At 43.8% G+C, this 250,177-nt stretch overlaps 5 protein-coding genes, 1 non-coding gene and 1 pseudogene across 7 annotated transcripts; 3 read left to right on the forward strand and 4 right to left on the reverse strand.

The window, feature by feature from the left end:
• Window positions 1–364: 364 nt before the first annotated feature.
• On the reverse strand, window positions 365–32,986 carry POP1 (POP1 homolog, ribonuclease P/MRP subunit). Its single transcript, XM_032591929.1, has 15 exons — window positions 32,845–32,986; window positions 31,002–31,169; window positions 29,117–29,292; window positions 27,612–27,860; window positions 23,420–23,507; window positions 22,805–22,992; window positions 21,666–21,922; window positions 21,449–21,542; window positions 19,041–19,152; window positions 18,353–18,472; window positions 12,258–12,373; window positions 10,006–10,197; window positions 8,442–8,596; window positions 3,021–3,362; window positions 365–2,118 (listed from the first exon to the last, which is right to left on the reverse strand). Exons 1-15 carry the CDS (start codon window positions 32,984–32,986, stop codon window positions 1,464–1,466), a joined length of 3,054 nt encoding a protein of 1,017 aa, XP_032447820.1. The 3' UTR covers window positions 365–1,463.
• A 1,153-nt stretch (window positions 32,987–34,139) lies between these two features.
• RIDA (reactive intermediate imine deaminase A homolog) lies at window positions 34,140–47,944 on the forward strand. Its single transcript, XM_030304268.1, has 6 exons — window positions 34,140–34,306; window positions 42,496–42,601; window positions 44,886–44,940; window positions 45,191–45,259; window positions 46,012–46,067; window positions 47,369–47,944. Exons 1-6 carry the CDS (start codon window positions 34,242–34,244, stop codon window positions 47,429–47,431), a joined length of 414 nt encoding a protein of 137 aa, XP_030160128.1. The 5' UTR covers window positions 34,140–34,241; the 3' UTR covers window positions 47,432–47,944.
• A 7,972-nt stretch (window positions 47,945–55,916) lies between these two features.
• On the reverse strand, window positions 55,917–81,458 carry ERICH5 (glutamate rich 5). Its single transcript, XM_032591919.1, has 2 exons — window positions 81,401–81,458; window positions 55,917–57,194 (listed from the first exon to the last, which is right to left on the reverse strand). Exons 1-2 carry the CDS (start codon window positions 81,456–81,458, stop codon window positions 57,082–57,084), a joined length of 171 nt encoding a protein of 56 aa, XP_032447810.1. The 3' UTR covers window positions 55,917–57,081.
• Window positions 81,459–90,752: 9,294 nt separating this feature from the next.
• RPL30 (ribosomal protein L30) lies at window positions 90,753–95,382 on the forward strand. Its single transcript, XM_030304269.1, has 5 exons — window positions 90,753–90,833; window positions 90,941–90,992; window positions 91,255–91,400; window positions 94,165–94,295; window positions 95,278–95,382. Exons 2-5 carry the CDS (start codon window positions 90,972–90,974, stop codon window positions 95,325–95,327), a joined length of 348 nt encoding a protein of 115 aa, XP_030160129.1. The 5' UTR covers window positions 90,753–90,833; window positions 90,941–90,971; the 3' UTR covers window positions 95,328–95,382.
• Window positions 94,971–95,102, forward strand: LOC115506577. Its single transcript, XR_003966431.1, has one exon. It is a non-coding gene; the product is annotated as a small nucleolar RNA SNORA72 (small nucleolar RNA).
• Window positions 95,383–100,974: 5,592 nt separating the features above from the next.
• Window positions 100,975–223,188, reverse strand: MATN2 (matrilin 2). 2 transcript variants are annotated; one of them, XM_032591931.1, is made up of 18 exons: window positions 223,021–223,188; window positions 189,550–190,119; window positions 180,343–180,465; window positions 162,134–162,256; window positions 148,967–149,089; window positions 139,823–139,945; window positions 132,973–133,095; window positions 129,057–129,179; window positions 128,680–128,802; window positions 116,890–117,012; window positions 115,349–115,471; window positions 112,306–112,428; window positions 108,463–108,876; window positions 105,466–105,618; window positions 103,909–103,980; window positions 103,425–103,502; window positions 102,947–103,045; window positions 100,975–101,030 (listed from the first exon to the last, which is right to left on the reverse strand). In XM_032591931.1, the coding sequence occupies exons 1-18, from the start codon at window positions 223,163–223,165 to the stop codon at window positions 100,975–100,977; spliced, it is 2,817 nt and encodes a 938-aa protein (XP_032447822.1). In that variant the 5' UTR covers window positions 223,166–223,188. The 2 variants fall into 2 exon arrangements, with proteins under 2 accessions (XP_032447822.1, XP_032447821.1); XM_032591930.1 differs by having other exon boundaries at window positions 103,425–103,559.
• Window positions 179,294–179,508, reverse strand: LOC115506286 (annotated as a pseudogene).
• Window positions 223,189–250,177: the final 26,989 nt, after the last annotated feature.

The following is a 250,177-nucleotide window of genomic DNA, read 5'->3' on the forward strand; positions in this document are numbered from 1 at the left end:
TAGAAATGTGTGCTCGGAAGACAAGGGTCTGTCGGTGTGACATACACGTGGATACTAAAAGTGAATGAGCACCTACTTTCTCCACAAGTGAAAAAAGCAATGACTCTACTCTTCCTGTGGGACAAGATGAGACCTTCACACCCTGCTCAAACGTCAGGTGGACATCATGACTGCATGAGTGTCTAAAAGCAGCTTGTTATTTTAATCATCACCTTGCAGGGACGCCTGGGTGGCTCAGTCAGTTAAGCATCCAACTTCAGCTCAGGTCACGATCTCATGGTTCGTGGGTTCGAGCCCCACGTCGGGCTCTTGTGCTGGCAGCTCAGAGCTTGGAGCCCGCTTCAGATTCTGTGTCTGCCTCTCTCTCTGCCCCTCCCCCACTTGCACTCTGTCTCTCTCACAAAAATAAATAAACATTAAAAAGAAAAGTCATTACCTTGCAGAGTGCTGCAGTATACAGCCACATACCCCAAAGTGTGTTCCTAAAAACACTGGTCCTACAAAGTGCTCCTTGCAAAACGAAGTTTGGCATCAAAGAGATTTAGAAAATACTGTAAGCTGTTATCCACTTCCTGGAGAGGCACAATGTGCATTATCACATGGAAGGTTCTAGAAATCCTTTAAAAAGAAATTGCTTAACTGGGTTTAATCCAGAGTTTCCCAAATCAATCTGACCTCGGAATCTTTTTTTTTTTTTTTTTAGATAACACATTTCATAGAACATATTTTGAGAAACCATTCTTTACGGTGTTTTTGAGAAATTCTTTGCAAAAACAAAAAGCACAGAAAAATCCAGAAACTCCTAGAATCATGCGTTGTTCAACAGCAAAGAGGACAAACGGTCCTAAAGATCAGCACCCCATTCAGATTCCACCCCAACACTTCTGCCATACACCGAGCCTGCCTGAAAATGGGCAGCAATAAATTTTCCACAATTTCCGTCTGCATGGTGTAAAGCGTTAGGCATGTGGGTTCCGGTATGGAATTGAACATGGTCCAGACGGGGAACCCTATTTCATGCACAGAGGCCAGATGTTTAGAGCCTTTTCCTCTTCTGCAGCAATCAAGTCATCAAACAACCACTGTTACTTATCACACATCTATAAGGCTTTTCAAACAGACTTGACAGCCCTTTGTTCCTTATAAAAAAGGAACAAGAAAACGGAGAGCTTCTGATTATTTTCAGCAAGAATTACGCAGACCAAGAAACCAAAATATAAAAGCTATGTGGCAAATAATTTTAAACTGTTGAGCAAGGGCAGGGAAAGATGGAGACCAATGATCTTGGAATAATGGAATGATGTCAGTATTTCATCACATGCATAATACAGAATTCTTTTATTCTGGTCTCCAAGGCATTTCACGTGGTATTTTAAAACAGAACATGGCAAAAACAAAGCTCTCCAGTGGTGGGACTTGGCAAACAGTTAACATCTACGCCCTGCAAGGACGTAAACCAGCATTCACACCTCCACGGCAATTCTCGCAAACCGATACTGCAAAGAGGCAGGGGCCCTCAGCAACACTAGGCCCCTCTCTGCGGCTGGCTGGCCGGACAGCATATCCAGCAGACCCGTCAAGCTAACAAACCCCAGGGCTTCTCCACAGCCCACAGCCATGGAGAAATCTCCCTGGGTGACAAAGCCAAGGAGAACTCTGGAGCAATGAGAAGTCACATCCGGGAGAGGGCCTGACCACAAGCCCAGGGTCAGAGCGTGGTGCCCAGCTGCAGGGTATGCCCCGGCCGGACCCTCAGACACAGTGCACCCTCGGTTCTGCCTCTTCTCTATTTTCTTCTTCTCTTTCTGTTTCCGGATCTTGCTCTTGAATGGGTCACTGTGCTTGGATTCGTGGGGCCCACAGTACAGCCGATCCTGACTGAGCTGGAGGAAATCCTCCTTGTCTGGAACACAGATCATGGTGTGCGGCTCGGGGCTGCCCTTCCCCAGCAGGGACAGGCTGACCCATACCAGGGCCCTGGGGAAACGGTCCAAGATGGACAGGCAGGCCTCTCTGGTCAATGCTTGCTGCCCGCTGCTGGGAGCTCGCTGGGCTGCCCAACGGGGTCCAGAACTGGGCCCACACCAGGCTGACAGCTGCTTCAGTGATTTTCTACTCCTATATGGAATTAGAGACACACATTTGAGGATATTTTTTTGAGGAGAAAACATGCAATTAGAAGATTGGGCACTGCTAGAGTTAATTTGACTTTTTTAATACTCTATGTGGGAAAGGATCAAAACTGTAATTTTTAAAAAATTAAAAACAGACATTAATACACTTCTGTAATGATATTTTTGTTTTTATGTGACTACTATTCTTAGACACTGAAGGATTAAAGGTTTAAGAAGATGAAGGCAGAAAAAAAATAAGACAGAAAGACAGAACCTAAGGCTGAGATAGTTATAGGGAATGAAGGATATGAAATTCTAAGGTTACTGTATAAAAAATAAATATAAGGCAAGAGAGGTGAGCACTTATTAAAAATATGAGCACAGACTAGAAGGTAACTTAAGCACAGTCTAACAGGCTACAGCAGGAACATGTCTTGTACGGTAGCCTCTTCAATGCGATGATGGTCCAATGAATGGGCACTTAATCGCTCATAAATTCAGATCACTGAAAAGGAACTAGAAAAAATCTAATTCAGTGATTTAAGGAAAGAACACTTGCTCAGAGCTTCGAGAGGTTCCTCATTACTGAAGGTCACAGTCACGAGGGTACTGCTTTCTAAGCAAAGACCAATGAAACAGGTCACAGGGAACAACTGCCTTGGTTTATGTCTATGGATGACAATACTTTAAATCATTTGGTCAGTTAGTATCATGCCCCAAATCAAATGTGACTCAGCTATTTCCCTGAGCCCTCTATGGACACTGGAGGACTGGCTTTCCCCTCCAGAAAGTCCATGCATTCCCGTGGGCTTTGCATAAAGGAACAAAGATAACGTTTACATCTTGTAGCCCGGTCAGTATTAAAACAGACAATCTAGAACACATCCGGAAGTCGTGTGCACTTACCTAAGAACGCAGAGGAGACTGCTGGTGGCAGCTGGTCCTGTTACCCACTCAGTCCCCATCTGGGCTGGACGCTCTGTGTCCATCACTTCTCTGGGCTCGCTGGGGCTGCTCAGAGACATGCCCACTTCATCAGATAGCTGATCGGATTTTTCAGGCGTGGGGGTACAAGGCACCTTCTCTCTTTTCAAGTTACTCTCCTCACCATGTGGAGAGGAAGCTACAGGTGATTTCTCTTGGGCCTGGACTCTTGATTCCCACTCTTGAGTTAACTGCTCCCAGGGATAGCAGAAAGGTGCCAGAGTGCCAAGCTTGACATAGTTGGGCCGTTTTGCAGGAGGGCGCCTGGTGAAAATCAAGGAGGAGAACCAATTTTGAACAATTTAGGATTGGACCATTAAAATAATTATGGCCACTTGTACTTCATCTCTATTTAAAAAACAAACATACAAAAAAAATGTTTTCCAAGAAATACGATAAAGAATAACCACCAACTCTACTGGCCAAGCTTATGTTTTCTTCAGTTTTAATTTGATTTTATTTATTTTTATTTATTTTTTTTATTTTAGAGAGAGAGAGCACACGAGCAGGGGACAGGAGCAGAGGGAGAGAAAGACTCTTAAGGAGGCTCCACACTCAGCACGGAGCCCGAAGTGGAGCTCGATCCCATGACCGTGAGGTCATGACCTGAGCTGAAATCAAGAGTCAGACACTCAAACAACTGAGCCTCCCAGGCACCCCTCTTTAGTTTTAATTTCAAAAGGTAATGCGTCCACAAAGTGGCCCCATGTGGCCTCTGCACAACTCCAGGGAGTGCTGTTCTTGAAAGACTACAAGTGAATGGTGTCCCTGGAGTTGTGCGGTTGATGTCCCTGCACATTACAACATTCTACGTTCCAAAGGAACAGAAAGGATGGTGGTGAAGTTTCTCCCTCACTCTTGACCTGTGGCTGGTGAAAAATGCTCCTGGGGTACCTGCCTCACTCGAAGACCTTTAAAAGGAAATAAATGAACCAGCTGCCCTACAAGAGACAGTATCATTTCTTAACATACCCTTCCGGAGACATTTTCTGTACATATGTGCAGATACGTACGTATTTCTTTCCTTTTTGTACCCATTTTACACAAATGTCAGGTCATGATCTCACAGTTCCTGAGTTTGCGGGTACAGAGTCTGTTTTGAATTCTCTCTCCCTTTCTCTCTGTCCCTCCCCCACTTGTACTCTCTCTCTCTCAAAATCATCAATAAACTTTAAAAATAAATAAATAAAAGTTGGTGATATCCTATGTTACTGGGAGTAAGGGGAAGCAGGCCCTCTCCTAACTACAGATGAAATCCTAAATTAACACAAACAGCAATTGTCAATAGTACAACAAATCCTTGAGATGTGTATCTTTTTTTTTTAACCAGAGAGCTTATTCGTGGGATTTAGCCTAAGGTCAGTGCTTTCTTCCCTTCCAGCTCCTCTCCAGAGGCAGCTGTTTGGTTTTTACATCCACGGGCCTGAGTGGGGCAGATGTCCTCCTGATGCCCACAGACCATCTTTCCTCTCCTTCCTCCCCGCAAGACCCCAGCCCCCTGAAGCACGTGACATCAGATAAACCACTGGCTCTCCCTCCTCAGCCAGGTCCCCCATCAGCTGCCCACACACCCACTCCTAGTCCAGCCCACCCACCCCTCCCCACCACAAGTCAAGCACTAGAGTTTACTGTATATTTACATCTCCTCACTGTAAACCACCGCGCTGCACCTCTCCTTATAAAGCTCAAACTCTCCTGTTCGTGGACCCTCCACTCACCCCACCTGGCAAAGCCCATCCGGTTACATCCAACCCTCCGCCCACCCCACCAGCCCCTGATGGGCAGAACACAACTGGGGAAGAAGACGCAGCAGTGCTGAACAGTCCTGTCGTAAACACAAAACTCAAGTGGACTACCTTACACTTCTCCAGTCAGCAGTTTTATGTTCCATGCTCCTGGAAAACTGTCCACGTCGATTCTTTTCTCCTCAGATCTCCAGCAGCCTCTGGTCCCTTCTTATTCCTAGCTGATACCCTTGCCTCTCTGTTCACTGAGAAGACGGTCACGATCAGAAGAGTAGTACGTAATCTGCACTACCTAAATCTGTATTCACGTCTCACTCAGAGCCAGACTTCCAGCCTGCTAAAATGAGATCTGAGCCTGACCCTATAGAACACCATCCCCTCTTCCCCACTCAAGAGCTTTACTCTTGCAAGGTTAGCCTCCCTCCGCTCTCCTGGATCCCTCCCACCAGCAGGGAAACATGTGCTTTCATCAAGAATATAAGCTCAGTGGGTGGCGTCTGGGTGGCGCCTAGGTGGCTCAGTCAGTTGAGTGTCCAGTTGAGCTTCTGACTCTTAATTTCAGCTCAGGTCATGATCCCAGGGTCGAGCCCCACATCGGGCTCTGTGCTGAGTGTGGAGCCTGCCTCAGATTCTCTCTCTTTTGCCCTCTGCCCCTCCCCAGCTCTCGCATGCATGGTCTCTCTCTCACTCTAAAACAAAAAAACAAACAAAAAGAGTATAAGCTCCAGGAGGCAGGAACAGACCTTGCCTGCCTTCCCCTGCTGTAGCCCCAGTGCCTACAAGGTGTTTGACACATAGCAGGTTCTAAATAAACATATATTAAATGAATGAATAAACCGGACAAAAGTGTAAAGATGTGTATGGAAAGCTATTTATAAAAGCACATAGCACAAAATAAGAAATAACCCAAAGGGCCACTGATAAATTACAGTACACCCACACTGGAGTCCTGTGCAACTGTTCAGATGTATTTTGAGCAAGGGTTGGCAGATTATGACTCACACATCAAACCTGGGCTGCTGTCTGCTTTGAAATGACCCGTGAGCTAAGAAGCTTATACATTCTGAAATGGTTTAAAAAAAAGAATATTTTATGGCACATGAAATTACACGAAATTCAAACTTGAGTGTCCGTAAACAGAGTGAGACTGGCACACAGCCATGCTCATTCATTTATGCATCATCATGTGTGGTTGCCTTTGTAACACAACGCAGGGCTGAGCTGAGCAGCTGCCATAGAAACCAAAAGGCCCACAAAGCCAAAAATACTTATCATCTGGCCTTTTGTGAAAAAAGTTTGCCAACACTTGGTTTAGAGTCACATTTATGGATATGGGAAAACCATCCGTAATACATTACTAAATTAAAAAAGCAGGTTTTCAAATAGTATTCATACTATAATCCCTTTTCAAAAAAAATTATACCTAGGGGCGCCTGAGTGGCTCAGTGGGTCAAGCATCTGACTTCGGCTCAGGTCATGATCTTGCAGTTTGTGAGTTCGAGTCTTGCATCAGGCTCTGTGCTGACAGCTCAGAGCCTGGAGCCTGCTTCAGATTCTATATCTCCCGCTGTCTCTGCCCCTCCCCTGCTCGCTCTCTCTCTCTCTCTCTCTCTCTCAAAAATAATACACATTAAAAAAAAGTTTTAATTGTACCTCAAAGGCACCTCAGCGGCTCAGTCAGTTGAGCACTGAACTCTTGATTTTAGCTCAGGTCATGAGCTCAAGCCCTGAGTTGGGCTCTGTGCTGAGCATGGAACCTATTTAAGATTCTCCTTCTCTCTCTCTCTCTCTCTATCCCTCTCTGCCCCTCCCCAATTCGAGCCTGCACGTGCTCTCTAAATAAAGAAGTTAAACATTCTAGAAAAAAAATATTTGTACTTAAGAAAAATTTGTATGCGTGAAAAAAAATCTAAAGGATGAGAAGTATTACTGTTGATTACTTAACAAACACATCGAAGTCCAGAGCTACGTATTATAGGAGGCACAGATTACATGATTACTGCCCTCTAAGAGCCTGTAAGCCAGCAATCCAGGAAAGTGTCTCTGTGCTTTCACTCACTCACTCATTCACCTATCCCCTGACAAAGTCTGAAAACCAGGCACTGCCTGCCTCTGTGGCTGCATGAACAGGAAAGCACGATAATTGAGCTCACAGTCAAGGAACTACAACATCCCACTTTCTACTCCTTCATCAATCAACTAATACAAGCTATTAAGGACACTGTGCACCAGGCACTGGCTAGACGTCGCAGATTCCACAACAAACAAGAGAGTTTCTGTTTCTGGGAGCCCACAGAGTCATAGGATACAGGTTCTCAAAGTTAGCATGCACTTCATAGTATAAGGGTTGGTGAAGCCCCTCACTGGCCACTCCCCCAGTGAGAAAAAAGAAAAGAAAACTCAGTCTAGATGGATAGATACCAAAATGCAAAAATAGTGCTTATCTCTTTGGAAGGAAGGACTACACCAGTTTACAAAGCATTTTTGCACATTACCATAGTTTCAATAAAATTTTAATGGGGCGCCTGGGTGGCGCAGTCGGTTAAGCGTCCGACTTCAGCCAGGTCACGATCTCGCGGTCCGTGGGTTCGAGCCCCGCGTCAGGCTCTGGGCTGATGGCTCAGAGCCTGGAGCCTGTTTCCGATTCTGTGTCTCTCTCTCTCTCGGCCCCTCCCCCGTTCATGCTCTGTCTCTCTCTGTCCCAAAAATAAATAAAAAACGTTGAAAAAAAAATTAAAAAAAAAAAACAAAAAACTATGGGGGGCACCTGGGCACTCAGTCAGTTAAGCATCTGACATCCGACCCAGGTCATGATCTCTGCTCAGGCCATGCTCTCGCTGTTCATGAGTTCAAGCCCCACATCGGGCTCTGTGCTGACAGCTCAGAGCCTGGAGCCTATTTCAGATTCTGTGTCTCCTTCTCTCTCTGACCCTCTTCTGCTCACAATCTGTCTCTCTCTCTCTCAAAAATAAAGAAAAACAGGGGCGCCTGGGTGGCTCAGTCGGTTAAGTGTCTGACTTCAGCTCAGGTCATGATCTCGTGGTCCGTGAGTTCAAGCCCCGCATCAGGCTCTGTGCTGACTGCTCAGAGCCTGGAGCCTGTTTCGGATTCTGTGTCTCCCTCTCTCTGTGACCCTGCCCTGTTCATGCTCTGTCTCTCTCTGTCTCAAAAATAAATAAACGTTAAAAAAAAAAAATTAAAAAAAAAAAAAGAAAAACATTAAAAATTTTTTTTAATTTCATAAATATGTTATTACCTCAATAACCAGTTATAAAAAAACACAAATTCTATCTCGAGGGGGCAGGGGCTGGTAGTGGAAATCTGGAACAAGTGTCTGAGACTCAGGCCCATAGTTTTAGGCATGCACCATCATCAATGTCAGCAAATGACCAAAGGAAGGGTCTATCGCCTGGAAGGGCCAGATGTGAGACAATCCTAACTTAATTATGTCTTGGTCATGTGAACTAAGAACTAAAGGAAGTCTATGAAAACTCCACGTAGTGTAAGAGTTACCGAAGCTATTCCAAATGTCACTGGCCAAAGTGAGGAGGCCCTTCCCTTCCTAAGACATTAGGAACCAAAGAAGCCGGTTTCTTACCTTTTGTACTTTTCAAGGAGACTGTTGGCTTGCTCTTCACCAAAAAGAACCCCAGCAGGGCAGTCTGGGAAATCACCAGGGACGTCAGGCGATCTTTTATACTGAGAATGCACCACAGCCTCTTTTAACCCACCAACTCTTGCACCTCGATAGATCTAAAAGAAATGTCAAAAAGATCTTAACGTACCAACTTACAGTAAAATTAGTGCTTAATGTTTGTTTGGGGAAATGGGAAACAACCTAAATGCCCATCAAAAGGTAATGGATAGGTGTGGGATAATCCTACAAGGGGTTATACAATAGTAAAAATGATGACACAGAGCGTCACCCATTAATATGGAAAACTCTCAATGTTGAGTGAATATGGTTAAGTTGTAAAAGCATATATATGGTGAGATATATAAAGTTTAAAAACATGTCAAATATAGTTACTTTATTTTGGGATACAAGCATGCTTAATAAGCTATAAAAATAGGCAAGGTAGTGACAAACACTGGAAATAGGAATAGTGATTCTTTTAGAAGGAGGGTGGGAAACAGAACTGGAGAGAAAAGAGAGAAAGTGCTTCCAATAAATCTGTAAGTTGGATGGTGGGTGAAGGGTACACAGGTATTCATTATATCAGGATTTATACTTTTTTGTATGCTTGAAACACTTCATAATTTAAAAATTAAAATTATTTAAAAATATTCCCATTCTTTTTTTTTTTTTTTAAGTAAGCTCCATGCCCAACATGGGGCTCGAACTCACAACCCTGAAATCAAGAGTTGCATGCTCTACTGACTGAGCCAGTCAGGCGCCCAAGAAATATTCCCATCCTTAAATGATTAACTGAGTATCTCTTGTACTAGGCATAATTGCTAAAATTAATCACCTGTGTGAATTAACAGTTGTACATGTCTTTTCTACTCTCTTAAAATAATATTTAAACTCTTTGGAAGAAAAAAACACACTCGATTTTAATAAAAATTTTAGCTGCACTTAGGAATATATGGTCAGCACTTAAAAATGAAAAATGTATTCTATACATCTATAAACATTAGAAAATTATAAAAATTCTTTTTTTTTTAATGTTTATTTTTGAAGGAGAGAGAGAGACAGAGTGTGAGCAGGAGAGGGGCAATGAGAGAGGGAGATACAGAATCTGAAGGAGGCTCCAGGCTCTGAGCTGTCAGCACAGAGTCCAATGTGGGGCTTGAACCTGAGGCGAAGTCAGACACCCAACTGACTCAGCCACCCAGGTGCCCTCAAAATTATTTTAAAATGTAACAAATTTCTTCAATTAAAAAAAAAAACAACTTCAACATTTTGTTACCACTACTATTCAAAAATCAGGACACTTTTAAAATTTCAGAAATCCACATTATGTCAGCCCAACTCTTATTAATGAAAATCTGGCTCCAGGGACTTTATGAAGTATCTCATATCAGAATCATAGCTCAAAGGGTAGAAAAATAGAACTCAATTTCTAAGTTGTGCGTGATGTCTGGAACACTTTCAGCTCTTGGTATTTACTGGGAATGTATTTTACACACTGTAAAGTCAGAATTGAAAAGGAACTTACAAATGGAATCCAGAAAGCCATGCCCCAGCCCTTTGGGAGCAGGACATCCCAGCCACTTCCCCAGCCTCGTCGGTCGTCACCAGTCACCCTTCCTGGCTGTTGAATCAAAAGTATAGGTATCTTGGATTCACGGGGACCTAAAACAAGCTGTGACCCGGGCACCAACAATTCACTTCTCTTCCGGTTTAAATCCTAAAGTGGAAGAAAATAATTCAAGACAAACAACCCTAATTTTCTGGGAGATTCTACTGGTTCTCCCTATAAGCAGCTTTAGAAAGTTAAATGCTCTTTTAAAAAACAAGAAAAAAATGTTCTCAATAAATAAATGTGAGCCATTTGAAATTTATGGTATTCCTCCTACAACGATTTTCCTCTATACAAGAGCTTTGTTAGAAAATGCCAAATTATCTTAAATTTGAGCTACAATATACCAGATGACTCAAAACTATAAAATAATATACATCCATTCTACTAATCTCTTCTATCAGGATTAATCTTATCTTCTGATTCTCAGTCCCTACATTTACTTTGGTTAAGATCTGTTGTCATGAGGTAAAAGAGGTACAATCAACAACTTTTTCAAGGAGGGGCAAGTGGGAAAACGCTCTCACCAGGTTTTCTCACCAGGTCTTAAAGATTTAAAAGAGAAGATGCTATAAATTATTTGTTACGTGTACTGAAGGGAGCAGTGAACAACACCGTCTTAGACTTTCTTGCCAGCTGTAAAAAGAGATGAGCAGGTAGGAGAGAAGCCTAGCACTCACCGGAGAAACCATGCAAGAGACTGCCTCCGTGTTGCCAAGTCTAACTGCTCCCTCAAGCCTGACCAAGCCCTGATTCTCCCTTATTTTTACTTCCGGCTGAGTTTTCACTACCATCTCTACATGTTGTTAATTCCAAAATATCTATCTCCTTAGCCGGGACTTTGCCTCCTGGGATCAAAACTTGTCCTCTGGGCATCTGCTCTGGAAAGTCCTGAGGACCTTCACATTCAGCTTACCCCAGACTGAAGTTGTCCCCACTGCATCTGCTCTCCTCCCATGTTCCCCACCTAGCTGAATGATGCCACAATTGTTCAGTCACTCATTCATTCATCCATTCTCATATTTACTGCCCATTCATTTACTCATCCATTCGAATGTTTACTGAGCACCATTTTTGTGCCAAACGCTCTTCTAGAACTTGGGAATGCAGCTGTGACAAATCAGGCTCTGGCTCTCTTTTACCTGAGGTGCAGAATCTAAGCTAGACTGTCAGGAACTAATCTACCAGGCTCCTCTTTTCCCACTTCCCACCATCCAAGCAACCACTGCGTCTTGTCAGATTTACCTTCAGGAGTCTGTATTCAACCGCAGGCCCTCCACTCCAGCCACCCTGCCCCAGTTCAGGCCCCCATCACATCCTCAATTAAGGACTATTTCCAAGGTCTCTTTTAAGGCCATCCAACCACACGTCCTCTCTCCAGCAGCTCCGCCCCCAGCCCCATTCCTACCTAGTCTAATGCATCTTCCACACTGCTGCCATGTCTGATCATGTGGCCGACTTAAAACCTTCCATGGCACCTGATATCTTCTGTTCAAATCCTTAAAATGCCTCAAGGTTTTTTATGCTCTGGCCCCTATTCACTTCTTCATCTCCTGCCTCACCCTCAACTCCAAGCCACCAATCTACTTGGATACTCTTGAACACATCATCCTGTTTTTAGCCTGGGCCCTCACACATGCTGGTCTTACTTCCAGCAATCCTTTCTTCGCTGCAGCCTTGGCTCCTGGCCCCAAGAAATCTTGCTAATTCTGACCACCCATCTGAGAGCTCAAATTCCAGCTCCTCCGTCCAAGAAGCTTCCCCAATTTCCCTCACCTGGGCTTCCGGCTTCCCTTGACCCTATACTTTTTCGAACATACCCTAGCCATCTATCCCATCATCTACTATGATTCCTGGTCCTGGTAGGAGGTCAATCATTGTGAAATTAAAGACAGAACATTTATAAGGGGGAAAAAAAAAACAATAAAAGAAAAATGTATTTAAATCATGGGATTATCATTTTTAAGAAAAATTCTCTGTGTTAACTTTTTAGAGAGATTATTCTTCTCTAAGAATAGAAAAAAAATCATAAATAAGGGATCAATAGATTAAAAATAAAAGAAGTCTATGAGATTCTATAAAGGATGAAATAACTTTTACAGCATCTAGAGTGAGGAATTTCAACCTGTCTTCAGGACTTTACCAATAATCCTTACACCATTAGTTACCTGATCCGAGATTTTATTCTCTGTGACATTCTTACAGATAGCTTGGTTCCAAATAAAGCTATGCGCACAGTCCACAGGCACACCCTCCAGAAGCAGCTGTCTAACTTTCTCATTATCTAAGAGGGAAAAGAAATAGCCTTCAAACTACATCCTTTAGATCAATGAAGTCAAACTATAAACATTGCCGGCTGACCTTCTGTTACAAGAAAATGTTCTGTAGGCACTCAACTTCTCTAGAAAAATTTACTTGACTAGAAATTATGTTATCCCTATAGTTGGCTTCATACTAGTCTGTGAAATAGCAAAGCCTCCTAAACTTATTATCTCTGATGTTTATTTTTAATGTATAAGATATAAACATCATATTCAACTGCCTCTAAATAATTGTCTAATTCCACATTTAAGATAACCAAATTCTAGGAACTATTGCACAGGTGAATAATTTCTTTATAATGTGCTATGACAGTACAAGCCACATTTTAACTATTGGTTTCAGGGTTCTTAATATCATTCTTGGCCCAATGGTGGTGAGCCAACAGATACCAGCCTTCTCTTCTGCCCTATTATTTCAAGTCTCTTAAAACCCTTTCTCACTGAGTATTTATTCCTTCTGTAAAACATGTTTTTCCCACTCCTTTAAGATGAGCGTATTTTCTGTGAAATCTATCGCTTCTTCCCTTTAAATAAGCTATACCGTGCCAAAAAGTACTCTAGTGGGAAGAAAAGGAGAAACTTTTTCAATTATAAACATATATATTGATAGATGAGATTTCCTACATACAGTCCACTAAGGGTAAAAAATCTTCCAGATCTTATTTTTTTGGACTGAAAAATTAAAAGAAAAAAAAAAAAGAGAAGGAAAGAAAGACAATTCCTGAGTTTGGGCTAAGGTCTAAACTGCCTATAAAGAAAGGTCACTCAAAGGCACGTACCTGCATGGGTCTGATGGCCAGAAAAAAATAAGTTGGAAGTGACTGAGCCACAGTGTGACAGATTTCAGGGGAGAACAAAGATAGAGAATATTAAATTGATGAAAAGATCTGAGATAAAAGCTCCTTAAAGCAGAAACTGCCTCTAGTTGTTGCGGTTCCTCATAGAGATAATAACCAACAGCATCCCGAGTAACAGTGCTGTGTGCCGTGAAGTTCACACAGCCTGTCTAGGAGCAAACGGGCTCCATTTCAAACAGCCCCTATCTACCCAGAATGCCTTCCTGTGGGGTCCCGCCATAGATTCTGAGTGACAGAACTGGGATTCTATTCAGAGCTGGCTGCAGACAAAAGACATGGCACAGGAAAGCACGACCTCACCTCTAAATAGTCTAAAAAATAATAGTAAACAAATAGATGAAACAAAGTAGGTAGTATATCCAGACAATGGAATTTTATTCAGAATTAAAAAGAAATGAGCTATCAAGCCATGAAAAGACATGGAAGAAGCTCCGATGCATATTACAAAGTGAAAGAAGATAATCTGAAAAGGATACATACTGTATGATTCCACCTATACGACATTCTGGAAAAGAAAATTATGAAGACAGTAAAAAGATGAAGGTTGAGAGAGGGAATGAGAGATGAATCGGGAGAGCACAGATTTTTAGAGCAGTGAGACTATTTTATGATACTACAATGGTGGACTCGTGTTGTTATAAATGTGTCAAATCCCACATAAAACACCAAGAGTGAACGTAATATAAACGATGGACTCTGCACAACCATGTGTCAATGCAGTTTCATGGGGGCTGTGCATATGTGGGAGCAGGAACGTTCTATTCCTTCCACTCAATTTTGCTATGAACCTAAAGCTGTTCTAAAATGTAACATCTATTTAAAACAAAACAGAGTATGTCTGAAGGCAAAAGGGAAGGCCCTTTTAGGTCAACAGTCTTCAGTAGTTGAGAGAAAGAGAGTATTACCAGCTGAGTCAGCATGCACGCAAGTGGGCCTCGAATGACTTATCAATTCTGAATGTAATTCTAAGTCCTTTGCCCAAGGCTCATATTAAGCATATTTTCTTTCATACGCAGGCAAAAGCCTTCTAATTAACTACATAACTCCAGAATAACTTAAAGGTTGAAGGAAATAGCTTGTTTCCTCCTTTCTTAAGTAGATTTGAAGATGACCAAATTTTAAATTAAAACTTTCTTAATAAGTTTCCTTACAGAAGCAAAGGAAATTAATAAATGCTTTTCTCATTTGGGAATCAAATAAACCAAATTTATAGTCTTCAGATTCACTCTAAATTAAATATGCAGAACAGTTTAAGGGGTGCAGCTGAAGCTGAGGGATTTTTCTCCCAAGAGCAGAAACAGAGAAGTTGGGGCAAAATGACCAATAATTGGACACTTTGCAGAGTCAACTATAGATCAGTGCTCTGAAGGTGCTTGGAAAAGCTGTAAAAAGGGACAATCTCTCACCTATCACTCTAAAGGCAACTTGACTCTTCCCGTGGTTTGGGTACACACTACCAAAGAGTGGGTAAAGAGAAAGATTATAAAAATTCCGTGAGCACAACGTAAAGCATTGTCTAAAGCAAATTCATCTCTGGAAGACAAAGACTAGTTAAAACAATCAGGGCAAATCAGCAGATGCAAAAGAGAATACATACTAAAATAACAGTACAAGAGAAATTCGATTTTATTTACATGGTGAAATACTGTGTTATGTTGAAAAGATTTGCAAAAACACACTATTAACATTTGAATCAAATTCAAGAATCAAATGATCAAGTAAACTTTTTCTTCATTTTTATTTTTTATTTTGACAGAGCGTGCACGCGTGAGTGTGGGAGAGAGCAGGGTGGGGAAAGAGAGAGAATCTTAAGCAGGCTCCACGCTGAGCATGGAGCCCAACAAGAGGCTCAATCCCATGACCCTGGAATCATGACCTGAGCTGAAATCAAGAGTTGGACACTCAACTGACTGAGCCACCCAGGCCCCCCTCAAAGCATCAATATGCATCATTACTTCAGGTTCTTCACTGAAAGAAACGGTTTCCTTCTCTGCACTCTTGCTGTTCTACTCTCAATACTTCTGACATGCAAATGTGTAGCCATTTTCCCCAGAGCAAGCAATTCTGCAACACTGGCTGATGTTCTACAATCCAAATCAATTCTGACACTATCCACCTGGAGATGGTGTCAGATCCCACAGTTTAAGGGCTCAGTCCCACAAGACTGCCCCTTCCTCAGATGCCAATGCCAATTCGAAGTCCCTGGTTTCCTGTACTTCTGACCAGCTGGCTATGAATTGGTCTCACCCATGACCCCCTCCTCAAATTCAATAATTTGCTAGAATGGCTCCCAAAACTCAAGAAAACAGTTTACTTACTACTAATGTAATGTTCTTTTCTGTTTTTAAATAAAAAGATTTAACTCAGAAACAGCCAGATGGAAGAGATGCATAGGGTAAGGTATGAGGGAAGGGATGCCCTTGACCTCTTTGGGCTTAACCACCTTCCCAACACCTCCAAGTGTTTAAAAAACCGGAAGTTCTCCGAACCCCAACAGTGTAAGATTTTTATGGAGGCTTAATCAAGTAGGCAAGGCTGATTAAATCATTGCTGTTGACAATGAAACTCAATCTCTAACCCCCGCCCCTTTCCGCAAGCAGGTCTGGATGGGGCAGGGGTAAAAGGGCTGAAAGTTCTAACCTTCTAACCTTGTGGTTGGTTCCCCTGGTCACCAGCCCACCATCCTTAGAGGCTTTCCACCTCATTAACATAAAAATTGTGACTGAAAGGGGCTTGAATGAGTAAGAAAAGACACTCCTTTAGCCTTTAAGGTTTTAAGGCTGTTAACAGACAAAATGGACCAATTTTGGTGTTACTTAAACCATAAAGAAGGGTTTGACTGATGTGGATAACAAACTATCTTCTCATGTGTACTAGGAATTAGAGAACTCTGAAAAGAGAGGGTATATATCATTCGGATACTGTGATATAAGAAGAAAATATGGGGTCCCTGGGTGGCTCAGTCAGTTAAGCTTCCAACTTCGGCTCAGGTCATAGTCTCGCAGTTCATGAGTTTGAGCCCCACGTCGGGCTCTGTGCTGACAGCTCAGAGCCTGGAGCTGCTACAGATACTGTCTCTCCCTCTCTCTCTGTCCCTACCCTCCCTCCCTCCCTCCCTCTCTCAAAATAAACATTAAAAAATTTTTTTTTAATTAAGAAAATATGTATTTAGGTTTTGGGGCAAATGCCCCTTTCCTGGCATATAGCTCCTTAAACTCTTGTAATTTCCTAAGTCAAAAAGGCAGAGAATGACTTCAGATATAGAAAGAGAAACTGGAAGTTCTACATCAGAGAATTAAGTTTTAGATCATGACATTGAGATTCTTCCAAGGATTAGTCTTCCATCAATTGACCCAGCTCATCAAAGTTTATTTCTAACTTTAATTTTGAATTATCATCCTAGATGATATGTCACATTTGTTAGTAATATTGATATAATACTAACTGCTTAAAAAGTTTACTGCTTTATGTGACTCACATATGACTACCTCTTCAAAGAAATTACTTAAAACGGTTTTAATAAAATACAATGACCGATAATACAGTAAGCTTTTATAGAAATTAAATCATGTTTTTCAAGATGAACTTTAATTTTCCTGGAACTGATTTATATTAAAATAAAAGCCTTAAAAAGTATTTAATACAGGGGTGGCTCAGTAGCTTCTGACTTCAGCTCAGTTCATGATCTCACAGTTCGTGAGTTCAAGCCCCAAACGAGGCTCTCTGCTATTAGCGCAGAGCCTGCTTCAGATCCTCTGTCTCCCTCTCTCTCTGCACTCCCCCACTCACTCACTCTCTAAAATAAATAAACATTTTTTTAAAAGTGTTTAATATGTAACTGCCTCATTCCAAAAAAGGATTTCAGGCAGCCAAGGAAACTAAATAGAGTTTAACCATGGCTTTAAGGCGATTATTGTAGTCAACATTTAATGGCATAGTGAACACTACAATTTTCATGGTTGCACCAGACCATAATGCCATCAAAAAAGAAAAGAAAGAGGCAACAACTCATTGAGAAAAGTCTAAGGCTCCATAATTAACTAAGTCGCCTATATATCTTCAAACACCTCTACACCTCTCTCATCCAATCCACCTTTTTTTTTTTTTTTTTTTTCAACATTTATTTATTTTTGGGACAGAGAGAGACAGAGCATGAACAGGGGAGGGGCAGAGAGAGAGGGAGACACAGAATCGGAAACAGGCTCCAGGCTCTGAGCCATCAGCCCAGAGCCCGACGCGGGGCTCGAACTCACGGACCGCGAGATCGTGACCTGGCTGAAGTCGGACGCTTAACCGACTGCGCCACCCAGGCGCCCCCCAATCCACCTTTCATGTAAGGTCCTGAGACAGTAATTTATTGCTCCCTTAATAAGCTATTAACTACATGTGGAGGTGAAAAAAAAAAAAAAAAAAAAAAACGAGAAAACAAAACTGAAGTTGTTACTACACATACCTGTATTTTTCCTCTCAAAATTCACAACAGAAATTTTATGATTCCTCCAATGAAGAGTGTTTAAATGACAGTAAATACAATGAGATATTAGCACCAGTGTTGCAAACGTGAGACTAGACTAAAATTTTAGCCAGCTCCTGCCCTAGGCCACCCCCACCAAACAACTCCCGTGAGCCACTCCACTGAGTCTAAACCAAGACATCTTACCCTTCAGCACCTGGGATGGCCTTGCCAGGATTCGAACCTGGATCATCTGTATGGTCAGACAGAGGCTTCCAATGAGCACAAGACCAGCTGCGGGTGCAGATCCCTTCCTCACAATTAAAATTCTGAAACGCCAGCCATTTTCAGGGAACCCAGTTTCCAGAAAGACAGTTTTTACCAGATACTAAAAATAAAGAACTCAAGGGGGAAAAAATGAACGTAAGGATCAGGCTACATGTCTCAAAGCTAAAAGACACTTCCAAACACACCATCTCCTTTGGTCATAATCACCTTGAAAAGGAGGCAGGTAAAGATCATCCCAACTTTTCATAAGTGAAGTTAATGCAGAGGTGTCAGACAGAACTCTCCCAACGGGACTAAACTACTCAAAACTGTAAGGAAAACCAAGGGTGTTCTAGAAACTTTACCTTGGCATTTTTCTGGGTTGGGCAAAACTCTGGACCTCTTTTGAGGCAAATTTATTCGAGGATCCCCAACTGTCAGTCCCAAAATAGTACCGGCTGGAATTTCTGCTGGTGATGTTATTCCTTTAACAAAAATAAAAACAAACAAAAAAAACCAAGTTTACACAAAGTCACTCAATATATACACATATGCTTATATTTTAAAATTTTTTAATAAAAATTTCTTCTTGGGCTATTAAAAAATATGTATTCCTCTTTTTTCCTATTAATACTTTTAGGGAGTAAATTAACATTCATAAAGAATGACGTTTCTTATCAAAAACATTAAATTAACAAAACATTTTACAACACGAACATGTATATTTCCATCATTGATAACTACAGTAGCTTTATACACAAACGCAATTACATACAGGTAAGTTTAGTCCTTGGTTTAGTACCTGGTCTATGTGTTTACCTATCATAACAGAATGGGAGCTATTTGGAATACTAACATATATTCAAATAGCGTTTCCCACGCTCACTGAGTCAGGTACCTCTCCGACATGTTTTCTTGCTATATTATGACAAGCAGTAACAAATTAAAAAGTACCACTCCATGTAGGCAGCCCAACTGTAAAACACTCTTTGAACCCACTTCCCACTCCTCCCTTCTTCCCCAAACCACCCAGTCAGCATTCCCTCTGAATACCTCCCAACAATTCAAAAATGGCTTCTTGTTTGTGATGAAGGGAAACGCTATCAGGATTCTTACAGGTTTCAATCCACCAATGGTGAGGTGTCTTCTCTGTGTCCTCTCCCTCCTGAAAAATAACAATTCCTATTCACCAAATAATGAATCGGACTTGATAATTTTATTATGGCTGTGATATGTGAGAAACTGCCATTATATTTAACACAGTAATTAACACCAGACTGACTACTCTTCTCACTAGAGGCAAGGACATAGTGTTACAGTTCTCTCGAGATTTCACACACTAACAACAATACCCATGGTTTTCAGAGAGACCACCCAAGCTACTCCATAGCTGCATTCTTCTGTCAGCACACTATTGACAAAAGAGGCCTGCTCCTTGCTCCTCTCCTACTACCACCAACTTCATACCAATTTAAGTAACAAAACGTTCCCCATCAAAGGAAAACGAAACCTTCTGTTTGAAAAAGCAAAAAGATATCTTATAATCACATTATTCCAAAAAACTTCAAATAAGACACACAAATGCTTTACTTATATTTTTCTCAGACAGAAACAGGAATCGAGCAAGGTTTCAAAAAGCACCTCAGGGGTACCTGGCTGGCTCAGTTGGCAGAGAGGAGTATGACTCTCGATGGGGTCACGAGCCCCATGTTGGGTACAGAGATTACTTAAAACAAAACAAAACAAAACAAAACACAAAAACCCTTAAAAAAAAAAAAAAACCAAAGAACACCTCAAGCACCAGTTACACACCAAGGAAGAGAACCTATAGCCATGATTCATACTGAAGTTCACTGAAGTAGGATGTGCTCCTACAGATTCTAAAGAAGCACCCTGTTAACATATGGGCTATTTACCTCACAGAAACTCAGACAACATAGCTTACAGGTTTAAAGTACAGGCTCTGGAACCTAACTTCTTAGGTTCAGATCCTCACTGAGCAACTTATTAGCTAGAGTGGAGCCCCTACTCTGTGCCAGGCACTGTGCTAAGCACTGGAGACAGAGTCTTTGCCATCAAAGCTCCATGTGAACATCGCATAAGTACCTAAGCAGATCTAGACATATAAATTGAGGAAATGTGCAAAATATGATGAAATATAACTTATATAAGTTAACTTGGGGGTCAGGAAAGGATTCTAGAGGGAAACAATATAGAGGCTGAAATGTGAAGAACAAGGAAGGTTTAGCCAAGAAAAGGCAGGGGCCGGAGGAGGAGGTGGGGGGCAGAAAGTTCAGCCCGGTGGGGAAAGGGGGTGTGAAAGCTCTAAAGGAGAGGAGATCTGACATATTCTGGGACCTGAAAGAAGGCCAGTGTGACTGAGATGCAGGTGAGGAGAGATGAGGGCAGAGGCAGGAAGGCACAAGAGTATGAAGTCACATTAAGGGCTTTGGATTTTACCATAAATACAATAAGAAACTATTCAAAAGCTTTTAATTGCAAAGTAACATGATGTGAATAAATTGTTAAAAGATCATTCCATTGCCTGCATGGAGAATGGAGTGAAAAGAAGGAACAGTAGAGGAAGCGAAAAAGCTGCTTCAGTATTCAGGCAAGAGACACAGAGGTTGAGGCAGGTGTGGAAGCGATGGAGAGGGGAAGAGAGAGAAAGAGAGAGAGGGAGGAAAGGAGAAGCTGTCTTTGTTTTTTAAAGTATCTTTCTTCATTAAAAGCTCAAAACCTGTTCAGGCTTAACATCTTATTTGGCATGTCAAATCTGTGAGAGGCACAGTCAACAGAAGGGTGAGTTGCACTAATCCAGGGGAAACAAACAGGATCTGAATCCGAGTGTCTGATTCCTAACTTAATCTCTCCTCTCTATACCTGCGTGGTCCACTTGGTAGCCACCAACCACAGAGAGCTATCTCTATTTAATTAAAATTAATCGAAGGTACAAAATCAGTTCCTCAGTCACACTAGTCACACTTCAAGTGCTCAAGAACTACATGTGGCTAATGGCTACCATACGGATGCCACAGAAGACTATCATCCTTGCAGAAAATTCTACTGGACACTGCTGCACTAGACATACTGCTCTTAACCTTTTAGGGATCACAGACCCTTAAAACAAGCCCCAGAAAATATGCACCACACAAGTACAAACAAACAAATAAAACCCGGTACACACTTTCAGTGATTTTAGGGGTTCTCTGTTACCCACAAAACTCACAAACTTGCAAGGAGAGTATGCACTTAAACAAGAACAAGTTAGTTTACTCACTAGATTTCCCCAGATTTGTTCCTCTAGAAGTGAAAGATGACAAAGTATTTGATACTAAACATAAGTAGAGAAATAAACATTTATAGGGCGTGGCCCAAAATGCTACTGAAATATGTTAGGTTTCAAATTTGCTAGGAAGGACATAACTGGATTAAACCACTACAGTCACATTTACTCTTACGGTATGGACAGAAGCAGCTTTTAGTGCCTCAGTTAGGATGGAGTGGGAAAGTGGACCGATCAACCGGAGCCTGTTCATCTCCATCGTCAAATCACTGAAAGAGAGAAAAGATCTTAAGATGGAAACCTTCATCATACACAGTGTCTGAGCCACTGGCAAAAACAGAACAAGGCTTCACTAAAATTGTTCGGAGGATTCAGAGAGAATTCACCTGTACCTGATTATAACGCCTGTGGCTGGAGAGACCCAAGAATATGGTTGATGTGGATCTCTAGTTCCGTCACCGATGACTTTTTTAACAGGTTTAGCATTTTCTCCATCATCTTTCCGTTTTCTTTTCTTGCCAATTCTCTCATCAGGTAGTTCCGTTTGGCTTTTTTCCTGCGATGGTGTCAGCAGGGGCTCCGGGGTACAGACAGTCGATTTGATGGGCTCCATACACTGGCACGCTGCTTTTATTTCCTCTAAAATATCCTAAGGAAATATTTAAAAACTTCAGGTAGTTCAGTTCGTATTATTTTTTTCTTCCTTTAAAAATATACATTTTTATCCCTTTACAAATTAAACGAAATTCATCATGATTTATCAAAAAGCTTTTTTGGTGCTGCCGAACAGTGCACGACACTTGAAACAACAAAACTTCAAAGTGTCAAAGATTAATGAAAGTAATGTGACTACTCTGAACAATTAACATTTTCGAAAATCAGATTAAAGAGAAAATTTATAGTCTACCAGAAAAAAGCAGTGACTATGCCAAGAAAAAAAAAGAGAGATTAGAAATCATCACAATTTGGGGCACCTGGGTGGCTCAGTCGGTTAAGCGCCCAACTCTTGATTTCGGCTCAGGTCATGATCTCAGGTTGGTGTGTTCCAGCCCCACATCAGGCCCTGCACTGGCAGCACAGAACCTGCTTGGGATTGTCTCTCTCTCTCTGTCCCTCCCTCACACACACACACATGCTCTCTCTCTCTCAAAATAAATAAACTTAAAAAAATAAATAAATAAATAAATCATCTGAATTACTCAAAATAGCTTCTTATCATCAAAAAGGTTCTTACAAGGACCTGGATACCAACGAAGTAATTCAGACCTGGTAGGACCATTAGACCAAATGCAGCATTTCAAGCCACTGCGTACATAATATGGTGGGTTTTATCTCTACTTCCACTTAGGATTTACTAAAAAGTGAAAGGTCAAGATTTGCTTCATTTCATATTCACGTAACGTTCTTCCCTATATTCTAATACCAAGTTCTCAGCGAAACTTTTATACTATTTAAATTTCCAGAGCATTGATTTCAACAGGAATTAAGAATGCAGTAACAGAGTCATGAGCAAATAACTCAAGGATTATACCTGTTTCAGAGTTGGATGAAGCCAGATCCATAACTGCCTGCTCTCAGAAGTGTGACCAGGGGTCCACTCAGGCTTCCAAATAAACGTAACAGGCCCCAACATCTCTCTAGGGTATTTATTTGCCCGGTAAAGTATGACACTACCTTGGCGTTTTCCAGACAAGTAGTGAACTGCTGCGAAAGTCAGTCCTGACACAAACAAAAACAAAATTCTCTCATTTCCAGTGCTGAGATAGTAGTAGTATTTCCTGATTGCTATCCTGTTATCTGCTGTCTATCTCTATGAGGGATGAGGTGCTGGTGTTGACCACTGCATAGATCAAAGCCTGGCACACAGTAAATTCTCAATAAACACTGAATGAATGAATAAATGGATGAATGGGGACTGAGTTTTTGCCCCACTGAATTCACTACACCAAAATAAAGGTTCTCTCACCTTCCACTTAACAATGTTACAAATAATTTGAAACCACCCCACCTTTCTTACATTAACATTCTCATTGGGAACAAGAACTGTCTTACGCATTTTATATATATTTAAATTCCAAAACACTTGCTCATGAAATGAACAAATACACAAAGACTAAAAGAGCATTCAGCTTTAAAACCAGTTTACCCGTGTCTATGCTACACATCGGAGAAAGTGCCTTCAGTATTTCTTCCTCTTTGCCCTTCAGCTCCAAACAACAGTAGTAGGATAGATCCTGCACAAAGGAAGAGACGTAATCAAATACTTAGAATGGGACATGGGGGAAAATTGTAAAACGCCAAAAGTCACATCAGAAAAACTTCTACCAGTCCAAGACTCAAAACAAATTGCCAAAGCTATCATTTCTTTAAGACAAAACCTGAAACCTGTCTATTCTTAGGACATTAGCAAATATTTTTAAACCAATCTAAAGCAAAATCAAAATGAATTTTCATTTAAAATTTAAGTTACTGTGTAAAATTTAAGTTACTGTGGGGGTACCTGGCTGGCTCAGTAAGAGGGGCCTGAGACTCTTGATCTTGGGGCTATGAATTGGAGCCCCACATGGGGTGCAGAGGTTACTTAAATAAATAAAACATTTTTTTTTTAATCTGCGTTTTATGCCATTTTTACAAACAAGTTTTAAGTAGAGTATAAAAACTGCTGCCTCTAAGTAAAGGGTTATTCCTCCCCCAAATCTATCTAAGAAATCAGAGTAGAATACCACGATATCAATATATTCTGCAAAATTATGCTAAAGTTCACTTTGGTTAGCTAATTCAGGACTCCAAGATTATTTAACACTGAACCTAGAGACATGTCGTAACTAATTTATCCTATATTCCTCCCATGCTTAATCTTGACTAGGATATTCAACTCTGACTAAACAATGTTCAAGGAAAAATGAAAGTAATGAGAGCAAGACCTTACCAACTTAAATGAGATGGCAAGAGATCAACTGAGCTAGTAAAACAAGTATGTTAAAGAACCAAAACAACAGTAACAGTCACTGAACGGATGCTGAGTGCCAGGGCCTGGGCTGTCATCTACTACATGGTACACGTACCAACACGTGACAAGCCAGGTACTTTCTGCTGCCATATGACAGACGAGGATACCGACACAGAGACTGTCCCTGAACAAAGCTATATATCAGCAAGTGGAGAAGCCAGCATTCGAGTTGGGCTCACTGACCCCCAAACCAGCCCCTCTGCCACATCACATTTAAGCAATTTCAGTACACTCAGCACCTGAGACTAAAAGGGAAACTATAGCTAAGCTTCTGACAAACTCACAGAAATCAGTGCTATCACACACACAGAAATCTTCCCAGCAGCAGGGTTCCACCGTCAGCTATCAGTGTGCAGGTGACCCACACCCAAATCTGTACAACTGAGTGTCAGCACCAAACAACGGTTAATAGCCCGGAAGTCGTGGCATCAGACCTGGGCTGAAATCTCAACGTCACCACTCACTGGTTGTATAGCCGTGGGTAAATTACGTAACTTCTCTGTTCCTTAGTTTCCTTATCTGTAAAGTAGAAATAATGCTAACTACATCTGCTGTGGTGTTGTAAGGACTAAAAGAGTAAACGTATATAAACCATTAAAACCAGGCCTGGCATAAGATTAAGTACTCAAAAATGTCTCTTACTATTAGCTATTATTTGTATTACTTAGGGCTGATCAAATATAAAGAAAATATCTGATAACGTCAGCAAAAATCTTGCCCCAAATAAGAAGTAACTTACCCATCTGTCTTAAAATTTGGGAAATGGCAGTGTATGGCAGAAAAAGCACAGGCCAGGGAAATCAGCTGCCCAAAGGCTACCTAGCCACCAACAAGGTGCATGACCCTGGTCAAGTCACTTTATCTCTCTGGATCCCAGTTTCCACAATATAGATAAAGGATTTTACTATAATCAATGATTTCTGCTGCTGAATCTTCAAATCAAAAGCCCTTAAAAGGTTCTTGTATTATTTCACACCCATTAGGATGGCTATTATCAAATAAACTAAAAATAGTAAGTATCAGTGAGGACGTGGAGAAATTGAACGCTGGCACATTGCAGGTTGGAATGAAAAATATCATAGCCTCTATGGAAAACAGTAGGGCAGTTCCTCAAAAAATTAAACACGGTATTACCATGTGAAACAGCAATTCCACTTCTAAGTATATACCCAAAGAACTGAAAACAGAGACTTGGAAAAGATATTTGCAAGTTCATTTCATAGCAGCATCATTCACAACAGCCAAAAGGTGGAAGCAATCCAAATGTCCGTTGCTGGATAAACAGATAAACAAGATGTGGTATGTACATACAATGGAGTACAATTCAGCTTTAAAAAGAAGGGAAATTCCAACACACGACACAACATGGCTGAACCTTGAAGACGTTATGTTAAGTGATGTAAGCCAGTCTCAAAAGGATAAATATTGTGTGATTCTCCTTATATGAGGTATCTAGAATAGGCAAATTCCTAAAGACAGAAAGTAGAATGGTGGTTGCTGGGAGTAGGCGAGTGAGCAACGGGGAAGATGAAAAAGACCTGGGGATGAATGGTGATAATAGTTAGACAACAATATGACTATAGTCAATGACACAGAACTGTGCACTTAAAATAATTAAAGGTAGGGTGCCTGGGTGGCTCAGTCAGCTAAGTATCCGACATTAGCTCAGGTCATGATCTCACAGTGTGCGTTTGAGCCCCACATTGGGCTCTCTGCTGTCAGCATGGAGCCTGCTTCAGGTTCTCTGTTCCCCTCTCTCTCCCCCTTCCCGGCTTGTTCTCTTTCTCTCTCTCTCTCTCAAAATAAATAAGCCTTAAAAAATAATAATATTTAAAAGAGGTGCCTGGCTGGCTCAGTCAGTGGAGCATGTGACTCTTGATCTCAGGGCTGCAAGATCGAGCCTCACACTGGGTGTACGGATTATTCAAAAACAAAACCTTGGGCACATGGGTGTCGGTTAAGTGTCCAACTCTTGGTTTCAGCTCAGGTCATGATCTCACAGTTTCGTGAGTTTGAGCCTCCCATTGGGCTCTGCACTGGCAGCATGGAGCCTGCTTGGGATTCTCTGTCTCCCTCTCTCTCTGCCCCTCCCCCACTTGTTCTGTGTCTAAAAATAAATACACTTTGTTTTTTTAATTACTTTTTTAATGTTTTATTTATTTTTGAGAGAGAGAACAAGAACAAGCGGGAGAGGGGCAGAGAGAGAGGGGGACAGAGGATCCCAAGCAGACTCTGTGCTGATAACAGAGAGCCCCATGTGGGGCTCAAACTCAAAACCATGAGATCATTACCTGAGCGAAGTAAGATGCTTAACCAACTGAGCCATCCAGGTTCCCCTTTTTTAATTAACTTTTTTAATGTTTTATACATAAATAAACTTTAAAAAATAAATAATAAAATCTTAAATAAGTAATTAAACCAGTAAAATTTGATGTTATGTATAGTTTACCACAACTTTTTTTTAAAGGTTTTTATATTGATTATTCTCCTCTACTGCTTTCAAGAGGCATCAGAGACTCCTAACACCAATGGTTTTCAAAACTTGGCCAAGGCTTCCAGTTATGGAACGAATCGGTCATGGGGATAAAGGGTCAGGCACAGGGAATACAGCCAATGACACTGCAATAGTGCTGGATGGTGACAGATGGTAGGTAGCTACATTGTGGTGAGCACAGCATAAAATATAGAGAAGTTGAATCACTATTTTGTACACCTGCAACTAATGTAACTGTTTGTCAACTACACTCAGATAAAAAAATCTTAAAAAACAATAAAACCTGGTCAAGGCCATCCTGCCACTGAAAGGCAGAATCTTCCAAGAGTAAATTTCTAAATATGTCCTGGAAGAATGAAAGCCATTGATTTACCAATTGGGGAAGGGGAGAGGGACGACCAGATAAATACTATTACCAGGCATAAAACAAACTGTCCTCTCAGAGAATTTAAAACAAACTTCCTAGCATCCCACTGAATCCTAAACATCTACAACAGCATTCTGAACACTGCTAAGGGCACACAAATATTTGTTGTTGATGAATGACTTCTAAATGAATCAATACTGAATAAATCTCAAACATGACCACCAAGACCCTGCAGGACCTGGTTCCTACCTATTTTTCCTGAACTAATCTCCCCTTAATGTTATCCTCTCTTAATGATCTCACTCTCTTCATCTTTATCACACCGAATTTACCTCAATTCTTCCCTCTTACCTGACTTCCTCTGCCGCGTCAACTCTCTCCTTTCCTGATCCTTTAGAGCTGAGCCCAAACATCACTTCCATTTCGTCTAAACAAACATAAAAAGAAAACCAACTAGAGAAGCATACCTGGAGAAGGCAACGGTTTGTCATGGCTCGGTAGCAGGCTCTGTGGCTCTTGACTGTCGGCCTCTCCCCGAGACAGTAGCCCCACTTCTTGACCATGTGAAACCGTTTGGCGTGCCAGATGTGAGTCTCTAACCATATGTTCTTCTTTTGTCTACGGTTAAATTCTAGCACCCGGTTTTTGTGACATCTTCGAGCTCTATGGCATTTATTTTTTGAATGTTCTTTTTTCTGGTGCACTGCTTTCTCTGCCTGCGATTTCAAGAAGAGAGGCGGGTCCCAGTTGGTAACTATCTCAAAATAAAAGTTACATGTGAGGAATTCAAACAACTAACTTTAGATTAGGTGGGAGTACCTTTCAGACTCCATCAGTGTGCTTAATTTTCTGACTTGGCAATTTCTCCAGTGAAAGAGCAGACAGAAGGCAAGAGTGAAGGTTTCAGAAACGGGCAAACTCAGAGAGGAAGCACAGTTCTGTCACTTACTAACTGGCAAGCTTTGTGGACTATGAGGATTAGAGTCTTTATAAAATGCTCCACACAGTAATGCAAGCTTATTGTGGCTATTCATGTTAGAGAGCAAGAGAAGAAGATGCCAGCTCTTTTGTTATTGGTTTTATTGTTTTGTAAACCTCTGGGATTGGAACTAAACCCAAAACAGGATGAAAAACGTGAGGTGAGGAAAACCTATACATTTCAATGTCAGTTAGGTACTGATAGACAAATGCCATGGGAAACAAACCTTACAATCTAAATCTAGAAAGCACAAAATTCCTGTTCAGTTTTCACTCTTACTCTCCTCCACAGCTGAGCTAAGCTTTTATGGGGGAAAAAAAACCAAAACTCTTCTCCATTAGTTTGCTGAACTCCTCTCACCCCAACACCAGTATAGTACCGCACACAGAAGGCACTCCATGAGGAACTTTTGAATCAACTAGTAAAGACATGGGTAGCTGAGACAACCTGAAAATGTCCAAGCGAAGAATTTTGATAAAGCCAAAAACAACTAGACTTGAGGAAAAATTAAATCCAAGTTTCAAGTTTTCAACGTTGAAAAAGTCAAAAGGCAAGTACTATGCATTGTTGCTGCTTTTTCTCTTGATTTTCCAACTTTAAGCTGGCCACACCCCCAAAACGTAGAGCTAAAATTGCTTATGTGGTAAGAAGGTCAGGATTTTATTTTCAATCTGACAGCTGAACATCAACTATTTAACACCATTTAAAAAAAAAAGGGATCTGAAATTAATGAAAAAAAAATTGAAGGAAGAAAGGAAGGAAGAAAGAAAGAAGAAAGAAAGAAAAAAGAAAGGGTTTCCAAATGCTATATGTAATATCCAACTGCTTGCTAATTAGATAGCAAGGAGGAAGGTGGGGGATAATGATTAAATCCAAAAGTAATGCAAAAGAGTACATTGCTTTTGGTTTTCACTTTAATTCTATTAGGTTAACATTTCTCAATTTCTTTTAGGAACTACTAACTTGAACACTTACACTAAGTGAAACATATACCTCTTTCTGGGCGATTTCCTGCAACCGCCTGGGAAGGCGTTTGACATTGTGGCTCATGGCTCTCCGTCTCATGTGCCGGGGCAGCGTCTGGAAAACCAGTGAATTAGAAGATTTCTGGGTCACTGCTTTCAACATAGCACTGATTTCAGCAGCTCGGGCTTGAGCAAAAGTAGAAGCTGTAGACAAAAACAGCATGATAATTAAAGACAAGTCTAGAATCAATACTTCCGGTCAATCTCAGAAGGAAGACAGATTTGAAGTATATGAACTTAAAATTCACCCACCACCCAAACCCTTAATTAGATTAATACAGCTGGTGGCTATATCTGTATTATATATAAAGCCATTCTGTTTCTACTTTTTCTCAAGTTCTCTATAAGAATTCAGTGTTACTTTTTTAACCATAAAAATAGTTTAAAAGCATGTTTACAAACAATTCCTTAAAACAGAGGGCTACATGCAATATAAATCACAACCATTTTTTTTTTTAATTTTTTTTTTTTTTTCAACGTTTATTTACTTTGGGAACAGAGAGAGACAGAGCACGAACGGGGGAGGGGCAGAGAGAGAGGGAGACACAGAATCGGAAACAGGCTCCAGGCTCTGAGCCCTCAGCCCAGAGCCTGACGCGGGGCTCGAACTCACGGACCGCGAGATCGTGACCTGGCTGAAGTCGGACGCTTAACCGGTTGACTGTGCCACCCAGGCGCCCCAACACAACCATTTTTTTTATATAAAGTTATTTATTTATTTTGAGGAAGAGAGAGAGCATGTAAGCAGGGAAGGGGCAGAGAGAGAGAGAGAGAGAGAGAGAGAGAGAGAGAGAGAGAACCCCAAGCAGGCTGTGCACTGTCATCACAGGGCACAATGTGGGACTTGATCTCACAAACCATGGGATCATGACCTGAGCCAAAATCAAGAATCAGATGCTTAACCAACTGAGCCACCCAGACACCCCAACCACAACCATTTTCAAGTGCAATAATCACATAAGAAAACAAAGAAAAAGTAAAATTGAAGTCACAAAGGTTGTGACTTCAAAAGTTTGTTTTCTTTAATATTTTTTGCTTTTTCTAAATATATAATCATAACTTTACTAGTTTTCCTTATTGAAAAGCAGACCTTTTTCTGAAGTAAACAGAGTGCTGGGGACATTTAAGTGCATTTTTCCCACCAGGCAGAGACCAGAAGGCATACCTAATGAATACAGAGTTATGCATACCAGGGGTGCAGGTGATGGAGGGAGGGAGTAACAGGAGAAGAGATCTGAAGGGGCCTGGAGACAGGTATTTAAAGGTCTTGGTTGGGGCGCCTGGGTGGCTCAGTCGGTTGAGCGTCCGACTTCGGCTCAGGTCATGATCTCACGTCTGTGAGTTCGAGCCCCGCGTCGGGCTCTATGCTGACAGTGCAGAGCCTGGAGCCTGTTTCAGATTCTGTGTCTCCCTCTCTCTCTGCCCCTCCCCCATTCATGCTCTGTCTCAAAAATAAATAAACATTAAAAAAAATTTTTTTTAATAAAAAAAATAATAATAAAGGTCTTGGTTGCCCTCGGAGTGTGTTAAATTCGGTTTCATCCTTGGAGAATGCATGTAGACGCCATTTTATATTTTAAAAAGGAGTGGGGCGAGGGAAAAGGTTTTAGGACAAAGTAGAACAGTTCACAGATAAGGACTTACAAGAACAAGGAGAAGAGGAAAAAAAGAGAAACTGAAGAATGGAGAGCAATCAGGCCCAAGGAAACTACAGCCACAGTCCAGACTAGAGGCGAGAAGAACCCCCAGTGGAAGGAGCAGAGGAGAGAGACGGGGAGGCAGGGCCAAGGTGGAGAGCACTGAAGCAAAGGGCTCATCGTATAATCAAACTTCACTTCTTCACAAACACCTACCAGTTATATACTTGGGAATCTCCTGAGAGGTGCCCTCAGGACCTGCTTTCCATCCTCCCTTCTTTTTAAACATTATTTTGGAGGAAGACTGTTCATTCACATCAGGATCAACTGGGGAATGGTGGATCATTTTGCTATGCCGCGGTCGTGAAGTTCCAGGAAGAAGCTCTAGTTTGTTTTCAAAAAGAAAACAAAAAGAAATATGTCAGCCTTACCAGGAATACAGATTACAGTGGAGAACATCATTTGCTGGGTGGCAATGCTAATTAGGTTTTTAATCCTACAACTACCCAGTAAGGTGGCTAACTATCTTTCCTTAAAGAGGAGGAAATCTACCTACAATAGGGAGGTGAATTAATTTGACCAAGGTGATAAAGCTAACAGGCAGCATACTGGCTCATCTTGTCAGCATGACAAATAAACCTTGCATATAAATTATGAGGGAACTTTTCTCTGAACTTTTCTCCAATAAATTATGAGTACAACATAAATTTTAAATCTAAGCTCCCTTCAATATTACAATTTACATGATTTTTTATATTCAGTCTTTTGTCGTAATTCTCTGCCACACTCAAGCTGGGAGCCTGTGTTAAATTAAAGAAAAGAAATAAAAGCAAAGTCTATACAAATGTCTGTGCATTGAAACCACTGACTTTAAGACATCAAATCACAGTCTGCAAAGGGAGGGAGAGACTAGCAGAGAATTTTACAGTGTTCCTCTTATTCCCATTATACTGTTAATTATTAAGCCCCTATAAACCATGAAACATGTTACCAGATTTGTCACTGGGAGATTTAAATGAGGTAAGACCCATTAAGGCTTATGTGGCATGATAGGCATCAACTGTTGGATCTGAAATCTAAATCTTACAAATAGAAGAGTCTAAAATTTACTTCACCAGTCCAAAGCACACTATTCTTTAAAGTGTCCCCCAAAAGTTCTTGCCCACCTGCTTGCTATCTTCCCAAACTGGCATTTTCTATTGCTACCCAATGAACAACTAACACCTTGATATCACTTTATAAGGTTCTAAAATCAGCACACAAGTTAAATGTATATAAAACACTATTTCTTTTAGGAAATAAAGAAGTGTAATTTAATAATAACTGTTAAGGTAGAAATATATCTGTTCTAAGATACATACAGCCAATTCTTGTCATTCCCAATAGTTATGCTCTATAAAGTCACAATGAACGCTGAATTAGCAAATACTGAACCACTGTTCCAAAAAAAATATATATGTATATACGTACACAAGTATACATACACATATACGTACATATATACACATATATGCACACATACATACGTATATATATACATACACATCACATGGATTGCGATCTCAAATCATAAAAACAACTCACCCTAGTAGATTGTTTCCCTTATTTTACAACTAGAAAAAAGAGGCTCAGAAGTGTTAAGTGATCTGACTGAGGCCACCCACAACTAGAACTCAATCCTCAGCTAGAGCAGGGGCTTCCCGAATTATGCCGCACTGGCCCACCAGAGTCTCCACCTTCTGGCCATCTCTGTAAGAAAGCTGAACCAAGGCAGCTGGGAACCTCAGCTGAGAATGCCCATATGGGGTGACTCAAATTTTTTCCCTCTCCTTGCAAATCCACGAATAACCACCAAAGTACCATGAGTATTAATTTGGGGGTTACAAATAAACTTAACAACTAGGTGAATGGGCAAAACAAAATGTGCGAATAATGAAGGTCAACTGATCTGTTTTTAAAAAGTGCAGGTCATTTAACCATTTAAATAATAACTATCAAAAAGAGCTAACATAAGCATTTTGATCCAAACAGAGTGGAGGGAGTACCGTGTGTATCTTACCTTGTTTTTGAGCTTGGAAAGATTTCCCACCTCCATTATAGTGCTTTGTGCCTCTATCCGCCATGAAGCCAGAGGATAAAGTCACGTTGGTGGGCTGATTTCTCATTTTCTTAGCATGTTTTCTTTCTTTTGCATTAGACATTTCTGGAAAGAAAATAATAAATTTGGTATAGGGAAAGGGAAATTCCATGCAAAAATAAAAAACATTTAGTAAATAAATATTCATGTAACTCAAAATTTGATTCTTTGGTAAAATAAATCTTCATTTATTATAGGTGGATTGATGATATCAAAATGCTATCGCGATCCTGACCCACAGCAGAGATTCATCACCAGGGCATCTCTAGGGGAGCCATGAATGGTATTAACACCACAAACCCAATTTAATAGAAAAAGAAAAAAAAGTCTATTGATGGAAGAGACCATTATTAGTATATTCCAGATCACACCTAGCAGAGTGCCTTGCACAAAGTGGGGCTCAACATAAATTTGCTCAGTGTACACGTGATGCATAAATGGAGTGAAGTGTGCCTATAATACATTTATGAACAGAATAAGAAATATTTGGCCAAGTACCACGCCTTCTGACACAGCATGACTATCTGCCAAGAGACCAGCCTATCTTCCTTTTTGAAAGCAGATCCCAATCACCAGGGCTCTCACTTCAGATGTGAGGGGGATGCGTGGAGACCTGTAAAGCTAGAGGCACCCGTGAATGGGAACATGGGAGGGGCGTTAGGTGGACGACGACGCCCAGATCTCAGCGTGGTCCCCTGAACGACCCAACTCATTCCTTAGAGTGGTCAGCAGGATAGGGGTGCAAGCCCATTCCCAGAACGGCGTCCGTCGGGCGGGACAAGGCGAGGAAATGACCGACGCAGGGGGCTCGAGCACAGGGGCCGTAGGAGGCGCGGGGCCGCAAAGCGGGGCCCAGGCGCAGGCTGCAAGGGACGAAGAGGAGGTCAACGGGGTCTGAGCGGAAGAAAACCGGGAGGAAAGCCGGCACGGTGCGCGGGCGCCGGGCGGGGTACCGCCACGCACACTCCCCCCAAACTCGCGGACCCTGGGGGACACCAGCCCGTCACGACCTACCTGCCAAAGGCTCTCAGGCAGAGCTCCTCGGGTCAGAACGACAAGGCTCCGCAACACTCCCCTCCGTGGAGACGTGTGCGGCAAGCGATCTGCAGGGCGCATGCGCCAGCGCGGCCGTGGCCTCCACGTGGCCGGGAGCCCCGCACAGACTACAACTCCCAGAATGCAGAGCGAACCCCCTCCCCCCGTCCGGGAAACAAGTTACCACGGGGATTCTGCCCTGGGTAGGTCAGTCCCGTGAGACGCAAGCCGGGGCGGTGTGCAGCATTTCTCTCTTGGAGGGGCAGCAAGTAAAAGGGTTAGCTATGGCATCTTTAATCAGAAAGGTGATCAGCACTGCGAAAGCTCCAGGGGCCATCGGTCCGTACAGGTAACGACGCGGGCGGGTGCGCGGATGGACTCTGGGCTTGTGGGGTCGGGGATCCGAGGTTGGAATAACTCTGGGTCAGACCTGGAGCGGGCTTCGACCTTCATCGGGTCCAGCCTTCTCGAACACGCTGAACCCGAGAAACTGAACCCGGGAAAGGGGTTAACATACCCTTTCCAGTGGGAGCCCCACTGGCAACAGGAGCTTGTGTTCCCTGGGACTCTGCCCGGACCTGGAGGCCACAGAGTTCTGCCTGCCAAGTAGTCAGTTTTTTTAATTTTTGGACTTTTTTTTGTTTGTAACCGTTTTATCCAGATATACTTCACATGCCCATAAAATTCACCCCCTTAAAGTGTACAAGTCAGTGTTGTTGTTATTGTTTTTATTATACTCACAAAATACTCACTACTACATAATTTCAGAATATGTTAATCACCTCCAAAAGAAACCGCATACCCATTAGCAGTGACTCCCCATTCTTTCCTGCTAACCCCTGGCAACCACTAATTTACTTTCAATTTCTGTGGATTTGCCTGTTCTGGACTTCTGTAAATGGAATCCTACGATATGTGGTCCTTTGTGACTGACTTCTTTCACTTCGTATAATGTTTGGTCTAACCCTCTCTTAATTCAAAGGAATAAATCCCATGAACAGATGTGAGTGTCTCTCTGGAGAGCTGAATTTTTTTGACAGAGACGCTTAGAAAATCGCTGCTCATCTACCTAAGACACTGATATTTACAACCCAAAGAGAAATGCAGTGGGATGTGTATAAATTAGTTGCCCATGCTTATTTCCCACTAATAAAAACAGCACAACGAAAATCATTTGCTAAGATTGCCCTGACACGCTCTAGCTAAATGTGTATATACTGGCCAGAAAGTCTACACTGTGTACATGTACTCCCACTTGTCAGAAGTGCTGTTAATATAAAAAATTTAATTGCTTTTTTTTTTAAGTTTATTTATTAATTTTGAGAGAAAGAGAGAGAAGAGAGAATCCCAGGCTGATAGCGCAGAGCCCGGCGTGGGGCTCATTCCCACAAGCCTCAAGGTTATGACCTGAGCCGAAATCAAGAGTCTGATGCTTAATCAACTGAGCCACCCAGAAGTTTCTAAATTACTTTTTTAAAAAAACTGTATTTTCTGAAAATGTCTCAGCTTTAAAACTACTAAATCTCATCCTATGCATTCTTGGAGACTTTTTGTCTCTAATATAATTTTTGTTACTTTAAATACTTCATAAAGTATACCACGTAACCCTTTCCCCATTTTTCCTTTTAAAAATGTAGTATCTGATCACAGTTAAAAGAATCACAGATGGAAAACTTCTACAACTGAACCACTTGGACTATGATATAATACATGTATTGAGTACCTACCCTATGTCAAGCACAGCAGAGGATGCAAAAAATGTATAAGAATCAATCCAGTGTGAAAGACATTTACACACGTAGGGGAGAGAAAAGGAAACATTTTCATTTAGTCCATGCTGCATGGCGGCCACTGTGACAACCACCTTCTTCTCTGAGTCCCATCCTCATTTTATAAAAAAAAAAAAAAAACCTGTGTCCTTGGTCAGACAGTCCGTAAGTGGCAGAACTGGATTTGAACAAGCCCTAGCTCCGTCCTCTAAACCACACTGCCATGAGAAATAGCACTCCTAGGTGGCAGAACAATAATTACGATAGCAGGGTTAGAAATAAGTGCAGTGGGAATAAGGAGTCATGGGGGCAGGGATGGCAAAAAAAAAAGGAGAAGAAAGAAATTGCTGATAACTGGGGACAGAGGAAGAGAAAGATTTAAGAGGACTCCTGCGACAGGTGGTCCTTGAGCTGGGTTTTGAAGGTTAGGTTTGCCATTTGTATAGTACTGTTGTAAAGTGATTTTTAAATTACTTTATTAAGAACTTCAGCAGAAAGTCATTGGGCGAAGTTCATTCCAGATAGAGGGAATGACTTGAGGCATAGTGGTGGAAGAATACATGGCATATTTTTTGGAGGAAGCTTTAGTAATCCAACTACGACTTTTACTCTTTTTCTTTTCCATTTGCCAAATCTGTGTACCACCTATATCATAATTTACTTAACACTTTTATTTAAGAGGGCTCACTTTAACACCTTTAAAAAGGAAACTTTACAACAGTACTCTAAATAGAAAACAACCTGAGGAAGGTAACAGTAAAAAAAAAAATAAGCTCAAATAAGTAAAAAGCGTAATTCTGGGAAGCTGCCACAGTTGGCTCAGAACCTAAGACTGCTCTCTCTGTTAAAAGTGATAAATTTCAGGGGCGCCTGGGTGGCTCAGTTGGTTAAGTGGCAGACTTCAGGTCAGGTCATGATCTCGCGGTCTGTGGGTTCAAGCACCGTGTTTGGCTCTGGGCTGACAGCTCAGAGCCCGCTTTGGTTCTCTGTCTCCTTCTCTATCTGCCCTTCCCTTGCTCATGCTCTCTCTCTCTTTCTCTCTCTCAAAAATAAATAAACTTAAAAAAAAAAGTGATAAATTTCAGGGCACCTGGGTAGCTCAGTAGATTAAGTGTTGGGCTTTTTTTTTTTTTTTTTTTTTAGAGAGGGAGAGCTCAAGCTGGATGGGGGCAATGCAGAGAGGGCAGAGGGGGAGAGAATCTTTAAGCAGGCTCCACACTCAGCCTGACGCAGGGCTTGATCCTTTGACCTTGAGATCATGACCTGAGCCAAAAACAAGCATCCAGTGCTCAATCAGCTGAGTCACCCAGGTGCCCCAAGCATCTGAGTCTTGGTCTCAGCTCAGGTCTTGATCTCAGTATCAGAGATCAAGCCCCACATTGGGCTCTACACTGGGCATGAAGCCTACTTTTAAAAAAGAGAAAAAAAAGTGATAAGATTTTTTCCCCCTAAAAATGGTATTTTTTCTTTCATATAATTAGAGGATTGATGTCATAATCGCTAACATTTAATGATGTTCACTCAGCACAAAGCACTCTTCTAGGTGCTTTAGGTGCACAGTTATTAATTACAGTACTCGTTTTTTGGGTGAAGAAATTGATCTACTTGTGGTTAAATAATATGCCCACTAGGATGGGATATGACAGAATTTGAACTTAGTCAAGCTCTAGAGCTCAGTCTTCATCATTTAGTTTGCTATCTCCTGCTATGGAATTACTGAAAGAAAATTGAAAAGGGAATCATTTCCTTACTGTGATTCAGTGTTTGTATATGACCTACACTTTGGGAAACACAGGTTCAGAGTTGGACTTTGAATCTAAATTTTTGTTTTGCTTCTTGCTAAAAATTAGCTTTTAGCAAGGTCTGGACTATGATCATTTTCAGTGCTAAACTGAAGAGTATAAACTTTATTTTGTATGCGTTGAGGAGCATTCAAATGTTTTTGTAGAGGAAATGACATGATCAGATTTCTTTTTTTTTTTTAATGTTTCTATGTATTTTGAGAGAAAGAGAACACATGCTAGTGGGGGAGGGGCAGAGAGTAGGGGGGTAGAGAGAGTCCCAAGCAGGCTCCAGATTGTCAGCGCAGAGCCCAACGTGGGGCTTGAACATACAAACCATGAGATCATGACCTGAGCTAAAATCAAGAGTCAGACGCTTAACTGACTGAGCCACCCAGGCGCCCCCGGTCAGAGTTCTTTTAAGAGGAAAAATTATTTGGAGAAGACATTAAAGATAGTTATGGGGGTATTACAATAAAAGTAAAAATCAGCAATCTTTTTCCTCCTCTGCTCTGGATCGTTCTTCCTCAATCACCCGGTGGTTTTACTTCAGAACAAAATCAACACTTAACCAGACAAAGTGATTATAGAGCCTGGAGCATACACCTTCCTCAAGTGTGTACGTTACAAGCAGGGCAGTAATATGCTGGTTGACTTTATAGAGCTGCAAGAAAAAAGAAGGGAAATTTAATATACCAGTATGATGAGAGAAAAAACATCAACCAGCTCACTGTGTGGAGACTTCCCAGGACATAGTGCCCTTAATGCTATTTTGTATCCAGAGATCATACAAGGCCACTAAAAATGGTGCTAATTTTCAATATTTTATCTTGAAGAAAACCACACTCCCAAGTAACTAGTTATATCCTGATAAAGTTAATTAGACATGTTTTAAGAACCATTTGAAAACAAATTTGTGTGCATAGAGTTTTTATGAGCACAGTTGTTGAAAATTCCAGGTCTTCTCTAGGAAGAATTCAAATGTGTTGAACTTTCAATCCTTGGCATTGTGATGGATGGGGTGTTGTCACCAATTCACTAATCAGCTGAGCACATTTCAGGAGTACCCCAGGACAGAACCTTGAGAGATTTCAACATCACATTGCATTGCTTTCCATTTTGTTAGCGCACTATCCAAATAGTCATGACGTTTGGAAGCGGTAGTCCATGTGGCATAGATTACAATACATTACAATTACAATGAGAATTCTTACTAAGATTCTTTTGAAAGTGTTATTATCCTTTGAGTTGGCAGTAGAACAATACACTTAAATGTTCTGGAAACCTAATGACTTGTCTGTGGATAGTAGGTTTCTTATTCTCAGGAAGAGCTAACTAGCTAATTATCTTTGTGAACATCTCTTCACTAATCTATAAGCGATAATTCACATAGCTCAAATAGTCTTAGAGGTCTGTTAGTTTTCTGAGAATAAATGAATTCCTTTTTACTATCATAAATTTTTACTTTTTTTGTTTGCTTTATGTTTATTTTTGAGAGAGACACACACAGAGCACAAGTGGTGGGGAGGGACAGGGAGAGAGGGAAATACAGAATCTGAAGCAGGCTCCAGGCTCTGAGCTCTTACCATACAGAGCTCGACGCAGGGCTCGAACTCAAACTGTGAGATCATGACATGAGCCCAAGTCGGACGCCCAACTGACTGAGCCACCCAGGCGCCCCAATAAATTTTTTGACCAATGGTAATGCAAATGGGCTTAAACTATATTTCAAATATAGGGAAAGTTAAAATTACTTTGCAGAGGGCCTAAGGCAGCCTAATTCTACACAGGACAGTTAATAAAAACCTTGTTAGTTGATGATACTTTTCAACCTGAAGAAAGCTTACACATTAACAAACACCATAGTTACCTGTTTCTGGGCCAGGGTGAATAGCTATCTATTATGGCCCAGATAGTTGAAAAGAATTTCTAGACTTTCTAAATCCTATTAACCAAGTTGTTTTTTTTTTTTGTTTTTTTTGTTTTTTTTTTTCAACGTTTATTTATTTTGGGACAGAGAGAGACAGAGCATGAACGGGGGAGGGGCAGAGAGAGAGGGAGACACAGAATCGGAAACAGGCTCCAGGCTCTGAGCCATCAGCCCAGAGCCTGACGCGGGGCTCGAACTCACGGACCGCGAGATCGTGACCTGGCTGAAGTTGGACGCTTAACTGACTGCGCCACCCAGGCGCCCCCCTATTAACCAAGTTTAAATCTACCCTCTTTCGCTCTCCAAGCCCACACAATAAGCCAGTGGGTCCTGCTAAAAAGATACTTTACTGACAGCCAAAGACATTTAAGCTAGTAAGTGGTTAGAGAGCAAAACATGAACAAGAAGTTATTGTGTGCCCACTAGTGCAAGGAATCACCTAGGCCCTGCACAGCTGGAGACAGTAAGACACAGCTCCTGCCTTCAAGGGGTTTACAGTCAGTCTGGCATACCCCAGAAGTAGGATAAGAACAGAACTAGTTATACTATAAGACAAGATCCTGCTCATGGTATAAGAATGGCTCCTCTGAGGTTCAGATGAAAGAAAGGCTTAGTACTTGCCCAGGGAAAGTGTGTGTGTGTGTGTGTGTGTGTGTGTGTGTGTGTGTGTGTGTGATACGGTTTTCAGTGTAGTTTTGTTTACAGTAGCAAAATATTGGAATCAAGGGGTGCCCAGGTGGTTCAGTCAATTGAGTGTTGGACTCTTGATTTCAGCGCAGTTCATGATGTCACCGTTCATTAGATCGAGCCCCTCATCATGCTCCATACTACCAGTGCGGAACCTGCTTGGGATTCTCTCTCTCCTTCTCTCTCTCTGTCCCATCCATGCTTGCGATCTTTCTCTGTGTCTCTAAATAAGTAAATAAATACATTTTTAAAATATATTGGAATTGATGGTAACTAGTAAAGTATGTCCAAACAATAAAATACTATGCAGCTGTTAAAAGAATAAGGATGCATTCTGCATATAGTTATAGAAAGATTGTGATATACCATTGAGTGAAAAAAGCAAAATGTAGAAGAGCATTTAGTATACCATATGTTATATAAACAGGGAGAAGATATATTTCATTTTTACTCATATATGCGTGAAGAAACTTTGGAAGAATACGTAAAGGAGCGCATTCGTTATCTGTAGGGGCTGGAAACTGGGCAGGAGGAGGATAAGGAGAGAAAGGAGGAGATTTTTCACTGAGATTCTTTGTATTTCTAGATTTTTGATCCATGTGAATGTTCTCTTATTCAAAAAATTATTAAGAAAAGAATTATAGGGGTGCCTGGCTGGCTCAGTCAGTAGAGCATGCGACTCTTGACCTCAGGATTATGAATTCAATACCATATTTGGTGTAGAGCTTACATAAATAAATACATAGATAGATAGATAGATAGATAGATAGATAAGTATATACATACATACTATATTTTAAATCATAAAGAGAAAAGTTATGGTCAGGGAAAATCAGGGGAAACGAAGATTAGAAATGAGAATGTAATATTAGAAATGTAACATTGGAAATGAGAAGATGCTCTTTCTAAATAAACATGGAAATGATAAAACATATTTTACTTCTAAATTTAAATTGATACTAAGTTTTCTTTATCAGGATTTTAAAAATGGTGGTACTTAATGCCACTGAATTGTGTACCTAAAAATGGTTAAAATGATAAATTTTATCTTATATATGTATATATATATTTTTTACCACAATTAAAAAGAGAAACAACAGAGGTGTTTTCTTTATCCAAAAACTAATACATTTTTTTAAGTTGATTTGTTTGACTCTTTTTCAGGTCTCAGCATGGCTTATTCTGTTTCTTGTGATCGTACCCTAATTCTGAAATTTAGTATCCTCATTACAAAACAAGCCTTTTCCAAAAACAAGCAGTTTATAGAAATAAAGTGTTCCCATCATAGGTGGATCCTTAATTGACACTTCAAGAAGCAGTAATGAATCTTGTCCGAAAATAACTACTTCTTTTCTAGCAGTGCTCTTGGCATTGCATTTTTGTTGTTACTGTCTTGCAGTTCTGTTGAGGTGTAAGTTACATTAAAGTTCACCCATTTTAAGTTTAGAGTTCCATGGGTTTTGGTAAATTCTTAGAGCCATGCATTTGCTACCACAGTCAAGTTTTAGTACATTTCTATCACCCCCCAAAAATTCCCTCATACCCATTTGTGGTCAGTCCCCACTGTCCCCAGGAAGTCATTAATCTACTTTCTGCTGTTATACTTTCTCTTCTAGAATTTCATATAAGTGGAATCAAATAATATGTAGTCTTTAGTTGGATCTATCAGTGGATGTTTATTTTTTGTTTTTCCTTTTTGCTATCATAAATAATGCTGTTCTGAACAGTCATGTGAAGTCTTTGGACATATATTTTCCTTTCTTTTCGGTAGCTGCCTAAGAAAGAAATCGCTGGGGTTGTATATTAAGTATATGTTTAAGTTTTTAAGAAACTTGCCAAACTATTTTCCAAAGCATCTGGACTATTTTTGCACTCCTGCCAATGGGGTACATATTACAGGATTCTGGTCACTTCACATCCTCACCAATCCTTACTGTTATCAGTGACATCTTACTGGGTGTAATGGTATCTAGTGAGGTTTTGCTTTACATTTTTCTAATCAGTAATAATGTTGAGCATCTTTTATGTACTCCCTAGCTCTTCATATGTCTTTTTATGAAATATCTGCTCAAATCACTTGCCCATATTTTATTGGGTTGTTTATGTTACTGAGCTATACGAGTTCTTTATATATTCTGGGGACAAGTTCTTTGTTAGATATGTGTTTTGCAAATAGTTTCTCCCAATCTGTGACTTGTGTTTCCATTTTCTTAAAGATCTCTTTCAAAAAGCAAAAGGTTTTCATTTTAATGAAGTCCTATTATTCTTTTATTTTACATTTTGTGCTTTTTGTGTCCTAGCAAAGAAATCTTTTAGCATTGAATTTTGTGTTTTATATTTTATATACATACTGTATTTCCGTTTATTGCAGTCAGGCTGTGTTAGTCGACAGGACCATTTACATTTCAGGACAGATAGGCATGGACCCTGCAAGTGGACAGCTCGTGCCAGGAGGGGTGGCAGAGGAAGCCAAACAAGTAAGTCATTTTTCACACTTGAAGTTCCCTTCTTTATTGCTTTTTAATACTGAAAGTATTAAGAATCCATTTGGCTGATTTTTTATAGAGGTTATCAGATAAATGCTTTTAAAGTTCCTTACTGATTGATTTAAGACAGTTTTATATCAGCAGAAAGTCCAAACTTTGAGGAATCATTTAACAACAACAAAAAAGTCTACCTTCCAAGGGTGACTTCAAACCTGAATGTTTGGATAGTCACTAAACTGCAGTAATTATTTTATAGTATATACATATATCAAATAATCATATTACATACCTAAAACTGATGCAATATTATATGTCAGCTCTCTCAAGAAAATAACTTCAATCTCAATTAAATTATTGAAACCAGATAGCATCTTGCCACTTCCACACGGATTGGGAAATTTCTTATCAGGGCCACTTAGCTGCAAAAAAAAAAAAAAAAAAAAAACCCACAGAAGTAACAGTCAACATTTGTTAGTAAGAGAGAACTATCAAAGATTATGTGCAGGGGTGCCTGGGTGGCTCAGTCAGTTAAGCGGCCGACTTCGGCTCAGGTCATGATCTCGCAGTCCGTGAGTTTGAGCCCCGCGTCGGGCTCTGTGCTGACAGCTCAGAGCCTGGAGCCTGTTTCAGATTCTGTGTCTCCCTCTCTCTGACCCTCCCCCGTTCATGCTCTGTCTCTCTCTGTCTCAAAAATAAATAAACGTTAAAAAAAATAAATAAATAAAAAAAGATTAGGTGCAATATGTGTCTTTTAAAATAAGAATGAGGAGGGGCGCCTGGGTGGCTTGGTCGGTTAAGCGTCTGACTTCGGCTCAGGTCATGATCTCACTGGCCGTGAGTTCGAGCCCCGCGTCGGGCTCTGTGCTGACAGCTCAGAGCCTGGAGCCTGTTTCAGATTCTGTGTCTCCCTCTCTCTCTGCCCCTCCCCTGTTCATGCTCTGTCTCTCTCTGTCTCAAAAATAAATAAACGTTTAAAAAAAAATTTTTTTTAAATAAGAATGAGGAGTATAATTCTGATCCAATAAATAGAATTAAATCGTAATTTTATGCATTCACTGAGTCATTTATAATATCCAAAGATAGAAAACAATCTAAATGTCCATCCGTAAGGAACTAATGAAATAAATCATGCTAGTTCCATACAACTAAATTAATGTGGAAAAATCTCCCAACATAAATTGTTAGGTGATAGAATAAAACAGAGATGCAAAACAGCTTTGCACAATATGCTACCATCTCTGTGTGTGTGTGTGAGGGTGTGTGGGGGTGCGAGTGGTGTGCATTTATGCTGGTGTAAGCATTGACTGTCTCTTCAAGGATATACAAGAAGCTGGGGAAGAAGGAAGTAAGGGTAGGAGATATCTTTTCACTGTATATGGCTTTTTTTATAGCTGTTGAATTTTTTTGCCATATCTATGTATTACCTATTTAGAAGACTTTTTTTTTTTTAAATAAAAATATCAGGGTGCCCGGGTGTCTCAGTCGGTTAAGCACCTGACTCTTGGTTTCAGCTCAGGTCGTGATCTTACAATCGTGAGATTGAGCCCTGCATCGGACTCCACACTGAGCGTGGAGCCTGGTTAAAATTCTCTTTCTATCTCTCTCTCTCTCTTCCTCCTCCCTCTGCCCCTCCCCCACATGCATATGTATACTCTCTCTCAATTCAAAAAAAAGAAGAAAAAAATAAATAAAAATATCAAATATTATAATGTGCCCAGTAAAATAAAGAGGAATAATGAATTGAAAAAATTGTACATTAAAGAATGAGTGAAAAACTGATGTTTTTCCAAAGGCCAGAGTGTCAAGCATATGCATAATTTACTGATACTGTTTTTTGAGAAAAAGATAGAACTCTTTAAAATCAATTATTGCTTTAAAAGGAAACATGTTTTAATGCTCACTAGCTTTTATTTACCCTCAAAGCAATACAGAGTTCAGAACTCCAGAAGCTATCTCTTTGAGCTTAGTGGACACTGGCTGAGAACTTTGCACCCTCTAGCACTGAAGAAGAGACTTCAGTCCAGTCTTTCTACTCACAAAAGGAGACAAGGTCTCACTATATGTCAGAAAGATTCATTCCATTACAGGAAAGCCAAGAAGCAATTCCCTTGTATAGAGGTGGCCTAGAAGGAGTAGAATTTCCTAGAACGGGAGGATTTTTCTGCAACATAAGCTATTTAAGGAGATATTAGTAAAAGTTGATTAATTGAGTTGAAATAAAGCTTTAAAGTAACATCCATCCAGTGCCTTAGGTCTTTCTTGCCTTGCTTCATAGGCTCTTACAAACATGGGTGAAATTCTGAAAGCTGCAGGCTGTGACTTCACTAACGGTGAGCAACTCGATATTCCTTCACATTTGTTTGATACCTGTTTGATTCCTTCACATTTCTGTTTGATAACTCTTTTTGAAGAATATGGAGCATCCAGTAATATGTCATGCCATATGTTGGTTGCTTTTGAAAGTTGTTTTAATTTCAGGCCCATTTTAATCAATTCAGTCGCAGAACCATATGTTTTTCTAAGTAATATTTTGAGTGAGACCAAATAGCTAAACCTAATAACGATGTATGTATCTTTTAGTGGTAAAAACAACTGTTTTGCTGGCTGACATAAATGACTTCAACACCGTCAATGAAGTCTACAAACAGTGTAAGTAATTTGGCTTCATTACTGTATTCCGTTTTAAGAGAAATGAATGTATTAACCTTAATGATTGTCCATTATGAATTAAGAGTGATAGGAGATGCTAAAGAAATGGCCATAGATCCTGTCCTAAAAGAATTGTCTGATTGGAAACATACAGTGTGCCCCCATGAAAAAGATCCAAGATACTTCTATGGGATTCCCTAGAATAATATACTACAGTCTTACAAATTCATTTTCCTAAAGCTTAATATTGATACACTCTTCTCAGGCTTTTAAGCCCTCCTAATAATAACACATAAATTGTATTTTTTAGTGCTGTGATATGACCTCGCCACCATCTCTGTTCTGGCTCTCAGAATCCTTAGCTGGTTAATTAGTTAATGGTTTTATGCCTTGGTTTCTTCATATGCAAAATGGGGATAAAACTTTATAGGGTTGTTTGAATGCTTAAATGAGTTCATATCATATAGTATCACTTTAAAAATAAAACCCTATTCATATCAAACAAGATCAAAGTCTCAAAGCATGTGAATATTTTCCTTTTTCCCAGAAAGCGAAGACATTTTTAAAAGTATTCACTGTCATAGGAATCCTATGGCAAAATATTTTATCAAACTAATATGAATGTTAGCTTCTTTTTTTTCAGTGTTGCGTGTATCTAAGCACTAATAGATCTATGAAGCACTTACCAGATTCTTGATTGTGCCGTCACAATACAGTGTCTGAAAACTAAAATGAAATTCTTTTAAATTTAGATTTTAAGAGCAGTTTTCCTGCAAGAGCTGCTTACCAGGTTGCTGCTTTGCCCAAAGTAAGTACACTTTCAAATGGCTAATGTACACAATTTTAAATGCCTACATTGTTTTCTGAATATAACAAACTAAGCACTTTTGCAGGAAATTTTTAAAAGAAAAAAAAGAAATAATCTGTTTTCCAGGATCTTTTTTTTTTTTTTTTTTTTTTTACCTTAGAGAGAGAGAGAGACAGAGCACAAGCCGGGGAGGGGTAGAGAGAGAGGGAGACCCAGAATCCAAAGCAGGCTCCAGGCTCTGAGCTGTCAGCATAGAGCCCGACGCAGGACTTAAACTCACGAGTAGTGATATCATGACTTGAGCCAAAGTCAGATGCCCAACCAACTGAGCCATTCAGGCACCCCTCTGGTTTCCAGGATCTTAAAGACTAAAAGGAAATACCCAATATTATATGTACAAGGAAAAAAAATTAAGAAACTTAAGAATTTTTTTTAATTTATTAATTTTTGAGAGAGAGAGAGGGAGCACAAGCCGGGGAGGGGGCAGAGAGAGAGAGGAGACAGAGAATCCCAAGCAGGCTCCGGGCTGTCAGCACAGAGCCTGAGGCAGGCTTAGACTCACAAACTTCGAGATCATGAGCTGAGCTGAAATCAAGAGTCTGACACTTAACAGACTGAGCCACCTAGATGCCCCAAGAAACTTAAGAAATTTTTAAAAGTTGTCATAAAAATTAAGAAAATTAAAAATTAAGGCCACACATAGACCTTCTATTAGAAAAAGAATCTCAAAACCAGTGGCTCACATATTTTCTCACCATTCCTAATTTGGTATTCGAACCTAATCAGAAGCTCTTAGTAGCACGGTATTCCTGCCTACAAAGAAGCAGCCCCTACTGGCTTCCACTTGTAATTGTGAGTGGTATTTTTTATTGTTTTAATTGGCTGTTACCGGAATGCTCAGTATCATCAAACTTAATTAAGGTATTGGGTATAGTAGAATGAGCTCTGAACTTGGAATCAGAAGACATGGGTTTGAACCTCTGCCACTTAGCTCTGTGTCCTGGGACAGGTTGAATAACCTCTCCAGGCTTCAGCATATCATTCTCCGGACTGAGGAGAGAACACTGTCTGATATAGCTGCAGTGAGAATCCTATGTGCTAACGCTTATGGACGTGTTCGGCACGAGAGCCTGGCCTGTGGTAGGTTCCCAGGGAATGCCTCCTCGTCCTTTCTTTCTTTGAGAAATTTAATGTTAAAAACGCCCTATTGCTGTTAGTTGCGTACGTTTTTAGTAGGTATTGCACAGCTCTCTTAATTTGTAAAAAATTACCTAAACGTTGCTTCCTTATTTTCCCTGCAGGGAAGCCGTGTGGAGATTGAAGCAGTGGCTGTCCAAGGACCTCTCACAACGGCGTCGCTATAAGCGGGGCCAGCATTATTCAGTCTGGAATCTCAATAATGTTTTTAAATTAACATCTTAATTTTTACAGTTGACGTTGGAAAGTGTATGATTGACTAAAACATTGGAAGTCACTATGGAAATACCATATAATAAGGGGAATTGAGTGTGAACTGAAGATCGGATGACAACTCCCGTTACTGGTGTTATAAATCACACGCATACTCATGACTGGATGTGGGAAAAAAAAACGTGCATTCCGTACTTCCTCAAATAAATGAAAGTAAAGGGAAATAACATGTAGGAGAGAGAGGTTGCTATTCCTGATAAATAATAAAAGCACACCTAATTCAATTAAAGCCTATTAATTTAATGATGTGAAATATTGAATTCTCACGTCAGCTGTATAACTCTGCTTTCACTTGAGTAAAATTAAAGTACTGAAGTTTGAATGATAGAGGTGAAGGGGAAGAGAGTGGACCACAATTTTCATAGATAATATTTTTCTAATGGAAATAAACAGACATGCAGATTTTCCTTGGTGTGATCTGTTCACTTATTTTTTAACAGTTTAATTTATACATTTAAGCACTTACCTAAAGGTGGGGGGAACCATGAAGTTGAAACTCCAACTATTTTTTTCTCAAAATTTATTTCTGACTTTCTGCACGTTTACACTGTTGTAATCGGGCTGTGTATAACTATTTTGTGTTTGATTCATTAAAGTCTTTTAATTTAGATGAGTACTACATGAATACTTCCTTGCTGTAGAATAAATTCCAACACAGAAGTGTATAGATTAAAAAGAAGTACCCAGGGGCACCTGGGTGGCTCAGTTGATTAAGTGTCTGACTCTGGATTTTTGGCTCAGGTCATGATCCCACAGTTCGTGGGATTGAGCCACCAGCACAGAGCCTGCTTGAGATTCTCTCTTTCCCTCTCTCTCTGCCCCACCCCTTCTCATGAACATGCACGCGTTCTCTCTCTCAAAATAAATAAATAAACTTTTTAAAAAAGTAAAAGTACCCTTCACTCACTGTCTATCCCACTTACCTCCCCAAAGAGAACCACTGCTAAGAGTTTTCACTATAACCAGCAGACCATTTTCTTTACATACTTGATCATCCAGTTTGGTTTCCACTTGTTTACGTAAGTGGCACTTTATATGTTATTCTCAGATTGCTGTCTTCTGTCTTGAAGATCTTCCATATACATAGGTATATGTCTACCTCATTTTTTAAACTGTCAGAGAGTGTTCTTTTGTGAGAACATGCCTTAGGTGATTTAACCCCTCCTCCAAACAGTTCTGTGTTTTCCAGATGATCATATTACAGCAAGGCTGCCATAACATTCTTAAACGTACGCATACCATTCTTAAGTATACAAAATCTTGTTAGAGCATCTAACAAGAGCACAGACTTTGGAGTAATTCCATTGGGGTTCTAGGCCCACATCTACCACTTAGTCACACGACCTTCAGCTAGTTATTTAACCTCTTAAAGCCTCAGTCTCCTGAGACATAATTGCACCTCTCAAAGGGATGTCATTAGGATGAAATAAAATAATGAATATGAAAAATTGCAGAGTTTAACACACAACAAAGGCTTAAAAAGGCCACCTCTATTTACCAGTATTTAACAATTATGAATCGTATGGAATAACATGCTAGATGCAAAAGTTTCTGCAATTTAAATGACTAAATTTATTAACAAAAGTATGACAACTCTTCAAGTAGGCAAGTTTGGGAGTATGGCAGAGTAAATTGATAAGATTAGGCACTGAAAATTATTTTAGACACTTTTACATGAAGCAGTATAGTTTAGTGGTTAAAGACATGTACTCTAGAGCCAAACTACCTGAGTTCAAATCCTGGTCCACCATTTATAAGCTTGTAACTTTGGGCAAGGCATTTAAGATCTCTGGTCTATTCTGTAAAATGGCGCTGATTCATCTATAAAATGGGGATATTAGTAGGACCCACCTTATAAAGTTATAAGGATTAAATAAATTAATATGTATAAAGCATTTAGAATAATGCCTGGCACATAGCTATGATGATGATAATAATCCTAGAAGCCTTCCCATTATTTGGCAATAAAAAGAAATAAGCTGTCAAGCCATTAAAAGGCATAAGCATTTACTTAAATGCATGTTGCTAAGTGAAAGAAGTCCATCTGAAGAGGCTGTACGTAGCACAATCCCAATTATAGGGCATTCTAGAAAAGGCGAAACTAGGCACCCTTTTTTTTTTTTTTTTTAGATCAGTCTTGCCCAGGAGTTTATCAACTTTCCTAACCTTTTTACAGAATCATTTTGGGGGCTTTCTTGATCCTTTCTATTGTATCTTTTTATTATAATTAATTTCTGCTCTTATATTTAATATTTTCTCCAGCTCTTTTATAAAACATCTCTTTCTACTTTTAATGTCAAGACTCTTCTTGGTAAATGACAGAAACACAACTCAAACTAGTATAAGTGGAAAAAAAGAAATTCTTAGACTCGTGTAGCAGAGAAGTCCAGAGTACAGCTGGCTTTATTTACCCATCTACACACCAAAAACTTCCTGGCTCCACCTGTCTCTTAGAGGAAGTAGCTGCAGGCCCAGACACACAGACCACCAAGGTCCTAACTCCAGCATTAAGGCATCATTTCCTGGTATCTCTGGCAAGTGTCCCAGAGAAGCCTCTGGTCCAGCTCAGATGAGGGGCCCATTCTTAACCAATCACTGTAGCCAGGAAATTAGAGACACAAGCCAGACTGGGTCTAAGGGGCATAATTATAAATAGGTCATGGCTTCAATTCAAACCCTAGAATGAAAAAGCTGGAAATAAAATGCTGCTACCCAAGTTAATTAACTTGTTAGTGGCTGGGTTGGGATTTTGAGTCTTCTTTTCATACTGAAAGAGAATCACTAGATTTTGTTAAAGGTGAAAAGGAACATTTATTTAAAGTTCATCTTTCAAACATACAGAAATAGCAATCTTGTTGAAATGTGCAACCACTAAATGATCATGAGATGTCTAAAAAGATATTTCCCTGCTATTGTCAAATTCCTTACCTTTCACAGAGGGTGTAATTTAAAGAATACTTTTCCTTCTGAAGGACACAAAGAGCCAAAAGTAATTTTGTATGTTTCTGTAATAAAAAATTGTTTCAGATAAAAAATACACCACAAAACATTTTCAAACACTTTATTAGTTCTAATAACATATTCAATCAAAATTGTAAATATTGAACCAGCAGTACAAAATAATTATTAAAAAAATTGGCCACATTTTCCCCTACAGCCAGTTATATTCAGTTCTGAGGAAACCATCAAGATTATATAAAATTAAAGAGCATTGATCATCAAGAAATATTTGAGTGCCAAATTTATACTAGGCTCAGTAGGGCACCATCCCTGCCCTCTGAAGAGCTTACAGTCTTTAACATTTGGTTAGCAGTTAGTATTAAAAATAATTCTAAATAAAATATTAAGTTTCAGTGTTTTTCCCTAAGATATCAAAAAAAGTATTTATCATAAATTGTGGCCAGCTAAGTGCTAACATACTGGGGCATAGCTTCTCTCTATATAGCACTAATTAGTATTTACTAACATAGCACATATTTATTATTGGAACATTCTCTAAAACCTATTATTCCCAGTAGATTCCAATGAGGAAAATCTGGAAATGCTGCACTCAACCTTTCAATAGACTTAAAGTTCTATCCATAGCTGAGCTTAGCTAACTTTGTATTCCAATACTGAAGAAAAAGAAGAACCCCTCATATACATCAACGTGATTTTTGACCAATTATGTGTAATATTTAGATTTCATCTTTTAAGGTTTATATTCTCTGAAGTTTCTACTGTGAACATGTACTCATTTCATACTAAGAAAAAAGTGATTATTTCATAGTAAATCTTTCCTTGCAATTATTGCCTAAATAATCATTGTGTCACATTCAAATACTTAGGCAATACCAGTGTTACTTTTGCCAAAAACACTTTTTAAACAAAACTCTGATACCCGGAAAACATGAAATAAATCCGTACTGACCCACTAAAGAAGAAATATCTGTAATTGAAATAAACTACTTGTCTGTCCCCTCACAGAACTGCTATGAGTGTGGTGATGGTTAGAAAGTCACCTGTGGACCTTGTGACTTCCTAGTTGGTGCTGGGGCTGAACTCTTGCCAACCCGAAGTCACCCTACCACAGTACAGCTGCCATAGAAAGCCTCTGCTCTTGTCATTGAGTAATTTTTTAGATGGTTTATTTATTTTTGAGAGAGCACAAGCGGGGGAGGGGCAGAGAGGAAGTGGGACAGAGGATCTGAAGCGGGCTCTGCACTCACAGGAGTGAGTCCCATGTGGGGCTTGAACTCATGAACCACGAGATCATGACCTGAGCGAAAGTCAGACGCTCACCTGACTGAGCCACCCAGGTGCCCCAAGTAATTTTTTTTTAAAGTATTTGGGGGCGCCTGGGTGGCTCTGTCGATTGAGCCTCTGACTTCCGCTCAGGTCATGATCTCGCGGTCTGTGAGTTCGAGCCCCACGTCGGGCTCTGTGCTGACAGCTGAGAGCCTGGAACCTGCTTCAGATTCTGTGTCTCCCTCTCTCTCTGCCCCTCCCCCGCTCACGCTCTGTCTCTCTCTCTCTCTCTCAAAAATAAACGTTAAAAAAAATTTTTTTAAAGGTATTTGGAATAACGGTTATATAAATCAACTCAATATAATATGCATTACTTTTTTCATCAATTTATATAATCAGACGAATGATATTTTGCTACAGTTACTTTTATTAAGAAAAATTTGAAAGCCATTTATGTTCTACAAGGAAAAAAACTGAGGCAGATTTCAAACCAATGTTTGTCAAGTATACTTCAGTGTCAAAAAAAAATTAGTATCCCTAACTGGTTTCTCAGAACTCTTTCCGGAAACTGGTAAGGCTTACTGATCTCCGTCCCCAGTAATGGGTATGAGTAACATGTTTATTCATGTCAATAAGAGCACATTATGAAACCAAAGGGGTAAAAGGCTGGCTTTGATGTCTGGAGACTTCTTTCATTAGGCACAAAAATAACAATACAGTTGTGAGCTTGCAGTATCTCAAATATTGCCCAATAAATGCGCTGAGTGTCATTACTGAATAAAGCTAATAATGGCCTCCGATTTGATTCTACATGGGTTAGTAATGCTGGGGAGTCCCCTAGCTTTTGTTGACCGTAACAGGAACTGAACACAGAAATTCCATACCTGCCATCTGCTCTCTGGGATTACACGGATTCTGTTCCTGCAATTAAAACCTTGTATTATAACCAAATGTTCGTTAACTTTATAAACTCTGAGGAAGAGGAGAGCTGACAAAGTTTCAGATTAAAGGATATCTTGTAAACAAATAATTTTAACTTCTCAGACACACCTCTGCCCTGCTATTTGGTGCGGTGTGGGGAGAGAAAAAGAAGAGGGTCATTCTCTCCTCCCTTCCAAATGTGGGTGGCTTTATGATGTTCGCACTGCTGACATTTGTGAAACAATTCACAGGTAGGTCGCCAAATTATCTTTATAAAAATGAGATGTTTGTGGGGCACCTGGGTGGCTCAGTCGGTTGAGCATCCGGCTCCGGCTCAGGTCATGATTTCACGGTTTGTGGGTTCGAGCCCCGTGTCGGGCTCTGTGCTGACAGCTCAGAGCCTGGAGCCTGCTTCAGATTTTGTGTCTCCTTCTCTCTCTGCTCCTCCCCCACTTGTGCTCTGTTTCTCTCCCTCAAAAATAAATAAATGTTAAAAAAAAAAAAATGAGATGTTTGTGATATTAGGTGCTCTAACAAGCTTTTGTATTTTCCAAGAGAGCACAGATGTAAACCCTATCAAGGTTATTTGGTGATGACTCCCCAACACTATCGGATTAGTTAAATGTGGGAAAAAACATTTTCCTTTTAAAGCCATTCTTTCAACGTTTATTTATTTTTGGGACAGAGAGAGACAGAGCACGAATGGGGGAGGGGCAGAGAGAGAGGGAGACACAGAACCGGAAACAGGCTCCAGGCTCTGAGCCATCAGCCCAGAGCCCGACGCGGGGCTCGAACTCACGGACCGCGAGATCGTGACCTGGCTGAAGTCGGACGCTTAACCGACTGCGCCACCCAGGCGCCCCTTCCTTTTAAAGCCATTCTTAATTCAAGGCCAAGTGTGGGACAAAGCATTTGTTAGGAGGGATGTGGGTGTTCTGACTGCGCAAGGCTATGCTAGGAGCTCTTACTCCAAAGTCGAAATGGAAAAGGCAATAAAGTCACAGGTTGACCACACACTCCTATCTTGTGGTTCCCTGGGAGACTCTGGGTTCAGAGCACTTCTGGCCCCGTGTTCCTGAGTCAGACCGGGAACTTCCTAGCTTGGCTACTGGCACCCTCTGTTGGTAAATGCAAACGTTCACTCCCTATTGGGAATGCTAGCAGACAAATCATTTGTTCACCATTTCCCTCCCAGTTAGGTATAGAAAATACTGAGATTATCTTAGTAGAACACAAACGGGGCTACAATCCTGGGGCCAGACAGCCCCCCAGGATGAGAGAATCCAGCCCCAAATGTAGTTTCTCTATTAATTCATCATGAATAGTTCAAGCCTTTTGTCCAACTTGTGCATTTTGAATCTGGGGCAAAATTAATAATCTCTCAGAGTCTGAGCACTTAGAAGCAGAGAGCACTTGGCTGTGCTGTCTACCAGTCTTAGGCAAAAGGGAAACATTTAAACACGGGAAAGAACAGAATTGTGGTTTCACATGCACTTTGCGTAATACAAAGCCTATGTAAATTCTCATTTGTGTTTTACAATGTGGATATGAAAATATACATTCATGTTTTGGTTTATGCATATAGCATGGCATGTACATTACCTTTTTGTGGAACTATATGCAAGAAACCTTATTATCTTTTCACAGAAGGACTAAAAGATATGGGAGGAAGAACTTCACTGCCCATTTTATAGCTTTCCGTATTATTTGAATTTTACTACAGGCACTTATTACTTTCATTTTATTTTTAAAAATAAATAATTATTTAGAAGAAATATTTCAATGTTAGAATATTCAAATATTATGGAACATTTTAATTTTCTTTATAGGTTTTGAATAAAAATGTACTAATATTATCTAAGAGAATAAGAACGGTTTCTAAAAATGTCTTAATAACCACACTAAAGGCCAAAGACAAAAGTATAAAAAGCACCAGAAATTTATACAAATTTCCAAAATTTTCTAAGAATAAATTATTTTAGTAATTCGTGGAAAAAGTAGGATTAATAGACAATTTGAAAACTTTTATATTACAACTATATAATAATGCTTTTGAGAAAGAGTTCTCTCAAGAATCAGTTCTGAATAGGTCTCTTTAACACATGTTAATGATTAAAAAAAAATTCACACAACGGAGAATGGACCTTTATGTCTATTAAGTAAATGAATCTTACTATTTTAGTACTTGATACAAAGTACAATTCCACCTTTTAAGGTGATCAGATATATTTTACACTGAGCTCTGTCATTCTCTACTTACTAGATATCTGTATAAAAATACCTTTTGGTCAGGAAAAACACCTTTGGATTACAAAAGTCAGCTTGAGAGATGTTATATCAGTTCTGATTTATACACTTCCTGACCTCAAAATGTTGCTGTTTTCAGAAAACTACACCAAATATATAGCACGTTGCTGAGTTTGAGCAGCCCTCAAGAAAATGTTAGTGCTACACAAATTGATATCTTAAATATATTCTTTTCTAATGAATTAAACATAAATGGGTATTTATTATTCATGTATTGATTTGACAAATATTTATCAAGTGCCTATAATGTTCCATGAAAGGAGATAAATGCCTGAATCAAAGATACACAAAACAGTCCTTGGTCTCAATAAAATCACAATCGAGCTACTTTGCAGAAAGGGGGACATCATCTACTCAAGTACCCCCTCTTGTTGTCTACTTCAACTCCTTAAAGTCAGAAACATAAACTACTATTAAAATCAGAATAAAGATAATTCTTCCCTGTATGCTATATTCTTGAAATTAACTACAAGTCATCTTAGTAGTCATTTTAATATAAAAGCCAAAGTAAAAGAGTCTACTGATGAATGGATAAAGAAGAGATTATTTATATACAATGGAATATTACTCGGCCGTCAAAAAGAATGAAATCTTGCCATTTGCAATGATGTGGATGGAGCTAGAATGTATTTTGCTAAGTGAAATAAGTCAAATCCAAGAAAGACAAATGCCATATGATTCCACCCATATGTGAAATTTAAGAAACAAAACAGATGAACGGGGCGGGGGGGTGAGAAAGAAGAGAGGGAAACAAACCACAAGAGACTTTAACAACAGAGAACAAACTGAGGGTTGATGGAGGGAGGTGGGTGGCAGATGGGCTGTGGGTGATGGGTAGTAAGTAGGTCACTTGTGATGAGCACTGGGTGCTGTATGTAAGTGATGAATCGCTGAATTCTAAACCTGAAACCAATATTGCATGATATGTTAACTAAATTAAAAAAAATTAAAAATAAAAGAGTCTAGTTAATTCATCTGAGCAGTTATCTTAAATATACACATTTACAAATAAGGAAACAAAATGTTTCCAGAATATAATTCTATTCTAATATACATAAACACAGGTCCCCAATGGTAGACAAGATTGCTATTGTCATTACTATATTCATGTATAATCTTTTACCAAAATCCCTTGGCAACTTAGGAAGAATTCGTGAAAAGTAACTTTCAATGATGCATCATTTTAACATTAATGCAATATTATAAATGGTTTCTAAATCTTGATTTCTTAGCTCCTTTCTACCTCGAAAGCCTAACATTAAGCCACAGCAATCTGAAAAACAAAACAAAACAGGACCCAGGGAATAAATTCCACATAGGCAGCAAATCTAGGTTTTAATTCTTGCTGTCTGTTGTCTCTGAAATACATTTAAAAGTCAATAAGTTTAAAACGCCTTTAATGTCAGTTAAAAGGATAACACCAATGAAACCCTTCACATAAGTGTAAAATCAACAACTGATTTAAAATGGCACCTGGCAAAACGTGTAGCCTTTCAATGTGGAAATGCCTGATCTTGCAACAGCACCAGAGACTGCACTCCTTTGACATAAATAAGAGTCTATGGTAGTAGACAGACTTAAGGTGAGTAGGTTCCTACCAGCTTTAAATTCTGCAACAGAAAAAAAAAAAAAAACCCACTAGATATAGTTTGCCCTGATGTTGTTCATTCTTATCCCGCTGTAATTATAACTGTGTTACTTGATTATCATATGCCCCCTAAAATTTAAATCCTTTCTCCAGCCACCTACACCTAAGGTTTATACTTTCTTTTTAGGGTGTCATTTTCTGAACCGAATGGACGTGTTGCCACAGTGAAGAAAACACCCTCACACTCTTCAGTGATCCTATACCCTAGTCCTTACTGGCCGTGGCTACTGTAGTTCTAAATGTATAACTATTCTAAGTGCCTGAGAAAACTGTTTACAGCTTAGCAGTTTTATGGAACAATGTAATCAAGAACATGATAACCATACTCCTTGTATAAAACACATAGACATTTATAGACACAATCAGATCCGAAGTCACACACTTCACTACATTTTCTATCACAACACCTGTGCCTATTCATCCTTCTGCTACCACATCCATCTACATGGCTGCTGAAAGGTCCACAGCTTCCCCTGTTTCTTCTTCTTTTGTTCCAGTCCCTTCACTTACTTTCTCATCCTCCATCTCTGTTTCAACTTTTTCTCCTGTCTCACCTGGAAAAGTAACCAAAGGAGATATTAAGATACTCTCATTTATCATTGACCATAAAGCACCTCACAGCTGACTTCCAGTGGGGCAGTTTCTGCTCTTTAGGTCAAATTAGTACATTTCTCTGATGGTATCTAGAAAGGCAACTGCCCTGGGGCACCTTCAGCTCAGGTCATGATCTGACAGTTCATGAGTTTGAGCCCTGCGTCGGGCTCTGTGCTGACAGCTCTGAGCCTGGAACCTGCTTCAGATTCTGTGTCTCCCTCTCTCTCTGCCCCTCCCTTGCTCTTTCTCTCTCTCAAAAATAAATAAAACATCTTTAGGGGCGCCTGGGTGGCGCAGTCGGTTAAGTGTCCGACTTCAGCCAGGTCACGATCTCGCGGTCCGTGAGTTCGAGCCCCGCGTCGGGCTCTGGGCTGATGGCTCAGAGCCTGGAGCCTGTTTCCGATTCTGTGTCTCCCTCTCTCTCTGCCCCTCCCTTGTTCGTGCTCTGTCTCTCTCTGTCCCAAAAAATAAATAAACGTTGAAAAAAAAATTTAAATAAAAAAAAAATAAATAAAACATCTTTAAAAATGTAACCCTTGAAAAAAAAAAAAAAAAAGGAAAGGCAATTGCCCTGATTCTCTCAGATCCTCTGAATGGCTGATGTCACTTAACATCTCCTATCTTGGCATCCTCCTACATAAAATCAGGCTACAGAATTACCCAAGAAATGACAGCAGAACATACTATAAATAAAAAGTTCCATTTAGGGGCGCCTGGGTAGCTCAGTTGGTTAAGCGTCCAACTTCGGCTCAGGTCATGATCTCAATGGCTCATGAGTCGGAGCCCCACATCAGGCTCTGTGCTGACAGCTCAGAGCCTGGAACCTGCTTCAGATTCTGTCTCTGTCTCTGTCTCTCTCTCTCTGCCCCTCTGTGTGCATGTTCTCACTCTCTCTCAAATAAAAATAAACATTTTTAAAAAGTGTTTTAAAAACGTTCCATTTATATCTAAATGAAAAGGTGGTCTAGGCATGCCCAGAAACCTAGGGCCATTATGGTGTTTAAAGAAAACAATTGTTAAACATTTAAAGACTGCAAACATTTAGGTGGCTCAGTCGGGTAAGCATCTAACTTTGGCTCAGGTCATGATCTTATGGTTCATGAGTTCGAGCCCCATGTCGGGCTCTGTGCTGACAGCTTAGAGCCTGGAGTCTGCTTCGGATTCTGTGTCTTCCTCTCTCTCTCTGCCCCTCCCTTGCTGGCACTCTGTCTCTTTTTCTCTCTCTCTCAAAAACAAACATTAAAAAAAGAGATAAAAAAAAAAAAAGATTGCAAATATTTAAAAGTCTGGACGTTGTAGATACAAATCTGTCTCCCTAAGAAATCAGAATGGGCCACACTGACCCCCATGCTCATGGATGGAGCCAAGAAGCGGTGTCTCTTTTGCTAGGACAGTGCTCCTGTTCACCACGGTCCCCAGGGCTCCCCATGCCATAACATGTGCCCCTCGCTTCACTCACGGTCATTATCCTAGGCCCTAACGACTTGAGTTTGCAAACCCTAGTGCAACAAGTACATCTCCCCTGTTTTCCCTGGAGCACTTTTCTACACCTTCATTAAAGCACTTACCTCGATAGATTGTGGTAACTTGTTTCCATTCTGCCTTCTTCCCGCTAGCCTATGAGCACCGTGAGGACAGGGCCTATCTCCTGTACCCCTAGAACTTGGCATATGATTAGCACTCAAAAACTGCTGGGGTAATAAATGAATCAAGAAACAGACAAACGTGTGCTTTATTTAATTATACTGTAGTATGAAGCTAAAATTTACCAAAATGTAAATCATGTCCCAGAAGAAATGTTATTTTTAAATTATAATTCTAATAAAGAACAGTATGGATACCCTTTGTTTTATGCTGGTGAGGTACATTTTAAAAACACATTTTACCAAGACATAATACATTTTCTCCAGTCTTCCCAGAAAGACAAGAGGACTATATGAGGACACAAGCAGACTGACCGTAATTTTCTAAGGATAAGATTGGCAAAGATGAAAACTATAGTCTAAGATCCATTATGTGGGTATTCTTTCATTAGAAGCTTAATTCCCCCACTAACCACCTATTCATCTTTACTTCGGATCCTCGTACCCTCCATGGGGCCTGATGAAAAGTGAACTCGGAAAAACTCAGAAATTTTAACATGTTGCCTTCAACATCCAAGTGTATTCAACAATGAAACTCCAGGTTAAAAATTTCAGACACAGACTATGGTTTAGAAGATTTTTGCTAGAAAGCTAAGAGCTTGTTTTTCAGGTATGGAAGTCTTTTTGGTTTGGGTAAAATGAAGTTCAAACCCCTGAAATAGAGATCCCCAGGGATGATCTCTTAGGTGGCGCATCTAAACAACCCTGAATTTCGGACATCACTTTTACCTTCAATGTGTTGGTCCTCTTCATTAGTGCGAATTTTCCTGACCGTTTCCATATTAGCTCCTGTTTCTAGAATTCCCACTGGACGCTCCATGCTTCCAACTATTCCTTCAGGTTGAACCTGCTCCATATTTCCTAGACCTTCAGGAGTTTTATGGAGCAAATCATTGTTCACCGCTGTTTCCACAAACTGACTTGCCTCCAATACTTCTGGTGTTTCATTCTCTTTGGGAATTGTTTCTAGAAGTTGGGATTGCTCATCTTTTATCACTGTTTCTTGAAGTTGCCGCTCTCCAGCTGTTTCCACAAACTGGCTTCCTTCCAATGTTTCTGGAGATTCACTCTCTTTGGGAATTGTTTCTAGAAGTTGGGATTGCTCATCTTTTCCCAATGTTTCTTGAAATTTCTGCCCTCCAGCCATTTCCACAAACTGACCCCCTTCCAATCCTTCTGGAGATTCATTCTCCTTGGGAACTGTTTTTGGGAGCTGGGTCTGTTCACCCTTTCCCATTGTTTCTTGAGGTTGTGGCTCTCTAGCTGCTTCCAGAGGAGGAACTTTCTCCTCTGTTCCTAGAGGTTTCATCTCTCTGGCAGTTTGTGGATTCTCAGTACCTTCCACTGCTCCAGGAGAGTCCCTCTCTCCTGTGATCCTCGACGGCTGATACTTCGTATCTCTTCCTGCAGATTCAGTCTCAGTATTTCCTTTTAAAGACTGAACCTCTGTCACTGCTTCCGTGTCATTCTTCTCTCCTGCTCCGGGAGCATCATCTTTGACATGCGGCTGAAGTGGCTCAGATTCCCTGGGTCCTTCTAAAGGCTGAGCGTCTTCTGTAGGTCCTGGTGGGTCTGTAGTATCGTCTGCCAGGGGCTGTTCCCGGAGGGATTTAACACCATTAGCTGTAGACGCTGCTGAAATCTTGAGCTTCTCTAACGGAGGAGGACTTTCCTTTTGTACCTTGCCGTAAAGAGTAGATGATTCTTTTCCCGGAGTATGTGGTTTGGGTTGGGCAAAGCAGGACTCGCTTTCTTCTATGGTTGAAAAATAGATATGCAAAGTTACTTTTTGAATATTCACTTGAAAAAGAAAAAATACAAATTTTTGGTTAGTTTCTATCCTCAGAAAATATATCACAATCAAGTAGTAGATTTAAGGGGCGCCAGGGTGGCTCAGTCGGTTAAGCATCCCACTTCGGCTCAGGTCATGATCTCACCATTCGTGAGTTTGAGCCCCACATTGGGCTCTGTGCTGACAGCTCAGAGCCTAGAGCCTGCTTCGGATTCTGTGTCTCCCTCGCTCTCTGACCCTCCCCTGCTCGTGCTCTGTCTCTCTCTCTCTCTCTCTCTCTCTCAAAAATAAATAAACATAAAAAAAAAAAGAAGTAGATTTAAGAGAGTCCGGTGGTGGGGCGCCTGGGTAGCCCTGTCGGTTAAGCGTCCGACTCTTGAAGAGTCTGACTCTTGATTTCTGCTCAGGTCATGGTCTCAGGGTGCGTGAGACTGAGTCCCGCATTTGGCTCTGCACTGACAGTGTGGAGCCTGCTTTGGATTCTCTCTCTCCCTCCCTCTCTCTCTCTCTGCCCTTCTCCCCCCCCCCCCAAATAAATAAACAAACTTAAAAGAGAGAGAGAGTCCTGTGTATAGTTGAGTAAAGAGAGGCCATACCATGACCTAAACATTCCCCAAGTCAAACTTCTTTACTGTGTTCAGCTCTAACACGTCCTCCAAAACTACAATATTTTCTTGTTTGCTCCTTAGACACCTTCCCATATTCTCAATAAGCACATTTCACTTTGCTTTTTCTCATGTTCTTTCTCCTTCTCACCCTTAGCCTTAGTAGAAGATTTCAGTGTGTGGTGTTGGGCTGCTACAGAGGTCTTACTTTTTCCCAAAGCAGAATGGGCCTCAGTGGAAGGAAAGGGCCCCATGACGGAGAAGCTCCACTCGGTAAAGATCAAGATGTCTGGGAAGGAAAGTGGCAGGGACAGTTCAACCTGCGTTTCATTTCATCTGGGGGGCAGAAATCAAGAAAGAGTTGGGAACCATGCATTGTAATTCTGGCTCTTCCCCCAGCTGTGTGACCTTGGGGACTTAGCTCCTAATTGTCACATCTGTAAAATGGCAGTGAATCTCTCTCTCCCCCCACATCAAGGCTGCACGAGGCATCAACATTAAAGGAGGAACACAAAAGTGCCCTAGACAGCTAAGCAACTTGGCAACATGATTATACTCTTTGACCCAGTAATCCTCCTTCTGGAAATTTATTCTAAAAGCACAAATGTCAGGAAAATATATATTTTTTGATATATATATATATCATCTCAGTATTCTTCACAATAGCAAAAATTAAAAAACAACTTAAAAGTCTAATAAGTTGGGGAAAAGATAAATATTCTGCTGGATGGAATATTATTATACCATGAAAAAAGATGGTTATGAAGACGATATGTTAATATAAGAAAATATTTATGGGGCACCTGGGTGGCTCAGTCAGTTGAGCATCCAACTGTTGGTTTCACCTCAGGTCATGATCTCGTGGTTTTGTGGGTTCGAGCCCCACGTGTGGCTCAGCGCTGACAGCATGGAGCCTGCTTGGATTCTCTCTCTCCCTCTCTCTCTCTCTGCCCCTCCCCTTCTCACACTATCTCTGTTTCTCTCAAAATAAATATATAAAACTTAAAAAATATATTTATGATATAATAAGTTAAAATATTGGCACGCACAGTTGGGTTAATCAAACGAAATGATGCATATAAAATGTGTATTGGCACAAGGTCTTGCGTGCACTTAAGTGTTCAGTAAGTTAGCTACCAATTTCATACATAGTATGAGTATAGCAATGTCAATGATTGGAAGGGAAAGGGGGAGGAAGAAAAAGTAAATCACAAATAGATGGTGAAAACACTGAGAGAAAATAAACCAACATGTTAAAATGGACCTCTAGGTGATACACTTCTACCCTTTTTTCCCCCCAAAGATTGTTTTTCTTTTCTTCTCTTTTTAAATATTTTTTCCCTGGGGCACGTGGGTGGCTCTGCTGGTTCAACATCAACTTCAGCTCAGGTCATGATCTCACGATTTGTGGGTTCGAGCCCCATGTCTGGTCTGTGCCGAGAGCTCAGAGCCTGGAGCCTGTTTCAGATTCTGTCTCATTCTTTCTCTGCCCCTGCCCCACTTGTGCTCTGTCTCTCTCTGTCTCTCAAAAATAAATAAATGTAAAAAAAATTGTTTTAATATTTTTTCCCTAAGTTACTCCTCACCCCAGTTACATATGCATACATTTATACTGAATATCGCTTATCTAACGTAAAATGCACAACTAATACTCAGATCTCCTCTCCCATTTCCCCTTCCCGAGGGGCAAATATTTTAATTCTTTTGGCTGTCTGAAGGGATATTTTTCTTCTATATCTCTAAGCAAATTGCTACTTCATGATTTTTCAGTTTGGGCTTTTCAGTGAACTCCCACTATGGAAAATAAAGGCTTCGGTTCCTTCTCCTCCTACCTCTATCACCACACCCTCTCCCATTACACACTAACATTTCCTTTCAATTCACCAACTATATATCAGCAATCATTTAACATAGTAATCATGTTGTAATTTGGGTAAATCAACATTCAAGTGCATGTCCATAGAATGAGTATGTCTGCTAGGAAGAACTGAGCCAAACAGTAAGCTCTTACTTCGCGTAAATTTCTTTTTGTATTTCCCTGAAATAATAATTGTCATTGTCTTCACTTCCTTAGTTTATGTATTGTCATTAATTCAACTCACTGCCAACTGTTTCTCTCCTTAATACATGTGTTCACACTAAATCATTTCCCACCCGGCCTCTGGGGCTGGGTGGGAAGCCCTGGGTGGAGAGTAATTCAAGCTGAGGCTTGGAGAAGCAGAGTTTGGGAAGGATGTGGGGAGATTCAGGGCCCTGGCTGTGGGCCCCCCAGGGGTTATATGTCAGAATAGGGAGAAGGGCTATCCTTCGCCTCTCCCTCAGGCTTCATCATGAAGAAGGTTTTCAAATTAATAGCACTTAAGGCAACTTAATAAAAGTGGTTTCTCAGGCCTACAAAATAATTCATTATGACAGGACGATTCATTCAGATCACATGAAGGATGTTCTGGTGAGGGTTGTCTAAGGAAATTAACAAGGAAATGTGTTAGTATACTAATCACAGATGTCTGCCAAATTATATTTTCTGGTAAAATAGTTATTACAGTGATTAGTACTGTCAGTTAAATGACATGAACGACTTTCATCCAACTGTGCCAGCTGTGGGTGCACTCTAAAGGCATCATTCTTCTAGAGCAGAAAGCCATGGGGGGGAATGTGTCAACACACCCAAACCAAAGTCACTCAATTCTATATTTTGAAAAACATATTATGCTATCAGACTAAGTCAAGTTTTCTTCTCCAAAAACAAAAGTTTTATAAAAAGTTATTTTCCATGGGGCGCCTGGGTGGCGCAGTCGGTTAAGCGTCCGACTTCAGCCAGGTCACGATCTCGCGGTCCGTGAGTTCGAGCCCCGCGTCGGGCTCTGGGCTGATGGCTCGGAGCCTGGAGCCTGTTTCCGATTCTGTGTCTCCCTCTCTCTCTGCCCCTCCCCCGTTCATGCTCTGTCTCTCTCTGTCCCAAAAATAAATAAACGTTGAAAAAAAAAATTAAAAAAAAAAAAGTTATTTTCCATGAATAGTGTCACAAATACTCAAGTGTTCTATCAATTTTTGCCGTAACTAGAACATTTATGCCCATGATCACAGTATCAATTTTCATTCTTAGGTACTTTTCCTAATCTTATTGATATACTTGAAGTAGGCAAATGCCCTTGACATATAATATTTTTATAATGTAACCTGAAAATAGTCAGCCAAACTGGGAAATATTACAGAAGAATGTCACTGTCTCTAATATTTTTCTAAGGTAGCTCAAAGGAGATAAAACGTCTTAAAAATGATCACCAAATCTTGGGGCACCTGGGTGGCTCAGTCGGTTAAGCCACCTGACTCTTGGTTTTGGTTCAGGTCATGATCTCACGGTTCGTGAGTTCGAGCTCTGTGTCAGGCTCCATGCTGGCAGCACAGAGCCTGCTTGTGATTCTCTATCTGCCCCTCCCCTTCTCTCTCTCTCAAAATAAGTCAATAAACTTTTACAAATAAATAAATAAAATGATCACCAAAACTTTTTTTTTTTTTTTTTTTAATCACCAAATCTTAACTATAGAGAACAAAACTGAGGATTACTGGAGGGGAGGTGGATGGGGGATGGGCTAGATGGGTGATGGGTACTAAGGAGGGCAGTTTTGTGATGAGCACTGGGTGTTGTATGAAAGTGATGAATCACTCAGTTCTACACCTGAAACTATAATATTGCACTCTGTGTTAACTAACTGGAATTTAAATAAAAACTTGAGGAAAAAAATCAAAAATAAATAAAATAATCACCAAAAAAAAAAAAAATAAAAGAGAAAAGTTTAGTGACACCACATTCATTTTGTATTTATATTAATTAACTGCATTCTGCTTGAATTTTGAAAGGAATGTATTTTGGAGGTAATAGTTCTTTTTTTTTTATTTCTCCTTTGTTTTTTAATGTTTATTTACTTATTTTTGAGAGAGAGAGAGAGAATAAGGGAGGGGCAGAGAAAGGGAGAGAGAGAGTCAGAATCCAAAGCAAGCTCCAGGCTCTGACCTGTCAGCACAGAGCCTGACATGGGGCTTGAACCCATGAACTGTGAGATCATGACGTGAGGTGAAGTTGGACGCTTAACCAAATGAGCCACCCAGGTGCCCCTGGAGTAATAGTTCTTACCTAATAGCCCCAAAGTTCTTTTTTCCTATGTGAGAGAAGAGCACAATCTGTTCTAAAAGGCAGGGCAGAGATTGTATGACCTTGAAGACAACACCCATAACGTGGGGGGTTTGAGTCCTGACTCCTGTACTCACTAGCCTGATTAAGCCTTTTTTGTGCCTCAGTTTCACCACCTGTAAAATGGGAACAGTATCAGCAGAGTCGTTGTGAGGACTCCATGCATCACATTGCTAGTGGAAAGCACTGGCACAGTGACTGGCACCACTGAGTGACAGTCCATGCTAGCCGTCACCGGTATCATACCTCACTTGATGGCCCTAGAAAGGAAGACATTATGGTGGGCAAACAGAAATGTAAGGTAATTTCATTCATTCTAGTATCGGTACCTTTCTCTAAGCTTATTCAGAAAAAAAGAGATCGAAGTAAAAAACTGAAAAGGTTGGAAAATAAATGGTAATTTCAAACCACCTCTCAGAGAATGCAGCAATGAAGTCTACGGTTGCCACAAACACTTCCTCTCAGGCACCAGACTGCATATCCTTCAGAATGTTTTTATCCCTAGCCGCTGAGGGAAGTAGGATTTTTGGATCTGTTTGACCTTCCTCCTCTTCAGCTGGAACAGTGCAATCCAGACTGTTCTGATGTTGGACGTGAATCTTGATTTCACCGTTTATTCAACTGTGCAACTAGACAAGCTCCTAACCTCTCTAGACCTCAGTTTCCTTATCTGTAAAATGGGAATATGAGAGCTGCCTTTCAGGCCTCTTTGGAGAATTGACTGAGGTGATAATATGCGTATTCCCCAATACGGTGTGTGATGTGAGAAGGTACTCAGTAAACTGGGGGGAGCAGCATACAACTACACAGGTGCGGGTTTCTCACTGCACAGGGCATTCTGCTGAGAGGGAGAGAAAGAGAGAGAGAGAGAGAGAGCTCAACTCCAGCCTCTGTGCACCTGCAGGCTGCAAGGCTGCACGTGTCAGGGGCGGGGAGGGCATCTTTTTCTAATTTCACAAAGGTCCTGTGTGGTCTAGTGGTGGCCCCTGTCAAATAAATTACAGCTAACTGAGCAACAGAAAGAATGAACGTCAACATTAAAGAGCTTGGATAAATAGTCCCCTAAACACTATAAAACTGTCAATGTTGACCTACAGAATTGTGTCGTCATGGTAAGTTTTAAAATGTGATTACTCATTGGGGTGTCTGGGTGGCTCAGTCAGTTGGGCGTCCGACTTCAGCTCAGGTCATGAGTTCAAGCCCCGCGTCAGGCTCTGTGCTGAGAGCTCAGAGCCTGGAGCCTGCTTTGGATTCTGTGTCTCCCTCTCTGCCCCTCCTCTGCTCGTGCTCTGTCTCTCTCTGTCTCAAAAATAAGATAAAAACATTAAAAAAAAATTTTTTAATGTGATTATTGATCAATAATGTGATAGTATTCATAATGTCAGGCAGGACTTGACTGGCATTAATAAAGTCCACCGGCAGCTTTTTATAAATAAATCTCTTTCATTCTGTTTGTTGGCTTTGATTTCACTTATTCACTGAATTCAAGTATTCGAGTGCCTAATATACCTCTTCTGAGCTGAGCAGTTTATAGCGGTTGACAAGGAAGATCTGGTCCCTGCCATCCTTAAGTTTATTGTCAGAAAAAAAAAAAAAGTTTACTGTCTGCATGGAGATTCAAATAATGGCTACCTCCCTCACTAAGTACGACTTGGTACCTATGCCTTACCTCTCACCCAAGAATCTCCACATGCTCTGTCTGCGTGGTTTTGTGAATCCCAGATATACCTCCTTGAGGTAGAAGAAGGTACTACATCATTTCTTCTAGCACTCTAACTTGAAGCAGTGAGATTTTTTGGTCCACACACAGAAGACATTCTGTGCCTAATCTGTATTACTATATAATAAATATTGTGGAGAGATGCATGTTTCCACATCCAAAGTTGTTTAAAGATGTGTCTGTTTTCTGAACCCTACATTTTATCAAATCATACACTGCTCTGGGCCTAATCCTTTGGTGCTCATTATCTCTCTTGATTCTGTTGTAAGTTGATCCATGCACAAATTTGTTGTGACAGCTGAACTAACAGAACCCTGGTTGTAAGCACCGTTGTGATAGGCACACAAAGAAGTTAAATACTAGGCAACATTACAGAAGGGATTAGAACTAGAGCTAACATACCTGAAATTCACATTACAATAGAAGCTTTTCAACTCCGTTCATTACCCTAATCAGAAATGAAAAGTTTCTACCCAGCGAGGAGAAAAACTTGAGGTCAATATTTCCTATCCCATGGCTATGACCCATCAGACATCCCAGAGACCTCACTGGTTTGTCTGCTGGGTTTTCTAGAGAATCAATGAGAATAGTGGGGTCGGGGGGGGGGGGTTGGGTTCCCTGGTATTTTCCCTTGCTGCCACCATTTCTAGGTTCCTGCAGCTTTTGGGCGTTGGGAACCCAGATGCCACATGAGTCAGCCCCAAGGGAAGAGTCTACTCATCTTCTTTCCCATTTTCTTTCTTTGTTTTCTCCTCACTTTCATCCTATCATTTATCCAACAAACATTTGTGGAGCTACTAGTGGAGCTATTCTAGATGTGTCTGTGCTCTTCCCTCACTAAAGTATGTAAAAACACTTTCCTCGCGGGCCGTGGCACAAATGCTAAGCCCCAAGGGCACGTTCTGTCAGTCAGTAGATGTTGGCAGGGCATTCATGTTGAAGAGAGATGAACTTAAGCAATACCCCATGTAACTGAAGTGTGAAACCATCAGGCAAAAAAAATCCTAGAGACTGTAAATAAAAATTGGAAAAGCCATATTTTTTTTAAATAATTTTTTAAATGTTATTTATTTATTTATTTATTTATTTATTTATTTATTTATTTATTTTGAGAGAAAGAGCATGGGCAGGGAAGGGGCAGAGAGAATCCCAAGCAGGCTCAGCGCTGTCAGTGCAGAGCCCAACACAGGGCTCAAACTCACGAACCATGAGATCATGACCTGAGCCAAAATCAAGAGTTGGATGCCTAACCAACTAAGCCCCACCCAGGCACCCATGAAGCTTCTTTTTTTTTTTTTTAATGTTTATTTATTTTTGAGAGAGAGAGAGAGAGAGAGCACGTGAGCAACAGAGGGACAGAAGGAGAGGGAGACAGAGGATTTGTCAACACAGCCTGATGCAGGGCTCGAACCCATGAACAGTGAGATCGTGACCTGAGCTAAAGTCCGATGCTTAACTGACTGAGCCACCAGGCACCCTGAACAAGCCGTCTTTTTTAATAGAACTACCTGGTTTGATACATTTAAACTTACTTTTGACCATCACAAAGTAAATTTGATAAAATATGAAGGTAAACCTCATGTGGAAATTTAACTATAAAGAAACAAGAACATGTAGTTGGAGAGACACTTCTGGAACACTTGATGAGCATACATGGAGATGTAGGGCCTGAAGAGGGGGAAGGCTGATATCTAAAAGCTACAGAGCCAAGTAATGACAAATAGTTACCTCCTTCAGAAAAGATTTTCCAATTTCATTTTATTTCTTTTAGACTCCTAGAAGATAGACTCTTACTTCAAAGAAGCTGTTGCAGAAAACATCACTTTTGAAATTATCAACAGTATTCACCACTAAAAAAAGACAGCTTCATTGACTGATGGTCATTACTGGCACACGGGGATCCAACATTTGGGCAGAAATCGAGTCTACAAAATCAAAGGCATCTCGAGCAAGGACGAAGAGGGAGAAAGTGAAGATCATGTCTCTAATAGGCATAAGTTGCGACACTTCACCAACCTGAACAGACCTTGTGGCTGATATTTATTGAGGCATTTTGCCTAGAGCTTTTTGTGGATTATCTCACTCAATCTTCCTAAAAACTCCACAAGGTAAGTCGGTTAAGCATCCGACTTCAGCCCAGGTCATGATCTCACAGTTCATGGATTCGAGCCTCAGGTCAGGCTCTGTGCTGACAACTCAGAGTCTGGATGGATCCTGCTTCAGATTCTGTGTCTCTCTTCCTGCTCCTCCCCTGCTCTCTCCCTTTCTCTCTCTCAAAGATAAATAAACATTAAAAAAAAATTAAAAAAAATTTTAACTATAAGATTTCAGTAAGATTAGAGTATAAAACAAAAATCTACGTTCGCCCTTCTTCAAGCTTCAGAATCTTAGAAAAGCTTACGAGGCAGTAATAAGTCACACTGAGAACTTGTACCCTTGATATGATGTGATGTGAAGGGCACTTTACCTCTGTGGTCTTCCTCCCAAAACCCACAAGCCTAGGAGCATCATAAGAAAAGCAACAGATAAATCCCAACTGAGGGATGGTCTACAAAATACCTGACCAGTACTCAAAACTGTCAAGGTCATCGAAAACAAGTCTGAAAAACTGTCATAGTCAAGAGGGGCCTAAGGAAACACAACAACTAACTGTAGTGTGGAATCCTGAATGGGACTCTAGAACAGAAATAGGACATTAGAGAAAAACTGAGGAAATCTGAATAAAGAATGGACTTTGGTAAATAATAATGTATCAGTGGGGCGCCTGGGTGACTCAGTCGGTTAAGTGTCCAACTTCAGCTCAGGTCACCATCTCATGGTTTGTGAGTTTGAGCCCTGCATCGGGTTCTGTGCTGACAGCTCAGAGCCTGAAGCCTGTTTCAAATTCTGTCTCTCTCTCTCTCTCTTTGCCCCTCCCCCACTCATGCTCTGTTTCTCTGTCTCAAAAATAAATAAAAACCTTAAAACAATTTTTTAAAATAATAATGTATCAGCATTGGTTCATTCATTGTGACAAGCCTGCCCTACTCATGCAAGATGTTAGTAATGAGGGAAAGTGGGTATGGGGTCTATGAGAACTCTCTGCACTACTTTCATGAATTTTCTGTAAATCTAAAACTTTTCTAAAATAAAAGTTTTTTTTTTTAATATAGCAGCAAAAGTACAAGAGCATGTAACCTAGCAATATAACATCTGATAGCTTTAGAAAAACCATTTCATAAACTTGGATCATTCCCATTCCACTTTTATGATTTTTTGCTATTTTTGTACCACTTGTGCTACTACTAACTTAATAGTTTTTGTTTTTTTTTTTCAACGTTTATTTATTTTGGGGACAAAGAGAGACAGAGCATGAACGGGGGAGGGGCAGAGAGAGAGGGAGACACAGAATCGGAAACAGGCTCCAGGCTCTGAGCCATCAGCCCAGAGCCTGACGCGGGGCTCGAACTCCCGGACCGCGAGATCGTGACCTGGCTGAAGTCGGACGCTTAACCGACTGCGCCACCCAGGCGCCCCCTTAATAGTTTTTTAAAGACAATTTTTTAAAGATTTTTTCAAATGCTTATTTATTTTTGAGAGAGAGAAAGAGATAGAGAATGAGCCGAGGAGGGGCAGAGAGAGAGGGAGAATCTGAAGCAGGCTCCAGGCTCTGAGCTGTCAGCACAGAGCCTGACGCAGGGCTCGAACCCACAAACTGTGAGATCATGACCTGAACTGAAGTCGTACACTTAACCAACTGAGCCACCCAGGTGCCCTTATTACTAACTTAATATTTTTAACAGTTCCTTTCCTTTTACAAATTTACCAAAACGAAAATGTCAGGAAATCAACAAACTCCAGGATTTAGAACTTGATCTTGAGGAAAAAAACAAAACTTGATCTTGGAAAAGCAATACAAAAAAAATTGAGATTTACTAAAATTGATGTTAATGACAGGCAATTTTTATTGAGGACTTACTAGGCAATATTCTAGGTGGGGGTCAGCAATTTTTTTTTCTGTAAAGGGACAGACAGTAAATGTTTTCAGCTTTGCTGGTTTGGGGTCATTATTGCAACTACTCAACTCTGTCACCATGGTAAGAAAGCAGTCAAATGACATGTAAATGAATAGACATAATTGTGTTCCTATAAAACTTCATTTATGAAAACAAGTGGTGGGCTGGATTTGGCCAGCAGGCAAGTTTGTCAATCCCTATTCTAAGCACTATTTAGGCTACCTCTAAGTGCTTTGTATGTATTAACTGATTTTATTCCTTAGAACAAGTCTATGAAATAGGTACTATTGTTAATTCCGTTTTACAGATGAAGTCACTGAGGCACAAGGAGATTGAGTGGCTCAAAGTTATACCACTAATAAGTTACCATGAACCAGGATTTGAAGCCAGTCTAACTCCAGACCCACATTCTTAATCAGCACTCTATACTGTCTCCCATATGTTGAAATTTACACACACACACACAAACACACTCACACGTTCAAATCCTCTCATAACCATCTAGTCTATAGAGGCTACTACTCCGCTGCAAAGGAAAAGGAAATTAGCCAAAAGAAACTATGTGGTTCCTATCAGTCTTAGGAAAATGGAAACGGTAAGAATAGCCCCCCTCCCCAAAATCAACTAAAGGGAAAAGGAGAAAGAGTTCCTTATGACTATCAATAACAGCAAGGTCCCTCCCTGCCCAGCTGCCTTAAGGGCTGGGAGAAATGCTGGCACACTGAAACTCATTCTCAAAGGCTGGGGGGCTCTGATACATGCAACATAGGGACAAATATATTTCTGTCACCATCAACAGAACTAGAGGAGCATTTAGGTGGGCAAGGCTGAGAACGTAACAACGACAGATCAATCAGGGCTGTCTGCAAAGCGTGGAATGTTCTCATCTTGCAGGGACCCTTTAAGAGGAAGTTTTAAAGGCAAGCCTCTGAAGAAAACATTTTCACTCAGTGTAAGGAAAAATATATTACAGGCTTGAGAAAGTATTGTCACCACACGGGAAAATCCTGATGAGGGGAACAGACTATTAATTGATAGTCAAAAACAAACAAACAAACAAACAAAAAAACCTTGGTTTGATGCTACATCCAAGGAAGTGGATGTCAAGGACACTTCTTTTAGTGGAGAGGAGACAGGTCCATCACTGAGAGAGGGGGGTCTGGGAAAGGGGGTACCTAGGGGCGAGGCAAAAGGTACAGCTACAAAGAAGCCAGGAAATGCTAGGGGTTCAGGTCATAGAGAAGGCTTGTTGAGTGGCCTCTTGAACATGAGTCATTTCCATCTTTGGCTTATGAGGTCATGTTCATTTTATATCTACCTTGGATGGTGTTAATTGGTGCTATTTTGATGTCCGCTTTGTCATGTTCTACAGTGTTCTACAGTGTCGTGGCTACAGAGTACATTGTTTATAAATGAAATGCGAGTTTTGGTGACCCTACAGTAGATCGATAGGGCAAGGGTGCCATTTTGCTGTCTACGGATGCTTCTTGATCTTCTTGCATCTTGACTTTTCTTCTTAATGTACATTTGGACACCCCATTTATCTAAACTAGCCTGATATAATGTGTTCATCTCAAGCAAGTTTTCAGAGCCATACAGATTTGAATGTCAAGCAGTGTTCAGTATGAATGAAGAACATGTTATTGGGTCTTGAGTTCTTTTGTCTCATTAGAGAAGCCAGGACACAGGAGCAGCCATAAGGAACTGTTGAGTATGTAGTCTTGAGAAAAGAGGGTCATCCCTCCTAGGTGTGGGACTCCAGCCACCCAGTCACCACAGCCCAGCCCAGTTATCCTGGGGACCCACAGACCCTTGGGCCCTTCCATGGGGAAGATAGTGATGTCAGCTGAAGTTGCCCCTACAACACAGGCTGCCCTTTCTTTTCCTTGCCTTTTTCCAATGACCACTCCTTGTTTCTGAGCACACTGGCATCGCCTGGCCTATTTCATTTACCTTCATAAAGTAATTCCCATGGGTGTTTAGCTGTTTAAAACAATGTGGTTTTTCTTTTCAATCTTAATCCTTAAAGGGCAAACCTCTGACACCCTTGAATATATACAAAAGAATGAACTCCAGAACCTGATGGAAACTCCCAAGGAGGGGTTCAAAGAACGTGAACAACAGCAACATCCCTGGGAACATAAAGAAGCTTCTTTTTGTTTTTAACGTTTATTTATTTTTGAGAGAGAGAGAGAAAGAAAATGAATGAGTGGGGGAGGGGCAGAAAGAGAGGGAGACACAGAATCCGAAGCAGGCTCCAGGCTCTGAGCTGTCAGCACAGAGCCTGATGCAGGGCTTGAACCCATGAACCGCGAGATCATGACCTGAGCTGAAGTTGGACGGTTAACTGACTGAGCCACCCAGGCACCCCTGTAAAGAAGCTTCTGAGGTCATTTTGATACTTCCCAGACATTAACACTCACCTGGAGAGCTATATTCTGGTATTTTGCTTAAAAAAATTACCTAGAACTACATGCAGTTAAACACACCAGCTTTTGAAGCCTGGCCAAGTTTGATGCTTTTATCAGTTTTGGTGAGCCTTTCAGTAACCCCCCACAAGTGTTAGGTTTTTATTTTAAACTTGATGTTATAAAACATTAACACAGAAGTGAAACTGTGGATAATACCTGGGACATGTGGCAACCTTACAGGAACATGATTTAAAAGAACACAATAAAGCTTTGTTTTGCTGTGTTGACCTTCTCCTGCCTAATTAGGAGACCCTCTTCACAACCTATTCTCTTCCCAAGCCCACCTCAACCAATGTTTCCTTCCAGTTTCTGTTATTACCTGGGTCCTGATTCCTACTCTCCCTCTGCCTCTTTTTTATTTTTTAAATCATTTACTGTCAAGTTAGCTAACCATACAGCGTATACAGTGTGCCCTTGGCTTTGAGAGTAGATTCCCATGATTCATTGCTTACACACAACAGCCAGTGCTCATCCTAGCAAGTGCCCCCCTCAATGCCCATCACCCATTTTCCCTTCTCCCCCACCCCTGCCATCAACCCTCAGTTGTTCTCTGTATTTAAGAGTCTCTTATGGTTTGCCTCCCTCTCTGTTTGAAACTATTTTTTCCTTTCCCTTTCCCCAACGTCTTCTGTTCAGTTTCTCAAGATCCACATAGGAGTGAAAACATATGATATCTGTCTTTCTCTGACTGGCTTATTTCACTTCGCATAATACCCTCCAGTTCCATCCACATTGTTGCAAATGGCAAGATTTAATTCTTTCTCATTGCTGAGCAGGATTCCATTGTATCTACAAACCACATCTTCTTTATCTATTCATCAGTTGATGGACATTTGGGTTCTTTCCATCATTTGGCTGTTGTTGAAATCCCTGTGCTTTTCTAAATAGGACTTCTCATTCCCCTGAGTCCCCATCTCTGTCAATCCATCCATTCTCCCATCCACCCACCAAACAAATATGGATTGTGTTTTTCCTACAGGGAAGGCCATACAATGAGTTGTCGCAGAAGTGGACTAGACTCCAGATGGAACTGGACTGTGAAAAGAGTAGCGGCTTCTGAGTCACACACACTGGGCTTCAGCCCTATCACTTGCTAGCTCTGAGATCTCGGACAAGCTATTTATCCTCATGAAGCTGTAGTTTCCTAGCTGCATTTGGTGATACAGATGTTTGCTTCAGAAGGCTCCTGTGGAGATTAAATGAGATCACAGTCCAAAGTATCTGGAACCAAGTGGAGCTCCTGCCTTGTCTCCTGACTTCTCCACACCCATGTTTTGATGTGGCTGCACTAATCTTGAAAGTCCTTCAATTTTATAAGAAACTTACTGAAATGTTTCAAAAATTTTTTGTTTTTTTGTAATGTTATCTTTGAGAGAGAGAGACAGAGAAGAGTGTGAGCAGGGGAGGGGCAGAGACAGAGAAGGAGACACAGAATCCAAAGCGGGCTCCAGGCTCTGAGATGTCAGCACAGAGCCCGATGTAGGGCTCAGACTCACGAACAGCCAGATCATGACCTGAGCCGAAATTGGAGGCTCAACCGACTAAGCCACCCAGGCGCCCCTTTTATTTTTTAGTTTTCTTTAAATGTTTATTTATTTTTGAGAGACAGTGTGTGTGTGTGTGTGTGTGTGTGTGTGTGTGTGTGTGTGAGCAAGGGAGGGGCAGAGAGAGAGAGAGAGAGTACTATACTGTTGAGGAGAGTGTAAACTGGTACAAGTCTTATGGAAGGCATTTAGGCAGATATCCATCAAAATCATAAATGCACATACCCTTTAATCCAATAATGCCACTTCTGGGAAATTGTTCTACAGCTGTGCTTGAACACATTCAAAATGATGCATATATAAAGGAATTCATTGCAGCCTTGTTTGCACTAGAAAAAATTGGAAGCAAACCAAATGCCTATCAATAGGGGACTGGTTAAACAAATCACACGATGGATTATGAAGCAAGGATAAAAAAGGAGAAAGACGTTCTCTATATATCAAGATAGAAAGATGTCCGTCTTGTTAGGTGAAAAGAAAAAGGTGAAGAACGGTGGGTATAATACATTTTATAATGAAGATGAGAGAGGGAAACAATATTTACAATGTATAAGGAAACTTTAGAAAAATTTAAAAAAAAACCACCTAATAAAAGTATTTACCCATGGGTGTGATTGGAACTAAGTAGCTGGTGCAAACAGGACCGGAGGTACACTTTTCACAGCATGCATTTTTCAACCGTTTGCAAATTTTTGAACCACTCAAGCAATTCCCTCTTTGTTAAAAAGTTTATTTATTTATTTTTGAGAGAGAAAGAGCAGAGCAGAGAGAGACAGGGAATCCCACGGAGGCTCTGCACTGTCAGCGCAGAGCCTGACATGGGGCTTGAACCCATAAACTGTGAGATCCAGACCTGAGCCGAAATCTAGGCCTGGACGCCCAATCTTTTGAGCCACCCAGGCGCCCCCATGTATGCAATTCTTATGTTCCATTTTAATTAGCTGTATGTAATAACCACCCTACCACAAAAACTTGCCAAACATCCTCTGTGTGCGAGGCTCTAGAGGGGACACAAAGACATACAAGACTTGGTTCCCACTTCTAGCATTTTCAAGAAAGAAACCCCATTTATATAACATCTGCATGCAAGGAAAGTCCATTAAAATGAGTTTTGGGGCACCTGGGTGGCTCAGTTGGTTAAGCGTCTGACTTCAGCTCAGGTCATGATCTCACGGTTCGTGAGTTCGAGCCACGCTTCCGGCTCTGTGCTGACAGCTTGGAGCCTGGAGCCTGCTTCGGATTCTGTGTCTTCCCTCTCTTTCTACCCCTTGCCCACTCACACTCTGTCTCTCTCTCTCTCTCAAAAATAAACATTAAAAAAATTTTTTTAATGAGTTTTAATCTTGATGTTTATTCTTCAATTACAAAGAAAAAATGTCTGCTTAGGACTGAAATGTCACTATGTGAAAATATTGGTTGAAGGCTGAAGGTATCTCCACAGAACAAAGAACAATTCACATAACAGCATGAAATTCAAGCCTCATTCTATTGCCTAGGTAACATGGACTCCAAGCAGCTAGCAGGAGTTCAGGTGAGAATAAACAAATGATTATAGCTGTCAGTGAAAATGTACACATTAACCTAGCAATGAATTTGTCAATAATTACCATCTATTTACTTTGTCAATGCTGGTGCTTAAGCTGTAAGATCTCAGGAAGAAAGTCTGCCAGAAACAGGTGGCGATTTATATTAGGAAAGAGAAAAGCAATAATTGTGCATGTACACAGAAGGCTGGCAGGGAGGAAGGTTCGGATATAAAGACCTAGACACCTGTGGGTCCATTAGTCTGTAAAATCAACAAAACCTTTGTGTTCAGATTCCATCAGATCCTCGGGGCTCTGAAAAGAACAGCAATTGTGAACAGAATATTGCCCTAATAATTAGAATTTGCTTCCACAAACATAAGAAATTCCACTCAATCTGTCTAATAGTCCTTCTGGAAAGAAAAGCCGCTTTCCTTGCACATTTTAAGGCATTGAGTAAAAATCTATGCGTACCATGTACCAGGCCCTGCTCTACACTTTGAGTAGCACTGGGTAGTTAGTTGACTATCCACCTTTGTCCTGATCCCTCCACACCTCTTTCCCTAGTCAGTCATCTGGTGTCTGGTGGGTCAGAACAAATGCATCTGTGTGATCGGTAGAATGGATTTTCCTATTCAGCCTAACAGCAACCTAACCAAGTAGCTGCTATCTGATTTAAACTTAAGCCCAGAAAATAAGCAGCTTCATATTTTAATGCTATAGGATTTTAGAGCTATAAGAGATCTCAGAGGTAACCTACTCCAACCCATTATTTAATGATTCTTTTGCTTGTAGGCTAATACTGCATCATGTACAACAGTTCTTAAGCCAGTTACAGAAAATTAAGTTGGGCAGAACTGTCAACACAAATCCAGTTTACAGGCTAGTTCGTATATTTTAACATCAACCCATAGGGTTTTAAGGTTGATATTGTGATGGGTGCCTGGGTGGCTCAGTCGATTAAGCATCCGACTTTGGCACAGGTCATGATCTCCTGGTTCATGAGTTCAAGTGCTACGTCTGGCTATTTGCTGTCAACGCAGAGCCCACTTTGGATCCTCTGTCTCCCCCCGTCTGCTCCTCCCACATACCTTCTCTCTCTCTCAAAAAGTAAATAAACATTAAAAAAATTTTTTTAAAGGTTGGTACTGTAAATTTAAAGAATCTCTGGTGTGATAGGAAGATTATCTGTACCTCTATGGGAGGACACTGGTAGTTTCTCTACATCTATGTACATCTAAGGTTAGGGGCACCTGGGTGGCTCAGTCTATTGACTGACTCCAGCTCTTGGGTTCAGCTCAGGTCATGATCTCATGGTTCATGGGTTTGAGCCCCACATTGGGCTCTGCGCTGGCAGTATGGAGCCTGCTTGGGATTCTCTCTTCCTCCCTCTCTCTCTGCCCCTTCCCTGCTCTCTCTCTCAAAATAAATAAACATTAAAAAAAAACTCTAGGGTTAAACAAATGTCCCCCAAATATTTATAGTTTATAGTTGGAAGTAATATATATAAGCTTCATATTTTACCAACTTATCTAGGGGTAAACAAATATGTATTAAAATATGTATATTATATATTAATATCCAATAAATTTATAAGTTATATATCAATCTGTATAATATATTACAATACATATCTTATTTAGGGATTATAATATTGTGATTATATTATTAAATTTATTAAATTATAATGCTCTATTACATTTTATTGTATTTCTTTTGTTGTTTGAATAGTGGATGAACACACCTCTAATGGGGATCCAGAGTGATCTGAAATTTAAATCAGATTTAAATCGGGGTGCCCGGGTGGGTCAGTCAGTTAAGTATCTGACTTCCGTCAGGTCATGATCTCACTGTTGGTGAGTTCAAGCCCCATTTCAGGCTCTGTGAGGACAGCTAGGAGCCTGGAGCCTGCTTTGGATTCTGTGTCTCCCTCTCTCTCTGCCCCTTCCCTGCTCACACGCTGTCCGTCTCTCTCTCTCTCTCTCAAAAATAAATCAACATTAAAAAACATAAAAAAATAAAATAATCAGATTTAAATCTAGTTATCACAGGTGGTTTAAAGAGAAAGAAGTCAAGCTCTGGAATCAGAGTACCTGAATTCAAAGCCCAGCTCTGACTTTTAAGAGTAGATAATTTGCCCAAGGTCACAGGGCTCCTTATGTGTGAAATGGAGATGATCATAATACTTAGTCATAGTATTGTCTTAAAGATTAAATGAAGTAATTCATTCAACAACCATGCGCCAAATATTGTTAGGCACCAGGGGTACAGTGAGTAAATGCATATACAGGACATTTAATAAACTTGGATTTTTTCATCTAAAAGCTCATACCCACAGACTTAGGATTATATATAGGATTTAAAGAAGTTTTGAGTTGCAGAAACAGGAATGAATTATTTATTGAGCCTCCAAGATCATGGATCAGCATTGAAATGCTGATGAACACACAATAGTATCCAATTACAAGAGAGTATTGTGTGATTGGGCATCAAAAGCAAAATGCACCTGTTGACTGATTTAATACGTGCATTGAGCAGTTTATGTAGCGTATTAATTAATTTTCAATGCACTGAAACTGGTTGTCAGGCGTTTAAATATTTCTTTCAGAACAACATCTGTGAAAACTTAGAACAATGATGAAAGCATGAATAAAAAATGAAAAGGTGTGACTTATGTAGACAGTTATTAATACTGGTGATAAAGTGTTTTTTTTTTAAATTTTTTTTTTCAACGTTTATTTATTTTTGGGACAGAGAGAGACAGAGCATGAACAGGGGAGGGGCAGAGAGAGAGGGAGACACAGAATCGGAAACAGGCTCCAGGCTCTGAGCCATCAGCCCAGAGCCCGACGCGGGGCTTGAACTCCCGGACCGCGAGATCGTGACCTGGCTGAAGTCGGACGCTTAACCGACTGCGCCACCCAGGCGCCCCAAGTGTTTTTTTTTTTTTTAAAAAAAACGTTGTTCATTATTTTTTGAGAGGATTAAAAACCCTTTCCCCCTATTGGATACTTTTGCCCTTCCCTAAGAGTAACATTCCCCTCAGTCATGTTTTTATCAAAAAAAAAATCTATGATGATTTAGTTCTCTGCTTTTTAAATCAGTATGTTACTCCTAGGATATCTGGGACCATGGAGGAGGATGAGAAAAACCAAATATGGTGTACCTTTCCTGAAGCATCAATTTTCCTCAATTTTTCATATTGAAACCAACAAGGATTTATCATGGAGCAGGATGTAAAATCCACCTGACTTCATAAAATAAAATGAAACGTTAAAGAAATTTCTCCTTGTACTAGCCTCTAATTAATCAATTAACTAACTTTTTGCACTGGCCTCTTGAGAGCATATTTGGGGTACAGAGGGTTTCTTTTCTTTAGGAGAAAGGTCAGCAACTATTGTACACAAGGAATGGATATTTCTTCACTTTGCATTGTCAGAGACAAAGGGTTTGGAATCACACTTAAACATGGCTTTAATTACTTTGCTTATTTCTAAACTTTTTATTGCTTTCTGTTATCTACTGAAATTAAAAATAAATTATCACACACCCGAAAATGAATTCAACGCAACATACTTCTAACTAGGACACGGTGTCTCAACTCTGAAACAGCATTCCCGAAAACCCTGTGCTACTACAAAATCAGAGAGAAAGTCATTTCTGTGTTATTGGAATAACACAAGATGCTAAAAGAAGACCTGTGGAAAAGAATGAACTTGAATGCAAATTTTCCCCTACAGTTAGCCTTGAATATGACTGCAAACTAATTTAAAGGAATTTACTTAACCTTCGAAGCTTTATCCAAAATGTCAGCCATTCAGAATCTAAGAAGTGCTTATAAAACCCATTCTCTAGTTCATTAATCTGCTTACTCTTTTCACAGGATTTACCACGGTCAGAAACGTATCTTAATCATTCGTTTAACTTGTTTATTGCGTCTCTTCTATCCCTGACCCTCAAAAGTAGGGTCACTTGTATCTCCAGCATCTAGCCAGGCACTTGGCTATCTCATAATAGACGCTCAAAATATATTTGTTGAATTTCGGTGATGACCACTTTATACGGCACGCATATTCGTCAAGAAAACACTGAAGCGAAGGGCAGGGGAAGTGTATCTGACCTCTTCAAAAGTGCAGGATCCTACTTGATGGAGTGAATGTCCATCTGTGCTCTCCGCATCCGTTACCATCTCTGATGCTGAAATGCTGACGGAAGGGCAAGGTCTTGGTAGAAAAACGGGGATCACGTTTCTCCTTAGGACCAGAAACTAATGGTTCCCAGGGAATTTGCAGCTTTATACGATGTGAAAGTTCGTACTTTTAGGAGATTAAATAGCACCTCTTGTAAGGGCAGGAAATTACTCATCTGTTTAAGGAACCCCCGGCCAAGCGCGGTAGGGGTTTAACGCCACCTCCCCGCTCGCCCCGCGGATAACCCCGGGCCCCGGCCCTCGGCCTCCCGCGTCCGGCAGCGCGCGCGGCTGGGGCGCACCGGGACCTCCACGCCGCAGCTCCAGCACCCGCGCTCCGGGGTTCGGGAGGGAGGGGCGCTCTGCCCTGGGTTCCACTCCCGTCCTCAGCGAGCAGCCCGCCCCCTGCCGGGCGGGTCGCACCTTTCGGAACCCTAGGGAGCAAGGCGACCCCGAGGCCCGGGCGAGGGTGGAGCCGGGTCCCCTGCTCACCGCTGCGGAGCCTGTTGCCGTCGCCGGCCTTGTTGAGGGCGCTGCTGGAGCAGCCCATCGCGGGCAGAAGGGCGGCCTTGTGGGTGAGCGCAGCCACCTGTCCCAGCCTGGCGCGAGCGTCGGCCAGGAGCTCGGATCCCGCGCAAACTGCACCGGCGGCGCAGAAGCTTCTCCGGCGGCTGGCCCGGCTCTGGCGGGTGCAGAGCGCAAGCGCACAGCGGAGCGCCGGGGTGCCGGGCGCACCTGCGAGGGAAGGTTGCCGCCGGGAGCTGGAAGGGGCCAGGGGGCCGCGCAGGCGGGAACGAGGAAGCAGAAGACAGGAACAGGGAGCCCGGTTGGCAGGAGGTGGAGGGTGGGGTCAAGGAGGAGAGGAAAAAAGACTCAGAGAGGCATAGGGAGGATGCCCCGGAGAGAACGAAGGACTGGGAGGGCTCATCTGAATCATCACTAAATAGCTGGGGAGGGGGGAGGAGGCGATTGTGGCCCGTGGCTATTGATTGGTAGACCAGCTTTGGATGGCAGATCTGTTCTTACATAACAGCAGTTGTGTTACCACAAGGAAGTTTGCTGTTAATACTATTTAATCCACCTCATATTCAACGTTGGCCAATTGTCCAATCCAGGACCACACATTACATTTAGTTGTCATGCCTCTTTAGTTTGCTTTAATGTTTATTTATTTCTGAGAGAGAGAGACAGAGTGTGAGCAGGGGAAGGGCAGGGAGAGAGGGAGACACAGAATCTGAAGCAGGCTCCAGGCCCTGAGCTGTCAGCACAGAGCCGACGTGGGGCTCGAACCCATGAACCGTGAGATCATGAACTGAGCTGAAGTCAGACGCTTAACGGGCTGAGTCACCCAGGTGCCCCTAGTTTGCTTTAATCTGATGTAGTTCCCCAGACTTTGTCTTTCATGACCTTGACATTTTTTAAGAGAACAGGCCATTTATTTTGTAGACTATTTCTCAATTTGGATTTGTCTGATGTTTCCTTATGACTGTTTTCAGGCAATGCAGTTTGGGCTGGAATACAAGATGTTATGTTGTAACATAGGCACATGATGTCCCCTTGCTGGTGATGTTAACTTTGATTAGTTAGGGTAGTGTTTGCCAGGTTTGCCGCCAAAAAGTTACGATTTTACTCTTCATAATTTATGGGGAAAGACTTTAAGACTAATACCCTGTATCTCATCAAACTTTTATCTGCTACTGTTAGCATACATTAACATTCCTGCTGGGATCAGTTATTACTATGATGGCTATCAAATGGTGATTTTTTCTAACGTTTATTTATTTTTGAGACAGAGAGAGAGAGACAGAGCATGAATGGGGGAGGGTCAGAGAGAGAGGGAGACACAGAATCTGAAGCAGGATCCAGGCTATGAGCTGTCAGCACAGAGCCCGACGGGGCTCGAACCCACGGACCGTGAGATCATGACCTGAGCCGAAGTCGGACGCTTAACCGACTGAGCCACCCAGGCACCCTATAATTGCCCCTTCTTATAAGGATACCAGTCATGTTGGATTAGGGCCCACCCATATGACCTCATTTTGCCTTAATTACCTCTTTAAAGGGCTGTCACCAAAAGAGCCGTATTATAAAGTTTAGGAATTCAACATATGAATGAGGGAACACGATTCAGACCATAACACCATCATTACTGATTTGGATGCTCAAATTGCCTGAAATTTGGCATATTTCCTTACACGGGCCATAGGGGTACACAGCTATGGTCTCTACAGTGTATTTAGAGGTCTCCCTCCCTTCCTTCTCTATCCCCCCTTCTCCTCCCCTTCCTGCTCCCTTCTCTTCTCACTTTTCCCCTCTTTCTTTCCTTCCTGCAGTGCAGGCCCAGCAAAGCCTAGGCCACCCCAGCAATCAATTCACAAATCCCTTCCAGTGAGGAGGAGACTGGGTGTCTTTGAGGAAGTACACTTTACAACATTACAAATACATATTATGACTCTTCTAGCCTTCTATCCAGGGTTACCATGTCCCAAGAGAAGTACTTTGAGAGTGGCTAAGGATTTGGCTGGATTCCAAGTCCCTGAGTAAATTGACAGGATTAGTGAAAGGAAGTTTAGGGGGAGAGGTATGTGAATGGACCTGGCAGAATAGACCAAAATTTGGGGGAATATTTATGTCTTATATAAATGCTATCAAAAGGCTGTTAGGTTGGGCTGTCCTAACAAAATGCCATAAACTGGGTGGCTTAAATAACATATTTATTTCTCACAGTTCTGGAGCCTGGGAAGTCTAAGATCAAGGTACGGGCCAATTTGGTTTCTGGTGAGAACTCTTTTTGGCTTGCAGGTGGGAACCTTCTCGCTGTGTCCTCACATAGGGGTTGGGGTGGAATCTTCTTCCTCCTATAAGGCCACAGCCCTAACAGATTAGGGCCCCACCCTTATGACCTCATTTAACCTTAACTACCTCCTAAACCCTACCTCCCCATTGAGTCACATTGAGGGTAAGGGGTTCCACATATGAATGGGGGAGGGAGGGGACACAAGTCAGTCCAGAGCAGGTTCCCACTTCAGCCGACGCTTTTGTAAGTTAAAGTCACATTTAATTTTATTTAGCTAGTGAAATTTTTCAAAACTCCATTCTTCCTCAAAAGAGCTGCAATAACTTACAGATTTTGTTTTGAGTTTATTTATTTATTTTGAAAGAGGGGGAGGAGGGGCAGAGAGAGAGAATCCCAAGCAGGCTCCGTGCTGTCAGCACAGAGTCTGATGCGGGGCTCAATCCCACGAACCATGAGATCATAACCTGATTTGAATTTGAGAGTCGGATGCTCAACCGACTGAGCCACCCAGGTGCCCCAAGATTGGTTAAATATGAACACTAACTTGAAATTCTCTGAGTCCTAATGTTTTCATGCTTACTGAGCCCAGTTAAGTTTCCTCCTTTCCCCATCAATTATTTTTTGACTGGGGTATCTTACTTTTCCTTGAAGATAATTTGTCAGCCAAGCCGTGGTCTCTTCCATTTTTCTTCAGAGGAAGCATTTTATAATCAGGTGAGTAATACTAATCAGGTGTCCTGTGGATGTTAGAAAATCTTTCTCATGAGCCACCTCAAGTCTTGCTCAATGAACTCAGGAATAAAATGGCTCTAAGAACAGGGAGAGAAGCCATATATATGCTCAATACCATGTTGCTCCACTTAACATGGTTTCCCTGGGTAAGTGCCCAGTTTGCCAGCAGCAGTAAGAGTAACAAAGTGTAAGCCTCCAAAATGGCACCTATAATTTGAGGGGACCTATCAGCCACCTTGTGAAAGAGTGATCAGACCTCTTTTGAAGCACCAGAAAATCTGTATTTTAATAGACAGTGGATTATGTTTGCTTTTCCTGCACTTCGGGCCCCTGGCAGCACCATCCATTAGTGGATGGTATCATCAAGACATTACACACCAAGACAATACATTCGGTGTATCTTATTAAATAACTCACTTTACTATGAGACAAGTAATGTAATAGGTTAATTTCTATGTGATTTACTGGTCTTCTCGTCTACCTCAATAGCCAGAAGCAGCTAAACCCATAGGATGATGGAAGGGCACAGTAAACACTCCCTTATGGCACCAACCAAGATAAAACCCCTTTGAAGGTTGGAGTGCTATCCTGTGGTTTGCAGAGTGTTCTGAACCAGTGACTAATAAATGGTACTGCTTCTCCCATGACTAGTATGCACACATCTAGGTCTTACTCTCCAAGCTTCCTGTTCACTTGGTAAACTACAACATAATTTTCCTTTTATGCTTAACTGAGCTAGTTTGTTTCTGTTGCTCACAACTTAAGTATCTAGACTAATATACAATGATTACCCTACCTCCCCCTCTCCATGACTAGTCTCCTTCTTAGCAATTACCTGTCCTGTCTTATTCTTGATAATACCTGAACATACCTGATACTGCGATTTTAAATGCTAATAGTACCTTGATTGAGTTGTATCTTGAAAGCATAGTTCATAAGTCTTTTCACCTCCAAGGAGTCCTTTTATCATTTTTCTTTGACATACTCATGTTTTGATGTCACAAATTTGCAGTTATTATTTCTTCATTAGCTAATCAGTGACATTTTCTGATCTGCAGGACATAGTTACATCATGTATAGTATTAAGTTAATTAAGTTCCAGTTAAAAGTAAAAAACATCAGTGTCAATCTGTGTATTACAGCTTTATTAAGGATAAAAGTACATGTACATGGAAGGCTTTCCAAATTACTGAATATGTAAAATGTTATTATGGACACGTAGAAACATAGTAACCCCATTTATACTAAAATTTCAAAAATGGACTCTAAGAAATATAAAATAATCCAAAGACATTTATGGACACTACTTTCCTAAAATGTCACCCCTCTATAGTAAAATAGTGAATGAAGTATTCTGGGTTCTTTGTATCCAAGAATATAAAAAACCTATGCTCCTTGGATGGAAAAATGGTTTAAAAAAAAAAAAAAAAAAAAAAGGAGAAAGCATTTCCCTGGCTTATTTTTAATCCAGTGCAGTCTGGAGCATTCCTAGTCTGAACAGAGAGGGGAACAGAAGAAATATTTTGGATTCCTTATTATTGTGGAGGCAGAAAGGGTGCAGAGGAATAGGTAGCATTCATTCCCCTTTGTCCTCTAATGGTTCAGAATTCTTATATTGGTCTATGTGTGTTTAGTTAGTCAAAAGGTCACCAATATTCATTCAGTTTACAGGATCTTTTCACTTGGATTCACTGTCCCTCCCTCACCAGATTTCTGAGCATGTTTAATGTCCGGGTGACTTAAGAATGTGAAGGTTGAGTTAGACAAATAGAGTTCCAAGTTACAGCTGACCCTTAAACAACACTGATTTGAACTGGAAGGGTCCACTTATATGTGGATTTTTTTTTCCCCAGTACAGAACTGTGATGTATTTACTCTTATGATTTTCTTAGGAACATATTCTTTTCTCATTTACTTTATTGCAAGTATATAGTATATAATACATAGAATATAAAAAATACATTATCTGACTGTTTATGTTATTGATAAGGCTCTTCTGGTCAACAGGAGGCTATTAGTAGTTAAGTTTTTTAGGAGTCAAAAGTTATACAATGGGCTTTTGAAAATGTGGGGGGTCAGTGCCTCTGACCTCTGAGTTGTTCAAGGGTCACCTGTATTAACGGGCCACTTCCTAATCTGGACACTAAGTAATAGCGATGATAATGAATATGATAGTTTTAACCGCTTAAGGGGATGGGCCAGTGTACTGAACCAATGAATATCACAAGAACTTGTTAGTATTTGCTCTAACCAGGAATGCAGCCTGTCACTTTTAATTCCCATAGCAAGTATAAACCAAAAGCACAATGAATGCAGGTGCCTGCAGAGTTCTCAGAATCTTGGAGCAGCGATTTTGGTGAATGGAAATCCAAAGCCTTGTGTTAATTCTATTCTGTCACATTTACCTGTTGGTATTTTTTCAAAATCACTCTGAAATGCTACAGATGGGCATCCAGAAAAAAACAAAATAATATCTAATGGCAAAGTCCTTTCTTAAAGCATATATATTTCCCAACTTTTTAGTATGATGATTTTCAAACTCAAGAAAGTTGAATAATACACCCAATACCTAAATACCCTCCACTTTAAATTCAACAATTGTTAACACTTTGCTGCATTTGCTCTACCCAACTGTCTACCTTCATTTAGGACTTTATTTACATTTATTTTAGCAATTCAAAAATAAGTTGCAGATAATCATGACACTTCATCTGTAAATACTTCAACATACATCTCTTTAGAATGAGGACATGACTTAAAGCACCCATTTTTAATAATAGTAAGAGTAATATTTTAACACAAGGGTCAGCAAAGTATGGCCTGCAGGCCAAATTTGGCCGGCTGCCTGATTCTGTAAATAAAGTTTCATTGGAACACAGCCATTATATATTGCTTATGGCTGCTTTTGTGAAACAACAGCAGAGCTGAGTAGTTGCCTCGTAGAACATATGGCCTCAAAGGCCTAAAATATTTATTATTTGACTCCATAGAAAAAGTTTGCCAATTTCTGCTCTAATAAAATACAAAGGTGGGAAATTTAATTAAAAATTTTTTAATTTTAGAAAGACCAAGTGAGCGGGACAGAGGGAAAGAGAGAGAGAATCTTTTTAAATTTATTTACTTGGGAGAAAGAGAGAGTACAAACAGGGCAGGAGTAGAGACAGGAGAGAGAGAGAAGCCCAAGCAGGCTCCAGACTGTCAGCACAGAGCCCGATGCAGGGCTTGAACCCACAAACTTTGAGATCATGACCTGAGCTGAAGCTGGATGCTTGACCAACTAAGCCACCCAGGTGCCCCGACAGAAAGAATCTTAAGCAGACTCCGCACCATCAGCACAGACCCCAATGTGCAGTTGGATCCCATGACCCTGGGATCAAGACCTAGCTGACATCAAGACCTGAGCTGACATCAAGAGTTGGATACATAACCAACTGAGCCACCCAGGTGCCACAATTTTATAAAATCTTCTTGAGCCAAAAGATTTGACTGTCATTTTTGTATTGCAAGTGTTTCTTCCCCTAGTGCATAGGTTTTATGATGTTGTCAATGACTTTAGGTATGGGGGGGGGGGTGGCTGTGCTGGGGAGGTTGGGGAGGTTAGGGAGGTAGGAGTTGGATTGAGGAAGAGAACTAATATTCACTGCCCATTTATTCTGTACTATGGGCTATGCTAGATGTTTTATACACCATTACATTTATTGTGATCCTCGCAACAATACTATGAAATAGACATATTATTCTAGTTTTCTGATGAAGAAACTGAGACTTAGAACCTTTAGACAATTTGCCCCAAGTCATGCAGATATTAACTAGAAAAACCTAGAACCTGGGGTGCCTGGGTGGCTCAGTCGGTTAAGTGTCCAACTTGGCTCAGGTCATGATCTCATGGTCTGTGGGTTCAATACCCTTGTTCTGCTCTGTGCTGACAGCTCAGAGCCTGGAGCCTACTTCAGATTGTGTCTCCCTCTCTCTCTGTCCCTCCCCCACTTGCACTCTATCTCAAAAATAAACCAAAAAAAAAAAAAAAAAAGAAAAGAAAAGAAAAACAAAAACCAAGAACCTAAATCTGTCTCCATAGAGATACAGCAAAATCCATTAAGATCCCCTAGGAAGAATTCTCAAATATTTTGTGGTCATGTTTCATACATAAGTGTTTTGGGCTTCTCTGTCTTCCAATTCAAAATAATAATAAGATCCCTGGAAGAAAGCAACTAAGGCCTTTCTTTTTTTTTTTTTTAATTTTTTTTTTTCCAACGTTTATCTATTCTTGGGACAGAGAGAGACAGAGCATGAACGGGGGAGGGGCAGAGAGAGAGGGAGACACAGAATCGGAAACAGGCTCCAGGCTCTGAGCCATCAGCCCAGAGCCCGACGCGGGGCTCGAACTCAGGACCGTGAGATCGTGACCTGGCTGAAGTCGGACGCTTAACCGACTGCGCCACCCAGGCGCCCCAGGCTTTTCTTTAAAGTATAGAGAGGACATATATAGTAAGGACCAGAAACTTGGTAACATATAATGAAAAGTACCCCAGGAAAGTCATATCAAGTACTTTAATCATTTAATCTCTAAAATGGGGGTGATCTCTATCCTGATTACTTTGGGAGAAAGTTAGTATTAAAAAGCTTTGAAAATATAGGGCTCAGTATAAAAGTGTAAGGCTTCATAATTTAGTTTATGTCTTTACCTAAGCAGGCGTGCCTCAAAAACAACTTGCCCATCTCATTCTTCAGTTGTGTGTGTGTGTTTAAAAGTAACCTTTACCCACAACATGGGGCTCAAACTCATGACACTAAGACCAAGAGGAGTCATATGCTCTACCTACTGAGCCAGTCCGGCGCCCCTCATTCTTTAGGTCCTTACTCCTCAAATTCTAGTATTTATAAGAATCACTGAGGCTGCTTATTAAAACGATTCCCAAGCCCCACCAAACACTTCTTCCACATACCTGGGTGGGGTCCAAGAGTCAGAATTCAAGGTGATTCTGAATTACGTGATCTGGGAGCCATTCTTTGAGAAATATTGTTTTCAGATATAACTGATGTTTCACAAGATCTATTTAAATCACCACTTTATGATTAATAAGGAACTTTACATAATGCATGCTGTGAAATAATTCAAGTAGTACTGAAATATTTAAGGTAAAAAATGTCCTCTCATCACCCACTTTTCTCATATCTTATCCAGTGGTGAGTTTTGATGATTAGCTTTCCAGACTTGAATTTTGTATGCATATACAAACACATGTATTGGTTTGTTTATATATATACATTATATATTATACATATATACATACATACAGAATGATGAGCATTTGGGGCGCCCGGGGGGCTCAATCAGTTAAGCATCCCACTTCGGCTCAGGTCATGATCTTGCAGTCTGTGGGTTCGAGCCTAGAGTCAGGCTCTGTGCTGACAGCTCAGAGCCTGGAGCCTGCTTCAGATTCTGTGTCTTCCTCTCTCTCTGCCCCTTCCCCGCTCGTGTTCGGTCTCGGTCTCTCTCTCTCAAAAATAAACATTAAAGAAAAAAATTTAAAAAAATGATGAGCATGTTTCTGATTTCCTTTGCCATCAAAAATAATACCAAAATAAATATCCTTGTTCACAGGTCTTTGAGCAACTGTGACTGTTCCTGATTCCTAAAAGTTGACACATAATGACAGCTTACCTATTGGTCCGATTTTACATTTTTGGTGCTGGTACATTTTGGAAGCTCTGTGCTTCGTATTTTGAATGATCCTTCACTGGACATTTATATCAAGGTCCAACGTTCACAACAAAAAGATTTCTAAATTAGACCTGTTTATTGCTCTCTGTTGCAAATTGAGCTTACAAGGTCGCACTAACACCGCCACTTAAGAGGTGAGTTTGGGGAAGCCAGCGCGGGGGCGCCACCGTTCTCCGAGAGGCCGGCAACTTGGGCGAAGACAGGGGAGGGCACACAGCTGCTTCGGCCCGCGCGGAACTGACGCGGGAAGGTAGACCCGGGAGCCGAGGCGCACCGAAGCCTTCCTCGAGTCTCCCCACGAGCCGCGGCTTCGGTACAGACGAGTTCAGCGGCAGCAAGACCGTGAATCCAGCCGCCTCTTCTCACCGCCCCTCCCGCCTCACCCTCAGTCGGCTTCTCTAACTCCCGCCCCGTTCGACGTTCCTCGAGTCTGCAGCTGGGAGCAACACACCGGCACAGCTTTAAGTCCCGCAGCAAGAGAAGGTACAGAACCCCACCGCCTCTCTAACTGGCTGTACTAACAGCAACCTGCAGCAGTCCTCCTCTTCTTGCCCTGCCCCTTCCGCTTGCGGCTTGCTTCCGGTTCCGGCGTCCCGGCTTTGCAGTGAAGAGCTTTGCATTGTGGGAACTCTTTCCTTTCTCTCTCCCGGCCATTTTGGCGGTTGCTTCTGGTGAGTGGGCTCTGCTGGGCCGAGGTGCGGGCCGCACTGGCAGCGCAGTGAGTTGCTCTTTGGAGTTCTGATCCTAAACGACCTGTCCTGTCCTTTGTATGTTCTAGGTTGGGTCCGCCCCGCACCTAAGGCAGGAAGATGGTGGCCGCAAAGAAGACGGTGAGTGAAGCGGGGCAGGGCCGGAAGCCGATTCACGTGGAGGAATGTCTAGGCCGGGGTGGGCCGATCTGAGCACACCGGGGAGACAGCGTGCTCACTGGCTTGGAGGGACCCGAGAGGAAATCTAGCGGTCCTCTCAGTGACTTGGGACCCTAGACTTTGGAGGTTTTTCTTAAAGGGGTCAGCTTCCAAAAAGCTGGATTCTGTTTTGAGATGGTTAAAAACAAGGCCTTCAGGTCCGTGTTAAATGTTTGCTTTGTAGAAAAAGTCGCTGGAGTCCATCAACTCTAGGCTCCAACTCGTTATGAAAAGTGGGAAGTACGTGTTGGGGTACAAGCAGACTCTGAAAATGATCAGACATGGCAAAGCGAAACTGGTCATCCTCGCCAACAACTGCCCAGCCTTAAGGTAATCAATCCAAGGAACCTTGAGTGTGTGTATCGTCCACTGCATATTCATCGAAGTGAATATCCAGGAGTGTAAGCTTGGGCAATCGGGGTAGCGCTAACTCAGCTTTATGTAAAATTTGTTTTAGGAGCGAGCACCTGCAGAAAATTTACGGATGCTTCTGTGGTGTTTGGGTCTTGAACCACCCCCCCCCCCCCATCATGTTTTCTCTTTGTAAGCTTGTATTTTGGAGAAGTGTGGCAAGAAGGGGAAAAACCATGGAACGTCAAACTTTGAGGGAGGCACAGAAATTTGTTTTTCCATGTATTTTGTGTCATGCCTTTTTGGTCATTCTTGAAAAGTACTCCGTTTTGGGGCGCCTGGGTGGCTCAGTCGGTTGAGCGTCCAGCTTCGGCTCAGGTCGTGATCTTGCGGTTCGTGAGCTCCGCATCAGGCTCTGTGCTAACAGCTCAGAGCCTGGAGCTGCTTCTGATTCTGTGTCTCCCTTTCTCTCTCTGCCCCTCCCCTGCTCATGCTCTCTCTCTCTCTCTCTCTCTCTCTCTCTCTCTCAAAAATAAACAAACATTAAAAAAATTTTTTTTAAAGTACTTTGTTTTGGGGGCTGCCTGGGTGGTTTAATCAGTTAAGTGTCCACTCTTGATTTTGCTCAGGTCATGATCTCAGGGTTAGTGGGTTAGTGGTTCCAGCCCAGCATAGGGCTCTGTGCTGACAGTTTGGAGCCAGCTTGAGATTTTTTCCCTTTCTCTCTGCCCCTCCCCTGCTCTCTCACTCTCTCTCAAAAATAAATAAGTTTTTTAAAAAAGTATCCCATTTTTTTAACTTGTTACTGTATAGTAAAACTAAGGTAAGAAAAGCGCAGGCTGTCTGTGGAGCTACAGGTTCCTAGTTCCCCAAGTTTTAGCTTGACTTCACTGTTTTGAAATTGAATTTAGCATGGAAAATAAGTTAAAGAGACTTGGACTGTACAGAATATAAGCCATGTGATCAGTCTGCTACACTGCATTGAGTTTTTTCTGTGGTAATGCGTAACCTTCTTGTGACATTTTATATAGGGTGTCTGTACATAATTGGCTTGCCTGGAGTGCTCTGTTCTCCATCCCATCCCATGGTTTGGTCTTCAGGCTTACCTTCTATATCAGTGCTTCTCAAACGTGAATGTGCACACAATTACTGGTAATCTTGTTAAATGCAGGTTCTGATTTAATGGGTTTGGGATGGGACCTGACATTATGCATTTTTTGTTAATTTTTTTTTTTAATGTTTATTTTTGAGAGACCAAGTGAGAATGGGGGAGGGGCAGAGAGAGAGAGAGAGACACACACACACAGAATCTGAAGCAGGCTCCAGGCTCTGAGCTGTCAGCACAGAGCCCGAAGTGGGGCTCAAACTCACAAACTGAGAGATTGTGACCTGAGCCAAAGTTAGCCGCTTAATGGATTGAGCCACCCAGGTGCCCCTGAAATTTTTTAAATGTTTATTTGGAGAGAGAGAGAGAGAGTGCCCAGGAGCAGGAAATGGGCTAGAGAGAGGGAGAGCAAGAATCCCAAGTGGGCTCCCCACTGTCAGTGCAGAGCCCTACCAGGGGCCACGAACCATGAAACCATGAGATCGATCGTGACCTGAGCTGAAATAAAGTCAGTGGACACTTAACCATTTGAGCCACCCGGGTGCCTCTAACATTAGGCGGTTTTAACAAGCACCCACACTACTGCTGGTCTGTGGATCCATATTTTGAGTAGTGGCAAGGTTCCATTAGGACTCTTCTAATTTGTAAAACCATTAATGTTTGTCTACTCAATTGACGCAGAAATGTTAAGTTTATGTAAGTAGTATCATTCCCCATCTAGGATTCAGAGCACCAGAGAGTGATAAAAGTGGTTTATCTTTTTTTTATAATTTTTTAAAGTTTATTTATTTATTTTTTTAAATTTTTTTTCAACGTTTTTATTTATTTTTGGGACAGAGAGAGACAGAGCATGAACGGTGGGAGGGGCAGAGAGAGAGGGAGACACAGAATCGGAAACAGGCTCCAGGCTCTGAGCCATCAGCCCAGAGCCTGACGCGGGGCTCGAACTCACGGACCGCGAGATCGTGACCTGGCTGAAGTCGGACGCTTAACCGACTGCGCCACCCAGGCGCCCCAAAAGTTTATTTATTTTTGAGAGAGCACTAGTGGGGGAGGAGCAAAGAGAGGGAGAATCCGAAACAGGCTCCGCGATGTTAGCACAGAGCCCAATACAGGGCTTGAACTCAACAAACCTTGAGGTCATGACCTGAGCTGAAACCAAGAGTCCAACGCTTAACTGACTGAGCTACCTGGGCACCTCCAGAAATAGTTTATCTTTGAAACATAACACAGGTTTGGATTCTGGAACCTCCACTTACTGATCTGTGCCTGGATGTCTTTATTAGTTAAAAAAAAATTGAGTATGTTTTACTTAAGAGGTTATTGTGGGATTATGTAAAGTGTCTGATGTGTAGTAAATGCTAAGTAAATATTTTTATTTCACATCCTGCCCTCTTTTCCATAAGCATAGTTATGGTCTTAAACATAGGTATTCAGAAGATATTTGCTGGGTGTCCCATTTCTTAGAAAAGACCAAAGGAAAGGATGGTTTGTATTGGCTAATGGATATGATACTTTTTTTAGGGTGATTATTGATTTGATGACTGTTGGAAGTTAAAACTTCTGAGGGAAATAGTAACATTTAATCTGTCAGTCATTTGGTATGGCATTTATTTATTTGTCTTTTGTTTACCAAAGGAAGTCTGAAATAGAATACTATGCCATGTTGGCCAAAACTGGTGTCCATCACTACAGCGGCAATAATATTGAATTGGGCACAGCGTGTGGGAAATACTACAGAGTGTGCACACTGGCTATTATTGATCCAGGTATGTTTTTTAAGTCATAAAAGAATTTTCCCTTTAGAATGTAATTACAAGTACTCTTTGGTATACAAATATCTTTGCTAACTAGGTTCAGATATTCAGAATATGGATATATGGCAAGGGATATCCTGTAGTTTTATTTCACAGAAAATTGATAACGGATATAAGTACGTTATGATAGGTCTTGGTGTAAATGAAGTTTTTTTACTTTGAGATTATGAAAATTGTTTGAAGCCCTTAAAATTTAGGACCTTGGTAAAGGTGAAATTATAAAGGGGGAGGAGGGATCAAATGAAATAGTAGAAAGGAATCCTTACTGGCTGCCTAAGGACAGATGGGTAAAGATTCAGTTGAGAAAAAGAAGTGGCTACAAATACAGATCATGTTATATTTTAGAACTTAGGAGTTTTTTTTTTTTTTTTTTTTTAATTTTTTTTTTCAACGTTTTTATTTATTTTTGGGACAGAGAGAGACAGAGCATGAACGGGGGAGGGGCAGAGAGAGAGGGAGACACAGAATCGGAAACAGGCTCCAGGCTCTGAGCCATCAGCCCAGAGCCTGACGCGGGGCTCGAACTCGCGGACCGCGAGATCGTGACCTGGCCGAAGCCGGACGCTTAACCGACTGCGCCACCCAGGCGCCCCAGAACTTAGGAGTTTTTAATTAATTCATAAAAGACTGCGAATATTCTCGCTGTTCTGATTTTGTAATAATCAGGGCAGGCTAAACATTCGCTATATTAAGACCATGCATGTGTCCCCAGACTTAGTTCTTTCCCTAGGTCTGGTTTTATCAATGCTGGTGATAAACCAAGTCTGACTTACATGATGCATCCGTGGAAAATGTCTGTGACTCTAGGTATCTGATCATCCTTGAGAAGTGACAGCAAATCTAGTGTAACAACTTTTGAAGATAACCATTGCCAATGTGATGATTACCAGTTGCCATTAAACAAATTGTAAAACTGTTATGTCTTATTTTCCAGGTGATTCTGATATCATTCGAAGCATGCCAGAACAGACTGGTGAAAAGTAAATCACGTAAAATTTTTCGTTAATAAAATTGGCTAGAGCTTGTTTTAAAAACTGTATTCATTTCCGTTATTTTCTTTGTATCTTTCTGTTCCCATACATTTTCCTGAAGATAGAATTTGAGAGGATGAGGCATTTAGATATGGTGGCAAGACTTGGGTTAATAGCTGTACATCTCAGTTGCCATTTTCCTTTTTATAAAGGGAGTGCAGAGTTCCTTTCCTATACTAGATTTTTAAGAGATTCCAATCTTGGAATATTGTTGGCATTTTTTATTTGAATATGTTTGAGGGGCACCTGGGTGGCGCAGTCGGTTGAGCGTCCGACTTCAGCCAGGTCACGATCTCGCAGTCCGTGAGTTCGAGCCCCGCGTCAGGCTCTGGGCTGATGGCTCAGAGCCTGGAGCCTGTTTCCGATTCTGTGTCTCCCTCTCTCTGTGCCCCTACCCCGTTCATGCTCTGTCTCTCTCTGTCCCAAAAATAAATAAAAAAAAAAAAAAAAAAAAAAAAAAAAGAATATGTTTGAGAGGCAGCAAAGATCAATACCCAGAATTTAACCAGAATTGCAATTCATAAGGCAGCTTATATCTACAAATGAGTAGCAGAGAGGATTAAATGAAATATCCTCACCCGAAATGTTTTCATTCTGAGAAAAGTTCTGTTGAACTTTAATGAAGAAGGATTTTTCCAAAGGGTGTGTAGTGGTTCAGGTAGAAGAAATGTACTTAGGGCCCCTCAGAATAATCCCAGGCCTTCAATAAGTGCTAAATCCAGTTGCCCAACATTTGTTTTATATAATTTTATTCCTGGAAGATAGCACTGTGAAGTGTTTGGTGTTCAGATTTTTAGGAAGCTGCATACTACGTCTTCCATGTATGTCCATTGGAACCCTTTTCCCACATTTCCCTTGGAACATTCTCAGGAGTTAATTTAGGGAAAAATACTGTAGATATGTCTTGACTTACAGAGTCAAATGTTGCTGGTGGGGTATACTGTATGCAATGCTGTGCTCTAAGGCTGCAAAAGTGTCAGAAATAACCGTATCATATCATTTGGACTTCAGATGATCCAACTCTCGTACTACCCAAAACCGGGTAGTAGATGAGTGAGACCTAGATGAGTGAGACCTTGATGAGGCCGTCAATATGCTCTGGAATGTCACAAGACTTTTTTTTTGTTTCTTTTGGGAGCTGAGCATGCCAGTGGGGGAGGGGCAGAGAATCTTAAGCAGGCCTGCCCGAAATCCAGCGCCTTGGGGCTCCATCTCAGACACTGCAACATTGTGACCAGAGCAGCGGTCACATCACCCACTGAACTACCGGGCACCCCTGAGGCTTTAATTGCTATGGTAACCATGGGTGGGTCAGGTTCCCAGTTTCGTAGAAGGGGGAATGGGTCTCTTTCAAGATAACATTACATAATTTTAGTTTGTCTGGAATTTGATGTTATGGATACCATGTGAAGAGTAGCTGTTACCAACTAGTTTTACTGGTTAGTCAGTTACTCAGTATTTCTCAATTTGGGAGCACTACCGACATATTTCAATGGGATAATTCTTTGTTGTGGAGGGCTGAATACTGCAGGATATTTCTTATTCATGTTTCTTCCATATTGTAATGACACCCCCAAATGTTACCCCATGTTTTCAAAGTAGCATCTCCTGGCCAACAGCCACAGAGATATGAAAATCTAAAAATTTTTAATGTTTTTTTAATGTTTTATTTTTGAGAGAGAGTGAGTGAGGGAGGGGCAGAGAGTGAGGGAGACACAGGATCTGAAGCAGGCTCCAGGCTCTGAGCTGCCAGGACAGAGCCTGATGCAGGGCTCAAACTCATGAACTGTGAGATCATGACCTGAGCTGAAGTTGGACCCTTAACCGACTGAGACACCCAGGTGCCCCTGTAAATGTTCTTAAGTGCTCCTATCTTCACATCCAGAGACTGGTATCCCCCAGGTGGTTTAAAATGTTTGAAATCTGTCAGATAAGACTTGCTTGGTCAGATTACTGCTGGTCTCTAATGCCATTAGTCTGTTCCTTAGTTAAAAATGGTTGCCCTTGGTTAAGGAAGTTTGTGGTGCTTATTTTCTACTTGATAAATTTTGCCTTTCAAATTGAGCTTGCAGCTACTTGGGTTATTTTTGGATTATTTTTCCCTCCAGTTTGACCAGTTACAATTTAGTGAAGGGGTGTACCTGAAAGGATACATTGTTGCCAACACTAGGGTACCATTTCTTTGTAAGGATTCTGTTGCAGGACTTGTGGCTGCAGGCATTTTGGAGCGATGGCTTTTAGGAAATAATTGGTGATTTTTAGGGGCTTCTAGGTAGTGATAATATGCTCTGAGGTCATTCGGCTTTTGCCTTTTCTTTATATGTGCTTTTTGTGCACTCCTTGTTTTAAGCAAGAAAGGAATTTACAGTTCAGAGAAAACGAGTTTAAAGCTAGTAGATAGGAAATGTATCTCACCCATTCTGGCCTGGGACAGCTGTGATGAAGTGCCATTAAAATGCTGCCAGAATTGGAGAAAATACCACTGGTCAGGAAGATCTGGGAAGGTCTAAGTTGGCATTTTTACATGTAATTTTCCGATTATAATCAAAGTAATGTGTTTGGCTAGGAAGCTCTCTTATGCAGGGGATTGTGGGAAATTCCAGCCAAATGGATTTATTCCATACTTGTACTGAGTTGTTACGTCTGGAGATAAAAATGTCCGAAAGAAGAGGTTGGTCATTGTGGAGTGTATTAATTGTAATCGGTGTGGTGTGGTGGCAGGGGCAAAAGGTACGTAGAGAAGAAAACAAACTTGAGGCTGGTGGCCATGAATGCAATGAGTTGGGCCTTCTGGAAGATCTGGTTCATGGAAAATTCTCTTTGCTTTGTTGCAAATCTTAACTTCCAGCTGCCCCTTAGATGTATGCTCCCCCTGTGTGCAGAGGCATCTGGTTTCCTTCCCCTCCTTTTCCAGGCCTACTCCAACATCCTCTTCCAGTCTAGATGGGGTGCCTCTGAGTTACCATAGAACCTTTTTTTATAACATTAGCCACATTTGTTTCTCACTAAACTAAGATCCTAGAGGACAGAGACTCCGCATTTTCAACTCTGTTGTCACTTAGGAGTTCAAACAGGGTGAATAATGACTTTAGGGTTTAAACATTGAATTCTCATTGATATGCTTGTGGCTTTCTAGGCCAGAATTTCATCTTTGTCTTGTTTATAGTAGGTCTTGAACATCTTGTACATTTACTATAATTTACTATTCCTATCTTTTTGCTTCAAAAGGTAATTTAGGAGTAGGAATCTTCCAAAGTACTTTCCTCAGGGTAAGGTAAGCAAAGCATTCATTTGCTCAACATATACTTAAATTACCTTCTTTGTGTCAGATAATTCTAGGAGGCTGAAGAATAAAAACATAAGTAGTGTACATGTTAAGCCATTTAATCCTCTTGACAATCCATTGAGATAGTACCGTTAGTCCCATTTGACAGATGAAGAAAGCAAGGCCTGGAAAAGTCACACAAATAATGAAACCTGAATGCAAAACTTTTAACACCTGAGACATATGTACAAATAACAAAACAAGGAAAATGGGGAAGTATTTCAGATTCTAGATAATCTTAAATATCTTGGATTAATATGTAAATGTGATGAATTGGTTGGAGAGCTTTTTTTCTTATGAAGGCATTTTCCTTCCCAATATGAAGAAAGTTGAAAACCTTACGATGAAATGTATTCAATAGCTAAAAATGAAGTGGGGGGAGGTACAGTCTAGAGCCACTAGGGGGAGCAGGGACTCAACAAAAAGTGAAGTACAACTGTGCCAAGGAAGCAATGCCTGAACTAGAAGTGTATCTCAGAAGGTAAGGCCAACCCAAATCAATACTTCCTCATGAAAACCTGTTTTCAGGGTCAACTGGGTGACTCAAATACAAATATAAACTGAGGTTTGATACTTTGAACCACACAACTTTTATACTTAAATACCAGTGATTTTCAGATAGGATTGAAGCTTAGATGTTCTCACTCTACCACACTGCCTTTTGGGAGGACATTCTGATGAAAACACTCATTTTAAAATATTTAAACAAGCATACTAAAGGTGTTTCATTTAAAAAGCATCATTTGGCCTCAAATACAGTAGCTTCCATGGGAAGGATGTCATGTTGGGGGTCTTCATTTCTTCATGAAGTTATTACCTGTATTGTTTCCTGCTGCTCTAAGTGCTTTGAAAGACTTGATGTCTCCTTTGACCCTTATATTCCAACTTTCTTATTTTCTCAGGGATGTGAGATCATGCAATCATGACCAGAAACCAAGAGCCAGATGCCCAACAGACTGAGACACTGGGTTCCCTGATTTATTTTTTTCTTTTAGTAGGCTTCACACCCAGTGGGAGCCCAATGCAGGGCTCCAACTTATGACCCTGAGATCAAGACTTGAGCTGAGATCAAGAGTCAGATGCTTAGCCTAATAAGCCACCCAGGTGCCCCTAGTACATTCCTTTTAAATTATTTTTATTTTTTTAGTACATTCCTTTTAGATGGATAGTAGTTCTGAGGTATGGACTGTGCTACAATTTGACAGTTCTCTTTGTGATGATGATTAGGTTATTTCTAATTTGTAAATTCGAGTAACATTCTGTACAGGTTTCCTTGCCTGTATGTGCTAAAGTCCTCTAGTTAGATGCTGGTAAGTGCAGTTGCTAGAGTGCAGGGTTGTGGGCATTTTTAGTTTCACTAAAATGTCCATTTGCACGAGCATGCCCGTTTGCATTCTCGCTAGTAGTGTACAAGAGCTCCATTTTTTACATCCTTGTCATACATACTAATTTTTGCCAAGCTGATTGTTTTAACTTGCATTTTCCTGATTGCCAGCAAGTTTAAATATTTTTTGAGAGAGAGGGAGAGTGTGTGGAGGAGGCGGGGGAGACAGAATCCTAAGCAGGGTCCATGCAGCACAGAGCCTGACGTGGGGCTTGATCCCACGACCCTGGGATCATGATCTGAGCTGAAATCCAGAGTCTGACCCTTAACCAACTGAGTCACCCAGGTGCCCCAAATACTTTTTTTCAAATGCATATTGACCATTTCCCATATACACATACCTTGTGTTTCAAGTTAAACTAGGAATATTTACACAGAATACCATCCTCTGAAGTGGTGAACTTTAATACTGTATAAAAAAAAAATCCCAATTTGTTAATTCAAGTACATACGTTCTATGATTTTATGCATACATCCATATACATATATCAAGGTAAAAGTCCAATACAAAAAAATAGCTTTTCCTATGGCCAGTGTTCTACAGAATTCAGACTGCAAACTATTTTGTAGTCAAATGAGATTGCAACACACTAAGGCAGGACAAGGCAAAAGCAAATCAGGTCCACAGTATGTTACAGAATATCTTGCATAGCTTACTTGCTCTCACTTGATAATCGTATTTTAGGATTCTGAAGGATTTTTCTTTCTCAATAAATGTATACAAGTTAGTGTACACTTTTTGTCTTTGTTCTATAGCAAACCAGCTCTCTCAGTACTACTTATGTTTTACTTGACAACCTAGAAGTAACAACAGCCTGAGCTTTGGGGCTCCGAACTGCTTTCACTGTCAGCCTTGATACGATGTACAAATATGTAGAGCATTTCAAATCCTCATCTGTATCTCAGGCGATTTTCCAGGGCTTCCATCCTCTGTGTCATTTCTTCTAGTAAATCTCAAATTAAGGAAGAGGAATCTGAATTGCCTGTTTTTATTTACATTCAAATACAAACTTGATTTATCTACATAAAAATTTGTCCTGAAAAATAAAACTTTTTCCACTTCTGTTAAGTTTTTTTAATTTTTTTAAAGTTCATTCATTTTTAGAGAGCGACAGAGCATGAGTCGGGGAGGGGCAAAGAGAGAGGGAGACACAGAATCCGAAGCAGGCTCCAAGGCTCTAACTGACAGCACAGAGCCCAACATGGGGCTCAAACCCATGGACCATGAGATCATGACCTGAGCCAATGTCAGATGCTTAATCAACTGAGCCACCCAGGTGCCCCTCTGTTAAAAATTTTTAAACTCTGACTTGAGGTTTTCATTTAACACATGCTATCAACACTATAAATCTCTTTCAGGTTAAATGTTTCTTTAACATCAAAGCCAGAGAGTTCAGTTAAAATTCTTTCAGAAAAATGTTTAATTCTACTCACATCTGTGTGCTTGTAAAGTAGTTTGCCACAGCACACCTTTGGGAGCCAGAGTGATAATATTGGGAATGTGAAGAGAAGGATGAGGCCTTAGTAAATAATGTCAGGAAAGAAAAGAGATCGGGGAGTTTTCACCCATGATGCCAGATACAGCAAAAAGGTAGCAGCCTTGAAGTCTTAAGACCTATGCTCTTTTTTTTTTAATCTAATGTTTATTTTTGAGAGAGAGAATGTGAACAGGGGAGGGGCAGAGAGAGAAGGAGACACAGATTCGGAAGCAGGCTCCAGGCTCTGAGCTATCAGCACAGAGCCCGATGTGGGGCTCAACTCAAGCACAGCGAGATCATGGCCTGAGCCAAAATGGACGCTTAACGGACTCTGCCACCCAGGGGCCCCTATGCTCTTTTATATGTAACTTCCTTAGTCAACTTCTGAAACACCCTCAGAAGTGGGGTGGGAAAAGGCAGAGGAGAGGGGCATTAGAACAAGCATTTGTCTTCACGTAAGCTCCTTAATCCCCTCCACCCATCCCCTTGGTGACAGAGTGAGAGCCTGGATTCATCACCCACGTTAACCACTGTCAGGTTGTTTTACTTGAGGGAGCATATTTCCAGCTTTCAGAAAGGGAATTGCTACATCTGTTCCTTATTATATCAACCCATTGGCACAGAGATAGTTCAGGATTCAACCATTTCCCTATAGGCTAATTGATGCATGTGGAGATAGACATCAGCCAGCTTTAGTAAGCTTACTGTAATTTGAAGTTCAGAGCAGCTGGCAGTATAAAAACACTGAATCCTCATTTCTCCATTATCTCAAAGCATTCCTTTTATTTGTAATAATTGGTTTAATGAATCATTGGACCCTGCTGTTCCCTTGATAGCATGTTTCATCTTAGAGTGCTGATATAAAAGATCTCTGCTGCCAAACAAACAAACAAAAAACCCTAGTCTTCTAGAAACTGCACACTGACCAACTGTGGCTGCAGTATGGCTTGGGGCCAAAGGAAAGGTCTGGAGTTTAGATGGAGTTTGAAACCTCTTCAGTCCACATTCTTTGCCTGTACTTACTGTACCTTTGATGCACATCAGACCCAGTACATTTCCTTTTCCTCCCAGCAGAGAGGCAGTTAAATTTTCAGTCTGTTTTCTCTTTACTTTGCAGACTTTTACTTTCCTGGCAGACTGGCCTTCCTGCTAAACCCCTAGAACAGCAGATAGCAACTACGTGCTTGACCCTGGCCACGAAGCTTGGCTTGCCCTTGGCTCTGAAACACCTATCAGGTTGCTTAAGTAAAAAAGCCTTTCTGGGAGTTCACTACTCTTGACTTCATGGAAATAGTTTCATTTGATATACACCCACAAATAGTATTTGTGAAGTTTGGTAAGATTCTTTGCATTGCACATAGAAGCATAATATTAGAAAAGGATATAGCGTTGTGTTAACTTTCTCACTTCTTCATTTGCAAGGTTCTGGAACATTATTAGGTTTTCACATTTGCACTGATCGTGTTTTTCTTCCAAAGGACTTCCTGAGAAAGCACACGGAAAGTGTTCACTCACCTCTATAACCCACCAGGCTTCCCAGATGCATAATAATAGGACTGAATCAGCATACGGAAGAAACCAAAATGAAGGAACTGCTCAACTTTTTCCGCACAGTCAGATCCAGTAAATACCAGGAAAGGGCCGTGTACACTTCCAACACTGCCTTTCGTGTGGACTGCAGGGAAGGCTGCCCCAGTTTCTTTCAGTTAATTTTTTTTGAGTTCTCATTTTACTTAAGCTGTTCTCTTATCCTCTATCCTGGTTCCTCCTCCCTCCTTACTTTTCCTCCTCTCAGCTGAGTTTGTTGGCAAGCTAAGAGGCTGGTATCACGTTCCCTTCTAGTAATACTGTATTTGGAATTACCTGAAGATTTTGTTGAATGGAAAAGCTTTTGTGTGGACCGTGAAACACTGTCTTCTTCAAACAGATATCGGTGTTGCACTGCAAAATTAGAACAGGAAAGTAGGTCTCGGATATTTATGGTGACTGGCTCAGATTCTGTAAAGAGAAAGAAAACTGAAGTCAAACCTGCTTACCACGGTTGTGGTTCTAAGACAGCCATCAGCTGTCTCAGTAAGGTACTTGATGTTCCTAGCATGTAGTACACGGCTTTACTTTGGGGACATACTGTGGCAAAAGACTCAGCAGAGAGGCTATTACCAAATAGGGCTTAAAGTGGAGAGCAAATGTTTCCTATCTGACCAAGGGAAAAAAGCCATAGTTAACGTAATTCAAATCTTACTCACTTTCACTCCTTTACAACTTTTGTCTGAGGGCGGAAGCAACCACCAAAGGTCCTAGAAACACTGCTTTTTAAAATTTACCTATTGGCTTTTCAGGATTTTACCTGTTGGCTGGTGGGCCTTCTTCGGCAGTTCCCCTGCTGGGGAGTCCTGACTTCCGTCCGAGTCTTCCAGAGCTGAGAGGAAAAAGATGACCAACAGGAGTGACAGCTGTCTGCATGCATGTGTGCTCTTTAGGAAACTGGTCCCAGACCAGCTCCTTACCTACCAGCTGTAACCCAGGGGATTTTGGTTTTATTTGGTGATGCCAGTTTCAAGAAGCAATTGGTTCCCAGGGTAATCCAAGATCACTCTGGGGGTGTTCCCTAGTAAGAGAAACCTGGACCCCTCAAGTGCATCTTCCTTAAGAATGCCTCCAAAAATGTCATGTCTACAAGGTGGGTGGGGAAGAAACTTAAAGTTGTCCAAGGACTAAGCTCTAGTGGCAAAGGCTCCACTGAACATTCCAGTTTGAACTAAACAGCCTAGAGGTGAAATCGAATCTACTCGCATCAGAAATTGGAAAGGCCTGGGGTGCCTGAGTGGCTCAGTCGGTTAAGCGTCCGACTTTGGCTCAGATCATGAACTCATGGTTCGTGGGTTTGAGCCCTGTGTCGGGCTCTGTGCTGACAGCTCAGAGCCTGGAGCCTGCTTCGGATTCTGTGTCTCCCTCTCTCTCTGCCCCTCCCCCACTCACACTCTTTCTCTCTCTCAAAAATAAATAAACATCTAAAAAAATTAAAAAAAAAAGAAATTTGAAAGGCCTTGCCTCCCTGGGTCCCCCTTCATCTCGTTGTGTTTTCCTTTAGAGGAATGAAACACATGATTTCGCTTGGGATTTTACTGGTGACTGAACCTGGGACATAAGTAGGGGAGCTGGGCAGAGCTGCTATAGAGAAGCTTCCTGGCCCAGGAGTGCAGTGGAGATAAGCAGAGGGAGCTCTTGGACATAACGGAATCTACATTCTGTAAATAGGAGTGCTCCGTGCAGGAAGGCATTCTTTAAAAATTTGAAATATGAATCCCTTTCCACTCCATCATAGGCATATCCTGAAATTGCGCATCAGCTCTCTGATGTGTATAATGGTTGTTTCGTAGGTAAATGATCATTTCTGGGGGGGTTTTCTGGGGATTAAGTATACTGGTGTGTCAAAAGATTTATCATAGGGGCGCCTGGGTGGCGCAGTCGGTTAAGCGTCCGACTTCAGCCAGGTCACGATCTCGCGGTCCGTGAGTTCGAGCCCCGCGTCGGGCTCTGGGCTGATGGCTCTGAGCCTGGAGCCTGTTTCCTATTCTGTGTCTCCCTCTCTCTCTGCCCCTCCCCTGTTCATGCTCTGTCTCTCTCTGTCCCGAAAATAAATAAACGTCGAAAAAAAAAAAAAAAAAAAGATTTATCATACTGCTCAGCATGCAGCAAGCACTCATCAATTCTAGCTGTTCCTTTTGTCCTCTCTCTCTCCCGTTCCCCTTTTTGTGCTTAGTGTTTCCAGGCATTACTGGCCCTGAACACCAGGGAGGCACTTTTTTAAGCACTTTGAAGGAAGAGGTTGAGAATTTCTCATTCAGAGGTCCATGCCGTCCTGTGTGATGTGAGGACCTCTCCTATAGGTAAGCGATAGTACCTTCACATATGCCTTTCTTTAGTTTTTCACTTATCTCTCCCATCGTACTGAAGTCTTCGGCATAGAAGAGATGCTTGTCCGTGGGCTCAGAGGCAATCTCTTGTAGTTCTTCCTCAATAGCTTTTCCTACCCCGACAGCATACATAGTTATACCTAAGTTGCAGAGCAAATTAAGAACAAGGTAGTTAGAGCTGTGCTCCCGGGGTCTGGAAGTTGTCTGTACGGCACCCAGAGCCAGGTGGGGATTAAGTGGTGTGACTTGAGGGGTCCATGTCCCCCTCCCTTTATTTCTCCACCATTTCTGTTTTGGCCCTACGGAAAACAAAGAGGGGTTTCCAAGAGGGAGGAAGGTGAAACCTCTAGGGGAAGTTGGGAGCTAGACCACCAACCTGTTGATCAGCTCAGGGCAAGGTCATTTAACAAACCTTCAGCTTCTGCCTGAATTAGCCTTAGGGATAGAGTAGAAAAGAGCACTATCTTATGGCTTACTAAATGGGAATCTCTTCGGGGAGAATTCTAAGAAACAGGTCAATTTATAACCTTCTAACCTAGATTCTACTTCTCCAAGGTACAGGACAGGATCCTTAAAGGAGGGGGTGGGAGGGCGGGGCAGGGGAAGCTGCTTTCCACTCACATCTCTTGGAAGGACAAAGCCTTATGAGGGGTGCTAAACTGAAAAGGGAAATCTGCAGACCAGTGGAAATCCCCAAAGTGTGAAAGAAAGAACAAACCCAAGTACCAACCTTAGATTTCAACAGGGACATGAAATTGCTCCAAAAGCTTTTCTAAACAACAGAAATCACTAGACTGCCTTCCTCCATAGGTGCTTCACTTGAAAGTAAAACATGGTAAGAACTTAAATTCTGCTTGATTTTCAACATTTTTTTAGCACTGATATCTTGCTCTGGCTAATTCATTAGGCTACATTTTTTTTTTATTTTAAATACACATAAAAATGGCTCTTTAAGCCAAGGGGAAAGAGTTATGTCTTGTTCTAAGTCTGTATAAGGTCAATAGGCGAGTTCAACATATTTGTCCAGGAGCCCAGTGACCTGATCAAACTCCCTAAAAAGGAGAACTACTATTTTAAGATTATATTAGCTATGCATAGGAATAATTAAAGTCATCAGAGGATGTCACTTCAGGTAAATCATGTTGGTTAAAAAGTTTTTTTAATGTTTATTTTTGAGAGAGAGAGACATAGCGTGATCTGGGGAGGGGCAGAGAGAAAGGGAAACACAGAATCTGAAGCAGGCTCCAGGCTCTGAGCTGTCAGCACAGAGCCTGATGTGGGGCTCGAACCCACAAACCATGAAATCAGGACCTGAGATGAAGTCTGATGCTTAACTGACTGAGCCACCTAGGCGCCCCATATCTTGTTGATTTTAGAACCAAATTTCACCTACCACTTACCTGTCTTTGGGTGATTTGTGGAAATTTAAGTAGGGGAAAGAGTAAGGTAGATGGGTCTTAATGGGACAAATAAGAGGGCTAACCACTGTCTTTGGAAACAAGATGCTTCCCCGTGTGCGCTTTAAAAATGCAGGGTAGAGGTGGGGCACCTGGTCGTGCAGCAGATTCAGCATCCAACTCTTGATCTCAGCTGGCGTCAGGATCTCACAGTTCATGAGTTCGAGCCCCGCATCAGGCTCTGCGCTGTTTGGGATTTTGTCTCTCCTTTCTCTGCCCCTTCCCCCACTTGTTCTCTCTCTCAAAATAAAGAAATAAACTTTAAAAATGCAGGCTAGTGGGGTTCATGGGTTTGACATGAGCTCTAGCAAGCTAGTCTGGAAGCAGAGGAACTGAGTATGAGCAGCCAGTTTCACAGTCCACTCAGATAATTTAGAACAGGACACTTTTTGTGGCTACTATTCTATTGGGCTAGAGGAAAAGGAGTCAATGTTCTATTCTTGGACAATAGAAAGAGGAGGTACAATACCAATAAAATGGCCTCCTTCACAAAGCGTCGTTGAATGTCAGTGTGAGCCAGCCTTTCTGTGGGGAGGAATGGAGTTCACTAACGGGATTGCTAGTACTTTCTCTCCTTGTTCATGGACTCAGATTAGTCACACACGTCCTATGTGCCATGCCTGGTCAGGGAACGGCTCCATAAAGTCTTAGGCGAAGGCCTGGTCTGCACACCCTTTCCCCCCATATAGGACTTGTTAAAGCAATGCACCCTCAACAAGTTCTTAAAGAAAGTGGCTTTCAAGCAAACTGCTGCAAAGTCTCAAGTTTCCTCATCTCCCCGAGGAATCCAGTCACTTCACCTTCCGCTACCTCTCCCGACCATCCTAGCTTTCGGGTTTCCTTTTCGGAAAGCCGTATTCCTCTGCCATACTTCACATCTCTGCACAACTCACGTGAGCTCAAGTCCCCGTCTCCCCCACCTTAGGCACTGTGCTTGTACGGCTGTGCTTGCCTGAATAAGAGCCTAGAGTGGTAATCTCTTCCAACATTTTGATTTTCTCAGAAGCTAACTTTTGCCTCCTACAAACACAAGAGTGTTCGCTATCAGAAGGCTATTGTGCTTTCAGAGTTCACCTGAAGCACTGGTTTAAAAAAAAAAAGTATCAGCAAAAGTTCCTCCCACCAGGAATCTATTTTTACCAAACTCTTGAGGTGATTCTAAAGCCACCAGACCAGTGTTTGGAAACGGTCATATATCTATCTGTGGTTAAACAGCACGTGCAGACTCGCTTCTCTCCCCTGGAGGTCACACACTGGGAAATCGCAGTTGGTGACTAGTCAGGCGGGTTTGGTGTCTAGACTAACAGCACAGCCCGCAAGACGCCCGCCTCCCAAGTCCTGGACGCCCGCGGGCTCCCTTTACAGCCTCTAGGTGGCAGTGCAGCACAGGTGAATGAGCACTTGCCGCGAAGCCTCTCCCAGTGCTCAGAGGCTCTCACTCCTGTCACCCACCACCCTTTGACCACCCGGTGAGTTTAAGAAACCCGAACCTGAAGTGATGTAAGCCACACCTCCATCCCTTATTACCGTTGGCCTGGGCTTTACTGGCCCACTCCGAGACGTCATCCTGAGCCCGTCCATCTGTGAACACGATGGCCACTCTGGGCACCCGTGCGGAGAGAGGTCTGGCCCCTTCTACTTGGGTAAAACTTCTCTCAAACATGTGTTTCAGGGCCAGCCCGGTCATAGAGCCCTTGCCCATGTATTTTATGTGGGCCACGGCTTTCTTCATGTCTTTGGCCGAGCTGAAGTTTCTCAGGGTAAACTCTGTGCGGACCTGCGTGGAATACTGGAGCAGTCCCACGCGAGCAGCTTTGGGGGAAATCGCCAAGGAATCTATAATGCCAGTGACAAACTGCTTCACAATCTCAAAATTCTCTTCTCCGAGGCTCTTGGATCCATCGATCACGAAGACCAGGTCAACTGGGCCTTCAGTGCATCCTGCAGGAAGGAGAGGAAAGGTGAGGTAGTTAAAGGGTCACATAGAAGAAAACTACGCTGCAGTTGGAGGCCGAGCCACTTTGGAGAACTACCTTTGTTCTTCAGATAATACACGGGGCAGGCGGAAGGTGTGGGAGTCAGGAGCCACGATAATTTTCACAATTTGCCTTCCCGTGTGGCTTGTTAAATTGATAAAAAGAGTGTTTTTCGTAAGCAAAATCACACAACAGAGGCACAAGTCGTCAGGGGAATCAGGTCCACACCGTACTCTGGGTCACTGACAGCCAAGTCTGGCGGGGACTGTGTCTAGAGTACTGTAGGGCCTGACAGCTTCCAAAAGATTCCTATAACTTCCCTCCAGGAGGGTGACATCACCCCAGTGCTGGCATTCTGACAGACGGCAGAGAAGGAAATCCTTAAATTCAGCTCAGCCATCATCTCTTCCAGGGAGTTCTCCCTAGGAACCCAGCTTGTATTACTCTCTCTCTGTGTACTCCTAATAACGGCTAATGTATTCAACGAAAATTGGCTTCTTGAGCACCTGCTTCACGCAAGGCAGCAGGCAGGATTGCAAGAGGGACCAAGGCAAAATCCCCCACATGAAAGTGCTTAGAGTCCAGGGTAGTTGGTACAGTCCACATGGCACACTAGCTACCTGAGGATGTGTCGATCTCTCTGGTCTGCAAGTTCCTCCTCTGGTCTCACTTCTGTACCCCCATACCTGGCACGCAGCAGTTGTTCAATAAATGCTTGTTGGCAGATTAAATGACAGAGGTGGTGCCCATTGGGGAGCACACCTATAAGTAGCCTCCTGACCTATTCAGGCTGAAAAATGAATCATCACTGTGAATTCTCGATCTATATGGAAGCTATTCAGGCAACTCAGATGGTTGGCAGGAAAGCTCTACATGACTACTTAAGCAATCTGGCCATGGACAGACTTTATTATTTAGGGCCGCATAAAACAAATTTACAGATCCTGAATGAATGATCTCATTTCAAACGGTCTACAGTATGTGATATAACATTCTCTTTTATATATCAAGCAGTTGTCTAATATTTGAAAGTAGAGCACAACAATAGAAACAATATAAACACGGACACACAAAAGCAAAATTATTTCTGGGCATGGGCCCAAATAATATGCAGTGTGTGTGTGTGTGTGTGTGTGTGTGTGTGTGTGCGCGCGCGCGTTGGGGGATTGAGTTCTCCTTTCCCATTAAGTTCTTGTCCCTATTATTTAACTTATTGATTGCTTATTAGTAAAAGAAGAAAGGTCAGTTCAGAGCTTCATTTACATTCATAGCCTATTCTTGAATCGAAAGGAAGGAAGAAAAAAAGAAAGAAAAGAAAGGAAGGAAAGGAAAGGAAAGGGAAGGAAGGAAGAAAAAAGAAAGGAAGGAAGGAAGGAAGACTCTCAGGAGGCATGCACAGGGCTCTCTAGCAGATTGCAAAAAGACTGGAATAATTTCCCAGCAGTAGGTCTGTTTTCTCCCCTCCCCCACACACTCTTCTTAACAGAACAAAATCAGTACCTGCAGCCTCCATGCACAGAGGCACAGAAGGCTTCTCCACAAAATAAGAACACTACGTAGAGTGGAAGAGCACAAGGCAAGAAGTGCTAGATTTTTGCTTTCAGACCTGGGAAGAATGATAGCTCCCTTGCTGGCTACTCGTTTGCAGGACGGTCACTCCAACTGCAGCTGAGCATTTTCTTTTGGTAGTTAAGTCAAGGAGACTGCAATGGAGCTGTGATTTGCTTTCAGAACATAATTTTCACAGAGTTCCAGAATTTCAGGGTTGGACAAGACCGTTAAAGTCACTCGTGCAGCCCTCGTGTTGCTTGCATCTTTACAATATCCCTACCCAGCAGCCAGTTCAGCCCGGACCTGAACACCTTTCCTGATGGAGAAGTCATCACTTCACCATTAAAGCCCCATCTCTGGACATCTCTGCGGTTGATGATTACAAGAGCTGCCACTTGTCAAGCAATTAGTATGTGCCAGCACTGGGCTAAGAACCTTCGAATACCTGATCTCACTGATTTCTCATGACATTTCTGTGAGGTATTATCCTCATATTATAGCTGAAGAAACGGAGACTCAGAGAAGTTAAATAATTTGTCCAAGGTCACACGAGTACTAAGAATAGGGTCAAAGTCTGGGTCTGCCTGACTCAAAGCTCATGATCTTAACTAATTAATCACACGGCTTCCCTGAAAGTGTCTCTGTCCTGCTTCTGGGCTGTAGTTTCTCTTCACTGTTCTTTCTTTCCCTGGGGGTATGTTATAGATCATGAATGAAGTCACTGTCACTTTGGCATTTGAACGGTACCTTAGGTCTTTTTCTATAAAGATCCCGCTTCTTCCTTCATTTTTCACTTGACATCATACTGAATGAACATTGTCACTGTGATGGTTTCTAAATCTTGCTTGTCACTATCCTTTTTCTTTAAATATGTTTTCCTAAAAAATAATACATATACTGGAACTGAATTCAAACATTACAAAAGGGTATATGTATATGTATATATGTATGTGTGTGTATATCTATATCTCTCTATATTTACATAACACAAATAGAAGTGGAATTGCCTTTAAAATATTGCCAGAGGCCCCTGGGTGGCTCAGTCAGTTAAGTGTCCGACTCTTGGTTTCAGCTCAGGTCATGATCTCACAGCTTTGTGGGCTCTGCACTAACAGTGTGGAGCCTTCTTGGGAGTCTCTCTCTCCCTCTCTCTCTCTGGCCCTCCCCAACTTGTACTGTCTAACTTTAAATTAAAATAAAATATTGCCCAACTGCCCTCCAAAATGTTGGTACCAATTCAGACACCCAGTTGATAACTTTATGACTGCCTATTACACTAGACCTTTGTCAACATAAGGACTCATCAACCTTTCTGATCTCTGTAATAGGTAAGAAAAAAAAGGTATCATAGCTTTAATCTATCACTATACATCAGCTCTTTTTTAAAAATGGTTTTTATGTTTTATGTTGTGTTTAGAAAGGTCTTCTCTATTCTGAGGATTATAAAATAATTTTCTTAAGATTTTTTTTCTGCTACCTTGGGGTTTTTTTTTTTGTTTTTGTTTTATTGGTTTTTTGTTTGTTTGTTTTTTAATGTTTAAACTTTGCTCTATCTCTCTCTTCCTAAAATGCAATGCCCAGAACTGAATGTCATTCCCTGGCACAGAGCAGAAGACAAGTCTTACCTCTTTGTTTCCAGATATTCTTATTCACCCTAAGATTACTCTAGCCTTTTGGCTGATAGTGAACTTGCTGTCAACTAAAACCAAAAGTTTTTCCACAGGTGCTTTAAACTCCATTATGAGACAAGCAGAGAGGTGAGGGATTTGTTTCCTGAAAATACTCCAAAGAGCAATTGCTCCCAAACCAAATTAAAGCAGAAATCCAAGTTCAGATGACTTACTCTTGCACCGTCTTCCATCCTCAGCTAGAACAAATCCCTCTGAGCATTTGCAGATGTAGGAGTTGCCACGATTAACACAAATGTGTTCACAGCCGTGGTAGGTCGATTTGCAGATATCCTTCCCTGAGGGAAATGCAGAGAGTTGAGAAACCCCATCCATGCAGGAATGAGCCGGACTGAATGGTCAAGTCAGGACAGACCACAGAAGGAATCCACTTTTAAAAAACCCATCCTTATTATAAAGGAGAATTAGCCTTTTTTATTAAGATTTTTTTTTAGTGTTTATTATTTATTTTTGAGAGAGACAGAGAGAGAGCACGAGCAGGGGAGGGGCAGAGAGAGAGGGAGACACAGAATCCAAAGCAGGCTCCAGGCCCTGAGCTGTCAGCACAGAGCCCGACGTGGGGCTCGAACCCACGAGCCGTGAGATCATGACCTGAGCTGAAGTCAGACGCTCAACCGACTGAGCCACCCAGGCATTCCTAGACCTTCTTCGTTTTAATACTCAGGACAGGAAGTGGAAAGGGAGGAGTTTCCTCTCAGAAAGCCCCAGCCCCCACAAGCCTGAATGGTAAGATGGGTGAGCGGGTGTCCTGTATTTCTTATTAATTTTTGGAATCATATGAAGTTGCTTTGGGTTTTGATTTTCCCAAGCTACTGATTTTTCCCCGTAGATATCCCAAACACCCCAGCCTTAATTAATGAGCATTTCTAATGTGTGAGGTACTTTAAACATTTCAGAGTAGTCACACCCTTCAAGCTTCACAACGTCCTGTGAGGAGAGAAAAGCAGGCACAATTAGAGCTGTGTATATATGAAGAAACTCAGAAAATGTCGTGGAGTTGCCCGAGGTCAACAGGGCAAGTTGAGAGCACAGCTGAGACGGCTGTCCCCTGTGCACTCCTCCCCCATCACATGAAAGCCTGTGGCTCTTTTCTGTCGTTAGCTCCATAGAAAGAAAGCTTCCGGTAGAATGGGGTTAGTCACTCCAGATCCCCGCAGAAGTGGGAATGGGGGTGTCTGACCTAGTGACCAAATTCCAAGAAGTAGGCGTCGTGCCTGGTGTACAAGTGTATAACCACTCAACTTAGCAAAAAACACGCTGCAGGAACAAATGGTGTCCGTGTGGACGCCTGCGTTTACAGAAATAAAATCATGAGCCGACAGTTCGGGCAGACACAAGGAGCACAGCCGTGGACGTGGTCCCCACAGTGCAGAATGAAGGCAAGACAGGAGGGCGCAGGGAGGCCTGCAGACTTCCGCCAGGGTCCCACGGGCATCCCTGGACTCAGCCGTTCCAACAGAACTCTTGCTAAAGGTAGAAGCCCCTCTTCCCAGTGGAGGAATGAGGAACGTGGGCTCCATTCAACCCGGCTTTGCTGACATGTGGGACGCCCCCAGTTGTCTCAAGGGAGTCTGGGAGGAGATTCCCCCGAATCAACTTCAAAAGCAAATGCACTGATTTTGTCTTAACTAAAACAGAGCCATCCTGCCCACTGGAGCAGAGTGTCATAAAAGCAAGACGGCTTCAAAAGTCCCCCAAATAGGGATTAGCAGCTCAGAATCTCACAGTGGAGAAAGATCCCTGCCCTGTGCTCTCCTAGTGCCCACTCCACTGGGTGCATGTGTCTCCATCTGTCTCTCTCTGGATGCTGTGATGGTTCATTTTATTTGTCACCTTGTCTAGGCTATGGTGCCCAGCTATTTGGTCGAACACCAGTCTAGATGTTGCTGTGAAGGTATTTTTTAGATGAGATTAACATGTCAATCATTAGACTTTGAGTAAAGCAGAATACGGTCCATAGAGCTGGCCTCATGCAACCATTTGGAGGCTTTAAAAGACAGAAAACTGGGGGAGCCTGGGTGACTCAGTCGGTTAAGCATCCAACTCTTGGTTTCAGCTCAGGTCATGATCTCATGGTTCGTGAGTTTGAGCCCCGCATCAGGCTTTGTGTTGACAGCATGGAGCCTACTTGGGAATCTCTCTCTCTCTCTCTCTGCCCCTCCCCAGCTCTCTCACACACACTCTCTCTAAAAATAAATAATTTTTAACAAAAAAGAGAGAGAGAAAGAAGACTGAATCCCTGTCACCTGTACCTCAAGGAAGAAGGAATTCTGCTTCGAGACTGCCTTTGGATAAAAGCTGCAACATCAGTTCTTCCTAGGTCTCCAGTCTGCTACCCTGCCCTGATATCAGATTTTCTCTCTCTCTCCATCTGCCTCTATCTCTGTAAATATGCGTACACACACACACACACACACACACACACACACACACACACACCCTATTGGTTCTGTTTCTTTGGGGAAGCCCTAATATACCTTCTAAGTAAACTCTCACAATCTGTACTGAGTGACATACAGAAGAAAATGATAGAGGAAAATGGATAAATAAAACCCACAGAGGGGCGCCTGGGTGGCTCAGTCGGTCGAGCGTCTGACTTTGGCTCAGGTCATGATCTCACGGTCCGTGAGTTCAAGCCCCACGTCAGGCTCTGTGCTGACAGCTCAGAGCCTGGAGCCTGCTTCGGATTCTGTGTCTCCCTCTCTCTCTGCCCCTCCCCCGCTCATGCTCTGTCTCTCTCTGTACCTCAAAAATGAATAAACATTAAAAAAATATCTAAAACCCACAGAAAATCCCTTAGTCCCTCTCTCACCCTCTACCCTTACTTATAAGGTCTTCCAAGAAGAAAAAGCACTGTAATTATCCTTGGATCCTCATAGTGATTGCTGGCAGAGATTCTAACTGTCCAAAGATTAGCCAGGCTCTGTGGGAGGCTCTGGGCATCCACATAATGGTTGTGGAAGGGCCAGCAACTGGGAGAAAACGGACAGAAGCCAAGAGCCTGACAGCTCAGGACCTTGACTGAGAAATTCCTGAAGAATTAAGTCTGCTCCCCAACAAACACTTTCAGAGCACCCAAGGCAGGAACTTGTCATTGTAACATTGATTATAAAGGAAGATTTTAAATATTAAATGCAGCTATGTAACTGTCCAAGTCCCACAGACGGAAAAGTTGATCTCTACCTTGAGGCCACTTACTTCTGCAGCGTTTCCCGTCCTCGGCAAGCCGGAACCCCTCCCGGCACTTGCAGATGTACGACTCATCACTGTTCACGCAAATGTGCTCGCAGCCATGGTCTACGGCTTGGCAGACATCTTTCCCTGGGGACAGCACAGCAAGTTACAACAATTTCGCCAACAGAAATTTCCCCCAGGCTTCACCTTGGAGGATCCATCCACCTCGGCCACCACATACCCCGGGGCTCCTTGAGCTCAGTGGTCCATGGGAGGAAGATAAAATTAAGGATGAAGTTCAGTGGCTCTAATTTAGCTTCTTCAAACTTCCTCAGTATCACCCCCCCCCCACTCACCAGCACCTACTTCGGTGTCTCATTAAATTCATTCAATCATCAGCTTTCTGCAGATGCAGTTTCTGATATCAAAAGGAAACACCTTTGGTATGTCATGATTACTTAGAAGATTAAACCTCAATTTAGATTAGTGGCATTGAAATCTAATTTTGGCTTTGTCCCTGACACATGACTTTAGAGAATCACTTAACCTCTTGGAGCCTTATGTTTCCTGTAATAATTCCAGTTACCTACGTTTTCTTCAAATCTATCAACACGAGTTGCTCTTTGTAAAGTGCTTTGAGAAGCTTGTGGAGAAAATGACCGATAGGAATGAAAATCATTTGCTCAGAGTTACACGCTCCCCTTTGGGTTAAACAGAGGCGTATCATGGCCCCTCGAAGAGACTTTGCTTCCTGGGATGTAAGAATAGACTCATCATAAGGTAGTCTCTGTGAGAGATTCGTGCTACCAGCAATAACAATATTATTAAAGATGAACAGGGGCACGTGGGTGGCTCAGTCAGGCGTCCAACTCTTGATTTTGGCTCAGGTCAGGATCTCACAGTTCATGAGTCTGAGCCCTTCATCCAGCTCTGTGTTAACAGCGTGGAGTCCATTTGGGATTCTCTGTCTGTCTCTCTGTCTCTCCCTCAAAAATAAATACATAAACTTAAAAAAAAGAAGATAAGCAAAGAGAAGCTCAGAGAAGTTAAGCAACTTGTCCAGCTAGTAAATGATCTTGGGATTTCTTGGATTTCAGACTGTCTTTCTCTTAGAGCACAACCTTCTTGCCACAGGGTATAAATAAGCAACTTCACTTGTAGCTCTAGCATTGACTTTTGTCATTCGTCCATGTGTTTGTTTGTTTTCTTTCAACAGACTTCATTTTTTAGAACAGTTTTAGATTTAGAGAACCTGGGAAGATAGCCCAGAGAGTTCCTAGAGACTCCATATCCAGTTCCACTAGTGTGGGCATCTTACATTAGTGTGATACATTTGTTACAATAAACGGACCAATACTGATCCATGAATACCAACTAAAGTCCCTGGTTGGTTTACATTTCCTTAGTTTTTACCTTTTTTCTGATTCCATCCAGGGCCCCACATTACATTTAGTAGTCGTGTGGCATTGGCTCCGGGAGATAACTGATTTAAACAGAGATCAGGAAGGCGGAATTCATGCAGAGAACAGACACAGGAATGTGAGGCAACTCCAGCAGAAACTTACTTTTGCAGGTTTTCCCATCTTCCCGGAGTATATAGCCTTCAAAGCACTGGCACACAAAAGAGTCTCCCCTGCTCACACACGAATGTTCACAACCATGGTCGCCCAGAGCACAGGGGTCCAATTCTGAGAATCCAGTTGGAATAAGAAAAACAGAAGAAGGAAATGATTCATACATACATCAGTGACTTATTCAATCTTAAAAGACATTTTAGACACCTTAAATTAAAGCAGTGTCTTATCCCACAATGCATGTTTCAAAACAGAAAACGTGTCTATGAACAAAAATTGTTCATATATAGTGAATAAGACAAAATCGTCTCCATAGGAAAAATGAACAAAAGACATGAAATACCATTCATAACAGGAGAGATATAAATGGCTTATAAATGCTAGAAAATAAGTTAAACTTCACTGGCTATCATATACGATTGTAACATGAACTTATCTACATATCTACGCATGTATGCACGTATGTGTCACCCTTAGGTAATCCCTTCTTCACTTGTCCATTCAGTCATCAACTACTTCCCGAGCCCCTACTCCCAGTCAGGCACCCTCCTAGGCTCTGGGGATTTAACAAAGAATAAAACAAAGTTTCTGCTGTTGAGAAGCTTACATTGGACAGCAGGCGTGGGAAGGGAAGGGGGGAGACAGATAGACAAATCTATGTATCAGATGGGCAAAGCGCCACGGAGAAAAGCAGGATAAGGGAGTGAGAACGTGCCCGGGCTGGAAGTCCCGCTGCAGTCAGATACAGTGACACTCAGCAGAGCCCTGATGAGACCAGTGAGTGTGTGGTACCTGGAGAGAACCGCACCCTCAGCAAAGAACAGCATTTGCAAACTGCAGAGGTAGGAGTGTGTGTGGCATGTTTTAAGAAAGGCAAAGAGACTAGCGTGACCCCAGCAATGCAAGCCTGGCAGGCGACAAGGCCAGTGAGGCCAGAAGCGTCAGACCATGTGGGATTCGCAGGCAGCAGGGGGATCTGAGTGAGAAAGGGGCACTGGCGGATTTTAAGCAGTGCAGGGACATGAGTGGCTTTGTTATAAAAGGAGCCGGGGCACTTGGGTGGCTCAGTCGGTGAAGTGCCCGACTTCAGCTCGGGTCATGATCTCATGGTCTGTGAGTTCGAGCACTGCATTGGGCTCTGTGCTGACAGCTCGGAGCCTGGAGCCCGCTTCGGATTCTGTGTCTCCCTCTCTCTCTGCCCCTCCCCGACTTGCGCTCTGTCTCCCTCTGTCTCAAAAATAAATACACATTAAAAAAATTAAAAAAAAAAAAAAAGGAGCCCTTGGCGTGGGCGAAGATGGAGGACAGAAAGCTGGAAGAAACCTCCCACAATATGCCTGGTGGCCCCGACCAGGATGGTGGCACGTGGTCAGTCTGTTGGCTGATTACTGAAGGTGGAGCCCACACGCTTTGCTGATGGGATGATATGAAGGGACCACCTTCATATGGATGTGACGGAAGAGTCACGGATCACTGAGCTTGTGGGACACAGCAGAACGAATGGCTTTGCCGTCCACAGGGCTGGCGTGGCTTCTGTTAGTGCATCTGTGCAAACCAAGCTGACGTTGGAGAAGTCTGACACTGAGGACACGTGGGAAGTGACTTTTTATAAGAACGACACCCAGTTCCGAGAGTCGACGCCAATCATTTCAGATCGAGAAGAATTTTACAATGGAGAGGCACTGACGTGGTTAAATAAAGGCTCTGAAGTACATAATCACTGCTATAATCAGTCACGGACCACACATTTATTTCTAAGCCATTTTTGCAGTATTTCTTTTTCGGAGGGGAGTCCTGAGAAGCACCCTGTGGGGTAGTGAAGGCAGCTGTTGTTATTCTCACTTACCAGCTGGGAGCCGAAGTTTGGGAAGGTTAATGGCTTGCCAAGGTCAATTGCTACTAAGTGATACCGCCAAGACTCAAAATGTAATCTTCTGACAATAAATTGCACGTTTTCCCCAACGACACTGCATTGCTGTCTCCTAAAGTGAGCTTTCAAACATGGAGGGAAATTTGCCTGTGTCTTCCTTTGGGCGGAAGTGCTGCCAGAACCTTTGACCGATGGGAAAATGTTGCAGTAACTAAAATGATAACTGCAGAAGAGAGTCGAAGCAGAGCTGGGCTGTCCCGTTTGCTCTGAAAATGACTTACTTCTCTGAGCACAATCTAGACTCTTGATTAATGCAGAACACCCCCTGATGGCTTGGGGTAGTTCCTCACATAGTGTTGAGTGGAAATATAATTGAGTGATCCATAATACAGACAGCTGGCTGGCTGTGGAGGTGAGCATTTTTTTCCACCGTAAATTTATATCAAGAATACTCCATCTTCCAACATAATAAAATAGCTATAACTCTTTCAGTCCAGCCTTGTCAAGCCATAATCCAGACAAATACTCACCCCCTCAACCCACCACACCTCTTCTTTCTGGAGCTTCCCCCCGCATGCCCTGTCCTGTCCTCTCAGCTTCATGTCAGACTGCCATTGAGAAGAGTGGCTGAGTCTCCCCACATACCGCCTGAGCCACGGTGGTCCGCACCTGCCCCCGGCAGATGGGAGCTGCTTTCCTTTATCAGGAGCCTGCTGAGCCCAAAGCCACTGTCTACGTCACCCTTGGCTATAGACCATCACAGGAGCTCCCGGCCCAGCTTCTGAGTTCTTCTGGGTATTCCTATTAGCAGCTGTTTGAAACCTTATTGGGTGCATGCTTTTAAAGCATGTGCAGAGTTTGGGTTTTTAACCTTTTCCCTCCTTGCCCCTTCGGAGCATCTGATCAGTTAAGCGTAGAGCAGTGGTGAGTTCTCCATCTCACACGAGCATCAGAATCACGGGCAGAGATTTTTTTAAAGGCAAAACAGACACACGATTCAGAATGCAAATGTATTAAAGGGCATACTTCCCCTAAGGAGGGGTGTCTGGCAATATCTGTCAAAGTTACAAAATGTACCTCTGACCTAGCAACTCTGCTTCTGGAATTCTCTCCTGCAGATACCCTTGTACCATATGAAGGGATATACTTTCAAGTTGTCTGAGGCAGCACTGTTTGTAATAATGACAAGGGGGAAGCAACCCAAGCACCCAGCAATATGGGACTAGCTGAGTAAATATTCAGTAAGCAGCCGCAAAAAGAATGAGAACGTTCTCTATGTAATGGTATGAAACGTCCAATATATCGTTGAGTGAAGAAAAAAAAGTCATAGAATGGGGTATATACAGTATACCATTTTTTGTGTGTGTAAGAAAAGGGAGGAAATAATATATTGGCTTTTACTCACATAAAGAAACATCTTCATAAAGAACAAACGAATGAAAATGGTGTATTAGCTATCTGTCGCTATGGAACAAGTTACCCAAAACCTACCTTAAAATAAATAACATTTCTTATCTCACATAGTTCCTGGGGGTCTAGAATCCAGGAGCGGCTTATCGGGGCAGTTCTGACTCAGGGCCTCTCATGAGCCTGCAGTCAAGCTGTTGGCTGGGGCTGCAGTGATCTCAAGGCTCTAGTGAAGCTATAGGACGTGCTTCTGAGCACACTCACGTCTTTATTGGCAGGATTAGGTTTCTCACTGGCTATTAGCTGGAGGCTTCAGTTCCTCAGCACGTGGACCTCTCTACGGGGCAGCTTACAACAAGGCTTCCCCCAAACTGAATGATCCAAGAAATGAGAGAACACTCACTATAGCAGCCACAGTGTCTTTTATAACTTAATTTGAGAAGTGACAAGCCATCATTCTTTCCATATGCTATTGGTCACACAGACCAACAGTGAGGGAGGGGACTACACAAGTGTGTGAATCCCAGGAGATGGGGATCTCCGGCTGCCATCTTGGAGGCTGGCTACCACCACGTATGGATAGGAACTGGAGGTAGGGAATGGGATGGAAAGGCAAGAGGGGGAGCAAACCTTCTTAGTGTATGTCTTTTTGTATTGTTTTGGCTTTTCAACCATGTAAACCACTGATCTATTCTAAAAATAAGTTAAAATTTAAATAAAAATTCTTATGGGAAACAAAGCGTTTACAATGAAGAGCATGCCTTTCTCTCACCTTTGACAGTCTACATCATTACTTTTTTAAAAAAATTCTTGGGGCGGGGGTGGGGGGACACCCGGGTGGCTCAGTAGGTTAAGCATCCTACTTTAGCTAAGGTCATGATCTCATGGTTTGTGAGTTCAAGCCCTGCATTGGGCTCTGTGTTGACAGCAAGGAGCCTGGAGCCTGTCTCAGATTCTGTGTTTCCCTCTCTCTCTACCCATCCTCTGCTCATGCTCTGTCTCTGTCTCAAAAATAAATATTTAAAAATAAAAAAATAAAAAATAAATTACAAAAAAATTTTTGAGAGAGAGAGTGTAAGTGGGCGAGAGGGGCAGGAGGTGGTGGGGAGAGAGAGAGAGAGAGAGAGAGAGAGAGAGAAAATTCTACACAGGCTCCACACTAAGATGTGGGGCTCGATCCCACCACCCTGGGATCATGACCTGAACCAAAATCAAGAGCCAGATGCTCACTCAGGTGCCCCTACCTCATTACTTTTAAAGCACGTACCATAATTCATTTAATCAATGTTTTATTGGATGGGCATTTAGGTGGTGCCTAGTCTTCTAGCATTATGAAATTCACTGCAGTGGATATTCTTGTGCACGTGGTTTTACATGCAATGTGAAGGTATATCTGAAAGATAAATATCCAGAAGCAGAAATGTCTAGTTAAAAGGTAAGAGCATTTCCAAATTGTCTTCTAATGATGTTACATCAGCGTAAGATGCTCTCTGCTTCAGGGAGGCTAGGGTGCTTCCTGGATGCCTGGCTGTTTTAAAAGCCCCACAGATGATGCCAATAAACTACCAGGGGTGGGATGTGGCAGCAGACTCAGACCTTATGCTCAGAGACCCTCTCAAGTGTCTAGATTACTCTACACCTCGACCACCACGAACCAAGCACCACTGTCTTCCTCTTGGGCTGCTGCATCATCTACTAACTTGTTCCCACACACCTTTTACGCCCTCCGGTCTCGTCCTGAGTCCTCTTTCTAAAAGGCGCATCTTCTCCCATCACTCCCTCCTTCTGCCTGAGACCCTGAGGATCTTCAGAAAAGACACAGGATCCTTGGCAAGGTTCCCAGGACCTTCCCTTCAGCTTCATCTTGCCCGCCCTCCCCAGCTCTGAGCGCCGTCTTTCAGTGCGTACCTCAGTACCAAGCCAAGGCCCTCCCACCACTGTGGTCTGCACGGCCATCTGCCTCTCCTTCCTCCCCCACCATCTCTGGAGGTCTTCCCGGACCTCCCCACACAGGGCCTCCAAGCAGCAGGCATCTGCCTCTCTGGTAACGTCACCACTGTCACTGAACAGGTAGTCATATGTTGGTTTAGGTTTTCGCCCGCCTCCTCATCAGACTGTGTTCCCATGGGCTCTGATCAAGGGACCACAGACCATACCTGCCCTTCCCTCCGTCTCCCAGCGCCCAGCGCAAGGCCTGACGCACAACAGGCCCTGTAAATACCCGGTGAGTAACAGGAGACATTTTCTGTTTTCTACTCTGAAAATCAAGGGTAACCAGACCCTCCTCCCAGGGGTTTAGTGTAGATGTTTTATTTTATTTTATTTTAATTTTTTAAATGTTTACTTATTTTTGAGAGAGAGAGAGAGAGAGAGAGAGACAGAGTGTGAGTGGGGGAGGGGCAGAGAGAGAGGGAGAGAGAGAATCCCAAGCAGGTTCTGCTCTGTTAGCACAGAGCTTGACGTGGGGCTCAAACTGATGAACTGTGAGATCATGACCTGAGCCGAAGTCCAAGGCCAACTGACTGAGCCCTCCAGGAGCCCCGGGTGTAGATGTTTTAAACGAGAACCCTGTGGAGGGTGGATGCTGGTGGGCCTCACTCTCTCCCCTACACCAGCCTTGCAAAGTGTACCCTTCACATTTCCTCAACAAGACGCCCAGTTTCTGCATGTCAGGGATGTTCTGGGTCACTCGTAAATTAAGGAACCACCTGTGGTAAATTAGAAAACGCCAAAATGTGGGGGGCACCCGGCTGGTTCCGTCAGAGGAGCATCCAACTCTTGATCTTGGGGTCTGGTGTTGGAGCCCCACATTGGGTGTAGAGATTACCTAAAGGAATAAAACTTTAAAAAAGAAAAAGAAAATGCCGAAGATGGGCTGTAGTCACCTTCCTGAGCTCGGGTTCTAGCTGCTTCCTATTCAACCAAGTCTGGAAACCAGCTTGGAGTCAGCTTCTGCCCAGAGCCAGACACTCCCCTATAGGAAAGGACTCCAGTGTTTCTGCAACAGGCAAAGCGAGCCACCATCCCTGACTCATGACCACGGGGTACCTTCAGCCCCGGGACAACGGTGGGTACCCCAGCAAGGAGATCATTCATTCAGCAGGTGTTTCTGGAGCACTAGCCTCATCTTTGGGCTGGAAGGGGCCGGGGCAATAAACAGGTCCAGCCTTTTATTTTACAGTTGAGGAAGCCGATGACCAGAGAGGGGAAGTGACTCTCCCAGAGTCCCTCTGCAGAGGTGAGTCGTGTCAGCTGGGCTGGGGGCAAAGGTGTGATTAGACCACAAATCCACCACCCCCATGTTTCCAGTGGCACATGCAGTGGTCATCCTGGCTCGGTGGAGTCTACTCAGACTGGGAGGTTCACAGAAGACAAAAGAAAATAGTTTTCTCAAGGAAGGCCAGGCCCCCAAACAGCTTAGTGGAAGTCTAAACGCTGCCGGTGATCTGTCCCCTCCTATCCTTCCAGGTCCGGTTCTCACCCGCCACCCTCTGGCACTCAGTGCTCGGTACTCAGTACTCTGAACACTCAACTTCCTCCAGTTCACTCTCTGCACCTGGGCCTCTACACGCTGTTTCCTGTGCCTGGGATGCTCTTCCTCCTCTGTCTTCGGCTGTTCCAGCTGCTAAACCAAAACACCACAGATTGGGTGGCTGGGAAACAGCAGAAATCTATAGCTCACAGTTCTGGAGGCTGTAAGTCTGAGATCAGGGTCCCAGTGTGGTTGCGTGAGGACTCTCTCCCAGGCTGTAGACTTCCCCTAGTATCCTCACATGGCGGGAGGGGCTAGGGGGCCTCTGTGAGATCTGGTTTATTAGGGCGCTAATCCCATTCATGAAGGCCCGCCCATGCTTAGGATCTCATCACCCCCAAAGCCCCACCTTCTAATATCATCACCTTTGGTGGTTAAGATTTCAACATATGAATTTAGGAGGATGCAAACATTCGGTCCATAATACCCCCCATCTCTGGCTTGCTCTCTCCTTCAGTCTCCAGATGGCCCGTCAAACATCTCTTTCTGCGGAAACTTTCTCTAGACTAGCTGAGGTCCCCCCCACCACGGCGCATGCTTCTGTGGTACCTCTTCTTTCCACATCACGAGAGAGGTTTCTAATATCTTTCTTCCCTAAAAAACTTTAAACTCTGTCAGGGCAGAAACTTAACCGGCATCAACCCCAGAGAAGCCCAGCGCCCAGCGTGATGCGCCCAGCCCACTGACAGTACGGGGTAAACACCCGTGGAGAATGGGAACAAATGGACCAAGAGCTTACAGAAGTACCCAGACTAAATCCAGAGACGAGAGCGAGGACAAACTCTATTGGGAACCATCACTTACAGGAAATGGATGAGAAGACATTCGAGAAATCTCAGATGTGGGAAGAAAACGTTTTCCCTCCAACAGCAGCCTCCTCTACCTTTCAACCTTCAGGAGGCAGGTCCACACGTGTAATTAAACCCTCAGCGTGAATGAGATCTACAATTTGTGATCAGGATGATGACACATTTCGGGACAAAGCACAGGTTTTTAGGTTTTTAGGACCCACATCTAGCAGCCCTGTGTCCGGATGCGGGCTGAGCGCTCACATCTGGATCCCACATCCGATGAGTCACGGATGTCTGTGGTACAGCGATCATAAGGTCACGTGTTCCGGGGACTCGCACCTCTGCGGTGATGACAGATGGCAATCCTGTGTCTGCGGTTCCACATAGGAGGTTGTTGAACCAACCCCACCCCAGAGGGAGGAGAGCCACAGGGGCCTGCCAAGAGGGTAACGGGGCCCGGGAGATAGAATTACACCATTTTCTGGCATTTTTTTATAATAAAACTAGGAGCAGCCAATCATTTGCTGACTCTGTAATGGCTTTTGCTGAGACAAACCAGAAAAATAGCTGAAGTGAGACCTACTTTTACAGGGCATCTCAATCTGGGCAAGAGGTCCTGAATCAGGGGACCCAGGTTCTATTCCTGACTCTTCCACCGAACCTCAGGGCCAGCTTGGAGGCACCAGTTTCCTTCCTCTGCTTCTTTACCACAAAAGAAATGCAAGACCTCTAAGCTTCCTTCTGCTCCATCGAACTTACAATACATTGAGGGTGAGGGTGGTCCTCTCCCCTCATTCCCTGCTATGGACTGAATTGTGCCCCCCTCCCCCACCCTCCCTGCCAAATTCATATGTTGAAGCCCTACTCCCCCAGTGTGGTGGCATTTGAGGTGGGGTTTTGGGGAAGTAGTTAGGTTTAGACGAGGTGGAGACCCCATGATGGGATTAGTGCCCTTTGAGCTTACTCTCTCCTCACCCACCACCATGTGAAGACACAGCAAGAAGGCGGCCATCCACAAGCCAAGAAGAGGGTTCTTACCAGAACCTGACCACGCTGGCACCTTGACCTTGGACCTACAGCCTCCTGAACTGTGAGAAAATCCCAACCCATGGTACTTTGCTATGGCAGCCTGAGCAGATTACAACACCCCCATTTACCTTTGCTCGGAGCTGCTTCCCTTCAAAGTCAAGCAGGGAGTATCAGGTCTTGACAAGGCCTCCACAGACCTACCTGTGGTGGCTGGACTAGAATTCCCAGTGCTCTGCAGCTTTTGGCCCAGATCCCCGCCAGCACCCTCCCCTCGCCACAAGGAAGCAAGGGCCGCCCTAGGGCAGCCCTTGGGCTCCTGAGTGTGACCTTCCCCAGAGTGGCCCATCTCTAGGACCCCTCCCACAGAAGCAGGCCCAGCCCTAGGAAGCAGACCTCCACGCCGCAGGGCAAGGCGCTGCCTCAGTCTTGTCCTCAGTACAGGGCAGTGTAACCGTGAGAGTGAGAGGTAAGACCACAGCAAGGGTACCTTAGGGGTTTATGTCAATTTACAAGTTCCCAAAGCACATCAAATTTTGTCTCTCCCTGTGCCACGTGGCAACAGGAATAATCATTCCAAGTTGACAGTTGGGCGATCAGATCCAGAAAGGGTCAACTCTCTTGCCCAGGGTGGAAGCAACAAGGTTCAAACCCAGCCTTTGGGCTCTTCAGTTGAGCATCCTTTCTACTCTGCCACATTAGTTCTCAGATGTGTACAAAGAGTCCCATACCACAGGGCGAGTCCTGGGTAGGAGAGGCCAGCTGTGCCGGCAGGGGGTGCAGAAGAGGAGCTCCCGGTGGGGCCTGGCAGCAGAAAGTTCCCGTGGGGAACATCATCCGCAGGCTGGTTTCCACCCACAAGAGTGGGAAGGGAAGGCTGTGCTGCGTGGAGACAGGGCAGCTGGAGGTGCAGTGGGCTGGGTGCTCCGTGCACATCCAGACTGTGGACTTGCCTCAGGCTGGGATGCCCTTGCCAATGGTCTACTGCAGGGAAATCACCAGGAGCTAGAGGGTGGGAGAGGCCTCTCAGCTGCAGCTCATAGAAGACAGTGTCTCATTGCCCCATTACCCTCCCCACCTGACCCCCTAGTATGTGCATCAACCTCTCAAGGCAAGGAAGGCTCCTGGGGAGAATCTAGGCAATCACAGCTTGGAGGCCAAGTTCAGGATGAAGGGAGGACGGGTTTCATCCCAGAGGCCAGAGAGCCCAGGGGTGTGGGGGTAACAATGCCCACTTAGTTCCAGGGCCCTGGGACCCTGGGTCTGCTCTGGGTTCTTCAGGCCATCTTCTATCAAGGCTCTATGTGGAGGCTGCCCTTCTGAAGGGCGAAGGACACCCTCATACAGTGAGCCAGGCCTGGCGGGCCCCCAGCAGGCCCCCCTGCTCCACAGCTCAGCGGGCTTTTCCAAAAAGTTGAAGTCATGTCATCAGGCTCTTTGTCATCTGGCACAGAGCTGGGAAACGTAGCCCCCAGTTAACTATGGCCACACTGAAAACAGAGCCCGTTATTACAGGACAGGGCAGCCAGACTGAATCATCCCGGGGCAGACAGACAGCCTTCAATTAGGGGAATAGCTCAACGCCTATGTATCAGCTGCTGGTACCACCGTCTCTTAGGTACCACCATTCCCAAAGGATAATTCTAACCCATCTGAGGATCTCACAAGTTTTCATACAGTCACAACCGTACATAGATATATACACATCAAAACTCACTTCTGATTGTACTTCAATTAAAGGGAAAACGCGCAACATTTAAAAGGGTCAGTGCCATAAATCAGCGGTGGACCTGGGTAAGGAGGGGAAGGGGGCATGTGATTGTAAGGAAAAGGGACAGCGCTTGTTGGGAAGGGCCGTGAGAATTTCTTAGAAGTCCTGCAGCCAGTTTATAGTGAGCCCGTGATGATCACAGTGAGCGGAGGGGACAAAGGAAGGGCATGGATAATCTAAGATGATGGAAAATGAAAGCAAACCAATAAAAAAACCCACGCAGCTGGCTCCGGCATGCAGTCAAATGTCGATGCAATTCCACGCACCCACCCTCCTTCTGCACCCCAGTGCCCACACCCTCTCCGTGCTGGCTGCAGCAGCGGTCCAGGAGGCAGCTGGCAGGCAGGCAGCCACACGTTAGCCATAAATGGATAATCCATTTGTCGAGACTCAAGAATCTGCCTCAAACTAGGGAAATGTTTTCTCACAGTCTGCATGGAGGGGCACACCCAGCTCTGCATCAGTCCACCTGCCCATGTGAATGGACAATAGAAAAAGGTAGATACATCAGGTTGTGGCCACAATTGTATCAGTAGTTAGGGAGGCCAGCCCTGTAACCAGAAAGACCAGCAGGACGGGGAAAGAAAATGATAGTCCTTTTCCTCCATTGCTGACACCTTCTGTCAAAGTGTCCATTTTTAAAATTTTTACCTTAGTCTGCTTGGATTGGAGGGCAGAAAGCACAAGATTCTTGAGTGAGGAGAGAGGGAGGTCCAAGGGCTTTTTTTTTTTTTTTTTTTTTTTTTTTTTAAATTAATGGAGCAGGAGTTGGGGCCAGCTGCAAGGAAACATGTACCCAGGAAACATCACTGCCAACTTCTCCATCTGCTGCTAGGTTATGAGGATGGGAGAGGGAAGGTTTCCCAGGAGTCTCCCCTTCTCCCAGAACTGACTCTGGAGTTACACAGACCAGAGTGGAACCCACCCCTCTAAAAGGGGTGACCTTAGGCTCCTTCCTTAACCCGAGCTGCAGTTTCACCGCATGATGGGGGTCCCACAGTATTGCTGGAACTCGGGGTTGTGTGTGCTTAGCACAGTGTCCGGCATGAAGTCAGCCTTGAACAAGGGGTCCACATCACCATCATTATTGCGCATTGCAGGCCAGCTACCACTTTCTGCCAGATTGTGGTAGAGAAGACGAGGCCAAGACATAGGGCCCTGTCCAGCTTCGAAATGGCCCCGCGGCAGACGGCAGAAGTAGGAAAAAGCTGTGCTGGGGCGTAGGGCGAGGAAGCTCCCAGGCAGGGGGAGCGGCACCGGGGCTCAAATCACTGAGAGCGGCCTTCAACCCACACTCAGTGCCCTCGAAGCCCAGCCTGGCACATGCTCCACCCACAGACCGCCGGTGGCAAGTCCCGCTGGTCACCAGACCCAGAGCACTCACTGGCACAGGTCTTCCCGTCACTGCGGAGCACGTGTCCCTCGGGACACTGACAGGCAAAGGATGTGTCCGTGTTGACGCAGGAGTATTCGCAGCCATGGTTGCTCAGCAAGCAGTAATCCACCCCTGCAAAACCAGACAGCCAGCTGAGGTGGTCAGTAAGCCTCTGAGCTACTGATGAGGGGAGTCAAGTGACCACAGTCTTGCTTATCCGCCCCCCACCCACTCCACCAAGGCATGCGGTCCCCAGGGGACATCCCCCGCAATCTCCCCAGAGCAGAGAAGGAGAGGACCACGAGGCGCCCTCCTCTGCAGCGGTCAGATTTTCCACTCGTGTTGCAAACCTTTTCCGTGTAAGAGAAGCATAGAGGGGGACTCACTGGAACAGGTCTTGAGGTCCTCGTTGATGAGGAAGCCTTCTGAGCACTGGCAGACGAAGGACTCCTCGGTGTTTAGACACAGCTGCTCACAGCCATGGTCCTGCTCCGCGCAGTGATCCACTCCTGCGTTTGCCACACGGGAAAAGACAAAATAACCTGATGGAACAACACTCACCAGCACCGGGGCATTAACACAAACCTCCCTGGAGAGGGGAGCCTATAGGGGCCTTTGACTTCAAGGGCATCGCAAAGAGCAGTGCTGGAGGGTTTTGTGCAACCAGGTGCAACTGGTCTCCGGAAAATCAGCCTGGTTTGCTTGTTTTCCTTCCCGTGTCTGGGTTTAGAGAGTAAAGTGCGCGTGACTCCTGTGCTGGTGTGAAAGCCAGCAGCACTTTGTGCCAGGGCCTTGGCACCATAATCTGCAGTCCTCAGGGCTAAGGGCAGGCGTGAGCCCCATCTCGGGGAGGAAAGCGAGGCTCAGGAAGGCCGAGCTGCTGGCCCAAAGCCACACAGCTGACGGTGCTTAAGACTGAAGGCTGTGGCATCGAAGCAGCTGGGCTCAAATCCCACCTGCACCAACCCCTTCCTCGCCAAGAGCTGCTGGGTAGTCAGTCGCTTGGCCTCCGGGTCACCATTTCCCGGCTGGAGGAAGGGGGATGACGATGGGCGCTTTCTTAGAGGAACGTGGCAAGAAGGAGAGGAGTTGATACACGTAAGGCCCTCAGAACTGTAGCTGGCACACAGTAATCGCCGACTGGATGCTTATTAAGTATCGCTGGGAAAGAACTCATTGTATAGTTTCATTTTTCTCTGGAAGTGACACAGAAAAAGTGTTCTTATCCCCCATACCCAGGACACCCAGATTCTGAAAACAAACCAAAGCCACAGCCTGCATGTGTGGCTGATCCTGGCACCTGAACGCCGCGCAGCTGGCCCCTCTGGGCAGCGAGCACTGAGGGACAGTGAACACACAGCTGTGGCGAACCGCTCCCACAGACGGCCCTGCAGGCTGCCTCCCAGATTTCCTTGATGGAGAAAAAGCACACCCAAGGACTGGAGAGACACTGAGGACCTTGTGCAGGGCCATCAAGTAGGCCTCTTGGACTCCTGAAGGGCCTGGGGCTAGTGCCTTCTGGAACATTCCATTGGTGGATGTGCCTACTGCAAACGCTTGTAGGACCTCAGGAGCCAGAAGCCCGTATTCACATCTTGGTTCCACCGTTAACCAGTCGTGTGACTGCGGGAAAGTGACTTAATCTTTTTGTGCCACAGTTTCCCGTCTTTAAATAGGGACAAGAATGTAGATGCCTCAAAATTCTTTTGTGAGGATAAAGTGAGTGAGTGCCTGGGAAGTGCTCACAGAGTGTGCACCTCATAAGGACTGGCTGTCGTTATGGCCTGGGGCTCCCTGAGTCCTTAAGGGGAACAGGATACCACGGTTCTCTGGGAACTCCTAGGAAGAGATCACTTGGTTTACACTTTCTTGAAGCTGACTAGGTGGTCTTCTTTCCTTTAACTTTTTTTTTATTGTTTATTTATTTTGAGAGAGAGAGTGAGACAGCAGGGGAGGTGCAAAGAGAGAGGGAGAGAGAGAGAACCCCAAGCAGGCTCCAAGTTGTCAGCACAGAGCCTGATGCAGGGCTCAAACCCACGAATGGTGAGATCGTGACCTGAGCCGAAACCAAGAGTCTGATGCTGAACGGACTGAGCCACCCAGGCGCCCCCAGGTGGTCTTTCTTATGAGATCCCCAGAGAGAAAAGTATAGCCCAGTCACTTCTGTCCCCCTCCCCCTGAGCTCCTCTAGGCTCCTTCAAGGCATGCTGGGAGGGAGGAGAGGCTATGGCCTCCGGGGCTCTATGTGGGCTCAACCAGGTCATGCCCAGCCTGTCCTGGGATGCTTGCCAGGGCTGTCAGCTGGCAGACCCCATACCCCCGAAAGAAGGCAGACTGTACCCAGATCCACCTTGACCAGGGTGTGTCCTTGTCAAATGGAAGACTTCCGGCTCCCCACTCACTTCTCATAAGACCTCAGAGACTTCCAGAGGCAAATGCATAGCAGTGCCAACTTTCTAGTTCAAAAGTTGACCTCTGGGATCAGTCCTTAGAAAGCCTAATCGAGGTACTTTGTTCCCCCTAACGACTGAAGGGGAACCAGTTTTCCTCAGGACTGCTCTGCCCCTAATACTTCATCTGTGAAACTTCCCCTTCTGGCAGTTTGAGGTCCAAATGCTGAACAGCTGCACTGTTCTCATTCACAATCTATCTCTGTCCCCAAAGCTGGAGCAGATGTGAAGCCTGCCGTGTGGAAAGCCACACACACAAAGGGCCCCTTCTGTGCTGGCCATGTCACGGAGCCCCTCTCCCAGCAGACCAGGGTCCCAGGCATCGGCCGCAGTGCTCGTGTGCCCCCGCCCCCGCTGGCCTGGACCAGTGGAGACTGTGCCTCATAAAACAGGACAGAAGCCGCCAGCTGGCAAAGCCTGCAAGTTTCCGTGCGTTTACATCACCGAATGGGGGTTTGTTGTGCCTCTTACACAAGACAGTTAAGAAAGGCTTAACAAAAAGTCCCATATTTCCCAGCTCCGCCCTCAGATCAGCCCTGTGGTAGCCCATGTACTTTCTGAAGTCTGTCTCTTTTGGCCTCTTGTCCCAGCCCGGAGCCTCTCTGGTCACTCTCCCAGGCTCCGTGGGAATAATGAACGGTTATCTTTCATTGTGCTTTCCTTGGCCCAGGCACAGGCTAAGAGCCTAAATCGGTCCTGACTATTCCCCTTAAAAACCCTCGCAGATCGGGGCGCCTGGGTGGCTCAGTTAGTTAAGCATCCGACTCTTGGTTTCAGCTCAGGTCACGAACTCGCGGTTCATGAGTTTGAGCCCCAAACTGGGCTCTGCACTGACATGCAGAACCTACTTGGAATTCTCTCCCTCTCCCTCTCTCTCTGCCCCTCCCCTACACTAGTGCTCTCTCTCAAAATAAATAAATAAGCATTAAAAAAACATGATATTAAATATATAAATAAATACATGAATGCATAAATAAAACAGATGGGAAAATCAAAGCTTGGCAAAGTTAAATAACTTGCCCAGGGCCACACATCTAGTATGTAGTAGAGCTTGGATTTAGATTCCGATGGGTCTGACTTAATCAGTGCTCTCAACAGCGAATAATAACATTAGCTAATATTCACTGAATGCTTATTAATATTCAGCAGCACTTTTCTTTTTTTATTTCTTTTTTAAAATTTTTTTTTTTTTAATTTTTTTTTTTCAACGTTTATTTATCTTTGGGACAGAGAGAGACAGAGCATGAACGGGGGAGGGGCAGAGAGAGAGGGAGACACAGGATCGGAAACAGGCTCCAGGCTCCGAGCCATCAGCCCAGAGCCCGACGCGGGGCTCGAACTCACGGAGCGCGAGATCGTGACCTGGCTGAAGTCGGACGCTCAACCGACTGCGCCACCCAGGCGCCCCTCTTTTTTAAATTTTTTAATGTTTATTTATTTTGAGAGACAGAGGGAGAGCATGAGCGAGGAGGGGGCAGAGAGAGGGGGAGACACAGAATCCGAAGCAGGCTCCACGCTCTGAGCCGTCAGCACAGAGCCCAACGCGGGGCTCGAACTCATGGGCCACGAGATCATGACCGGAGCCGAAGTCGGATGCTTCACCGACTGAGCCACCCAGGCGCCCCGTAGCAGCACTTTTCTAAGTGTTTTATACGTATTGATTCTTTTAATCCCCACAAACAAACCTATGAGGTAGGTGGCATGAACAGTCCCATTTTATGGATGATGAAACTGAGGCGAGGAAGGTGAAGCCTGTTGGACCGTCAGTCTCACAGGAAACCCAGCAGCTTCAGAAGTGAGCCTGCGTGTGAACCGCACCCTCCCGTTGGAACCCCCACCACAGCACACTCACGGCTGCAAGTCTTGCCGTTGGGGTCCAGGCTGTAGCCCCGACGGCAGCGGCAGGAGTAGCCTTCCTCCGTGTTGATGCATTCATGCTCACAGCCCGGTTTGTTCAGTGCACAATAGTTGATTCCTGAGGAGAGAGAGAGAAAGGGCAGACCTCCTGCAGGCTCTGGGTCTCCCCCAGGGCTGTGAGGTCAGCCCCTTGCAGCAAATATTCAGTAAATAAGGTGTTCTATTGGATGGAGAAGAGAGCTCCTGCTCTCAGGGAGCTGGCTGGAAGGAGACCCTGGGATCAGAAGTCTAGATTATCCAGCATGGGTCTTTTTCCCCTATGATGGCCAAGAGCTGGTGAAATGGGTTGAGGACCCCAAATCCCAGCCCATCGCTTCCCGAGAAAGATGGAAAAGCTGGGAAAATCCAACTGGGCTTTCCTTCGAGTTAACCTCATCACTAGGGCTCAAAGCATGTAGGGAACCACTGTCTTCAATGATATCTGACAATGACATTGGACAGCGCGAGGCAGAGTAAACAAAACCTGATGGTGTAAGATATCTAACTCTCTAGGAGAGGCAGGACACGGCAGTTACATTAAGAAGGGTCCAAATGCTCAGCCTCGCTCGGGGTGAGATCATGACAGCCTCCATATCAAGCAGCCGAAGACACATCTGATGCCCCCCAGATTGCTGCAGTTGCGTCCTATGGCGACATTCACCCCCCTCCAGACTGTGTTTCTGCCAGCAGGTGGGAGCGTCATCATAGGCAGGAGCCAATTAGCATTTCATTTGCTGGTAGAAAATGCTAAAACCACAAGATCCTCCCCCCCACAAAGAGCAGGTTATGGGGGAGATGGAGAACTGTAAAAGGAAATAAAATGAGCTTGTAGGGGGCCTTTAGGAGACTGGTGCTGGAGGAAATCGTCCCTCTTGTGGCTGAGCTGGATCTGTTTAACTGCGTTGTTCTTTCTTGTAGGGACGTGGCAGACCCTGTGGGTTGCCTTGCCAACAACCGTTACCCTGTCTTCTTGGGACTAGCGCCCTGACCCCACAGCCATGAATCGTGACTGATCTCAGCCAGCCTGGCAATCATCCCTTCAAGGGTCCGTGATGTGCCCTCCCAGGCGACCGGCGGATGGAACTTGCCATGTGCACAGAGTTTGAGCAGAAGTGGATGCAGACTGAGCACACGGAGAGAACTCTCACCACACACAGGGAATGGCCTGGGAGAAGAGATGCCACCACAACGGTCATCGGCCCCTGGGAACTTTCTGTAACTCATCCCTTCCGCGTGAGGGGGGCCAGAAAATCGTTAGCTGTGTGTGGTTTCAGTTCATCAGCCCCGAACTCGTCAACAACCTTACCTGTGTGGAGCAGAATACAATGCCACAAAACTAGGGGCTTCAGTGAAGGAAAAGGGGCCTGTCAATAAAACACTGGCCACATACCAACAGACAAAAAAAGAGAGAGAGAGAGAGACAGAGAGACAGAGTACAAAGGGTGCTACAGTCTGGAGCCACATAGGGGAGGGTCTGCAGGAATCCTTTTGTTAATGCCTTAGAGAGGGGTGAAGTTACTTTCAGTAAACCCAGTTTTAAAACGGCAGCATTCAGCCACTATGGAAAACAGTACGGAGTTTCCTCAAAAAATTAAATACAGAATTACCATATGATCCAGCAATTCCTCCTCTGGCTATTTACCGAAAAGAATCAAAAGCAGGGACTTGAATTCAGCCTTAAAAAGGAAGGAAATTCTGACATACGCTACATCATGGAGGAGGCCTGAAGACATTATGTTAAGTGAAATAAGTCAGACACAAAAGGACAAATATTGTAATGATTCCACTTATATGAGGTAACTAGAACAGGCAAATTTAGAGAGACAGAAAATAGAATGGTGGCTGCCAAGAGCTGGGGGCAGACAGGAACGGGGAGTCGTCGTTTCATGGGTACAGAGTTTGAGTTTGGGGAGATGCAAAAGTTCTGGAGTTTAAGGGGATGATGGTTGTATAAGAATGTGAATGTACTAGGGCGCCAGCGTGGCTCAGTCAGTTGAGCGTCTGACTTCAGCCCAGGTCATGATCTCATGGTCCCTGAGTTCGAGCCCTGGGTCGGGCTCTGTGCTGACAGCTCAGGGCCTGGAGCCTGCTTCAAATTCTGTGTCTCCCTCTCTCTCTGCCCCTCCCCCACTCATGCTCTGTCTCTCTCTCTCTCTCTCTCTCTCTCTCTCTCTGTCAAAAATAAATACACATTAAACAAAAAAAAAAAAGAGAATGTGAATGTACTTAATGCCACTGAAGTGTATTAGAATAGTCAGGGGCGCCTGGGTGGCTCAGTCGGTTAGGCGACCGGCTCTTGATTTCGGCTCAGGTCCTGATCTCACGGTTCGTGAGATGGAACCCCACTCTGGGCTCTGTGCTGACAGCGCGGAGCCTCCTTGGGGTTCTCTCTCCCTTTCTCTCTACCCCTCCCCCACTGGCACTCACACACACTCTCAAAAATAAATAAATAAGCATTTTTTAAAAATGGTCAGAATGGCCATTTTTATATTACATATATTTTCTCACAATTTTTTAAAAGCCTGCATTGTCTTTAAGAAAGATTTATATACAAAATACCTAAACTGAAAAACATTTAGATTCTTTTTTTTAATTTATTTTTTATTTTTTTTAATTTTTTTTTAATGTTTATTTATTTCTGAGACAGAGAGACAGAGCATGAACAGGAGAGGGGCAGAGAGAGAGGGAGACACAGAATCGGAAACAGGCTCCAGGCTCCGAGCCATCAGCCCAGAGCCTGACGCGGGGCTCGAACTCACGGACCGCGAGATCGTGACCTGGCTGAAGTCGGACGCTTAACCGACTGTGCCACCCAGGCGCCCCTCTCACAATTTTTTAAAAGCCAGCATTGTCTTTAAGAAAGATTTATATTACAAAATACCTAAACTGAAAACCATCTAGAATCTTTTTTTTTTTAATTTTTTTTTTAACGTTTATTTATTTTTGAGACAGAGAGAGACAGAGCATGAACAGGGGAGGGGCAGAGAGAGAGGGAGACACAGAATCTGAAACAGGCTCCAGGCTGTGAGCTGTCAGGACAGAGCCCGACGTGGGGCTTGAACTCAGGAACCGCGAGATCATGACCTGAGCCAAAGTCAGACGCTTAACCGACCAAGCCACCCAGGCGCCCCAAAAACATTTAGATTCTTAAAGATGTTCTCGCTCAGCTATCTGGCAAACAGCAATTCAACACTGACTCCAAATGGTTACTTATGGCAAAGTAACTGCAGATCTCTGCTTTCTTTACATGCTTGAGTTACATTTCTTTATGCGCGTGTTACTTAATTAGTATTTACGGAGCACCTACAATGTGCCCCGTGTCTGGTCTGGTCTCCTCGCTAAATGTATGGTACTACATGTGGGACAGGCTTGCAGGTAGCTTTATCTGGTGAAGCCCAGAGTGTCCAGTGAGCCCCATGAGAGGTCAGTTGGCAGAACGGTCAGACAAAAAATTGTATTTTATTTTTCTTAAGTTTATTTATTTATTTTGAGAGAGAGGGAGAGAATCATGGGGTAGGGGCAGAGAGAGAGAGAAAGAGAGAGAGAGAGAGAGAGAGAGACAGAGGATCTGACAGCAGAGAGTCTGATGTGGGGCTCAAACCCATGAATTGTGAAATTATGACCTGAGCCGAAGTTGGAGGCTTAGTTGATTGAGCCACCCAGCTGCCCCTCTGACAACACATTTTAAACAGAGCTCATGCGTGCCAACTCGTAAAAAGCTGGAGACTTCACTGAGAAGGTAAGACATCAAAACATGTAAGATTAGTGACCCTGGACAGTAAATTATAATGCCAATGGAGTGGCACAGTTAGCAGGTCTCAGAAAAATTGGTTAGGCTACAAAACGTTAAAGCCGTGTTCCTTTGGTTTAGCAAACCCAGGTCCAGAGAAGAAAAGCAGCCTGTTCAAGGCCACACAGCCAGTGTGAGTGACACTGCTAAGACCAGCCCTGCCATCTCCATCCTGTCTCTTCAGAGTGTGATGCCTCCAGCTCCAGGGAAAACCAGCTATGGTGCCCAGCATGAGCAATCCTGGAGCCCAGCTCCCCGGGTCACACCCACATATGATTCCACCCTCGGGCCCCCCCTCGACAGCCAGGCCAGTCCTGGCTTCTGTGCTTTGCACCACCGCCTTAATAATTTATGCCTTAAATCAATGACACTACTTTCCAGAGAAAGAAATTGTGCCCAGATGAGGAGGAAGAATAAATCCCGGCCGAGAGACTTTTCTTCGGTAGAATTCTGCCTTGAACTGTGTTTTCCACCTTAATTGGATAACGTCAAATTCCTCTGAAAAATAGATGTCTTATTAGATTTGAAAATAGCCCACATCCATCAACTGTCTATTAAACGTAAATGGCTGTACCCTGAGCTTGAGATCTGTAATGCTCTTGAGATCCTCAAACTCCTAATAACAAACTCCAGACTTAAATCTAATTTCTTGCTTCCCTCTTCCATGTAATGCTCTAGAGAGACAGTGAGTGCTCGTTGCCGTGAACAGCTGTCTGCCATAATCGACTGAGTGCAAACATGAAGTCAGGGGCAGCTCTAGGAGGCTGACCTCAGGAGCCCAGGGCTGGGTTTGCAGCAGACAATGGAAAATGTAACGATGAGGCAGGATGTTGGGAGAAGGGCTGATGAGGACATCGGGTGTTAGACACAAATTCCATTTTTCTTGGATGAAAAAGTAGGGCACCTGGCTAAAGAGGAAATGGAGCTATAATCACTCAACATATATGAAGGAGCATCGGGGACTGTGGAGAGGGCCACGACCCGCGAACAGGCCCGTCTGTGGTGGTCAAACTGCTCCCAATGGTCACTGCCTCCCCACTGGCCCTTCTGTTCCCCACTTCCCTCCCCTCTTGATAACAATGCATGCATGTACCACCTTGGACCCCTCTCTTAGTGCATGTGCCTCTCCTGGCAGGATGTGAGGCAGAGATCGAGGGAATCCTAGATGACTGGTAAGAGATGAAGACTTTCAAGCATATTCCCCTGCCCTGATGGCCACGTGCCTAACTCGTTCCCCTTTTCCTCCACAATGTGTGTGTCTGAGTTGAACCGGATCTAATTATTCCCCACATAAGAGCTTTCGGTCCACAAACGAGTCCACCTGCGACTGATTTTCCCTGGGTGTAGTCAGCCACTAACACACTTAGACCTAGAAGAAGGTGTAAATAGCACAGAGAGGCGTGGCCAGTCCAGAAAAGTTGGTTTTCCACCATAGTTATGCATGTGTGGTCTAATGAAAAATATTCCACTTCATTGTTTTCGTGTGTTGAATGATGCCATCAGTTAAAATTCCCATTTCATGCTCAAATGGTTCCAGGGTTTGCATCGAGGCTAGGCAGCAGGGATTACCTTTTGTAAGGCACCAGTTTCGAAATGTGGTGTCTACAACCATCTACCACCATCCAGGGTCAAACACTTGTTAGAGTGAGTTGGTAAGTCCACACGTGCCGGGAGCAGAATGTGGCTTGTCTGGATTCAGTGACATAGCCCACAGTGCTTTTTCAAAAGAAATACATGGTCAAACTTTTGGAAATTCAGTCCTGCTTTGAGGCAGAGCACTGACATACATATCACCAAGAAGAGGTGGTGAAGAAGCGCATAAGAAAATACACCCCTAAATGGAGGCTCCAGAAAGTTCTACAAACACCACTGCCAGAAGAACACAAACAATTCAGCGTACATAAGTGTGGACTGACTATGGAAATACTTTTAAAAAGTTCACAACCTGTATGGCTTAAAAGGGCCATCGTTCTTAATTACTTTTTAATGTTTATTTATTTTTGAAAGAGAGAGAGAGAGCACACGAGACGGTGGGGGTGGGGGTGGGGAGCAGAGACAGAGGGGGACAGAGGATCCAAAGTGGGCTCTGTGCTGACAGCAGACAGCCTGATGTGGGGCTCGAACTCATGAACCACGAGATCGTGACCTGAGCCGAAGTCAGACACTTAACCAACGGAGTCACCCAGGTGCCCCAAAAGGGCCATCTTTCTAACAAGACTGAGCAATTCAAATAAGAGTTGCAATTTCTCCAGGATGATAAATCTCAGAGAGATCCATTTCCTCACTCATTCAATCATTCATTTGTCTTGTGTCGCACTTTCACGTGCCAAACCCTCGAGGTGTTGAGGATTCAAGAGTGAGAAAAACAGGAGAATCTTTGTCCTTGTGGACTTCCCATTCTAGTGGTTTCTCAGGGACAGTCTAGTGTAAAGAGATCCCATTTGGGGCTCATGCTCATCAAGATCCCCCTTGATGTGCCAGCCGACAGGCATTTGAGTCACTCAGCACATCATTAATTTCATCCTGCTGACACCATGTACCTCTCGAACGCTGCGGAAATACCCCAGAGTCCTGTTTTTTTCCTTCCTTTATGTCAAAGAGGATAGAGCAGCAATTTTCCCCTCTTAGCAGCCAGGAAGTGTCTCATCTGGTAGGACCGGAAGAAACGAATCCCTTTTACCTCCTGTCTCCGAGCCCAGGCTTTTCTTTCGCAAGGTCCCAAATACATGCTGTGGGGCTAAGGAGGAGGGAGGGTGTGCGCCCTCATTTCATGTAGGTTAGGGCTTCGGTTTGGGCCTCGACTTTGCTCAGTGAATCCCATAGGCAGACTCAGTCTAGTCAATCTCTAAAAATCATCTCCATCACAGAACTGGGAGTGACAAAAGGTAAAATAAAGGGCAGTATAGTATCAGTGAGCACAAATGCTGAGTACACGTATACTTGAAGTTTTGGAAGGAAAAGGAAAATTAGCAGAGCATTTATCAGAACAAGCCCTTCTACAGCCAGTGCAACTTACTTCTGCAGGTTTTCTTATCTGGATTCAGGATAAAACCTTTTAGGCAGCGGCAGGAATAGGAGTGATCTGTGTTAACACACTCGTGCTGGCATCCATGATTAGGTGAGGCACAGTAGTCTATCTCTGGAAAGAGAAAAATCGTAAGAATGGTGAACAAAATAATAAATATCACAGAGAAAAACCAAGGGGATTTCATTCTTAATTTTCCCTAAATAATAAATTCCTGTAACCTCAAACAGTCCTGCTGTGAAGGGATCTCTCAGTGAAGCTATCTCCATGTTTAGGGATATGGCCTCCCAGAGGGAACTTTCTCAACATGTTACAAAATGTTTATGCAGCAAGTGAATCTGTGAAGATGCTTTCCTTGTCTGGGTTCACGTTAAAAGCCACTAAAATAAAAGCGTGGTTGAGTGTTGTTTGTTGTCTCGCAAGCTGGGAAGAGGGAGCTTAGCTCAAAGTTTTATGGAATTTATGCAATTAAAACAATGGAAATCTTCCCCAAGTTGAACTCCGGACCACTTAAACCCCTCAGACACTGAGCCAAACAATAGGACACAAAGTCAGATCCTGGGAAAAAGAAGGAATAAATGACAGAGATATTCTCAGTGTAAAATACTGTCCTCGTTACATCACGGGACTCATTTGCACTTAGATTTTCTCAAGGTTGCACAGTCAGAGATTGTGATCTCTAGGTACACGTTAATTTAAATCAAAACACCAAGAGAAAAGAAAGGTTACATGGAATTTTTTATAATGGGATTTTACTTATATGAGTATTTTTAGATAGGGAAAGAGACTTCTATTGAAGGGTCTGATTATTTTGCTATAATGGAATTAAACACACTGTTTAAAACTGCCTGAAATAATTAGCAGCTGATGGGGTCATAAAAGAAATATTTTTGTTTTGATGAGGATTTTACTATATTAAAGAATATGTGACCTATGGCTATCATGTTAATAATGAAGAATTTTAATAATGAAGAATTTCCTAGCCTGTAACAGAGGAAACAAAATGAGTAAGAGAAAGGCGCACAATATCCTTAAAAGGAAAAATACGTAGTTTTTAAAATCAAGTAGTTTAAGTCCTCCAACTTTGGGCATCTTTTTCAAAATCCATTTGACTGTTTTAATCCTTTGCGTTTCACACATATTTTAGAATCAGCTTGTCAGTTTCTGCAAAAAAGCATACTAGGATCGTGATAGATATTGCTTTGATGTATAGATTTGGAAAGGACAGACAGCTTAACAGTATTAAGCCTTCTTTTTTTTTTTAAATTTTTTTTTTCAACGTTTTTTATTTATTTTGGGACAGAGAGAGACAGAGCATGAACGGGGGAGGGGCAGAGAGAGAGGGAGACACAGAATCGGAGACAGGCTCCAGGCTCTGAGCCATCAGCCCAGAGCCCGACGCGGGGCTCGAACTCACGGACCGCGAGATCGTGACCTGGCTGAAGTCGGACGCTCAACCGACTGCGCCACCCAGGCGCCCCAACAGTATTAAGCCTTCTGATCCATGAATGTGATATATCTATTTATTTAAGTCTTCTTTAATTTCCCTTAGCAATGTTTTGTAGTTTTTGTAGTATAAGTCTTTCACATCTTTTGTCAAATTTGTCCATAGGTAGTACATATTTTTGATGCTATGGTAAATGGTTTTTTTAATCTTAATTTTTGATTCTCCATTGAAAAAAATGTAAAAAATAGTTGTTTTTTGTATATAGACCTTGTATCCTGCAATTTTGCTAAACTCACTTAATAGCCCCTTTTTGTAGACTCCACTGAAGTTTCTACATAGATGACCCTGTTGTCTGTTAATAAAGATGCTTTAATTCTTCCTTTCCAGCCTAGATTTCATTTCTCCCCCCGCCCTTCTTTTTTTACCCCTAATACAATGGCTAGAACCTATAGTACAATACTAAAAGGAGGTGGTGAAAGTGGGCATCCTGTTTTGTTTCTGATCCTATAAGGAAAGCATTCAGTCTTTCATCATTGAGTATGGTGTTGCCTGATGATTTCTCCACTGATGCACCTCATCAGATGGAGGCAGTTCTTATCATTCCTAGTTTGCAGAAAGGTTTTTTTTTTTCTTTTAAAAATCATAATTGAGGGGTGCCTAGGTGGCTCAATCGGTTAAGTGTCCGACTTCAGCTCAGGTCATGATCTTGCAGTTCATGAGTTCGAGCCCTGCATGGTGCTCTGTGCAGACAGCTCAGAGCCTGGAGCCTGCTTTGGATTCTGTGTCTCCCTCTCTCTCTGTTCCTCCCCCACTCTCTCTCTCTCTCTCTCTCTCTCTCTCTCTCAAAAATAAATAAAGATTAAAAAAAATTTTTTTAATCAAAATTTAATGTCAGGTCTTGTCCAATGCTCTTTCTGTATCTTTTGAGTTGGATTTTATGGTTTCTGTTCTTTAGTATGTTAATATTGTGTGTTACATTGATCACGTTTTGAATGTTAAATCAACTCTGGATTCCTGGGATAAATCTTACTTGGTCATGATGCATTATCCTTTTTACATATTGTGGGATTTGATCGCTAAAAATATTTAAACAACTTTTACACGAATTTTATGAGGGATACTTATGTGTAGTTTTCTTTTCTTGTAATGTATTTTCCTGGGTTTTGTATCAGGGTAACGCTGGCTTCATAGAATAAGTTGAAAAATGTTCCCTCTTCAGTTTTCTGGAAGAATTTATGTATTGATATTAGCTCTTCATCCTATATTCACCAGTTAAACCAACTAGTCCTGGTGTTTTCTTTGTGGGAAGGTTTATAAGAACAAGTTCAATTTCTTTAATAAACAGAGGACTTTATTCATATGATCTAATTCTTCTTCAGTTAATTTTATTTAGAACAGACTATTCATCAATCAAATAACACCAAAAAAACATGTATTTGTCAATTATCTCTATATATTACTACCTAATTTTATGAAGAAAGGTAATTAGACATGATAATAAAAAGAGCAGTGAGAAAACATTTTCTCTTAAGTTAGCAAGAATTTTTTCAATCGCCTCCTCAAAACGCTTACAGTAGAGTATACATTGGTAAAACTTTTTGGAAATAACTTTCAATATACATCAAAAGCCTTAAAACTGTTAACAGACTTTGACTCAGTAAGTTTCCTTTTGTGTTTTGTTCCTAAGAAAATGATCAGAAAATGCAAAGACTTACATATGAGACATTTATCACAATACAGAGTAGCCAAAAAAATTATTGAACACTTTGTGATACATATGTACGATTATCATGAAGACATTAAAATGTTTTTGATAAAGTTTAAAATGACATGTGAAAATACTCATGATTTAATGTTATACTGTATGATCTCAACTCTATAAAAATATATTCATGTGCATAAAAAGGCTGGAGGGAAATGTAGCAAGTCAGTATTAACAATGGTTATCTCTGGGTGATGACAGATCATTTCATTTTATACAACTTCATTTCTATATGATCTAGTTTTCTACAGTAAGTATATGTTACTTTTGTAGTCAGGAAAGGTATTAAAAACAAGTATGTACATTCATAATTGTGAAACTAGTTGCCATGGAAAATAGCATTAAAAAATAGAAAAAAGAACAGTGTGGGAAGTGCCCAGTAATGGAGAAGAAAATAATCAGGGAAAATTGCTGGGGACAACGTGTATAGCTTCTTATGTCTATACCCAAACATAAAATACAGCCACCAAACAAAGCCATTTTAGGCTTTCAGTATAGGGAAGTGGCCATGAGCTCACAGGTATCACTGGAATTTGGGGGAGCAAACCTATGACTATAGAGAGGACAGGCTGTATGCTCTGTGGACCATACTACATTACTATGTCTCACTCTGTTCTAGTCATATGGACTTCCTTATTGTCCCTCATCATTGCCAAGTCTCACAGTTCTTGCCTCAGGGCCTTTGCACTGGTGTTGTATTTCCCCTGCTTCAAAAGTCTCCTCCTTCCCTCACCTCTTTCAAGTGTTTGTTCAGATTCCACTTTCTCGTGAGCCCTGTATTCTCATCTACTCTGCTCCAACAGAATGTAAGCTATTTGCCCAAAAAAACAGAAGTCTTTTGGTTCGTTTTACTTAGCATTGCATGCTTAGTGTCTCCAATGGCATCTGGCACATAGTAGGTGCTTGACAAATATTTGTTGAATGAATAAATGGTTATCAGTACCACTCTTCTTTACATATAAATATTTATTCATTTTTGAGAGAGAGAGACAGAGACACAAAGAGAGAGAGAGAGCGTGTGTGAGTGGGGGAGGAGCAGAGAAGATGGGGGCGCGGTACAGAGGATCTGAAGTGGGCTCTATGCTGACAGCAGCGAGCCCAATGCAGAGCTTGAACTCATGAACTGTGAGATTATGACCTGAGCTTAAGTCGGATGCTCAACTGACTGAGCCACCCAGGTGCCTCAATTATCAGTACTACTCTCAGTGGAGTGTTTTGGAGGGTTTAGATGTAAACACCGCCCACTAGGAACCAACAAGGGATCACTAAGGATAGAAGACAGCTCTTATATAGTTCTTCAGGCTTCTTTTGGCAGGCTGCTTAAAAAACCTCCCTCCGTGAGGATCTCAGCTCAGCAATTAACATCTTCTGGGTACAGACATTCAGCCAGTTATAGATGCAAACAATTAATTATTCTTTCATCCAGCACACGTTCCTCCATCTGGTCTATGAGGCATAGGGCCTTCATCAGCAAATTGGTCCAATGTCTGTGAAAGTACAGATAGTCCCTACCACGTTTTCCAGGCCTAGCTAGTCTACTAAGCGAAATAAAGTTATTCTGATATGACTTAGTCCTAATGACCGAGAAAATACAAGAAGCCTAATTTGTTCTTAGTTTCAAAGTACAAGGAAGTCATTCTCAGCTCAGTTTAATGAACCACTTTCTAAGAGTCAGAGCTGCACAAAATGGAATGCACTGCATGGGGTGTAGTGAGTGTCCTGTCAGTAGGAGTATTTAAGTGCAGGATGGATGACAGCATGATGGGAATATTGTGAGATGAGTGGTTGGGCTAGAACTAGTTTGAACTTTCAGGTCCCCTCCAATTGAGAATCTTTGATTCATGTACAAAAATTCATCTCACAAAACTAAGTAGCATATTACAGTAGGTTAACCATAAGTTGGCTATGAAACCTAAATTCTATACATTCTATATTTTATGCCTTGGATTCAATATAAAATTATTTCCTTCCTCCAGGTTTCACTTTTAAAGCAAGTATAAATATTCATGTAGTACTTTCCTCTATGCAAAGCATTCCTACTTGAAAAAGGATGGAAATGCCAACCAAGTTATCAATGGAGTCTAAAAAATAATGACTATAATGATCTCAAAGTCAGTAAATAATAAATAGCAACATGCTATTATATGTTATAAATGTCTACAATTACCTTTACTCACTAGAACAGGTATTAGATGATTAAGCATTAGACTTGAAACCCCCAGTCTCCTTGATACCAAAGACATGAATCCCTGTCCAGTGGACTGAAGTCTTCTATCTTTCTCAGGAAAAGACCCTGAACATCTGAGAATGTTCTCGTGCCTGGCTCAGTAGTAGTGGTTTCAGATCAGACCTTAAGAAGTCTTGCCATAATATGATCTAGCAATTTGGAAGCAGGGATTTGAACAGATACTTGTACGTTCATGTTCATAGCATCATCACTCACTAGGGCCAAAAGGTGGAAACCACCCACGCGTCTACTGACAGATGAATGGGTAAACAAAATGTGATGTATACATACAATGGAATATTATTCAGCCTTAAAGAAGAAGGAAATTCTGACAGTGATGGCAGTGATGGTTGCATAACAACACATAACAACACGAATGTTCTTCATGTCACTGAACTCTACACTTTAAAATGGTTACAGTGGTAAATTTTATATTACGTCTATTTTCCCACAGTGAAAAAAAATCTTGGCAATATTTTGCAAAGTTACCATACCTGCATGTTTCCACTCTTCTCCCCTCTACAAAATATTCAGATAGACTTGGATAGGTTGCTTTAGGGGAAAGAACTGATATAAAAGTGGTGCTTTTGGGGGGCACCTGGGTGTCTCAGTCAGTTAAGCGTCTGACTTCGGCTCAGGTCATGATCTCACGGGCCGTGATTTCGAGCCCCGCATCGGGCTGTGTGCTGACAGCTCAGAGCCTGGAGCCTGCTTCAGATTCTGTGTCTCCCTCTCTCTCTGCCCCTCCTCTGCTCACCCTCTCTCAAAAATAAATAAACATTAAAAAAAATTTTTTTTAAGTGGTGCTTTTTGAATACTTACATATTTTAAATTATACTCTTTGTTCAGGAACATAAGGCTCTATTATATACACTTTGGTTTAATCATAAATTAATCACGTTTGGCATATTACACTGACAGTCTACATTTTCAGACAATAATTACACTTACTAATTGGGTTAGCCTTCAAATATACTTTTGGTTAAAAATAGAGATGAAATTTAAGGAACTGAGTATCTTTTGTTTTATTTCATTTTTTTTGCAAGTTTACGAGAAGTGGAAAAAATGTTTTAAAAAAACCTCTCAACACCACAGCAGCAGCCAGGCCGACTTGGCTGGAAGCTGATGTGATGCCTCATTAATTACTAACAGGATGACTGTCTTGATTCTGAGTTTCCACCTCCATCCTGTTTCTGTCTTTTTAACTGGCCCCTATTTCACAGTTCTTGTCCCTCACAGATGTGGGGTGCTCCCAAGGGTCTCCATTCTTACTGCTGGGCTTCACTTTATTTCCCACTCTCGCAGCTTTCCAAGAAAGCCAGGCGGGGGGGGGGGGTCTCCTTCCTCCTGGCAGTAGCCTTTCCAGGTCCAGTTCTCACCCTGCCCCCAAGCATGATAGGAAGGGGGTCCTTTTTCTAGGGGACACATCTCCTGGATGCTGCCCACCCAGACCCCTCTGAGTACCCAGCCCTGCCTACTTCTGAGTCTCGACTCCGACAGGGTCCAGAGACACGCTGGAATTGCTGGGCTCCGTGCCTCACTGGCGAGGCCCCCCAGCTGGACCAGTCCTCCCCTGCCTCCCAGCCAGACCTCTTCTCCCAGTGAGCCTGAGCTTCCGTGTTGACTGGAGGGTCTCCTTGCCTGCATCATCCTGGGGCCTGTAATTCTCCGTGTCCCCAGGGTTTCTGGGATAGGAGACATACTGAGCCACAGGATGGGGGTGATGGCGAGCCTCTGGGAACTGGGGGTGGGGGTGGGAATGGGGGGGTCTCAGGCAGGGAAGGAGTTTTGAGGAGGCAGGAGGCAGACTGGATAGGACGCGTGTTTTCCTCCAGGTCTCATCCCAGTGGAAGCCTGGGGCCAAGTCTTGAGTTTTTTATGCACTATTAAACTTAGCTCGGGCATGTGGTATATGCTCAATAAATACCAATTTAAAGTCGTTGAAGGCAGTATCATGCCTTAAAAGAACTTGCTCAGCACCAGACAATTTGCTAAATGGTTTATATGGATTACCCCATTTAGTTTTCAAGACAACGCTATGAAGCAGGCAGTATTATGATCCCCTATTACAGTTGAGGGAACTGAAGCACAAATCGATTGCCCAAGGCCAGCCAGTGAAAAAGCAGAAGAGCTAGAATTTGCCCTGAGGCCGAGACTGCCCTTGGCAGCACATGGCCTCCTCTCTGAGGAACAGACCAACCCTTCAACCTGGCAACCACCTTCCCAGCTGTTACCACAGCCCGGGTTGCTGATTTACGGTTCAGAATGTTCAGAAGGGAAGGGAGACCAGGACCAGAGGAGGCCACTCATCATCCGCTTCTTCTCTCAATAAGTCGCATGCCAGTCGTGTGCCAGGTGTGGGCCTGAGCCTGTCTGGCTTATATCTTGGCACGTCTTTCCTCCTCCCGGCCACCCTGGTCTCAGCCTTCTTTGCCCGGTGAATAAGTGACAGCTCTGCCTTCAAGATTCAGCCAAAATATCACCTCCTCCAGGAAGGCCTTCGCCTTGTCCATTGTTACTGGCACATGGTTAGGGCTCTAGAAATGCATATTTTGACTGGCCGTGTTCCTTGCAATTCCAGGCTCCACCCTTGTCTCCAGCTCCGGCGTTTCTAAGCTATTGATATTTAGGGTTGAAGAGCAAGCTTAGGTTTCAGGAGTTTTGTGGGGGTGCTTTTTAAAAAACTGTCCACGTATATCCTGCTTTCCATAATCAATGTGTTTTGGAAAGGCGGTGGGTACATGAACTTTTTACGAATTGAAATCCTATTTTCTCCTTGATGTATGTTTCAGAGATAACGTACACTAACCTGGTATTCAGCTGCACTTTTTAAAAATGCTGGGCCCTAATCCTTTAAAAACAACCTTCTCTCAAGTGAACCCGTCAACAGGATGATCGCCCACACACAATCCCTTAAGTGCTCTGACATACCTTTACATGTAAAAGAACGCTTTTGGAATCCTTTCGCAAAACATCTTTAGTTTGTAAGTTCTTATGGTCAGATGTTGGGAGCTCAAGTGAATTCTGACCTGTATGCGTGTAGTTAAAATCAAATAGAACTAAATATATCAAACAAAAGAACGAGCAGTTCTCTGCAAACCACCCTCCACCCGCCCCTCCCCCACCCCGAAGCAACCACATTCAACTCCTTCAGGCTCAGCGATTTTCTTATGCTCGTGTGGAGGCAGAGCTGAAGCCCACAAGCCACAGAGCTTCAGTGAAAGTATTTTTTAAGCTCTGTTAATACTGATGGGCACAGCCCGGCTGAGCCAGCATGAAGTCAGATGGTCTGATCGTCAGCACGTTCAGCAGATGCTGGAAGAACATTCCCACGTGTGGTCTCCAATGAAAGACACCTCTGTCAAATGCCTTGAAGGGTGATATTGAGACAGGGTGGACTACGGTCCTAGGACAAGTGACGAAAGGCCTGACAGAGGAAGAATGGGGCAGAAGTCATCAGACTCCGCAGCACATCATCTTGTGCCACGATATGCTTGGGAGAATTCCCTGGCCACGGTGCCCACAGCAATAGCAGGAAAGAAAGTTTTTGTTGTTGAATCACTGTGCTATGCACCTGAAACTAATGTAACACTATGTTAACTACACGGGAATTAAAAGTAAGTCAATAAGTAAGTAAATAAAATGTGCGAGCCAAAAACTGTTAAACACACACACAAACTCTTTTTGTAGGTAACTTACTTGCACATGTTTTTTTATCTGGGTTAAGAGCAAATCCTTTAGGGCACTGGCAAAAGTAGGAGCCATCAGCATTCACACACTCGTGTTCACATCCGTGGTTTTCCGAGGCACAGTAGTCCACGGCTGTAAATATGAAAACACAGAGTTGAAGGAGACACACAGACAGGAAAGGGAATAATAGTATGGAATGGAAATAACAGCATACTTATAACAGATATCAACGAGGATTAAGATGGTTGTCCCAAAAAAGTGCGGATGAATAAATATGATTCCAAGGCACCTCCCCCGCGACCACCCAAAACATAATCAGGGGTCTAGATCGGCAATTTACTTCAGAAGATAAACTAAAGAGGGGCGCCTGGGTGGCTCAGTTGGTTGAGTGTCCGACTTCGGCTCAGGCCGTGATCTCACGGTTGGTGAATTCGAGCCCTGCATTGGGCTCTGTGCTGACAGCTCAGAGCCTGAAACCTGCTTCTGCTTCTGTGTCTCCCTCTCTCTCTGCTCCTCCCTCACTCGAGCTCTGTCTCTCTCTCAAAAATAAATAAACATTAAACAAAAAATGCAGGTATAAAGAAGATAAACTAAAGAACACATGACCAATTGTATTTAAAAGTTAAAGAAATGCAGGGTGCCTGGGTGGCTCAGTCAGTTGAGCATCCGACTTCAGCTCAGGTCATGATCTCACAGTTCATGAGTTCGAGCCCTGAGTCAGGCTCTGTGCTGCCAGCTCGGAGCCTGGAGCCTGTTTCGGATTCTGTGTCTCCCTCTCTCTCTGCCCCTCCCCCGCTCATGCTCTGTCTCTCTCTCAAAAATACATAAAGATTTTAAAAAAATTCTTAAAGTTTAAGAAATGCAAATCAAAACAATCACAAAGCCTACGACACTAATAACTATCAAACTGCAAAAATAAAGAAGGGATAAAGCCCGATGGTGGCAAGGCAACATGGAAACAGAGTCAGGGCTGATGGCATTATAAATTGACAAAAAATCCTCTTGGAAGGACGTTTGACAGTGTTCACTGTGGAAATGTGACCCAAAGAAATAACTGATAAAAGGGAGAAATTAAGCATATGAAATAAGCTATTTATAGCAGCATTATTTACAGTGACAAAAAAATCTGGAAAATAAGATGGACATTTAATAATGGTAAATGGCTTAGTAATTTATAAGAAAATGCCTTGTCCTATTTGTCATTAAATCTACAAATGTTGAAACCAATTTGACAATAAACTTCATATACTGAAAAAAAAAATAAAATAAAATTACTAACAAATTAAAAAAAAAATCTACAAATGTTTACTGAACACCTTACTGCTGGCCTGGCCCTGTTTTAGGTGCTAAGGATAGAGCAAATAACAAAACAAATAAAAATTCCAGGCCTCAAGGAACTTACACTTGGATAGTAGTGGTGGTGGACAAAAAATACAATAAGTAATTAAGATAGGCTTGCAGAAGGTGGAGAGAGTATCCTGGGGAAAAATAAAGCGGGGAAAAGCCATAGCTACCATGGGGAGGCTAGAAGGATGGTAGAGGGTGACCGAAGTGGTCAGGAAAGGCATCATAAGAAGGCGGCCGTTGGGCAGAGTCCTAAATGAGGGTCTGAGGGTTGAGCCAAGCAGATAATGGGGAGTAAGCATCTGAGCAAAAGAAACAGCAAATGCAAAGGCTGCCAGGTGGGACTATGCCTGGTATGCTGCAGGACAAGCAGGGAGGCCAGGGTGGCTGGAGCAGAGACAGGTGGGAGAGGAGAATGAGTGCACGTCAGGAGGGACTGAGGCCACTACGAGGACTTTGGCTTTCAGGCTCATTGAGGAGGGAGTCATTGGAAGGTTCCGAACAAAGGAATCGAGACTAGACGATAGAGAGCAAATGTGACAGTAGAAAACCAGTTAGAAGCCTAGCACAATAATCCCAGTGGGGAATGGTGGAGGGTTCAACCACGGTGGTGCAGGACGGAGGTGGGGGCGGGGGGGAGACAGGGGAGCGGTGTTCTGGTTAAACGTGTCCCCCAAAAGAATGTGGGAGTCCTACCCCCAGTACCTGTGAATGTGATCTTATTTGGAAATAGGGTCTTTGCTGATACAATCAAGTTGCGATGAGGTCATATGGGTGGGCCCTAATCCAATACAACTGGTGTCCTTATAGGAAGAGGAGAATGCCACGTGAAGACACAGACATACAGGGAGACCACCATGTGAGGACAGAGGCTGGAGGGATGTGGCTGCGGGCTGAGGAACACCAAGGGTCAACAGCCACCTCCAGAAACAAGGAAGGACTCTCCCCTACAAGTTCCAGTGGGAACATGGCCCTGCCAGCACCTCAATTTTGAACTTCTAGCCCCAGAACTAGGAGGTACCACATTTCTATTGGCGTAAGTCACCCAGTTTGTGGTCGTTGTGATGGCAGCCCTAGGAAGCTAATACACCAGGTATGAGTTGAGGTGGGGCCAGTGGGGGTCCTGCCGGAATAGAGGCGAGCCAGGAGGAAGAAAGAAGGATTGAGGCTGACTTGGGGGATCTGGCATGAGGGCAGAGTGGCTGTAAACTGACGGCGGGGCCGGAGTGGGGGGCCGGGGGCACAGGTGCACTGGGTTTTGTGGGAGGAGATTCGGGCATTAGGCAGTTGTTAACATTATAATCCTAACATAATTGTAAATAGGAAGACAGACAAAATGTGGTGAAAAAAGTAGATCTCAAAACTGAATATTTACAGAGGTGACACCCAGGTAAAACAGAGCTCCAAAGGCATGCCTGAAGCCTGGGAATTAGAAATAAAAATTCTTGCTGTGTCAAGGTGGTGGGATTATGGATGATTTGTTTCTCCTTTAAAAAACATTTTCCTCTATCACTTTTAGGATATTCTGACATCAGAAACTTGGAAATAATAAAAAGGAAATGGCATCTGCAATTAATACACATGTATGACTTGAAAAACAAAACCCTGCGCTGCTAGGGCAAGGACATACTTAACCCAGCGATCAAAAGATGCAAAGGGTAGGGGCGCCTGGGTGGCTCAGTGGGTTGAGTGTCTGACATCGGTTCAGGTCATGATCTCACGGTTTGTGGGTTCGAGCCCCACGTCGGGCTCTGTGCTGACACCTCAGAGCCTGGAGCCTGCTTTGGATTCTGTGACTCCTTCTCTCTCTGCCCCTCCCCTGCTCATGCTCTGTCTCTCAAAAATAAATAAATGTTATGGAAACCAATTTGACAATAAATTATATTAAAAATAAATAAATAACTTAAAAATTTTTTTAAAGATGCAAAGGGAAAATCTACAGTTTTTTTTAAATGTTTTTATTTATTTTTGAGACAGAGAGAGACAGAGCATGAGCAGGGGAGGGGCAGAGAGACAGGGAGACACAGAATCGGAAGCAGGCTCCAGGCTCTGAGCTGTCAGCACAGAGCCCGAACCGGGGCTTGAACTCACGGAGTGTGAGATCAGGACCTGAACTGAAGTCAGACGCTTAACTGACTGAGCCAACCAGGCGCCCCAAAGTCTACAGTTTTAAAGGGTAATAACCTGCATTTTGTTTATTCCTTTGCTTCCAGGCTTCATTAACTCTCTGTCTAAATTATCATTTTTGTGATTTCACCTCCCCAAAGAGTTCTAACAGCGCCTAATAATGGAGGGTTTAATACACAAGTCATTGTGGGAACAGGACATTCACATAGTTACAGGATCTGCATGTCATGGGATGTTAGCCAGTGGCTGGAGTTGAGTCAAAGCATAAACATTGCCGTAGCACCAAATCCTTCTAAAAGTTAATAGCTCATCATTCAAGAACCATTGTCCTATTAAGCAAAGAATTGCAGAAACGAAGGACACAGAGATCAAGGACACCAAGCCCTGGCACGTGCCCGAGTCTGTGTCACAGAATCGGGCCATGCAGTGGCCCGCACTGACCTGTGTTGGCAGTAGGCACTTCCCACCTCCAGCCTCCACATGTTGGGCCTCATGTTAAGAATCTCCCAACCCCTGATATGGGTACCTGCCATCAGTCAGCCCATGCCATCTCAGGCCACCTACATTTTAGTGTTCCCCCCAAAGAGAAGAGATGTTGATCTGACTTCCAAGTTCTGACTTCCAAATTCCAGGAAATTGACAATACCACAATGAGGAGTGAGCTGGTCTCTGTACCTGAAGGCAGGAGCTCAGATTCTCCCTCTCCCTTGAAACTTCCTCTTTATGTACCATGCGGGTGTAATTTCTGAGTCCAGCCATCTATGTCCCTCAGAAGAACTCCTGAGTATGCTGGCCCCATATTAGACTGAGGACAGGTTGGAGGCTTTGCTTAGGCCTAAAATCTGAGCCTTATACTCCAAACTTGCCTTTTTCCAGAATGCTCTAGAACATCCAGGGGTGGATCAGGGGTTAATAAAGTTGCAGATGAGCTGTTTTAACTGACCTCCACTTAACCAAACCCTAATCCATCAATGCTTTTCATTCCTTCTGAAAATATAGGACCTGATGCCCAGAGCACACTAAATGTGCATGTGTGCTCTCTCTCTCTCAAAATTAAATAAATAAACTTGAAAAAAAATCTTAAAAAAATTTATAAGGATTCTGCTCTTAGATTGCTTTATAGAAGTCTTCAAATCCTTGCTGCAATTTAAAGAAAGCAAAATTGAAAATCATGGAGCATACATTACGGGGATGTTTTATGCAAGAAAAAAATTTTAAATCATGCATTCAACAAATGAACTTAAATTAGTAATTTTTAAAGGTGTAAGTAAAGGTGATTATTATTAAAAGTACATTCATATGTTTTATTTAAAAAAATTTTTTTTCAACGTTTATTTATTTTTGGGACAGAGAGAGACAGAGCATGAACGGGGGAGGGGCAGAGAGAGAGGGAGACACAGAATCAGAAACAGGCTCCAGGCTCTGAGCCATCAGCCCAGAGCCCGACGCGGGGCTCGAACTCACGGACCGCGAGATCATGACCTGGCTGAAGTCGGACGCTTAACCGACTGCGCCACCCAGGCACCCCTTTATGTTTTAAATGAAAATAAAAAGGTTAAGGTAAGTTTGGATATGCAGTTTTTACTGATTCCACTCTTTGAAAAATACCTTCTGTCTCTCAGCCACCCACAGGCCCAATCTCACAGAGTAAGAAGGCTTCTCCTGGACTTTGATTCTCTTGCTGGTTTTGTTTTTTTATGTGCTCAGTAATATGGGGAACTGAAGGGGTGAGGAGAGATTGGCAGGGCGGGATTTAAGCATTCCTGGGTCTTAAGACCCTGGACTGTAAAACCCCAAGGTGTCAAATCCCACCTTGATTTGAGGGCCACTCTCTAGCTGACTGCCAGGCTGCTGGGCACAGCAGCGGAGGCCATCAGTACAACATTACATGTCGGGGAGCCTGCTTCCAGGCACGTGAACCTAAAAGCTTTTTAAGACCAAGAGAGATCCAGTCCATTCAACTCTGACATCCTTTGCCACACATTTTGGGTTCTTTGCATAACTTCCTTGGTTGCAAAACTGTACTTGTAACAAGAGAGGCCAAGTTGAGGGAGATGTATGGATGTGCTCTATGTGTGTAACTCAGAAATGCTTCTGTTGTTCCAAGTCCTCATCTCCTTCAATAAAATCCTTTCTCAGTTATTTGCCTGACATATCTATGCTCTCATTTATAAGCAGAAAGGGTAATTCCCTGGCTGTAGGGAATTGGACCCTCCAGATCACAAAGTGTTAAAATCTCAGGGTTAGAAGCCAGTCATGCCACATTCAGTCTCTGCCTAATATGTGCAAAATCACTCAGCTGTGTCCAAGGATAAACGATACTTCGGTGCAAGGTAATGAAGCCTAAGATCAATGGTCTCTGATTTACAATGTGGTCACAATCCAAAGTTGCCTCAGTGGGGATCAGTCTGCAAGGGGATGGCATTAATAGAAATAGGATATTTCAAAGAGGAGCATTTGGGCTTTAAAGCTTGTTGATGACAGAGTAAGAAAAACCAAGTTCATCATTAGAGAAATTGGAGAAGCAGTTGACTTGCTGAGTATACAGAAGATAACACATATAGAGTCAGATTCACAAAACCTCTCCCACCAGGGCACAACTGGATTTCTCTATGCAGGATCTCGAAACTTGGAGAAAGTTTCTTATCGATTTTGATAACAACAGGGAAATATTCTGAGCTGAATTGTCTTCTCCACCCTAGATTTGTACGTTTAAGTCCTGTTCCCAGTCAGGCTGTGGCTGTATTTGGAGATAGGATCTTTAAAGAAGTGATTCGATTAGGATGAGGCCATTTGAGTGGGCCCTAATCCAATCTGACTGATGTCCTTATAAGAGGAGGAGATATGGACACACAGAGGACCCAGGTATGCATATTCACAGAGGAAAGACCACATACAGAGACAGCAAGGGAGTGGCCTTCTACAAGCCAAGGAGAAAGACAAGCCTGCTGACACCTTGACTTTGGAAACTTAGCCTCCAGAACGGTGAGAAAAGAAATCTCTAATGTTAAAGCCACTCGGTCTGTGGTTTTGTTACAGAAGCCTTAGGAAACCAGTATAGGGACAAATCCAATACTTAATGTCTTGAAATGGGGGAGGTCAAGCTCCAAACATGAGCAGTTACCTGATGAACTAAAAACCTGACATTTCAATATAAAGATGGATCCTCCCACACTTGTCCCCCACTTAATTATCAACAATCCCCTCCTTACTGAGGGCAATTGGTAGAGGAGAATCTAGTGGAAAAAAATATCTCTGAAGGCAGCAGTAACGCCGTGCTAAATCCCCAAGCTATGTGCCACCATAGTTCTGAGTATGGGCCTCAGGATGATTTCTTTTTCTTCCAAGATTTTATTTTCATTCAAGTTAGTTAACATATAGTGTAGTATTGGTTTTAGGAGTAGAATTCAGTGGTTCATCACTTACATATATCACCCAGGGCTCATCCCAACAAGTGGCCTCCTTAATGTCCATCACCCATTTAGCTCATCCCCCTACCCAGCACCCCTCCATCGCCCCTCAGTTTGTCCTCTAGAGTCTCTTGGGGCGCCTGGGTGGCTCAGTAGGTTAAGCGTCAGACTTAGGCTCAGGTCACGATCTTGTCATGGTTCATGAGTTCGAGCCCTGCATCAGGCTCTGTGCTGACAGGTCAGAGCCTGGAGCCTGCTTCAGATTCTGTGTGTGTGTCTCTCTCTCTGCCCCTCCCCCGCTCACACCCTGTCTCTCTCTCTCTCTCTCTCTCCAAAATAAATAAACATTAAAAAAAAAATTAAAAAGCACAAATTCTTTAAAAAAAAGAGAGACTCTCTTATGGTTTGCTTCCCTCTCTGTTTTTATCTTGTTTTATTTTTCTTTCCCTTCCCCTATGTTCACCTGTTTTGTTTCTTAAATTCCACATATTAGTGAAATCATATGGTATTTGTCTTTCTCTGACTTACTTCGCTTAGCATGACACACTCTAGTTCTGTTCGTGTCATTGCAAATGGCATACACCTGACGTACTATTAAATGCAAGCATTCATAAGACAAAAATTTATAAAGGATATAGAAATTCAGACTTAGCTAATGTTTACCGGTTGCCCATGTAGCAGACAATATAATGATAGTAATAATATTAACAAACACAGCACTGTCCCAATGCCTTACACATATTAACTCAGCCCTCACAACAATCCTTTGAAATAGGTATTATTGTTATCCTCAATTTACAGATAAAGTCAAACAGAGACAGGTCTTAAGAGATTTACAAAATGTGGTAACAACAGTACCTACTTCATAGGGTTGTTGCAATTCTACATAAAGTATTTCAATGACTTAGTAACATTCAATAAATGTAGATTATATTTTTATTGCCCTGCATCTTTATTCAGATACCATTGAATTTGGGGGTTATAGGATACTTTAATGCCATTCATTTGTTCCACAACCATTTATTAATTACTATACAATCAGGCATTATGCTAAACTCTGGATGGTGACGACAAGCAAATACTATACATAAGACATCTTAGAAGAAAGGCAGAAAGGAGAAGCCAAGCTTTTAGCAGTGATTACTTCCAGAAAGTAAAAGTGGGGAGGAATGACTTTCAGGTTTTGACTTTACACACATCTATACTCCGACAATTTTTTTAATATGCAAAAATTGATTTTGTAATTTAAAAATCAATCAAGGGGACAAGATTTTTTTTTAAATACAAGAGTGCTTGAGATTGTGATCACTCAGCCTCAGTCAATGCACTGAAGACATACCGCAAGTCTACTCTGAAAGATGAAAAGTACGATCATTGACTTCTATCCCCAAGGGTTTACAATCTGTTTAGACAGATAAGATGCAAACAGGATCAAAGTTATCCCCAAAGACAAGGCAGTGGGTAAACACCAGAGGTAAACAAGCACAGCAGGAAATTCACCCTTAAAGATAGAGATAAATGGTCTCTGAAAAATGCTGTTTTGGGTGGAAATTAACACAGCTTTAGTGGTAGCTGATGGATTACAAATACAGGGAACTCAATACAAAAAAGGACCTTAGTTGGGAATCTACTCTCAATCACCTGAATGTGGAAATAAATTCAGTCCTGTCCAGAGTGAAATGAGCAGTTAGGGAAATGGGACTTCGACACTGGAATTTAATGTTCTACTAACTCCAAAGTGTGGAAATGCTGCCTAAAAAGTCCTGAGTCTGGCTACGAATTGAATTTTCATGCAGGTCATAGTCATACTTCTGGGATGAGTCAAAGTACTAGAACCTCAGCTTTGAAGACGCTGAAACCGAAAACAATTGCATCCATTCACCCGTAGCTGGATGTGGTGAATTTCTAGCACATCTTTAAATAAATAGTTTAGGCTTACTGCCCCCACTGTCTTACCACCTACCCCTTCTCCTGAAATCTGCCCTTTATCCCGCCCCTCTTGATCATCATCAGTGGGCTCCTGGTCATCTTTGTGTCCCTAACGCCCAGAAGAGGGCCTGGCAGAGAGTTAGGAAATATTTGCTGAGATGAATCAGTGACTCAACTCAACGGCTTTTCCCCTAAGTTCTGTTCCCTTTGGCCTCGCTGGAGCATGACATTAATATTGCCGTGGCCTAGACATTCTCTTTCTCATCTTATCCCATGACTTTTGATTTTCTTACCCACCTCTCCCACTCCCACCCCTGCCCCCAACCTTAGGCTGTTCCTTCAGGGATATTTTTCCTGCCCCACTTGTCCCCCCCCCCCCCCCCCCGCTCCCTACATGTGGCTCAGGCCAGCAAAGTTCAGGCCTTCACTCTCTCCTCACTCCATACTTCATGACGGCCAGGAAATGATGATGATGATGATGATGATGATGATGATGATATATGCTATCATAGTAATAACTGTCTCGCGTGTATGAGAGACTTTACTCGTTACCTTATTTAATCCTGCAAAACACTATGATGTAGGTATTATTACTCTACGATATGGGTGAGAAAACCGAGGCTCAGAAATGCAATGACCCATGCCCAGCCAGCAGCAGAACTGGGGTTTGAGTCCAGTAAGACCTGGGCTCACAACACACACACACAAATAAATGTTTAAAGTAAAAAATAAGTAGAAATTAAAATTCAGAAAGAAATGGACTGAGCTGCTTCCCGGCTACATTGATGGCTCTACCCATCTCTCTTCACATGGTGCTCCTTTCTTCTCCCTCTTGACACATCCTTGTCGGGGTCCCACCACAACTTCATACTCACCTGGTCTAAAACTACTCATTCTCTTTCAGAGTCATGGAAGCTCAAACTCAAGTGAAAGCACTTTTGACTTTTCCTCCTCCCCTTTATTTACAGCCTCTCTTCATCTCTACTCCTTCCCTCTCCATTTCTTCAGTCACCACTCAAACTCCGGCCCTTGTCACCTCTCCCCTGAAGGCTGCCAGAGTCTCCTAACTGGTCTTTCCATCCCTCACCATCTTCCTTCTGGAATCTATCCTGCAGTGCACCACAAGGAGATTAAGTTTCCTAAAATGAGGCTTTGCATTTGCCATTCCCAATTAGAAACCCGTCAGTGTCTCCTTTCCAGAGATGAAGCCCAGACTCTTCAGCCTGATTTTCAAAGCCCTGAACACTAGGGTTCCACCTGGTATCTTCATCTTCTACTTCACACACACTTCTACTTCTACTCCACACACCTGTAGGAATTCTCTGCTTCAGCAGAGCTGGTCTCTTCCATTGTTTAAGTCAGACTGGTCTTAACTAGGGTGATCCTATCATTTATCACCCAAAATAGAACCCCTTTGAAAGTGAAAGGGAGGGCTATTGAGAATTGAGCCAACAAGGCATAAACTGGGATCGTCCTGGATTAACTGGGATTTATGGTCCCCATATTCTTAAACGTTCCCATCTACATACGGGCCACCCAAACTAGCAGCTGATGGAATGCTTCCATAGTCCTTACCAGCCTTTGCTTCCCTAAATTTCCTGTCTAAGTCTGACACCCGGGGTCTTCATCTTTGACAAGCCCCTTCAGACTGATGTCTTCGGGTCAGGTTGCCTGTTAAGCTTTCAGTGTGGCATTCCTGTGACAGTCTCCCCCTCCTCCACCAGATCCCAGGAGCAAGGCCTGCCCCTCCCAATGACCACTGCTGTCCCCACACCATTTCTGCCCTCAATATCTCCCCTTGCCCTGGACACTTGTCCAATGGCTACCCTTCCTGCATTGCCCAGATGTCCCCCCACGCTAGCCGTCATAACGACCCTCTTCTCTGACCTTCTGTAGCCTCTATTACCGTCACCACTTGTTATGCACTCAGCATAAACCCATCAGAAGCACTTGACCTTCTGAAAATTTGTAACATATCCCTAACCAAGGAAACTGGCAACAATGGCCCACCAGCATGTAATCATCTCACTCTCAGCCCCCAACAGGTGCTTGGTTGGGGAGGAGGATGACAGGAATATCTGGTGGATGATGCCTGGGTCACACACAGTCTCTCCCCATTTTCCCATTCTTCTGCCTTGATGCCCCCCCAAGGAAAGGCATTCTACATACACTCAGCAGCAGAGAAATGCCCATCTCTGATAAACACAGTCCACAACAGCTCCCTGGCAACCATAGCATCTACTCTCATGCTTGTTACTCTTCAGCAAATGTCAAACCCCCAAAGTTACAGCAAAACCCTTAGAGACACAAAGGTCCTCTAATACACAGGGATGATTAGGCAATTATTTGGCAATACTCAGAAAACTGGGTTCCTCACCACCCTCCAGTTTCCCAAGGGCCAGGGCAGGCCTCCTGCCCCAGCCATGGCCCCTACTGCCCGTCCCCCTGCCGCCTCCACCCCATCACTCACACATGTTCTGGGCCTTCCCCGCTCCTTCCCTCACCCAATTAAGCAGTCACCCTCACCCCTTTTCCTGAAGCTTATCCCCTGGCCTTATTCCCAATGGCCTGATTTCCTTCTGACCCAATAGCACCCAAAGTTCTACCCATTGAACAACTGGTGAGGGAAAAAATATAGGTTAAACAAAATAAATAGTATGACTTCATTTTGTTAAACGTTAACAAAATGTTTTGAATTAGATATTTGTATGGGGGAAGTCCAGCAGATAATACAACAAACGATTAGCAGGGATTTTCTCATGTGTTTAATCCTCATCCTCAACGAAAGTATGTTGCTTGCAGAATACAAATGAATGAAGCAAAAATAGTAAGAGTTGGTGTTTACATGTCGGCTTCTTTGTTGCCCGTGCTAGTGGATGTGGTGCCTTGCCACCTATCGCTGTCCCCACCAGCAGATTAAGAAAAAAATAAACAGGGGCGCCTGGGTGGCTCAGTCGGTTGAGCGTCCGACTTTGGCTCAGGTCATGATCTTGTGGTCTATGAGTTCGAGCCCCGCATCGGGCTCTGTGCTGACAGCTCAGAGCCTGAAGCCTGCTTCGGGTTCTGTGTCTCCCTCTCTCTCTGTCCCTCCCCTGCTCGTGCTCTGTCTCTCTCTCTCTGTCAAAAATAAATAAACATTTTAAAAAAATGAAAAGAAAAAAGAAAAAAATAAACAGAACCGCTTCGGAGACCAATTCCATCTGTGACGAGTGGAGTTTTCATTCCCATCAGTGTGTACAAACAAGCAAGCAAACCCATTCTATCCTCACCTGCGAAGAACAGGACACCCATGTTTTTGCTTTGTTGCTTTTTCCTTCCACATCCTTAGCTAAGTATCAAAGTGTGCTGGAAAATGTCAATTCTATGTGCAAAATAATAATCATTCACTATGGGAAGGAAGACATACAAGGCCCCTGAAAAAAATGGGGTGTGGGCAGAAGAGAAAACGCAGGATTTAGAGTCAGAAAAATGCAGGTTCCAGGTCTGGTGTGAGTCGAGCCCTTTCCCTTCCTTTGCCTCCAGATTTTTTGCCTCCTAAGTACTGAGTTCAGTTAATGGAACACCTACTGTTTGCCGGGCACTGTTTGTTGGAGGAAGGACGAAAGAGACCATGCGAGTTTCAGGTGTTTTGCAGACCCACTGGTCGGGGGCGTGAGGGATGTGCTGGCCCGCTCTCCAGGTGCTGAGGAGAACCATCACCCTTCACTGAAGAAATCAGATGCCACCCCACCTTTCCTACCTCCCACCAGGTCACACAATGTGGAGTTGCTCAAGTGGGAAGTCACTCACCCGATGGCAAGTTGGTGCCTGAAATTCTAAGCACTGCCCCTGAAACTTCTTCCCTGGGGTCCGCATTTGAGGCCACTGTTCCTTGCCTCTGACAATGGTGTCTTCCTGCATACAGCTGGGCTTTACACCTAGCGGCCACTTGGGACTGTCACCGAACTGCAGATCTATACTTAGGAGGAAGGCTGCCTACGTCCCTGAGGGGCCACTCAGCAAGCTCGCCCACCGGCAAGTGAGTGTGCAACACATGAGCTGTCCTGAAGTCAGGCCATCCCAAACAGCCTCCGCATTGGCTGAAGACCAGCCCAGTCCTTTTCAAGCGATGTAGTATATAAAGGGACAATTCTATTTACGTAGATTACCATAAATATGCCTTTTGCTGAGGACCCAGTAGGAGAAAATGCCAGCTGCAGCCCTAAATGAAGTCGTCAGAATTCGCATTCTGACCAAAACTGGGCCAGACACCTGAGCACTTTGTTGAAACTCAAAAGAGAGCAGCTGGGTCACTGGGGGGCTCCCCTTCCCTCCTCACGGTGCTCAACTTGCCCTTCTTCATGGAACGAGGCAGACGAATACTCACCCACACATCTCTTCCCGTCCTCGGCCAGCATGAAGCCGCTGTAACACTGGCAGACAAAGGAGCCCAGCACATTCACGCAGAGCTGCTCACAGCCGTGGTCCTCTGCCGCACAGAGATCCTGGACTGGGGCAAAGTCACACCGTCAGAAGACACCTCCGTGACCCTGCGCCCTCCGCGCGTGGCCAGACAACAAGCACTTGCTAAAATAACCTTCGGAATAACCTTTAACGTATTGAATAACTGTAATCCTACCATCCAGAGGCAACCACGATTAACATTTCGGTGGATTTTTATGTGTAAATAAAAACAGATCTTTCAAAGTTGGAATCATTCACCTCTATTAAATGCATCGAATAATTTCGAATTAACATCAGGTCTGTCTTTTCCTCATGTTCATGAAAGTGCTCTGAAGCATTCCGATGGTTCCCGAGAACTAGAAGTTATCATGAGCAGGCATCTGTACCGGTCAGCACCAAGTACCACTCCTGTTCTTCGAGAACGAAAATGCTTTGTAATCACAGTCCCACAGGTTTACAGGAGATAATCTGCACTGTCTTTGACATTTTGCAGATGGGGAAGCTGAGAGAGAGCACAGTGGGAAGACCTGTCACTCTACCCAAAAAATGGCAGGTCCCAATTCTACATCTGTCTTTTTGGACGTACTTCTCCTCATTCCATTTGTCTACCAGAACAATCTTTGGAAATCCTCCTTGAGCTTCATTTATTCACGCCAGCGACACACGAGGAAAAGGCGAAGCCAAAGGAGGTTAGGTAGAGGTAACAAAGATTACTAGGGATAAATGGATGTATGGTTATTAGTGAGCCTACGTTGGTCAAGTATTTATTATGCGTCCACAAAGTGCTGAGCCCTGGGGTTTCACACAAATGCAATGTAAGAATGCACTCACAGGAATGCATTTGCTGCAATGAAACTAAAAGTATATCAGAGGATGAAAAGGTTCAAGGCATTTTCAATCCATCACTGACTCAGTCTCTCCTTTGCACAAACAGGCTGACCCGATAAACATTACTTCTCAGCTAGGAGAATGCCTTGGTTTCTTAACTAGCTCTTCCAGTGACTTTACCATTAAAGTTGGAGAAAATCAAAGAGCATTAAAGAAATTGAATATATTAAAAAGAGTTTTCTCTGGTTAAAAGTTATCACTATGAAAGCTACAATAAAAACTCAATTAACTAGAAAGCCTGATTGATCCCTGAATCAATCCAATGGCTACACTTCAATGTAATCACCTGTGCCACTGAGTTGTATTATTTATTATGCTTTTAGATAAATATATAAAATTGATAAAAAGATAAAAGCTGATTGATTCATCACCTCTATTAAATGCATTAAGTAATTTTTTTAAATAAAATCTGCTTCTTAACATTAAAAAAAAGGCTTATGCCTAATATTCCACAAATAAGGACTCGGGCTTTCAAGTGCTAAAAAGAAGTATTTTCATTCTCAAATCAATAAAGTAGATGAAGAAAATTATAGATGCAAATTCTTCTATTACCAGTATATTTTACCTTAGATTTCCAATTGGGAACTCCAATCGAGAGTTCCATTGGATTTAGATAGAAGAAAAACACCAATAACCAGAAAAAACTTCAGCTCATGTAAAAATCATAGTGAATCATTAAAGAATGATAAAACCTACAGTTAAGTTACAAGCCTAAGCTAGAGACCTAAGAAAAATCTGAATCACCCGATACTCTTCATTTATCAATAAATGAAGCACCTACAGTGTCCCAGGCCCTGGGGATACAGTGGTGAACCAAACAGAGGAAGGAGTTCCTACTGTCACCCAGCTTGTATTCTAAGGGTAACATGAAGCTCTGGGAAGAGCATTTCTGACTGAAAGAACGGCAAATGCAAAGGTCCTGAGGTAGAATAAACTAGCCCCATCGTCAAGGGTAGACTGGAAAAGGCTGGCAGGTACAGGCGAGAGAATGGAAAACGGGAAAGGTACTATGGGCCGAGGGAGCAGTGTGAGTGAATGTGCAGAAATGAGGAAAGTAGGACAGTTGTGGTAGCTAAATCCCATGCTGAGAATTCCAAGGGAAGTAGCAGGAGGGGGGATCAGAAGGACAACTGACACCAGATGGCAGAGGGCTGGAAGGTAGGCTGAGAAGTCCAAGCCGATTAAGCAGGTGATGGGGACCCGTCAGGGTAAAATCCATCAAAAGAGAGAGAGGGCAATGCCACCTGGGTTGTCCTTTAGAAGGAGGGATCTGGCAGCTTCTTCGGCTCTGGGAAACTTAGAGGACTTCTAGCTGTTAAATAAAATCACTGCTTTGTTTGGGAACAGCAGTAGGTTTTTTTTGTTTGCTTGTTTGTTTGTTTAATTCCATGCAGAAATAGCTCTGGTCTGTCTGCACACGGATGGAAAAATTGGTCCTCCTGATATGAGGACCTTCGCTTGTTCTTCAGGGCCAGAGTTTTCTGCCTCCCCTATCGGCTGTCAGTGCAGGCCTGCACTCTTCCCCTTGGCATGTATCACAATGTTAATTGCATAGGCATTTAAGTAGCCGTGTATTTACTGTTGCCCTTGCTAGACTCTAAGCTCCCTAGTGGGGATGAGACAGTGCCTGCACAAAAGCCTCATGATTGGAAAATGTCACCCCAACACACTGGAACAACCTACCCCCCAAATCCCAAGTCCCTCTCTAAAGTGAGGAGGCATGAGCTTCTTCACCTGGGTCTCCCTTCTCTGCTCTAGCTGCTGCTTTGCCTCCTTTGGTATCTAGCAGGAACCCCACCTAATAGCGGTTACAAAGGAATAGTGGGAGTACAGGTGATTTTTAGGCTCTTATAATGATCTGCTTTCAGGTTTTCTAACAAGAGTTTCTAACAGGAGCTTTTATAATAATGAAAAAAAAAAACCCCAACATGCTACAAAAGAACCCCTCTGAAAGCAGCATTTTGAAAGCAAGGAACCAGGAGCTTGAAGCAACCATCTTTTTTTCCAAAAGACCTCTCCCCAGAGGGTAGGTAGAGAGGCAATGCATATTCCTTTTGGGACAGGGCTGGGACACCCAAGAACGGCCTGTGAATAACTGCAAGATCCAGTCTACAGGAGCGGCAGCGTCCGACCTTGGCTACCCATCAGAACCACCTGGGGACCTTTAGAAAACCCTGATGCCCAGGGCACCCCGCTCCTTAAACCAGACTGGCCAGGGTGGAATGCAGGCAGCAGGGTTGGCGAAAGCTCCCCAAATAACTGCAGCGTGCAGCCGGGTTGAGTGTCATCGAACTGGATACAAAGTCCCTTACAATCATCCAAGTGGAAGGTGCCCAGACCCAGGGCCAGTCTCCCCCCTTTATTAACGGAGACTGTGAGGCTGAGTTCCCTCTTTTAAACCAATCTCAGAATTACCGCTGTCCTTGGTTCCCTCTCCAAAGTGGCTGACAGAATCGCAGACACTACGTGCGGGCACGGAGTGTGGTAGGAACAGGAGGCTTATCACTCACATTCCAGAAGTCCGGCCCCACAAAGAGCAAGCTTGCCAGTTGGCTTCGTGTGTATTGTACTTTCATAATGTTTTTATAATGTTGGGGATTTATGGCCACTGGTGATCTGCACCGTCCCCAGGGAAATCTTTGAGGGATTAACTTAATTCAATAAAGACAAAGGAATACATGCAGACTAGGCTCTGACAAAACAACATTGTTTTTCTGGCAGTGGTCACTTCCATTTGAAACAAACACAGATATTTTTGAATGACTCCTGATGCTTTTGAAAAACAGTGCTTCTTTTTCTCACAGCCGGAGGGTTTCACTGAAGGGTAATAAAACCATGAGGGATGGGAGAAGCCCTGAATTCAGAGTTCCCATGATCCTTCCAAGCCTTCTCTACCTGGCGACCCCCATCATGGCTCATGACTTCAGTCAAATGTCGCCTCCTCTAAGAAGCCTTCTCCAGGTTGGCTGGGCTTAAAGGCTCCTTCCTCTGGGAGCCACTCCAGCGCTTACGCATTTATCCAATGGTATTGGAAGGACCTGATCACGTCTGCCTGCCCCGATGGAATGTGAGCTGATCTGACTCACTGATTTCCCAGAGCCTTGCCCACTGTCCTAGCGCGTGTGCTTGGTGCTCCGTAAGTGTTCATCTGCTTAAAGAAGAGTGACAAGGGCCCACACTCCCTGCCTCCCAACAGGGATGCTCCTAGAGTCCTAAAAATACTCTCTTCCATCAGAAACGGGATCCTGGCAGGATGAGTATCATGGGAACAAAATTCCTCCTGAGCCTCTACCTCTCTCTGTCCTCAGAAAGAGGTGTTCCCATACCAGAAGGAGGCCCAGAGTGCAGTGACATCTGGGAGCCAGCCCCCAGCTGCAGATGCCAGTGTGGTCACGACAGCTAAGGAACTGGCGGCCTTGTTATCTGCTGCATCCCCGTACCTAGCACGGTGCCTGGCTCGGTAAAGACTTACGAATGAGAGAATGAACCCATGTCCGTGCTACATAAGCATGGGGTTGTCAGGTATTTCTCCCTCATCAATCTTACCTCGGCTGAAAACTCCGAAAGGGACAGGATTAGCCTGGGAGTTCCTCCGGATGCCTGTATAATACCATGCACTTCACACAGCAGGTGCATAGTGGACATCTGTTGATTGGACTTGACCGCCACCAGCCTGGAGTACTCAGGTGGCTCTTATTTGACTGCTCCCCATTAGAGGTCAAGTTCTCCCTCAAGATCTCCACAACCACAGTTTAACACTCCACTTACAATGATTATTGAATCCTATTTTCTCTACCGTCTGAGGGCAGGGCTTACTTTGCTCAGCCCTCCAGCTCAAATATCTAGCACGGTGTCTGGCAGATGGTCAATTTTTAAAAATATATTTGAGGGGCGCCTGGGTGGCTCAGTCGGTTGAGCGTCAGACTTCAGCTCAGGTCACCATCTCACTGTTCATGGGTTCGAACCCTGCACTGGGCTGTGCTGACACCTCAGAGCGTTGAGCCTGCTTCGGATTCCGTGTCTCCCTCTCTCTCTACCTCTCCCCTGTTAAAGACTGTTTCTCTCTCAAAAATAAATAAACATTAAAAAAAATTTTAAATAAATACAAACTAAAAAAATATCTGAATGACTGCATTGATTCATCCATTTGTCAAACTGTTCAAAGTATTGGGAAAATAACAGTGAATAAAAGAGGTAAAAAAATCTATCAGTTGATCTCTGTGCCCACGGAGCCAATATTCAAATGGGGAGCCAGTGGTGTGTAGGGGGCCAGCTCCCACTAGCCCCCATGACAGATAGTGCCAACCTCTCCCCTACTCTGTAGTCAGCAAGGCCAGGCAGGTGGCTTGAAATCGGCCACGGTGTCAGTATTTACACCACAGGAGTCAGTGAACATTAGAAACCAGAGCATTTTCCCCCTGCAGATCTGGTTGTTAAACATCTGCCAGCACACCACTGATAGGGGCCAGACATAAAATAAACAGGTAAAACCGTATGTTAGATCTCTTAAGTGCTGCCAAACAAAATTAGCAGGAAAAGGGAGTAGGGCGTGTGGAAAGAAGGGAACTTCTGTTTTATATTGTGTGGCCAGAAGGTGGTCTCACTGAGAATTTTGCCTACATCACAACTGCAATATAGTGTCACTTTATGGGTGCCTGTGAAAATTCCACACCCAGACATAGATTCAGATTTCTTTAAATAATGTCAACGTATCTTTGACTAAGCTGTGGTTTGTGAACTCTCTGCTGAATTGATCTGATACAGCAAAGTAGACAATTGTGAATTTTATAACAGAAGATCTCACCAAACGCAAGCAATGCCTTACCAGAAGGCGATCATTAGCACAGGGCTGACAGAATTTACTTGCTTCTTTTAGTTCCTTGGGAATTACAGGGAGCGATGCTAACTTCAGCTGCTCAGTCTTCCCAGGTGAGATAAATCACTGAGGGTTTGATAAGTAAGAGCCCCACAGTTGTGCTCAAATCCAACCCTAGTGTTTGCCCCGAGGCACGCACGCACCCTAGATTTAAGTGCCTTCCTTAGTTTGTGCTCTCGAAACCCTGGCACTGTGCCTTGGCTGGAGAACTTGGAAAACCTCCCATCTGGTTACACTGGACGAGAAGCACGGGACAAAGACTGTGGCTGCTGTGGCTGACATCATGCCAGGCGAAATCAAAGGGTTTTTACTGGCTTTTCAGAGTTTGAGACAAGCCACACTGCATGCTGTTCACACCAACGACAGTTTAAGCTAGTTTGGAGCTAAAGCAAAATGAACACCTTTAAAGACACGTTCCACTTTTCAAACAGCTCCTGCTGTTATTTAGCCTGAGATGTAGAAATCAGAAGTTATCTTTCGCAGCAAGAGAGAAGAGAAATGTACTATTAGGGCTGTTACTTCACTCAAGTGGGAAACAATGGGGTTCTGCCTGCACCAATCTGAAGCCCTTCCAGAGTTAAGACTCCACAAACCGAAGCCTGTGTTTCAAGGACCATCCCCCTTCTTTCATGGTGCCTGAAAGCACTAATCTTATTTTGACAGCTGCAGTTCGGATTTTAAGACTTTCAACAGTAAATGTGAGTCATCAGCCTTGTGCTTCTACGCTGGAAGAAACAAAACAAACCCAATGTCACTGAGAAAAACAAACCTGTCCTTTTGGGCAAACCCCAGCTGTGCCTCGAATCCTTCTCTCCCCAAGAGCTGAATTATTTTTCAATCAGTCCTCCTATTCACTCACAGAATTTTCATTCTCTTAAAGGGATATCCCCCCAAATAAAGCCTTAACACGTAAGTAAATCTGACCGAATGAGGTTGATCAAAATAAATAAACATGCACAAGTAATGCCCTATTCTTATAGAGCACTTTGCAATTTCCAAACGGCTGTCACATCATCACGTTCTTAATATAAATTCCTTACTGAGTGGAGCCTCTCAGGGAGAGATTTAGTTCAAAGTGCGTAGGTCAGTGGTTTTTAAACTTGAGCTTACATCAGAATTTCCCGGAGGGCTTGTTAAAAAAAAAAAAAAAAAAGGAATGTGTGTTTTAAGTTTATTTATTTATTTTGAGAGAGAGAGAGAATCCCAAGCAGGCTCTGCACTGTCAGCAGGGAGCCCAATGCGGGGCTCGAACCCACGAACCATGAGATCATGACCTGAGCCGAAATCAAGAGTCGGACGATGAATGGACTGAGCCACCTAGGTGCCCCCGAAACACACATTCCTAGGTCCCACCCCAGAATCCCTGATTTGGCAGCACTAGGGTCAGGCCTGGGAGTCTGCATTTCTAACCAGTTTCCCTGCAAAGCTGAGCTGCTGTCTGGGGGGCCACTCTGAGAACCACTTTTCTAGGTGCTTGAGAAAAGAGGAAAGCAGAAAAGCAGCTCTATGAGCTTCGAACTCGCTTTCCCCTGATGTGTGGTCATCCTTTCCCAATGGCCGGCTCTCTGCTCACATGCAGTCAACTCAATTCTCCCATGAGAACGCTACTCACCCCAGATTCCTTTCTTTTCTTCTTCTTCTTCTTCTTTGTTTTTTAACCCTGTAGCCTGGCCCAGCCAGAGGGTGAGCAGACTGCACGGGACCCTCTCCGAGTTCCGGGGCCCAGCAGCCAGGGTGGAGAGGAAGCTCCGTGACCGCACGCCCTCTGCTCAGCAGTCCTCCTCTTCTGCTCAGGGCGGTCCTAGCAGAGCCTGGGGCCAGGCAGGCCATTTGTTCAGAAGCTGCGGGCTGGCTGTTTGTGGGCGCAGCCTGCTTGCTCCTCCACTCTGGCTCCTTGCTCTCCTTGTGGGCTGCCCCGAAGCTCAGACCCTGACCTTCCCTTTCCACGCTCTCTCTCTCTCCCTCCAAGATTTTATCCATTCTCAGGGTCAGTTGCTACTACCAAGCACATCCAGCCAGTGCTTTTTCCTTGAACTCTAACCCCTCTCTCCAGCTGCATCCAACCACTTGTGTGGGCTCCTTCCCAGATTCACTAGTTTTCCCTCAAAGCCAGGTTTCTTCTCTGAAGTGATCTGTCATTCTAAATCGTGCGACCATCCCACACCCCTTATCCCCTCGCTATGTCATAAACTCCTCCCCGGTGTGGGAATTATTGCTATGGTCTCCTAATTAATTCTGCGGGCATAAGGAAGCGTGCACTGAACTGACCGAGCTGATTAGAATTGTAAACTGATGGCATCTTTCACCTTCTGCTCCACACGTGTGGAGCACAAGGGAAAGCAAGATCTGAGTGTTTCTTGGGTCTCAGACATATAAGAGAAACACTCATTTTCTTCCCACCACCGTGTAAGAGTGCCTGGCCCCTAGAAGGAACCAATAAGTATTGGATGAATAAATGAATGAGTGAATGGACATAGGGTGGGTGGATGGATGGATGGATGGTACTTCCCCACCCACTCGGTACCTAATTTGAATCCCACGCATATGTTACTGCTAGACTCAATTTACTACAAGGTAGTTTTACCCCTGACACCCTGTTCTCAGTGCCCCTACCCACCAAAGACCGCTGCTGGGAATCGAATTGCTCCATAATTGGTTCCAGCTTACATTCCTTCCCTCATCCGCCACCAATGCCCCAAACAAACCCTTCCAGACAGGCCGTCTGGTCTAGTTAGAACCCTCAAAGACAACAAGCCCTGCATTGTTAGAAAAACCCCCTCCTCCACAACGCCTCCCCTGATTGTTCCATGATTCTCTCTCCAATCTCTTATCTTGCAGGCTTTGTCTCAGCACCACTCACCTTCCAAAACCACCTTGTTCTGACTTTCTCTCTCTATATATATTAGCTTCATTGAATCATAAATGACATACAATAAACTGCATAAATTTAGAGTATGCAATTTGATAAATTTGACATGTCAACATATCATCATCATAATCAAGATAATGAACATATCCATTACCCCCAGATCCCCAAAGTTTCCTCATGCCCCTTGGTAATCCCTCTACCTGCTCCCTGCCCCCCTGCCCCTGGTCCCAGGCAAGCACTAATCTACTCTCTGTCACATAGATTAGTTGCCATTTTCTGAAATTTTCTATAAATGGAATCATACAGTGTGTACTCGTTTTTTGTTTGGTTTATTTCATGCAACATGGTTATTTTGAAATTCATCTAGCTTGCTGCATGTGTCAACAGTCACTCTGTTCATTGCCTAGTCGCATTACATTGTATGCATATATCACAATTTGTTATCCATTCACCTACTGATGGACATTTGGGTTGTTTCCAGTTTGGGACTCTTACAAATAAAGCTGCTGTGACCATTTGTGTTCAAATCTTTGTTTAGACATAAACTTTAATTTATTCTCAGTAAATACCTAAGAATTGAATGCCTGGGTCATATTGTAGGTACATATTTAGCTTTGTAGAAAACTGTTAAACTGTTTTCCAAAGTGGATGAACCATTGTGCCAGGAACAATGACGGTTCCTGTTGCCAACTTTGCCAACACGTACTTTAGGGTCAATATTTCAAAATTTATCCAGTCTAGTGGAAGCGTGGTGGTGTGTCACTGTGGGTTTAATCTGCATTTCTCTAATGACTGATAATGTTGAATATGTCTTCACAGGCTTCTTTGCCATCCATCTATCTTCTCTGGCTTAGTGTCTGTTCAAATCTTTTGCCCATTTTGACTGGGTTATTTCCCTAATATTGAGTTCTAAGAATTCTTTATATATTCTAAGGTCTTTTGTTGGATATACGTTTTGCAAATATTTTATCTCAGTCTATGGTTCGTTCACCTTTTCATTTTGGTAGTAGCGTATTTTGAAAAGTAAATGTTTTGATTTTGATGAAGTGCAATTTATTGAGTTTGTTTGTGTTATATCCTATTTAAAAGATCCTTGCCAAACCCTGGGTCATCAAAAAACTTTTTCCTACATTTTCATGTAGACATTTAATTGCTTCCCTTCTTACATTTAGATTTAAAATCAATTTTGAATTAATTTTTATATATGATGTGAGGTAAGGGATGAGGTCCATTTTTTCACACATGACAATCCAATTGTTATAGCACTATTTGTTGATGACATTATTCTTTCCTCATGAATTGCTTTGGCGCTTTTATCAAAAATCATTTCACCATATGTGTATGGGTCTATTCCTGAACTATATTCTGGTCCATTGATGTAACCTATACATACTGTTTTGTTCATTATTACTTTATAATTAGTCTTGAAATCAGGTAATTTAAGCCCCCAACTTTATTTTTTTTTAGAGTTTTCATTGATCCCATTATTTGCAGATTCCATATTTGCTAATTAATATACTTTCTAAAATTTACTTGTAACACAAATCAGTATTTGCAGCATTTTCATGACCATTGATGTATGTGCCACAGAATGGTAAAAATTCTAGCTACTTGATGCATATGTTCCCAGTTAAGGTCAAAAAAGGCAATGCTCTGCCTTCTTGTTTTAGCTCTCATACTACACACAAGCTTTCTTTTTGTGTTCTATTTAGTGCCATGTTTTTTGCCTTTTATGCTTTTTGTTGGTGATTTCACTGTTTAAAATGGCCCTCAGGTATAGTGCTGAAATGCTGTCCAGTGTTCCTAAATGCAAGAAAGCTGTGATATGCCTTGTGAAGAAAACATATATATTAGATGATCTCCATTAAGGCATGAGTAATAGTGCTGTCAGCTGTGAGTTCAATGTTAACCAATCAGTAATATATACTCAATAAGGAGTCTTCAAAAGAGGCACACAGGGGCGCCTGGGTGGCTCAGTGGGTTAAGCATCGAACTTCAGCTCAGGTCATGATCTTGAGGTTCTTGAGGTTTGACCCCACATCAGGCTGACTGCTGTCACCACAGAGCCTGCTTCAGATCCTTTGTCCCTTCTCTCTCTGCCCCTCCCCCACTTGTTCTCTCTCTCTCTCTCTCTCTCTCTCTCTCACACACACACAAATAAAACATTTCCAGAAACCCCAGAACTAGACCCACAAACGTATGGCCAACTCATCTTTGACAAAGCAGGAAAGAACATCCAATGGAAAAAAGACAGCCTCTTTAACAAATGGTGCTGGGAGAACTGGACAGCAACATGCAGAAGGTTGAAACTAGACCACTTTCTCACACCATTTACAAAAATAAACTCAAAATGGATAAAGGACCTAAATGTGAGACAGGAAACCATCAAAACCTTAGAGGAGAAAGCAGGAAAAGATCTCTCTGACCTCAGCCGTAGCAATCTCTTACTCGACACATCCCCAAAGGCAAGGGAATTAAAAGCAAAAGTGAATTACTGGGACCTTATGAAGATAAAAAGCTTCTGCACAGCAAAGGAAACAACCAACAAAACTAAAAGGCAACCAACGGAATGGGAAAAGATATTTGCAAATGACATATCGGACAAAGGGCTAGTATCTAAAATCTATAAAGAGCTCACCAAACTCCACACCCGAAAAACAAATAACCCAGTGAAGAAATGGGCAGAAAACATGAATAGACACTTCTCTAAAGAAGACATCCAGATGGCCAACAGGCACATGAAAAGATGTTCAGCGTCGCTCCTTATCAGGGAAATACAAATCAAAACCACACTCAGGTATCACCTCACGCCAGTCAGAGTGGCCAAAATGAACAAATCAGGAGACTATAGATGCTGGAGAGGATGTGGAGAAACGGGAACCCTCTTGCACTGTTGGTGGGAATGCAAATTGGTGCAGCCGCTCTGGAAAGCAGTGTGGAGGTTCCTCAGAAAATTAAAAATAGACCTACCCTATGACCCAGCAATAGCACTGCTAGGAATTTATCCAAGGGATACAGGAGTACTGATGCATAGGGGCACTTGTACCCCAATGTTCATAGCAGCACTCTCAACAATAGCCAAATTATGGAAAGAGCCTAAATGTCCATCAACTGATGAATGGATAAAGAAATTGTGGTATATATACACAATGGAGTACTATGTGGCAATGAGAAAAAATGAAATATGGCCCTTTGTAGCAACGTGGATGGAACTGGAGAGTGTAATGCTAAGTGAAATAAGCCATACAGAGAAAGACAGATACCATATGGTTTCACTCTTATGTGGATCCTGAGAAACTTAACAGGAACCCATGGGGGAGGGGAAGGAAAAAAAAAAAAAAAGAGGTTAGAGTGGGAGAGAGCCAAAGCATAAGAGACTGTTAAAAACTGAGAACAAACTGAGGGTTGATGGGGGGTGGGAGGGAGGGGAGGGTGGGTGATGGGTATTGAGGAGGGCACCTTTTGGGATGAGCACTGGGTGTTATATGGAAACCAATTTGTCAATAAATTTCATAAAAAAAAAAAAAACATTTCCAAAAATAATAATAAAATAAATAGAGGCACACACAAAACAAGGTTATGTATTCACTGATGAAATGCTGTGACCAGAAGCTCACAAGAACCTAACCCTGTATTTCTTCTAGGAACAATGATCTAGTAATCATTAGTTCAATGTTCACAGAGACTTATAAAACATAATAATGAATAATAAGAATAGACTGTATTTGACTATGATAGTTCTTTTGCATGTTCATATATATATGTGTGTATATATATATATATATATATACACACACACATATAGGAATCAGATAGTCAGTTTCCACCTTAAAAAGTCTGCTAGGATTTTGATAAGGATTGCTTTGAATCTATAGATCAATTTGGAAAGAATTGACATCTGAGCCATATTAAGTCTTCCATTCCATCATACAGTATATCTCTCCATTTATTTAGGTCTTCTTCAATTTATTGTGGAAATCTTTTGTACTTTTCAGTGTACAGATCATGCACAATTTTGTAAACTTTATCCCTAATTTACATATTTCCAGTTTCTGACTTTTGTTGCCAGTATGTAAAAACACAATCAAATAATTTGGTATCTTGACTTGTATCTTGCAACCTTCTAAGTTCATTTGTTAATTTTAGTAGCTTTTTGAAGATTCCACCAGCTCTCTACATAAGCAAGCACATAGTCTGTGAATAAAGACAGTTTTACTTTTTTCTGTATGACTTTCTAATTTCTTTTTATTTCATTATGATATCAGTTAGGACCCCCAGTACAGTGTTGAGGAGAAGTGGTGAGAATGAATATACTCTTACTCCTTCTCTCAGGAGGAAAGCATTTAGTCTTTCACTCTTGAGTATGATATATTTATGATAGGTTTTTTCATAGATACCCTTTATCAGGTTGAGAAATTTCCCTTTTATTGCTAGTTTGCTGAGAGTTTTTATCATGAATGAGTGTTGGATATTGTCCAACACTTTGCATCTACTGAAATGATTATATATGTTTTCATTTTTAAATATTTTCATTTTTAAACTTTTTCATTTTTAAATATGAATTATATTGATCACTTTTTGAACGTTAAAGCAAACTTGCATTCTTCGGATAAACCTCATTTGGTCTTGATTACAGTATATAAATATGGATTCCATTTGCTAAGTCTTCAAGAATCTTTGCATCTGAATCCATGAAGGATGTTGGTTATAATTTTCTTTTCTCTTTTCAATAATATGATTGTTTTTCTGGATCATGCCCCTTGATTAAACTCTAAAATAAACACTATTAAGTCACTTGCATAGCTTGGAAAAAATAATGTCAGAAACATATCTGAACACTGAAAGCAATAAAATGCATTTGATATGGTTCTTGAGAGAGAGAGAAAAAAAGGCTGGATAAGACAGTTTACATTTTTTGGCCAAGTGAAAATTTCTAAATGTTGTGTTTTCAATATTTTTCCAGATAGATTAAATATTCGAGAAGGGAGGGAAAATTCCTTATTTAAAAACATAAATAAAGAAAAGGAAAGAAGATAAAGTTCTTTCCTACTAGTGGGAAAGGAATTCAAGAGGAGGGGAATGGTGGGAAACAGACACGTGAAGACAGGCATACTTCATGAGGGTTTTTCCCCCATTTTTTTTTAAAAGGGGAAAGCAAAGGACATAAACTTCTCTTGAGCCTTATGGCTATGCACTCTGCTAAGCACTTTTCCATATATCTCATACAGAGGTATTAGATGGGAAAGACATTTTGGAGGGCAGAAGAAGCCACAACGTTGACTTCCAGTACCTTCCAAATTGCTCAGATGGGCAGAACTTTGAAGGCAATATTTATTTAATATGCTTGGTCTAGTCTTTTAATGGAAGAGCACATTTTGAGACACTGACCAAGTAGTGTCCGGAAGAGGATAATATGGACCACAAAGAGATCCCAAACCCAGTTACTTAAAGATGTGTTTATGCTTCCCCTGAAAAAGAGAAAATTAATGAGAGGTGGGGGGGATGACACTCTTCAATAATCAAAGGGTTTTCTCTTTATTTAGAAAAGGAAATATACTTTCTGGTATATAGCTTTAGCTGGCAGAATAGGATCAAAGGTGGGAATCACAGAGAGTAGGATTTTAGCTCAAGCATTAGTCCACACTGTCTGGAGGTGGGATGGAGGTGCTTTGCAGCAACCTGGTATCCCAGGTAGTGGGTGAACATGTGCCATCACCAGGAGGGAACAGAATTCTTGGGTTATGTGGGAGAGGGAGCTCAAAGTCTGACAGCCAGGACCCATTTCCACCGGAAGGATCTCTGAATTAGTTGTGTCTGCCTCCTCTCTTCACACAAACAGGTACGAATAAAAAATGGTGGCTATGGGGGCATGTGTGTGTGTGTGTGTGTGTGTGTGCGTGCGTCCGAAGGCAATTGCCCAAGAGGTCCTCCCAAATCATTCTGTATAGTGACAGTGTCACAGCAGTGGACTTGGGGAACGACAATCATTTAATTGTTAGTCCTGTTGAATTAGTTCTGAGTCTCCCCGGGGATCAGCGAGCCTGTGAACCTGGGTCTGGAGGAATTTCTCTGGTTGCAGGATTGCCCTACTGCCATCTGGGGGCCCTCAAGGATCATGGGACAGTATCAAATGGTGGTTAAGAGCTAATAATATGGACTCCTACATAACAGGGTTTCGATTCTGGTTTGGTCATAGTACTAGCCATATGACCTTGAGTAAACTGTCTAAAGTTTTGAGGGGAGTACCTTATTTTCCTTCTCTGTAAAATGAGAATGATAAAACCTACTTTAAGAGCTTATTGTCAGAATTAAATGAGATAATACATATAAAGCACCAGGAGAGCTCCTGGAACATGGTGAGCACTTAATAAGTGCAGTGGCTATAGTTAGACCTGACCTCTCACACTGAGCTGGGAGTGGGACACAATTGCTTTTGGTTGCAATTACCTTGGTTGTTTATTTGAATTACTCCCATGCAAGAAAGTGAGCAGGAACACTGCTGTTTTATTCACTATTTTTTTCCCCAGTAGTTTGCATGCTCCCTGGCACATCTTATATGCTCAAAAATGGAAAGAACTGTGTCTTATTCTTCTCCATGCCCACTGGCTTCTCTCAATGTTGGTAGGGGCAGGTCCCCGCCAGCCGTTCATAAACAGAAGTCGGGGTATGGCCCTGCCTTCCCTTGGCACAACTTTCAACTGTCCAGCAGACCCAAACCACAGGCTGACAGGGATTTATTGATGAGACAGGTATGAATTTGTCACCACCCTTCCCATTTTATGGCTGTGGAAGTGGAGTCAAGGAATTTAAATAATCAGCTCGGTGTGAGACAGGCACAGCCTGAATGTCAAGATTGAAATTGAAGTCTGTGGACTATACCACTGGCCCAGATAGAATTTCAGACATGCAAACAAGAGTGATTATCTTTGAGAAAGAGAAAGAAAGGGGGGGGGGGCGGGGAGAGAGATAACTGCTCTTTATGACTGTACCTACTCAGCTAAGTCTGGTGCTGACAGTGAAGGGAGGTTAACTGCTTCCGGGTGACTGGAGGGCTGGGTCAGATGGGACAGCAGACCCCTGGCTCCAGCTCCTTCTCTTCTCCCTTAACTCCGGCCCTTTCCTCCGGTCCCCCCGTTGCTGATGTCAGTGGATCTCAAGAGCATGGCAGCAATCCACGTCAGAAGTTCACTGAAAATGCATTCTCCTGCGCCCCACCCTAAACCTGTTGACTCTGAATCTCTGGGGGTGAGACCCCGGGGGTCAGCTTCCTGAGTGGCTCTTAGTTACTGGAACCTGAGAACCTCTGACCCGGGGCCGCCTTGCTCCTGTCTGTCTGAAGCCCAGGCAGTTTCTGCTTCATGCTCTTTGCACCCACAGCCCTCCTCCTATAGTGGGGATCCCAAGACAGATCAACACTGGGGAGAGCCTAGGGGTCTCCAGGCTTGAGGTGGGACCAGGCAGGGGTTGACAAAACCCGGTGTGGGGAAGGCCTGGCTCATGACACTAGGGGGAGGACTTTTTATTCTTTATTTGCTAGTCCCCAAATTCCTCTGACTTGACTAAGCCAGCCCATGGAAAATGGACGTCAGCAGATACCTGGATTGCAGCAGGCCATTGAGGCAGAAGACAAGGGGAGGACTTTCTTGTGTTCCTAAGAAGGGAAGGGCACGACGGGAGTAAGCGAGGTGGCGAAAGGCTGAGCATTCTTCAGAGCAACACCTTGCAGAGGGGAGCTCCCGAAGAGGCTGGGAGAGGGGGCGGGCGGGGCTCTTGAAGAGGGTCGGGAGATGTCTAAAAAAGATGTTTAGGTTGTTTGCTGAGCAGTGTGTGAGGTGACCTTGCCAGGGCTCCCCCATTTTCCCAGCGAATTCTATTAAACCCATGAGCGGTGGGTGTGAGCAATTTTTGTTGTGGAAACTCAAGAAGGGTCAGAGGTTCAAGCAGAAGATCAGGATGATTCAGGCTGCACTCAAAAATCTGGGACCCTGAGGTCTGGGAGGAGCCCAGGAACACATAGCACCGGGAAGCTTTGTGTTTCCAGAGGCCACAGAACTGGAGGAGTCAAGCAGATGTTCCCTAACCTTGGGGGGCAGGAGGCTTCTATCCAGCTATTTACAACCCCGAAAATGAAGTGGGAAGAAAACAGGAAAATGTGGTTTGGCTCTATATATGCGATACTAATTACAGCCATTTGTGCAGATGCTTTCCATTAATGCTTAATTGCTTACCATGAGGTATAATAACAATTATGTGTTGCATGAACTGCGTGTCAGATTAGCTGAGTTTTATTTGCCTCCGTGTGGGCCGGTCTTCCTCACATCTTTTTGTTGTTGTTGTTGTTTTGTCTTGTTTTGTTTTTATTATGTACTACATTGATACACTGCATAACCTTCCAGAAAGGGCAGATGAGCATAACTGAGTTATTCTTCATTAGTCGGGAAAAGGCTTCTTTAATCAATATTCTCCAAACCCTTTGACACACGGTAACGATTAACTCCAGAGATGCGCTTATCTCTTTGCATCAAACTCCAATGATATGAATAATAAAGGCAACCCCTTTTTCCTTGCCACCGTTACAGAACCTGTGGATGTGCGCAGTGGCTATGCCGGGGATGACCAAGCACACGGCCATGACACCGATCCCGGGCAGAATCTCGAACCACATCGTGCCTCGGCTGCCAGGAGCAAGGTCCCCCCGCCGGTCTTCCTCACATCTTGAGTAAGCCTGGTTTGGTAGCCTGGCTGTCTATGGGCTAACACAGTGGCTTTACTTACAACTTAAAAACATACATATGTAGGCACCACCCTCAGTGTATAGGGAATTCTCTCCTCTAAGAGGCAGATTACCTCTCGCTGGTTCAAATGTCAGTATGTTGTCTAGTTTGGGAGCTTGGCCAAAAAGAAAAAAAAAAAAAGAGAGAATCTGAGTTCTCTCCGCACTTTTAATCTGTTTGACCTTTTTTTTTTTTTTTTTTCTTTTTCATTTAGGAGACTTTATAGGTCTACTAGATCCCTGCTAGGAGATCACTGCGCACCTCTAAAACAGAACTGGCATAATCGTTCCCAGCCAATGTTAATAACTCATCCTAAGTCAATGCTTCAGAGAAGAGAATAAAATACAGAAACAATTCCTCAGGGTACAGTTCATAGAGACAGTGGATGAAAAGGCTCTCCAGTGGTTCCCCCTAAAGAACAGGTTGGAAGAAAAAGACACCAGCTCATGAATTCAAAAAGGCTGTTTCTAAGGAGATGCCTCCAACAGTCTTCCAAACTCCTCCTGCTGGCCTACTCTGTGCTGTGCTGGCTCTGGTCCAAGCACTACGATGGCGGGGTGGAGGATGGAGGTCGACACAAAATACACGAGTTATAAAACCTCCTTTCTTTCCTTAAGGAGATGATGACTAGGTTAAGCAAAGAGCCACATATGAATTAAACAGGCCCTAAGAGAGAGCAGAGGGCAGAGGAGGACAGTGCAGATACACCAGCAAAGCAATCTTACTTCTGCAAGTAGTCTGGTCCGAGTTGAGGATGTATCCTTGTCTGCATCTGCAGACGTATGAGCCCGGGGTATTGATGCAGAAGTGGGCACAGTTATGCTCCAGGATGCTGCACATGTGGGCCACTGTAAGGGAAGATACAGCAAGTTAAGGCAATGATGACGCCTTCTCTGACTTCATCCACCCACATTCACCCAGAACCTTCTGTGAGGGAGAAAGCAGGACCCAAAGGAAAACAAGTTGCAGTCCCTACCCTCCAGGGGATTCAGAGCCTCTCATTGGACTAGTCAGTTCTAGATAAATGCCACCAGGAATCTATTACGGGCCACAGAAGGTTAAAGGGAAATGACGCTAAGGTGCCATATGAAATTGCCGATATCCACTAAAATAGGTCAAAAATGATCTACATAAAAGAGAAATTTCACGGTTCAATTAATAATACTCAATTGGGGAATCAGAAAGTTTGCTGATACCAGAGGGGGCTTTGGCTAACATGTGGATTTTCAGTAGGCAGCAATGGGGTTGTAGGAAAAGCTATTAAATGAAGATATGGTAAGAGTCAACAATTTTTGGGAGCCGTAAATCCCAAGAGCAATCTTTTAATATGCGAAAGTGTTACACACAATATTTTGGAGTAAAAAATTCATTCCTAAGTTCCATGTTTCCTTAATCTTTCTGTCAATTTAAAATATTACTGAATTTAGTATCTGAAGTCCCTCAGCTTTCAGATATATCAATTCTTGCATAAGTCTGTCTGGAGCTCATAAAAATTCTCTTTTTTTTTTTACATCTTAATTTATTACTTTATTCAATATAATTCAACTTGAACATATTTAAAATTAACAAGCATCATTATAAACAGAGTACAAGTTATGCAAGTGTTCTCATAAACAAAAAAGATGTCCATATGTAGAAATACATTTTTATGAAGCCCAAATAAAAGAGGCTTTCAAAAGCTAAGAACAATCTCATTAATCCCGTGCTTAGGAAAACGGAGCTACTGGTGAAACTGATGGTGTATCTTAACATATATGTCTGGTTACTTCTAAGTAAGAAATACAGTGGGAAATAAATAAAGTAGGGCAGTAAAACTTTAGAAATTTTTAACAATACAATTAAGATTGATTGTTGTGAGTTTATGATAGTCTGTGTTTTAACTCCTGTTAAGATACAAATAATGGGGACACTTGGGTGGCTCAGTCAGTTAAGCGCCCCACCCTTGAGGTCGGCTCAGGTCATGATCTCAGGGTTTTGGGGGTATGAACCTTGAGACGGGTTCTGTCGGGCTCTGCACTGATAGTTCAGAGTCTGCTTGAGATTCTCTTTCTCTCTCTCTCTCTCTCTGCCCCTCCCTTGCTTGCACACACACGCACGTGCTCTCTCTCTTTTTCTCAAAATAAATAAACTTATCCATTCATTAGTTGATGGAACTGGAGGGTATTATGCTAAGTGAAATAAGTCAGTCAGAGAAAGACAGATATCGTATGTTTTCACTTGTATGTGGATCTTGAGAAACTTAACAGAAGACTGTGCGGGAAGGGAAAGGGGAAAAAATAGTTACAAACAGAGAGGGAGGGAGGCAAACCATAGGAGGACAAACTAAGGGTTGATGGGGGTTGGGGGAGAGGGGAAAGTGGGTGATGGGCATTGAGGAGGGCACTTGTTGGGATGAGCGCTGGGTGTTGTATGTAAGGCAATGTGACAATAAATTACACTTAAAGAATAAAAATAAATAAATAAATAAACTTTTAAAAAAGATACAAACAATGTTTGGAAAGTTAGTAGTTAAATCCTATCAATCAGTTTTACTTTGGTGTGAAAAAATATGTTTCTGTGACCATGGACAATTTTCTTAACCATTTTATATAAAATGGGGATAAGAGGCACCTGGGTGGCCTGTCAGTTGAGCGTTTGACTCTTGATTTTGTCTCAGGTCACTATCTCATGGTCATGAGATCGAGCCCCACGTCGAGCCCCATGTGGGGCTCCACACTGAATATGGAGCCTGCTTAAGATTCTCTCTCCCCCTCTCCCTTTGCAGCCCCCTCAAAAAATGGGGATAAAAATAGCTCCTACCTCATAAGAGCCTTGTGAGAGTTAAAATGATTAAGATGGTAAAATATTAGAACCGTGTCCCAGGGACTGCTCCATACACAGCCGCATGTAGCATTGGGAAGCGTGGTGGTTTATTGTCTTATTTTATATATGGGAGCTCATCCTACACGTAGTGGTCGTCACCTTGGATTTTCACTCAACACTAACTGCAGATTCTATCTGTACTGATGTATATACCATCTACAGGGAATCTAAGATGCACCCCAATGTGAAAGACGTTAAGATGTGAAGCTGCAAACAGGTGATCCCCATTATTCACAGATTCCGTATTTGTGAACTCGCCTACTCACTAAAATGTATTTGTAACCCTGAAATCAATACTCACTGTGAAATCAACACAGACAGGCTCAGTCATGAAAAATTTGAGTCGCCTGATGTGCGCACTGCCAGCTGAGGTGGCCTCCTTGTTTCAGTTCTCAGACAGTACACAACTGTCCTTTTTGAGGTCTATTTGGTGCCTCGTTTTTTGATTTTTGGGCTTTTTTTGTGGGTGAATTTGCTGTTTAACACGGCCCCGAGCAGAATGCCGAAGCGCTAGCGTTTGCTGATGTGACGCGCTTAGTGATGTGCGTCTAGTGCTTCTGGGTGCAAGCAGGCAGCAGGCGCCTTACAGGTGAAAGTGCGCTAGATACACTTCGGGCTCTGGCTTCAACAACAGTGCTGCTGGCTGTGAGCTCAGTGTTAATGAATCAACATGTGTATCACATAAGGTGTCTCTAGACACATAGAACAGTTTATGTATTGATCAGTTAACAAAAATGTGGAGACTAGAGGCTTGTAGGAACCTAACTCCCTATCTCCCCCAGGAGTCGTGGTTCAGTATTTGCAAATTCAGCATCCACTAGGACTTTATAGAACATAATCACTGAGAATAATGAGAATTGACTGTATATCTCAGATCTGATCAAATATGTTAGATCTGTTTTATTCCCTTCAATTGCTTTATCTATCGGTCCTATGATTCTTCCTCATTGTATTTAGCCATTTCCCCATCAGCCGTCATTTGCACAGTTCCCAGATTTTCACTTGCATTGATGCTGGGATGCATATTCTCAGATACATCTCCTTGAGCACAAGTGTGGTGGTTTTGCTAGGACTGGATCCTAGTTTGAAGAGACGTGGCCTAATTGCCTTGCAAGCTGGTTCACACCAGCAATGCATGAGTAAAAAACCTCAGTGCTCGGGATTATCAAAATGGTTAAGTTTTGACAGCCTTATGAGTGGAAAATCATTATCCTGTTTTCAAAATGCATTTGCTGTGCACTGTTCTCTTTCTTTCCTAGACTGTTGGAGCCCAACTATCCACAGGCATGGCGGGGGGCGGGGGGCATTCCTGAAGAACTTTCGGTGTGTCCGTCTCTGTAATGAAGGAAGTCTCAAGTTTGGAAACCAGCCACACACCAGTTATCCACTGGTGTGAGGCCCAGGTGATGACCGGTGCCCATCTTCTCATCTGGACCCTGGCAGACAATACAAGGGGGCAGGAGATGTGAGGCAGAGGAAATAGCTGTTGGGCAGCAGGCAGCTCAGTGTTGAAGAGGGCGGCTTCTAGAAGCAGACTGCCTGAATGCTCAGCTTCACAACTTAGTATGACTTTGTAGGAATTACTTAATTTCCTTAAACTCCACTTCCTTCAGCTGTCAAATGGGGAAATTAAAAGAGGCTTGTTTTGGCCATGTGCCGTAAAAGAATTAGAAACAGGAGACTGTGATTTGGTATAATGGAAAGTGTACCAGATAAGAGGGCAGAAGACGTGGATTCCGATTCTGCTCTGCCTTGATCAAGGGAGGGAAGTTCAGGTAAGTTGGGTAGCCCTTTTAGACCTGTTTCTTTACCTGTAGAATAAAGTCATGAATGGTGTCTAGGGACCCTTAGTACAGACACTTATTATTTTGTCTGGGTAGCACCACCCCCCATGCCACCTTTTCTGCAAACTGCCCTTCCTTCTCACTTCAAATGCGTGGGACTTGTAGGAGCTGCCCATGAGTTGGAATGAGGCAGCCCTGCTCCTGGATGCCACTGGCCAGCACAGGGTGTGACCATCAGAGTCCTTTCCTGGCATCCAGGAGCTAGAACTGAGGGAAGAGAGGCTTAAACCAAGGGCAGGTACCTGTCGGGGGCTGACAGGGTGCATGCTTTCTGCCCATGGAACAGACAGGAACGGGAGGCAGAAGGAGAAGGTGGAGAGAAAGTGGGACTGTCATTCGTTACTCTTCCACTTATTTCCACGGGGTAATATGATACGGCCCCTCCCCCTTAAAAGCTAGTTCAAATTGAATTTCGGTTACTTTCAAGCAAAAGAATCTCAAATCTTTTTACTAAGATAAAGTAAAAATTTTCCGTGTGTAAAATTTTACGGATGAGTGACTGGTGTTCCCAAAAGCAATGGGGTCCTCCCACCCCTGCCATCCCGTGGGACCGGCCTCTGTGGTGTGCTGAAGGGGAGGTGACTGTCCTGCCTCCTCCACTGGCCAGCAGCAGACGCATTTCTCAGAAGGCCTGGTAGGTTGTAACTGGGTCAAGGCCTTGTGCTCTGGGGAAGCAATCACTCATCAGCAGACTAGGTCACTGGCAAGACTGGATTTAAAAAAATTTTTTTTTAATGTTTATTTATTTTTGAGAGGCAGAGAGAGAGACAGAGTGTGAGTGGGGGAGGGCAGAGAGAGAGGGAGACACAGAATCCAAAGCAGGCTCCAGGCTCTGAGCTGTCAGCACAAAGTCCAACGCAGGGCTCAAACCCACAGACCATGAGATCATGACCTGAGCCAAAGTTGGATGCTTAACCGACTGAGCCACCCAGGACTGGATTTTTTTTTTTTTTTTTTAACTAGGAAATATGAATGTGCATAAATGCCTATTAACAGATGCATAAATGATCGAAAGAATGGTAGGGCTGACTGGGGGTCTAGAAAGAAACAATTACTGGGTACGCAGAGTCAGCGTTTGTTGAAATCCATCTGGCCTCCCGCTTAACACCAGAGCCCCAAAGGGCTGTAATAAAAAGTGTAGACTTCGCCCAGGCTGGTGGATGAAAGGTGTGTCTTAGGAACACTATTAGAGCCTTAATTTGTGCCTGGCCTGGGCGGGGTGGGGCTGTTAGGGTAGGAACTGCCAGCCTCTAGGCTCCAAATACCAGGCTTGGCTGATACAACAGGTAGCAAGAGGTTACTTAAAATCAGCCCCGCCCAGGTTACAATGAGTCATCAGAAAGCTCAGGATAGACCTGCATTTTTCAGCGCCTAAATTCAGTGTCCTCTCTCCCTGGGTGGCAAAAATGGCAGAGCCCAGGATGTGTAGGTTTTGGTCGTCTTGTAGACAGGGCCTCAATTCACAGGCTACCTGGTCTCCAAGTTTCCCTGGTGCCCTCAGGGGTGGCCTGAGAACGGAACCTCAGCGGCCTCCGCCTTGCTGTGGCTGGTGTGGGAATTCACCCGCCGGCAGATAAAAGCCGCTGCTGTGCCCAAGTTCATGTCCACACAGGCAGTGACAGCCAGAGCCAGGTCTCCCACTCAAGGGCAGTCTGGCTCCAGAGCCTAATCTCTTCCTAGTTTGACAATAAAGGCTCTGACCACACAGGAAGACTGCCTGTCTCCTCCGACCCGATCCGCAGATAAGCAGAGCTTGTCAGCTCTGCTCGAAGCACAGGAGCCCCAGCCCTTCTTCCCTCTGAAATCTTGTCCCTAGTTGCACCATGGCCTCCACTTTCCTGCCTACCCCTTCGTCAGCATTTTTCAAACGTGGGTCGTATCTCTTGAGCAGGTTATAAAACTAAGAGAGAATCTGGACTAGTTCTTTGCTGCTGCTGCTGCTGCTGCTGTTACTGTTGTTTTAATGAAATGGAACAATCAAGTGAAAATATCTTTCCTTTCCTGGCTTACTGCTGTCACCCACCGCACTCCCCTCAGTTAGCCAGGAAACTCCTATTCATCTTTCAAGTTTTTGTAGCACCCAATGGTCAAGATGTGAACACTGAGCCAGAATGCCTGGGCTCACATCTCAACACTACCACAGTGCTGTGTGACCTTGGATAAGTCATTGAACCTCTCTGGGTCTTAGTTTTCCCTTCTGTAAAATGAGAATTGTAAAAGTACCTACTTCACAGGTTTCTTGTGTGAATAAAATGAATTAATGCAGGCTAATAGCTCAAAACAGTGCATGAACATATTAATGTCAATAAATGGTAATGATTAGGGGCACCTGGGTGGTTCAGTTGGTTAAGCGTCTGACTTCGGCTCAGGTCATGATCTCATGGTTCGTAAGTTCCAGTCCCACATCGGGCTCTGTGCTGACAGCTTAGAGCCTGGAGTCTGCTTTGGATTCTGTCTCCCTCTCTCTCTGCCCCTCCCCCACACATTCTCCCCCCGCCCCTCTCAAAAATAAATAAAACAGTTAAAAATTTTTAAATAAGTAAATAAATAAATAAATGGCAATGATTATTAATATTATTATCTCCTTTTTAAAGCTCTCTAGAAGCTCCTAGGGAGACCCAGGTATTCTCTGACTAGAGTTCCCTCAGTCCCTGGTGCCTCTCCAAGGCCTCTGAGGTGCACATTTTGGAGACCCAACATCCCACTTCTCTGTGACGAGAGCATCTTTCTACCAGCCTGGAACCCTCAGGCCTGGCACGTGGAGGGTAGGGTAAGAGCTTGGGCCAGAGAAACTGCAAACTGAATCTCCGATCCTGCTATCTGAAGTTGCTTATCCTTTCTAAGCCTCAGTTTCCACTTCTGTAAGATGAGAATAATAATAGCATCTGCCACATAAGCTTGTTGTAAGTATTAAATGAAGAACATATGGAAAGTACCTAGCCCAGGACAAGCGGATTTGCTAAGTATCATATAGGTGGCAGATGGGGACATTGAGACTCAAGTCTGCTCTTCCCCCACCCTACAAAGCTTCCTATAAATTCTGGGGTGAATGTCAACCTCAAAGTTGGTTTATTCAGCATGGCTGGACTGTGGAGGTGGCCACCAGAAAATGGTTTACTTAAGAGAGGAATTTATAACCCCTGGCGTGCAGAGGAGTGAAATGAGCAAGAGCTTCGGAAGGAGAACCCACTACCTGCTGGCTATATGTTCTCGGGGAATTCACATAAGCAGTTACTAAGGTGTGAAGGGGGGAGGGATGGTATTGTGTTGTCTCCCCCAGATTTTTGTGAGGATCAAATATAAAAACAGAAGAGTAAGTGCTTTATAAATATTAGTTATTGAAATCTTTACTGCACAGTTGATAAAGAGGCCTCAGGACCTCCTCAACCTGTCAAGACGGTTGACAGGTCTGCTCAGCAGAACCCTGCCACGTGGTGGGAGAGAAACTGGTCTCCTCCGGGCAGGCAGGGGGCCTGGGTTCTTGGGCCACACCAACGAACGAATGGCATAATCCCAATATTTTCTTAAAAGCTTCCAGATTACAACAAAGTGCGGGGTGGAGGATCCAAACTGCCTTTTAATTTTGCTGCCTGACCATAAAGCACACAGAAAAGGTCCTTATTCACACAAGTCCACATCCTTAGCCTCATATTGCCTTTCCATTTCCTGATAAATCCAGAGCGCTTATAAAAGAACTCCATTGACATTTTCCAAGACAAATGAATAAACCCATCAATACTGTCACGGAACCAATTTCTTTTTTAATATTTCCAGGAAAAGGGGAACATAAATTCTGCAGAAGTCATTTAAAGTCATAAACCTTAAAATGTTTGCAGCGCGTTCTACTGGTTGAAGTTTTACCGGGCAACCTGGGCCATGGCACCCCATTGACACGGCCCTTCTGCGTGCCAGGCCAAACGGCACTTTTGAAAACTCTCCAAGAGACATTGCAGAGAAAAAGGTTCTTTTTTCCTTCATGGCATTGATTTTTTTAAGTACACATCTTTTGACTTGAGAGTCAAGAAACAATGGAGTCTCTGCTTTTTGAGGTTAGTGCTCAGCAGGGGATTAAAAAAAAACAACACATCAAAACACACCATCTTTCCTCCCTGAGGCTTCAGCGGGAGGAGTGGGGGTCCCAAGGCTGTGTAAGAGTCTGAGAAAAGAGTCCTCAGAGCCCCCGCTCTTGGGGAGCTGGAGATGAGTCTGGTCCTAAGCTCATTCTCCACACATACTCATACTTTGGAACACTAGTTATTTCCAAATAGGTTTTTTCCTTTTGCTTTCCCATCAAAAAAGCATGACAGTTGGAGGGGACAGGGACAGACGGATAAGGGCAAGGTAACACCGGACACTGTTTACCAGGTCAGGAGGCACGTCTCCAGTTTCCAAGCACTAGAGAGGAGGCTGGGTGGCCCCCTGAGCCCCTGCCCTCCTGGAGGAAGAAAGGACAAGCAGCCAGCTGCAGAAGCAGGAAACTGGGGAGAGGGCAAGCGGACCTGCTATGGAAAGCTGAGGCAGGAGCCCTGGGCGCAGGTAACTGAGCGCAGGCTGGCAAGGAAGGGAGAGAGAAGCCTTGTGGAGAGGAGGGTCAGAAAGCAAGAGAGGGCAGAGGACCCCTGAAGCAGAAGGCAGCTCAAGGATGTGGGCAGGTATCCCCCTTACAGAAGGAGGGGACCAAATCTCAGCCCTCCCCGTGCACTGGGCCTCTTCGAAGAGAAAATCTCCACCACTAGCACCACCATGGGGCAATAATGCTTGGTATTCGGCCCCATCCAAGGAGACATTGTGGAATTTTTTTGCCCTCCCGTCCCCATGTCTACTCCAACTCATGAATTCTAGCTTAAGGAATGCCAGGGCAGTCCAATGTGTTGGAGAAAAGCTTTGCCCATCTACTTGTATTCATTCTGCTGTCTGAGTTCAAACGTCCCTTCCCCAGAGGATTCTCCCTGGGCACCCTGGTCTAGGTTGGGTCCTGCCCTGAATTCTTCCTCTATGATACTGTTACAACTGCAGTTACTTACTTATCTGCATCATTACAGCCTCACTATCTGTCTCCTTGGCCAGAGTGTAACCCCAGGAGAATGCCATGTCTATTCTGGCCTTTGCTGAACACCCCTTGCCAACACAGTACCTGGGACAAGGTAGCACAGAAACAACAGGGGGAGATGAAAAAAGGAATCCTCATGATTCCCCCTGGAAGAGCCCCAGAGGAGCAGGACTTACTGCACAACTTGTTCTGGAACACCGAGGTCAGCGACTCCATCTGGCTGAAGTTGGCCACCAGGAAGACGTGGTCCTCATGGGGCTCGCTCCCGATGGCCTTCAGTGTGTTGAGGTCCACCTGGCCCACACCAATGGCAAAGATCAGGATGCCCGTGTCCCGTGCCTTTGCAGCCACCTCGGCCACGGAGTCCTGCGGCCTCCCGTCGGTCACGATCATTATGACCCGCAGCACATTCTCCCTCAGAGGCCGGGCACCCTCTGCTTCTGAGAACGCGATATTCAGGGCATACTGGATGGCCAGCCCCGTCATGGTGCCCGTGGACAGGTGCCTCATCCTCTTGACCGCACGCTCCACTTCAGACTTCCTCTTGAAGGTCTTGAGGGAGAACTCATTCTTGACGGTGCTGCCATACTGCAGCAAGCCCACTCGGGTGACGTCAGGGCCAATGTCCAAGAATCGCAAGATGTCCACGATGAACTCCTTGACTTTTGCATAGTCGTGGGTGTTGACGCTGCGGGAGCTGTCGATGATGAAGACCAGGTCTGCCCGCTTATTCTCACAGGAGCTCTCTGGGGAAAGAGGAGAGGTCAGATCCATTAGAAGAGTGCTAAGGCCCAGGGCAGCCTGGCTGTTGTTGGAAATCCTAGGGCTGGGGGTCACCTTCCAGACCTCCAATCTCCACGGGCTTTTCTTCCCCGCCCGGGGAAGCTGTAAGGGTAAAAAAATGTGCATGACTGTGTGACCGTGAGTATTGGCTACAAAGATACTATTTATTTTTGCAAGATAAACGGACACTTCAGTTTCTAGAAAGCCATCAATACAGTTTTTAGGTGGGCACACACCTGAGTGGGGCCAAAATGATTTTATTATTTACTGCATGCCACATAAGCCTGGCTGGGTACTGCAGGGAATAGGCAATAAGCCTAGGATGGGACCACCGTCAAGGAGCTTACGATCCACCTTGGGAACTTAACTAACGGAACAAATGAAAGCATAATTAGCGCGGTGCCGACACTAGATGTTCAGAGAACGGGGATGTTAGGGGGCTGGGGTCAAGGAGATAGGACGTGAACTGGTCTCACGCGGCGTTCGCATCCAGAGAAGGAACACGTGGAGGCAGACACGTGAACAGAAGCCTAGGATGGCACGAGGGTGGTGGAAATGGAGTGAGCGGTGAAGGGCTGCTAGGAGGTGCAGAGAGGAACGGAGTTGGAGGGTAACCCCGAGCCAGCTACGAAAGGCCTGGGAAATGTGCACCTGATGCCACCGGTGATGAGCACAGTATGTTAACATCACACCATGTAACTCAGCTCACCTGTAGGGAGGTTACATAATAACAAGCCAATGAGGGTGGCAGTGGTTTGCAAGGTGGTTGATGCCGACCATTGCCGCACTGGTTGAGAGGGGGCCTCCACCTCAATGAGGGGAGCAGGTGCTGAAGCTGGAGAAGGGACTGACTGAGAGACAAAGGACACAGTTAACGGGAAAAAGGCAAATGTTAAGTCTCTCCCTCACCCCCACCATACTTGTTCCAGAAACCCCAAACAAGGAGGCTAGAAGAGGTTTGAGTCTGTGGGTGAAACTCATCACATCCTGGGAAGAGGCTGATAGGGGATGAGATGAGAGGCCTCCTCCCTCAGAGGGTGCAGGAATTTCTCCGATATTCTGAGCTACTGCCTCCAGCCAAAGGGGGGTGCCTCCTCCCCTTCCTGGACTCTGTAGCTAAATCCAGATTTGACAGGGATTAGAAAAGGGATCCCAAATGCTTGCCCTAAATCCCAATCACCACAGCTGCAAGAAAGAGAGAGGAAGCCAAATATGAAACAGTGAACCCAGTCATCGAGATGAAAAGTGGGAAAGGCCCATGAGGTCATCCTGTCCAGGCCGGCTTGCCAGGCTGTGACTTGCCCCGAGCGCCTGCACACACACCTCGTCCACCGCGTGGCCTCACAAGTCGTCCGATCTGGGGGCAAGGAAGCACCCCCAAACCACAGCCTCCTGGCAGGAGACCAACCTTGTGCTGCACCCACACATAAAGCCGGGGCTGTGTGAATTCAAAATGTGTTTCTCAAACCAGAGGCCCCAGAAACTGCCTTCAAGGACTCTGGGAGAAAGATCAATATAAAACCTGACGTTTGTGGGATGTTTTAAAATCTATTTTCCAGAGTGCATTCTTCTCTATGGTCTCATTTGATTTTCAGAACAAGCTCTTAAGGGGAAAGACTAGTGTCATATCCATTTGGATACACAAGAAAATGGAGGCACTGAAAGTTTGAAAATTCCTTATAATACAGAAAAAAAAACCTATATGGAGACAATACCAACACCCACAGCATTAGGTGGTAGCTAGAACTCAAGGAACTGACGCTGGTGAAGAGCGTAGCCTTGGGTCCTGTGTGTGGGAACCCCCTTATCTGCCCACACCGCCCCCCATTTGTCTCCTGCCGGGCCCAGGCTGGGGAGAAGGCCGCTGTTCCTGCGCACAGGCACCTGCCCTATGAGGCAAGGGGCTGAAATCTTGAACCCCAGGGGCTGTGTCCACCCCGAGAAGCAGCTGGAAGGGCTGCCTCTTGTAATTTTCACAAAGGTGCCGATGGTCTAGCATGCAGCCCTGGGTCGGAGCCGTGGACGACAGACCCGCAGGTCCCAGGACACAAGACAAGGGCCAGGACCCAGGCTGGCCCCTCTCCAGGAGCCACCCGCACCCCACCCTTGATGTCTGAACTCACTGCAGGGAGAATGTGACCCAGTGACCTCCGCCTGCTGAGGAGAACTGCAACCAGGCTCAGACCCTGCCATGGAGGAAGATATTAAGGAAAGCCTTCTTGGGAGGGAGAGAGGAGACAGCAGACTGGCTTCCTGAGAACTCTTCCTCGGGAGATTTTTGGAAGCAGGAGGTCCTCTGGGGTTGGGATCTTTGCTGTGGGTCTTAGTCATGGTGTCAACATCCCATCAAGCATCACAGTCAATTTAAAGGGAAGCCTGGAAGTTCCATGGGGAATTATGTGCTAAACTGGATTAGCTCCCGTCAAAACAAATGTGTAGTTTCCACAACGCCTGGGCATTTACAAAAACACCACAAAGGTTCGAAATATTGTGGGAGGTGCCAAGGGAGCTATGGCTGTGAGCTGAAAGCCAGTCCTGGCAGCCCGAGTGACCGAGTGCTCCTCAGGAGAACTCCTCAGGTCCCTTAGGGGCTCAGGACCACACTCTTTCAGCTTGTCCCTGAGAAGGCCAGTCCGGTGGTTCTCAAACTTGAGGTGCCTCCCAATCGCCTCAAGGATTGTTCAAAACTAAGATCGGTGGGCCACACCTCCAGAATTTCTGATTCTGTACATCTAGAGTGACACCTGAAAATCTGCATTTCTAGATAGTTCCCAGGCAAAATTGATGCTGCTGGCCCAGGGACCACACTTTGAGAACCCCTAGTTTAGGTACTAGAGGGATCTCTGGAGAAACGAAGTTCTGGCAAGTCTGGACCTCACCATCTCACTGTGAATTCCCCCAAGTGGGAAACAGTCGCATTCATCTGCCTAACCACGCAGGTGGGAACCGAGTAAGTCTTCGGTCAACATTTGCAGAGTTAAATGGAATTCTGGCTGGTGGAGCAAGGTTTCAGGTGAAAGGGATTGAGCCACAGCAGTCAGTTCAAGGAGGTGGATGAAAACCACAAAGTCGGGAAGGTCTAGAGCAAGTGTAGATTCTGCTAATAGAGACATAGATTCTAGACCCAAATCTTGCCATTTTGTGAGGAAGCATAGCCACTTTGGAACTTTGGTTCATAGACTCATAGACTAATAAACTCTTAGAGCTGGAGGGATCGAAATAAAGTCCAAGTCACTCACTTTACAGAAGGGGAAACTGAGGCTTAGAAATGTGATTCCACCTCTGTGAGGCCTTATGGCTCGTTAGGGTCAGACCTGGAACTATACTAATGGCTCTTCCTCTACCTCATGGTGGACACCTTGGAAATTCTCAATACAGCTGGCATTACAATATGAGCTTTGTAGATGCTGGGGACATTCTGAAATATTTGCTGTGAAGAACCCCACAGCTTTTCCACGTGGGGACTGCTAAGAGGTGTTTCTAGACTCTCCTCTGTGTGTTCCCTTCACATACAGGTTCTGATAAATGACATCCCTGTGTCCCTAGCCTGGGAGAAGAGCGTGCAATCTTCCTTCTGGCCCCTCATGACAGACTTTCAACAGCACTGGATGAGGGTCTTTGGGCACATCATAAAATGTCATCCCTTGAACCACAAAGTGACAGTCTGGACCTTGTCACCAGCACTTCAGTACAGTCAGCTTGTCTTCAAAGCCCCCAAAGTTGGGGAAACTAGTGCCTCTTACCCTTGAACCTGAGCCAGGACAATTTTAAGCAACATTTCTACCCCAGCGGGATTATAGTTGCAACCTTGGAAGGATTTCCTCTCCTCAGGGTTGCAGACCCCTGACTAATCAGCCTCCCTTGCTCTGGCTAAATTCAATCACGGCCATGTAATTGTACAGTAAATATTTGGTGCCATCTGCCTGGGAAGATCAAAGCATGTTTGAGGAAGGAAAATATGTATCTATAATAAGGGTAAAATAATTTCATCCGGAGACTGAAAAGGAGCTCTGAAATGCTTAGTGATACAACAGACAGTCCTATGACCTGAGTGTAAGTCCAGCCTCTGCCACCTTCTGTCCATGTGGTCTCGCGCCTCTCCTTACCCTCTCTGACCCTCACTCTCTTCTTCTGTGAAATGGTGACAATAATACCTGCCAGGGATGTCGTGAAACTCAGAAGAATATAGTAATAATTTATAGCTACTGTTTATTGAGCACTTAGTGAGTACTGGGCCTTGTTCTGAATACTTTCCAGTTGTTGGCTTCTTTGTTCTTCACGAACACCTTAGGGAGTAGGTGCTGTTACTATCCCATTTTACAGGTGATGACAATGAGCCTAGAATGGCCAGATAACTAGCTCAGGGCCTCGTAGGGAAGGAGGGGAGCCAGGATCTGAACCCATTTTGTCTGCCTCTGTACCCCACGCTCTTAACCGCCAAGCAATACTCAGGAAGGATTTTATTCTTTTAGACCTGTCACCCTCAGCATACTCAAGATACACCAGGACTGCACTGGCCCTTCCTTCCCTGGAATCACAGCCTGGAAGCTATGGCTCAAACTTGCCTCCCTCCTGCCAAGGCCTTCTCTCTGCTACATGCCTATTTGTCTTTTTAAAAATTGAGTAAAATGATAAAACAGATGCTTGCCTCCCTGAATAGCAGTAGCCCAGTAAATCCGGCTGCTGGTCATTTCCATTCTCATTCATCTGACAAGTGCTTGTTGAGAGATCAGTAGGAGCAAGGCCCGGGGAAACTGCAGGATGGATGTGGGTGATGGAGGGCCGAGGGAAACTGCATCCCATAAGCGTTTGGTTTATGTGAATTGTGGTATATGGGCTGGTCAAAGAAAGACAGCTGGAGAGACAGACAGACCAAGAGAAAAGACTACCATGTGAGGTGCCTGGGTGTCTCAGTTAGTTGAGTGTCCGACTTCGGCTCAGGTCATGATCTCACGGTTAGTGAGTTCAAGCCCCGCATCGGGCTCCACAATGCGGAGCCTGCTTGGGATTCTCTCTCTCTCAAATATTAATTAAAAAAAAAAAAAAAAAAGACTACCATGTAACACAGCACCACAACCCTACCCAGTGTCATGCTCAATGAGTACATGTCCACAGATGCCTGAGACATGGCCCCTGAGGCCACCTCGTGTGGCTCTGTCACCTTGTGCCTCCTCCAGACTGTGACTAGTTCTTGGGACTTACAGGTGATTTCATGGATATTTCAGAGGCAGTTTAGACTATTTTTTATCCTATGCCCCCAAAGTGACTTAACCTGCAACTCCCCTGTATTTAGCACTTGATTGGGGCACGTGCTCCTTGGCTAGGGCTGCAAAGCCCACGGTCAAGTCCCTCCGTCTCCAATTCCCTTATGAGTCAGTCGCCAGCTGCTGTATAACCCCTGCCAGACATCTGACAGTAAATGTTGATGAGCTACGGCCCTCTGTGAATCCATTATGCTCTACTCACAACCTCCTAAAGAATCCCTGGGGAACATCCTGAAAACTTGATTATATTCTATTAGGGAAACACCCTGGGCTTCTTGATGGCATCTAAAACATACTTTGGACTCATTAGCAAATCATTCCCCACTTGGTAAGATTTCCCAAACATTTTTCCAAATGCTGGGGCACTCACGGGTCTCTCAACACCACCACACATGATGCCGGGAGCAACTGCGAGTAAGCCAAACTACGGAGTCAGGACCAGAAGGGACTTCTGAGTGCTGGAATGATGAGTCAAAACTAACAAGATGAAATCTAATTGGTATAAATGGTAAGCCCTGCACGTAGGGCTCAAAAACCCAAGGGTATAAACCATAGGGAAAGAACATCTGCCTGTCAGCCAGTCACGTGATAAAATCTCAAGCCAGGATGGCAAATCCCAAGCTTTGCACGCCATCCCCCTGGCTTCCCGACCTGGCACCTGTGAGACCCCTAATCAATCGCAGGCTCAGAATCAAAGTTCTGCCACAGCACAGCTCCCGGCTTGGCACCCTGAGTTCCCTCCACCTGGTGTCTGGAGGGGGCTTGGGGAATGAAACCGATTTGCCAACCAGACCCTTTGCAATTGGGCTCTTAGATCCCACCCAACCATAATGTCCCAACCTTCTTCTTCTTTTTTTTTTTTTTAATGTTTATTTATTTCTGAGAGAGAGAGGGAGACAGAGTGCAAGTGGGGGGGGGGGGCAGAGAGAGAGGAAGACACAGAATCCAAAGCAGGCTCCAGGCTCTGAGCTGTCAGCACAGAGCCCAACGCAGGGCTTGAACTCACGAACTGCAAGATCATGACCCGAGCTGAAGTCGGACGCCTAACCAACTGAGCCACCCAGGCGCCACCCCCCACTCCCCACCACCCCAACCTTCTCATCAATGGCTTTCCTGGCCTGAGAGAATAGAGAGACTCTCCCGCAAATGGAACTTGCTCTTCTCTTTACAGCAGAACTTCCCTATAAACGAATATTTTGGTGAGTTTCATTGATCAGAATCACACTAGCTAAACCTGGCAGCTGTAAATTCTCAGGATACTCTTTCATCAAAGCAATTTCTTCCAAAGCCACCACCTAAGGGTCACTGACAGCATGATCAATCATGTTCATGGGAGAGGTGCCTGGATGGTTCAGTCGGTTGAGCGTCTGATTCTTGATTTCAGTTCAGGTCATGATCTCACAGTCCGTGGGGTCAAGCCCCACATCAGGCTCCACACTGACAGCACGGAGCCTGCTTGGGATTCTTTCTCTCCCTCTCTCTCTCTCTCTGTCCCTACCCTGCTCTCTCTCTCTCTCTCTCAAAATAAACAAATAAACTTTAAAAAATAATCATGTTCATGGGAGAACGAACTAATGAAGGCTTTGGCCCAGCCCTCCCTACCCTATACCTTATCCCCTGACAATATTAGTCTGTAGTTTCCTACATCCTCTCTAGGCTGCCTCCTCAGCTTAAGACTCAACCCTGTGGGCACCTATTTCTGAAAACCTTTCTTTGATGCTCCCACCCCACCAGCCTAAATTAGGCCTTCCTCTGAGTCCTCGGGTACCTCCCCCAATTACCTCTGCTTGGACGTGTTCCCACCAGCATCTCACGCATGGAGCCACCCCACCACATGCGGTATATTCTGTGAATCCCTGGTATCCACATAGTTCCAGGTATGATGCTCCATCATCTTTTTGATGCACATGTATGACTGGGAGGGGTGGAAGGACAGGGAAGAGAGAAGGTGCAGCTACTCCTCCAGGAACTGGGAGCACTGGGAGCACTCAGTGGAGATATAAGAAAGAACCCCCACAGCAGTAACCTCAATGTCTTGATGACATCAGAAACACCTGGGGTGTGGGGGCCTCTGGGTGGCTCAGTCAGTTAAGCATCTGACTCTAGACTTCGGCTCAGGTCATGATCTCATGGTTCAGGGGTTCTAGCCCTGCTTCAGGCTCTGCATTGACAAGGTGGAGCCTACTTGCTATTCCCCCCCACCCTCAAAATAAATAAATAAACTTAAAAAAGAATAAACACCTGGGGTGTGTATTTAAAATGCCGAGCTCCAGGCAGCACCCTAGACCTAGTCAGTGAATTCACCCTAGGCAGTGAATCTGACTCTCTGGGGCTAGTGCCCAGGAATCTGCACTTGTAATCCTTTCCGTTGATTCTTGAGACAAATCTGAGAGCTCCATCCCAAGGGGTATGTGAGCCAGAAAGATCATGTACCACTGAGCCAAGAGTCCAGAGGAGAAGACAGTATCAAAGGAGCCCTTTCCAAGACCGAGAGAGACCTTGTAAGTATGGCAACCATACATCCTGGATTTTCCCACGTTCTCTTCTGATGTTGGATCATGTACGTGTCAGCTATGTCCTGGCTTTCAACTAGGTTCAGAAAATAAATAAGGCAGGCACCATTATTGCCCCCAGTGCTGACCCTTAGAGTCTGAATAACAAGTCCACTGGCATGGGGCAAAAGAGTGGTGGTGGGATAAGGATTTCAAACCCACGCCAGTCTGATGCTAAGACCTGCACCGTTAGCCCCTACTTCCCAGTACGTGAAGTGATGTAAAGAGTCTCCTATGAACAGGAAAATGTCCCAGAGAAGAGCCTTACCTAACTGCAACTCCTGGTTGCCAATTAACACATTTTTCCCTCGATGAAATCTGGGGAGGACTGGAAGCAGAGACTGGATGAGCCCCGGGAGTTAAAGCTCAACTCAAGACACACTCCCCCAGGGCACATGTCTTCTTCACTCTCTACAGTGGGCCAGTGCCTTGCGGTGGGGGGCACCACTGTGCCTTAGCCCCAGGGATTCACCTGCTGCACGCATCCACGTCCAAAAGTGACTTGTGCCTCACCTGGCAGTGCCGACACTAAGCACCATTCGCGACAATGTGCCATGATGTCATCCCACAAATACCAGACTTACTGGCCTGCAAACCCACAAAACAGCAAGACAGACCTCTGGGGTCACCACTGGGCTTTATTCATCTGTGTTTCACCACCCCCTGGCTCAGGGCTGGTAGACAGAGGGGAGAGAACTGAAGGCACTATGGGCAAAATACAGTGGTGGAGTTGTTGGTGTTGACAGGTAGAAGATGCAATCCCTGGCCTCTGGGGGCTTACAGTCCAGGGGTTCGGTGAGACAAGCATACAGAAGCCTGTGGAATGACGCAGGGTAAGGTGAATCATTATCTGGTAATCCTAATCATGGCATAGGCTCAGCCAGAACAGCCCGTCCCTTGACCATAAAGAAGAGTCGCTAGAGACTGTAATTCTGAACAAGGAGGCACAAACAGCAAAAATATAGAGCAAATACGTGCTCTACCTCTTGGCCAACTACTGAAGAGAAGAGTAACAAGTACAGCCAGATGGAGTTGATTTCCATGGACTCCCCCCTTGGCTCCCATTCGTCCTGCTTTGAATGCCTGGTTGGGGAGGAAAGAAGATGGAAGAGGGCTGAGGGAAGGGATGTTGTGGCTGGCCAAGCCCCCATCCTGCCAGAGCCCCTCCAGTTTTTTTCTCTGCTCTGTGTGTTCTTCTTCTCCTTTTTTTTAACGTGTATTTATTTTTGAGAGAGAGAGAGAGAAAGAGAGAGAGAGCAGGAGAGGGGCAGAGAGAGAGGGAGACACAGAATCCGAAGCAGGCTCCAGGCTCTGAGCTGTCGGCACAGAGCCCAACGGGGGGCTCGAACCCACGAACCACGAGATCATGACCTGAGCCAAAGTCAGAGGCTTAACCGACTGAGCCACCCAGGGGCCCCTTGTGTTCTTTATCACAGACCTGCTTGTTCCAATGAGCTGGGTAAAAAGTCGAGCCACCACATACCAAGTGCTTCTCTCAAGAACACCGGAGATACGGTCAGAACGTCAATCCTTATTCTGTTAAGGTCTTTCCAACACCCACAAGCTGAACCAAAGGTCCCGGGCAGCAGCTGGAATTTCACTACGGCCACGTTTGCTCCGTGTCTACCTTCCCCGGCTATTACCAGGGAGAACGTCTGCAGAGCAGACGGAGACGAGTGCACTGGGAGGGATGGGTGATGGGTGCTATCTGGCTGTGGAGATGCACACTGGGAAGCTTTTGTGCAAAATATACTCTCCAATGTCACAATGAGATTTTGCTGCTGTTGTTCTTTTTTAAAGAAGGTTGTGGTGAATGAACTTGCATCTTTGGGTAGCAGTGAGGGATCCTGGATCGACACCAGCTCAAATTTCAGTCGTCCCTGCTGATTGTCATAAATTCCTTTAGGAACACAGCTCTCTCAGGCCCTCAGGGAGTGTGTACCAACGAGCCAGCAAAATGGAAAAGAAAAAAAAAAAAAAAGGAAAAGAAAGAAAGAAAAAACATGCCACATCACACCAGTCTCCTCTAGTAGCTGTTACATGAGCTGAAAGAAAAGACATCATATGAGGTTCAACAACTGTGGTTTCCAGAACCCTGGACAATTTTCTTTGCAAAGGAGCCAAAGAGAAAGCTGCCCTGGTTTAGCCCTGGAGAAAACAGTTTCCAATGAACTGAATGAATTTCCTTGCAAGGTAAAGCAGTTTGTTAAAGTTTCACTAAAAAAAAAAAAAAAAAAAAAAAAATGCCCCTCACATCTTCTCTGAGTTTGTCTTACAAACAGGCTTTCTCCCAATCGATGAAGAAAAATATAAAGAAGTCCTAAAATAATCGATGGTTTTTAAACTCACTGAGGTGACTGAATAGGTGCAGAGTGAGTTTGGTATTCTCTATCAAAATCCCTCTCGCTGTCTTTCTTCCTTTCCCAAATTGAGAAATGACTCATATCTTAACATCGTAACCTACACACACACATATACACCCTCAAAACCCGCCCGTCCCCCCACGAGATAGCACAGAAAGTACTGAGAAAACAGTTAGGTGATTTCTTCTCTCTGCAAAGTGAAAAACAGCGTAGGCGGCTTTAAAAAAAGCAGTGGGCATTTAACCCACAGGAGCGTTTTAACTAAATAAATTGAGCAATTGCCTCATCTGCTTTCTGGGAGTTTGGCAAATGGAACTCGGGAGCAGAGCAGAAAGGCCCGGGAATAGCCGTGCAGGGTCAGGCCGAACAGATAACAGCCAGGAGGAAGGGGATAGAGGCCCTGACGCGGAGTCTTGCACCCCTTTCCCTGCAAGGGGAGGGCGCAGGCACACACAGAGGGAAGGGAGAGCGGTTTCCACAGCCCTTTGCCGGCAAAGGCAAAATGGGTCTTTGGAGACACTTCTCTCATCATTCTGGTTTGGCTGAGTTATGCAAACATTATAGAACCCCCCTCTTTGTGCTAGGCATTGAGGATACAGTATGAGAACCAATCTCAGCCTGGGAGGAGCTGACAACCTTTTAAAGAAAGACAGATTCAGAAGATTTATGAAAAACACAAGCAACTAGAGCCTGGAGGAGAGCACTGATCCCAAGATGGCGGAAAGGGAGATGCTGGAGAAGCTGATGGGTACTACATTATTTTGTAATATTATTCTATTAGTAGAGGACGAGCAGGTGTTGGTCAGGCAGAGTCGGGGTGGGCACTTTAGGCAAAGGGTCAGTGTGAGCAAAGGCCTGGAGGTCGGAACAGGGTAGGGGGCTCACGTGCATGGGTAACCACAGGGGGTGTGGTATGGCTGGGTCTTGAAGGGCACCATGGAGGATGACAGGGCCAGGTAGGGAGGGTTGCGTGCACCTCCTATTAAGAAGTTTGGACTTTACGGGGTGCCTGGCTGGCTCAGTCAGCACAGCATATGACTCTTGATCTCAGGGTCATGAGTTTAAGTCCCACATCGGGCACCGAGTTGCTTAAAAAAAAAAGAAGAAGTTTGGACTTCGCTAAGGAGCCAATGGGGAACCACTGTGTGCCATCCCCCTTTAGGGGACATTCTAGGGGCTCCTGACTCAGCCCAGACATCACTCTTCTCCATCCCTGGCCCAACCCAGAACCAGTCTCTCCAAGCCCACCCTCCCACCCCTTGCTTTCCCTTCAAGACCCCAGCCTGGTGTCAGATGTAAATTAATATCTTCTATGTATAAACTAATGGAGAAGGCACCAGAGAGAATTTTAAGACAGTTCCCTCATCTTTAGGAGTTGAGTTTCTGCCCCGTTGGTATCTAACCCTGGAGCGAGTCTGCCTGAAGGACTTTCAGGGGTGGAGCAGACAGCTTAGGTCGGCAACCGGACCCTCCCAACGCCTCTCTCTTCCGTGCGCACTCCCGTACCTCTGTTGCTCGCCCCAGTTAGTTCAGATGTCACCTGAAATCACCACTGATGGAACGTCAGTTGGCACTCAGCACGAAGTGCTACCTCTTTCAGGAATCTTCCAATAGTGCAGAAGCAAGAACGACAAGAGCCATACTTCCCAGACCCCGGGGCAGCTAGGGCTCTGGGTAACAGGTACCACCAATTAGATATCCTCACAAAGGAGGAAGCAAGGTGGAGTCTGTTTCTGCTGGCAAGAAAGGTTGTAGAAAGACAGGCTTGGTGTTCTAGTATCTGCTCACCAGCTTCTTGGATGCAGTTATGGTGACAGGAGCATTCTAATCCCAGTAATGAATTCTTGTGTGACGGACCCAATTCCCACTTCTCCAGTCTTTCCAACAATTATGTAAGTACCTCATTCCCAGTATGAAATCCCTTTATTTATTATTTTTTTAATTTTTTTTCAACGTTTATTTATTTTTGGGACAGAGAGACAGAGCATGAACGGGGGAGGGGCAGAGAGAGAGGGAGACACAGAATCGGAAACAGGCTCCAGGCTCTGAGCCATCAGCCCAGAGCCTGATGCGGGGCTCGAACTCACGGACCGCGAGATCGTGACCTGGCTGAAGTCGGACGCTTAACCGACTGCGCCACCCAGGCGCCCCCCTTTATTTTTTTTTAAGTTTATTTATTTATTTTGAGAGAGACAGAGACAGCGTGAGTAGGGGAGGGGCAGAGAGAGAGAGAGAGAGAATCCCAAGCAGGCTTCGCACAATCAGCGCACAGCCCGATGTGGGGCTTGAACCCATGAAACCGTGACATCATGACCTGAGGCAAGACCTAGAGTCAGATTCTTAAACCGCTGAGCCACCCAGGCGCCCCTGAAATCCCTCTCTCTTTACAATACCTAGAGAGCTTTGTTTCCCGCATTGGCCCTGGTGGTCCCCTCAACTCCTCAACATATCTGCATTTGCCACCACGCTCATCCACAGTGGGTTCCTACTGAGAGCTCCAAACACACTGAAACAAACAAACAAAAATACTACTGGGCATGTTCAGTCCTCTTCACAAAGCTCACCTGAAGGCCTAGTGCCTCCAAGCTTTGTGAAAGTGGGGCCAACTCTCCTCCCCTCCCTGAAACCTCTGCACGCCTCCCCCACCCTTCTCGCCACAGTGACTCCCCCAGGCACTTAGATCGTTCTCATTCTCCAACTCATTTGGAAACTGTCCTCTCTCCACTTTGATACGATGCTTCATTTCCTCCACCCTTACTCATCTTGGCGTAGGTCTCCACTCCCTAAAATATACCGAGACCGTGGGTTACACAAAAGGACAACTACTGAGCCTGCTATTTGCTTCCTCGTCACTCATAGTGCTTGGGTGAGTGCTCGGCTCCAGCTGCTGTACTTGACTCCATTAAGCTTAACGCCCTATGTTGGGGTTGCCATGGAAGCCAGAAATAACATTTCAAGCATCCCTCACAGCCTTGGTGACTTTGGTTTCTAGGCTGTTCTACAAATAGTCTTTCTTGCAGCTGATCATTAAAATGAAGATCAGCTAATAAGACAGCATGTTTAATGAACTAAAGTGGTATTTGTTACCGACCTGATAATCACAAAGTATTTAGGATGTGCAAACTTTAAGACCGAAAGGGACCTTCAAGACAGGATTCACTGTCCCTATTTTACAAGCAGCGAATGTAGATCATGCGGTGTAATGGTAGGGCAGCCTCCCGACTCTCAGGCCACCCATGTGCCCCACCTAACACACATTCCCCATCCTGGGCAAGTTACTTGCTCTAACTTCAGTCTCCTCTTCTGTAAGATGGGGACAATGACTGTACCTACCTCATAGGATTGTCATGAGGATTAAGTAAGTGAATGTGTGTAAAACATGTAGAATGGTGCCTGGCACAAAGTGAGAGTCAAAAAAAATCACTTATTGTGGTTATTATGATTATTATTATCCCCACCTGGTATTATATTGAAGGCTATAGGGAGGCAACACGGCATAGCACAAAAAACAGCAGACTGGGAGTCCAGTGGTCCATGTTCTGATCCCTACTCTGCCACATTAGCTACATAACCTCCTTCTTTTGGGGAGGGGGGTGGGGCATGTCACTTTGATCGCTAGGGTTGGACTAAATGATGTCTCAGTTCCTTTCCAGTTCTAGTACACCACAGTGTGAAAGAAATTAAGTTAGGTAGGGCTGTTCCTTGACCTTTATAAATGGTTATATCCATATCTACAATGATAGCTAATGTTTACTGAGCAATGGTTATATATCAACACAATGCTAAATGTTGTACATGTATTAACTCCTCACTTTTTGCAACAACCTGTTGTCTGCATTTAACAGGTGGGAAACTGAGACACAGAGAGTTTAGAGTAAGGTCACACTGGTAGTAAGCGGTCGAGCCAGGATTCAAATCCGGGAAACTGAGTCTAGAACTCATACTCTTCAGGATTAACCTACAAGAAACGACAAACTTCCACACACAACTAGACAAGGGTGCGATCTGCATGACTTTATATGACATGAATGTTCCCTAGTTGTAACTGTAGGATACCCTGCCGGCTGTATCCATAAATTCCCAGCAACTGGCACTGTTCAAGAAGGTTTTGGGAAACTTGCCACAGAATAAAATAATTCTTAGTTCTTCATTACACTCCAGAGATGATCACCTCCACCAACATCCCTCACCTGGATGATGGCATTAACTTCCCAACTGGCATTTGCCTTTGCCCTTCTACAGACTGTTCTCAATCCAGCAGCCAGAGTGATTCTTTAAACACAAGGGAAATCACCTCACTCCTTTGTTTAAAACCCTTCTACGGTTCCCATCTGTCTGAGAGAAAAGCCAAAGTCCTAACCATGGCTCCCAAAGGCCCACATGTTACTTCTCTAAGCCACACTACACTGGCATTGCTATTTCTAAACACTTCAGGCATGCTTTTACCTGCTGTTCCCTCAGCCTGAACATTCTGGATTCAGTGACTTGCCACCCCCCCACCACCTTTGGGGGCGTGTAGAAAGCACCCCCTCTCAGTGAAGCCTTCCGTTTCATGATCTAAAATTCCCCACCCCCATCCCAGCCAGCACTCCTAACCCTCTTTCTGGCTTTATTTTTCTCCATAGCATTTATCAACTTCTCTCATATATATTTTACTTATTTATTTTTGATTGTCTGTTTCTTCTATTAGAATACATGATCCATGAGATCAAGGATTTTTGCCTATTTTGTTCCCAGCAGTGTTCCCAACACCCCCATCACTAAGTGACTCAACAGCTATTTGTTAGATGAATGAAGGAACAGGCACATATCTGGGGTCCTGTGACACGAGAAAACAGCATCAGACCGTGACTTGAAGAAGGTTTCTTACAACTTTCTTCTCACCTCTCAAAGGTTATTCCTAGAAAAAAAGACTCGAAGCAGCATGCCTGGATATTTATATTTCTAAACTTCTACAGAAACAAGATTAAATCTACTCTTGCATGAGAGAACCTCTAAGAATCCAATAGATAACAAGGGCAAAAATAAGCATAATTACTTCCATAACAAAAAATGTTTTAAAAAGTGTTTAAAGGTTGGAGATGCACATTTACTCTAGCTCTTGAGGCAAAACCAGTACCAGAGAACGGAAGTTACAGGATCAATCTCGGCATGCTATAGGATACGGACAATATGTATGGATTTCAGCCAGCTGTGTTTCAAGATTCCTAGAAAAATTCATAAAGCATTTACTATACAAGTTTTAAATTGCATTAAACACATTTAAATTGCATTTAACACATTTCCATTTATCATACAAGCCTTAAATTTGCAAAAAAAAAAAAACAGTAATAAAATTTAAGGCTTTGACATTCTTTTTTAGTTTTTTTTTAACATGCACCAACCATTTGGGTAATTTTTTTTCTTGTGCTCTCTCTCATCTGTCACCTTAATTACTACTTCCTTCCTTCCATTTTGTGTGCTTTCAAGAAAATGGCTTACCACAGTAGAGTGGACAACACTAGAGGTTGACGACTTAAAATTCATTCCTCTCCTTGACCCCTTCCTACTCCCTTGCCTAAGATTTCAAGCAGAAAAGAGGTGCCCATGAGCTCCATGAGGGCAGACCCCACCCCACCAGGAAGGATTCTTTACTGAACCAAGCCAGTCATGGTTATCTTACTCTCCAGACTAGGTCGTTGGAGTGGGCATTCAATCCAGTTTGAGCCAGTGAGGAGTAAGGGAAACTCTACTGAAATTTCCAGAAAAGGTTCTGGTCTCTGACAAAAGGAATGAACCGAGGAATGTAAAAGTCCTCTTTATTCTCTTCCTGACTTGACCATGATCATGGAAAAAAGTGATGTTTGGAGCTACGGCAATCACCTTGCGACTACAAGGCAAAAGGCCAAGGAAGGAAAGCCAATCTCCTGGGACAACACATCTAAAAGCTAGAAAGAACTCTGGCCTCAATGACAAAACAGAGCTGCTGCCACCAGCTGGGAATCACTGACCTCCAAACTTCTTGTGAGATATTTAAATCTCTTTTCATAAAACCACTGTTAGCTTAAGCCAACTGCAATTTACCTACTACCCAGAGAATTCACTACTGATACCGAGCTTGCTACAGAATAGCTGCTCAATAAAAATGTATTCTATGTATGAAGGGATGGATCTGATGGTACAAATTTTGCCATTTGAAAAAATAAAATTTATTAGACTATTTTGCTAAGTATGCATATTTTCTAAAATACTCATGTAGTCAATTCAGTAGAGATTCTTCTCTAAGACCAATATCTGATTTAAGGTTTAAAATGGTTAAAAATGCTATTTTATATGTCAGTAGATGCTCAAATAAATAAATACAAATTAGTAATACTAATAATATTAATAAATGTCATCTCTCATTCATACATTCATTCATTCATTCATTCATTCAGTACACGTTTAGTGGGAGGCTACTAGGCCAGATGCCTTAGACCCAGAGATGAAAAGACCTAATTCCTAGATTTAAAGATGTGACCGTAGAGTGGGATCTGTTAATTCCATTTTGCAATGCACAAAGTGTTTTTTAATAATAAATTTTAAAATTGACAATAACAGCAATGAGCATTTACTGAATGTTTACTCTGTGCCAGTCTCCATGCTAGCCATTTGTCTGCATGGTCATTCCCACTTCTTATCGTCCCCATTTTACAAGTGAGACAACTGGAGGTTAGGGTGGTTTTGTTACTTATTCATGGTCACACAGTGGAAAGCCAGAATTCACATTTAATAAAAGTTAGCTACTGTTACTTTTAACACCAACTGACAAGAGTGGTAGCAGGTGTGGGAAGATTCAAGAGCCACAGTTGACTGCAAGCTCGTAAGAAAATGGCACAAGGAGATTATCAGGAAAAAGGAAGCCATCTTAGGCTGTCTCTGCAGAGCTAGAGGCTCCTGATCCAGGAGTGACAGTTCAGGACACCATTCTGTATTTAAAGGAAACATAGGCAGGGTTATTTCTCCCTCCTGAGCTTTAACCTGTAAACCAAACTAGCAGTTGAGCATCTCCAAGGGATGTCCCTTTGGATGCCCCTTAGACACTCCAACTGAACGTGGAATTTGATCTCACACAAGGTACTCAATGTTTGTTGAGTGAATAAAAATTTAGTTGCTGCGGTTGTGTGTGGTAGTTTTAGGTTACAGCGGTTCGCATTCAAGGATTATGTCTGTCTCGCCTGTGTCTGGGGCTGGCCTCAGCTTCAGTGGCTGGTTGGTTTATGGCTTGGTTCCAGCCCTGACTCAGTCTGACCACTGGCTGGGGCAAATGTCTACATGAGAAGAGACCATATGGCAGGAGGAGAAAAGAGCTCCCCTGAGCCCTGGGAGACTTGGTCTTAAGTCATAGGTGCTGCCGGTGAGTCACTTCATCTCTGGGCTTTGGTTCCCTCAACCTATTTCTTAACCTTTATTTGTACCAAGAACTTCCATGGCAGTCTGGTGAAGCCCATGATCCCTTCTCGGAATAAACTTGTTAAATGCCTAACATAAAATGCAACACCCACTAGGATGGCTACTATTTAAAAAACGCAGTATACCAAGCGTTGGTAAAAATACAGAAAACTTGGAATCCTTGTGCATTGCTGGTGGGAATGTAAAATGGTGCAGCCACTGTGGAATACAGTTTGGCAGTTCTTCAAAAAGTTAAACAGAGAATTACCATATTTCTCAGCAATGTTATCCTTGGTATATATCCAAGAAAAATTGAAAGCAGAAGCTCAAATGGATACTCGCATGCCAATGATCATAGCAGCATTACTCATAGTAACCAAAAGGTAGAAACAACCCACGTCCATCAACAGACAAATGGATAAACAAAATGGGTATCTATATCTATATCTATATCTATATCTATAGATAGATATATGTATAATGGATACCTATCTATCTATATATATAATGGAATACTATTGAGCCATCAAAATGTTTGGATACATGCTACAACACGGATGAACTTAAAAACATTACACTTAGTGAAAAAAGTCAGACACAAAAGCATGAAAATTATAACACTCCACTTATATGAGGTATCTAGAATAAGCAAGTTCACAGAGACAGGAAGTAAAAAAGAAGTCACTTGGGAAAGGGAGTCACTTCTTAATGGGTACTTTCTGATTGGGATGATGAAAAGTTCTGGACAGTGATGCTGGTTGCATAACAATGGGAATATACTCACTGAATTGTACACTTCAAAAGGGTTTAAGATGTTTAATCTTATATATACCTATTACCACAATAAACAAATGGATGAATAAATGCAATGGCTAAGAAAGAGGTCAAGTATTTGAACTACAGTTATCAAGATATTTTAAAAGCTGGAGATATAGTAACAAATGTACTTTTTTTTAATCAGAAATATTTATTTATTTATATGGTGCACTTAATAGGGTACTATTGCTATTGACATTTCTTTTTCTTTTTTTTCCCAATATATGAAGTTTATTGTCAAATTGGTTTCCACACAACACCCAGTGCTCATCCCAAAAGGTGCCCTCAATACCCATCACCCACCCTCCCCTCCCTCCCACCCCCCATCAACCCTTAGTTTGGTCTCAGTTTTTAAGAGTCTCTTATGCTTTGGCTCTCTTCCACTCTAACCTCTTTTTTTTTTTCCCTTCCCCTCCCCCATGGGTTTCTGTTAAGTTTCTCAGGATCCACATAAGAGTGAAACCATATGGTATCTGTCTTTCTCTGTATGGCTTATTTCACTTAGCATCACACTCTCCAGTTCCATCCACATTACTACAAAGGGCCATATTTCATTCTTACTCATTGCCATGTAGTACTCCATTGCGTATATAAACCACAATTTCTTTATCCATTCATCAGTGGATGGACATTTAGGCTCTTTCCATAATTTGGCTATTGTTGAGAGTGCTGCTATAAACATTGGGGTACAAGTGCCCCTATGCATCAGTACTCCTGTATCCCTTGGGTAAATTCCTAGCAGTGCTATTGCTGGGTCATAGGGTAGGTCTATTTTTAATTTTCTGAGGAACCTCCACACTGTTTTCCAGAGTGGCTGCACCAATTTGCATTCCCACCAACAGTGCAAGAGGGTTCCCGTTTCTCCACATCCTCTCCAGCATCTATAGTCTCTTGATTTGTTCATTTTGGCCACTCTGACTGGCATGAGGTGATAGCTGAGTGTGGTTTTGATTTGTATTTCCCTGATGAGGAGCGACGTTGAGCATCTTTTCATGTGCCTGTTGGCCATCCGGTTGTCTTCTTTGGAGAAGTGTCTATTCATGTTTTCTACCCATTTCTTCACTGGGTTATTTGTTTTTTGGGTGTGGAGTTTGGTGAGTTCTTTATAGATTTTGGATACTAGCCCTTTGTCCGATATGTCATTTGCAAATATCTTTTCCCATTCCGTTGCTTGCCTTTTAGTTTTGTTGGTTGTTTCCTTTGCTGTGCAGAAGCTTTTTATCTTCATAAGGTCCCAGTAGTTCATTTTTGCTTTTAATTCCCTTGCCTTTGGGGATGTGTCGAGTAAGAGATTGCTACGGCTGAGGTCAGAGAGGTCTTTTCCTGCTTTCTCCTCTAGGGTTTTGATGGTTTCCTGTCTCACATTCAGGTCCTTTACCCATACAAATGTACTTTAAAACAATTAAATAACAAGGACAAAAGGTGGGCCCACTAACTCATATATCTCAAAGTAGCAATTCATATCAACCGTATTTTGAATTATCTCTGACAACTATAATGTGTCATGAAAATATCTGTGGTCTCTGTTGGTGATACAGTAATGCTACTATTCCTGTGGTTTGTGGTTTTACAATCATAATAGAAGGAAATGCTCAATTGCAGTTAAGAGGTTAGTGAGAAAGCATGTAACTTTTTCCCCCATCCAAAGTAGGGACCCATTGAAGTCTATCCAAAGGCTCTGTGGTGGTCCATGCCCCACCTGCCCACCCATTAAACACCTGTCAACTACATGATCTCTAAACTCTCTTCTAGGTAAACTGGCATGATCTACGAGTGACTTCAGCTTCATCTACATGTCATAAATAAGTTAATATCTCTGACCAGATTTGTCCTTATCTGTAGCTGGGAACTGTGGTAAAATCTACCTCTCAAGGGCTATGTGAGGGAAAGAGAGAAAAGGCAAGCAAAAGGTGCTTTCCAAAACTGTAAAGCCCTCTTATAAGTGCTAGGTGTTATCAGGGAAACCTAAGAGTCAATAGAGACATCTTCCCCCTGACCCCACCCCCTGCACACCATCCTCCAGTCTCAATATTCCTTCAGAATTTTGGTATGAGCTTTGTGAACTATGGGAACAAAACACTGAGCACTTTTGTTAAAGAGTACCATGCTCCACATTAAAAGATAGTGTTATGAACTATAATGTATGCCAATAGATTTGAAAATAGAGATGAATTAAGGAAAACACCAATTATCAAAATAGACTCAAGAAGAAATAGAAAACCCAAACAGACTAGTGACTGTTAAAGAAATTGAATTTGTTGTAAAATATATCCTCTCTACAGAAGGCCCCACCCCGGATGGCTTATGAGTACGTTCTACTAGCTCTTGAGGACTTCTTCTCTCATGGATCCTATATGAATTCCCTCCCAAAGACCCATGCGACCCTAAAGCATGACAGGTAGACCCGCTTGACTCTGCAGTATCATCGGCATCCAAAACCACGCCATCCTGGAACAGTATAGATACTCAATGCACACCTGTTTAACAAATGGAATAGGTGATAAAACTGAGGCAAATCATGAAACAAAAAATAACATATTAGAACTAAACGATCTGGGTACAGGAACATAACTAGGTAAAATCAATGGATTTCCTATTCCTCTGCATTTTGGAGACAAATTCAAGTTTGACTGGACTAGAGGAGTGGAGGAGCCTGCTTCCTTCAGTAGATGGAACAATCACACAGGACAGCCACAGGGAGACAGGCATCTGAGCACATTATGGACAAATGGTACCTCTAGGAGAAGGGAACACTTCCCTGGCTACCCCAGCAATGAGTCCCAAACTTTTAAGGATTCTGCATCTTTCACTTGGCCTGACATAGCTTATAATGTGGGGATTCTCAGGACATATTCATTCAGTCAATGGACCCGTAGACTGGAACAAGTCCTGATGTCAGGCTGGGGAATTAAGAGCTAGAGATGGAAAGCAGCTTCTAGCAGCCTTTGCCAGGTCTGAGCCCTCTGGACGAGATTCCTCCAGTTTACGTTATGGTCCAACCTGACTTTAAAGTCCCCTGAGGCTCATTCTCCCCAGGTTTCTCAAGGCCAAATGCCCCACAGTGCACATAACCCATCGTGCCTTTCTGAAGGCCCCTCCTGGCTCTGAACCCATGTCGTCAGATGCCTACATTCCTCTTGTTTCTCCCCCCAGACCCTTCCCCTGCATCAGCTCTTTGTACATCTGGCCATCAGCCTCCTCTTTGATGTTCTCTCTCCTTGGCTGGCTGCAGCCTTATGATAACTTCTCCCTCCTCCTCCCTTCCCAGCCCCACCATCCTCCGAGCAGCCAAAATACACATGTTGCCCTCCTTTCATCTTCCCCTGTAAATCAGCCTATTCTGGATATATTGAAAGAAGGCTTTTCTGAGCTAGTGGTTCTAATTCTTGGCTTTTGAAAAATCTTATTCGGACTTGGCTTCCCATCCTGGCTATGCTGCATTCATTTCCCATCTGCAGCCCTAGGACATTGGCTGTCCAACCCACCATGTTTGTCCAACCCGCTTTAAGGACTCAGAAATATCCACATCTCTGAAGTCTTTGAGTGTGCTTCTCCGGTGTAACTCAGTAACAGTTTTATCAAAGGAACATGTCAGAGAAGACATGCTGTCCTCCACAAATGAAAGTGAAAAGCAAAGCAACTGGCTGTGAGGTGAACTGTGTCCCCCCACAATTCACTAGTTAAAGTCTTAACCCTAGTACCTCAGAATGTCACTGTATTTGGAGATGGGATCTTTAAAGAGGTAATTAAAGTGAGGTCTTAGGCTGGGCTCGAATCTAATACGACTGGCATCCTTATAAGAAGAGGAAATTTGGGGGCACCTGGGTGGCTCAGTCAATTAAGCATCTGACTCTTGATTTTGGCTTATGATCTCGCAGTTTGCAGAATCGAACCCCAAGTCAGGCTTGGCATTGAGCGTGGAGGCTACTTGGGATTCTCTCCCCCTCTGCCCTTCTTCCCTGCTCGAGTGTGCCTGTTCTCTCTCTCTCTAAAATAAAAAATAAAAATGAAAAAAAAAAAAGAAGAGGAAATGTAGGTGTAGACAGGTACAGAGGGAAGAGCAGGTGAGGACACCGGGAAATGGCAGCTAGCTGCAAGCCTAGGAAGGAAGCCTTAGAAAAAACCGACACCTTGCCAACCTTGATCTTGGACTTCTAGCCTCCAGAAAGGTGAGAAAATAAATGTCTGGCATTTAAGCCACCCAGTGTATGGGACTTTGTTATGGCAGACCTAACAAACTAATACACAACTCGAGTCTCCATAATATTTCCTCTCCAGAATATATGAAATGTTTATAGGTTGATCATTCAAGGCAACTTTTTGAAACAGCTATTTTCAGTACCTAGTGGTCATTAAATATTTAAGTGTGAATTTTTTTAAGTAAAGATGATTATTGTTTATAATCATTTCAAAAGAATATAAAACATTCTTTTAATATTTTCAGTGGGGACATGAAGATATATAAAGCATGTTATCAAATATGCAAATGACTCTAAATTGCTACGTTAAGAAGGAAAAAGATATGACTCAAAAATGAGGAACTGAAATGAAGAAGATAAAATTTAGCACATAAAAAAGCGAAGTATCCCACTTATGTTAAAAACACCTGCTATATGTCAGCTACTAAGCCAAGTGTACTAAAGGTCTAATCCTAATAACTGACTACAAGCCCTCCATGAATTAACCAAAAAAGCGAACACAATTAACCTGTAATCATTCTTTTCATTCATTCAGTTACCATTGCCAGAAGTGAAACAGGGATTCAACAAATTATATGTTGCCAGTCACTAAAAATTTCTCAGTTTCTCCCTTGTTTAAACTATGTGCTTGGAAAGGCTCCTAAGGCAGATTGTTCTTGGAAAGCAAATATTTAGCTTTTTTTTTTTTTAAATAGGGAAGAAAGTCCTTATCTTCCAGTTCATTTCCTAATTCCACAGGCAACTCCATAGAATCTTGGAATGTGAGGGTTTGCCGAGGAGAGGTTTATTTAAGCTTCTACACCCGAGGCTTCCAACATCCCTGAAGCCTGAAGAGGCAAGTTGTTCCTTCCTGGAATAATCTGGTGGCTACAAAACTTCATATGAAAGAAAAATCTGTGTCCTTGAAAGCACAAGTGTTTGGTTCTGCATCTCCTCTTCAAGGTCTTAATAACAAGTCTGGACTCATCCATAACAGCCTTCAGAGAGCCCTTCTGCATCTTCTATTTGTTCAAGCTAAACTTTCTCAGGTCTTTCAAATGTTTTCCACATGCCCTAGCTTCAGAAACCTTCACCAGCCCCGTGGCTCCTCTCTAAAAATGCCTCTTTGCTCATTTGTTAGTTCATTTACTCTTCTCTAGGTATCTACCGAGTGCCTGTTGTGTTCCTGGCACGTTACTAATCACTGCCAATACAACATAGACAATGAAGCAGGCAATCGCTGTACAGGCTGTAAGTGCTGTGCTGAGACATATGGCATGCTGGGGGAATGCATTGTTGGGGTATTAAATGCCAACCTAAAAGACTGGGAATGCTTCCAGTGAGTCCTGAAAGATGAGTCCAATTCGGTTGGATAAAAGAGAAGAGGCAGGGTTGCAGAAAAGCGTTTGAGCAGAGGGAAAGGTAAATTGTATTCTCATATTCTACCTCTGCCGCTCAATGGTTACATGACTTTGAGCAAGCCATTTAGCCTCTGTAAGTTTCAATGTCTTCATCTGTAAAATGGGAATAATAATACCATGCAGAATAAACTGGGAACTACCTAGTACAGTGCCTGACACATAGTAGATGACCCCCCCCCACCCAAAAAAAGATAGACCTCATTATCATTACTTTATTATCGTCAGTGAGGGAGACCTGGGACGTGATCGGCCAGAGGGGTAAGACTGTATGGCTTGCCTTTCCAAGAGGACAAGCCATAAAAGAGAAAAGAAGAGTGGCTATGTCAGTCACAGAGAGGGATGTCCCCCACCGTGATCCCCATGCACGCACACTGCAGCTGCCAAACAGATGGGCAAGCTGAGAATAGAACATCCTGGAACTGAAGAAGGAAATGAGGGAGGGTGGGAAAGATTTAAGAGGGAGAGATAAAGGAGAGTTACGGAAGAAGAAGGGGATAAAGAATCTAAGAGAAGAGAAAGGAAGAAAGAAGGAGAGAGAGAGAATCTGTAGGAGGGAAAAAAAAAATCATTGTTTTCCCCATTGGCTAGGAAAGCTTTTAACTTTGTAGCTTATTGGAAGTCACATACTATGCTTAAAAAAAAAATTCTTCCAATGTTAATTACAAGATAGGAATGAGGAATTCAGTTTATGCAGTTTATTAAACACGAATGATAACAGAGTCATTAGTTTATATATAAAACAGAGCAGAGGCATGAAGAGATGCATTTAAAGATCTTTTTTTAAACGTTTATTCATTTTTGTTAGAGAGAGACAGAGTGCGAGAGGAGGAGGGGCAGAGGGCGAGGGAGACACAGAATCTGAAGCAGGCTCTGGGCTCTGAGCTGTCAGCACGGAGCCTGACGTGGGGCTGGAACTCACAAACCGTGAGATCGCGACCTGAGCCGAAGTCGGACGCTTAAGTCCGACTGAATCACCCAGGCGCCCCAAGCGATGCATTTTATGCCTCTGGGCTGAGCAGCAGCCATGACAGCCCCTCCACTGAGTCCTTGTTTCCAGCTGCAGTTGTAAAGCAGAGGATGCTGTGGAGGGCTGAAGAGGGGGGTGTGATTTTACTTCAAAGGATTTTATTTTTGAAAAGCCTTTGCTATAGTTAAAACAGTTTGATTAGCTCTACGCATTAACCTTCAGTATAATTAGTTCTGATGACAAAGACACACACCAGCCACTTGATGGTTCAGATGTGTGCTAATCACTCTGCTGTAAGAGGCCGGCTCCCAGTGCAGGCTGGGGGCCCACCTTTGCCAACTCCCCACCCCAGGGTAGAAAATCGCCAGCAGCTTATTTTCAAAGCTTCAGAAGGGGTGGGCCCAGCCCACAGTTTATTCTCTCCAACTGCAGTTTCTTAGCAGACGTTACTCATCCTGCAATGTTTCTGGCTCATGCCCCACAGCATCTCCTCCTTAAGATCTTTGCCTCCTGCCCATCCCCCCACCCCACCCCACCCCACCTTCTAGATTTCTGTTCTACAGTGGTTCTCAAATGGAGATCTCCAGAAATGCGCACAACTCAGACCTACTGAATCAAATACTCTGGGCTCAGGGACCAGTAGTCTGTGTTCTAACAAGCCTTTCAGGAGCTTCTGATGTGCAATAAAGTTTCAGAACCACTGTTCTGCTGCCTGATCCCAGTGCCCCCTTACCCCCTTGCCTGATCCTACTGCCTGATCTCACTGCCCCCAACCCCCCACCCCCTACCTGATCTCACTGCCCCCATCCCCCACCCCCTGCCTGATCTCACTGCCCCCATCCCCCACCCCTGCCTGATCTCACTGCCCCCATCCCCCACCCCTGCCTGATCTCACTGCCCCCATCCCCCACCCCCTACCTGATCTCACTGCCCCCATCCCCCACCCCCTGCCTGATCTCACTGTCCCCATCCCCCACCCCCTACCTGATCTCACTGCCCCCATCCCCCACCCCTGCCTGATCTCACTGCCCCCATCCCCCACCCCCTGCCTGATCTCACTGCCCCCATCCCCCATCCCTGCCAGATCTCACTGCCCCCATCCCCTACCCCCTGCCAGATCTCACTGCCCCCATCCCCCACCCCCTGCCTGATCTCACTGCCCCCATCCCCCACCCCCTGCCTGATCTCACTGCCCCCATCCCCCACCCCCTGCCTGATCTCACTGCCTCACCCGACCCCCTTGCCTACTCCTATTGCCCCCAACACCTCTGCCTGATCCTACCTCCCCACCTCTGCTCCCAGCTCAATCCTACTGTCCCCTCTACCTCTCTGCCTGACCCTACTACTCTATCCCACCCCTCTGCCTAATACTGCTGTTTCATCCCTCTCCCACCCTCCTACCTGATTCTACTGCCCCACCTCTTCTGTCTCCAAACTTCTGCCCCCTCAGTCTCCAGAATATGGCTCCGTCTTGGCTCTCCCACCTGGAGAAAGTGGAAGAAAGCCAAGGATCGAAGTGGGCGTTTCACCACAAGAGCCAGAGAAGGAGCGTCTGGGAGGCCCGGAATCAGTGATGTCACCACACCTTAGATGAGACATGAAGATCTCGGACTTCAACCACCTCCCTTTGTAGATGAACAGACTGCAGGACACAGCGACTTGCCCAGTGTCACTTGCTAAGTAGAAGTGGAACCAAGACCAGAAGCATCCAAACGGGGATGAAATCAGCCATCTGTGCATCTCATCCTCTCAGTCGTTCAACAAGCACTGAGCTTTCCCGAGGGCAGGACGGACCAGTGCCAGGCCTTGAGGTCCGCAGACCTCGGGGTAACCGGCAGAAGCAGCAGCACCTCCAAATGCGGATGGGCATTTCATGGCCTGCTCAAAAACTCCTGGTCAGCGAGCAAGCTCAAGGGTGAGGTGCCCTCTTCTTTGTTCAAACACATATCTTCCCCTGAGCCGTGCATCTTCTCCCTAAGAGGGGTGGCAGTGGGCACCTTTTCTTTCTGGGTTTGCAGAAGCCTTGACAAGTTTGCCAAATCGCTTAACTTCTCTGAGTCTGGGCTTCCTCTTCTGCAAATGAGATAAGCCAGTAACCACCTTGCAGTGTTTTATCTCTTTTCTCTCGGATTAAATCAGCTAGCAGGTCCCAACTCACAGCAGGGACTCAGTAAATGAGAGTAGCCTCCAGAGGTGCTGTGAGACATGAGAAACAGTCTTTACCTTCAAAGGTTTGTAGTCTAGTGGTAAAAACAAGTAGAAAAATAACTAGAATAGGAATCCATCTTGAGTGGGTGCCACTATTACCCCAGAAATACAAGGCAGATGGGGCTGACACCTTGGGAGAGGACCTGTGGTGTCTGTGGCCGAGGCCAAGAGGGTCCCACCTGGTTGGGAGAGGGAAGAGCTGGCCCTGGCTGATGCACAGGCCTCCGCTAAAGGAAGATATTCCAGGTAGAAGAAAGAGAGTGTACAAAGCCGCTGAAAGCACAGGGAATGAGACACAAGTTCAAATCGTGATAAGGTGGCTTCAGGGCATGTAGGATTTGTGGCCTCAATGGGTCTGTCACTTGAGGAGCCAAAAGCTCTGATGGCCTCTGGCATGTGCTTTTCCTCCCTCACTGAGAGTGCCAACACTTGTCAATTAGGAGGATTGTTTTAGGATGTGGAAATTCATTTACTGGCAGCCAACACTTGAAAATGTGAATAATTATCAACGTAGGCAAAAACTGCCATTGGCAACAGAGAGTAGGACATTCTTACACTTAATTCTCTTGGCCAGCCAATTCCTTCGGTCATGCGGCTAATTTAGGAGGTTTCGGGTCCTTATATGAAACACATTGCATTTTTACTAATATTTTGATGTCAGATTTAATTGGAAATGTGTGCAAAGATGGAAGTAAGTCCCTTATAAGTACTGTGATTGCCAAGGAACAGAACTTGGGGCTGTATGCTATGAGTTCTTAGACTGTCTTCATTAGCTTTATTTTTAACTGGTAAGTTAACTGTTGTTAAATTTCACTGAATTCTGTAGCCTGTACCCCTGAACACCTCTGACCCCTGGAATTTTCCCTAGCAGAGCATGTGCGTGTGTGTGCACGTGTGTGCGTTCGCTGGGGGAGTGGTGGTTCAGCTCCCACCACCTGTTAACCGTACTATGGGGCTAGCTTCCTTTAGAGTCTCTGCCTCCCACTTGAAACACTCTCTCTTAAAACATAAACGTGAATTCTGTGTGTACTACTGATGTGAAGGGGAATCTATCATAAGGAAAGGAAAAGGTTTCGAGGTTAGTTAGCAGAAATAAAATGGGCTACATTGGTAAACTGAGAAAAGAATGCATGTGTCAACAAGACCTTGTAAAAGACAAAAGAGGGAGAGCCAGCTGGCAGAAGTGTAGACAGTTTGTGTACTCTTGCTCTAGGAGTAAGGAGAGTCAAGAGTACAGTGGGTTAAGGTTTCCAAAAAGGGTGATATGAATCCAGTGGTTGTCCTGGCAACAGGTCCACCCCCCTCCCCCAAGTAATAAAGAGAAAAAATGTGCACATGCAAGACAGAGGTAGTTCGGGTGAAGGCAACATGACCTCTGGTTAGCCCCTCCTTGAAGGGGGCCTAAGGAGGAGGTGGGGAGTTTGGGAGGGGATGTGGACCACTGATAAAGGAGGAGTACAGAGGGGAAGATTCTGGAGGCTTCCGCCGGCTTATTCTCTGGGTACGGCCCATACTGCAGCTCCAATTCCACCTGCTGGCATTGTTGCCTGGAGGGGACTTTGGGCTAGAGAATGCATTCTGTCATTTTCTGGTGGCCTCTGCAAGTATAGGCTCTCCCTGCCCTTTGCCACGGCCCACGAAGACTGAGACTGTCCAGATGGCACAGTGAACTGACAGGGAGTCAGCAGTGATCACCATTGTTGCCTTGTTAAAGTCTCCCAGGCATTCCCACCCCTGCCCTAAGTGATTTGGTTCCCTCCCCCAGGCTGTCTCCAGCTCAGACCACCCACCTCACAAGCATGGCGGTCTCCAGTGCCTGACCAGGTCCCACCTCCACGCTCCAGCCTCACTCCTCCCCCCTGCCCGCTCAGATCCTCAGGGAGGATCTCCACCTTCACTAGGAATGCAGCCCTGAACCAGCTGTTTGCAAAGTGTGGTCTGGGGACCCATAAGGGTCCCTGAGAGCACTTCAAAGGGTCCATGAGGTCAGAACTATACCCATAATAGCACTAATGTTTGCCTTTTATATTCTTATTCTCTCACGATTATATAGAGTGCAAAAAGTTTACTGATGTGGTTTTAGGTTCTGCAACTAACCTTTAAGAAACCATCATTTGTCAAGTTTTGGTGTCATATCAAAGAAGAATATCCACGATTATCTGAAAAGGCTATTAGAATGCTTTTCCTAATATGGACGAAACTAGAAGGTATTGTGCTGAGTGAAATAAGTCGGTCGGAGAAAGACAGGTATCATGTTTTCACTCATGCGTGGATCTTGAGAAACTTAACAGAAGACCATGGGGAAAGGGAAAGGGGAAAAATAGGGAGGCAAACCATAAGAAACTCTTGAATACAGAGAACAATCTGAGGGTTGATGGGGGAATGGAGGAGAGGGGAAAATGGGTGATGGGCATTGAGAACGGATGGATGGTTGAGATGAGCACTGAGTGTTGTATGTAGGCGATGAACCATGGGAATCTACCCCAGAAACCAAGAGCACACTTTACACACTCTATGTTAGCCAATTTGACAATAAATTATATTAAAAAAAAAAGAATGCTTTTCCTTTGTCAGACTACAAATCTGTGTGAGGCCATGTTTTCTTCATGTAGTCCAACCAAAACAACATTTCATGACAGACTAGATGAGGTGAGAATCCAGCTGCCTTTGATTAAGCCAGACATTAGGGGTGCTTGGGTGGCTCAGTCAGTTAAGCATCCAACTTCGGCTCAGGTCATGATCTCACTGCTCATGGGTTCAAGCCCCGCATTGGGCTCTGTGCTGACAGCTCCGAGCCTGGAGCCTGCTTCAGATTCTGCGTCTCCCTCTCTCTCTGCCCCTCCCCTGCTCATGCTTTTTCTCTCTCTCTCAAAAATAAATAAATATTAAAATTTTTTTTAAAAGTCAGACACTAAATTGGTTTATAAAAATGTAGAACAGTGCTGTTCTTCTCACTATTTTTTTTAATTTAGAAAATGTCATTTTTTTATACTAGTATTTTATGTTATGGGTTATGTTGGGGGTTTATTTTTTTTTAATTAATGAATTAACTAAGTAAAATATTTTTTAAGTGTTTATTTTTAAGTGTTTATTACATGTCTGTCTGCCCCACTACTTCCTAATGGCAGTTGTTCTTTCTAAAGCCCCCACATCTGCCAAGCAGCAGAAACCCCAGATGGATGAATAAAGTACGGGGAGGAGCCTACGTGGTCACACATCACCACTGATTACCACCTGAGCAGCCTGGAAACATGCATAGGAGGGGCAGATAAATAGTGCATTATTTTTATTTTTTAATTGGCTCAAGCTGTTACTGGAACCCTGACTTAAATTTAGACATAAAATATAATCTTCTCTTTAAAAAAATCAGAAAACCCAAATGAAGAATTACCCTAAGAAACAATTCTGTTTCTCTGTTAAACTTGCACAGACCACCCTTGCAAGTAAGCAGCTAGTGAAATACAGCATGTAGTGCATACCATAACTACAGCCAAAATGATTTGCCACAGAAGTGAAATGTGCCTGGGCAATGTTTAGAACATAAAAAACAAAAAGTCGAGAAAAGCAAACGCCCGTAAAATGTCAGACACCGTATGGGGCGCCTGGGTGGCTCAGTCGGATAAGTGACCGACTTGGGCTCAGGTCATGATCTCACGGTTTGTGGGTTTGAGCCCCGCGTCGGGTTCTGTGCTGACAGCTCAGGGCCTGGAGCCTGTTTCGGATTCTGTGTCTCCCTCTCTGCCCCTCCCTTGCTCGTGCTCTCTCTCTCTCCCAAAAATAAATAAATAAAATTTAAAAAAAATTTTTTTAAATGTCAGACATCATATTTTAAGAATGAAGAGAAGGTCACATGACCAGGGCAAGGACTACAACGAATGTGGCTTCTGTACCTTCGTTCCCTGTCAAAGGAGACCAAAAGCAGGTGACACACGAGGACCCAGGCCAAAGTTGCGGTGTTCGCCCTTCCGGCTTCATGACTCTCACTGAACCACGTTCACGAGTCAAGCAGCCCTCTGGAGCGTCCGGGAGTAGCCACTGGCCACTCTCTGGGGTGGGGACATGTGCCATGCTCCATCCTCCTCCGTGTCCCCGGCGCATTCTCCGGCAAAATGAGAAACAGGAGGCAAAACTGGATGTGGGGTTGATGCCTTTGGCAAAACAGGACGCCGTCTCTTGTGTCAGAAGACAAGGGGTTTCTACGTCAGAGCCTGAACTTGGGGTGAAGGAGAGGACAGTGAGTGCTGACAACTAGGGAAGACCCAGTGTGTGTGTGGCTGGGGAGGGGGAGGAGGTATTTAGGGCTGAGAGGGAGATGCTTTTCCAGCTAAGTGTGTGGTGGCTCATACTGAAAGCCCCGTCAGAAACCTAACTGCTGGTGATCTAGGGGTCAGGCATTTTCCACTCTCTCTCTCTCTCTTCCTCCGTGTGTGTGTGTGTGAGTGTGTGTATAGCTATAGATATATGGATATATGGATATCTAGATACAGATATCTAGATAGATAGACAGATGGACAGGCATATTTGTCATCTTGAAATTGTTTTTAAAAAGCCCTTCAGTGTAGTAAACATCCTCCAGTCCTTGCCATTTTTGCAAAAGTCTTACATTTCAGTCACTATGGAGATGGAGATTCTCAGAAGACTAAAGACATGGAAGGCCCAGAATCAGGGGGCCATCATTCAGTTAACATGAGTGAGGATTCCAACCTCTCAAAACAAAGTTTTTTGGGGTTCCCCCTGGTCTCTGATTATAATTTTGAATGCTGAGGCTACCAGGCAATAGGGTAGTTCTCTCAATGGACTTCGTAGGGAGTCCGATTCTGTCAGCTGGCCCACAAGCTATAAAACACAGTTTCAGAGAATGACTTCGTAAAATGACAGTTGTGGTTAAACTACCATTCATGGCATACCTACAATTTACATATATTACCTTATTTTCTCCTCACAAAAATATTTCGAGGTCAGCATTAATATTCCCATTCTATGGATGAGGAAACTGAACCTCAGAGAGACAACACTGGCTAAATATACACATCTGGTAAGTACCAGAGCCAGAACTTGAACCCAGGTCTATGCCAAAACCCATTCCCTTTCCACCGGCCAACCTTCCTATTGCTTCCACACCCTGGGCTTTCCAGAGCCCGTGTTTACAACGAGATCCATTTATCCATATCTATGTGTTTTCATGACCTTTTCCTTCTCTTGGAGAAAGAGGAAGATTCACCTGAAGAAAACATGTTCACAACAGAAGCCCGACATTTTCTATTCCTAATATCTTGATCTGGCTCACAGTGCCCTCACCTCTCTTCTGTGGCCGCTCCCACCTCCCACAAGCCGGCCTGCTCTTTTCCCCATGCTGCCATGCAGATAAGCTGAACAGATCCAATAAAAAACTATCACACCCCTGTCCAGATAAATACACCAGGACCTTTTCAGATCTTTTCCTTGTGTATTGGAGAAAAGTCGTGAACCTGAGATTAAACGGCCTTGAAATAGAAGGGTGCGATTTCATTTGGAAAACCCCATGCACCCGTTGCCTATGAGATCTGCTCCCCACCCCTCCCCACACACCCAACAGGAGTCCCAGGGAGGAGCTTCCCGACTGACGTGTGTCCTCCTCCTAGCCTGGACGTCTGCCCTCAACCACCTCTTCCCTCCTGCTTCAGCGACAGAGGCATCGACACTCACCCAGGAGGGCCGTCTGGGGGTGAGTCCGAGAGTGTCTCCCTCTGGACACGGACCTCGAGGGAGGCCGCTCCCTGGCCTCGACAGGGAGGAGAATGAGGATCTGTCCGAGGACCAGCAGAAAGCAGCCCACCAGCATCTTCTCCATCTTCAAGAAGAGGAAGAGGGGCAAGGCTGTGACAAACACAAGAAGAGGAGAGAGCAGGGTGAGATTTCCAGATATCCTTGAATTCTAGGTGCTATAGACCCGCTGTTTCACCTTTTCAGTGTCAGACATGCCACTTGTCTTTAAAATGCCATTCGTGGGGCGCCTGGGTGGCTCAGTCGGTTGAGCTTCCGACTTCAGCTCAGGTCATGATCTCACGGTCTGTGAGTTTGAGCCTCGCGTCATGCTCTGTGCTGACAGCTCAGAGCCTGGAGCCTGTTTCAGAGTCTGTGTCTCCCTCTCTCTCTGACCCTACCCCTCATGCTCTTCTCTGTCTCAAAAATAAATAAGCATTAAAAATTTTAAAAATAAAAAAATAAAATGCCATTTGTGGGGGCGCCTGGGTGGTTCAGTCAGTTAAGCATCCGACTCTTGATTTCAGCTTAGGTCATGATCTCATGGTTTGTAAGACTGAGCTCCGAGTCGGGCTCTGCGCTGACAGTGTGGAGCCTGCTTGGGATTCTCTCTCTCTCCCTCTCTCTCTGTCCCTCCCCCGCTCTTGCTCTTTCAAAATAAATAAATAAACTTTTAACAATGCCATTTATGTGTTTGATCCTTAAGAACTCTAGCAACTTCCATTAGTAGGTCCTTGGATACTCTGACGGCATGCATACTAAAATTTTTCATCGCTTTTGTATCTGTAAGACCGAATGGAAAACTTGAGGGGAAAAATACATATATATACTGAAGTTTCTCCTCAATTAAGTTTATTATCAATTGTTTATAATCACATTCTATATCTTGGATTTGAAAAAGGAAAAAGTAGGGGTGCCTGAGTGGCTTAGTCTGTTAGGCATCCACCTCTTGGTTTCGGCTCAGGTCACGATCTCATGGTTCATGGGATTGAGCCCCACGTCAGACACTGGGCAGCTCAGAGCCTGCTTGGGATTCTCTCTCTCCTTCTCTCTCTGTCCCTCCCTCACTCACGCGGGCACACACACACTTTCTCTCTTTCTCTCTCTCTCAAATAAACTAAAAAAATTTCAAGAAAAAGGAAAAATTATATCTGAACATTACAAGTAACATTATTCCTTCAGTCTAATAACAGTGGATGGCACAAATTAATATATATAAATTTCCCAAGGAAATCATATATGGCTGGCCTCACATAGCATTGCAGAGTGAGCTTCCTAGCCTCCCTGCCTCCCACACACATCTGTTAAGAGGCAGCATGGTGTAGTGCTTAAAGGCTTGGACTCTGGCATAGAACTTCCTGGCTTTATGCCATGACTCTGACACTCACTAACTGTGTATGACCTTGGGCAAGCTACTTAACCTCCCAAGCTTTATGCGAAGATGCGGTAATACTAGTTAATTGAGTGAGCTGATACACATAACTAAAGCATTGAGAATAGTGCCTGGCACCCATGGAGAGGTGGGGACAAGCAAAGGAGCAAAGGGGCTGGGGGACCAGAGAAGAATAGGATCAAACCCAATTTGAGCATGAAGCTCTCAGATGCATAAGGAATTTTAGCCCTGAGTTGAGTTTCAGGTATCCACAGGAGCAAGGGGTCCTTCAAACCAGAGGGGCACTGTCTCTACCAAAATAGCACTGCCTTTACCCATTTTCTGTATTGGTGCCGGAGGCCAGCTGGTATAAAGGCTTAGAAGGATTCTAAGCAGGACAGTGAGAGGGTCACAACCAGGTTTTCACAGGATGGCCAATCTCAGTGCTTCACACGAGATGAGAAAGGTACTTGGCCACATGGTGAATGATGTCAAGACTGTTCAGCCTGGAAAAACCTCATGGATAAGCCAGTGTCCTGGAACTAGGTTTAAATTTATCCTCCCATTTTCTATGTGTAGAGTAAGTATCATAGCAATTTATTAATTTATATAAAGTAGGTGGGGAGGAGGGAATATTTAAGGAGGAACAATAATTCAGTAACATCATCTACATGTAAAATCTTTACTAAGTCCTCATCTTGTGCTTGGCGATTTCACCCAACTGACTTCATTTAATTCTCACACCTATCTTGCAGAAATCAGGATTATTACTTCTGCTTTTTGGAGATGAGGAAACTGAGGCTCAGAGAAGCTCAGCGATTTGATCAAGGTCATGCAGCTAAAGTAAGTGGCAAGCAGAGATTCAAACCCAGGGTAAGAAGGCCAATTACCAATTCTCTGATTAACAGAAAACTCAATTAGCTGCAAGTCAAGTCCCCAGAAGTCAATTCATGAAAGGGCATAGCTATCTTCTCGTCAAAGGCAGGAAGAGGGCAGGGCCAGGGCAAGGACCATTTCCCAAAACTTAAAAAAAAAAAAATACCCAGTAATTTAGTGAATTGCTTTCAGGAACTGACCTGGAGATAAACCCAAGCCTGTGAACCTTCAAAGTCCACATTTTTTCACACTTGCTGTATAGAGCTAGCTCACTTTTCACTACGCATTAAATTTATTTTAAAAATAGCAAATGTTTATTCAGTGCTTACTATTTGCCAGGCACTGGGCCAAATGCTTTAAATGTATTAAGTCATTAATTCTTACAGTAACTCAGAGAAGTTAAGTAATTTGCCCAAGGTTATACAGCTGATAAAGCAGTGAAGCTTCAGAGAATACTGGCTCATTACTGATAACTACTACCCCCAACTTTTTAAATAAATTAAACTCTTTACTAGATTGGTCCCTTTTCATAACTTAAAAAAACATTTTTTTTCAATGTTTATTTATTTTTGAGAGACAGAGAGAAACAGAGCATGAGTAGGGAAGGGGCAGAGAGAGAGGGAGACACAGAATTTAAAGCAGGCTCCAGGCTCCAGGCTCTGAGCTGTCTGCACAGAGCCCGATTTGGGGCTCAGACCCACAAACTGTGAGATCATGACCTGAGCCAAAGTCGGACACTCAACCGACTGAGCCACCCAGGTGCCCCTCCCTTTTCATAACTTTAACTGTAGGATTCCTTCTGAGAAAAGGAAGAAAACCTAGATTTTGCCTCTTTCTCTGGTCTTAAACCTACTATTTACTTTCAAGGTTCCTGGATACTTATCATATTTTATATGACATTATTAGTGTGTTATGTTATTTATATGTGATTTATTATTTTAACGTTCTCTCCTTCCTCCAAACTGACCAAATACAAAGTCCACCTTCATTTATTTCAAAATATATACAACAAGTTCTCAAAGCCCACTTCCAACCTGACATATTTGCACTCAAATCCAAACATTTGCACACATCCAAGAGGCGGTGAATAATTACCATTTTCAAGAAAACAATACCATTTCACATGGTCGGGTTTACTGCTGATTTCAAGAAGTGTTTGTGTTTTCAGGTCCCCATTATTAACCAAAAGGCACTAAGAGTAGGTGAAGGGTAGGGAGTTAAAAATCAGTAGAACTTGGGGTGCCCGGCTGGCTCAGTCAGTAGAGCATATGACTCTTGATCTCAGAGTCATGAGTTCAAGCCCCAAGTTGGGCATGGAGCCTACATTAAAAAAAAAAAATTAAAAAGGAAATAAAATAAACAGCACAAGGGGCACCTGGGTGGCTCAGTCGGATAAGCGTCCGACTTCGGCTCAGGTCATGATCTAATCATGGTCCGTGGGCTCAAGCTCTGTGTCAGGCTCTGTGCTGACAGCTCAGAGCCTGGAACCTGCTTTGGATTCTGTGTCGCCCTCTCTCTCTATCCCTCCCCTGCTCATGCTCTCTCTCTCAAAAATAAATAAACATTAAAAAAATAATAACAAAATAAAATAAACAGCACTAAGTACTTCTAGCTGTCTAACACTGAGCAGACAACACTGTGCCTCAGTTTCCTCATCTTTAAACTGGAGATAACAAATAGAGCTGGTTGCTACATTAATAAAATAAGTCCATATATATAAAGCACACAGAACACTGAGTGGCACACAGTAAGTGCTCAGTAAGGTTAGCTACTTGTTATCATTATGCAATCAAAACAACTAATATAAAGTACAAGTTATTCATGTTGTCATATTAAGCCATTTAATGAACACGAAATTAACCTCTGTGCTTTTTTATGACTATTATAATAAAATGACACAAAAATATATAACTTAAAAATACATGCTAGTATCTGAAAGAATTTAAACCTTTCTGTTCTTACAATGCAATGGCATGGCAAGTCACAGGCTGGTAGAAAAGATTTGTACAACATATCTGATCTATTACTGATAGCCAGACTATATAAGCTCTTATAACTCAACAAGAAATTCTAATAACTCAGTAAGAAGAAGACAAACAACCCACCTGCAAATATGTGAAATATTTGAGTGGTCACATCAGCAAAGATGATTTTCTAATGACAAATAACTGTATGAAAAGATGTCCAACATTCTTAGTCATTAGAAAAATGCAAATTAAAACCAGACTGACGACCACTCACAACTATGTGGATGGAACTAGAGGTATTGTGCTAAGTGAAATTAGTCAGAGAAAGACAAATATCATCTGACTTCACTCATATGAGGACTTTAAGATACAAAACAGATAAACATAAGGGAAGGGAAGCAAAAATAATATAAAAACAGGGAGGGAGACAAAACATAAGACTCCTAAATATGGAGAAAAATTGGGTTACTGGAGGAGGGGGGGGAGGGGGGATGGGCTAAATGGGGAAGGGGCACTAAGGAATCTACTCCTGAAATCATTGTTGCACTATATGCTAACTAACTTGGATATAAGTTTAAAAAATAAATAAAACATGAATAATAAATAATAAATAATAAATAAATAAAACAGAAGAAAAAAACCAGACTGACGGAGCACCTGGGTGGCTCAGTCAGTTAGGGGTCCAACTTCGGCTCAGGTCATAATCTCACGGTTTGTGGGTTTGAGCCCCACATCAGGCTCTGTGCACACAGCTCAGAGCCTGGAGCCTGTTTGGGATTCTGTGTCTCCCTCTCTCTGCTTCTCCCCCACATGTGCTCTGTCTCTCTCTATCTCAAAAATAAATAAACATTAAAAAAAAAAAACAGAGTGAGATTCCATGACAAGTCCACTAGAAAAACTAAAATTAAAAAGACTGATATAACCAAGTACTGGTGAAGATATAAAGACACTAAAACCCTAATATATTGCTGGTAAGAACACAAAATGGTGCAGCCACTTTGGAAAACAAATTTCCAGTTTCTCTTAAAGTTTAAAACACACTTGCCAAATGGCATAGCACAGGATGACCAATTGTCTTGGTTTGCCCATAATTGTCCATGGTTTAGCACTGAAAGTCCTGCATCCCAGAAAACTCCTCCGTCCTGGAGAGACTGAGATGTTTCACCTCCCTACCAGCAGCCCCAATCCTTGGAATTTACCAAAAAGATACGAAAACACAGCTACATAAAGACTTCTACTCAGATGCTCCCAGAAACGTTATTTATCAAAGCTAAAAACTGGAGACAACCCAAATGTCCACATAATAGCAAATGGATAAATAAATTGTGGTGTATCCATACAGTGGAATACTACTTGGCAATTAAAGTGATGAGGTACTGGATGAATCTTAAAATAATTATGCCGAGTGAAAGCAGGCAGATACAAAAAAATTATATACTGAACGGTTCTATTTATGTAACATTCAATAAAGAGCAACACTGTATGACAGAAAGCAGATCGGTGGTTCCAAGGGCCTGGGGGTGGCAAAAGATCAGCTACAAAGGGGCACGAGGGAAGTTTGGGGGGTGACAGAAGTGGTTAATAGCATGATTATGGTGGAGGTTACATGGCTTTATGCATTTGTCAGATTCATCAAACTGTCCACTTAAAAGTGATGAATTTTATCGCATGAAGTTATATTTCAAAAAAGCTGTTTAAAAGAAACTAAAGTGAATAGGGGAAAGAATACTGGATGCATGTCGACATAAAACCAGTAATGACAATATAGGCAAGACAGATTTTTTTTAAAAATGCAATGGCAGTGAGGGGTGCCTGGATGGCTCAGTCGGTTGAGCATCTGACTCTTGATTTTAGCTCAGGTCACAATCCAAGGGATGTGGGATCAAGCCCTGTGTTGGGCTCCATGCTGAGCATGGAGCCTGCTTGGGATTCTCTCTCTCTCTCTCTCTCTCTCTCTCTCTCTCTCACTCACTCTCAAGTTAAAAAAGAAATGCAATGGCAGTGGGGGCGCCTGGGTGGCTCAGTTGGTTGAGGATCCGGCTTCGGCTCAGGTCATGATCTCACGGTTTGTGAGCTCGAGCCCCCTGTCGGGCTCTGTGCTGACAGCTTAGAGCCTGGAGCCTGCTTGGGATTCTGTGTCTCCCTCTCTCTCTGCCCCTCCCCCGCTCACGCTCTGTTTCTCTTTATCAAAAAATAAATAAAATGTAAAAAAAAAAAAAAAAGAAAGAAATGCAATGGCAGTGAAACAAGCAAAAATAAATCAGTGCATGGAACCCATATTCATAATGTTTCTCAGCTGGACACTTACAGCTGCTAGTATTTGAAGAACAGGAGCCAGTTCTAGCTGGAAAATGGACTGATGCTTGAGAAACAGTCCCTTCATGTATGGGCATAGGAGGATTGTTGTGCTGGGAAACAGACGTTAATTCAATCTGAAAAGATTCCATGAAGCATTTAGGGTCATGGAAAGAATATTTTTTAAATAAATACATCAGCTTTGACTTTTGTTTGAACAATTTTTCTCCTCTCCGTGGGACAATGAATCTTTTCATGTAGCTTTAGCAAGGGGATGGGGAAGAGAGAGAGGAGATTGTTCCAACTCTGGGTTCTTCTAGGCATCACTATTCCAAGTAAATGGTCAGGCGAGTAGAATCGCATCAGAGCCAATAGGATGTACTATGGGCCTTAAGAGGAGAGGCCTGGCCCTATTACAATACCCTGTGTGACCTCAGTTAGGTGACTCACCTTTCTGGGCTTTAATTAATTAGCCATAAAATGAGAGGCGTGACCTGGAAACAGTGTTTCTCAACCTAAACGGGACCACAGGCCAGTACAACCCTGCGATCCTAAGGCTGGATATGACCTCCTACCAACGTGGGAAACTCTGCCTTCTGGACAAGAAGAGAAAGGGGGGAGGGCCACACCGTGAACTGGCCATTTTGTATATTGTCATCTCATTTAACCCCTACAATCATTCTGCGAGGTGGATGAGTTTCCAATTTTATGAATGGGACACTAGGATTCACAGATGGGAAGATACGCTCCAAGGCCTGAGAGCTTAGCTAAGTGACAAAGCCTATCCCTGCCATCTCTCAGGCAGGCATTTCTCTACTTGTTAGAAAAAAGATTTGGAATAGCCTCCCTAATGTTGACAATTCTTGGACCTCGGATTCTACTGTTTTGCTCCTCAAAGGCCTCCCCTGTCAGCACGCTAACCACTCTCTGTGTTCACAGAGTCCCCCAGGACTGGAGCCACAGCAAGATCCGAGGCTCATCTTCCACCTGAGACCGGAATCCCCACCTCCTTCCTGCCTGTCTGGCCATCGGAACCCAACCACTGCTTAGACTCAAGGCCATGGCTTGCACGTGGCCTTAAATGTTAGACTGCCCTTTGCCTTCAGGTCGCCCTGACATTGCCTGTCTGTGATTTTTTCACCCAGTGAAAAAGGCCTGCTTGTCAGCTCAGCCTTTCCAAAGTTCAAACTCATCTTCTTCCACTCAAGCCCTTTCACGGTCAGGGTAGCCCATGTGCTCAGCCACCAGCCAGGAAACTTGCAGCCAGCCTCCATGTCTTCCTCGTATCACCATCACATTCACAAGTGGGCAAACCCTGGTTTCCCACCTCTCCCCGTCCCACCCTCCTGACTGTCCTATTGCCACAGCAAGGCTCCGTGCTCTCCTTTTCTCGCCCGGACTCTTCCCGGAGCTTCAGAACTGCTCTTTCTGCTTGGCGTCTTTCACCCACTGGTCCTGTCCCTCCTCTGTTCAGAACCCATCTATGGCCTTACTGCATCACATTAATGGTCAAGGCTCTCCTTGACTGACTGCTGCCCACCCCTCCAACAATGGCAATCCCACAGCCACCCCGGACCTCCCACTGGGGCCTGAAGAACTGAGATTCTTGTCATAGCTGAGTGCCTCCGTCCATGCTGGTCCCTTGGCCTGGAAGCTCTACGTTAGTCAAAACTGCATTCATTCCTCGAGGCTCAACTCATTGTGTCACCCACTCTCTAACATGTTCTCAATTTTCCCAATGAAGATCGACTTTCCTATACACCCCTCACAATGGGTTTGTTGTCTGCTCCAGCACTTGAGTTTTCTTGCTGCCATATCTGTCTCCCAGCCTAGTCTGTGAGCTGTTCCCTGGGACCATACATTGTCATCGCTGTATCACCCACATGCTGGGTGCTGAATTTTGTAAATACATTTTTAGAAAATAAACAAATGTTGAATAAGCACATTTATTGATGAATGAAAGATCGATAAATGTTGACTCAAACTGGCCCTAGTTCTGTAGCTGACAAGTGCCATGCCCTAACCCATGTCTTCGTATACATACTACATTTGCCTAACTACAGGTGACTCCAATGGCTATCTCTTATGATGGGAGGATCCCCTCCCTCAAATTTCTCAGCCAAGTTTCTCTGCCTGGGTGAAGGACGCCAGGCAGAAAGAGCAGTTCCAAAGCTCCGGGAAGAGTCTGGGTGAGAAAAGTTAAATATATAATTTTTAAAAGATATAGATAAAATATCAAATATCTAGTTATAACAACTCATGTATCAATTTAGTCACAAACGCATATTCAAAACATTTTAAATTACAAAATAATACATCACTTTACAAATAATGCTCTTTTCATTAAAAATGTTTCATAGGGGCTCCTGGGTGGCTCAGTCAGTTAAGCATCCAACTTTGGCTCAGGTCAGGATCTTGAAGTTTGTGAGCTTGAGCCCCGCGTCAGGCTCTAGATTGACAGCTCAGAGCCTGGAGCCTGCTTCGGATTCTGTGTCTCCCTCTCCCTCTGCCCCTCCCCTACCCTGTCTCTCTCTCTCTCTCTCTCTTTCTCAAAAATAAAAATAAAACATTAAAAAATGTTTCATAGAACAATGTTTTGTCTTGTTTCCTAAGACAATGTTTTCAAATGCTTGCCTAACATCAATATTTTGTCACCACTAAAGATACTTTTTGAGTCTTCTAACATCTTCACTCGTGTCTAAGTTGTCTGAGATCCAGCACTTTCCAAATCCATATAGGATGCTGTCACTGAAAGTTTTATCTCAAGCCAGCAATCCCCACTCATATACCATGAGGACCGTGTATGTTCCAGAGGCATAAATTCACCATCTCTGCAACTTGCTCATTCATTGTGTTGCTGTTTAAAGGATTATATCCAGCATCATCCAATCCTTGCAATTGTGAAATTGTGCTCTCAAGAATAATTACAAAATCTGAGTTGCTTTTTTTATTGTTTTGCTCAATTGACTTCTACATGAACCCAAATCAGCACACTGACTGAAGACATTTTGAACTTATGTGTATTCCCCAAACAACGGTTTGTTCAAAATATTTGATAGATTCCTTGTACTTTGAGACACTTTGCAAGGACTCAAATATAGGGCAATTTCTTCTTTTCTGAGGAATAATTTTTGGGGGGTGCCTGGGTGGCTCAATCGGTTGAGCGTCCAACTTCAGCTCAGGTCATGATCTCACGACTCATGGGTTTGAGCCCCACATCAGGCTCTCTGCTGTCAGCATGGAGCCTACTTCAGATCCTTTGTCCCCCCTCTCTTGCTACCCCTCCCCCCTCAAAAATAAACATTTTTAAGCAAGGAATCATTTTTTTTGGGGGGGCGAACTCTCTTCATCTTATGGTATATATGGTCATATATATATATATATATATATATATATATATATATATTCCTTCCATATCTTTTTTCCCTTTCATGCACTCAAGCACCGAGTCCTGCCATTTTTTCTCAGTGATGTCCCTCATGTCTTCTTCCCTCTCCAGTCCATACCAAGGTCACAGACCTTATTCCCATCAGAGAGACCACAAAGGTCTTGGCAGACACTCCCAATTATTCCCCAATATCTTCCTTCCTCTCCTTCCTTAGTAATAGAAACCCCACTTTTAAGTGGACACGTGATGGGCTGGAATAAAGACCACAGCTCCTAGTCCTTGCTTCTTTTTTTTTTTTTTTTTTTCAACGTTTATTTATTTTTGGGACAGAGAGAGACAGAGCATGAACGGGGGAGGGGCAGAGAGAGAGGGAGACACAGAATCGGAAACAGGCTCCAGGCTCTGAGCCATCAGCCCAGAGCCCGACGCGGGGCTCGAACTCACGGACCGCGAGATCGTGACCTGGCTGAAGTCGGACGCTTAACCGACTGCGCCACCCAGGCGCCCCTCCTAGTCCTTGCTTCTTGCCTACGTGACTGCCTGCTGGCCAGTGGATTCCAGTGGATATGGTACGTACAACTTCTGAAAGGACTCCTTAAGGAGGGATGAGGGAATGACCTCCTTTCCTTTTTCCTTCCTGCTGGCTGGAATGAGAACATCCCGGCTAGATACCTACCACTCATTTTGAACCCTGACCCACCACAGAAACGGAAGCCGTGCTGCATGGTGAAAATAATGAAGCGCAGGAGTGTGGGTCCCTGACTTTACTCTCACTTTGAACTCACCGCCTCCAGGCTTCTAGAACGCAAGACAGAAATAAACTTCCTCCTTTAAGCCACTGTTATTTCAGTTTTTTCTGTAACTTGGAATTGATCATACTCCTAATTAACAAACTGTTTCCAAGCCTCTCCTATTGAATCCATCTAGCGCCACTGCTGAATTCAATCTTCCCAACACAATATCATGCTTATCATGCTCTTGCTAAAAAACTGCCTGAGATTTCCACATACCAATAGGATAAAATCTAGATTTCTTAGCTTAGCATTCAAAGCCCTGTTATCTGGCCCTATGTTGTAAATGCTAACCTCAACTACTCCCCCCACCTACCCCACCAGTACACACACACACACACACACACACACACACACACTCTTTCTCTCTCTCTTTCTCTCTCTCATTAACCCTTCATCCAGTCCCATAACCTCATACAATGTCTCTTTGCTGGTTGGATTGAGTTTATGACAACTGACACATGGGTAGGTGGTCGCTCCCTTTCAAAAGGAACTGTGAATGGAAAGAATGCGAATGACCCTTAAAAGTAGAACAGACACACTGTGGTGGAGTGTGGATATTACACAGCAAGAGAAAAGAATGAATTCCCACTTCATGCATTAACATAGTAAATTTACAAACATAATATTGAACAAGATAGAATTCAAAAAGGACAAAACTCATCTCTATCATAGGAATCAGGATAGGCGTCAGTGCACAGAAGGAGGCATGCGGGGGGGGGGGTTCTGGAGTGCTGAAAACGTTCTACTGATTAAGCAGAACGCTGGTTACACATTCACGAAAAAATAATTGTGCTGCCTCCCTGCTTTGTGGCACTCAAAGCCCCATGACCCGGCTCTGTGTTACAGTGCCAACCTCAACGACTCCAAGCAGCTCCCTCTCCCCCCGCCCCACTGCCCCAACACATATACAAACACACACATGGGGCTGAGACTGGAACTCAGCTTCTTCAGGTGCCAAGATCAGTGTGCTGTGGGTTGTACCCGCACTACCTGTCATCACTGTCATCGTCACGACAACCCATTTCTGACAACAGCCGAGACCTCCGGAATCAAGCCCAGCCCTGCCTTTCCCTCGGAGTCCTGAGAGTCCCGAGTCCTGAGTCTCAGGGTCCTGCCAGGTAAGGCAGTCGTGGCTGTCTGCCGAGCCACATGGCAGGCTTCAAAGATGACCTCACAGTCTGGAGCTCCAAGTGGCAACTGGTTCCTTGGAAAGGCCTGTCTGGCACTATTTACTAGCAACAGTGATGACAGGCTCCGCTCTGTATGGGGCTTCAGCCTCCCTCTTCCCCTGACCCTCCTGACCTATTCTCACATGAATGCTAAACAGGGCAGCCCTCCTGAGCTTCCCTAAAGGTGGGGAGTCCCAGGTAAGGGCTCTCTTGAACACGGGTGCTGCAGGCCAGAGGACAGCGAGTCCTGGGGAAAGCACCAGAGGCTCCCTCACCCCCTTGACTGGTCTTAAACCCAACCACTCATCCCCGAGTCTTAGCATGTCCTCTGTCACTGCCTGCCCAGCTGCACGCCCAACACCGGTGCCCGCCGGCGTTTACATCCATCACACCCTCTTCGGTCTGCTTTTCCTGAGGCCTGAGCCTGTCTCTGCCTCTTTCTCCAGACACACCTCTGCCTCATCCCTTGTCTTCTCCTAGGCACCAGCCAGAGCTGTTTCTAGGAAACTGTGGGATTTCCTTCTAGAACCTCCAAAGACCCTCTTATTTCTTTTGGATTTTTCAAGGCTCAATCATCCATTTCCTTTTCTGTAAATCTTGGGCTTCACTCCAAATACCTCTTGCGGAACAGAGAGATACATGGTGTTTGCTGGTAAGAGCTTAGGGCATGACAACCAGCTCAGGAGATCTCAGAGGTGGATCCTGCTATGGCACCCCCAGCACGTGAGCCCAGGCCACAGGGGCTCCGGCTTGCCTGGGCCTGGATGCTAGGAGCAAGGAACCGTGGAGCTCTGGTTTATAAGAGTCCTGGCAACTGGGGGGCCTGGGGCTGAATCCTACCGTCAGGAATAAAAGTTTGGACAGGTAGTGAAGAGCCACAGATACCCGCATTCTCAACAGGGGATTCTAAGGGACCAAGCTTCAGGGGCCGAGAGGGAATTCATAGGACCTGGTGACTGAGCAGATCGAGGAGAAAAGAGAGAAGGAGATGCTGAGGACAGGGCTGATTTTCCTGGCTCGGCCAGCCCAGTGGATGGAGAAGCCATTACCACAGCAAGGAACTCAGGTCTGAGGGTCATCCTTGAGAACATCAATCACCCTGCTGTGCTCAGAAGCCCTTGGGGGGTTATTGAGCCATGCTGGACTGTTTGGGGCAGGCCATAAGCCCATTTTGGGATCTTGACATGGTTTTATGAACCTGTCCCTTGGAAAGCAGGCAGGGAGAACTATGTAGGAGTGACTCCTGAATGGAAAACTCCAGTTAAATACATGTGGATTATCTGCCACCTTCATGTATCTGTGGAGAGGCTATCTTCCTGAGTTGAGGAGGAGGTGACTGGTCATAGGAACGGCTTGTTTTTTCTGGAAAGAGAGGTGGTGAAACTCACTTTAGGTTGTGCCTGGAACTGTTCTAAGGACTTTAATCCTCACAGCCCTGTAGGTATTATCATCCCCATTAGACAGATGAGGAAACTGAGGCATAGCATAGCTGGGTAAGTCTAAGGTTACTAACCTGTGAGCTTCACAGCCATAGTGTGAACTTAGGCAGGCTAATCCCAGACTCCATGCCCTTGGTCGTCAGCCCTACAGCCTCCCATCTCCTGGAAGGCAGGTTCAATGCACTTGGTGCAGAAGCATCCCGGCTCCCTGCTTTCTGACAATTTGGAACTTTGTCAATTGGGTTAGTTCAGGGTGAGGGTCTGTTCCCGAGGCGGTTCCTTCCTGCGCATCCAGCCCTGGAGACCTTAAAGAGAGAGGGTCCCCCCTCCCCAAATTGTCCTCGGGGTTTCTAGCAACTACCACAAAACGCCCTCCCCTTTCCCTCCTTTCTCCACAATGGAGAGACAAAAGAGGGAGGACCAAGAACAAAATCCAGATGAAGGGCATTAAAATACCAGCCGACCGAGGGGAGGAATCCGACTGCATCTGGCCTGCCAGTATTACACGAACCACACCGATGCCCGCTCAACAAGTCTCCCTTTCCCCGGGTCGCTGGAGCCCAAGTCCGGAGTCCCCGCGGCGGCTGACAGCGCCCCCACGGGGCACTGCGTGACCGCGGCCGCGAGGTGCGCCCGCGCAGGGGAGCGTGCGTCCCGCTCGCCCGGCCGATGTTGGCCGGACTTCTCCCCGCGCCAGTGGTCCGGTCATCGCCGCGCCTCCGCGCCGCTCCCGCCCAAGCTGGGTCGGTTCGACGGGCCCCCGGTCCTGATGGTGTCGCCCTTGCCGTATTTTCCGCGCTGCATCCGCATGGTCCCTTGGCTAGTTGTCTTCTCAGTCCTTTTGCAGCACCCTCTCGTTCTGCCCTATCTCTTCTGCTCTGCTTTCTGTCGTTCGTCTTTTCTTCTCCTCTTGTCTGTCTTTGCCGTTTCATATCCCTCTTTTCACTCTCTTCCGCCTCCCCCTTCCTCCGCTTCCGCCTCGTACCCTGGGCAGCGAGACGGGCGCAGCCCCCCGGGTCTTCGGCGTCGGCCCCCTCGCCGCTCGGAGAGGCGCGGTTCTCCTCGGGGGTCGCTCGTGGGAGCCGCGGAAGAAGCCGGAGCCGCGGCCGCTGTCTCCTCCTTCGCCGCTTGCTCCAAGTCCCATCCCAGAGCGCTCCCCTCGCTCGCTGGCTGCCTGCGAGGCTCGGGGCCAGCGCGGGAGGGCGGCGGGAGGCGGCGCCGCGGCGAGGGTGGGGAGCGGGCCGGGCGGAAGGAGGGGTGTCGTCTTTGGGGATGGGGAAGGCGCGGACAGGGAGCGGCCGCGAGCGCGGCCCCACCCTGTAGGCAGCCCCGGCGCTGGGCACCCTGGCCGGACGCCCTGCTCGCTGCCACCCGGCTCCGCTCGGTGCCTCCGCAAGCCCAGATGGGATTCGGACTCCAGGGGTCTGGACCGCACCCTTTGAAGGGGCTTGGCGGGGTGGGGTTGGGGTGGGGGAGAGCATCTCCCGAGGGAAGGCAGGCATGGCAAGGGGACCGTATCCTGAACTTGGGGTCATGATCTCCAAGAGGCGTCCACCGATGACGGGGATGAAGAAAAGATGGTGAGAATTGGGATAATTGGTGACAAGTGCCAGGACCTGTCTTGGCAGTGCCCGGAACACCCCACCAGTGCCAGTTCATATTAACAGAGCGTCCACTGGCCAGGGGCCAGACCAGGCCCGGGGGGGGGGGGGAGAGCAGTAAGGACGCCAGGACAGAGAGGAACAAAGATCCTACCCTGGAGGAGCAGAGAGAGTCTAGTTCAAACAAGACTTTTGCAATTATGGGCGAAGACGTTTGCAACTTTGTGAAGTGGGAGAACATGACCTTCCAGGTCCCTGCAGAACTTTGGAGGCTCTGGATTGGTCAGTGGCAGGGAAAGGGCCTGGTATGCCACTCCACAGGCTACATGCCCACCAGCAGGGGTGAGTGGGAGTGCCCACCAGCACATCTCCTAATAATGGATCCAAAATTCTATCCCCAAACCACTAACCCAACACACCCAGGTCAGGTTTTAACAAGCTGTGGAGCAGAGGCAGCAGAACTAACGAGTTTCAAAACCTTTGGAGGTGCCAGAGTCTGATAATTTAAGTGATCTTGGCTGCCTTTACTCCTAAACCATCACTCCTATTTTATGATAGAGTTGGTTTCCAGAATATTAATGAACACCATGTACAAAATCAATTCCTTCAAAAAGCTCCAGGAGTGGGAAGTAAAAATTCCAGTCATAAAGCAAGGGGTTAACATATTCAAGCTATCAGGCAACTCCGTGGTGCCATAATGCACAGAAAGAATCCCTATCCTGCACCTTAGGCCCACTGGGCACTCCTGGATGCCTGCACAGATAAGAAATAGTTTCTTTGTATGTCTTGGGGGAGGAGGTAGGTAGAGGTCAGAAAGCAGAGGAAAGTCTTCAGGAAATGTTTGGTCTCTTAAGTCTTGGATCCCACAGAAGAAAATTCTTCCTGAGTCTGGGCCAGTGAAAATCCCCTAGGAGCTGGGGAAGTTGAGTTGCAGTTTATGGAAAATTGCATTTAAAATGTGTTGCCTTATTCCAAGACACCAGTATGATCCAGTAATTTACCAAGAAAACAACAGCAATTCCAAAATCCCTCCAAATTTTAAGGGATTGTAACTAAGTAACTGATTCCAGGGACTCTAGTATATGCCAACTCAAATGGGTGTTTTCTCCAGGGAGTTCTATCAGAATTCTTCCACATAGGAAATCTCTGTATGAAGCACTCCTGGGGCCAAGTCAAACAGGCCAATGAGTTGTTCTACCTTGTGGAATGATCTTCAGGTCTGCCAGAAAAAATGAAGCAAAAGTGAGCTCAACAATCTGAAATATCAAGTCAGAAAAAAACAATGCCTTTATTTCCCAGTTACCTTGGAGGTGAATGCAAGTTGATAACAATAGAGGCTTTGGGGGAAAGCCCAAATTTGCCTTTTCTGCCAGAGGCCTTGCTACCAGCTTAGTGTACAGAGAATCTTATTCAGAAGTGTGAGGTTAAGATTTTCAGTTCTCACACGGCAGTCGTACAAGTGGACAGAATGAGGGCATATAGTATCTGAAAGTTCAAGAGCCAGTTGGAATCGGGGCGCCTGGGTGGCTCAGTTGGTTAAGAGTCTGACTTCGGTGGTCTGTGGGTTCGTACCCCGCGTTGGGCTCTGTACTGGCAGCTCAGAGCCTGGAGCCTGCCTCAAATTCTGTCTTCCTCTCTCTGCACTTCCCCCACTCATGCTCTGTTTCTTTCTGCCTCTTAAAAACGAATAAATGTTAAAAAAAAATTTTTTTTAAATAGTTGTAATGGATAACTTTAAACTCCTTATACCTGGAAGCTATATCAGGTTCAAATCACTTCTCTCTGCACATGTGGTCTATCGTGGAGTAAGGATTGAGGTGGGGAGGGGCGTCGTTAGACCCAGACCTCACGATCATGACTAACCTCACATATAGACTTTTGACATATGAATTCATTTGTTCCTTGTAAACATTAAAACTTACTGTTTTGTTTTGTTTTGCTTCCTAGAGGGCAGATTGAAATGGGACTATTAAATGGAAGGGGACCAGAAACCAAAGAGCAGACAGGTTGGTTCACAGACCCATAGCCTAAAATTAATCTTGTACCGAATGGGTGAGGAGAAATGTAAAACTGCAGTGTTACCTCACTTACACTGTGTCTCTCAAGGTGGTTGATGACGTTTGAGTCCCATGTAAAACTGTTGGAGCTCCCCATTCTCTCATCAAGGAGAAGGGCAGGATGTCTCATCTGGGAGAGGAGACATTGCCTCTTTGGGCCAGCTGCCAATTGGTTGGGATGGGGGGTTAAAAGGGGAGCATTGCAAGGCAGGGGCTGGGTTTGAACTCCAGCCCCGGGCAGTGCTTCCTTCTGGATGCCCCATCAACACGGACCACCAGTTCCATGTCCAGAGGATCTTCCTTGAGGACAGGCTGGCTGAAGGTACTGTTGTCCCAGGTGAAATGATTTCTAAAAAGACATACTATCCCACCTTGGAAAAATAAGATGAAACTGAAAAGGAAAAAAAAAAAAAAACTATAGCAAGTCAAAATTTTATTTAAGAAAACAACACACATTTCAAAGAGGACTCAAATGTTTTCATGTGATCTTGAACTTGAACCTGGCATTCTGCTTGTTTCCTGATATTGCCCTATGCCATGCAGTGGAAGGGACTGGGCTGCTATGGCCTTAACCTGGAGTTTAGAGCCTTGTAATGGCTGTGAAATCGGGTTGATGAGGCTACCTATCAAAAATGAGATTATAGCATGGAGTGAGGAGTTTTAATGGCTAGGCAAGAGTGAGTTGAAATCTGACTTGTTTTCTTGGATATTGGCAAGGCTAAAACACTGGAGACTAGTCTCCCCTTTTGAGTGGAGGATGGACCCCTAGGCGTGAAAGCATCACTCAGCAACACAGACTGCTGCCTCTTTCATCCCTAAACCTAGGAATTGGCACAAAGTGGTCTGCTGTTAGAAGCCAACAGCCTCATCCCTGTGACACTCAACTACCTACCTTCTGTCAATGCCATTAATAAGTCTATGTCTACACTGGCCGCCCGGTGTTGAATCAGATTACAAGATACTTGAGCAATGGCTGTGTGTATCTATCCTACAAAACCCTCGAGGATGCTGGCAGGGCTCAAAAATGGCGACTCAAGAGTGACAAATACAACAAAAATATCAGAAATCAGGACTTTTCCATGTTCTCTCTTGCTGAAGAAAATAACTGGGGCACGGTTAGAACTGGGGTTCAACAGGAGGGGAAACACTACAGACAGTCCAGTGGAAAGAATAAGGCAACAGACACGCTGCTGAGAGCCACAATAAATCATATGATGGAGAAAAATAAGAGGCAATGCAGTACAGAGAACAATTTTGTTGGGAGAGCAGTCTCTGAAAAGAAGCAATGGGAAATGTCTCGATGCATTTAAAACGAGAACTGACAAAGCAATTCCCAAGCACAGAAAGCTCCAGAACATTACTGGCTGCATGTTGTACTACATGTGAACAAAAAGAAGTTCAGAAGAGGATGCAATAACCAAAGTTTTAAAGAGTTGAAAATGTCTTTAATTTTAGTTAGAGCAAAATGTCTAAGACCGCTCAGCATCCCTGGCCAGGCCAAATGAGACAGCGCTGACCAGCACTGTTTCACCTTCAGCTCCAGCCTACCCTTGGGGGCAGAACAATAGGTCAGAGCCATTTCTGAAAATCAATGACAGGCATACCTCAGAAATATGTGGGTTCAATTCCAGATCACCCCAATAAAGCAAGTATCACAATAAAGTGAGTCAAGTGAATGTTTTGGTTTCCCAGTGCATGTAAAAAATTACGTTCACACTATACCAGAGTCTATTAAGTGTGCAAAGCACTATGTCTAAAAAATGTACATGCCTTAACTTAAAAAGATTTTATTACTAAAAACTGCTAACATCATCTGAACTTTCAGTGAGTTGTAATCACTGACCACAGGACTCCAAAAGCACAAATGACACAGGAAACATAGATAAATTGGAATTCATAGAAATCAAAAGCTTTTGTGCTTCAACGGACACCATCAAGAAAAGACAACCCACTGAATGGAGAAAACCTTTCACAAATCATCGACTGACAAGAGATTTGTATCTAGAATATGTAAAGAATTCTTACAATTAATAATAAAAATGCAGCCCAGTTAATAAATGATCAAAGTTTCTGAATAAACATTTCTGCAAAGAAGATATTCAAATGGTCAATATGCAAGTGAGGAGATGCTCAACATAGTTTGCCATTAGAGAAATGCAAATCAAAGCCACAAGACATCACTTCGCACCCACTAGAATGACTGCAATAAAAAAGACTGGCCAGGGGCACCTGGGTGGCTTGGTCGGTTAAGCGTCCGACTTCGGCTCGGGTCATGATCTCACGGTCTGTGAGTTCAAGCCCCGCGTCGGGCTCTGTGCTGACAGCTCAGAGCCTGGAGCCTGTTTCAGATTCTGTGTCTCCCTCTCTCTCTGCCCCTCCCCTGTTCATGCTCTGTCTCTCTCTGTCTCAAAAATAAATAAACGTTAAAAAAAAAAAAAAAAAAAGACTGGCCAGCAGTTGTACCAAAACCTGCGGGCCAGCACCCGCCCCTGCACCCACCCCGTTCCCATGGCCCTGCCATGAAACAATGGGAGAGATGGTTCCTGGCAGGCGACCGCTCCCAGGGCACTGCACAGACAGCAGACTGAAACACACCCCATTCTTCCTGTGAAAAAGGCCTATTTACTTGTCCTGGAACTGCTCCAAGGGACAGGCTTCAGGTTTACTACACATCCAGAGGCTATGGAAGTGCTCTCAAGCAATGTGGGCTTGGGGGATGCCATATATGCACACTCCCTTGGCCTCACTACGGCTTGGTAGTACCATCCAGCAAACAGCTTATACACTTGTCTGGAACCCCAGTTTTTGCAATGTCACCAAGAGGGCGCCTCCAGATCACCTGGTCTGGAGGCCAGTAGGATTTACAGTTGTGGTCTTGTAAGTCTGTATATATTTGCATACCTTAAAAGCTGCTGCCTGAGGGACCAGCTCCCAATCAACCTGAAACTAGGTGCTGACAGAGGTCCCTCCCTCGGGAACACACAGGTCTTGGCATTTGCTCACCAACTGAGACCCATCAGAACAAATCAGGCTGCTTAGACAATCACAAAGGTTCAAGAGACAACCAAAAACTAGGGCAAGTTTCAACAATAAGTTTCATCTACACAAGACCACTCCTTCAAGATAGAGAGGTGGCCGGTTCATCTAATACACAAAAACGAACACAAGAGTCAAGCACAATGAGGAAACAGGAATGTGTTCCAAACGTAATAAGAACAAGATACAACTTCAGGAAGAAATCTTAACGAAACAGAAATAAGTAATTTACCTGATTCAAAGAGTTCAAAGTAATGGTCATAAACATGCTCACCAAGCCTGGGAGAAGGCTGGATGAACACAGTGAGAACTTCAGCAAAGAGAAAATGTAAGAAAGTACCAAACCAGAGTCATGCAGCAGAATACAATCACTGAACTTCTACCACACAAAATCTTACACACGAATGTTCATAGTTAGTGGTTGCCTTGAGCTGGGGAGGTTGGGGATGGAGACAGAGAGTGACCTTTTCTGGGGGTGGAGTTTCTTTTCGGGGCAATGAAAATGTTCTAAAATTGATTGTGGAGAAGGTTGTACACCTCTGAATAATATTAACCACCATTATATTGCAGACTTTATTTAAAACATTTTTTAATGTTTTTTTTTTTTTATAAGCAGGGGAGGGGCAGAGAGAGGGGGCCAGAGGATCCCAAGTGGGCTGTGTGCTGATAGGCTGACAGCAGTGAGCCCAACAGAGGGCTCGAACCCCAAACCATGAGATCATGACCTGAGCTGAAGTCAGAAGCGCAACCAACTGAGATACCCAGGCACCCCAAGTTGCAGACGTTAGATTGGTGAATTGTATGGCATGTGAATTACATATTAATAAAGTTTTGGTTTATGGGAAGAGGGCACATTTTAAAGAGTTTTTGTGTTTTTGTTTTTAAGAGAGAGGGAGAATGAGCTGGGGAAGGGCAGAGAGAGAGCAAGAGAGGGAGAATCCCAAGCAGGCCCCACAAACAGCGGGGCTTGAACCCACAAACCGCGAGATCATGACCTGAGCCGAAACCCTGAGTCAGGTGCTCAACCAATTGAGCCACCCAGAGGGTACATTTAAATTCTGAGTCCTCATGCAAACATGTTGGTCTCTTTGTGAACCAGACTGCTCCGTTTCCTCCTCTGCACTCTGTTTGGAACGCTTTTTCTGGAACCAGGTCTCTCACACGTAGGCAGGAACGGCTTCTTGCCCCTCTTCACCGTCCTTGCCTGTGCGTTCCCATACCTTTTCTGATTATTCTCTGGTTATTGTTCTACACTGTAGGACTCCTGCTGGTGGGACTTCTGTACTAGTGTCTGTGGTCCCTGCCACGGGGAAATTCACGCGGCTTTACTATCAGAGTCTTGTGATATTCTTGTAAAGGATGAAAGGCAAACATGCTTCATCACAGTCTTTCCGGGGCCTTTTTAAATCTAAAGTGCCCCAGAAGTGGGCGAGCACAACTGCCCTTTGGGGTCACGGTGGCTGTTCAGAATTCTGCCCCCTATACCCAAGGCGTCAAAATTCTGTGGGGCCTCAGATTTGGTCACTGAGTGCTTTAACAGTACACTGATCTACTGGGAAGGGACAAGAAAGTTCCGAGGGGGAGACACATCTAGTAATTTCACTTTTCATTCACAGCCCTAGTGAATTAAGCTCACATAAAAGGAACTTGATCACAAGAATAGTATGAGCTAAGAATGCCATTTTTCTTTGGATTTCAAATTGAAGCAGAGGATTAGCTAGCCTCTCATCTTATCTGCTCTTTAATCTTTCTTCAGAAATCAATCCTTTTATTACTGTGTTGCTGTTTTTTTACCTATTACCTTTACAACTTTTTTTCTAGAAGTCAGGATGCCCACCCCCCAAAATTACACATTACAGCAGCTGGCATGTTGGTAGAGTTTTCTGGAGGAGTGACTGTCTCTCTCCTTGCACAGTCGATAGGAATGATTTTTTCCCAATGGGCTCCTCTGTGAGAATTGATCTGTGTGATGCTTCAGCCCCACTGAGTTGTTCTTCAGAATTTGCCACAATCGCCATGGGTGGGATTACAGGTGGTTTTCACCTCTCTGGTATGCTTATCTTATTCTTGTTCTAACAGCTACTTGTTCCTTCTATCTGCCAGACAAGTGCCAGGCAGTGAAGACAGAACACTAAGGAGGACAGACACAAACTCTCTATGAGCTTCTTATATACTGGAGGATTACAGACAAGAAAAGCGCCAGGAACCATGGAGTGGAAGATGTGCCTTGACTGGGTCACTGGATATGCTACGGAATAATACCTTCCAGACCAGTGGGTCATAAAGGCTTCCACAAGGAAGTGATTTTCAAGGTGAGATCCAAATTATTGAATCCAAATTACTGAATTATTGGCTTCTTTTTTTCCCTTACATTACTTACGTTACTTTTTTAAAAACCCACAAGTTTACAATGTTCCCCAGTGCCCAAATCATACCTGGATTCACTATAGAGATGTCTAAGGAAGGAGGCTCTCGGGGATGCAGGTGATAGAGTGCATTAACTTCACAGGGCAGAAGAAAGCCTGCAGCCCCAAGGGAAAGGACTGCTCTCTTCTGTCTCCTTCGATAGGCGTGAAAATAGACACACGGACACAAGCTTCCTGGGGCAGGGGCAGGGAAGGAAGGTGAGTCTCAAGGCCTCCAACTATTCCTCCAAGATAGTACAAACCAATTACAGCACTGTTTTACTTACTTACATACTAGTCTGAGTTACGACACCTGAAATCTTAATATGCATATTTTCCTCAACAAGGATAAATCTGTGCAGTTTAAAATGGTGCCTAATTTCCTCGAAAGCAATTGCTCACTTAAGACAATTATCCACTCTGAAAGGCCCACCGCATTTGATCTTTCTTCCTGCCTGAATACATTCTTTAAAATAAGAATTAAAAGCTGATATTTGCAGAACATCTTCCAGCCTAACTAAATAGGAAATTGACAGCTTTCCTTGTGTAATGCAAACCTCAAGGTTAAAAGATCCACCCAAGTTTACAGCGTTCACATGGCTTTGCATGATGTGCTTTCCTTCTTTGGGACGTATTCATTTCAGTTTGTGGAAATCAACCGTTGTAAGTGAAAGGTATTACAGAATTCTGAGCTTCTGGAGGTCTCAAAGGTACACAGCACCCACATACATGGACTCAACTGGCACTTAAATCCTGTCTCTGTCGCTAACACTAACCTGGGATCAGTTTTCCTTTATTTTGTAACATTTATTTTTGAGAGACAGAGAAAAACAGAGCATGAGCAGGGGGAAGGGCAGAAATAAAGACAGGAAGACACAGAATCCGAAGCAGGCTCCAGGCTCCAAGCTGTCAGCAGAGCCCGATGTGGAGCTCGAACCCAAACTGTGAGATCATGACCTGAGCCGAAGTCGGATGCTTAACCGACTGAGCAACCCAGTGCCCCAGTCCTTTTCCTTTAAAAGAAAAGTCTCATTTCCACATCTGTACAAAAGAGATGAAGAGTTAGGATACGTAAAGTGCTTAGCAGACTGGCTGGCACACAGGAAGGGCTCAGTAAATGGTAAATGTCATTCCACCTGATCAAAAGATAGAAGCCACAGGGCTGGAGACTGATCGGATATGAGGAAACAAAGAGGGACAAAGCAGAGGACCTACATCTCAAGGAGGGAAGGAAGACTGGAAGGATGGGGAGGCCACTAGCTGATACACGAGTCAACAGGTGCAGATCTGAGGAAATGGAGGCCAGTTTTCCACTTGGGGCACAGTGAATATGAAATAAGTCATCAAGATAGAGAAGACTGAGCATTGATAAAAGCAGGGTTAGAGCTGCTATGGAAGGGAGCTCTATGTAGAAACGTGTCATTTTTTAAAATGTTTATTTGAGAGAGCATGAGCGTGTGTGTGTTAGCAGGGGAGGGGCAGAAAGAGAGGGAGAGAAAGAATCCCAAGCAGGCTGTGCACTCAGCGCTCGGAGCCTGACATGGGGCTCAATCGCATGACAGCGAGGTCATGACCTGAGCCGTTATCAAGAGCCGATCACTTTTAACCCACTGAGCCACCCAGGCGCCCCCAGAAGATCTATGTAATTTTAAAAAGCCTGAAGTTAAAAAGAACTAAAGGAACATCCTGTGAAAGTACATTAATGACAAAGCATCATTACAAACACATTCCTTTAGCAAAAATGAGTATCGGGTGAAAAGTGACATCACACAAAGGCCACCACACCGGGTCAGAGGGGCATCTCCGCCACACAGGACACAGGGTCCTTTGTACTGTTGCTGGTGGCCCAGAGGGCAGAGCCATTGTTCCCTTGTCTTCTTCAGGTGGACACCACAGAGGGAAGCAGCTCTTTAGGCTGGATGTCCCAAATCTAGGATCCCAGAATCTGGGAACTTAGGACTTCTCCAGGTCTGCACAGGCGGAGTGGGAGTTGAGACTTCACAGCATCGGAGGTGGGAGCAGTGAGTAGCAGGCAAGATGAAGACCCATTCAGTCTGAACCTTTCCTGAGAGAAATGTGGCTCAAACCTTCAATGCTGGCTAATCACGCCCAATCTCCCCGGGCTCACACAGTTCTCTTCCAAGCTCTCTTTGCTCTGTTGCAGCAATGCCCTTGGACGTCCTGGCACACAGCAAGGAATAGATGTTACGCTTGCATTTGCTGAGTTAAAGAGGTTCCCATAATAAGCTTACTTAATACACAAAAACTGTGTGTGTACCGTAAATGACTTTTTAAAAAGCATGTGTAAGTTTTAGACGGGATAAAACAAACCAAACTGGAGTCCATTACGCCGTTTTGAGCCCAACTCCTCATCCTGAAGCAGCAGCTGTTCCTGCTAATTGGGATCACATTGATGGGTGGATAGTGCTAAGGCTCTTGCCTTGATGTAATTTTTTCTGGGTTGGCCAACGGCAGCTTCTCTCTTCTGATGTCTGGGTACTCCAGTCAGCAAAAGGCATGCGTGGGCTTCTGGGCAGGTCACAGGTCTGGCGGGCTTCCATAGTCCAGAGTCATTTGGCAGAAAACTTGGCCAGTGAGCAGAGACACTTTTAAGTGAATTCCATGGGTGTGGAGACATCCTCGCAATGCCTCCTTTTTCCTTCCCTTTTAGTACATGTGTCTGAGCTGCCAAAAAACCCATTTTACACAGCTACAGGCACACTGTTTGGTGCATGTTAGATGTGAAGGTGGGGAGTGCTACAGTGGCCTAGCTTGTACTTTATGCTGGCAATGTTTCTGCATGACTCTTTTTTTGATACCTTGGCAAAGACACTGCTCTCTCCCCTCCAGAACATTAGAGACTGTCTACATGACCAGCAGCCGTATTATTTAATGATATTTAAGTCCGTTTCCAGACAGGCTGCAAAAACTCACAGCTTTTTTTTTTTTTTTAAAAAGGGAAATGTTTTCACAGTCTCATTAGTTTTCCTTTATCACAAAAGCTCAGTTTGCACAGGATTTTTTTTTTTCCCCTTGAATGAATATTTCAAAAATGACACATCCCTCTACGGGGACAACTTTAATGGTTACAGTCCATAAAGATGGTCTATTGAGATCATTACTAAGTATTGCTGATTAACAAACTGAGAGTGAAGAGGAAAGACAAATGAAATGAGGTGTGGTTTGGGTGAGCAAACTAAAAATATTTAGGGCCAGAAAGACGAGTAATTAAAAAAGAAAAAATGGGTGGGACAAAAAGGATGGGAGGGGTAAAGTTTCTTGCATTCTCAGGAGACAAGACAGGGTGGAGGGCAGGGACAAGGACACCAGATTTGGGGAGGAGATGCTGCGTATGATGTTTGTGTTGGAAGAAGGGACAGGAAGGGGTGGGCAAGTCTGTTGGGTCTTAAAACTCTTCCATATGGCTGGGCATTCTGGAAATCTGACCAGCTTGTTCAATGAAAGCTCAGTTTGTAGGGCTGACAGACCACATCTAAGCTGAAAGGTGTTAAGCGCCCCGTTCCCTCTGGCCCAGAAAAAGGACTCAAAACTCTCTACATGGGCTGCCTCCTGGTGGGTCCATTTGCACACCTGGTGCTGAGCTGAACATTCAAGACCCGGGAATAAAGATCCGGGGAGGGTGGTCGAGATGAAAAAGACGGAGGCGCTCTCATCAGTTTAGTGACTAAGAGGCATACAGGCATGGGAACCACGGAGGTAATGACTGCAGACAGCAAAACAGAGGAGAAAGGGGGCAGATATTAATGCTGGATCTTTTTTTTATTTTTTTAAATGTTTATTTTTGAGAGTGAGAAAGCAAGGGGCAGAGAGAGGGAGAGAGAGAATCCTAGCCCGATGCAGGGCCCAAACTTATGAACCATGAGATCATGACCTGAGCCAAAGTCAGATGCTCAACCGACTAAGCCACCCAGGGACCCCGAAAGTTGGATTTAAAATACATTTAAGAAAGGTATTTAACGAGATTGGCGATAAGATAAAGACACAGTGAATTGCTGGGTCACGGAATCTGCTCTTTAGAGTCATTTTATTTTTATTTTTCAAAGTTTATTTTGAGAGAGAGTGCAGGGTAGGGGCAGAGAGAGGGAGACGGAGAATCCCAAACAGGCTCCAAGCTGTCAGTGAACAGCCCGACGCAGGGTTCAATCTCACGAACCGTGAGATCATGACCTGAGCCAAAACCCATGAGTCAAATGCTTAACTGACTGAGCCACCCAGGCGCCCCAAACATCACAACCTCCCCACAGCGGAGTTGGGAGGACCATTCCTTACCCTGCAGAGGTAACTATGGAGGCAGCTTTCGCACAGCCTGGGTGATGCTGTGAGGCAGCAAAGGCCGCATGGCCAGCCCCATCGTGGATGCTCAGAGCGAAGAGATACTCTATGGTGTGGACTGAGGGTCACGTGAACAAGATCCGCTCTGAGGCTCCTACACAGACTCTCAAAACCAGCACTTCTCTCTGCCTGCCCATGTGTGCCATTTTTCATACCACCACCATTAGACAAAGAGCTGGAAAATCACAGGGAGGAACACGCAAACCACCATGACATGCCACGTGCCTTCGAGGGTCAGTGAAACTGCCAAGAGGCCTTTTTCCATTCCTAACACCTCTTAATATGATTAACTTAGTGTGAGTCTTCTGGGCACAAAGCTTCCAGGAACAGCATTTCTCAGGGTGAGTT

Source organism: Lynx canadensis, chromosome F2 (assembly GCF_007474595.2).
Source record: "Lynx canadensis isolate LIC74 chromosome F2, mLynCan4.pri.v2, whole genome shotgun sequence".
NCBI classification, from domain to species: domain Eukaryota; kingdom Metazoa; phylum Chordata; class Mammalia; order Carnivora; family Felidae; genus Lynx; species Lynx canadensis.

Bases quoted from the DNA above. Each gene is read 5' to 3' on its own strand.
- POP1 (XM_032591929.1), bottom strand. From the start codon at position 32,986: ATGTCTAATGCAAAAGAAAGAAAACATGCTAAGAAAATGAGAAATCAG. The intron at 31,170-32,844 runs GTAAGATACACA...AAAACAAACTAG, and splicing joins TTTCCAAGCTCAAAAACAAG to AGCTTCTTCCTGGAACTTCA. The intron at 19,153-21,448 runs GTAAGAGTAAAT...GTTATTTTTCAG, and splicing joins AAGCTGCTTCTGTCCATACC to GAGGGAGAGGACACAGAGAA.
- RIDA (XM_030304268.1), top strand. From the start codon at position 34,242: ATGGCATCTTTAATCAGAAAGGTGATCAGCACTGCGAAAGCTCCAGGG. The intron at 42,602-44,885 runs GTAAGTCATTTT...CTTGCTTCATAG, and splicing joins TGGCAGAGGAAGCCAAACAA to GCTCTTACAAACATGGGTGA. The intron at 44,941-45,190 runs GTGAGCAACTCG...TGTATCTTTTAG, and splicing joins AGGCTGTGACTTCACTAACG to TGGTAAAAACAACTGTTTTG.
- ERICH5 (XM_032591919.1), bottom strand. From the start codon at position 81,458: ATGGGCTGCTCCAGCAGCGCCCTCAACAAGGCCGGCGACGGCAACAGG. The intron at 57,195-81,400 runs GTGAGCAGGGGA...TTACTTTTCCAG, and splicing joins CGGCAACAGGCTCCGCAGCG to GTGAGACAGGAGAAAAAGTT.
- RPL30 (XM_030304269.1), top strand. From the start codon at position 90,972: ATGGTGGCCGCAAAGAAGACG. The intron at 90,993-91,254 runs GTGAGTGAAGCG...TTTGCTTTGTAG, and splicing joins TGGTGGCCGCAAAGAAGACG to AAAAAGTCGCTGGAGTCCAT. The intron at 94,296-95,277 runs GTATGTTTTTTA...CTTATTTTCCAG, and splicing joins ACTGGCTATTATTGATCCAG to GTGATTCTGATATCATTCGA.
- MATN2 (XM_032591930.1), bottom strand. From the start codon at position 223,165: ATGGAGAAGATGCTGGTGGGCTGCTTTCTGCTGGTCCTCGGACAGATC. The intron at 180,466-189,549 runs GTAAGTCCTGCT...CTTCCCTTACAG, and splicing joins GTTCCAGAACAAGTTGTGCA to TGGCCCACATGTGCAGCATC. The intron at 105,619-108,462 runs GTAATAAGGGAT...TCTGCAACTTAG, and splicing joins CAGTAAAGCCCAGGCCAACG to GTATAACTATGTATGCTGTC.